This window comes from Rhinichthys klamathensis, unplaced genomic scaffold (genome assembly GCF_029890125.1).
Source record: "Rhinichthys klamathensis goyatoka isolate OS25496 unplaced genomic scaffold, OSU_Roscu_1.1 h1tg000020l_1, whole genome shotgun sequence".
In the NCBI taxonomy this organism is placed as follows: Eukaryota; Metazoa; Chordata; class Actinopteri; order Cypriniformes; family Leuciscidae; genus Rhinichthys; species Rhinichthys klamathensis.
Window position 1 is genome coordinate 1,118,858 of NW_026606571.1, and position 288,358 is coordinate 1,407,215.

Consider the following 288,358-nt stretch of genomic DNA (forward strand, 5'->3'; position numbering starts at 1 on the left):
TTTTGTCCTTTTTAAATGTCAATTTAAAAATAATTTCACATTCTAATTCTAATCCTAATTTACCATAGAGAATATATTCTTATGTATATAGCAGTTAGATTAAATTTTAATTCTACAATCTATAATTTTACAAATTTACTATTGATCCAGACAGCAAGAGTCTTACTTTTCTCCATCATAAATGCAAAATCCATTCATTCAAAGATCAATGTCCTCATAAAATGACCCAAACAATGGCAGGCATGTTGTCAAGCTGTTTTTTAGCATGTCTGGAGGGCAGTTTAAGAGTCTCAGATCACTAAATTGTCCCAGCTGTCTTGACCATCTGCACCCCAAACAGCCAGCCGCAAGCTTTTGTACTGTTGGCCATCTCCAAAAGCCAGTTTACAGCCCCACATGGACTAAATGACTCAAAACCCCCAACTTGACAAATGTGGTATAATGGATGAGACAGAGTGCATGTAAAAACCTGCTGCCCCCCCCGCATCTTTCCAGCTAAAACACTAATCAATGCAATCAGGAACAGCACTGTTCATAATGACCACGACAGAGTCAAGGAATGTTGATAGTTCAGGATGCTGAGCGTTAGGTCTGGCTTATAACATTGACAGATTGGCACAAATATTTGATTCATTTACCATAAGCTCGCATTTAAGGCTCAAATAAGCATTTTTAACTGTAATGCACAATACAAAATGAAAAGGATTCTTTAGGCATTGGAGGCTCCTGGCAGAATCTCTATCCTTTTTTCCTATCCTATCCTATTGTAGTCAAGGAACTTAAATAAGGGTTCTGAATATGATAATCTGATTAACCAGAAAATGTCAGAAGTATTTTTATTTTTCACTTTGAATTTAAGTTTGTCTTTACATTTAAAAGTATAGTTTAATGTACTTAAAAATGAAAGATTGAGAAAGCTAAAAAGAAGTTAAAAGTTTTTATAATATATGCATGTGTATGAAATCTTTTCAGCAATTGTCCATTTGCATTTATGTGAGATGGAATTCCGTCATTGATGTGTGAAAATAAAAAATCTACTTGTCAGAGAAACTTTTATCATTACTAGGGGCACTTGAAGTTTGTTTGCATTTTGTTTTTCAGTACTCTTAACAACTTCAGAAGTCAGATCACAGGAGCCTGTGATCAAAGCAGTTTTCGGTTAGTTCAGGAAACACAGGAGCTATACCCCATGCTTTGATATTCTACATCAATATTTCAATTCAACAATCGCTTGACATGCGCCTGCACTCCCTGAGACGAAAGGAAAGAGTGAAATGGTGGGGGTACTGGAACTGTATATAAAACGAGAGTGAAGACTTTACAGCAAGGAACAACTCCCTTCCTCAGCCCCGATCTGCTTCGTCTGTCATTTAAATACACACTGACTGCTTAATCCCAGAGCAACAATGGATAGGGAAACCAGAGCGATTCAGGTCTTTGACCCACACAAAGTCACATGACTAGCTCTGAAAGTTGCCATCTTGCTCAGTCTTCGAGCTTTGAAGACTACTTCAGCACTTTGAACTCTCACATATTGAAAAGACATCCTGTTTGAAGAGCAGACATTCAACCTCAAGCACTTTCATTGGAAGACAGACTATTTGATATACACTACCGTTCAAACGTCTGTGGTCAGTACGATTTGTTTTGAAAGAAATTAATACTTTTATTCAGGTTGGATGCATTAAATAGATCAAACTTGAGAGTAAAGTCATTTACTGTGTTGCAAAAGATTTGAGCTCACATAAATGAATCCTGATGGTTTTCACAAAAATATTAAGCAGCATAACTGTTTTCAACATTAATAATAAGAAGAAATGTTTCTTGAGCAGCACATTAGATTTCTGAAAGGTCATGTGACCCTGAAGACCGGAGGAATGATGCTGGAAATTCAGCTTTGCTATCTCAGGAATACATTTGAAAATATATCACAATAGAAACTCAACTTGTGTGCTAAATTTACTTGTATTTCAGAATGTCGTAGTGTGTATATTTCTCTTTCTGTTTGTTTGTTTATTTATAGCTTTCATTTTTTTTAATCCTAAATCAATTTTTTTCAATGTGGATTTTAGACTCATCATACTTTTATTACTTTACGACTTATTAAAATGGACTGAACTCAAACACAGCAGATGTTGGTGTGTGTGTGTGTACCATACCTGAAATTTAAAATGAATGATTACTAATTTACAGAGCGAGGGGGACATTGTTTATTTATGGATCATGTTATTTAAAACCCTTAAAGACTAAAGACTAATTCCCCAACATGGCTGTCAGTCTAAGGAAACATAATATAAATAATATACAAGCCCGGCTGAAAACAAAAGGAAAGAACAGGCGTATTATCAATCACATACGGATCATAACATGCAAACACACACTGAAAACAGAAGAAAATAAATAGTTAGAACACCTGACATTGTCGAGTTAATGTGGGTATTGTGCAGCACCTGGACCCCAGCCAATTTCCTTAGAAGCTCAGAATTACAGTGAGACATGTGAAGAGTTTGTCAAGCTTTGACGGCTGTGTTCTAATTACGTATGATTCCTGTACCTCCATTTGATTACATGGCAGAAAGCTTTACTCTGTGGAAATCACTACTATTAGAATGGTAGAATGTTATCTTAGCAATACATTATATTCCAGCCAAATCAGAAATAACATATTTAATTAGAAACATTTCAAAGGGACTGAGAAATATTTTTAATTTATAAGAAGATGAAGTGAAAAAAAAACTATCATGTTTAACCACCAAAATTTTTTAACAACCTGGTGCAAAACATTAGGTTTGGTTAGAGTGGTACATTCTGAGCTTGAGCTATGCAGATCACAATTGTCCAAGAAAAGCTGTTGAAATGGATATGACGTTTGCTTCTGACAGTGATGACATTCACATGGAAGGGACAACGGTGAATGATGACCTCAGCATTTTAAGTGAAGAATGTGTTTCTTTAAAAGGATGCAGGTGCTTCTACAGGCCCACCAAATGACCGTACATGTGCAAGCCCAGTAGATACTTAAAAGTGCTTAAAATGCATTATATTCTTATAATTATTAATATTATGTATTATGGAATATTATATGTTATTAATAATTCACCCAAAATTTAAATTTTGTCTTTATATCATCGCCCTCATGTTATTCCCAGTGCATGTGCACTTATTATTATTCAATGAAACACACACACATGTTGTGTTTTCACATTTTATGGCATTTCGCATTTTAACATTTAAAAAAACCATCACTTTTATAAGCTGTTTTCCTCATCAGGACCAAAAAATGACATTTTGTCCCCATAATGTAGGTTTACCAGGCCACACACACACACATACACACCCGCTAGGTTTCCATATTTTCTGGGGACTTTTCATTCACATAATGATTTGTATACTGTACAAACTGTCCCATTACACTAACCCTAATCATTACATTTTAAGCTGTTTTCGTCTTGGGGACCAAAAAACATCCCCACATTGTTTTTTACCAGGACACACTCACACAATCCTTATTGGAGCCTGACAGTATACGTTTCACTATTAAAGGGATAGTTCACTTTTAATTCTTTACATTTTAATTCTGTCATCATTTACTCACCCTCATGTCGTTCCAAACCCCTGTGACCGTCTTTTTTTCTGTGGAACATGCACAGAAAAAGGTTTTTCGCATATTTTGAAGAATGTTGGTAACCAAACATTTCGGTTTCGGTCAGTTTCGGCTCCCATTGACTTCATTGTACCCTCAGAAAAAAAGGTACAAAAGCTGTCACTGGGGTGGTACACCTTTGGGTGCATATCAGTATACCTCAAAGGTATGTATTGGTACCAAATGTGTACATATTAGTACCTTAAATAGTAAAAATTAGAACCTTTTTAAAGGGTACCATCCCAGTGACAGCTTTTGTACCATTGTACTTTTGTCAAAATACAATGGAAGTTAATGTGACCCGAAACTGTTTGGCAGAATATTTCACATTTTGGGGTGGACTATCCCTTTAGTGTAACTGTATGAAAATAACTATGTAAGATTAAGGGTCTCCTTACTTAGACCCCTCTGTGCCCTTCCTCCACCCTGTATCCCGGGCCATATGCGGCCTACTTATCCAATGCATTAGTGATGAGCCCCTGACACAAGCAGCAGCTCTGCTCACAGATGTAGATTTATTTGTGTTTGCACACCTCCATCAGCAGCTGTTTGGCCCCCACGGTTAGCACAGCCCCCGTAATGCACGGAGAGATGTCATCCGGCAGCGAGCCATGCCAGGCAACGGCGGCGTGCTGTTGTGTGCTGCTTAACCAGGGGCGCTTTGAAGATGCCACCTTTTGACAGAGAGCTGCTTTTATCTAATCCTCATGCCGTAATTTGCACCCCCGTAACTTTAATTTATGACTACTGATCAAATACCTGCCTTTTGAAAATGAGAAACTTAAGTATTTTCTTTTTCTTCTTCTGTTTTTTTCCCCTTCTCTTCTCAATGCAAAAAGAATTTCTAATGTTGCAGGTTGAAGGGGTGCACTTTATGATGGAGAAGAACAGTGGATCGACTTTTCTTTGATCTAAAGCTAAATTGAGTGTGCAGACATTATAAGACCGAACCGACTGTGATGGATCAATGATAAATTCATTCCTGATACAAATTTATAATGCGTACTTAAGAAAGAACGGCCATTTTCATATGCAGTGCATGGTTCCCACGTTTTTTTGTACAATTTCCAATCGATTGCCATTTTAAAAAAGCATTTTTAATATGCCCATGCAAAGAATTTCTAGCGGATTAAATATTTTAGAGCTAAACATAAAAGAAAAAAATTGAAAAAACATTTTTACATTACATTCCATTATTTTTTAAATGTTATTTTTTTCCCATAATTAAAAAAAAACCCAGACTGAATTTAATTTTTATAAGGTAAACCTTTTTTCATTAGTCGATTTTCAGAGGTATTTTTTTAAACCTTTAATTTGACCTTCTAACCATATAATACTAATGGCATCCACTATGTCAGATAATTCAAGTGAATCAATTAAATACATTAAGCATGGCAGTTAATTTAAAATTAATACAACATCCAATAGAAAAGTAATGGACAAAATGTCAATAAATAAATGTTTTCATAAGAAAATTAATGAAATTGTGAAGGAAAGTAAAAGCAGTATGGATAGGCTAGTAGATGGATGGATGGATGATAGAATGATAGAACGATGGATGGATGATAGAACGATAGAACGATGGATGGATGATAGAACGATAGAACGATGGATGGATGATAGATAGAACGATATTGATTGATTAAATATCACTTTCAGCGCCATTTTTGCCATGAGCCCTGGTTAATTTAATAAAATGAATTTGATGAGTTTGAAATATAACAAACTAAGAAATTAAAAACTTCTGAGTCACCATTGGGATGCTACGTACACGCATTTGTGAGAAAGTCCTTTCAAGACGTCTCGGTCTACTGTACGTTACGTCTATTGAGTTCACTTCACCGGCTGACGACAATCAGGCACGTCAGAGGCAGTTCTTCTCCTTGTCTTCTAAGATCTTTCCTTCCTCTTTCCCCACAACAGAACAGACGGCTCTAGTTTGCAAAACAAATGAACAAACAGATAACAGGAATGGAGTGATGAAAGAGTAAACAACATGCTCGATGCCCCACAACCATAATACTCTCTAAGTAGGTTATCCGCCATAACCCATTTTGATTGTTGCGTATATGAATGACGAACTCCAACTGTCCACTAAATCCAGGTAAGTCGAAATAATAAATAAATAAGTTACCCTCATTCGTAGGCTATACCCCAAACACTTCATTATGAAGAAACATGATATTTAGTCAATCTATTGATGTTGCCTAACTAATTGTAAAGCAGGGACTCAAAGCAGATGCTGCATTTCAAAGCACTTGTGAGCAACTAGACAGGTTATGATTTATGCTAAGATGCGTGGCTTCAAAGCGCTGACTGAGGCTTCTAAACAAATTGAACAAGTCAAGCACTATTCACCCAGGACTGAGAGAGTGCCGAGCGCATGTAGATCAGAGGAGAGCGCCTGCCGCTTGTAATATCCCTCAATGGAAGCACAGGTCCGCTGGGAAGAGCCAGCAGATAGTGGTTAACACTGGGCTGTGTGCACGGGCATGGGAATTCTGTGCCAACGCTGCTGCAACACCTGTGCTGAGGATCCAAACCTCACTCATGTCAGGAGCATGATCAGGCAGTCGGCGGTGGGGGGGCTGGCAGACCCTCCCTGGAGACTTGACACCTTTTCTGCACGGTACCGTTATTTAGGTGCGAACAGAGAGAAACACACGGTCTGTGTCAACAATCTGATGCAATATCAGTAAACATTGATAATTATTTATGAACCGCAGGCTTACTGTACCGGGATAGCTGTTAAAAGGCTTGTGGAATATGCTCAGTGCACGTGTCCTCTGGATATGTCAGCTTGTGAGTAATGAGCCTTGACAACTCAAGTTAGTTGCCAACAGGTTTTGACAAAGGTGGAAATGCAGAATCTTCTGCACGTGCCCCTATAACAGGAAAAATTATGTATGATATATACAGTAAGTACAAAATAATTAGACATACATCTAGACACCTAGTTTAATGTCTATAAACTAGACATCGGCCTAATAATAAAGGCATAATATAATATAATATAATATAATATAATATAATATAATATAATATAATATAATATAATATAATATAATATAATATAATAATAACCCTTCTGGCACTTTTGACCAAAACAGTTTTGAATTTTTGTTTTTGACTTTTGTGGCACTTATGTGTATACACAACAAAGGTAAAATGGTCCCACAAAAATGTATCACCATAGAAATTAATTAGAAGAAAAAAAATATAAAAACCATAATAGAGAATTTTTTGGGGGTACAATCTACAAATCAGCCACAATGCTGAAGAAAGCACACAGCATAAATGGGTTAATTGAATAATAATAATAATAATAATAAAAAAAATAGAAATAAATTGTATGGATTAATTAATTTATTGTATTGTAAAAATGGAAACAAATGAATCATAATTGCATAAATATTACCTGATTCCATAAAATTCCCTCAAAATACAAAATATTAAATAAAAAAATATTATTGTTCAAAATATTACATTGATACATGATTTTACTGTAAAAAAGTTACATTTGAGGTGTTCGGCCACTTTTGACCGGGAGGAGTATGAGTGTGACCCCACCAGAGGGTTAAATATAAAAATATTAAACATACATATTCCAGATAGTTGGACTAATATTTTCTGGTCATTATCAAACATAATGTGATAGGTTCATGCATCTCTCTCACTCACTCAAAAAAAAAAATCCTTCTCCTTTCTCCCATTTGATGCAACCTAAATTGGTGCCGAATAAACAAATTGCTAAATTTTTAATTAACTTCATAACATCTGCACTTCAGCTTTGAGAGAGCATGCAGGGAGATTTCCTTTTAACCTATTCCAGCACATTTGCACACCAAGGTAAATCTTGATGCTGGCACTTTTACAGAGAGGAAGAAGAAAAAAAATTAAAAATGGAAATGAACTCGTACTTGTGTGTGTAGATCAAAGACACAGAATTATTCAACTTTTTGCCATTGCTTGATCTTCAAAAATAAAAGAAATGAACGTGGGGAAACGCAGAGATGGATAGGTTGGATGTTGTCTGTTTATTTATCTTACTGCTTTTACTCTCCTTCACACTTTTGTTGTAAATATCTGTCCTGTTGATTTTCATATACAATATATAATCCACATGACCAAGATAACATTTCAACATCAAAACCAAATCTGCATCCCTGTTCATGTGGATGGAAATCTGTTTTTGTCATTTGTTAAATTAAGCATTTAAAGAAAAATTATAGTTAATGAGCTCAGATAAACCAATATTGTTCATTTTCAGTTTGTGGAAATATTCAGAAGTATTTCTTGCTGCAATATTCCTAGTTAAATGCTAATATTTTGTCTGTTTTAGTATTAATACTTTAAACACTTTGAGTATTGTAATGTTGAATTTGGAATGTGTAGGTTTTAAATCGACTGTATGCAATATCTCTATTAACCAAGGTCTTTTTGATTCATAGAAAAATGCAATCCTCAGAGGAAACATATTTCAACTGTCTGTATTGCAAGTTGTTGTCCAGCAGAGAGCAGTGCTGAGTCAATCCTGAAGCAGTGAGTCAAGGCAGCACGTGGTTCACATTGCATTAAATATTCACAATCTTAGTGCCACATAATAAATGGACTGAGTTTGGTCTGCACAGACTTCATAAAACTGAACTCTGTAGAATGACAGATAGGCTACACTATATTTGCCTAAAACACAGATACGTTCATGTGGCAGAATAAGCATGCCTGAAATGTGAGCGGTCCTGCCACCATCCCCCTCTGCGCACCTGCTCTGATGTGTATGATAGTCCAGAACAGCACAGCTTCTTCAACAGCTCTCTCTTTGATGAGACACACAATGCCAGCTCTGTATGGCAGCCATCACCTGTCTACCTGTGGGAAACAAGGGCACTAATGGGATGCCTGGACCCAAACAGCAGGACAATACAGGGAAGATGCCTGCTGAGTCTGTAGGTGGGGTTGTGATTGAAAAAAATTAATTCACACCTAATGAAGTGAGGTTGTCCTGTATCAATTTATCCACTAGGGGACAGTCTTTAAATCATTAAGTCTTAGATAAATAATATTTCATGATAGTTTTTAGGCCTGTACACTATTCAAAAGTATGGGGTCAGCAAGCTTTTAAAAATAAATTAATACTTTTATTCAGCAAGGATGCATTAAATTCGCCTTTGGCTAAGCCACACCCTAGAATGTAGATTGACCAATCACAGCGCAGGCAAGAACGAGCTCCCACAGAGGTCCGAGTCCGACACTTTTTCACAGCGCTCCATTGACTTTAACACAGGCGTCTCATATTTTTGGTCTCGGCAGGCTATTACCGTCGTGGTTTTATCAAAATATGGTTAAATGTTGTGCCTGGGGCATTTGTAACACAGATACGCGTTTCCCAGAGAGGTTGGAGGGGGGTGTCCGTTTTTTTCCCTTCCCAAAACCGAAGTCAAATCCTGACAAGTGTCGTCTAGCACACGCTGCTAATAAATACAACGTTATACTCGCGTAGTCCGTTTGCTTTGTGTGGGGAAATCTAGAATATACATTGATAGAATAGAATATACATTGATAGAGTAGTATAATTGTTATAAGATAATTGTGAGTTAAAAGCTAGACCCCCCCATGTAATAGTTTTTTTGTCATTTCAGTTATTTTATTAATAATGCTTATTTAATTCAGTACCTGCATTTTAATTTGTAGTATACAGCTATGTGATGGGTGTCCAGTGGGTGGCAGTAAGCCAGAGGAATACCCCCGGAGAAAAACCTAGAAGAGAAAAAGAAAAGTTAGTTCACGCGAGGTTTGAACGGGACTATGTGTATTGAGTTATGTTGTACCGTGTTGTACTGTGTGGTACGGAGCTGTTCCGAATGACGCTGGCTAAATAAAAGAACCCAACCAACTCACACGCTTGTTCATTCCTTCAAGTGTGTTACATTTGTAATAACGATTATAGAAGTGAATAGAGACCTACCCAGCTTTGCATGAACAGTGTTGCTCCTTGATATTGTTAGTCCCATCCTCCGTCTCGATTAGTAGGATATGCGGTGGTGGTTCATTTTTTGACTGTGACCGGTATGCTTTTGCCTCTATTTGGATGCCTTGTTGTTCCTTGCGTTTCACCTGTATGTCGTAAATATAGCCTTCGAACGTATGTAGTACGGAGCCCCTAAAGGGACGTGGTGGTGGAAAAACTTTTAGGATGGGAGATTTTTTTTCCCAAATCTTTTGCGTTCCCTCGCAAAACTTTTGCGTTCCCCCGAGAAACTTTGCGTTCCCTCGCAAAACTTTTGCGTTCCCTCGCAAAGATATTTGCGTTCCCTCGCAAAGTTATTTGCGTTCCCACGCAAAATGTTTGCATTCCCTCGCAAAGTTTGCGTTCCCTCGCAAAGTTGTTTGCGTTCCCACGCAAAACGTCTCTGGTTACTCACGTAACCGTAGTTCCCTGAGAGGAGGGAACGAGACATTACGTATGGGGAAATCCATTTTCCTCGAATCATGAAGTCTAATAGAATAACTCTTTTGCTTGCAAATAGCCAATGGCAGTCCCGCCATCACCTGATTGGCTGACACTGCTCAATATAGGTGACGGCGGGCGCCAAAAACCTCAGAATCTTAGCTGAACGAGAGTAAGGAACTGTGAGCCCTTCCCACACGGCAGGTTACGTAATGTCTCGTTCCCTCCTCTCAGGGAACTACGGTTACGTGAGTAACCAGAGACGTTCCCTTATCGAGTCGGTCTCTCGACATTACGTATGGGGAGCAATAAAACCCCCGCCGCGTGGGAAAAACCCCGCCCAGCTAGAACGAGCTGAGGATAGCACAAGCGCTCATCCCTATACAGCTCAGGAAACCGCCACCGGACCTGGTCGAAACCACCTCTTGGCACAGAGCCAAGTCGGCAACCGCACCAACATGGCCCCTCCCACACAGTTAAGCAACACTGAACTGAATGAGTGGGGAATTGCAGCAAGGTGATTGGTGCTTAGGAATACACTGCCGGCTTATGAATGCGGGCATAATAATAAGGACACAATATAGAGAACAGATAGCTTTATATTGCTAATAACTCACGCTTAGTCGGAACCGCGGCTAGAGTGTGCGCCATTAGGGGCATGTCTAGCCTAGTCCAATGACAGCTCAGCTTTCTCTCCCTGTACTGACAGTACATGTGCTGTGAATGAAGGAATATTCAAGTTATAGAATCTCGCAAACTTATTACGCGACGACCAGCCTGCCACGAAACAAATGTCCTGGATAGACATGCCTTTCGCCCACGCCCATGATGACGCCAAACTCCTAGTGGAGTGGGCGTGCACCTCTATAGGGCAAACAGCTCCCCGAGAAGTATAAGCCAGTCGCACAGCCTCCACTATCCAGTGTGATAGCCTCTGTTTCAACAGCGCGCCGCCTTTCTTGGCACCCGCGTAGCAGACGAAGAGCTGCTCTGAAGTTCGAAAATGGCTAGTTCTGTTCACATAAGCACGCAGGGCACGCACGGGGCACAAAGCGTCCTTCTGAGACTCTGAAATACTGACCTCATCGGGGCAAAATGCTGGAATTGTAACCACCTGGGCTCTGAATGGAGTTGAGAGCACTTTAGGCGAGTATCCGCGCTTGGGTAAAAGTCTGACCATGCAATCTTTCGGTCCAAACTGCATACATGCACTGTTCACTGACAGAGCCTGCAAGTCCCCCACCCGCTTACCGCAGGCTAGCGCGAGCAAAAGCGCCGTCTTGAATGAGAGAACTTTGATGTCACTAGACTCAGCTGGTTCGAAAGGCGGGTCAGACAGCGCACTAAGCACTAACGACAGGTCCTAAACCGGCATCTGACGAAGGCGGGGGGGGGGGAAGCCGCCTCGCTCCCCGGAGGAAACCCGTTATCAAAGGGTGTTTCCCCACTGAATGGCCATCTACATTACGACAAGCAGCAATAGCGGCCACGTAAACTTTCAGTGTAGATGGCGAACTGCCAGCATCCAGACGTTCCTGTAGGAAGGTCAAAATAATGGAGATATCGCAATTCCTGTGGTCCTCCTTTTTGTCAACACACCAGTTAGCAAACACCCTCCACTTTAGAGCATATAAGCGCCTCGTTGAAGGGGCTCTAGCCTCTGCTATTGTCTGTAGCACCCGCTGTGATACTCCGTGCTGATCTGCCACACGTGCAGGTCCCACAGCTCCGGGTTGGGGTGCCATATGGTCCCCCTCGCCTGAGATAGGAGGTCTCTTCTCGGCGGTATCCGCCACGGGGGAAAAAGCGCCATGTTCACTAGCTCCGGGAACCACGGCTGGTTCGCACATCTCCAACGCACATCTCTCCTCCCTGATCTTTTGCAGCACCAGCGGCATTAACTTGATCGGAGGAAAAGCATACTTCCGCCCCTTCGGCCAGCGGCTCGACAGTGCGTCTCCCTTTAGAGGGGCCGTCGTCAATGCAAAGAACAGCGGGCAGTGGGCGTTCTCCTGCGATGCAAAGAGATCGATCTCCGCTTTGCCAAACAGATCCCAGATCATGTTTACCGTCTGCGGATGAAGCCTCCACTCTCCGTGCACAATGCCATCCCTGGACAGCATGTCCGCGCCGCAATTCAAACTGCCCGGCACATGCACTGCTCGAATCGACAGTAGTACTTTGTCCGTCCATAATAACAGCCGCCTCGCTAGCCCCTGCAGGGATCGCGAACGTAAACCTCCCTGGCGATTTATGTACGCCACCACCGCCGTGTTGTCCGTTCTGATGAGAACATGACGGTCTTTCACAAATGGGAGGAAACCACGCAGCGCTAGATGAACCGCTTCCATCTCCAAGCAGTTTATATGCCAGCGCGTCCGATCTCCTGTCCACGTACCGAATGCCGGTCTGCTATCGCAGAGGGCTCCCCAGCCTGACAGCGACGCATCCGTAGTGACCACTACGCGTCTGACCACTCTGCCCAAAGCAGCTCCCTGCTCGAACATGGTCGTGCCGAACCACGATGCTAGAGTCTCCAGGCATGAACGCGTTATAACAAGGCGTTCCGTTCCCGCTCTCCATGCCCGCGGCTGTACGCGTCCCTGTAACCAGTGCTGAAGCGGTCTCATGTGTAATAAGCCCAGTCTGCAGACGGAGGCTGCAGCTGCCATTAGACCGAGTAGCCTCTGAAACGTTTTTAAGGGGATGGCTCTGCCTTGAACGAATAGGGCTAACGCACTCTGAATCGACTGGATTCTCGCCTCTAATAGCTTCGCGATCATAGTGCGTGAGTCCAGCACCATACCGAGGAATGTGATGGACTGGCACGGTTGAAGCGCGCTCTTCTGCATGTTCACAGACAGTCCCAAATCCGTCAGGTGAGCGAGGAGTCTGTGTCTGTGTTCCACAAGGACACTCTTCGAACGCGCGATGACTAACCAGTCGTCGAGATAGTTCAGAATGCGCATTCCACTGAGCTTCAGGGGAGCAAGCGCTGCATTCATGCACATTGTAAACACACGGGGTGCCAGGGCCAGCCCGAACGGCAGCACTTTGAACTGGTATGCCACACCCTCGAATGCAAACCGAAGGAAGCGCCTGTGATGCGGGGCTATCTGAATATGGAAGTATGCATCCTTTAGATCCACTGCAAGGAAGTAATCGTCGGGCTGAATGTGCGCGAGGATCTGCTTCACTGTTAACATTTTGAACGCGCGTTTCGCGAGCGCTTTGTTCAGTAATCTCAGATCCAAAATAGGGCGCATACCTCCGTCCTTCTTTGGTACAAGAAAATAACGGCTGTAGAAACCGGAGTTTTTCCGCTCTTCGGGAACTGTCTCTACTGCTTGTTTGGCCAGGAGAGAGGAGATTTCTTCCCGAAGTAACGGGGCGCTCTGTTCTGACACCTCTGTCAAAATCACACCGCCGAAGCGGGGTGGTCTGCGAGCGAATTGGAGCGTATAGCCGCGTTTTATCGTGTTTAACACCCACAGTGAAGCCGTCGGTAGTGTTGACCACGCACCCAGGTGACTCGATAGGGGGGGCTTTAATGAATGCTGCGGTGGGGGCTGAGCGCCAGCCACCGGGGAAGCATTGGCCGCTACATTGAGGGCAGATGGCTCGTCCGCGGCTCTTTGCACGGGGACATAAATAACCACCTTCTCGGGTTTCCCCGAGCTTCCGCTCTGCGAAACGTCTCCCGGGGGAGAGGTTTCGCTTATGGCGCGGGTAATAGTGTTGAGAGGAAGAAAGCTCTTTTGCTGAGACATGTAATGCACTTTGTTTATTGAAACAGAACACAGCGGTTTCAAAATCAACACATTCTCGTCGAACTCTGGGCGGGAACACGCCCTCTTTGCAGCGGGTCCGACGAACACGTCCCGCGCTCTCTCCTCCCCGACACACGCATCAGGAATGCCGCTCTTTTTTGCCCGCCGGGCGTCCTTGGCTACTAGAGGCCGGCTTCGCACCGAAGCGGGGCTGCTTCCTGAACTGCCTCTGGCGGAAGGGGGGCTCTGGCTCGCGACGTTCTGCCGCGCTCGGGGGCGCGCGTCTGGTAGGTCCCGCTGGGCGCTGCGCAGAGGAAGATCTGGATCTCGCCGCTGGGGGGGCTTGAGACCGTTTCGGCAGCAGATGCGGCATCATTCTAGACTGCTTGACGGTCTCTGCGTACTTGTCGGATAACGACTCCACCGCAACACCGAAAAGGCCCGTGGGGCTTACCGGAGCGTCCAGGAACTGCCTTTTGTCAGTATCGCGCATCCCCGACAGCGTTAGCCACAGATGGCGATGCAGGGCCACAAGACTGCCCATATTGCGGCCGATTCCCTGAGCGACCTTCTTAGACGCCGCCAGAGCGAGATCTGCCGCCGTGCGCAGTTTCCTGAGCAACTCAGGGTCCGGGCTTCCCTCATCCAGGGACTCTAGGAGTCGCGTCTGGAAAACCTGCAGAATTGCCATCGTATGGAGGGCAGATGCTGCAGGTCCAGCAGAAGTGTAAGCCTTCTCAGCCATGTGGGCAGTAGCGCGACATGGTCTGGAAGGCAGTTGGGCGGTCTTCCAGCCAGGAGAAGACGCCAGATGAGCCGCGATGGCATCCTCGACGGGAGGCAACCGAGCGTACCCTAATTTCTCAGCCCCTTCCACTGTAGTCAGCAGCTGGGTACCTTGTGCATGGGCTCGGGCTGAGTAAGGGGAGCGCCATGATCTGGTGAGCTCCTCGTGGACCTCAGAGAAAAAGGGGGCGGGTCTCCGCGGGGCTTCAGCTTGACGGCCCGCGCCGAGGAAGGAACCGTCCATCCATCTTTTCGACGGCAGCTCCTTGGGCGCTGTCCACTCCAGCTTCATATCTGCCACCGCCTCTGAGAGAATGGCCATAAGCTCCGCATCCAAAGAGGCGGGGGCGCCTTCAGACGGAGATTCGGACCATGCTCCTGGGTCGGAGGCATTGGTGGACATGGCGTCGTCATCGTCGTATCCAAACGAGACCATTTCCCGCGCTTCCTGAGGAGGGCGGTAAGAGGCCTCAGAGTCAGTCACGGGCTCTGCCACGTGAGGATGGCGTGGGCCTTGGGCCGACGACAGCGCCTCAACAGAACCCGCGGATGGAAATCTCTGCTGTCTCCCGGTCCGCGGCTCGACGGCGGCAGACTGGGGAGAGGCAGGAGACACAAGGTCGTCGTTACGTGTAACGGCCAGCCTTGCACGAAGGATCTTGATGGGAAGCTCCTCACAGGCGGGACATCCCGATCCCTCAAGTGCCGCCTCAGCGTGGTCCCGACCCAGGCACAGCACACAAAGTTTGTGTGCATCCGGGAATTCGATGGGTCCACCACACGTGCGACAAATAGACATAGTAGAATCCACCGGAATGCGAGAGGGGATAAAAACTCCTAATTTTACTCCGCTCTGAATGCGTAAATCAAACGGTGAAACAGACTCGAGTGAAGAAAAAAGATTCTGAGGTTTTTGGCGCCCGCCGTCACCTATATTGAGCAGTGTCAGCCAATCAGGTGATGGCGGGACTGCCATTGGCTATTTGCAAGCAAAAGAGTTATTCTATCAGACTTCATGATTCGAGGAAAATGGATTTCCCCATACGTAATGTCGAGAGACCGACTCGATAAGGGAACCTGTTGACAGCTCGGACAGTTTAATGTCCCGCTGGCAGTGTTTCAGAGCTCCGTACGTTAATGGAGCGTTTCATAGTGTTTGAACTTGGACTCAAATATAAAGAAATGCGGTCAGTGCTTAACTCAAGGTGTTCAGTGAAGTTGGCAATATATTCACATGCTATTCAAACTTCCCGGGTCAACGTTGTTAAAACACAAACGACACCTATTTACAATCACAGTAACCTAGACAATGAGCTACAACCCTAATTCTCCTCAAAACGAGCTTTATAATATAAATGTCCCCCCTGTATAGCCTAATATAAAAGTTCACTCTACAAGCGACTAGAGTCGCTGCATGTTGCCAGTGGCTTGCAGTGATGTCGCTAGGGCGTTCCCACTACTGGTTGCCTAATGTTTGTGAGTGACATTCATGGATGTTACTCCGTGTTGTAGACAACAAATGCGTTTTCTTGCCGCTACAAACAAACATTTTGGAAGGAAAAGCCTACATTTATATATAATCTATACATCTATTTAGAAAAGTCAGTCATCGGCACTGAACAGTGACCGATCAGGTAGCATGAATCGTCAGAACACCTGAAATCGCCCGCTCTCCATTAAAATCAATGGTAGGCTCGTGTTGCTTTGTCGCTTGTAGTATGAACAAGTAGTAAGGCCTACTTACTATTTAAATTCATGATTGACTGCCAAATTAAAATATTAAACAGTGCAATAAAATAACGTTAAAGGTCCAGTGTGTGATTTTTGGCGACATCTAGCGGTTCGGTTGCGAGTTTACACTAAGGGCTCAGCCCGCCGCTCACCCCTCCCTTTCGAAGAAGCTACGGTGGCTAAAACGGGACATCGTCGACTGAGACAGCAGAGAATAGCCAGCGTAAACCAAGTTTCTGTACTACAGTCCATTATAAACCACATCATGGATAAAGTTTCAGGTGAGGATCAAGGGTCTTAATACATAATAAATGATAGTAATCAGCTGATTGTCTCACGAACGTAACCAGCACATTCTCCCCACATAGCAAACCCATAATACAGCGAGGGAGAAGAACCACATGAAAATATGCAACTATATATTTTTTCTAACAGGGTAGTAAAAGTTTAGCTGGCTAATATGAGCTGTTACTGTGGCTGAGCTGGTTAAAGCGTAAAGCCTTGTTTATACTCGACGCGTCCGCAAGAGCCCAAAGGTGCGTGCGGCAAAAATGACGTGATTGTAACAGCGCGCGCGCCTCCGCATCCCCTAGACACCACTTACTACACACAATAGGCTTTTTTCTCTGATTTTGGAAACTCGATCGACTTAAAATGCTTCCAAGATCGACGGGTTGGTGATTCCTGTAACTGTTTTACGGTCAATGACAAGAGTACCCTACTAATCAGCCGTCTCACGAACTTAACCAGCACATTTATCCCCACATAGCAAAGCCATAACACAGCGAGGGAGAAGAATTAAGTTACATGAAACAATCCAACTACATATTTACACCACTGACAAGGGAAAAGTCACTACTCACGGTGTTTATGACTAGCTTCTTCTAGCTTCCTGCGGCTTCTCTTTCAAGGCAGTGACGAAACGCGCTCTGTAGCGTTGTTTGTTCGCGTTCGGCTACTGTAGAAACATGACGTCACAATATGGCGACCTTCATAGATTTTTTTTCACAGGATGGTAGGGGAAGACTCATGAATATTCATTAGGGAACTCATCCCTGATTGGTCTGATGACCTACCCCTAACCCCGCCCCTAAACCTACCCGTCACTGGGGGTCTGATGACTTACCCCTAACCCCGCCCCTAAACCTACCCGTCACTGGGGTTAAGACCAATCAGGGATGAGTTCCCTAATGAATATTCATGAGTCTTCCCCTACCATCCTGTGAAAAAAAATATCGCTTCCCGTGCCTATGTAGATATAAATGCCTCATTCTAAGGTAATAAAAACATTACGGTTTATTAAGTAAGTTCTTTATACACCACTGAACACTAGTTATGGATGTCATATTGCATTTCTGTTAATAAATACTCAAAAATTGTACACACTGCACCTTTAACAGGTTAATGGTTAACTCAAATTCGTTTTTTTTTATGTTACTGTTAAAATTTAGTTTATGGTTTGTTCGCTTGTCCCTTGATCCGCTTTGGAGACCTGCACCGAAGACTGGAGTAATGATGCTGAAAATGCAGCTTTTCCATCAGAGTAATACAAAAATATAATAACATAGGAAACACTACTTATAACACACACACACACACACACACACATAATTACAGACCAAACTTTTGAATGGTAGTTTAATGGTAGTTACACATTTTAAACTATTTGTTGTTTTTTTACAGTCTGTGGTTTGAACTAAGAACTCTGATATCTTTAAGAGAGGGTTGTATACAGTATTAGCATAAATTATAAGATATGTAAACAACCCATATGTTTACAGTTTGAGAACAATTAAAGCGTTCATTTGGGAAGGTGATTTTTGTAGGCCTAAAATGGAGTTCAATGGTCTAAACGGTTCAAATTAATAGAAATTCCTATCAAATTATACTGGAATGAGGAATAGAAAATAAAGAGGGTTTTTTTTTCAATGAAAACCTAAAAAACAAAACAGAATTGCTATGTGCAATAACAACTGTTTGACATAATGACAATAATAGGAGAAAGTGAAACGATGCAGATTTATGGACTCACTTTCAAACAACAGTCACTTCCTCCACCCATCATAATTAATATTTCATAGACCCCCTTGACCATTTGTTTAATTTATCATCATTAGTTATGCTCATTTAAAACAGGTGATGTTTGTTTTCGTTGATGACATTTCAGTTTCATTCACCTATTTTTAATCCTCCATCGTCGCCATGCTTTAAAAAAGCATCGTATCCTCAGCAAAGCGGAAGGGGTGAGTCTCCAAGCACTTGGCTTTGTCTGCCTTTTGGCTCAGGCCATCAGATAACAGTCTGGACAATGGCCCTCCATTCTGCGGCACAGGTCTTAAATGACCAGGAAGTGGCCATGAGCGGTCCCGTTGGTCCTATCCCATGGGTCCGCTCAGCCCTGACGGGGCCTGGATCAGAATGAATGGCAGGAGAGCATGTGGGAGGAAATAAGAGGCCGGTGGCCACCCAGCTGGAGCCATGACTGCCCTTTGATGCCGAAAACAGAGGGGTGAAGGTGAAGTGTGGGTGCAGGGAGAGCAGGAGGAACAGTTATTGGGTCCTGTTGAGCCTCTTGTATGTTTTGGCCCCCTCAGAGGACACAGACAGGGAAACATGTTAATTAATAATCTTCTGTCAGGAAATGTCATTCAATTTACTCTAAAAAGTATGAATTTTCCAATCATTGGATTTGGCACACATCATTAGCTATGATAAAACCTTGATTCTAAAGAATATGGCAGACCTTTCTTTGGGTCTCTTCCTCCCCCCAGTCTTTTAACACAACTCATCACATCCTTGCTCTTACTGATTGCAGAAAGCCTTGCCATTACAATATCGTGTTTTAAACTTCACTCAAAAACAAGCATCAAGGCTCTCCAACATATCTACTTTATTTGGTCATCTGAATGAAACTGATTCAAGTATCACAGAAATATTAATTCATAAGTTTATAAATCATATAAATAACAATTTATGTAATATTATTTTTAATTAATATGAATATTCATATAAAATATATATTTTAGGAACTTATAAAAATCTAATTTAAATAAAAAAATCTAACTTTTGAATCATATATTAAAAATAATTTTTATAGGCTATATTTTAATAATATTAATATAACATTTGTTATTTGACAAAACATTTTTTAAAAATATGTTAAAATTTTTTAAATAAAATAATAATAATTATATGTGGAATCATAATCCAGTGATCATTAAATATAACATGGTGACATTCATATGATTAATTCAGGGTGACTGTATATATGACCCTATCTGACTCAGTGTATGCGAGGTGGAACAAGACAAGTACTGTAAGTACCTCCATTACAGCCTCTCTTGCAAAACTGACCATGTCAGTGTTTCACTCTTAGAATACTTTTTTGTTTTTGTCATTTGTTTAGTAAAACTGCGCATCCAAGCAATACTGTAAGAACTCACTGTTTCATTATCGCTAATCATTCTCTAAACCAAAACCATTACTGGTTATCCATGAACATGACATTTTGACCATCTCAACGACATTTGGCATAAACAAATGAAACCAGTCTGACAGAGTGGCCTAGAAATCACTGATGTCAGCTCTCTTTTAGAGCCAAGAGTCCTTCAGGATCTCTGGACCCTTTACTTAAGATGAGTGTGTGTGTGTGTGACTGTGTGTGTGTGTGTGTGTGTGTGTGTGTGTGTGTGTGTGTGAGAGAGAGAGAGAGAGAGAGAGAGAGAGAGAGAGAGAGAGAGAGAGAGAGAGAGAGAGAGAGAGAGAGAGAGAGAGAGAGAGAGAGAGAGAGAGAGAGAGAGAGAGAGAGAGAGAGAGAGAGAGAGAGCTGACCTGGGTCCACCCAAGACTGCTCTCTGGCACCAAATATTTGTCATCAATCTCCACTGAGATCCTCAGGGGTCGTATAAAGAGGGAATATAGAATTTGAGGGCCACATGGGTGGAGAACACAGTGATGGAGCTGCGGACAATGCAAAGAAAATTTCACAATGTAGTTCAAGGTTGTGTCCCAACAGGGCAAGAGCAGCACAATGCTTTAAGTAAGGGCCCGGAACAGTAATTCCCCAGAGCACAATCCACTGCTACACTAATACTTTCTCATACTTTCTAATTCATCTCTACTTACAATAAAAGTTGAGAAGGTACTGCATGTAGGCTATATCTATCAAATACAGTATATATAGAGTAGTGTGAGATTAGAGGTCAAGGTGTGTCTGCTCGGGTTATCCTCCACAGAGAACAGAAGGCCACTGCATGTCCTTCCACTCCCCTTCCTCTCCTGCTGCTGTTCAGACGCCGGTCACACTCCTGTTTTCCCAATGAAAAGACAAGTTACCATGGTTCAAAACTATTTAAACTTTGTAAGCGTTTTACTGTGCTGCTTTTTCGGAGTCAGCACTCAATGACCCCAAACCTTCTGTTTTTGTAATCAGTTTTTTTCTGGCTTATTCTGCGCAGAGCCATTATAGAACTTAAAAACATATTTTGCAGATGTTGCTTATGGAGGTACGTATGTATAAATTTTTTAAAGAAAAACCTATCTATCTATCTATCTATCTATCTATCTATCTATCTATCTATCTATCTATCTATCTATCTATCTATCTATCTATCTATCTATCTATCTATCTATCTATCTATCTATCTATCTATCTATCTATCTGTCTGTCTGTCTGTCTGTCTGTCTGTCTGTCTGTCTGTCTGTCTGTCTGTCTGTCTGTCTGTCTGTCATCTATCTATATGCATACAGTATATGCATTTTAATAATATAGTATAAGTAATAATAAAATGGAATTGCCAAACATTACATATAACTTTTAACAAAACCATTTAGGCTGTAACACTCACAAACACAACATGATAAAATGTTACAAGAAGGGTAATATACAATATGTCCATAAGGGAATATTCTCTGGTATTGATGTCCAGTACTAACTGCTAAGATGATCATGTAGTAAAACAGTATGGAGAGATCACAGTGGATGATAAGGAAAAAAAGAGAACTAATCCTTATTAATTATAACATATGCTTTTAATGTGGAGACACACTCGTGATAGAACGGGAAGGGAGAGGTGGTCGGATGGCGACAGAAAGATAGGTTCAGCACCCGTCTCGCTGTCGAGGTCAGAGCAAAGGACACACAAGTGAGGGGAAGATGAAGTAGCCCATAAAAAAGATAAGGAACAATAAGAGGAACTATAGAATTTTGACAAATTATTAGGACAGCCCTCCCAAAACAAGAACAGCACGATGAAGCAGACGACAATAGCCGAGGACCACAACACACTCTCAGCGTGAGGGGGGCATGCATGGAGGTTAACAAGATATTGTTAATGCAATTATTGCATATACAACTAGGGAAATTATACCACAGAAAGATTTGGAGCCAAAGAAAACTAACTTTGTCTCTCCCTGATGCATGTACTATCATATGACATGCTTTATTTTATGCAATACAAACTATGCAATGACAATGAGTTCACAAAAATCCATCTTTCTGTAACAGCACTATTAACTTTTGCACTTTTCCTTTTGATTTGTACATTAAATGAATGCGTTTAACAAAAGGCCGCCCTCATGAACAAAATGTGATATGTTCAAAAAAGGATTAGAAATCCCTAATTCCAAATGCTTTCATCATTCAGCTGTTTGCAGCATTACAGGACTGGGCAGTCAATGGGGAAATATGCCCAATACCGAAATATGTGCTTTATTAACTACCCACCGCCTGTCATCTCAGAGCAGACGGACATTAGCTGTAAACACACTCCAGTCGAAGGGAATCAGAGTGTCACTCTTGTTTATATTGCCTTTGTTCTGGTTTAACATAACCTGTCTTTTCTTGGAGTGCTTGGCTTCATCTTGCTTTCGAGGGGGAGAGGAGTTCAACACTCCATATCCTCTTCCATTCAGCGCATTGTTCCTTTCACCGCTGATTAATATCTTGTTTAAACAGTCACCAGACGCAACACGCCATCAGCGTGTCCATAAATTCTCCTGAGCTGATGAACACAATGGCTGCATTCCTTAACAAAAAAAACCTCCACATATCAGAGCATATCTACAGAGACCTGGAGATTCTTGGAATATGGGATCAAAACAACTGTATTTTTCTCTTATAATTAAAAATAAACCCAAAATGGATACACTTTACATTTTGAAATGTAACCAATGGTGAAGACATTGTGAAGCCATCCCCTCTGGGCTTTTGCAATACCGCCATAGTGACAAATAAAAAGTTACGAAACGAATGTCTGATGCTGATGTAAAAGGTTTGTGTAATGGGAACAATCTGTTAAAGAATGTATGAGATAATTAGTAATAAAGTTCATGCACTTTAGCCACATTTTCCTCAATCAGTCATTTTTATTAGTTTCAGTTTTTTTACGTAATATTTAGTTATAGTTATTTCATTACTTCAATTTAAACTAAACGAAAATAAAGCAATATTGCAACGGCAACTACAGCTGAAATAATAAGTAGGCCTAACATAATTTTTTTATATTAAATTTTACTTTAATTTTATTTTATGCTTTTTCGAATACCTTTCATAATGCAATAACCCTGGTCAGAAGTCATACAGAGATAAATAAGAACTACAACAGTACCACCTTAACCAAGAGTTTGCAGTGGGACAGTGGCTGCCGAGTCTGACCCAGCGCAGGTGTGTGGCATTCTGCACGAACCAACAAACATGGCCAGGAAGAGGTTCATTCATGCGTCCTAATACTGGGCTATATTACCAAAACAACTGTTCCTTTTATATTGTATCACTCTTTGTTTTAAGGGTTGGACACTTTGTCAGATTGCAATCTCAGGCACCCGTGACATTGTCTAGAGGTACAAACGTCACTGGTTTTGTTGGCTGAGCCAGCGCTGAAGTGATCTCCACCACGTTCACACTAAAACTGCAGGCTCACCCATTTTTCATTGAATTTTATCAACGCAAGTTGCTTTTCAGACAAAAGAAAATACTTGACAAATGAAGAACATGCAACTATAAGATTTTCATGAATTAAATCTTTTTATTTAAAGGGTTATATAACATACTTGGTCTCTATAGGCTACTCAGGTGATGTTCCACTTCTATAATCCAAAAATGTCATCCCAAATTGACATTTGCTTCCTCTTAACCATATTAAGGGAATATAACGCACACTCACCAGAATCATATTGCAGTTTGATCAGCGAGGCAAAGAAAACATATCATTACACTTCAGAAGGCAGCTTTGGTTCCTCAAAGTCCATAAAGACACCAAAGGCAGGGAGAAATCGACTCCCTCCCAGAAATGACCTCCTCTAATAATCAGTAGGCTAATAGTTGTGGTTTGAGGTTTCACCTTCACCCTGTAAACAATAGTACTTTGATCATAATGCAGATGTCTCACAGAGCTATACATTGTACGCTTTCTATAGGCTACTCCATGATTCCTCATGTCATAGCCACGAAGAAAGAGTCTTTTTTGAAGAGTTTCGGGCCATGATGGGGAGGAGGGACTGAGAGCTGGTCTATGTGTTAAAGATGAGAGTGTCCATGTCATTGTTTGCTTTTTAAAAAGCCTTTAGCAGTAGGACCTGGAAGAGTTGCAAGACATTTAACACTGAGGTTTGTCAAGTATTAAGCTCCAAAGTAGCTTTTTTTTTTCTTTTTTTTGCCGTCCGACTTTGACTTTATAAAAAAAAAAAAACCTGCTGTTCAATTGGCTCCAGTACTTGACAGGAAAATACAATTGTTCCTGATGTCAAATTCCAGCGACTCCTACTATAAATGACGGGTTGGGCACTTTTTTGGAGCAGTTTAATGAAGATTATTTACCTTGCTCTCGGAAGAACACGTTAGGACGAGATGAGCGCATCAGTGGCTGTATATAGAAACATATACACTGAGGATCGCTTCAGACAGACGTATGGCACGGAAGCGCAGTCTAGTGGGAGAGAGCGGCTCCGCGACAGACTGGCGCAGAGATGCAGCTGCTCTCAGGTGGAGTGTGTTCACCTGCTCAAGAAGAGACTGCCCGTGTGCAGCTGGCTGCCCAAATACAAGCTCAAAAAATGGCTGTTAGGAGATATCATAGCGGGACTGACTGTTGGAATAGTTCACATTCCCCAAGGTAAAAAATAAACCTTAATTAATTAGTTGTTTCTAGCTGTAGTAGCCTAGGCTAACGTAATAGCAAGAGAAAGAAAAGGTTAGAGAATAAGAAAAAGATTATTTGAATACTAAGCTTAACTCATTTACAACAGTACATAACATGATTAATTATTTAACATCAACATATTTTTGTTGCGGTATAGCTACGGTTTTAATGAGATAAACTTTTTTTTGTTAGAAAAAAAAAACTATTGTTAGACTGTTTGTCTGTCTTGATCTAAACATCAAAAAGTTTAGGCCTATATATATATATATATTTACAAATTTGGTTTAAAATACTTGTCAAGTTCTTGGAAATGTATAAACCTCTGTATAACGTCAGATTTAAATGGTTTTGTAAAAACGTTCAATTTTTTATTTATTTAAATAATAGCCTAATAAATAATCCAAAAAAAAGAGTCTTAACCATCGAATAAAAAGTGTTAAACTAATTTATTTGTAACTTGAATGCACATGAGAACACAATTGAATTGAAAGACAAAGTGCATACATTTTGAGTAACAAATAATATCGTGACGTTTTCTTATGTTTACTTACTCCATTCGCAATTTCGCATTGAACAAAACTTTACATAAAAAGTTAAAATACATGATGAAAAAACGTTACTTGTCACATGACAGTAATATGGCGTCCTGCATTCGTTACGAGTTTACGGTGAATTTGATTTGGCGATTTGGCGAATTGGCTACATCATGTTCATCATAGAAAATGCATTAGCCTATTTAAGGTTTTGTGTGGAACTTTTAATTTAATAAATGAATTGAATATGCATCATGTCTTCTTGACCCATATTCAAGACAACAAACATAATTTTTTCGTTGTTTTTAGGAATGGCCTTTGCTTTGTTGACATCGGTGGCTCCTGTCTATGGTCTTTACACATCATTCTTCCCTGTGGTTCTCTATATGCTCTTCGGCACTGGTCACCACGTTTCCACAGGTAAAAGACCGATCATTTACCAGAGTTGTGAAAAAACAAATTTAATCCGCAACCATGTCAAAGTCAATGTTTAATCAAGAAAATGAAATACCATAATCCAAGGGATTGACTTTTGCAGGTACCTTTGCTGTGTTGAGTCTGATGACTGGCTCGGTGGTGGAGCAACTGGTTCCCATCCCGCTTGCTCTGAATTCCAGTAGCCCAGAGGCTGCAGAGTTTGAGGCCCAGAGAATTGGGGTGGCATCAGCTGTAGCATTTCTCTCAGGCATAATGATGGTAAACAATATCTGCTCAACTTAAACATATAGCACTTTAAAACAGAATTATGAGATTGTGTTGCTTGTTTTTATTGTCTCAGCTATGCATGTGTGGCCTCCAGTTGGGTTTCCTTTCCACATACCTCTCGGAACCGATTGTTAAGGCGTTCACAAGTGCAGCCGCCTTCCATGTGACCGTCTCACAGCTGCAAAGCATGTTGGGATTACGACTACCACGATATGCTGGTGCCTTCTCTCTTTTTAAGGTCAGAAATGGCATAACACAGACTGTTTTTTCCTTTTCTGATTACTGGTGTAATAATTCTAGTAACAACTGAAGCAGTATCACTGAATATGACTGAGCACAAATGAATCAGGCATGTCAGAGGTTCCCTTTAAACCCACAGACTCTGGCTTCAGTGATGGAGAATGTGCCCCACACTAATTTGGCTGAGCTGGTGATATCACTGCTCTGCCTGGCTGTTCTGGTGCCGGTTAAAGAGGTCAACTCACGCTTTCGGGAGCGCCTGCGAACTCCCATCCCTATAGAGATCATCACTGTGAGTCTGCACTTCACAACAGGCATTTGAAAAGATTTAGAGTGACTCACAGACATAAATAAGTAAATGAACTTTTGTACAAATATTTGCCATTCGTCAGCCAACTAGTCCAGTATAATGAGAGTTTCATCATCAACCATATTTTCTGCTGTGGTCTGCTTATTGTGAAAAATAATCTTCCATTCTGTTGTGGCTCCTGCAGGTAATAATTGCAACAGGAATTACATATGTCTTTTCTCTGGACTCCAAGTATGACATACAGATAGTAGGACATATTCCAGCAGGGTAATATATTCTTTTATCTAATACATTATATTCATAATATTCATCAATAGTAATGGTATATACACTACCGTTCAAAGGTTTAGGATCTGTAATATTTTTTAAATGTTTCATGCTCAGCAAGGCTGCATTCATTTGATCAGAAATACAGTAATATTGTTAAATATTATAACAATCTAAAATAGCTGTTTTCTATTAATATATTTTAAAATGTAATTTATTCATGTTAGGGTAAAGCTGAATTTTCAGCAGCCATTATTTCAGTCTTTATAAATTATTCTTACAGTTTATGCTGATTTGGTGCTCAAGAAACATTTCTTATTATCACTGTTAAAAACAGTTTTGGGAACTGTGATGCATTTTTTTCTTTGATGAATAGAAAGTTCAGAAGAACAGCATTTATTTGAAATAGGCATATTTTGTAACAATGTAAAAGACTACTGTCAATTTTAATCAATTTAATGCATCTATATATTTAATTGTATTTAACCTGCAATTCAAAAACAACCTGCAGTTTAACTATAAGATCACAATTTATATTAGGTGTCTTTAACTACTATGTACTTACATAAAAATAAAAGTTGTGTTGATGTAGTATTGCAAAATACAGGTAAGGTTAGGGACAGGTTTGGTGGTATGGATAGGTTTAAGGGTGGGTTAAGGTGTAAGGGAAGGGTCAATAGTGCAATTATAGATGTAATTACAGAAATTAATTATAGAAAATGCAGGTATTTTTTTAATATAAGTACAGTGTTAAAAATGGTATGAACTCAATAAGTGCATTGTTTCAAATTATTAATTTTAATGTTAGTACGCAGTAGTTAAAGACACTTAATATAAAGTGGGACCAACTATAATTTAAAGCTAAAAGTTTACTATTTTTTCAGCTTCCCTGAGCCACGGCTGCCTGCTTTGGAGACAGTTCCACAAATTGCTGGTGACACAGTTGCTATCACCCTTGTTGCCTACGCTGTGTCTGTTTCTCTGGCCATGATTTATGCAGATAAACATGGATACTCCATTGATCCAAATCAGGTAAATACTGTATTTATAATCAAAGTTCAAAAAAGTTTTGACTGGTGGAACTGGAGCATGGTGCAAGTTAAGCCATGGTTATAGGTTTGTAAATGTGTTAGTCATGTAAGGGATAATGTACATCCAGCCGGTTGTTCTCTCAGAATAAACCCCCGGCGACAGGGTGATGAGGACTTGCATTATCCCGCTTATTACACGGCTACTTTCCACATTAGTAAATAATTAGACACGAAATATTGATCTGAGTTAAAATATTTTTTTAGGTCTTTAAATGCAAAGCTTCCGTGGAAAGAGCAGTTGCCAGTTCAACTGGTTCAAACTAGACGGACATTTAACAGATACGGTATACAGCCGTACCACTTACAGTATTACACAGCATTTCGCCACACATAATTATGAAGAGAAGAGATATTGATTTTGGATGAGACTGTTTTATAATTGTACCTGTTTGTGTTTTATAATCCAACAGTGTACAAAACAATAGTCACAAAATGGCAGCAGCTACGTTTGTATGAAACAAGAGAGAGCGAGTCCATGATACTGGATGGCATAATTAAATAACTACACAAAATATTGATTCGACTTCACCAAATGCAAAACTTCCCAGAAGAAAAAACTTTCCTAGCAAGCGTATAGCGCTGCTGACTTCAGTAACCCGGATGAGCCTGTGTTATCTGTTTTCAGCGGTTGTTATCTGGGAATAATTTACCGCTGGATGGCGCGATTGACCAATCAGAATCAAGTATTCCACAGAAACGTGTAATAACAAAAGATAATGTTCTTGTTGTTGTAGGAGCTTCTAGCACATGGGATCTCCAACACTGTGTCATCTCTCTTCACCTGCTTCCCCAATTCAGCTACACTGGCCACCACCAACATACTGGAGAGTGCTGGAGGTCACACACAGGTACTGGTTTGTTTGAGATCACCTCTGCTGTTCACTGTTCAGCCACTTAATTCATGTAAAAAACAAACAAAACAAAAAAAACTAAGCAATGTTATGTTGCGAAGGTCATGCTGTGATAATTACATTTTTGCTGTAGTTTATTCACTGCTAGAAGTTAAGGTAATGATTTTCTTTACAGGTTTTTTCTTGTTTGTCGAACATAGTAGAGCAGTTAGATAAAACCCCTTTTCTTCAACAGCTCGCTGGACTGTTCACAAGTCTGGTTGTTCTTATTGTACTTCTGCTGATAGGACCTCTATTTTACTTCCTACCCAAGGTAAGAGTCCCTTCCCAGCTAACAGGAAACATTCTCAGAACTTTGGCTAATTTTCTAGCAAGGATTTCTCAAAGTTTTCAACAAACGTTCTTCCAGTTACATTAATAGAATGTTTGTTCATATTTATCTGGTCTTTAATGATGTTCTCAATATTTTAGCACTAAAGTGTACATCATTCATGGAATATTTTTTCTGAAACATTTTAGTTGGATATTCGTCTAACTTTTTTATTATTATTTACTACTTGTTTCAAAATTTTCAACATTCAAAAAGTAATGTTCCCATAATGTTTAAAATGATCAAACATTCCCTTAATGTCTTTGCTAACCTTGCCCACAAACAAGAAAAATGTTTTTAAACATTTAAAAAATTGGACATTTTGAACGTCCTGAGAAAATTTAGAAATAACTTAATCAAAACTTTATCAAAAAAGTTCTTAGGAAACATTTTGTTTTGTTATCTAGGTTTACCAATGACAGATTTGCAATACATTTCAGAGTGTAATTTGGGATATTTATGTAGAGTAATACTGTCTTATGGTTCATAGACATTACATAGTTACAAAACAAATAGTGTACATTTTGAATTAATGTTCTCTTTAAGGAATTATCAATATAACCAACAACATCCCTCTCCCTTCTCTCCACCCAGGCAGTGCTTGCTTGTATAAACGTAACCAGCCTGAGACAGATGTTTCTGCTGTTTCAGGATCTTCCTGACCTTTGGAGAGTCAGCAAAATCGATTTTGTATGTTTTTACCAATTCTCGTTCCCAGAAAAGTGCTATATATCTTTAATTTGACATTGAGTCCAGCTGATCAATTTGAATTCTTGTTATATGTCTGAGCAGATGGTGTGGCTTGTGACCTGGCTGTCAGTAGTTGTGCTAAATGTTGACCTGGGCCTGGCCATTGGGGTGGTCTTCTCCATGATGACAGTTATCTGTCGCACACAGAGGTATTCTTAGGGCATTATATACTCATTTTGTTCAAATTAAACTTTATTTATTGGATAAAATGCTTTGACACTTCCCATTATGGGCATATTGTCACGTTTTGAGATATTTAGTATAAATTAGAGCAGGGTATCCCAACTTCAGGGTCATGACTTCCACTAGGGGTTACTAGTGCTCTCTTAGGGTCGCCACACATACTTGATTTTAGAGGAAATGATTATGATTTCAACATGGACTGTAAAAAAAGGTGGATGACATGTCTCCACTTCCTTCCACTGTAGAAAAATGGAGCCAAAATATCCCAGAAATGGCCGTTGACATAGTGTGCTGATTACGTCATTTGGAGCCCGAGGCTGCCCAGTAGTGCCGCCCATGGAGCCACCCATACTCCTGCAGATTCAGGGGCCGTTTACACTACCCAGTTTTCAACTAAAATGAAAAACTTTGTGTTTTGGCCATTCATTTACACGACAACAGCGTTTTGGAGGCCTGAAATGGCAAACTTTTAAAAACGTGTTTCAAAGTGCAAGTTTTTGAAAACCATACCATTATTGTCTCAAAAAAGCGAATTTGTGCAAACGGTGACGTCAAGCGTCTTTTTTTAGTACATCATTGTCATGTAAACCTACCCTCAATCGCAAGCAAAGCTGCCAATTGTTACGTTACACCCCGTTTTATCACATGGTTTATGGTTTACAATGGTTAATGACCTATACTGCAGCCAGCCACCAGGGGGTGATCAAAATGTTTTGGCTTCCCTTTTCATGACATGTGCGGCACACTTGGGCTGTGTTCTAAATACCTCATTTACTATTCCCCACATTATTCCACAAATATAGTTCACTTGAAGGAGTGAATAAAAACAAGTGAATGAATTCAGACACTGAGTGCGCCGGAAGGGCTGCCGCTGTTTTATAGTTTGTTCTTGCTGTTTAATAATCATTTGAAACTTAACAAACTGGCAGCTCCAGTTGTTAGATGAAAAGACTCATCTTGAACTCTGCCATGGAAACTATAACCTTAACTAAACAATTTAATGATCAATTAAAACGGAATTTATACCTGTATGACATTATGCTGTAGCCACATTTGACCAGCGGTTTGGAAAATGGATGGATGGATGATTCAGCTGCGGGCGCCATCTTCTGACAAGACGCGGGAATTCATTTGCCATGCGTGCGACTCTTACAGTGCATTATGGATATTCTCTAGTTGAGTGTACATCAGTTGTAGTGCATTGTATGGGATTGAATGAGTGCATCCGATTACATCCACTATGACACAGCTTTGGATTTAACTCTAAGTCACTAAAACCTAATCTGTGCACTAAATACATAAATAAGTGAAAATTCTTTAGTGAAAAAAAAAGATAATAGATTTTAAATGATTATATAATAAAAATGATTAAAACCATATGGCTAAACCAGACCAAACAGTTCTATACATGTCAAAAAAAAAATTGCATTTAAAAAAAATATATATTTCTGATCCAAACACCATGCAACATATTGGAAGTGTGCAATGATTTTAGTTTGGCAAGCAAAAAAATCACACCTAAATATACTTGCTGTAGAAAAAGAATGCACAGGATTCCCATAAAAGATGAATTGGCATGTCATTTTTTACATTAAGGATAACCAAATTGTTTGTGGATGCAGTGTACTTCTGTGTAAATCAGATTTAATTACAAGTATGCTTAGATTTCAGAAGTGTTGTGAAACATATAGCATTTTAAAGTGATCCTCTGGGAGAAAGCTTGGAACCACTGAATTAGAGTATCATTCTGACCGTATAGAGATAACGATATTAGCAATCCAACTAGAGCAGCCCCAGTGAAACAAGATATTGAGTACATAATATAATTGAGATCGAAACTACCTAATTAGATTTGTGTATTTATCTGCTTTAATAATCATGTTTACTACATCCTTTAATTATGCTTTCCAAAGCTCAGGGGCTATATACAAACAGCAAACCAGTATCCCTTACAGACCCCTGTGTTCCAAAACAACCTTCCTCTCCTGGCGGATATGAAATTCACATTTAAGGAAAGAGGAGATAAAGTTGAGACAAAAAGATGTCCCTGAACTCACAGTAAACTTTCTGTTTTCAGGGCCAGCTGCTCTGTGTTAGGAAGAGCCGCCAACACGGAGATCTACAGATCCATCAACAACCATAATAAAGTGAGTCAACAGAGTCAGTCATATTAAGTTTCTTTGCTTATTACCACACATAATGTAATTTACTATGATTAGAATTGGGCCTTTTTTGTAAATGCAATCGCTTAACCTTTGCTCGGCTGCATTTGTCTCAATCACTTCTCTGTTGTGTAACTGATGATGTGGTTACACCCTCTCCATCCCTCTGAATTGTAGTGCTATGAAGTTCCTGGTATGAAGATCCTGACTTACAATGGGCCTATCTACTATGGCAACCGTAGCTTTTTCAAGGCCGATATGGCTCAGCTTCTGGGCCTCACGCCTGAGAGGATACGCAGCCGAGAGAAAGCCCTGAAGGCCAAAGCGAAGAGAGAGAGAGAGGCCATTAGCTCTGTAGTAAGATGATCAATCTATCAATTTATATCTATAGTTTTGCTTTTTGTATTATTTGCTCGCTTAAGCCTGAAAATGTCCACTAGCATTTTATTTAAAATAATTTATTACATAAAAAAATAGTTCTGAATGTTCATTAGCCTTGTTCAGAGCTGTTGTAAAAGCACAAATGCACATTCTGTTAATTGTTAATGCGCCAAGTCACCATGTGTCATATTATATTAGTTATGTAATTAGAATACTGAACTATATTACTTAATGGAAGAACTGTTTATTAAAGGTACACTATGTAACTTTTTTTTGTTCAAAATGAACTAAATTTAACCAAAGAGTAAATACATTATCAATCCTTCTTCCAAAACGTGTTTTTGTCTTACCCTGATTCGCTATGTTAAGCCTATTATAAGCGTTTATATTTTAGACCTGACGGGATGGTTTTCACTGGAAATTACGTACATACTCCACCCGCCCGTGAGTGTCTCGTCATTCTTTGACACGTATATGGTGACGGAGTATCATAGGTTAGTTGTCACTACGAGTGAGAAAGGTAGACATGGAACAGCCAAATCTCGAAAATCCCTTTTTTTTTAAACGCCGAACAGAGGAGAGTCTGCCGGCATAAAGAGAACGCGACAGAGCTCGTAATAAAACGAGAATCGACATTGGGTTGGCTTTTTTGAGATACGAGAACTGAGGAATTTGAAATGTTGTAAAAGCGACGCAGAGATGGGATTTTTATTACGCAACAGGTGAGTAAGGTATTTTATTGAACAGATAAATTGCCATATGTTGCTTTTGAACAGTTAGTTGTCATATTTATCCGCAGTCACGCAGAGCCGAAACACACCCAAAACAATGTTCTTCCACAAAAAGCATGCCGCTTTATGCTAGAGGGGCCAAAAGTTACATAGTGCACCTTTTATATAATATTAAATATTATTATTTCATTTTTATTGAATATTGGTGTCTCATACTGTAGCTGTGGTTTTATATTACCTGCATTTAACTTCTTTTAAAATCACTGTAATGCAAAAAAACTTTTTTTTGCATTTATTACCTATGACTGTAATCAGTAATGTATTATTATTTTGATGTGATATTTTGGAGATTTTCTTCTAACAACAACAAAATAACAGATTATGAAAAGAAAACATTTGATTGGATATATTTTTTTTTTTTTTTCAAGGAACAAGGAGTTGCAGACAGTTCATTTTCTTCAAATAATGACTTGTTCAGATCAGGTCCATTCCTATTTTTATTTGGCAGCATCAAAAATCACATTAGAGAGTCTTTTATTTCAGACGAATCACACTTGTGGCTTTTCCTCAATTGTTTATTGCAGAGATGGCTGAGGGTGAAGTCCAGGCCGTGTTGATAGACTGCAGCAGTGTCATTTTTGTGGATGTTGCGGGAGCTCGGTTATTCATACAGGTGACCTGGGCCGTATAGGTTTTGTTTTGACACCAGTCGAATCGTGTCATATGCTCACGGTACTTATATCCTTTCACAGATGTGCATGGAGTGCCAGAAGATTGGGATAACGATATACCTGGCTAACTGCAATGGTGAGTTTCCAGGTATATACTTGGACAAACCTTACAAACTACTTCCTGAGTGTAATATTTTCTCTCCTCTGTAGAGAGTGTACTGAAGATTCTCACATCCAGTGGGCTCATGAAATACATGAATCCTCAGCATATCTTTATTACAATCCATGATGCTGTGGTCTACATACAACAGCAGCGGGTAAGATGCAAAGGCTTCTTCATATACGTAAATTCTTCAACAACAAAACAGCATATTTTGAGTGCTAAACTGTTGTGGCACAACTGCATTTGCATTAACATTTCATCCTTTTCGCTTGACAGGAGAAACCTCCTGAGAACAACACAACGGTATGGGTATGATTTATCTGACACTACCAAAGTATTGCAACATTTATGCTAACTGAGACTCAGAACTGGACCTGAAGAACTGTGGGTGACTACAAGTGTGTCGAGGAATGAGTCATTCCAGCATTTATTTGGACTCAACGTGCTGTGATTTAGACAGGGCCCTCTATGGTGTCTAATAAGAGTACGTAAGTTACCTGCAGTGGCTGTTGTGTTCATTACTTGCTAAAAGCCTGTTCACAGTGAAGACAATTGTGAAAATTTGTTGCGATAAACATTTGAATTCTAATGAACTACTGGTAATGTCCGTTTAGAACAAAACAAAGATTTGCATGCCGTCAATGCAATCTATTTTTTACGGAGAGGTGATCTTTATTTTTCATCTTGCACAGTTAAGAAAACTGGCCAACCAATAAGATATATGTTTTTGGTCACATGGTCAGAGCAGATGCTGTTACATAAAACTAAGACTTGGTGGCGCTCACGAACAGACTATTTTGCTGAGCGACAGTGAGTGAACAGCGGAGGAACAGTCTGGAAGGAACAGGCTCTCTTGTCTCTTTGTACTCTTATTGTACATGTTGCTTGATGTCTGAATCTGATTGAAGAGATTTAACTTCCTTCTTCGTGACTAGCAGATGTCACGACATGAACAGACAGTTAAGCAGTGCTTTGTTTATGGCATGTTGCTGGGGTATTTTCCGTTCTATATATATATATGAGAGAGAGAGAGAGAGAGAGAGAGAGAGAGGGGAGCTCACCACGTTTTGGAGTTCCCACCCCCATTGGGGGTTTTTATGCATTGGTTTTAACAGGTCCCAAAATCGTACACATTTGTGTTGGTGTGAATCAGCCTTAACATGCACAAACATGATTAACAGCAGTGCTAAAGTAACAATATTGCTCTACAAACTCCATGTGTAGGCAAAAAGAGAGATCAATTATGGTTATTTTATCAATTCTGTATGTCTAAATATTTTCAATTGATCAGAAGTGGCTGAATTGGTATTTTAATAATAATGAAGGCCTACTTTCAGATTTTACATTGTTGCCATCTTTTACTTTTAGAGAATACATAGGCCTAAATGCTGTAATAAAACCACTGCTTTAAAATGTAAGGGATTTGTGACAGTATTTTAAATATATATGCAATATTCACATCCTTGTCAAACTAACTTGTAATCATTACGTTGTCATGTTCAAAGATTAACGAGACCAAACCAAGAAATAATTTTCTTTAATTTTGCATAAAAGTGTTTTCCTTCATTGGACAATTTGTGTTTCTTTTCAAAATCATTTTAAAGGGTTAACTTTATATGAATTAAAAAATGTTTTATAATAAATATTAACAAAAAAATAGATTAAAGTTAATTTTAATATATCCTGCTCTACTCAGACAGTATTCCCTCTTTAACCAGGATCAAAGTTTGGCCATAGTAGGCTACTGTATGCACTCTTTACATTTAATAATGACTGTTGTAAAAGTTATCAATTTAAATTTAAATATTGCCAGTGAACTACTACTGACTACCTCATTATAACCTGTTACCTTGACCTCATAAAAAATACAGTTCATACACAGACTCTTAAATTCTCAAATAATTTCTGTTTATTGTTTGATGTCTGCATTTTTCCTGGCGTATTTCAAGACCACTCTCAGGAGATCACCAGTTTTCTCTTTAAAGCTCAAGAAATACTACACTAATTGGCTGGATGGAAAGCAGCCCACATTACTGGTGCACAAGACTGCCCAGTTGCCACTGTTGGCATCTCTCAGCCACACTATGTTGGTGTTATACAAAAGACTTAAAATAATAATTATATTTAATGATGATGTGATTCGATGTTGGTTTTTCTTTGCTTTATGAAGAATTTCATAGAGACAAAACCAAGGCTTTAAAAATGTGAGGGATATTGTGACAGTAGATTTTAATGATCAGATATAGACTATATACTGAATAAAATACTCCATTTTTTTTTTTTCAATTATAGCATGTGGCTCTACAGAAGTTGTCACAAAAGGGCTTTTTTTCCATGGCCCATATTGTTGGAAATGTTCAGCTTTTCTGTACTTTAAAAAAAAAATCTATTAAAAATAGGCTAATAGAAATACCAATGACGGGTACTAGATAACAAACTCCAAATATGCAAGCTCTATCGTTTCCTTTTAAGTTAACGGAAGTCCTGATGAATTGCCGCCATCTTGTGGCTTGAAAAGGAAATTACCACACTTTATAAAGTAACAGCAACTTCGAAATACATACAAAAAAAACGAAACAAATATTTTTTTATTTTTTGGCACAAATTGTTTAAAAAATACAGCTAATTGGGGAAGATGTCCCCCTTAAGAACAATGGGTCTCATTCACTAAGATGTATAGCCTACTCACAAACGTGTTCACGAACAAATCATGATTCACCAAAAACGTTCATACTAAAATATATTATAAATTTACGATTTTTTTTTTAGGAAAAACTGAAACCACACGCAAAATAAATAGAAACATTAGGCTACTAAAAACTAATTAAGTTGTCGAACAAAATGTAAAATTATTCAAGAGGCCCACTAATTGTATTAATGATAATACAATTGGCCTTCACAACAATTGAATAACCTACGACAGACCAAGGAGAATCTCAGTAGGCCTAAAAGAGATTCATCTAAGTAAATGTATTATATAACTATACAACCATATAAATATATACATATTTATCCATCCATATTTTAATTGAAGGTATCTCATAATAGCAACACTATTTGCCATTTTAATAAACTAAGGTTTTTAACCCTCTACACACATTTTGATGGTAGCCTACATGATAAAAATGATTCCACAATTTCTTGGAACATTTTATTGATAATCTTTTTTGACAATGGTCAGAGAGCAATACAAAATCACAAATCTTTTTCAAAAATGTCAAGAATACAAAAATAAATACAAATATATTTAGAGCATATATTGTGCACTAATACGTGATGTGTTAACGTCCAAACACATTGTAAACAAAGACATCCTTGAAAAGTACCCCTTATGGCACAACGTTGCCGAGGCAATTTCTGACCATGCAAAATAAAATAATAACTTCTTAAGGGCTTCTCTGACTTCTCAACCAAACGGTTGAGCACATTTTGAGTCACTATATTTTATTGAGAGGAGTACCTAACTTAACTCTAACTGATTGAGCCATCTCTACCATCTGGTTGAGGTATGTTATGCCAAAAAAATCCACTAGATGTCACTGTGTCAATCAACAGCACTTGTCACAACACTTCTTCTAACATGTATGTCAGAAACAAATAAATCACCCTTTCTTTTACTGTCTATGAAATCACCCCAGCCATGTGAACTGTTTTGGGGGAAATTTTGCAAGCTAAGTATATATATATATTTTTTACATATTACACTGTAAGAGCCCTTACTTTACAAAAGTATGTTACTTGGTGCCATGAAAAAAACTTAAGTATGTTTTTAATAATTTTTCAAAAACATGCTCAACCAAACGGTTGATTTGGCACATAACAGTTAACTGTCACCCCCCCTTTTTCAGAATGGATATTACCATGCACTATTAAAACTTGGTTGTAATTCAAGAATGCTTCCGAATAAAGACCTAAGTTTGGTCTTGTTTTAAAGAAAACACTCAGCAGATTATTGCTGAAGTAAAAAGCACTTCAAAAAATAAAAGTATGAAAAAGTTATAGAAGTTTTAAATTTACATTAAATCAAATATACTGTACTTAATATTTTTTCTTTTATATAAAATATATATTTTACAAAATATTTTTTTCTATACAATTACTACAAAATCAAAGCCATATATCTAACCAAGTTGTGTTCCAAATTTGAAGTTGATATCACAAAAATTGAAGTTCCCATGATATTTTGTTTAGGCGTAATACCAAATATGACATAAATTCAATTGAATTTAATTGTATGCATTCTGCTGTAACAAATTAATAAATTTCTGTCCAAATATCACTTCTGTCACAAAATATGGAACCTTGAGACTAAGACCTTTCTGACAATGTGTTTTGTCAAGATTGGAAAAGGTTTTGATCATAAATTATGATGGGCAATGAAAAAGTATGGCAAAGTATGTGTATGAATTCCGGTAAAAGATTAAGTGACATTAATCGTGACATCTCAACCATTTGGTAGAGGCCGATATTTAAAAAAGTATGGGATGTGTTGAAAAAAAAAATACATTGAGAGTGGTTACTAGCGACATAAGGAGATAAGAAATGCAAACAAAAACATTTTCCATCACTTTTTTTCTTGGTGCGGACTTTAAAGGGTTAATAGTCACACACATTTTGTATGTACAGTTCATGTCATTTTAAATAAGATTACTAAAGCAAATAATCTTGCCACCTTCTCACACCATGTGCTCCTGTGACGGTGTGACCAATGTAAAAAGGAAGTACCACTTTCAAATGGTGCTTGATAGTGACTGCCAGGTGAACATGGGGCTTAAGAAAACTTTCTGTTGCCTGAGGGTAACACTGTGCTGTAGACTAGAGGGTTAATGAACAGCCAAGATGTCTAAATTGTACATCTTACTCATTGCAATTCATGGTGCTTTTATTCAATAATTATTAAATAAAAAAAACACACGTAAAAACATGCCACTTCTGGGGGGCAATCTTACCCCAAGGGTCTAATTTGATATTTTCTCTTCAAAATAAAAACGTCTCAGGTTACGTATGTAACCCTGGTTCCCTGAGAGGGAACGAGACGCTGCGTTTGAGACGCGGTGGGAACGCTCTGCGTGATTGCGTCATGAAGCACGTGTAAAATCAGTCCAATGGAAGCCCGATACGCCATGGGTGACGTCATAGACCAGGAAACTATAAAGCACCTTTGAAAACAGACCGCGACAGCTTCTGAAAAAGTCTGAAGCAAGTCGATCAGGGCATGCAGGAAGTATGGCAGGCAAACGCAGCGTCTCGTTCCCTCTCAGGGAACCAGGGTTACATACGTAACCTGAGACGTTCCCTTTCAAGGGAACTTCGAGCTGCGTTTGAGACGCGGTGGGAACCCCATACCCACTACGCCATAGTGACAAATGCCCGTTCTGTGTGAAGTCCTTGCGCACACTAAGAAGCAAGCAACCTCGCCCCAGGAGTGGAGAGGTCAAGGTCATAAAACCTGACAAATGTATGTGGAGAGGACCAACCTGCCGCATTACAAATGTCAAGAAGGGAAACACCCGAAATTAAGGCCGTAGAGGCCGCCATACTCCTTGTAGAATGGGCCCGTACAGCCATAGGTGAAGGCTGACCGGCCGCTTCATAAGCCAATGATACAGCCTCGACTATCCATTTGCTCATAACCTGTTTAGATGCAGGGCACCCTCTTCTGAGTGACCCAAAACATACAAATAACTGCTCTGACTTACGCCACAGGGCAGCTCTGTGAACGTAGGCATCCAATGCCCGAACTGGACATAACAGGTTCAGTTTTTCCTGATCTGGGGTATTAAAAGGTGGAGGATAAAAGGCCTGCAACACTATTGGGCCCCCAACATTAACTGGGACCTTAGGAATATAACCCGGTCTAGGGTATAGAAATGCTTTCACCATACCAGGTGCAAATTCCAGACATGACGGAGCAACCGACAGGGCATGCAAATCTCCAATTCTCTTGATAGATGAAATAGCAAGGAGAAATAAAGCTTTCAAAGTGAGGAATTTTTCTGAAACCTCTTCAATAGGCTCGAAGGGAGCCAGAGCCAGACCCTCAAGTACAATGGCTAAATCCCAAGCCGGTGCTCTAGAGTGCAGTGCAGGTCTCAACCTCAATGTACCACGGAGAAAACGAGTAATCAGAGGATCTCTCCCAATAGAAGTACCCCCCAGAGGGGTATGATAGGCCGAAATAGCCGCCACATAAACTTTTAAGGTGGAAGGAGATAATCCAGCAGAGAAACGGTCTTGCAGAAAAATCGAGAACTGAACCAACAGGGCAGTTAACAGGATCTAACTGACGCTCACCACACCAGGTGGAGAATAATTTCCATTTCAGTGCATACAGTCTTCTCGTGGAAGGAGCTCTGGAATGGAGAATGTCTCAACGACCTCAGTCGAGAGACTGGATTCTATGAGCCTGGCCCCCTCAGAGGCCAGGCCCACAGTTTCCACAACTCCGGTCGAGGGTGAAATATCGTGCCCCCTGCCTGGGACAGCAGGTCCCTCCTGAACGGAATCTCCATGGGAGAGCCGTCCAGAAGAGACAAAGTCCGAGAACCAAACTCGAGTCGGCCAGTATGGGGCTACTAGTAGCAGATGAGCCCCTTCCCGGCGAACCCTCTCCAGAACCTCCGGGAGCATAGATATCGGGGGAAATGCGTACAGGTGCAGCCTCGGCCACACCGGAACCATCGCATCCAGTCCGAGAAGAGCTGGCTGCGTGAGGGGGAACCATATAGAGCAATGTGTTGTACAAACGATGTGAAAGGTCGACTTGACTTAAGTTAGACCAAAGTTCTCCCTAAGAAGCTCCACCACCCTGGGGTGAAGTCTCCAATCCCCTGGGCCTCAGCCCCTGCCTCAACAGGATATCTGCTCTGATATACGAGACCATCAGTGTGTTGTCCGCCATTCGCCGAGCAACCACTCATGATCGCCCCCACTTGTGAGGGAAGCATCCGTCGATAGCAATATGCGTCGACAAGAAGCCCCCAACACTGGGCCTGGGCGAGGAACCAAGGTTCTTCCACATGACCGAAGCACGAAGGCATAGCCGCGTGACCTTGATCATGCGAAAACATATTTCCCCTCGGAGAAAACCCCTTGGTCCTGAGCCACCACTGCAGGGGTATCATGAACAGAAGGCCAAAAGTAATACGTTGGACGCAACTGCCATGAGACCCACCCGTCTGAAACTGTTTCACAGTGAGTGACTGGCCTAGATATACCCCATTACGGCTGTAAGAATTGCTACACCTAGAAAAGTGGTCCTCAGAGCACACTCTTCTTGGCGTTGAGAGGCAACCCCAACATCCTTAATGAGACAGAACGACATCTCGATGCCGAACTGCCATAAACTCAGATTGAGCTAGGAACAACCAATCATTGATGTAGTATAATACGCGAATGCCCTGGAGTCTCAGAAGAGCCAGAGCTGCATCCACGCATACTGTAAAGGTGTGGGGTAATAAACCTAGGCCGAATGGAAGAACCCGATAATGGTATGCTTCGCCCCCGAAAGCAAACCTCGGGAACCTCCCTCATCCTCTTTCGGAAACAATGAAGTAATGGCTGTCTGCTGGGAGGAAGAACCCCTTCTACAGCTCCTTTTGCAGAAGTGACAGTACTTCCTGCTCCATAACCAAAGCCTGCTCGGGGTCCACCAATGAGAGGAGGACCCCTAGATATCTGGGCGAACGAGAACCGAACTGAATTCTGAAACCCTTTTCTATAGTGTGCAGGACCCACTGAGAAATATGTGGCAGTAGTTTCCACGCTGCCAGAAATTTACTAGGGGAACCAGTCTCTCAAGACTGGCCTCTGGATTTGTTTGAACAGTCACTACGGCGCCCTGAAGCGGCGAACCGGCAGGGTGACCATTCTACGACCCTCCTCGGAGGATCGTATGGGGATGCTGACACCTCAGTGCCCTGAACGGCGAACCGGCAGGGAACAACCGAACTGGCAGCGCTGCAACCCTCCTCAAAGAGTTGCACCCCAGAGGAAAAACGATTTCTCAAAACCGTCCCTTGGTTGAACAGTCACTACGGTGCCCTGAAGCGGCGAACCGGCAGGGAACAACCGAACTGACCGCTCTACGATCCTCCTCGGAGGATCGTATGGGGACGCTGACACCTCGGTGCCCTGAACGGCGAACCGGCAGGGAACAACCGAACTGGCAGCGCTGCGACCCTCCTCAGAGAGTCGCACCCCAGAGGTTGCCGAGGAGAAACGATTTCTCAAAACCGTCCCTGCCCCGGAGGAGCCCTCAGAAGCCTGATAGCCTCGTTTTCTTGCGACAGGACTTCTTGTCTAAGCTTTATTAGAGATGATGACAGTCCTCAGATCTTGCCTACCTCTAACTAGCTTAGTTCCTACGACCCTCCTCGGAGGATCGTTGAAAAAAGCAGGCACTTCGGCGCCCTGAAACGGCGAACTGGCAGGGAAACCGAACTGACTGCTCTTCTTTTTTCTTATTTGAAGGCTCGTTTGGGGACACTGACACCTTGGTGCCCTGAAACGGCGAACCGGCAGGGAAACCGAACTGGCAGTACTGCGACCCTCCTCAGAGAGTCGCACCCCAAAGGGCGCTGAGGAGAAACGATTTCTCAAAACCATCCCTACCCCAGAGGGGACCACCCTTAGAAGCCTGATCGCCTCGGCGTCAGGGCTTCTTCTTTGTCAAAGCTATTTTAGAGATAAAACAGTCCTCAGATCTTGCATGTCTCTAACTGGCTAGACTGCGACCGCCACCCAGGTACCCCTCAATTGCGGAGGAGCCCGAATGGCGACGCTCTGTTTTGCACTTTTTTTTGCTGAGAGGAGCATAATAGGCCGTCTCAGGAACATTAGATTGGTGAGGAAGAAACCTCTGGAACGCCGCTGAATGGTTTATTTCTTAGTTTTCTTGAAAGCGGAGCGTCCAGAAGAACAGACATAATTATATCTTTATTTTCCTTTATCTTTATATCAGAAAAAACTTATATATATATACATATATATCACTCTGCGGCCACCAGCAGGAAACAACCGAACTGGCAGCGCTGCGACCCTCCTCAGAGAGTCGCCCCTCACATTCATCCATGTCCTTATATACTCTACCCACCAGCGCTGCCTAATAAAAATGTATTCATTATTAAGATGGCTGGTGGGTAACGTCGGGGTTAATAACGATAACGCCGACTCGGGAGAGAGAAAGCTCGCAAGCGTCTCTTTAACCCGAGGCAATGTCATACTATGATACTTAATACCCAAACATTACTATAGTCAGACATCTGGGGATTAAACACATAAAATACAAACCGGTTTATTCCACGATCTCGACACCTCAGTGTGGAGATAGGGAAAAACCACAGTCCCCGACGAGGAGGCTGAGATACAGAGTTTTCCTGTTTTAAGATACAGTTCATCTAACAAACTCTTCTTTATTTTCAATCTCATAATGTTCAGCTGGCCAGTAAATATTTAACTGGCAACAGCACTAGATAAAACCTCCTTTTTTTCTTTAAAAAAGCTCCTCTTTATTCAACAGAGTTATGAGCTGGAAAATGTATTCATTGAAAACTCAAACATCTGCCTTTTTATAAAGATTTGTATTTGTTTTGTTCTCTTTCTTTTTAAACAAAACACTAACGATACCAATTCCTCGGAACTGGAAATCGCAGCACACTAGATCTGGCATGTGAAAGCTGAGAAAGGGCGGAGCCCGTCACAACCCCCGCTGTCAAATCCGTTTTCGAACCCCGAAATACGAGCCGTCTCCGAGCCTCGGCAACAGAGAGACCCGCTCGGGGAACGCGAACCGAACCGTCCTCCTCGAAGAACGCCCGGCGGGAGCGGAGCGTCCTCACGGACAGCTTCTCGCAATGCACAGTCAGATCCCTCGAGAAATGACTGTTGCATGCTCCACTCCCAAACAGCAACAAAAAGCTGATGTGTGTCCCCACCCGTGATGTAACGAGGGCAGGGAACAACACAACGTCTATAATATTGCTTTGCTCGCCATAATGATAGATAGTGATATATATATTGGGCTTGACAAACAACAATAAATAGACAAGGACAGAATCACAGAGAGCGCTTGCTGAAGACAACAGAAGCTGTCGCGGTCTGTTTTCAAAGGTGCTTTATAGTTTCCTGGTCTATGACGTCACCCATGGCGTATCGGGCTTCCATTGGACTGATTTTACACGTGCTTCATGACGCAATCACGCAGAGCGTTCCCACCGCGTCTCAAACGCAGCTCGAAGTTCCCTTGAAAGGGAACTATTTTTTACTCTATATTAATGTTCCCACAACCCCTCATTGATAAAAAGACACAGACACATTTAATATTCAGCATAATACAATGTCACAGAGCACTATTTTGCAAATAAGACAGAATTAGTGGGCCTATAACAGATCTCACAAATGTTGATAATTGCTAGAAGGACCAAATTAAAGAGAGCATAGCCATTCATAAAATGTGTCATGTTAAATGTGTTGTGCCATTTATTGTCAAGAGAAAAAATTAAGGAGGCCATTCATTTTGTTCTGGGGTCATTATCCTAATCTTCTTCGCATCCATTCGGTCTGCCTTTATGTTTGAAAAAGGCTTGTCGGCTCTTTATCAAAGGGTGACTGCCATGAATGTGTTCACAGAACATTTAGTCGCTAGTGACACATTTAAAATGATTCTTGAGATAATAAAGATCATATTCATTCATTGAGGTCTCTTCGGTGGAAGGATAACGGAACTTGGAATAGGCTTTGTCAATCTCAGACTGTCCCCATGGCAACATAGCCTTGATCTTCGATGCATGACTGATAATAACATCATCACAGGAGCCCACATGAAGGGAGCCAAGCCCATCGATATAAAATGCTGAAGAAAGAACAAAACCGTCAGGGTAATACTAAAACATTGCCACATGCATGCATGATCTACTTTGCATTAGACCTCTTACCTAAATGGCCAACTCGAGCCAGACGAGGGTCAAAGCCTACTTCTCGTATCTTTTCTGTGCGAGCCATGAAAAAATTAATGACGGCATCTGCAACAACACAATTAGAAAATCCCTCGATGGCGTGGTGGAATCCTGTCCTTATGTGTAAGCAATCTCCCTCTTCATCACCTGCGTCTGTGGAGATGATGTGTCGATAGGTGGCAGTGTATCCCGTCACTTCGCTGACTGCTCCCCCCACCTCACATAGCAAACACAAACCCAGGAAGAAGTTTGTCAGTCAGGTTATTGAAAAGTGCATTCATGATAATTGCACAACAGTATTCCCAACACAATTTAAATAAATAAATATACATTGCATTTAAGCTATAAATAGGCTATATCAGTTAATATTAGTCTACTAATTTAACTTTACATTTCATTAGAATTATTCTTATGAAACCTATTATAATTTATTAATGAATTTAAACAAATTTATTATAATACACTATAAATAACTTTATAAATAAGGAAAGTGTCATCACTGTTTTCTTCGATATAGAAAAGGCATATGTTGTGGAAGGAGGGATTATTAATAAAGGTAGGAAAGATGAGTATAAAAGGAAGAATGTATATATGGATTAAAGGGGTTTTTAACTGGGAGCAGCATTAGGGTGAGGGTTGGCGGAGCTATATCCTCTAGTGGTGTAACTGATAATAAAAGTGTAATAAGGAGAGTGTAATAAGTCCACTTTTATTTATCATCATGATTAAATTATGTTTTCTCAAGGATACATACAAGTATGGGGAAAATCATTAATTGCTGATGATGGGGCTCGCTGGTTTAAAGGAAAGAATATATAATATATAAATGTATATAAATGCAATGTGCGTTAAATTAAGTTGAAAAGTGGCAGGCAATTTGTCACAGGGAGAACAACATTATAGCATATATAAGTTCAGTGAAAACTACACTAGTAAACTAGCTGGAGCAGAGATGATGCAAAAAGGGAGAAGGAGAATTTATAGTATAAACATTTAACACAACGGAAATATTTATAGTATAAACAAACAAAGCAGCAAATAAGAGTTACAGTAAGTGCCTTGGTTTATGTTTGAGGATTAGTTAAGTGCTTGTGGAAGAGGTGTGTCTTCGGCTGTAAATCATTACATGGGGCTTTCACAAGTTTCCATTATGGGAATCTTTATGGAATGTCATTTTAAGTGCTTAGCATTCTTAAAAACCGGATAGTCTGTTGTGCCTTTATCAGTGATCTAGATAAAGTTGACTAGAGGTCACTGTTCAATAGCAGAGCTTCAGCAACCCGGTGAATACTGGAATTAGCATTAAACCATTGTTTGTTTACGCTCTTGTGAAGTCAGTCGCTAGTTCTGCCTTCTCTGTGACATCACACACGTCGTTAAAGATGGCAAGCGATGATTGGTCAGGAAGTAACTTGTAGTCTGACAGGTTTCTTGTCCATGACAGGACAAGAATTTAGGAGTCAAAAATCGCATAATCTGACACAGTGACTATCGTAACAGACAAAAATATTGTGTAGTCTGAACCCGGCATAACACGTAAAAGCCCTTTTACACGGAGCACGATTAAACGGCGTGAATGTACAACGAGATGACGCTCTTGAATCGAAATAATGATAATGAAAGTCGCAGCGCAACAAAGAAAGATTTGTTTTTTTTTTACCAGTGTCTCAATTTTTTCCTTCGCCCCACAATGAAATGAGCCGTCCAATTAGATTTGAGCTTACCCAAACCACTGCTGTTGCTGAAGTGTAAATGTGGTGGCACGGTTTTGAAACCCTGTATGAACACTGAAGATAAGTATTCCAGAAGAGAATGTGAGTTCTTGTTATCATTGGGGTCTGAAAAACAGATTTTTTCATATGTTCTTTATACAGATTATCATTTCTATTCATTTTCCACTGAATTAAGTGATCGTAACGAATGACAACGTTGTGTTAATTTCCGTTGTGTTAAAATCCACACATAAACAACTGAAAAATGTTTCTACAGATGAAACATGAAGCCAAATATATAATGATTACGACGATATATGTTCTGTATGTGTCTTTCATGCGGCTCGGTGTGTTCTTATGACAATAAAGTAGGAAATGCTTACAAGAAAAATGCTAAGCAGGTTCAGTTTATTATAATACACAACAAATAATCTGCCCATTATTGAATCAAAATCCACTCAAAACTGCACTCGATGATGGTTAATGTGTAGTATTTATCTTAATATACTGTTGTATCTTGTGCACCAGACGAGGTTAAAGCCAAATGGGAAAACCTACGAGATGTATGCATGAGGAAAAAAAAAAAAATTCTCGGTCAGTGCCACCTATCGTGCAGGCGTGAATTAGCTGAAGGCAAGCATTTGTTTCACGTTCAGTTTAACAGCTCCTTTCATCTGCGTTTCGCTTAGCTTTATCTTGGTGTGAAAGGTGTGAATCTCAGCTTTATCTCAGTGTGAAAGGGCCATAACGCACTCATTGCAACCCGTATGGTAAGTTAGAACAGCCTGAACTGCAACCAGTGACAAAACCAGTGCAACCACTTATGTAGTCCTCTAATCTATTTAAGGCGACACCTCTCGGACAGCTATTTCAGTCATGAAAGTACAGCTCCTATCTCTTTGAATGGGGAAACATCAAATTTTTCCAAACCTGTTCACCAAGCTTACGATTAAATTTCATATTTGAAATGACCACTAAAATCTGACAACAACCGTCTCATAAATGTTACTTATGCTCAAATAGAGTTAAAAAAGAAATCCGAGCTAGATCCACCAATGCGCATATGCGGTCATAAGCGCATGTCTCAGAACACTGACGCGGTGTCTGAAATAGAATACTTCCCTACTATATACACTGTTCCAAATTATCATGCAAGTGACATATCAGTAGGATTTTAGTCAAATAAAAATTCTGATTTGAGTTTTTCCAAAGAAAGTGTTTGTTTAGAAAACAGTGTGTGAAAAACTGTACGCCAACAGAGTAGTATGTCAGAATACACAGTATTCGAAAAACAGTAGGCGAAAAGTCCCTGGATGACCTACTACCTCAGGCGAGATTCTGAAGTGCATATTCAATGGAAACAAGGATTTATTAATGGAGGTGAAGAGACGCAACTAATGCTGGTAGGTCACATGATAAATGACAACATGGCGAATGTAGTCCGAATAACATTCATACTATGTAAAAATATAAATATAATACTACTCGCATTCATTTATAGAATGTATAAATGAATGTGCCTGGTGGAGAATGCAGGCAATTGCAGCTAAAAATTTAATTGATGATCCGCTCCATCGCATCACAGGTAAGCAATCTTCCTGTGATTTTTAAAGAATAAATCTACCATGAAAAGGGTTATTAATTGAAATAGTAGTAATGTACCTAGGGCTGGGCAACAAAACAGTATCGGTATTTATCGTAACGGTAACGATATAAAAAATGGTTTTCGATATAGCACTCGATATTTTCATTAAAATGCACGCATCACTGGCTCGACCACAACAAAGTTGCCCAACATCAAATGGCTAACGTAATGAAAGCGGAACGAAACTGCACTACACATTTTGCGCTTCACGGACCGTTTATCAGTTTGGACCAATGCCAGTGCAGCGCGAGCCAATCTTGATCAAGCGACACTGTTACTACACATGGCTAAGAGATCCGGTAAAAAAAAGCATTTGAATTCGCCACAGAAGTAATAACATCGCTGCAAGATCTAAAGCATTCAAATTTCTCCATTATTAACGGATCAAACAGCGCTGATGTGGAAACCAGGAGAAACATTGAGCCATGAATGAATTAGTTATAGGGTTTAAGTCCACAGATCAGCAACATTCACCATGGATTTAATGTAGTAACACTAACTGTAGCCATGAAAGCATTTTACTATTCCTGCCAAACTTCCAAGTACTTCACACATATTTTTCCAGCACTTCAAAACACAAATATGATCATATTTAAATGTTACTTTTAATGTGATGACCAAAACATTATTTGTTCACCCTTCAAATATTACCCCAATTAATAAAACTAAAAGTTTCATGATGTAGGAAAACAAGAAAAAAGAAAAGAAATAAAAGGGGGAATTTCTGGTATTTTCTTTTCTTTTTGCTGTATCAAAAACGTACCTAACCGAGACACCACTGTCGTATCGAACCGAGCTGTGAATTTTGTGAACCGTTACACCCCTACGTATTACAGATGTTGATCTACCTCAAATTTTGCCTTGATTGTACTACGTTTACACTTTTACATTGCACACATTTTGTAACATTTTATTTAAGTTCAAGAGTTTCCTTAACACTTAAGTTTCCATCTTAATATGAGACAGATGATATTTTTGTTTACATTTTATTTTATTTTTTGACTGCTAAAACTAATATAATTTGTTGTTTGCCTTAACCCTCTGGGGTCTAAGGTGTTTTTGGGGTCCTTGATGTTTTGACATGCCCTAACATTTGTGCTCGTTTCAGTTGCTTATCAAGTTTAATAAGAATCATGACACCTTTGCCATTAATATGTTTATGTGTTTTATCCAGCTGATGTGGGCGTTGGCATGTTTGCATGGCTTGCCTCAGATCATTTGCGTTTGAATAGCGCGCTCTCTCCGTGGGCGTGTTCACATTAGCACTTAATGAGCTATACTGAGCTGAAAAGAAAACGACTGACATCTCTCTCTTTTCATACAGATTACATAAACTGAGAATTCAAGCTTCATGCCTGTGTGCCTGTATGCCTGCGTGACTGAGTATTCACTGAGTTACGGTTCACTTTCGGACGCGTTAATGGACTTCACATTGAGAGAGATGGCAGAACGTGCATCATGTTTATTTTTCTTTATTTGTTAAAAAGCACAACACTTTGTTTTTATTGTGAGTATCCACATAGATCCACACTTAACAGGATCTAATGATGTACAACACTTATATGCAAGATCAAAATCAACTCAGTATTTTGAGTCTCTTTTGCACTGATAAGAAAAAAAGCGAGCTCGCCGCGCCGGCGCGATAGTCGACCTCAGAGGGCTAATAATGTGGATAAAAAACTAACAAAACAGTGGTTTAAATTCAAACTTTTCTATTTTCTACAAAAAAAAAAGTAAAAAAAAAAAAAGTCAATAATTATTGATACCATACGATATGAAACATATCGTGATACATTGTTTAGCTATATCACACAGCCCTAAATGTACCTTTAGATTTAGTATTAATCCTGATAATGTGACGGGCCAGGGGCCTCTGCCAGGGTGTTTGTGTGTGTGTGTGTGTCTCGGTCTGTGTTTTGTCAGATCAGAGTCAGCTGACCACTGTCTCTATTGCATAAAACCCGCCCCTTCCTGATTGTTGCGGGCTGGACTGTTTGTTCTTTTGCTGGTCCCCAGCATGGCGTTTCCTCTTTGTTTTTGCTGTGTTTTGTTTGTTTAAATGAACCTGGCATTATGTTTTGCCAGCATCGTTCGTTAAACTTTAAAAATTATTTGTTATATTGGTGTAAGAAATGTATTCTTTATATCTCAGCCCTGTCCAGAAGAAAATGCTCTGTCGACACATTCCTTTGTATATATGCAAGCCAACATCTGTTTTATAAGACCCCCCTCCCCTCTCTTCTCCTCTACATTCAAAATGCATTGAGGGCCTTCTTGGACCCTCATGGTCTGTGTGGAGATTTAGACGGATGTTGACTATATATGAGTAAATGTTATATAACGTACATATGATATGCTATGAAGTCATGTGTTTTTATTGGTTAAATCCAGATAACTCCCCTTGTTATTTCATTTATATTTGCATGCCACGTATGGAGCTTGGACTATTCTTTCTGGCTTCCCAGCGCTGGTCACTTTTGACTTTGTATGGTTCATTCACGATTTAATAAAAGACGGAGAGAAAAGGCACTTCAGAGTTGGAAGACTTTTATTTCTGACAATTGGTTAAACTAAATTACTTTTGTTAATAAACATTATTTTTTGGTGATCCCTTAAGCGTGGTTTCCTCTTTTTGTTGTGGCCTTTGAGCTGGGCCATAACAACCTGTTAATATAACAGGTTATATAACCATAGAAAGGGTTATTACAAGAAATAGCAGTAATATATCTGTATTTATCGAAGGTTTTCCTCCTGTAAAAGGAAGATGATTAAGGGTTCCCTTTAATCCTCCAGATGTTTAAAACACATTAATTTGTTTAGATTATTTGTCAAATTGAAATTGTTGACGATGGCAATAAGAATTTTAAACCAAGAAATATTTTGTGTAGATCGAGACCATAAATTTGATTTGTTCTTCATTGCCATACATACATTTGTACAAACTCTGCGCCTCCAAACTCGTTACACGCAACTGACTGGGGCCGAATTTCGTACGATTTTACGCCGTACATTAGGCGACGATGTGACCGAAGAATAAATCAGCAAAATTACAAATTGGGAGACTGGGGTACCGCTGATTACCCAAATACATGTAAATGGAAAGATCAGAGCCATGTCAATGATTTTTTGGACAAGCCAAATGTGCTGCTTAAAAAAAGGTGTATGTCTAGACTAGACATCTCCAATGCTGCCAATACCAAATTGACAAGTAAAGAGACACATAGCACATTTCTTACTCGATTTAAACGAGGATGGGAAGAAGAATCAAAGTTGCCTTTGAATGGTAGTCACTCCATTTTTTTTATAAACACCCGTTGAGCAGAATGAAACCTCTACTTCCTCTTCCTTATAATTCCACACGTCAGGCAGCTGAATTAGTTGCATTAACTAGAGCATGTAAATTATCAAAAGCCAATCGGGTTACGGTGTACACCGATTCCAAATATGCCCATAGTTTTTTACATGATTTTGCAGCCACATGGAAACAGAGAAATTTCCAAACAGCTGATGGTAAGCCCGTATCACAATTTAATCTAATTGCTGATTTAATTGAGGCCACATGATTGCCTGTACACTTAGCTGTCGTAAAAGTAACAGGACATGCGACAGGGGCTACTAAAGATGCGGCAAGGAAAACAATTAGCGGACATGATAGCGAAAGGGCAGTGTAGAGTAGCCCAATGAGCTAAACCACTTTAAAGTCAACCCACTCCAGAAGATTTAGGGCAATTGTCCACAAATGAATGCAAGACAGATGAAGATGGCATTATGCGAGACAAACAAAACCGTATAACCTAAGACAGCGCTAATATTGCTCACACAACACTATCACGGACTATTCTATCACATGTGAGTAAGCATAAAGTGTGTGAGACCATCAATGAACTGTACTGTGTACCATAAGTGAGGGAAACAGTCAGTTTGATTCTAGATGCGTGTTTAACCTGCGCAAAAACAAACCGGCCAGTCAAACATGACGCTATACCACGCCTGGAAGCACCATTCCAACATCTACATTGATTTTACGCACATGCCTCCTGTATGGAATCTAAAACTTATGCTAGCAATGACTGATAGATTCTCAAATTGGCCAGAGGCGGCAATATATTAGCACATAATTAATTCCTATAATTCCTAGATTTGGCATATCAAGTGTGACTGAAAGCGATAATGGCACTCCTTTTGCTTCAAAAGTGACCCCCCACTTGCCAAACGCATTTGGAATTGATTGGCATTTCAACAGTCTTTATCCACCACAATCCACTGGAGCAGTGTAAAGAACAATAGTGCATTAAAGAATAGGTTGACCATTTGGTTCAACCCTAATTTCCAACTATGCAATAAACCTATACATTTTCCATCATGGCAACAAAAAGGAATTACTCACCTTCATCACCTATTTGAAAATAACCAATTCGCATCATTTAAAACACTAGTCCAGAGGTACGGTCTTGGGGGAGAACAGTTTCTCCAATATCAACAAATTAAATCCATTGTTAAATCCAAGATCAATATAATCAATAACCCACTTCATCCCTCTCAGTTAATGGAAGATATAAGGAAAATCACTAACTCCAAAAAATTTATATCCAAACTACACAAAATTATATTAAATAATGATGTAACATTTATAATACCCATGACCAAATGGGAAAAAGATTTAGCCTTCTCCCCCAACACCGACATCTGGAAGGAAATCTGTAATACATTTTCAATAACTCACACTACAAACCTCCAGCTCTACAGTTCAAGATTATTCACAGGACTCACATCACCAAAAGAAAGAAGTTTATAATGGGCTTGAGAAACACTGATATCTGTTCACAGTGCACATTGGGGAGCACAGACGACTACTTTCATGCCATATGGACCTGTCAATCAGTTTACTCATTTTGGATATCAGTGACCACAAAACTCTCCATTATCATGAGTTGTGGAATCCCTCCATCTCCTTCACTCGGTTTACTCAATAACAGCACAGAAGTTCATAATCTCCCAGTCAAATATAAAAACCCACTCATTTCTCTAACTATCGCCAAGAAAGTAATTTTGCAAAACTGGAAATCCAAAAATTGTATACATATGAATCACTGGACTAATCTTCTCACAGAATACATCACATTAGAAAAATAACATACACTAACAAGAATATTATATCTACATTTCTTGATATATGGAAACCATTCCTAACTCCATATAAATCAGCTACCTGGAACCGGACCCACGCACTCTCCCAACCACATGTTCACAAACTTATAATAAATAATCTCTGAGTATTATTGAATACATCATTCTATAATTATTCATGGATAGATGTCATTTATATATATAGTGCTCGATAAGCTATACTTCTCATTTATTATCTATATATGTAAAATCTGCATATTATTGCTATCGCTATCTATTTTTGTCGGTGATGGTGGTGGTAGGGATGGTGGTATTTGTATTGATACTATAAAAGTATTTGTCTTCCCTATCTTCGCCTATATAAATAATATTTCAGAAAACGTTATATATAGATATTTATAATTTGTATTATTTTATAAAATATAAATGGTCTGGGTGCTGTCGGTGGGTGCAACTGGCATGTCCTGTTAGCATGGTCATTACAAACTCGGTTGTTGGGTTGATTGGCCCCTCCCTTTTTCTGCCTTTGCCCTAAATCCCTTCTCTCATGTAAAAACTATCTGGGTTGAATGTGGTGTCTCTGGCTGGGGAGCTAACCAGTGCACACCAAGGTCTAAGCCACAAAGAAAGGAGAGAAAAAAAAAAGGGGGGCAACCAAACATGCCATTTTGTTATGTCAGGGCACAACCAGTGGGTGCTGGGGGGTGCCGTTACCTGTTCCTGTCCGCATTCAGTATAACGTTCTCTTGTTAACTTTTAAATGTCTTCATGGAGTTGCTCCCAATTATTTATCTGAACTTCTGGCACTATTATTCAGCTCTTTGCTCTCTCCAGTCTTCTTTATCTGAACTTCTACACTATTATTCACCTCTTTGCCCTCTCCGGTCATCTGACTTAAAACTGCTTACTGTACCTCATGTTCGTCTCTCAACAATGGGTGGTAGATCATTCAGTGCCGTGGCTCCAGAACTCTGGAATGATCTTCCTTTAACTCCTTTGTGACACTTCTACTATATCCTCATTCAAATATCATCATTTCTTACAGTATTTCCAACCCTCCTGTTTAGTGTTCTGCTGTTGTTACTGTATATTTATATGTGTATATTGTTAAGACCCTGAGATATTTTGTGTTTATATCAACTGTCCTTGTGTGCATATGGTCTCTCTCTCTCTGTGTGTAGACAGGTTTGTGTTTCAGATGGGCGTTGCCTCTGTTAACCTGTGGAAGACTCTGATTGGTCATGCTAAGCACCTGACCCAGATATAAGAACCGCCCCTAACACTCAATGGAGGCCTTTGAGTCTATAGTTGACTTTGTGCTTTATGCTGTTGTGCCTTGCGTTCGTTCGAATTGATTGTGTTCCTCTTCACCATTGTTCGTTTCTTCCTCATTTAATTGAGTAAGTACGGTGGCCGAGACAGCTCAACGCGCTGCAACTGAAGCAAACACATGCAAATAGAAAAAAACACGTGTGCAAATAGAAAAAACACCTGCAAATAAAAAAAAACATCTTCATCAGTTTCACAACACACGTGTGCTCCAAATACAGAAACGCGCTGCAAAAGTTCACAACAGAACCAAATACAGAAAACGCGCTGCAAATAACACAGACCACAACGGAAAGGTTTCCAGGGGAACCAAATAAGTGACGAACCCGGCTGGGACGTGCTTATTGCTCGTGAGCTTCCCTATGCCCTACTCCCTTCGAAGGGCAGATTGCAGAGCCCTTAAAGTGGGACTGTGGAGTGAGCAGGGCTCTAGTGTGCTGTTAGGCAGCCGTGTGGAACGCACTTGATGAAGGGAGCAACGAAAGACAACGTAATTTCCTCATTTTCACCTGGGATGTTCCCATGACAACGCAGCAAGGTGTCCATCAGCTGGTCTTACGACAGAAATATAATGCTGTTAACATAACGGATGCAAATACATTTTTTTTTTTTGTTTACAAAAAAGCTTTTAAAATATGCTTTATATATCTGTGTCTCAACTTTAAAATTTTGGACCCTACATTACCTGACATTTCTTACGAAACCTTTCTTTATGAAAATGTAATAACATGAAACAATTTGTACAGTGTAACTGATGTATAGATAAATATCTTTCCTTCTTTATCTTTTTTATTTAATTATTTTAGTTTCCAGCTCATTGTTCTTTTCTCATTTGTATTCTGATGACATTGAACATATTGTTAATACATTTTGTACATTGTATACAAGTTGTATGTCATAATTTTTTTTTATCTCTCTGTATGTTTTGCACAAATAAATAAATAAATAAAGTATCATTTTAAGCTGTAAGTACCAGCACGCATAGATTTATGGATATATATGCCAGCACGTCCCAGGCGGGTTCGTCACTTATTTGGTTCCCCTGGAAACATTTCCGTTGTGCTCTGTGTTATTTCAGCGCGTTTCTGTATTTGTGTTGTGAGCTTTTGCAGCGCGTTTCTGTATTTGGTGGTGTTGTGAGTATTTGGAGCACACGTGTGTTGTGAAACTGATGAAGATTTTTCTTCATTTGCGGGGGTTTTTTTTATTTGCACGCGTTTTTTTCTATTTGCATGCGTTTTTTTCTATTTGCATGTGTTTTCTTCAGTTGCAGCGCGTTGAGCTCTCTCGGCCACCGTAAGTAAGAGTGTCATGCCAGAGAGATTGTTAGTGTTGTGTGGAAACTGTGTGTGTGTGTGTTGTGTTGATTGTAATCTTACTTCTGATATTCTCTTTTATCTGACAATTGCCTGATTGACTGCTTGGATTCCGATTCTGATTTGTCGCCACGAGACTTTGTAAATAAGTGTGTAAATATTCTTGTAAATACATTTTGCCAGATTAAGGGATGTAGGGGGTTTGACGCCAATTTATTTGTACTGCTTTTTCACCTAGTTTATGGTTAAGGGAGTTAACCTGTATTTTTTTTTTCTTTATCTTTCGTTTGAGGTCATTTAGGTTCTAAAAAGAAGATTGTTTTGTTTGTTATTTTGGCCTTGTCTGCCATTCATTTTCTCCCATTTATAATAATGTGAGTGCACAGTCTTTGTACATCTCATACCTTTAGCCAGGTAGACCTGCATTATTTGTAGTGCAGGAAGTTCATGTGTTAAATGTGCCAATTAAAATGTGACGTGTAACAGACTGTCCTTAACTAAAATGTTGTTATAGTAGCCTAATATTAATGCTAGAAAGCCTATGCACTTGCGATTTAAAAAAAAAATTGTCTATTCCATTTCATCATTAAATCTATTTTCACATTCACCTTGACTGAGGAGTTCCCCACCCCTTAATCACAAGATTGTTTCTCTATAGGGAGAAACTGACTTTTTACAGTGAAAAGTCACACCTGGGGCCTCATGTACAAAGACTTGCGTTGAATTCATACTAAAACATTGCGTACGGACAAAGCTGTAAATGTGCGTACGCACAAAAAAAAGCAGATGTATGAATCTCTGCGTACGCAGGATCCCACGCATATTCTCTTTGTACATCCCAATTAACGTAAAATTGAGCGCACATGCACGAGCACAACGCCCCACCCAGTCTCCTCCCCCAATTAAATTAATTTAAATATGGAAATTAGTCCAATTTGGCAAAAGAAACCTGCAAGAACATGGCTAAAGCAAGCAAGAAACGAAATTTCACTGAAAATGTCTTCTATGTGAATATATAGTACAGTGTAATTTATTCCTGTGATCAAAGCTGAATTTTCAGCATCATTTCTCCAGTCTTCAGTGTCACATGATCCTTCAGAAATCATTCTAATATGATGATTTGATGATCAAGAAACATTTTTGAGTATTATCAGTGTTGAAAACAGCTGTGCTGCTTCATATTTTCGTGGAAACCGTGATATAGTATTTTCAGGATTCTTTAATGAATAAAAATTTAATTCAAACAGATATAGAAATCTTATAATCTTTTGTAACATTATAAATGCATTTACTCTCACTTTTAAACACATTCAATGTGTCCTTGCTGAATAAAAATATTACTTTCTTTTTTTATCTTTACTGACCGAATTAATGAAGTTTATTTTTTATTCCTAGTTAAGCCAACGCTGCCATTGCTAGACGGGTTGTATCAGTTTGGACATGCTTTATATAGCCTATGTTCTTACTTAATTGCATAATATAATATTTTAATAAAACTCGTGTGACAATATGTCAAATAATTTATCAATTACAAATTATAAGCAATATCTGACAGCTGGTGGTGCGATAGAACAATTCGTAGTGTAATGTTCGCCACTTCACTTTATTGCCTCTATGAGTCGCCGACGCCAACGGACAAAAATCACGACAAATGTACGTACGCCAGACATGAAGTTTACTTGGAGGAACGCACATTCTTACGTTAATTTCACTGTTAGTACATCTGGCCGTGAACGTGAAAGCTGACGTACGCCGTGTTTTTGTGCGTACGCAGTGTTGATACATGAGGCCCCTGGTAATTAAACTTGCTCTTGAAACTATTGCTCATGCAACTTTATGAGCATCTCTCACTACCAGAAGCACCATGCACGTTCAGGCATTTTGCAGAGTATTTTGTTGATCCTGGAACAACATTCCTGTCTGAAAATGTAATCCTAATCATATCCATATAAACTTAATCCTACCCATAAGTTATCCCTAAAATATAATGATATGTGAAAAACACTGATATAGAAGCATCAAACCCTTATTGTAAGCCTAAACTTGATTGACTGTAAACTTGTCCCTCATATCTGGTTGAATGGAACAAAGTTGTTGATCCAGGAACATGTTCTACAGTACTTGTCGAAAATCAGGTTTTGCATTCAAGAATGCGTTTTCTAGTTCGCAATCCCTCAATAAGCCAAACACACTTGAGTATTTGTTAAGGATGGTGTTCGTTTGTGTAGTGTGAACACAGCAGCAATGTTTCTCAACATACTACATCCAACAGCCTTTAACTTTAGAATGTTTTTGTTTGTTGAGGCAGGTGAACCAAACCCCAGGTGCATGATGCCTCCCGCTTACTACTTTGCATCTTAAAATTTTCTGTTTATGTTATCTTTGAATCTCATTTGTTTGCCACAACTAGTCAAACACAAAAGCTTTGTGTTATGAGAAATATATGCATTTGCAGTGTTTTTTTTATGTCACCTTTGGTTTTGTAATATGCAAATTTATGTGTTCCTTTTATGAGAATAAAAATTGACTAAATTTAGCCAGCTGCAAATGCACAACCATAATGTGTCACACAATGTTTCAGAGATTTTGTAAAGCGGTTTCTTATACATCCCTGCTTTTAAATCACAAAGGTGTGGCATCACATCACTTCCTGCTTTCTCCTTACTAACATGTAAAAATGCAACAAAAATTGCTCTCTCACCAGGTCCAAAGTGGTTCTCTCCAAAATATCCACCATCTTTTCCAGTTTGGTGCTTGAGGTGAAAATGAAGTCATCATCCACCCAAAGCACATATTTGGTTGTTACCTGAGAGACTGCCAGATTACGCCCAGCAAACCAGCCCTGTAATGATGAGCAGACAGACAAACCATCTATTTGTCCTGAAAAGGAAACATTGTAGCTCAAAAAGCCCATGCTGAGTTAATATGTAACATCCATACCTTGCCAAAGGGCATGATATAATGTTCGATGTAGGGACCAGTTACAGGTTTAGGATCCCTGGTGTCATCAGCTATCACTATAGTTATAGTGGGGTAGAACTGTCGAATGCTGTTGATCAAATCCTGAAGTTTATCATATCGTAGAAATGTTTTTGTGGCAATAGTGACCAGAGTGCTTACATTGTATTCTGTGGGAAGGAAAATATCAAAACATGATTATTGTGAAATTTATTGTGAAGTTGAAAAGACTTCATATAATATATATATATATATATATATATATATATATATATATATATATATATATATATATATATATATATGTTTTACCTTTTCTGGGTCCAGGATTATAGAATTTAGGCATTGGTGGATGTCTGATCTTAATTGTGAAGGTGGCCAGGAAAATACCTGCTTTAAATTGTACTGTCACAGACAAAGGAAAAGTGTTATACAATTAAAAAGACTACTGAATATAGAGCTAAACCTGTGTTACAGCATAAATAAATTCGAAATGACATGTATTGTCAGTAAATTTTGTTTAATCAAACAGTTTGTAACATTAGGCATATATGACATGATATACATGTGTAATTTCCAAAGTTTTGCAGTTTTCTGCATTTCTGAGTCTTTCTGTTGAAATGTATCTTCTTGAGGTTCTTGCCTTATTCACTAAATTGTGTGCTTTGGATTTTTTTAAAATCCAATATCATTATCTTCTATAAATCCCTGTAGATGGCTTTACCCTCTGTCATTACAACATCATCACAGGGAAATGATGTCAATATTTACCCTCGTTTCAAAACTGTTCGCGGTAATTTTATTGTGTGGAACACAAGAGGAATTAAGATTAAATCTTCACAAATCTTTATGCAGCTCTGTCCATTCAACAGTTTAGTGACCATGGGCTAACAAGATCCATAAAAAGTAGCCCAAACTAATTTTGTGATTCTGAATTCACATGATAGGTTTGTGTGAAACAGACCCAAATGCAAGTGATGATTCACTCTCAAATGATCTTTCTTACCAAGTATTGTCAGTACAGTAAATTGTGTGTGTTTTTTTTTTTTAAATAGTGCCCACACATGAGACACCATTAGATATAGGTTCTGTTTTCAGGCATCATTAATTTCCTCTGTGTTATGCGTCTAATCTCCAAAGGTGACAGTTTTTTGCATTTCTTTTGCGTTGAAATGCATCACGTCCTGATCTTGCCTTATTTATTGATTTGTCCACTTTGGATTATTTATTTCTATATTATTCTATTTTATAAATCCTTATTGATGGCTCGATCCTCTGTGTCATTACAAGATAATCAAAGGAACCGGTTATACAAGACGACAGGGAACATATGCTGGCCAGATAATGGATATTTGCCTTGACCAATTCCTTCTCTATGCAGTGCTGTACAGTCATAAAGGCAATCATGAAGCTGTTTGCTCAGTGCTGGGGTTTGTTGTAATTGTAGATGGAGCAGAAAACATGTTTCTGAGAGCAAACTGTTTTTTAGCCAAGCCAATGAGATAATACATTGTGTTGTTGTTTGCATAACAAACATCTGAATTCATTATACCCAATTGTGGATGTTAAATTTTTTTATTATTGCTGAATTAAAGAACATAACAGATTTAACCATATTAGATTTAAAGAATGTGTTCTGGAGTCTCACCTACATCTGCTGTGTTGGGATGGAACAGTGTGTTTGTGTAGGTAACAAACTCAAGCTGTCTGTTTAGTGATGCCAGAGATCTGCTCATAAAACTAATATGCATCTCTCCTTCCCCTTTGACTTGCACTCCATCAACCAGCGCTGCCGTATTAAATGTTCCCATTGTAGCATTCAGATCTACCTGCAAATGATATTGTATGAATAATAGGGTCATGATAACTTTTGAACTAAATGACTCTCATCTTAGAACTTTTCATCATAGAACAAATTCACCCCCTCAGTCATGTAGCTTTCTTTGAATAAAATATCCATTTATGGGATATTCCAGCCCAAAAATTATAATTGTGTAAATTTACCCTCATTTCAAACGTGTATTCTGGAGCATGCATGCATGAATCAAGAATATTTTATATACAAGAGTTTACTGACCATGGGCTAACAAGATTCATAAAAGTACTCCAAGCTAATTTTTGTGATAGATTAATATCTGAAGTCACATGATAGGTTTGTGTGAGAAACAGACCAAAATATAAGTCATTATATTCATTCTCAAATAATTATTGTTGGATTACAAATTTATAAAATGTTACATCTAGGTTCCAATACAATAGTATATAAACTGAGAAAGTTCTGAACATTGCGTTTTACATTGAGGTATAAATGATGAGATTCAAAGAAGATTAAATCAAGCAACCCAGGTGTCTGACATTAACCTTTTGTCTTTATGCACCTCCTGAACAGTGTCATTGTCCCAAGTTAAGCGATAATAATGTGAAGGTATGGGCGATACTGTCAGGCTGATTGGATTAGGATCTATTCATGTGAATGACACTGATATGCTGATGAGATCAGGGCTGGGGAAATTCCAGTAACGAGCTAACTCTACTTAATTTAAATGCTTTGTTCAGAGTGTCTCCACCTCTATGTAAATCCCTCCCCATTGAAATGTATATAAACTACAATGTACACGGCCTTAGACTGCAGCTACCGACAGCTCGTGTTCTAAATAAAGAATCCTGCTGAAAATACAACCAAGTCTCCTGGTCTTCGCTTCTGAATTTCCTACTGTTTTGGTGCCATGACTCGGATAGAGCTCCTCACCTTAATCCAGATTGAAACTTCAAGCTCTGAGAAAGAGCTTTGGGAGGAAGAGTGTAGGAAGAAGACGCAAGATAGTAGAGGAAATACTATCCAGAATTCTGCTCCTTAGCCCGCCTACAACCCTGAAGTAGTTCCGCCAGTGTCCAATGAAACTTTAGGACAGCTCGCTCAGGCTCTTCTAAGAGCACAACAAGAACAGGAAAAAAACTAATTGTGTTTTGTGAAAGGTGCCATACAACAGAAAGAGACTTTTTGCTTGATAAAGGTGCAGAAATTACAGTAATTCCTACAAAATTGACTAAAGGTTTAAACCTCCCGTATAAGAAAACTAAACTTTGTTTAACTGGCGTAATAGGTGAAGATTCTGTTTTGTATGAAACCCCGCCCATAGAGGTACAATTAGGCCTGAAAACTCTGACTACAAAATTGCTATGTGCTCCATTAAATACAGGTGCAATTTTAGGCATGGATCTCCTGAGACAAGTACATCTAACTTTAGACAGGTCCTCAGAATCTGCTACCATAAATCTTTCCTCAGCACAAGTTTCTACCAATAACGCAAGAGTATGCTTTCTTACATAATCATCCAATTTGGGCTAAAAACAAGGATGATTGCGGGTTTTTGACAGGCGTAGAAACAGTCAAATTGACAGGAACTCCACCTCTGGTTACCAAACAATATCCGATCAGTAAGGAAGCTATACAGGGAATCAAACCGATTGTAGTAAAGTTGCTGAAGCAAGGAGTGCTAGTTAAAACCAACAGTCCCTGTAACTCACCCATATGGCCCATCAAGAAATCCAATGGGACATGGAGACTCACCATAGACTACAGAGTAGCCAATTAATATATTGATAAAAAAATAATAAAAAAACAGTAGCAGATCCATCTACAATTTGTAATGACTTACCATTAGATTGTACGTTTTTTTCAGTAATTGATATGTCTAATGGATTCTTTTCTGTACCCTTACACTCTGACAGCCAGACATGGTTAGCTTTCGCAGTTGACTGAGCAATACCAGTGGACACGGTTGCCACAGGGATTTCAGAATTCCCCGACAATATACCATCAGGCTGTAAGACGTGATTTGTGTGACCCATAATGTCCTGTCAAACAGTCCACTGTGATTCAATATGTCGATGAAATTTTGATTGCCCCAACAGATCACGAGGTACATCAAACTGAATTGGCAGCATTGTTGGACTATTTACAGAAAAAAAAGGACACAAATGCAGCTTTCACAAAGCTCAAATTGCTAAAAATCAAGTCATGTTTCTGGGTCAAACAATTGGTACAGGAAATAGATCCATTACACAGGATCGAGCCGTTTCAATACAAGCCATACCTCCGCCTACTACCATTAAAACACTCAGATCATTTTTAGGAACAGCAGGTTACTGTAGCCCTTGGATTGAAGACTATGCCTCGATTGCGCAGCCGCTCTATGACTTGTTGAAAGGCCATGTTAAAGATTTCAATACAGTTTGTATGGAAGAATTTCATCGCAAAGCTTTCAATGATTTGAAGAGAGCACTATGTCAAGCACCAGCATTAGGAATTGCACAATCTGATAGACCCTTTGTGGTTTATGTCCATGAACACTTAGGCTTTATGATGAATCACAGGTTCTCAAATCAATGGTGGAATCCAAAATTCAGAAAGGTAGCCACCGAAACAGTCCAGAGATGTGTTATATTTACAGCAGCTGCAGTGTTGTGTCAGGGAAGGAAAACCTGGACTCATGTGTCACACTGTAAAGTTGTTCCCCTACCGACAGGGATAAGATAGGACATGGACCAGTGAGGAGCCAAGGGAAGAACCGAATGCAACAGGCTTCGGGGGCCAACCCTGCGGTGAAGACTCCCTCATAGGCCTTCCCCATCCACTAGTCCATCCTTACCTCACTGTTCTTTAGGTGTCGCAGGAATTAAGAAATAGGGAAAGAAGGAACAACAACAGCAGACTCGGAAAATGATACAACCCTAGTGTTTGAACAAATACTGCTCTACTGTCTTGTTTTTTTTCTTACTCTGTGCAGATACCACTTGATGGCTGTCCCGAGACCCATATGCACCGACCTCCTCACCTGCGTATGAAGCCACAAGCTCTAGAAAACAACTAGACCCACTGCCGAGCCAACCATCACAAAATAATTTTAAAAAACAACAACGCAGAGACTCACATACGGGAACTTCAGTGATCCATCAACATGATCAAGACTGTCATACTAGTAACCATCATGGACATCGCACAAAGTGTAGACTCCAGAGACAACATATTCTTATAGCTAGTGAATGTGTCAAAAACGCCTTGTTTGGTGGAAAGAACATTTGCATGCCATACCCACCTTCAGTAGGAGCAGGAATCACATGGGTGGCACACCCCATCTCCAACTGTGACACATGTACCTTTTTCAAAGTTCATGACAGTGGAATACAACAAGAATACATATTAAAACATCACATCTCTCCCAGCTTCTCTGTGTTGCATTCCTGGATTACCATCCTGCAACCTAACTTCAGCTACTCCTCCTTGGTGCATGGAAAATTATGCTCCAGCTTCAACACCCTTGGGTGAAATTCCTTGTGAACGTTGCAGCTTTGTGGTCAAAATGAGAACAGAATCCCATGTGGACATTACCTAATCAGCAGGAAAAGAAGAAAATGACTTAGAAGCGTGTCTCAACAGGACACCATCCCTCCCGAAACTCTTTGCAATAAATCAGTGGTGTATGATTCCTCCAACCGACTGGCACCATCCATGCAGCCTAGCAAGGATAAGAGCAGGGAGAGCAGCAATAACCCCCCTTAGGGTAAACCGAACCAACATGAATGTATTGCAGATATCATTAATTCAAGATTTTAAAATACAACATAATTCGAGAATTTATTCTGATTCAAGGGGAATCAGAATGCCAAATGCTGACTGGGCGAGAGGAGCTGGGGATGGAGGAGGGTAATTAGCTCCTGAGAAACACAATAGCTGCTAATAATATGATAGGAGCTTATATGTATACAGTGATAGGCGTCGTATTCCTATAGGTAGACGTGGATCAGCTGAGAGTCAGCTGTTGCGAGCTTGACTAACGTGACCTGCCAGAACTGACGCTACGCTTGATTTCTGTCAGGACCACTATCGTCAAATACGATTGACAATTAGCATACAGTTTGGATTGGAGGTATGGTTCCATTCTGGGCAAGAACTCCCTGCGCATCCATGCAGCCTAGCAATAACCCCCCAAAACAAAACCATATGCCAATATCCCCCAAACCCAACTGACAGCACAATTCTGGATGCTTTTGCATTTACCTGAGTGAGCCAAAGGAACAAGCATGTAGCCAATACCTGAAAAACTTGAGCAACAGCATGTTACCAACAATACCGGAAAGCCTTAAGCAACAAGCATGTTGCCCTTACCTGGATGACCTAAACGAGCATGTTGCCAATTCCCGCATCAGCCATAGCAACAAGCATGTTGTCAATACCCGAAATGCTTAAGCAGTAAACATGCATATTGCCATGAATGACATGCTGTCTGAAATGAAGAAGTGAAAATTGAAATATCAAAATGAATCAGCTGCTTGCTTGTGGTGGTATATTCCCAGGCCAGTTCCAGTTTATTTTGAGTGACGACTGTAAGCTAGCGATGAGATGGAGATTTCCTTTTTAATTATCCTTTTCATTGGAAATACGTCACAATAATGGAGTAATGTTGGTGGAAACTTCCAGTTCACGTAGAATTAAGCAGCACGTCATTAATACAGCTGGAAGTTTTAATGCAACAAGCGTGAATCTGACACTTAGATATATTTAGGCAAAAATATGTAGGTTTGCAAAAACTGCACCTGTCAATTATGTCATAACCTTGTTATAGTTGGTTGTAGTTTACTTCTGTAGAAACCAAGAAAACACTTTTTTTCTTCTTTTAAAAAAAAAAAAAAAATACCCTACCTCCAACACGACTGAGGCTGATAGAACGTTTAATACATCCTGATGTTAGCGGCATATGTTGAGCACTATAGATCCAATTTAATGGGTGAAGAATCACCCCAGCTGGAGCAAGCAAGGACACATTGCAACAAGCGTGTTTCTGTAGCCAATTTACCAATTGATGGGATCTATTGGGGGAAGCTTACACCCCTAGCGGCAGCAAAATCTGATACAACAAGAATGTTGTATAAAATCACAGAACTATTGCTAAAACTAATGTAGTTTGGCAGGGGAAGCATACACCCTACAGCAATAGCTCCGACTAGCAGCAACAACTGATACAACAAGCATGTTGTATAACCACAGAACCCTTGCTAAAACTTGTGCAGTTTGGCCGGGGAAGCATACACCCTACAGCAATAGCTCAGACTAGCGGCAACAAAACCGATACAACAAGCATGTTGTATAATGAAAGAACTATTGCTAAAACTAGTGTAGGTTGTTAGGAGAAGCATACACCATGCAGCACTAGCTCAGACTAGCGGCAACAAAAATCTTATACAAGCATGTTGTATAACCATAGGACTAATATTAAAACGAGTGTAGTTTGGCAGGGGAAGCATACACCCTGTAGCTCTGAGTCAGATGCAGTGCACAGCTAAGCTATGAATACAGTGTGCTTCCTCATTCATGAACATGATTTCTGCTCCCTTCGTACTGATTTCATGGGCTGTGGAGGTGAAGATGACGACTCCCATGATTCCACACTCCTTCAAGGACAATCAAGCTACAATGTTGTTACTGTTGAAAAACAGACCTCTGCGGTGAATGTACCTACTAGTGCTGCACGATTAATCATATCGCAATCGTAATCGCGATGTCAAGCCTATGCGATTATATGACGCAAAATACTGCGATTTTATATAAACAAATTAGGGCTGTTAACGCAGCATCTGTTATTTTTTGTCATCCTTTGGCTAGTGTTACATGATCCCGCTCTTATTCATGCGAATGCTTTAAACCATTCAGCGAAACAAGTCAAAAGAGAGCGCGCTGCCTGTGAATGTCCTGACTGAAAGACGCGCGCCATAATGCGCATGCACAGACCGCGCGCCAGAATACAGTTCTCTTTCTGCTTGAAGTGAACGAACAACACACACAATTATGCCAAAATATCATTTGTCGAGTGTCTTCATAACATAAGAGCAGTCTTATGATGGTCGTAAAGAGTTGTGAGAGAATAAGGCGAGTGTGAGATCCGCGTCTCTGTCAGCAACTCTTAAAGGGCCAGCATCCAATAATGCTTTCTGTCAGTAAAGTTAATCAAAGAACAAAGAGAACAGAGAAAAACACTCACTGCTCTTGACCAAAGAACTTGAAGCTTTAAATAGGAGTTTAGTCCATATAATTTATAATTTATGCAGCGCAGACTGTTTGATAACTTTATTCAATTTCTGTATATGTCCTACCTGTAGACAGGAAGAGCACAGGTAAATATGACATTTATCATGGGTTTATGTAAGGATTGTTTGAAGTTCACTTAAATTCAAATTAAATTATTTTTTATCCAGACATCAATGGCTTATTGATCATTATAGTTATCAATCATTTAGTTGTTGCTAGTTTGAGTTGAGAAATACACATTTCAGAATTATCACTAATCTGTGTGTGCATTTTGCTTTAGAACCAAGCAAGTTGACTCATGAAACCATTTGTTTATTATATCGCAATCGCATATCGCAATATTGACCTCAATAAATCGCAATATGACATTTCCCCCCAAATCGTGCAGCCCTAGTTGGAACACTGTAGTCACGTGGACTATTTTAATGACGTCTTCACTACCTTTCTGGGCTTTTGAAAGTGGTTATGATGTTGGTCAGAAAGCTCTTGGATTTCATCAAAAATATCTTCATTTGTGTTCCGAAGATGAATGAAGGTCTTACGGGTTTGGAACGGCACGAGGGTGAGTAATTAATGACAGAAATTTCATTTTTGGGTGAACTAACCATTTAACAGCCCATGGTCACCATTGTATGAATCAAAGCTGTAACGGAATACAGGTTTGGAATGCATGAGGGCGAGTAAATAATGACTAATATATATATATATATATATATATATATAAAATGATTCCATTGATGACAAGTTTGAAGAACCCAAGTGCAGTATTTATTTGTATACAAACATGAACAAACTCAAAATAAACAAAGACTTGACATGGAGCTATAAACTTAAAAATTAACAGAAAACTCACCAAACAGTGGTTACACAAACAAGACAGAGACACATGGCAAACATGAGGGCTTAATGAACAAGCTCTAGTGACTAAAAGACACACCAGTGAACATAATCAAGACAACAAGACAAGAGATTAGCCTCTAAGTGTCACCGGCCCACCGGTGGGCCCAATCCATTAATGTTTTTAAAACAGTAATATAAACTAAACCTAAACTAATCTTGACAAACTATATATAATTTGAAAGCTTACAATCTCTAGTTTCCATATGTGGTGATTTTCAAAATAAATTACAGAGGAGCCGCAATTTATCAATTTGCAACAAGAATATTTTCATACTCCTAAGGCGTGTTTAGACCTTTATTCTGAAATATAGTGATGAACATGAAAAATCATGAAAGAAGGGTAGAAACCTCAGTTTGTTTTCATGCCAAGAGTTCAAAATATAGCATCCATTCAATTATTTTATAAAAAAAAGGTCTGAATTTTTTTTAATATAAAGAAAACAATTCTAGATTCACCATTTGTGATGTGGCAGGAAGTTATAACGCACATACTTGTTCTTTTTATGTTTCTTAGATGTTGAATTCATATCAAAATCTGCCAAACTTCTCATATTACTTCTGAATAGGATGTCTACTTCATAAATTGTATGAAAATTGTGGAAATAATGGTTCATATCACTCAAAACACATGGAAATGGAGGCGCCCTAATATGGGCAGTAATGGAGTCTGGTTGTCATCTAGTGAAAAAGTTTGGTACTGCGCCCAAACAAAATCTTACTGAAAGCTCATTTTTTTAGATATCATCCTAAAATTTGAAACACAACTTGTTCAGATTTTTGCCTTTGATTTTCTTTGCAGTTTTAGAGTCACCCAGGTTTTGAAAATATATTTATTTTATATAAAATATGAATAATTACATTTTTTACATTGTACATTTTCATAAACTCAAACTTCTATAACTTTTTTTCTGTTTCACTTTCTTAAATTATTTCACTTCTACAAAAAACTGCCAAATGTCTTCTTTAAAACGAGACCAATCTTACGTCTATATTCCAAAGCATTCTTGAATTACAACCATTTAAGTTCGAAATGTGCATTTTCATGTATATTCAAAAAAAGGGGGGGTGACACTTAACAGGCTAGAGAAGCACATGGCAGGATCACATGAGGGAAAGGGAATCACATGTAACATGAAACCAAAACAGACTATACATTAAATTAATAGTTTAGCAAAAATATATGTAATGAATTGCCATTTATGAAGCAACCAGATTGATCGTCTTACCAAATAATGGTCCACTTTGTGTATTTGGTTCAGACTCAAACCTGTACAGAACAGAACATTAACAGACGCAATGTGTAGTCTTGTGCTTTACACACACACACACATATATATATATAGCTTATATGCAAAAAAAAAAAAAAAAAGTTTTACTGATCATAATCTTTGATGCAAATTTATCGCAAACCAGGCAGGTGTTAAAATGGCTATTATGTAGAAGACAAACAGGCATATTAAAATGTAAAAAAAATAATAATGCTTTGTTTCCTGTAGAATGGAAATTACGTTCTCAGGTAATTCAGCTCAAGACAGATACTAAATAATTATTCGCACTGGATTAGTATTATCTGGGGTCCGGACCTCGTGTGATTTAGAAATTACCCACCCACATCTGAATTTCGAAATGGTAACAGAAATTTGACTTAAAGGAGAACTCCGGCGCAAAATGAACCTTTGGTCTAATAAAACATTGGTATAGTCAACCGTTCTCTGAGATTTGTTTTCATGATAATCGAATGTAAAGAGTTTTATCTCTAAAAACTGTTTAGCGTATAACGCTAGTAATGGAGGCATCTATTAAGTAAAAATAAATCGCTAGTTTATACCACTAACAAGACTCAAAATAGCCCCACACGAACACAGTAACATAATGAGGGTCCCTACATACAAAACTAAGCATTGAGAACTTTGTAAGTGTACAGACCGTTTAATAAGAAGATAAAGATAAAGACAGTCCACTTCGTGTATACAGACAGGAGCCATCTTTGGAAAACAGTCTCGACTAATCAAACCACGAACGCCATTCATACAGTTCAGAAGTTCACTGAACTTCATACAGTTCAGCTCACTTAGCACGTCGTTCGTGGTTTGATTAGTCGAGACTGTTTTCCAAAGATGGCTCCTGTCTGTATACACGAAGTGGACTGTCTTCATTAAATATCTTCTTATTAAACGGTCTGTACACTTACAAAGTTCTCAATGCTTTGTTTTGCATGTGGGACCCTCATTATGTTACTGTGTTCGTGTGGGGCTATTTTGAGTCTTGTTAGTGGTATAAACTAGCGATTTATTTTTACTTAATAGATGCCCCCATTACTAGCGTTATACGCTAAACAGTTTTTAGAGATACAACACTTTACATTCGATTATCATGAAAACAAATCTCAGAGAACGGTTGACTACCAATGTTTTATTAGACCAAAGGTTCATTTTGCGCCGGAGTTCTCCTTTAAGTCCGCATCTGATTGGAAATGACATAAAAAAAAAATAAAAAAAATTGAAATGGTAACCACGTGGTGAAACCAGCTTATGACAAGCCAGAGAATTCTGTTTATCTTCTGTCTATTATATCATAAAAACATTTTGTGTTTTACCAGGAATTAGAATCGTCCTTGTTGGTCTGACTTCCACACCCTGTGTAGGGTACTGAAGAGGGCTGTTAGCTTCAGATAAGATAAGTGAGTCTGCAGCTGTATGCGTCCTGAATAGAGAAACACTATTAATTTAACAGTTAAGGTCCTAATTAAAGAAATAGTTCACACAAAATGAAAATTCTGTCATTATATCTTCATTTTATTCCAAATACAGTGGAACAATTAGGACTTTTTTTTATCTTTACAATGAAATTCATTGGTGTCCAATGTAGTTTGGACCCCAACATTCTTCAAATACCTTATTTTGTGTTCTACAGAAGATAGTCATACTGTTTTCAAATTACACGAGGGTGAGTAAAGCATGACAGACTTTTCATATTTGAGTGAACTCTCCCTTTAGTGGGTAAAGAGACAAAGAAAAACACAAAACAATTGTATCTTTTTACAAAAACTGTACTCAAAATGAGCAACGGCATTTTTTTTAATGTTGAAATAGTGAAATGATGGTCCACCTCTTATTGAAACTGCGATACTCTTTATTTCTGTATTGCTTTGCTTTTTGCTGGTCTGAATCTTGGAGAAATGCATGTAGCTGTGAAGCTGATACTTGAGGGAACAGCAGATGGGCGAATGGAAAATTAATGCCTGGTTTGTCGCCTTCACAAACACACCCATTAACAGCAAGTAACCTGGTAAAAAGTAAAAAAATAAATATATAAAATTATGGGCTTAAATTTAGCCATAAATCATGCCATTCATTCCATGTGCAACAAAATAAAAAAATAAGAAAAAAAGTATAAAGTGGAAGAAGTGCCACTATGATCGTTAATGTGGAGATTTTCATTTCAAATTATGTTTTAAATTTCCAGCCTGAAAACAGAAGACCTTTTTCCAGTGTCACTGAATCCCAAAATACATCTGCAATATGTCCTGATCAGGAAGTGATTTTGTACTGTAGCTATGCAAAGCTGGCAGACAAGTTTGAGTGTATCTTACTTTGACATGCCATCTTTGATATGGTAAGGGATGTGGTCATTTCCACGGTCCATGCTTCGTATCCTTTCCTCTAGTAGCACGTTTAAAGAGTCGTCTCCCTGTAGCACATTAATCGTTGTAATGGTGTATGAATTCCAGTGGTAAATGAGCATGGCTGTGAGCGGCAAGACCACCAGCAAAACCACCACTGATTTCTTGTGTGAGAAACGCATAATTGCCTAAAGCACAAAAAGACAGGAGAGGTATTGGCTATCACATACGCATTTAGAGCTAGAGTCATTTTGAAAACATACACATTATCTTCAGGATACGGTTGATATTAATGATAATTATTAGTTAGGCCTATAAAAATTAACCAGTCCGGTCACTGCTTTGCATTCATCTTGTATTCTGATCAGTACAGAATTCTGATTCTCAAAGTAGATGATTAAACCCAACCAACCAACCAACTGCAGCGTCAGTTAAAAAACAAAACAAGGACCTAATTTTCTTATTTTTGCATTTCTCTTCAGTGTTATGGAACTAGCAGCTTAGTCAGTGGAGAGCACGTCTTTGCATCCATGTATCCATTTTCTATACCAAAACTCAAATGATCAAAAAGTTTAAATAAATAAATAAATAAAACACTATGAAAGTATACATTAAACCATAAAACATTAGACACTTGTGACTTAACATTCACAGTACTTGTATATTGTTTTTTAAGCTCAAATGTTATGAGTTCTCTCATTTTCATTGACAATCATGCAATTCACATGCACGTATGCCAAAATTCTTTATATTCAAACCAGTCGCGCTGTCAACGTGTTACGGTTTACGATTAATTCAATTTTTAACATCGTTAAATTTCTTTGAGGCAGTTACCGCGCATACAAATTTTTTTTTAATTCAACCGGTATGAAATATGATCAGTATGAGAAAAACACTGTTAATGAGAAGACGAGCACTGGACTGTGGCAGGTTAGTTGGGAAATAAATTAATTTATAAAGAAATACATTTATAGGGTGAAGATATGAGATGTAAACATCCTCAGTTTCGAAATCCTTATAGGCTACAACCAAACATACTCCCGCATATTATTTTAGAAGGACTATTTTTTCGCCATATCAGTCTCACCCATGCTTTTGTGTCGGGAAATCGTGAAAACTGAGGTAAGGATGTCGTTGTTTACAATTAGAGCAGCTGGATACACTGCAGTAACATCAGCGAGAGGATTCAGCCATTGGTTTTAATTTGTGTTGTGATGGTACCGGAAGAAGCGATACTGGATATAGGAAGTGTGATAAAGGTCTATTTTGTTTTAATGGTAACTTTAAGGCTGCTTCACAGAGCGCTTGCATTTCCATGTCCACTTATTATAAGCGTTTTGGGGATTCTGTTTAAGCTTGGCTCATGTACAGTGATCGAGTTTATAATGTTATTAAAGTGAGCAGGTGTGGGTCGCGATATTTCGATCTTGTTTTCTAGCATTTAGCATTTATTTTTTTATGGGCTTGTTTGCTGATTTGCTTGCAAGATCTGACAACACAAGTCAGGCGCGTATCGCTTTCCTTGTGATTTCTTGAACTGCAAATCCAGAAGAGAGATAGCTAACATCTCTGATGCACGTTAAAATACGCACTTTAACATGCATCAGAGATGTATCTCTCGTCTGTTATCTCTCATATCGCTCGTAGTACGCCATTAAAGGTGACCTATAATTCAAAATTGAATTTACCTTGGTATAGTCAAATAACAAGAGTTCAGTGCATGGACATGACATAGAGTGAATCTCAAACTGGACTGTTTTCGCGTTCTCATTTAATTCACGTTTATGAAAAACACCCCTGAAAAACGGTCGGTTCTCCACACAATACCGACTGTGACGCAATAGTCGGGATCATTAATATGTACGCCTCCAAATATTTGCATAATGCCAGCCCTCAATGCCAGGCGGAACTGCGCAGCCGAAGCATGGCAGTTGCTCAGTGTGGATGTACACATGAACACAAAAGTATTTTTTAGTTCCTTCATCTGGGCCTCTGAAGAAACAATGGGTTAATTTTATTTTCTCTGGAAATTTCCAAACATTTCACCGCCTGTTTCCTCAACTTGGGCCAATACAGAGCTGGCCTCGGATCGAGCTACCAAGCAACACTTTCTGTGTAATTGTTCAAGTTCAGACAGGTAATCTTTCTCTCAAAATCGTTCAATACTGTTTATGCATCAGTAAGTCAAGCCAGTGACTAAAATATCAGCTTCACATCGTTTCTTTTAGTAGGATGAAAATAATCGTATTTAATTTGTGAACAAATTATATACAGAAAGCGATCAAAGAACAATCTTTCCACACAGCGCGAGTTTATCTGGACACTTGCCAAACTCGTTATGAAATCAATGACGCACGTTACTGCACAACGAAGCTCTTACTGTATTTACATCATCGTGTTTGCATTGGTGAAAGCAGAGAGAGTGCAGAAACGAATCGGTTACCTAACGTAACCTCGGTTCTCTCTAGAAGAGGGAACGAGTATTGCGTAAGCTAGCTTACGCTGCGGGAAAGATTCATCTTTGCTGAGAGTTTGAAGCTAAAAAATTATTTCATAATTTGTATCCATTGACAACGCAGTTCCTCTGCGGCAGACCTAGAGCAGGCTAGCTAGCAGCTCATTGGTTCGCTCAGAGAGAACTGCTTAAGCCTATAGGAGAGCGGGGCTGAACCCGCTTCCAATGAGAGGCGCCCGCATGATTGCGTCATGGCCTGCCAGAATGGGCGTGGCTATGGTGTATATAACAGTCTCTCCCAGGCTTATATGTTGATTTATTTCAGCGTGAAGCGAAACGCTAGTAGCGCAAGCACGGCCGGGAACGCAATACTCGTTCCCTCTTCTAGAGAGAACCGAGGTTACGTTAGGTAACCGATTCGTTCTCTTACGAGAGGTTCTCTCGTATTGCGTAAGCTAGCTTACGCTGCGGGAACACCTGGTCAACGCCGTGCGCGCTATGAATCCACTCATGAATCCCAGGGTGATACCGGGGGATTTTTAACGTGGAGTGAATGTATTATGAGGCCGGCAGAGCGGGCACATGAAGTGTATACATAAGCATGTATGAGGCCGGCAGAGCGGGCACATGAAGTGTATAAGCATTTAAGGAGAGCACAAGGGGCGAACCGGTTGTGTGAGGGACTCCCAGTAATGCAGCTTCTTAGGGAGCTGGTCGTTAGACAGCTAGTAATTTTGCCTGCAAGGCGGGAACTTCCAAGTTGTAAAATCTGACAAAAGTGGACGGGGAGGCCCATCCCGCGGCCACACAAATGTCATGAATGGAAATTCCACAGGACCATGCCCACGATGAGGCCATGCCTCTAGTGGAGTGCGCCCTGATGCCCAGAGGGCAGGGCAGGCATTTAGATGCGTAAGCAGAGGCGATAGCGTCTACTATCCATCTAGACAGTGTCTGTTTAGAGGCGGCCAGACCTTTGGTGCGCCCCCCAAACGACACGAAAAGCTGCTCAGCGCGTCTGAACGCGGCAGCGCGGGTAGTGTACAATCTCAGAGCCCGCACCGGGCAGAGGAGATTGGCGTCGCGCTCACTATCGGATGAAGGCAGAGCCGATAGGGAAATAATCTGAGCCCTGAACGGGGTACCAATCGCCTTCGGGACATAGCCATGTCTAGGTTTGAGAATGACAACAGAATCATTCGGTCCAAACTCAAGACACGCGGCGCTGGATGAGAGCGCGTGAAGATCCCCCACGCGTTTTACTGAGGACAGAGCCGTCAGAAAAACGGTTTTGAGCGAGAGGTATTTTAGGTCCACAGACTCGAGCGGTTCGAACGGGGGTGCTTTCATAGCTTCGAGAACTATAGAAAGATCCCAGATAGGAACCGAAGGGGGGCGCGGAGGGTTCATCCTCTTAGCTCCCCTGAGAAAACGGATGACTAACTCGTCTTTGCCCAGGGACTGAGCGCGTCGGGGTTCAGAGAACGCCGCGACGGCTGCCAAGTAAACATTGAGAGTGGAGGGGGACCTGCCCTTGTCCAGCATCTCTTGAAGGAAAACAAGCAAAGACGGCACCTCGCATGACCGTGGGTCCAGATGTTTGTCGGTGCACCATTTTGAGAACACAGACCATTTAGACGCATAGAGCCTTCTCGTGGAAGGTGCTCTAGCCTGTATGATAGTGTTTCTTACTCCTTCTGGCAAATCGACGGATAGTCGTTGATCACCCATGCATGTAGCGCCCAGCGCCGTGGATGGGGGTGCCAGATCGTGCCGCGAGCTTGAGAGAGGAGATCTGCTCTGACTGGGATGGGCCACGGGGCTGTCTGTGACAGCTGAGTGAGCTCCGGAACCCAATTCTGACTCTCCCAACGCAGGGCTATGAGGAGCACCGAGTGGCGTGTGTCCCTGATCCTCTGAATTACCTGTGGTAGCAGAGCGATCGGAGGGAATGCATAGAGCGGGCGGCGAGGCCATTCCTGGGCTAGCGCGTCCTCGCTCCTTGAGAAAAATATCGGGCAGTGAGCGTTCTCTTCTGACGCGAAGAGGTCCACCTCTGCTCTGCCGAATAGCCGCCACAGTATTTGGACCGTTTGTGTGTTCAGGGACCATTCTCCTGAGGAGATGAGGTTCCTGGACAGTATGTCTGGACCGTCGTTCAGATGGCCCGGCACATGCGTCGCTCTGAGCGAGAGCAGGCGGCTCTGAGACCAAACTAAAATGCGGTGTGTCAGTAGGAAGAGATTCCTGGACCTGACACCGCCCTGACGGTTGAGATAGGAGACCACAGCCATGTTGTCCGAACGGATCAGGACGTGGTGTCCCCGAATGAGCGGGAGGAAGCGCGAAAGCGCGTTCTCGACCGCAAGCATTTCCAGACAGTTTATGTGTAAGGGGCTTTCCTGTGTCGACCAATGGCCGAAGGCCGGTGAGCCCTCGCAGACTGCACCCCAACCCGTGTTGGATGCATCTGTCGAGATGACTTTTCGGCGGGAAAAGGTCCCCATCGTGACGCCCTGTCGAAACCATTCTGCTACTGTCCATGGCTGCAGCGCCGTGAGACATGTCTGCGTAACTCTGATCAGCTGGCGGCCCGTGTTCCACGCGCGGTGGGGTACACGGCTGTTTAACCAAAGCTGAAGCGGACGCATGTGCAGAAGGCCCAGCTGAAGCACAGCGGAGGCTGAGGCCATGTAACCCAGCATCCTCTGAAAAGTTTTCAGAGGTGTGCGGGTGCCCATCTGAAACGAGGCGGCCAGTCGCTGTACACTGCGCGCGCGCTGTGTAGACAGGCGAGCCGTCATCGTGACCGAGTTCAAATCTATTCCTAGAAAGGAAATCGATTGACTGGGTTGAAGGGAGCTCTTTGTCCAGTTGACAGAGAGGCCCAGCGTTTTCAGATGGTCGAGGAGAACTGCGCGGTGCGACAGAAGCTCCGTCTGTGATTGGGCCAAAATCAGCCAGTCGTCCAGATAATTCAATATGCGCAGCCCCTGGCTCCGCAGGGGGGCGAGCGCCGTATCCATGCACTTCGTGAATGTACGGGGCGCCAGGGATAAGCCGAACGGGAGAACGGCGTATTGATAAACATGACCCTCGAAGGCGAAACGTAAGAATGGCCTGTGACGGGGATTTATCTGGATCTGAAAATAGGCGTCTTTCAGGTCTAGAGAGATGAACCAGTCCCCCTGGCGCACCTGCGCGAGGAGTTTCCTGGTAGTGAGCATCTTGAACGGTCTCTTCATGAGCACTTTGTTCAAAGACCTGAGATCTAAAATCGGTCTGAGGCCACCGTCTTTCTTGGGAACCAGAAAATAACGGCCGTAAAACCCCGACTCGGTCATAGATGGTGGGACTCTCTCTATGGCGCCCTTTTGCAACAGCGTCGCAATTTCTGAGCGGAGCGTGCCGGCGGCCAGCGGGCTGACAGTAGATTCGAGCCGCGCGCGCGCACGAGGCGGGCGGCGGCGAAACTGTAGCAGATAGCCGTTCTTTATAATGCTTAGCACCCACGGGGAAATGCCTGGAATGGCTTCCCACGCTTTGGAGCATGCGGCTAGTGGCCGAATGGCTATATCGCCCTGATTGCTGCACATAGCGGGCTGGACACAGTGTGTGGGCGCGCTTTGAATGTGTGTGGCAACGGGATTTGCACTCAGAGAGGAGTCTATGGGCCGTGAAACAGAGCGAGCAGAGAGGGGACACGCGCACGAGCTCGTGGGCGTGTTTATGTTCTCTGATATTAGAGCGGGCTGTGCCCGTTTCATGTGATGGGGCTCTGAGAGAGACACGGGATATGTTATGCTTGTGTGTATGGGTGAGCACATGATTGTGGGCACATTTTCTACACAACTGGCAAATTTTCTCTTTTTGAGATTTCTCTGGGTAGCCGTAAAAACGGCTTTTTGTCGCTCGCAAGCGGGCTGGGACACCGGCTTGTTTGTGGCGGTCAACACTACAGCAGTCGGCGAAACAACGGGGACTGGCAGAGGGCGAAGCTTTGACGGCGGTCCGGCCGCAGCGGGAGAGCACCGTCGTTTTCTTAACTTTGCTAGGCAGACTTCTGATGATCAGGCTTCAGCGTGATCTTGGGTCGCGGGCCCCGTGGGGGCGGCGGTCTGCGGCGGCTGTCAGAGCGAGAGCGAGGGCGGCCGCCCTGTCTGCGCTGGGCTGTTTGAGTCTGCGGAGGGGGGCGCTGTGGTGGAGCTCTGGCAGGAGGCTCGCGAGAGCGGCCCGCGGAAGAGCTAGCGCGGCGGGGCAGAAACAAATTCATCGCCTGAGTAGCTTTCTGGACCTCGGAAAAGCGATCGACGATTCCCGTGACAGCAGATCCAAAAAGGCCCGTCGGGGAGAGGGGCGCGTTAAGAAACGCGGCGCGCTCAGAATCTCCCATGTCGGCGAGCGTGAGCCATAAGTGTCTCTCGGCTACACAAAGGCTGGCCATGCATCTCCCCAGAGCTTGTGCGGCGGCTTTAGTGGCGCGAAGGGCGAGGTCCGTAGCACTTCTCAGATCCGTGACAGCGGGGGAGGGGTTTCTACCACTTTCGGCCCACTCACGGAGAATATCGCTCTGTAACACTTGGAGGACAGACATGGAATGTAGCGCTGCGGCGGCCTGACCGGCGGCGGCGTAGGCACGAGCATGAAAGCTCGAGGTCGCTCTGCAAGCTTTCGAAGGAAGCGTGGGGGAAGAGCGCCATCTAGCAGAGGGCGGGCAGAGGTGTGCGGCGACCAAGTCCTCAACGGGCGGCATGGCTGAGTAACCTTTTTCGGCGGCTCCGTCCACCGAGCGCAGCGAGGCGGATATATCGGAGCGGTTTCTAGCCGAGAGCGGGGCATTCCAGGACTTCGTCAGCTCTGTGTGAAGTTCAGGCAGGAATGGGGCAGCCCGGTTGCACGCGGGGGTCGAGCGCCGATGAAAAAAGCTGCCGTCCATCCGGTTCGGGGCCTGCTCGGGTGGAGGAGACCACTCGAGACCGAGGCGTTCGACGGCCTGTGAGAGGAGGCGCATTAGTTCCTCCTCTATCCCGGCGCGGATCCCCGCCGACTCTCTCGTGGATCCGAGAGATGACCATTCTTCACTGTCTGACGCGAGCAGTGAACAGGAATCCTTCTCCTCCGCGGCGTCATCGGAAGCGACAGAGCGGCCACTCGGCGGCAACTGTATGTCCGGCAGGGGCGGGGAGGGAGAGCGGGAAGCGGCGGCGGCGGCCCGCATGGTTCCGCAGGGGGCTCCGGCGGCCTCTGGGAGCGGCGTTTCTTCTTACGCGGCGAAGAGGGAGGCGGCGCGGGAGCTGATTTTGCTGCCAGAAGTCGTGCCCGCAGGGACGACAACGGCAGGCTCTCACAGAAGTCGCATCCTCCATCCGCGAGGGCGAGTTCTGCGTGCTCGAGTCCCAGGCAGAGAGCGCAGATGACATGGCGGTCTCCGTCCTCGAGAGGAGCGCGGCAAGAGCCGCAGGAAAAACGAGACATCTTTAAAAAGACGCTCGGCTCTTTTAGATATATAGAGAAAAGAGAAGGATACAGTCGTCGGATGGCGCTAGCTTGCAGGGCGGCTGAAGGTGGCGAAGACGGCCGGCTTCTTCAGGGTCCGGGAGCTCGCTAGAGTGATGCCTTCTCGACGGCGACGGCTTTTCTCAGGACAGCAGAAGCGTGCAGCTTGCTGAAGATGAAATGAATCAACATATAAGCCTGGGAGAGACTGTTATATACACCATAGCCACGCCCATTCTGGCGGGCCATGACGCAATGAGCGCGCGGGCGCCTCTCATTGGAAGCGGGTTCAGCCCCGCTCTCCCATAGGCTTAAGCAGTTCTCTCTGAGCGAACCAATGAGCTGCTAGCTAGCCTGCTCTAGGTCTGCCGCAGAGGAACTGCGTTGTCAATGGATACAAATTATGAAAAAATTTTTTGGCTTCAAACTCTCAGCAAAGATGAATCTTTCCCGCAGCGTAAGGTAGCTTACGCAATACGAGAGAACCTCTCGTAAGAGAACTGCTTTGCAATGATTAGATCTTCATTCTCGCGATCAACACACAGTCATCTGCTCAATGCTCATCACGGCAACATTTTATGTGATGGGAATAGATCTAAATACTTTAAAAACATCTCACGATTCGTTAATCTCGATAGCTGTTATAGTAAAAACGTATAATAGCAGTAGTAAAAGTATTCGGGAGAGAGTTTCACATGTAATGCGTTGCTATTTCATATGCAAGCATGTCAGCCAATCACAGCAGTGGCCGCGGTTACACTGAATCCCACAGCAGACACGCCCCTTCAAACAGAGTGTTCAAATCAGAGGCTAAAAGCAGGCTAGGAAAAATGCCATTTATTTCTAAATTATGATTATTTTTTATCTAAAAAACATACTAACATTATAAGGGTAACCCAGGAAACATTATAAAATAATAAAAAAAAACATTCTAGGGCACCTTTAACAACTAGTTGTTCAGTTCGGTTCCGTACACACTGTCGAATTTTTGTAAGCGGTTGTTACTACCTGCATTTTTCAGGAGTTAATTCGGTTGTGGAATGCAGTTGTCACTCCTGAAATTACTGGACTGTGTACAGTGCAGCTAAATTCGGTTGTCAATTCATCTTTTAGTGCTTAATCCAGTACAGTGTGTAGTGGCCAGAGAGAGGTTTATTCTAGAGGTTTTAGGCTACCTAATGCCAGGGACACACTTAACGACTAGCTGAAACACACTTACAGACTGTTTCCAACGACTGGAGCAGATTTCTAAACACCGACTGTGTGTGAACACCGACTGAACGCCTCTGTCTCTGACTCAGCGCCATTGGGCACGATCAGTCATAAGTATCAAATTACATATAACCGGCCTTACAGTCGTTAAGTGTGTCCCCTATGGCAAGGCGTTTTAGCTTAAATTGTACCCAGCCTTACTCGTCGTAATTACATTTTTACTAGTAAGAATTCGATTAGAGAGCTCTACAATTCAATTATTACTAGTAACAATTACAATTGCAGAGCTCTCTAATTCAATACTAGTAAGAATTCATTTGTGGAGCTCTCTAATTGTAATTGTTACTAGTAATAATTGGATTAGAGAGCTCATAATGGTAATTCTTACTAACAATTCAATTGTAGAGCTCTCTAATTGTAATTGTTACTAGTAACAATTCAATTAGACAGCTCTGTAATTAAAAATGAATGGAAGTCAATGGAGACATATGACTAGTAAGAATTCATTTGTAGAGCTCTCTAATTGTAGGCTAATTGTTATAGTCATGTGTCTCCATTGACTTCCATTCATTTTTAATTTTAAGTTTTGAGATAACGTTAAGTTAGAGATGTTAAAGATAACGTTCAAATACGCTGTTGACTTAGAAAAGATGTAGACATCCTTGTTTAATTCTTGTTTAATTTATCCACGTTTAGTTGGTGTTGTGGTCTAACGTTACCGCATAACTTAATCCAGAACAGACACTTATCTCGGTTGAGATGTGGCTTGCCGCTTGGGAAAGGGTAAAAAATACACACCGTCGCCCAGCCTCTCAGGATACCTGTGTCGGAGTTGCATGTACGCCATGCACACCGTTTGACCATTTTAAACTTAAAATGACAAGAAAAAACATAACAACGGATGAAAACTGACTAACTGCAATGCATTTCAATGGACGTGGAAGCAGAGAATGTCCGAGTGTATTGGGTTAGCTATGCACACTGATTGGCTCATCGCGTTTGGGGGCGTGGCTTAGCCATAGGTCAATTAGAGAGCTCTCTAATTCAATTCTTACTAGTAAGAATGCAATTACAGAGCTCTCTAATTGAATTTTTACTAGTAAAAAAACAAATTAAAGATATGTATAATTGCAGAGCTCTGTAATTGAATTAAAGAGCTCTCTAATGGGAATTCTTATAGTAAAAATGTAATTGCAGAGCTCTTTAATTGCATTCTTACTAGTAATAATTGAAATAGAGAGCTCTCTAATTGAATTAAAGAGCTCTGCAATTGAGTTGTTACTAGTAAGAATTGAATTAGAGAGAGTAATTGAATTACTAGTAACAATTTAGAGCTCTCTAATGGTAATTCTTACTAGTAACAATTCAATTCATTTGTAGAGCTCTCTAATTAGAATTGTTACTAGTAATAATTGAATTAGAGAGCTCTCTAATTGTATTTTCACTAGTAAGAATTGAATTAGAGAGCTCTCCAATTGTAATTGCTACTAGTAAGAATTGAATTGTAGAGCTCTCTAATTGAATTAAAGAGCTCTGCAATTGCATTCTTACTAGTAAGAACTGAATTAGAGAGCTCTCTAAATCAGTTTTTACTAGTAATAATTGCATTAAAGAGATATCTTAAATGTAATTCTTACTAGTAAAAACAAACATTCTTTAACACCTCAGTCACTGTTATACCTGGCTTTACTATAGTGAGGACATTTTTTTTATGTGAGAGCGCTTTAGCCTTCACAAGTATAACCAAACCCATGCACACACACATTTAAATATTGATTTTTAGAAACAAATTCAAAATGTATCAAATCTCAGGATGAGGAATCAAAATCAAAAAAGGGAAACTGAAAATACATTAGCATTTTTCAAAACTCTTCACACTTCTCCTAACCAACTTTCAACTTTGGCACAGCAGTTAAGTTCACATTCAAAATGCTTTAAAACTACCAAAACACTTCATACATGTCTCAGATCAACTCATTCCTTCATAACAATAGCAAAGGTTGTTGACAAACTCACTTTGTTACTCATAAAACAATGACCTAAAAAGACTAACAACAGGCAGCATTATACAGTTTTCTTTTGTAAAATGTCTCTACAAAACAAGAATAACACCAGCTACCATTTATAATTCACTGCAGTATGTTACATAGTCCATGTTAACATTACAGTACAAAATGATTCCCAAGTTTCCCGTTTTGTATAGATAATGAAATTGAAAGACTAACCTGCAGGTGTTCAGCTACATCTAATTGTTTTGATAGCATTTCATTTTTTAGATTCAGAATATATATCATTATGGTAATACTATAGAAATAATGTGTAGTCTTATTCATATGTATTATGCAAGGTTTTGAACTTAAGTTTAACAGTTTTGAAAAGCTTGTGTAAACGTGCAAATTGGCCTGTAGGTGTCTAAACATGTCTAATGTAGAAAATAATTTAGGATGTAATCATTATTTTGTGCCAAACTAATAACAATCCACAGTAGCACACAGACTGCTGTTGTGCTCACTGTGTGATGAATTTTGAAAAAGTGACCGAAGTCTTGAAAAAAGAGCCCTCGCAATTGTAAAAAAAAAAAAAAAAAAAAAAAAAAAAAAAAAAGTAGACTTTAGAATTTTCGATTTTAATTTATGTGGGCCTCAGCTTAAAAGTTATTCAAAAAAATGTGTCAAAGTTTTTAAAAAAAAATGGTTAAAAAGAGGTTTATTTGGTTAGCAAGATCTGGAATTTGGAAGCTCTCCAAAATATTTTACATGTGAACCACACCTTTTTTTTCGGTAGGCTATGACATAGTACAAAGTCCATGTTTTAAATGATTTATTACAGCTGTAATTCACCTACATATGCAAAACATTAACCACCTGAGGTAGCTTATCCCATCACCCTGTCATGAACAGTGTAGTCTATAATGAATGTGTTTATTACAGTATATTCTGGAATTTTTATATTCTAGTCTCATCTTGCAATTTATAAATCAGGCCAATATAAATTATATTTGGCTTTTACTCTAAATAGCTATTAGCTATATATTCGTTTGAACCACGAATTAAAATTAGTGCATCGATCATATTTTTTTAAATAGTAGTGGCGTTACAGGGTCATGTAGCCTACTGAGCAGCTTAATACGAACTTCCTTGATGTAGGCTAATAGTCCTAAAGCACCTCAAATTTGTTTATGTAGGTTATGGGCACAAATGAAACGTTTAAATAGGCTAATCTTTATTTTGCCTTAAGTTGAGAGCAGCAACAACAAATAAGAATAAGACAGCCAAAAGACAATCTTACACTTAGAAAAATATTATTTTTTCTATATGGATTATGTTTTAAGGCTTTCTTGAACTTACTGTATTAAACAGACCCATACTTTACACAATTTCAGCTTTGAAATACAGGCTACGAAAGTAGACTATTACAATTTCAGTTTTCTTTTGGGGACCTTCAGGTCAAGTTTCATTTTTTCAATGACGTATAGTTTGACATATAAATTGAATAATATAACCTGTAGCATATAATGTCTTACCCTAAAATGGTGTTAATTCCAAAATCGATTTAATTGCTTCAAGTGCAAAGACGCGTGTGGAGAGTCGTGAATAAAGATTTGAAACTGGAACTGGTCGAATAGAATAAAGAACCACGTTTGACTACAGTAGGTTGCTCATTTAATCGAAGAAAAAAAACGAAACTCCTTTATACTTTAACTTACTCAGTAGTGCAAGTAGACCGGATGTAGCCTAGGGTTGCAGCAGAGGCAAACACACACCAAAAAACCTCACGCAAGTGACTGTTATCACGCAGTAAAAAAAAAACCAAAAACACAAGACAGAGCAGGCTACACCGTAGGTTACAGCAGCGCAGCAGCGAGTTATTCAGAAAACATTGTAAAATCTAGAACATTGTAAATTATTCCCATGCATGTTGAGCAGTCGTCAGCCTCTCTCTCATCTTGCACAGTGCTGTCTTTTTAGTTGCGGTTACGGGGGCGTTCTGTGTTTGCATAGAGATGCGCTGTATGGAATTTCGCAATTTCGACTAATAATATATAAGAAATGCGAGTTATAGGGTAAGATGAGGGAAACATTACCCCACTGTAAAAAGTGATCAGTTGACTTAAAAAAAACTTAAGAAAGTGAGGAAACCCGTTGCCTTAAAATTAACAAGTAAATTAACTATGCTAAATTAAAAAGTTAAGTTATGTGAACAAACAAGTTGAGTCAACTGATCACTTTTTACAGTATGGGGCAAGAAGCCTAGGGCCATCTGGCCCCATTTATAATCTGGTCTTTATAGAACATGTATACAGGCCAGCTTAATAGTATATTTTATGTATTTAACTATGTACAGTATATAGCTAAATTGGAAATGTAATTTGAATAAATGAACTGGTTTGTCACATTGAAACATTTGATTACAAAGTACAGAGGTAGGGGAGAGTTGGGATGGTTGCAGGAAGTTGCAACATGGTTTATTCCTCCAATCAGGAATTAGCTACATGGTATAGGCCTACAGTACATTCTGCACATATCCAGCCCCTATTCCTTCCTGGAAAAAGCAGCCCCATGTGAACATTCCTTCTGCAAAAAAATATTTAAGTTAAAAAAGTAGTTCTCTTACGAGAGGTTCTCTCGTATTGCGTAAGCTAGCTTACGCTACGGGAAAGATTCATCTTTTCTGAGAAATTGAAGCCAAAAAATGATCCTATAATTTTGTATCCATTGTCAACGCAGTTCAGCTGCAGCAGACCATGAGCGGGCTAGCTAGCAGCTCATTGGTTCGCTCACAAAGAACTGCTTAAGCCTATGAGGAGACGCGAATGAACTCTCGGGCAATGAGAGTCTGACATGCTCTCATTGCGTCAGAGCCCGCCGAAACGGGCGTGGTCAGAGAGTATAAATATTGGCGTCCTAGGCTGTAAACTCTGATTTTCATCTCTTCAGCGAGGCTACACGCATTTGCTGATCCTGAGAGAAGCCGCCGTCGTCAAAAAGGCAACTCTAGCGAGCATCTGGGAGACTGAGGAAGCCGGCCGTCTTCGCCACCTTCAGCCGTCCTGCGAGCTAGCGCCATCCGACGGATTTGTATCCTTTTTACAAAAAGCTTCCTGTACATTTTGTATCTAAAAGAGCCGAGCGTCTTTTTCAAGATGTCTCGTAAATCTTCCTGCGGTTCTTGCCGCGCTCCCCTCGAGGATGGAGACCGCCACGTCATCTGCGCTCTCTGCCTCGGATTGGAGCACGCCGAGCTCGCCCTCGCCGATCGCGGCTGCGATCTCTGCAAAGACATGCCGTTGTCGACCCTGCGGGTTCGACTTCAGGCCACTAAAGTTGCTTCCGCGCCGCCTCTGACTTCGCCGCGGAAGAAGAAACGCCGCTCTCAGAGGCCGCCGGAACCCCAGCCAGAAGCGTTCATCCCGCCGGAGCCTGTCGCCTCCCGCTCTCCTTCTCCGCCGCTTCCGGACTTACAGTTGCCGCCGAGTGGCCGCTCTGTTGCCTCCGATGACGCCGCGGACATCAAGGAGACATGTTCGCATCTCGCCTCAGACAGTAAGGAATCGTCCGGTTCTCACGGCTCCTCGGCCCGAGAATCCACCGGGACCCGCGCTGGAATCGAGGAGGAATTAGTGCGCCTCCTCTCACAGGCCGTCGAACGCCTCGGGCTCGATTGGTCCCCTCCCCCCGAGCAGACCATCAGACCGTCCCGTATGGACGGCAGCTACTTCCGCCAGCGCTCGACTCCCGCCACTAAACGGGCCGCGCCCTTCCTGCCTGAACTGCACGCGGAACTCACGAAGTCCTGGAACACCCCGCTCTCTGCTAGAACTCGCTCAGACTCTTCCACCCCGCTTCGCGTTGTGGATGGAGCCGCAGAGAAGGGCTATCTCTCCATTCCCCCTGTAGAGGACCTGGTCGCCGCACATCTATGCCCGCCCTCCGCGAGATGGCGCTCATCACCTGTGCTTCCCTCTAAAGCCTGCAGAGCGACTTCAAGCTTTCACGCCCGCGCTTACTCACCCGCCGGCCAAGCAGCCTCTGCACTTCACTCCATGTCCGTCCTTCAGATACTACAGGGTGACATACTTCGTGAATGGGGCGAGAGCGGAAAAAAATCCCCCCACAGTCGCGGATTTGAGGAGCGCCACGGACATTGCCCTTCACACTACAAAATCTGCTGCTCAAGCCCTGGGGAAATGCATTGCCGCCATTTGTGTGTCTGAGAGACATTTGTGGCTCACACTCGCCGACATGGGAGATTCTGAGCGCGCCGCCTTTCTCAACGCCCCGCTCTCTCCATCCGGCCTCTTCGGATCTGCTGTCACGGGTATCGTCGACCGATCTTCCAAAGTGCAGAAAGCCTCCCAGGCCATGAATCTCTTTCTGCCTCGTCGCGCTAGCTCCTCTGCAGGCCGCTCACGTGACCAGCCTCCTGCACGAGCCCCACCCCAGCGCCCAGCTCAGCACAGTCAGACTTCTCAGCGACGCCAGGGCGGCCGCCCTCGTTCTCGCTCTGACAGCCGTCACAGACCGCCGCCTCCTCGGGGGCCTCGGCCTAGGATCGCGCTGAAACCTGATCACTCGAAGTCTGCCTAGCACAGCTGAGAAAAAGACGGCGCTCTCCCGCCGCGGCCGGACCGCCGTCAAAGTTTCGCCCTCTGTTAGTCCCCGCTCATGCGGCTACTACAGCAGTGTACTCCGCCATTACCAAGCCGGTCTCCCTTCCCGCTTGCATGAGCGCAAACGCCGTTTTCACGGCGACCCAGAGAAATCTCATAAAGAGCATAAAAGCCTCCTGTGTAGAAAATGTGCCCACAACACTGTGTTCACTCATACACAAAAGCACTTCAGTTCTCGTGTCTCACACAGAGTCCACTCTCATAAAGCGGTTCCAACCCGCTCGAGTTTCAGAGTGCATAAGCGAGTTTCAGAGTCCCACCTCTGCTCACTCTGTTACACGGCCCATAAACTCCTCTCTGAGTGTAAGTCCCACTGTCATAAACACTGTGAGCGCGCTCACGCAGCCCGCTATGTGCAGCGACGGGGACCATGTAGCCATTCACCTCCTAGCGTTACGCTTCAAAGCGTGGGAAGCTATTCCGGGAATTTCCCAGTGGGTGCTAAACACAATAAGGCTAGGCTATCGTTTACAGTTTCACCGCCGCCCTCCACGTTTTCAAGCGCGGCTAGAAACTATTGTGAACCCAGAAGCAGTGACGCTGCTCCGTTCAGAGATAGCAAAGCTATTGTGCAAAAGGGCTATAGAGAGAGTTCCTCTGTCTATGAGCGAGTCGGGGTTTTACGGCCGTTATTTTCTGGTTCCCAAGAAAGACGGTGGCCTCAGACCAATCTTAGACCTCAGATTTCTGAACAAAGTTCTCATGAAGAGACCGTTCAAAATGCTCACTATCAGAAAACTCCTCACGCATGTGCGCCAGGGAGACTGGTTCATTTCACTAGATCTGAAAGATGCTTACTTTCAGATTCAGATAAATCCCCTTCACAGGCCATTCTTACGTTTCGCCTTCGAAGGCCAGGTTTATCAATACACCGTCCTTCCGTTCGGCCTATCCTTAGCACCCCGTATGTTCACGAAGTGGATGGATGCGGCGCTCGCCCCCCTGCTTAGTCAGGGGCTGCGAATACTGAACTATTTGGACGACTGGCTGATTTTGGCACAATCACAGAGAGAGCTACTGTCTCATCGTACAGTTCTCCTCGACCATCTGAAAGCTTTGGGCCTCTCTGTCAACTGGACAAAGAGCGCACTACAACCCAGTCAGACTATCTCCTTCTTGGGTATAGAGCTAGACTCGGTCACGATGACGGCTCGTCTGTCAACACAGCGTGCGCGCCGTGTTCAGCGTCTCGCCGCATCTTTTCAGATGAACAGACTCACATCTCTGAAAACTTTTCAGAAGGCGTTGGGTTACATGGCCTCAGCCTCCGCGGTGCTCCAGCTGGGGTTACTGCGCATGCGCCCGCTTCAGCTCTGGTTGAAGAGCCGTGTGTCTCAACGTGCGTGGACCACAGGCCGCCAGTTGATAAAAGTAACGCAGACCTGTATCACAGCTCTGCAGCCATGGACTGTGGCAGAATGGTTTCAGCGGGGCGTTTCCATGGGGACCCTTTCTCGCCGAAAAGTCATCTCGACAGACGCATCCAACACGGATTGGGGTGCGGTCTGCGAGGGCTCACCGGCCTTCGGCCCCTGGTCAGCTCAGGAGAGCCTCCTCCACATAAACTGTTTGGAGATGTTGGCGGTCGAGAACGCGCTCACGCGCTTTCTTCCGCGCATTCACGGTCACCACGTGCTGATCCGTTCGGACAATATAGCCGTGGTCTCCTATCTAAACCGTCAGGGCGGAGTCAGATCCAGGAATCTCTTCCGGCTGACAGAACGCGTCTTAGTTTGGTCTCAGTGTCACCTGCTCTCGCTCAGAGCGACGCACGTGCCGGGCCATCTGAACGACGGTCCAGACAGTCTGTCCAGGAACCCCATTCCCCCCGGGGAATGGTCCCTGCACACTCTTACAGTCCAAAAGCTGTGGCGAATATTCGGCAGAGCAGAGGTGGACCTCTTCGCCTCAGAAGAGAACACCCACTGCCCAATATTTTTCTCAAAGAGCGAGGACGCGCTAGCCCAGACCTGGCCCAGCCGCCCGCTTTATGCATTCCCTCCGGTTTCTCTGCTACCACAGGTGCTTCAGAGAATCAGGGAAACACGCCACTCGGTGCTCCTCATAGCCCCGCGTTGGGAGGGTCAGACTTGGTTTCCGGAGCTCACTCAGCTGTCACAGACAGCCCCGTGGCCCATTCCAGTCAGAGCAGATCTCCTCTCCCAAGCTCGCGGCACGATCTGGCATCCCCACCCAGAGCGCTGGGCGCTACATGCGTGGGTGATCAACAACTACCTGTTGCTTTGCCAGAGGGAGTGTTAAACACGATCATGCAGGCTAGAGCGGCTTCTACTAGAAGGCTCTATGCGTCTAAATGGTCTGTGTTCTCTAAAAGGTGCACCGACAGAAATTTGGACCCACGGTCATGCGAGGTTCCTTCCTTGCTAGTTTTTCTCCAAGAGATGTTGGACAAGGGCAGGTCCCCGTCCACTCTCAAGGTGTATGTGGCAGCCGTCGCAGCGTTCGTTGAACCCCGGCGCGGCCAGTCACTGGGCAAAGATAGCTTGGTCATCCGCTTCCTCAGGGGAGCTAGAAGGATGAACCCCCCACGCCCCCCTTCGGTGCCGATTTGGGACCTTTCCATAGTTCTCGAAGCTATGAAAGCCCCCCCATTCGAACCGCTAAACACCGTGGACCTCAAATACCTTTCGCTCAAAACCGTTTTTCTGCTCGCGCTCGCGTCAGTAAAACGTGTGGGAGACCTTCACGCGTTCGAAGGTCTTCACAGCGCGTGAAGGTCTCCCACACGTTTTACTGACGCGAGCGCGAGCAGAAAAACGGTTTTGAGCGAAAGGTATTTGAGGTCCACGGTGTTTAGCGGTTCGAATGGGGGGGGCTTTCATAGCTTTCATTAGCGCTTCCTGTCTCGAGTTTGGGCCCAATGACTCCTCAGTCGTTTTCAAACCTAGACATGGTTGTGTCCCAAAAGCGATTGGTACCCCGTTCAGGGCACAAGTTATTTCCCTATCGGCTCTGCCTGCATCCGATAGCGAATCTGACTCTAATCTCCTGTGTCCGGTCAGGGCCCTGAGATTATACATTACTCGCACTGCTCCGGTCAGACGATCCGAGCAGCTTTTTGTTTCGTTCGGTGGGCGCACCAAAGGGTTGGCCGCCTCGAAACAGACTCTATCCAGATGGATTGTTGATGCCATTGCAGCCGCATACACATCAAAAGACCTGCCATGCCCTCTGGGCATCAGGGCTCATTCCACTAGAGGCATGGCCTCATCGTGGGCATGGTCCAGCGGAATTTCCATTCATGACATTTGTGTGGCAGCGGGATGGGCTTCCCCCTCCACCTTTGTCAGATTTTACAATCTGGAAGTTCCCGCCTTGCAGGCTAAACTACTAGCAGTCTAGTATGTTACAGCTCTTCTGGTTGAGCTGCACTATAGGGAGTTATTCACACAGACCGGTTTCGCTCTGTCCCTCTCTATCATGTGCTTATGTACTACACACTCTCCGGCCCGCTCTGCTGGCCTTTGTCACATGTACATATATTTATTCCCACTCATAACGGTTCCCTGGGGTCTCCCCTGGGACTCATAGTGGATGCTTAGCACGCACGGCGTTGACCAGGTGTTCCCGTAGCGTAAGCTAGCTTACGCAATACGAGAGAACCTCTCGTAAGAGAACGAATCGGTTACCTAACGTAACCTCGGTTCTCTCTAGATGAGGGAACGAGTATTGCGTTCCTGGCCGTGCTTGTGCTTCTAGCGTTCTCGCTTCATTCTATGAAAACCAGAGTTTACAGCCTAGGACGCCAATATTTATACTCTCTGACCACGCCCGTTTCGGCGGGCTCTGACGCAATGAGAGCATGTCAGACTCTCATTGGCAGAGAGTTAATTCGCATCTCCTCATATGCTTAAGCAGTTCTCTGTGAGCAAACCAATGAGCTGCTAGCTAGCCCGCTCATGGTCTGCTGCAGCTGAACTGCGTTGACAATGGATACAAAATTATAGGATAATTTTTTGGCTTCAATTTCTCAGAAAAGATTAATCTTTCCCGTAGCGTAAGCTAGCTTACGCAATACTCGTTCCCTCATCTAGAGAGAACCGAGGTTACGTTAGGTAACCGATTCGTTTTATGATCAGAATTGGTTTCATACTGTCGAAGTTTGCAATAAGCATTGTAAAGTCATATTTTAATCAGTGTTTAGCCTAGCTTCTAACAGGCATAGCTATATCAAGCATAGCAAGTTTTATCATGGCAGTCAGTGTAGGGACAGTTGCAGCCACCCCAAAATGCGGTTGCAACGGTCCCTGATCACAACAACAATGAAAAAGCTTTTCATAACAAAAATGTAATTTTATTAAAGAATCTTTGTATAAAAACAAAGAGTGTATATATGGATACAAGAAAGTATTGAAAGATTGTATAGGAGTAAAACAGCAGAAGGAAGACTGGTAGGGAGAACAAGACAGAATCAAGTACAAATATAGAGAATAAATTCAAAACTGTTCAGGTTTTGATTTTCCATCTATTTTTCAGGTTTGTCAATTTGCCTTCCAGCTGGCTGTGCATTATCACAGTAATTATCCCAAAACCTGGAATGTGAAACAGACATTCGTGGTTTTTATGAAGAGGTCACCCTGTCTTTCACAACCTACCAGTTAATCAAGAGTCACAAGTTGTATATGACATAGCCCGGTTTCAACGGAAAGCAACTTGCACATCTTAATGTGTCACTGTTTTGTATCAAGATGCACACCAGTAATGTTTTTTTTTTTTTTCAGCATGTTTATAAAATCTACTTAAATGCCCTAATTGAACTAAGGCCCAATCCTGGCTTAATCTAAGCCTTGTCTGTGCAACCGGGCCATAATGTTTCACAGTTTAAGTAAACGTGCAAATTAGCCTGTAAATACGGTTTTGCCAACGGTTGTGTCAAAGTGAGAAAATAATTTATGTAATTTGAAAGTAGTAGTCATTGGATGCATTTTGTGCCAAAGCAATGATAAATGATCCCCAGTTTAGCCCACATTGACTTCTGTTGTGCTCTGATGAATTTTTTTTAAAAAGTGACCAAAGTATTGATAAATCCATCCAAGGATTTGTAAAAATATATAACTTTGAAGCACAAATAAAATAAAGAAATTGCCAAAAATTATATTAAAGATTGATTTTATTAATGACTTTGCAGCCATCCCCTGCTATGGGGTGAGGTGCAACATTTGACTGTCTATTAAAGTATAATATTTCTCAGATTTCTGTCAATACAAACAGTCTCTGAGAAACTGAAGGAAATGCAATAAGTGTTTATTAGTTTGCATCCCTGATTATTTATGTTGTCGTTTAACATTATCGTAAAACAGCGGTCAAATACTGAATGTTTAGTTTACCTATAAAATAGGATACTGCTGATTTGCAGAGGGAGCATTATCATAAGGCGGCATCAGTTAAAGGGCAATTCCATGCAAAGGTCATCTTTACCATGAAAAAATAAAGTTTTAACCAAAAGAACAAAACCCTTTTTAAGTTGTCCATTTAGGTCTGTAATATACTGTACTAATGTGCTTTAACAAAAATTAAGAAAATTGCCTTGTTTATCCACCAGATATGAGGTGAGCAACAATGCTTAAATTACATTTTCAACCAGCCATATTTCATGCTTTCAAAAAAGGTATCAAAGACACCCCTTTTTAAACTTTATTTTAACAGTAAGCATTTTGCAGAAAGATGGAGGCATGCCTGAGAAATAAATATACTAATTTGGTCATAACAGCACTGCCTGTTGAATTTATAAGGGCTATAATAAAGAGGTCTTGACGCTTCAGTGCACTAAACGTCCATAACGTTTTAAAGGTTTAGTTTATTTAATATGACAATTATAAATGCAAATAACTTGAAATTTTATTTACAAAGCTAAATTATGTTTATGCTTATTAGGATAGACAATTCATCTCAATACTTTGCTCTGAACAACCATAATAATGCGTTACAGACGTGACCGTTACGGACGCTTCATATTAAATCATGCATATGACTATTGTGATCGGTTTCAAGACAGAAATGATTTTGGCCACTTCATTTCAAGTTTTGTTTTGTAGAAAGACTTTATTTAAAGTGAATTTCGTTTTGTATAAATTGTATCTTAATTTTAAATCAACGTTTCATCAACCAATTGCCTGGATTTAATAAATAAGCAAATATAGCATGGAGATGCGATCACTTGCAACACGTAAACTTGAGCGCGTCTCATAACTGAACAGAATAATTTCAGACAGTCTTCTTAATGTGAAAACACAGCCATTATGCGTCAACAAAAGTGCCATGATGGTTTGATTGTTGATTTTCCAAACAGATTCTGTGTATTTCAGACGCGTCACATCCATAACGTTGGTTTTTCCTCATAATACACTTCATAAAAATATATATATTTTAAACATTTATATTTTTATTTTTATGTTCAGCTAAGACCCCTTCATCATGTGGATAGCAATATTTATACATTGGATTTAAAAGTTCACAGACTTTAAAAGGAAATCGAACAGTATACCAAAAACTCTGTCATTTCCCGTCACATCCATAACGCATGCATATTTTCCTTTTTTGGGGGTGCTTAAATATATTTTAGAAAAACATATTTTGCCTGTCAATTCCCCAAATTGGGTGCTCTGAGAATATGCATTTCCAATTTAAATATTGTAAGAAGTTTTTTTTTTCTGAGACATTTCACCTGTCAAATGTCACAATGTCGCTGGAATTACCCTAAACTGTTTAACTTAAACAGGGGTTTTCAAAGTCTAAGACAGTGAGCCTCCCTTTTGACACAACTTACCCAATTACCCTGGGCCTTATTTTCAGAATAATTACAATTTAACTTCTTAAAATGTATTAATTTAAACTAAATATTAGGATGTAATTTACCACTCTCCGCACCTCCAATGGCATGCTCTGGTGCCCCCCTGGGGAGGCTCGCCGCACACTTTGAAAACCCCTGAGTTAAAACACCTTGAGGCAAAAAAAAAAAAAAAACTTTAAAGTTTTATTTTCACTAATGCCATTACCTCATTCCATAGGTGTACCAGACTGGTTTCTAAACATAAATACACAAAGAATATGGATAAAGATGAGTTAAATTAACAATATATTGCATACACAGTTGAAACCATACAATATATCAAACAACCCAAATTAAGATAACTTACATTTGTACACAGCCACAACATCATATGAAAAGTCCTGAGCAGCAAAGACAAAAACAGGGAGTAAACTGTTATATTAAAGCAACCCTTCTTAAAGGCCACTAATTGGAATCACAACAGGCTGCAGCTGTCAGCAGTGGGCGGGGCTTCAATGCATTGTCACTGGGATTTTCAACAAGGCTGCCCTAAAATATGACATCATATTTTCAGTTCTAGAAAATCCTGATGACATGACAGACTCAAATCCTAATCCTCAATAAAGGGTAAAGGAATAAGATGGTTTAGAGGTTGTATATGATTTCCCATTGATCTCTATTTCAGCTACTCTGACACTCTCACCAAGAAAGTCTTCAATCATTTAGCAATGGTCCATAAAGCATGGGGGAACGGAGTCGGGGAACCAAGACCTGGGCCCGTATTCATAAAGAATCTTAATGCAAAGAGTCGCTCCTAGTGACAAAATTCTAAGAAAATTCTTAGAAATGTGGACCTTTACTCTTAAAATTAACGAAAAAATCCTAGTAAAGAAAAAAGTAATTCAGAAAGCATCTTAACCCTTAAAAGATGTCTTAAGGTCAAAATTGTTAGGAGTACGGATGAGGACTTTTAAGAGGCTTGAAAGTTTCTTTAGCAGAGGAGAAAATGACAGAACGATGAAGAGGGAGAAGAAATGTGATGCAGACAATAGATGACAGTGAGTTAATAAGACGCTAGATGAGATCGTGCAGGGATCATGTTTGTGACTGATCTTATTAGAGACACACTAATATCTCAGACAGCGCAGGAATGTCATAATGCCAGAAATGAAAGTAATCACTACATTAAGATATTTGGCAAATGGGAAAATGCAATAAAGCAGCAGTGATTTGGGTCTGTCACAACCTTCTAGCAGTGATCACACAAACATTACAGCACTTTCAGAACCTCTTATTGTGTCACAGTTCATTGTTTCCACTGGACATTCCCACCTTGCAGGTTCAAAAAACTGCAGTTATGAATATAGCAGGCTTCCCTGGTGCGCACAAGCAGGGCAATGAACCGTTTATAATTTGCGCTATAAGCTCCCATGTCCGCTTCTCGCTCCGTGCTGTGTAAACACGGTTCTTCTGGTTAGTAGGGCTTTCTCGTCTTTCTTGTTTTTTTATTCCATGTTTGCTATATTAAAACCAACATTCAAACCACCACTTAAATAGACAGCAATCAGTGTTGGAAAGAGTGGAACATTTTTTATCATTCTAAGCCAATCACCTTAGGAAATTAACAGCATGGTAAAAAAAAAAAAAAAGGATTTATATACATATATAATGTGCGTGTGTGTGTGTGTGAGAGAGAGAGAGAGTAAACTCTATACTTAAAATTGCTCTTTTTTTCCTTCTTGGACAACCAACCAATCACAGTCTTCAAAAGATTGTGTCATACATAGCAACGGGGTCAACCCCGCCTCCTCACTAAGATGAAAGTTTTTGTCTTTTCCTTACTCAGAGTTGCTCTCAGATCATTCCCAAATCGCTCTTAAGCTAAGACTCCTAAGCAAAAGTTTTTAAGCTAAATTAAGAGTTTTCTAAGAGGATTCTTAGAATCTTTATAAATACGGGCCCTGCTCTAGAAGACCAGACACTTGGTTCTTTGATACTTCACAGCTTATACATTTTAAGATCCAATAATAGCTCTTAAGATTACCAGGATGACCCAACTTAAAATCTACATCAACAACCAAAAGTTGAGTGATAACTTGAAGCCATGAAGAAAAGTTCACCAGGTCATAAGGTTCTCCTAGTAGAGTGGTTCTGCTATGCCAGATATAGTTAGCAACTTGTTCAGGGGGAGTTTACTCAATAGTTGTTGCACATGAGAAGCACAAGCCAATTCTGCTAATCCTTCACCTTGGCCCCAAGACTGAACATGCCCACCAAGGTATGGATATGAACAGCTACTGAAGGCTTGTGAATCACCAGTTTTAATGGTTGGAAGACTCATGATATCAGCAATTTCCCTCAGGACAAGTTGATTTAGCTGACCATTTCTGCTGGAGGGCTGCTCACGCTGTACTAAAGGCAGAGAATGGTTAGAATAAGCCAAAGCTAAATTGCGTGCTGAATCCAATTTTAAATGGTCTAGGGCAGGGATCTCCAACCCTGCTCCTGGAGAGCTAGTGTCCTGCAGACTTCAGTTCCAACCCTGTTCCAACACACATGCCTGTAATTATCAAGTAACCCTGAACAGCTTGATTAGCTGGTCCAGGTGTGTTTGATTGGGGTTGGAGCTAAAATCTGCAGGACAGTAGCTCTCCAGGAGCAGGGTTGGTTATACTAGACGTGGGCAGATCGAGGCTTCATGAAACACTGAAACAGTTGAAGCAAATGTGCCGTATTGTGTCGAGGCTTCGAAACAATCCGACACCATGGTGACCCCTAGTGGTCAGAACAGTGTAAATGCAACAAAAACCCGGGCCAAACATGCATTAAAAAACCCTTTTACAAATCTACTGCAAATGTTTTATTGAAAGTAAAATCTTTCAAATGTAATTATCTAATCATTTAATAAGATTATCAAGTGTATATGTTCTTTTATCAATTGTCAGGGTTTGTTTTGTTAGTACTATGAATGGCTCAGCTAAACAGGCCAATAAAACTATTAAAGGTGCATTGCGCAACATTTCATGTTAAAAATACCCGTTTTTCTAACCCATACATGCTTAAACAATTGCCTGATGGGCTGAATGAGCCCTTCTCTGATCACTGCGATTGCCTCTATAATCCTGTACAGTAAAATAAATAAGAGGGATTCGGGCCGGAACGTGAGACTGGGCGTGACGTCATGCGCGTTCACGCTCCCCTGGCTATGTCTGGCAGGTTTGTGTATTCGCCGCCATTCTCCGTATTAGCGAAGACAACTTCAGTCAACTTTCGACAAAAGTAGAAGATGGATTCAAAGAGACCGGCTTGTAGTTCATAAACCCCAACGCAAACTCCACGCAAGACAAAGACAGTAAGACAGTTTTGCTTGTCGCCAGAGGGGGGCATAGTTCTGCAAAAACTCAGAGAGGTGCGCAATGCACCTTTAATATAACTACCATTATTTATTTTAATTATACTAATGTCTAATTAAATAGTCTACAAATGTATAAAATTTAGGAATATCTTGGAGGATAGCTCACTTGGGCTCTTGACTCCAATCCTGCTTGAGAGCTTGAAATAGGCAAATGAACTGAAGACTGAGAAACACAAGGTGTAGGATAATTTTATACCATTTGGTTATTCTGTTGTTGTAAAGTCACATTCAACTCCAGACTCAAAACACATCTGTTTAGCTGTGCATTTAATGAATCTTCACTGTGCATCTGTTCGTCTGACTGTTTGTATTTTATTTTATTTTTTATTCTAAACTGTTTTAACTATTCTTATTTCTTTTGATTATTTTAATTCCTTCTATGTAAAGCACTTTGAATTACCATTATGTATGAAATGTGCTATATAAATAAACTTGCCTTGCCTTGCCTAAAGTAGGTCTCAAAGACAAAGGACAAGGTGAACTGGGCATTACAGATTGTAATGGAAGTAATGGAGACTGAACATCTTGAACAGTATAGTTTGGGCTACCGTTAGACCAGTCAAAACATTTTTTAATATTCCAACTTGACTTTGCTGCTGAACACGATTAGTCAGATTTTAAGTTTGAATGGTAAGGGGGTACAGATAATTGGAACTGTTAGGATGTTCGTTTTCAGCTACTGGATTACGCAAAGCCTGCCGAGAGAGTGGTGGACACTGAGGCAATGCCGGAACACCCTGGGAATCTTGTGGTCATTGATAAACATGAGCATTTAATGGAATTGACAAATGGCTTGAATACATATGGCTTGACACTGGTGGCTAAAATCCATGATATTGTCACAAGGTGACAAATCCAGCGGAACCAATTTCCGCTAGGAGTGTGTTTCCCCCCGGGACGATTTCACTGACACACCGTGCTGGTTTGCTTGTTGTCAGTTGCCATGACAGTGGCAGCTGATTAGCTAAGCGGTACCAGGTGCGGGCGTTTGGTGTGGGGATTTGTGATTGGGAAACACGGCCTAGAGAAGCAGTTAAAAGGAAAAGGAAAAGGCATTCGGGTGTGGTACTCCCCTGGGAGAAATCGATTCTTTTGGCAGTGGCTTGGATTTGCTGGGATCTTTGGAGCGGCTGTGAGGATCTGACTGGAAAGGGGTGCAACGGTGATTGTGGGAGTACAAGCTGGAACGTGAATTGGATGTGAAGTGAGGGTATTTTGGAGATTGAGTCAAGATTGGAGAATGTCATCACTCGAGAGAGAAAGATAAGTAATGAAACACCGGATCCGTGTGAATGCATGCCGTGTATTGAACTGAATGAGGAATTGCGAAGTGTATTGACCACAAATATAATTACCACCAAGAGTGTGAACTGATTCATCCGTGAAACCCTGATATCTTCTTCTGAGTGTGAAAGAGTGTTGAAGACGCGTGTTCCATGCGGTGTGAAGTCCTCTGCATCTCTTCAGCTTCTGAGTGTTGATCCAGCGCAACAGTGGAGGGATTGAACAGTGGGTGAGTGCTGGCCTTATTGCACGAAGATTTGAGAGTGGATTGCGGTGCCTGAATTGAAGTGTCACACAGTATTGGACTTGACGTGAAGTTGCAGTGTGTGGATGTACACGTTTATTTAACCGCCAGTACTCTCCAGGTCACGTCCTCGCCCAGTGTTTGCGGAGCAAAGCCCTCAGGTTGAATGTGTATGTTCCATTTCAGCCACCAGGTCCTGTGCTATGAGAGAGGAGTGTGATTGTCCTGTTTAACTTGTCTTGTCTATCTAAATAGAACGTCCCTTTGCCACCGCCTTCGTGTGTGCTGCCTGTTCGGAGGAGAGACACACCCCCGCCTTAGTGTTGCCGTGGGAACCGCCCAGCCGTAAGCCTGAGTCTCCATTATACGAAAGGATCATGTTTGTTCTTGTATCAAATGCTCTGTCTATTTAAGATTCTCCTGCCACTGCCTTCTTGGGTGCTGCCTGGTCGGAGGAGAGACACATCCCAGCCCTAGTGCCTGTGTGGAGCAACCCAGTCCAGCCGTAAGCCAATTCTCCATTATACGAAAGGATCATGTTCGTTCTTGTATCAAAGGCTTTGTCTATTTAAATAGAAGATTCGTCTGCCTCGGCCTTCTTGTGTGCTGCCTGTTCAGAGGAGAGACACATCCCAGCAGCAACGCTGCTTGTTCAGAACCACCCGCTCCAGCCGTAAATCCTTACTTCACCGAAACAGAATTGAACCTGCAAACTTGTCTCTATCTTGGATTAGAGGGGACCCTTGGCTCTGGCTGGAGCCGTCAAGGGCGGAAAGGCACCCGGAGGACCTCACACCTGCTGCTCAGTGACGCCACGTAGGAGAGCACCCTACACGGAGGAGATCTGCCTACCCGACTACCTACCTGGCCGGCAGCGAGTCCCCCTCCTGGACTCCATCGCCCCCTGTGCCGGTCATCTACCGAATAGCTGACGCTTGGGAAAAACTTACCTGCTACCCACCTGTCCTGTGGAGAGAGTCCCCTCCTGGCCCGTGGCCCCGGCCCTGGTCTGCCCGGGTCGCTGCCCGCCTGTATTACGCCGAAAAGAGTCTACTTACCACGTTACTTACCTGTACGCCGGACGGGCGTTCGACTCCTTCTTCCTCTGTGGCTGCCAGTAACCCGGGCCCTCGCAGTGAACCCCTCGGCCTCCTCCTCCCTGGAAAGAGACGAAGCCCGCATTAAGACTTTTAATTCTTGCTTTTATTCAATAAAGATTGTTACTTTTAGAAATTCTTCTTGTCTGCCTGGTCTCTGGTACGCTCCTCGAGGTGGTCCTGGGTTTGAGGGGTGGGCGCAGTCTGGCTTGGCCCCCCCGACCTGTGACAATATACTGGGCCAAACAGTGGTGGATTCATAGCCAAGGGTAGTATGGTTGGACTACAGATCTACCCTTAGCAAAAATAAGTATACATCAAGTTAATTTGATTAAGTATGCCTATAGTTTGGCCTAAGTAAAGTTCAATTCTATTTTTAAGTGTACTTTATATAGTAAGTGTATCAATATTAATGTACTAGAATTTTTTAATTTTAAGGATACTTTAAGTGTAACCGTAAACTTTGAGTACACAACTAGTTTACAACAGTGTTTTGTTTGTACTGCAGCTATACTATCTACTATACTAATAATAAGTGAACTTATATAGGTAGTTTACTAGTCAAATACCTGTAGCACATTTTTTTTAAGTTTATGAAAGCACACTTTGAAGTATACTTTCAGTAAACTACTGGTTTAGTAGTTTTATACTGCAAGTATACTTGTAAGTTTTCTTTAAGTGAACATAACATAATATTTATAGTTTACTGTTTATATTATTTTTTTCTTTAAGCCTATAAGTCAAGACTACGTCCGTATTGGATTCAGAACGATGATCAAAACAGATGGAGTAGATCAAGTCCATCAACACTCCTAAAGCTTCACAGTCGTTAACCCTTCCTGTGTTGACATTTCATTAAGCAACGTTAGGCAGTTTTAAACTTGCATGCTGTTTAATGTTTGATGATTGTGTTATTTTACATTTGCGTAAGCAATCTTTTATAACTTGTTTGTGCTTCTTCATCTGTGTTTTGATCCGGAGATTCTGTACTCTTTTAGAAGATGCGTAATAGCGCCCCCTACAGTGAAAACATGGATAGCCGGAAAATTCAGTCAATGGCGGGGAAAAAGTAAAGTAGTTTTGAAGTAAATTCCTATGTACACTAGGGGTGCTTCTCAATATCCTCCTCCTCGTCTCCTCGCTCCTCCGTCCTCCATCCTATGACCCGGAAACCGATCGAGCTCAGCCATCTTGAAGGACATCTCAATTCTCTAATTGCACCGCGAGGAGGCGAGGATCGAGGAGTGAGGAGGCTTCCAGAGGAGCTATGAGCGAGGATACACAGGTGTCCTTTGTGGAAGAGTTTTATCGACTAAACGTGACGCACGTATCAATTCTCCTCCCCCTTCACATCTGTCACAATCATTTGAATTTATACTTTACTTTTGTATTTTACATAAACCACACAACTTAGATATTTCAACTAGGTATCTTGCTTTATTATTATTTATTATGAATTTCTTAAATAAACAAACTTTAACAACATAAGGGCAGATCCTTTGAGCACTGCTGGTGACGCAGTGAAGTGACGCTCGAGTGATCAAGTATTCCAATGTACAAAAAAGCTTTCATTCAATTCCTCCGTCCTCATTTTTTTTTCCTTGCAGCCTTCCCTCGTGTCCTACAGTGGGTGGAGCTGAGACGCGAGGAAAGGAAACGAGGATGCACAAATAAGAAATGAGAAGCACCCTACCAGTTGAAGGGGGTGGATTCTGGAATCCACTGCTGCTTCAATGTATATCTAATGAGTGATTATAATCAAGGTAATCAATATTTTTCCTTCTAAATATCAAATGAGTTGAAGACTATGTGCTACTGCCTATCAGTCCATGTGTGAAACTGTACTATGTTTATCTATTTCTTAGCCAATCAGAATCTTTCAAGCTGAAGGAATGACGTAGCTTAGACCTTGGTGGAGGGTATAATTGCTGTGATTGATGTTGCTTTGATGTTGCTATGATCCTACGAACTGGACTTTGTGAGTCTTGAAACTGACAATTATTCGTTGGTGACATCTCTGGCTAATCAACAAACAAGGTAGGAAGATTTTATTATTTTAGTAGGACTGTCTGGGTGGAAGAGATTGAGAGAAGGGGGAGTGATAGTTTCACTCAGGATATACACAAGGACCAGCAGGTTCCGCCGGCTCCGGTGAGATGCTGGGTGGTGTATATGTAGTACCCTCACCACCTGGTAAGGGGAGATAACAGTCAATAAAGACACAGGACACGGAGCTGCTGCAACATCTTCTGAGTCTCTATTGTCTGAGCAGTGTGCCCACTCCCCCAGCAGGTGAACAAGCCCCAAGGCAAAAGTAATCAAATAATCAATCGTCCATAGGCAAGGAATATCAATCGCCATCAAAACCATACAGTATGCATTAATGATATTCAATTTCTTTTTCAAAGACAACAACATATTCGTTTCATTCATTATTCATTCATACTCTTTTTCCTTTTTATATTTTTGTAACCACCACACTTTCCCCGTCAAAAATAAATGTCGTCCCAAAATTACTCTCCTTTTGCTTCAACCCAAAATAAGAAATTTAATTTCTCCTGATACTGGTGTTTTATCTCAATGTCCTACTGTTTGTATATGCAATGTTTCAATGCCAATGTGTACTGCATTTTAACTCTATATACAGTCCATGAATAAGGAAACTGAATAGTCTTCCTTCTTCAAACCCCATTATTTTTCTCCATTTCCTCTGTCTCTTCAGTATGCATACAAGTATACTGGTTGATAGTGTTGTGCTGGGTAAGTCAATGGAGGTAAGTTCAGCATTTCGTATGACATGGGTTGAAAACACTGTTGTGTTTGTATGCTCTACATTATAACATGCCGGAGTACCCAAGTAATCATAAGTAAATGTATTTGGTGGCCTCCTTTCTCTCTTAGGCCATCTGTATTTGTGTTAGAGTGCGATGCTCTGAAGGGATAATACTGGTCTGACAGTTTCTTTTGACAGGGCTCCGGTCAAGGAGAAGGGCACGGAGAAATTATTCCAGCAAACTTTTTAATTATTGAAGTTTGAGTACAGGCATCAGTGTACAAACAGTAATATATGTATTTGTGTGGTCTATAAAGAAACAAAGAATAAAATAATATTAATCATAATGTACAAAAGTATAAAATATGTACAAAATGTATACAGTGATATCCAATATAATAGTAAACATTGAATCAGAATACTAAAAGATATTAATTTGGTCAAATAAGTCGGAAAGAGCCATAAATAACTAATATACAAGCATACGAAGGTTAATGGGCAAAGTATATATTCTAAATGGATTTGGTGTTCTTTACTTCCCTCTAGTGGAAGCGAACGCAACTGCACCCCATGCGCTCAACACGTGAGGGGCTTATAGCGGGAGTGCCGAACTACACTCTAAGCGCGCCTAAAGACGACACAGAGGCTAAACACGATTTAACTGTAGGACTAAAGGACATTATATCTGAAATATAGCACTCGAGAATACAGCTAAAGCTGAAATAGTGTAAAGGAAACAATCTCCAGTCTAATACGTCATAACAGTCCCATAATACCTATTAACTAACAAAATACACACAAAAGTATGCATGTAAGAGACTTAACAGGAAAACAGATAAAAGTAAACAATATCTAAACAAGTCCGATGGCAATATTTGTATCTTATTACTGAATGAAACTTACTTTCGCTTAGATTACGCACACGAGAGCTACCATCCCACAGAATGCAGAGTCGGTAATAAGGAAATGACGCACTCAGAAAGGAAATGATATCACTACAGTTTCAAAATAAAACGACAGGAAATAAAAGACTTTCTGACAGTATTCCTGTCCTGTTTTCCTATTATTCTCACCCAGTCTTACAGGTACATCTTCCATTTCATAAGGTCTTCCTCCAGGTTGTTCCTCCTCCATCACATCAACTTCCTGTTGAGGTATCTCCTCATTTTCCATTCAAACTTCTGTTCCATTATCCTTTGCTACCTCTTGACCAATTTTGACCTCTTGACTCTTCTCCGTTTCCTTCCCCAGGTTGCTGAAACTGGATTTCAGGTACATATTCATCTCGCCAGTTTTCACGTCCAGGTTGCTGAGGCTGGACCTTGGGTAGGTAATTATAGTAAGGATATTCTTCATCCTCATCCTCTTCTTCTTCCGGACCTGGTACACATCTATTTACTAGTTTTGGTCTTTTCACTGGTCCCTTTGTCTTTTTATTCTTTTTCAAGATCAGTCTCCAATGGTAGATAATCACAAGGCATCTAGAGGTTACTGTGGAGAACACGTGATCTTCCTTTACCATATTCTGGTTTCACTTCAAAAATCGGGCCTTTTCCTCCTACTTGACGGACTACTGTGTGTACAACATCTTCCCAATGGTTTCGAAGCTTCCCAGTTCCACCTCGAGGTGTCAAGTTTCTCACTAAGACGCGATCTCCAGGACATAACATAGAACCCCTCACTTTTCCATCATAGTTCCTCTTGTTTCTTTCTGCCACCTTCTTTGCAGTCTGTCTGATGATTTCCAATGCTCCCTGCATTTCTTGTCTCCATCTCTTCACATTCTCCTTATAATCAGTAGTTCCGGTTTCAGAAGTCAAACTGAACAATAGATCAATGGCTAATCTCGGGGACCTTCCGAACAGTAAGTAGAATGGTGAAAATCCTGTAACTTCACATTGTGTGCTGTTGTATGCAAAGATGAGTTTGTTTAGTGACTCTTTCCAATTGGCTTCTAACCCGTTTTTTAAATGTTCAACCTGCCCATTTCCTTGGGGGTGATACGGCGTGGTCCTTGATCCAGCAACTCCACAACTCTTCTTCAATTGAGCAACCAGCTGGTTTTCAAACTCCCCTCCTTGGTCATGATGAACTCTTTGTGGGAACCCAAACTTCAGAGCGTAGTCATTAAACAACTTGTCAACAACAGTTTTAGCTAATTTTGAGGTAGTTGCGTATGGGCTTGTGCAAATCGCGTGAAGTGGTCAACTAGATTACGATATACTCACACCCTCCTTTACATTTATCCAGGTGTAAGAAGTCAATGGAAACAAGCTTGAACGGGTGAGTAGTGACAATATTCTGGAGTGGTGCTCTGGCCTCCCTACATGGTTTCTTCTGTTTGATCAACATCATTGTGCATTTATGGCCAATAGAACCTTTCTCTGATTAAAGATATTGTTCGATCAAGACCTTGATGTTATTATGTAATTCTCTCAAAACACGCTGCTTGTACCTTGCAGGTAAGACTAGCTGTGTGGGTGTTCGTCTTTCTATGGAGGATGCCATCGTCTCCCAGAAGTGTGTCCCAACCCCAAAGTCAGCATTTACTTTGTGCACTGAAGGTCTTAAACAGATGTCCTGTTGGCTTTTTATTGGACAACTTAAACTGTAGTACAGTTCCAATGTGGTCATCATTTCGCTGTGCTTGTCTGATCTCCTCCACAGGTAATGGCTCGCATGCATGCTCAGATGCCATGGTGTCGTCAAGAGAAATCATTGCAGTCCAGGAGATGCTGAAGTGTGGTGCCTCAACAGATTGGATGGTTGCTTTGACACAGTCAGATGGCAATTCCTCCGTGCATTCCTTCATTACTGTCTTAATGTTCAGTGGCATCCTGGATAGGCTGTCTGCATCCACATTTTCTTTGCCAGGCCGGTACTTGATATTGACCCTTCAAAGTCGACTGACGCTCTAGAGCGTCAAAGTGAGCACCCCTGACATATCTATTAATAGCGTCGGAATGGATAGAAAAGGTATTAACTTTTTTTTCTATGAAAAAGCTGACATTCGTCTGCGTAATAATGAGTATACTGTGTTGACTTCCGCGAATGATAAGCCTTCCGTATTTGAGTGCAAATCTATAGCATTTTACTGCAAAACAGAGAAATGGTATTTACCCTATCTAATGATATAAAATTCTGTTGGCGTGTGTGAGCCAATCACAGACCAATATAAAACAATGATGTTGTCAGGTGTCCTTGGAACATAAAAAGGGGAGGGGTTTTGAATAATTCCCGCGTCTTCCCTGTCACAACTTTTTATATACGGTATTTGGACACAACTCTCATACTTAGTCTTTCGGCGATTGAATCCACTATCAAGGGTGTGAGAAGAATTCCCATGCTGACTCCTTGTTGGTCTGGTCTTCTGTCACAGATTGAGAGGAAACAGACAGGTCTTGTGCAAGTGAAGTATTTATTAACGTTGTGAATAAATCAACAGGTAAGCATTAAATGATAGCAGTCTGAATAGTTCGTCTTGATCTGGTTTGATAAAGTCTCTTATCTGTTGCAGATGGGTTGGTGGTGAACTAGGACGAAGAACGCTGATCAGGAGAAGGCAAAAGGATCAGAAGGCAGGCGGGAATCTTCACGGAACAGGTGAGTATCAGGCTGGTAAGTATCTTGAGAGTAGTAGCGGGAGTCAGGACGTCAAGGGTTATTCGACGAGACCAGACAGTGACTGCAGGGAGAGTGAGTGTTTTATAGTCCATGCTGGTGATGGGACACAGGTGACGGTGATCATGATGAGGATGATGAGGTGCAGGTGCAGGTGATGATGACCGGGAATGCTGGGAAGTGTAGTGAAGACACAGATGAAGGAGGTGAAGACACAGATGAAGGAGGTGAATGTGATAACAACACATTTGTATTGCGTATTTGTTCTGGTCAGATTTCAAAGAAAATCTTTTCAAAGAAAATCAACATGGCCAGATGAAGATTCACTGCCGAGCAAGCTGCTGAAGTGATTTTTGCCGAGAGCGTTGAGAGAGATAACGGATCTGATCCAGATCGATTTGATTCAGATGAAGAGGAGCAAATTCTCGACGGAATCGATCCATTTGAGGAGTAAGTATGAATGAAATATTGCTGTCTAATATATATTGTATCGTTTTTTTAGTAAAAATATTTTATTGTAGCTTTTCAGAAATAACGGTGCAGTAATCATATAATGTGCGCCATTACTGTTAGTAAGTAGATTTGAAAATGCATGGGCCTTTGTCTGCTACATAAACGGTAGTACAGTAGCCAGCGCCCCCTATCCAATATCCAGGTCCCTGACCGCCCCCCACCCCAACTAATGCCATGTTATGAGCGAGTCAAGCGAATGAGAGTTAACAGATTAAATAAGTACAAAATTGTAATTTATTAATACAATTAAACTATACTCCACAGTGATTAATTTTGAGAGGCTGCTGACGAATTTTTTCTACCGGCACCATATACGCGCACACACAATATGACCTCACGCTCTGCGCATGTTTTACAACATAATTTAACATATAAATAGTCCTAACACTTTTTAAATAGCCCACTTAAAGTGTTTATTACAAATAAATTATTGAATGCTTAAAATGAATAAAAGTAAATGAACCAAAATATGCGTTATTTTTAAACTCATGAACGAGATGGTCTTCACTGCAGAAAACGAAATCCAGGGGGAGGAGTTGGATCCAGATGCTAGTCGAGCTAGCCTCCGTTTTGTTTGACAATAGACCTTTCACCAAAGAAATGGACACAGCGACCCCATAGACTTCAACGGAGAAAAGTTAACTCAATTAGAAGCACTCACTTCCTGATGGCTGAGCGTACTGCACAGCCTCAAACTGAGCTTGACGACGTAGATGTGACGTGAGCAACCTCTCTGACAGTTGTAAATAGTCTAGTAACAGTGCCAAAAGAAATCTGAATCATTCCCTTCCGAATCTTGCAGAGACAGAAAGTAGGAGCTGTCCATGAGCTAGCAGCACGAGCAACTTTATGACTCTCTATGGGCTTCTCCTTTGACTTAATGCCTCCACGTCCCCCCGATTGCCTGCGAGCTTCTTCATACAGTAATTTCTCTACTGTGCTACAAAGAGTCGCGTGGTTATGACGCAATCGTTAGCCTATTTTTACAAAAACGGCTTCTACGGGCCATAACGATACAAGGTAATGGGGCCTTTTATACATTGTCGTGTTTCTTTAGAAATAAATAATGGACAAATGGAGTCTTTAAACGATTCAGATGTAAAGTTATTCGCTGTCAAAGTGACGCCAAAATGAATGGGAGTCAATGGAATGCTAACAGCAGGTGATGGCTTGCTAGCCAATGGCGGCCCCCATGGAAGGTATGCTTTCCGGGTGCTGGATTACCCCCTTGGTGTCTCTTGGCTGCTGCTGGTTCCTCTTTCTATCCTTCGCGGCCCGGAAAAGAAGGACGGTAGGCAGGATTGCCAGGTCTGTGCAACAAAAGTATCCCAAAAAGCCCATCGGCTTTTCTCCATAGGGCAGCTGAATTCTCCACTGGATATGTGGGTCTGAGGGATGTTTTGGGGGTGTTGGAGCTCCGAAATCGTACTTACGGGGGTGGAAATCAACCCGTGTAAAAAATTTTTTTTACCCATGGCAACAACTTAAAAGCAGCCCAATTCTGCAGTAAAACCTCGGACTTGGCAACACTGACGGTAAGCCACATTCGGAGGAGCCTTCGAATTGGGACAGCCTTCGTTGCGCCGCTGTGACGCAATCGGCCTTCAAATATACGGCCTTCGGAGAATGCAGCCCCTGAATTGGGACACAGCTTATAGAGAGCCTAAGTCCCTCCCCTCCCGGTCGACCACCATGGGATCTTATTTCGGAAAAATATGATATGATAGACTGCTAGTCAATGGCGAGAGACAACAAATATTTTGATCTCGTTTGAATTGTGTCCTGAATTACACATATGATGTTTGTCAATTTAAAAGATACATTTTAAAGTCAAGAAAGTCGCAGTTTAATGTAAAACTGTTGAGGTATAAGACTGTGAAAATATGTAATTACAAAGACTACAAACCCCAAAGGCGCACATTTTCTCTCAATGAATGAAGCTAACTTTACTGAAGCTAACGTCTGTCATTTCTTCTATAGTCTTACGTTAATAATCGTAACGTTACGCCGTCATGCCTGAGTGTTTTGTACCAGACTGCACACATACGAGCAACGGATCTTGCTCGTTGTTTCGCTTCCCGGGAGATGTAGTTCATTGAGCGATTTTCACATAAAACTAAATGTTACTCTTCTGTTTCATGACAAACTGCGACTTTTTTGACTTTCATAATTATCTTTTAAATTGACAAACATCATATGTGTAATTCAGGGCACAGGTCAGACGGAATGAAAAGATAAGTTGTCTCTCGCCATTGACTACCAAACATATTTTTTCCGAAATAAGGTCCCATGAGCCGGAAGCGGAGGGGAGGGACAGGCTCTCTATATGAATACTGATGTTTCGGACATACTACTCCTTTTGTTACGGGACGTGGTGGAGGACACACGAGGGAGACGACCAGGAACAGGAGAACAGGAATTTATTTACACAAAACGTAGGAGTCACAACACACGTCTTAATACAAACGAGAACGGACAAGGAATGAGGGAGAACACAGGGTTTAAATACACAGGGAACAGATTAGGGAAACAAGGCACAGCTGGGGCAAATTAACTAAACGCAGGTGAAGGAACTAAACACAAACGAGGAGCGGGAAAACTGGGACACTGGACTGAACCAAAAACACTAAACAGGGGAAAACACAGGACATACATGTAACAGAACGCCCCCTCTGGAAAAGGCGCGTCCTCGCGCCGTATTACATCAATAGGGGTGGGGGGGTGGGCGCCCTGGAGGCTGACGAGGGCGTGGACTATCTGGAGTAGGAAGCCTCCAGGGCGGAGCAGGCTGTGCAGGCGGCCAGGCCGGAGCGAGCCCATCGGGCGGCCATGGCGGAGAGGACCCTTCGGGAGGCCACGGCGGTGAAGACCCCTCGGGAGGCCACGGCGGTGAAGACCCCTCGGGAGGCCATGGCGAAGTGGGCTTTGAGCTGGGCAGGACCAGCGGCGAAGAGGGCTTTGAGCTGGACAGGACCAGCGGCGAAGACGGTTCTGGGCTGGACAGGACCAGCGGCGAAGAGGATTCTGGGCTGGACAGGACCAGCGGCGAAGAGGGCTCTGAGCTGGACAGGACCAGCGGCGAAGAGGGCTCTGAGCTGGACAGGACCAGCGGCGAAGAGGATTCTGAGCTGGACAGGACCAGCGGCGAAGAGGGCTCTGGGCTGGACAGGACCAGCGGCGAAGAGGGCTCTGGGCTGGACAGGACCAGCGGCGAAGAGGGCTCTGAGCTGGACAGGACCAGCGGCGAAGAGGATTCTGAGCTGGACAGGACCAGCGGCGAAGAGGGCTCTGAGCTGGACAGGACCAGCGGCCAAGAGGGCTCTGAGCTGGACAGGACCAGCGGCGAAGAGGATTCTGAGCTGGACAGGACCAGCGGCGAAGAGGGCTCTGAGCTGGGCGGAACCAGCAGTGAAGTGGGCTTTGAGCTGGGCGGAATCAGCGGTGAAGTGGGCTTTGAGCTGGACAGGACCAGCGGCGAAGACGGTTCTGGGCTGGACAGGACCAGCGGCGAAGAGGATTCTGGGCTGGACAGGACCAGCGGCGAAGAGGGCTCTGGGCTGGACAGGACCAGCGGCGAAGAGGGCTCTGAGCTGGACAGGACCAGCGGCGAAGAGGATTCTGAGCTGGACAGGACCAGCGGCGAAGAGGGCTCTGGGCTGGACAGGACCAGCGGCGAAGAGGGCTCTGAGCTGGACAGGACCAGCGGCGAATAGGATTCTGAGCTGGACAGGACCAGCGGCGAAGAGGGCTCTGAGCTGGGCAGGACCAGCGGCGAAGAGGGCTCTGAGCTGGACAGGACCAGCGGCGAAGAGGATTCTGAGCTGGACAGGACCAGCGGCGAAGAGGGCTCTGAGCTGGGCAGGACCAGCGGCGAAGAGGGCTCTGAGCTGGACAGGACCAGCGGCGAAGAGGGCTCTGAGCTGGACAGGACCAGCGGCGAAGAGGGCTCTGGCTGGACGGTGGTCTCTGGCTGGTGGTCTCTGGCTGGACGGTGGTCTCTGGCTGGACGGTGGTCTCTGGCTGGACGTGGCTGACGTGAAGCTCTGGCTGGACGTGACTGACGTGAAGCTCTGGCTGGACGTGGCTGACGTGAAGCTCTGGCTGGACGTGGCTGACGTGAAGCTCTGGCTGGACGTGGCTGACGTGAAGCTCTGGCTGGACGTGGCTGACGTGAAGCTCTGGCTGGACGATCTTGGCGGGACGAGACCCCGGCTGGGCGCGCTTCTTGGCAGTTCGTGTGGCCTTTAATGGAGGATCTGCCTGGCTGGACACCAGCCTTTGGCGTCCATAGACAGACCTGATGGCAGGCTCGGCAGGACAAGACTCAGGGCCCACAGTGAAAAGGGATCCGTTATTTTTAAGCACCCACTCCACATACGCCTCAAAGTTCTCTCGAGGTCCCACACCGGGCAGACGTGCCTTAGTCTCTGCATTGAGGCCAGTATGAAAAAAAACACTCAATGAGCGATCGGGGAAGGAGCTAAGGCACGCCAGGTCGAGATAAGCCGCGGTGTGGGCCTCGAGAGATTGCTGGCCTTGTTCCAACAAAATCAGCTGCGTCGTAGCATTCATAGTTGGTTTCGGTCCGTTCTTCTGTTACGGGACGTGGTGGAGGACACACGAGGGAGACGACCAGGAACAGGAGAACAGGAATTTATTTACACAAAACGTAGGAGTCACAACACACGTCTTAATACAAACGAGAACGGACAAGGAATGAGGGAGAACACAGGGTTTAAATACACAGGGAACAGCTTAGGGAAACAAGGCACAGCTGGGGCAAATTAACTAAACGCAGGTGAAGGAACTAAACACAAACGAGGAGCGGGAAAACTGGGACACTGGACTGAACCAAAAACACTAAACAGGGGAAAACACAGGACATACATGTAACACCTTTCACGTATTATTTTCTCCTATATAGTAGGTAAGTAGGTATTTTAAACGCACTATAAGTACGCAGGTCCGAATCTCGCGAGAATTAGTACGTCACCCAGGTAATTCTCGCCTACCCTTTTATGTATAAAGGATTCGGACATACTTATTCGTTTTTCCCTACTATAGCCTAGTAGGGAAGTATGCGGTTTCGGATGCAGCCAACGACACATTTCATCCTCTGTTGGAACAAAAGTGGCTAACTTCTGTCAACCTCATCTACAAGCAAAGACAAAAATAAAGCAATTGAATTTGAATTAATATCGATTCTGGAATAAAAAAATAAAAAAGATTTTAGAATCGTAAAAAAAAAAAATCGCGATAGCTAGGTGAATCGATTTTTTCTCCCAACCCTAATTTAATGCACTTCTCCATGTTTCAAACAGCCATTTCAGTGCAAACGAATGTAATGCTGTTCTATTTCCTGCCAATGCAGAGGTAAAAATTCATGTTAATGTAGTGATGGCAGTGCTGATTATAAAATCAGTAACTAGAATGTTAATGTATGGTTTACATATATTTCTCAGGTTTCTAGGCCTTACATGTTTAGTCATATGTTGATTTTATATGCAGAAAATACCCTTTGGCTCATTCTGAGTAGATTTAAAGGAGCAATGAGAAAAGCTATACTGTATCATTTTATGTGGAGAAAAAAAGAGAAAATGTGAAATGTGCATTGTTGTGACACAATAGAGAAAATGAAAGAATGACACTTATGCAATAATAAGAAAAAAATACTTTATTTGAAAACAATGTGAAAAAAACCCCATTAATAAACCGTTGCTGTGGATTATGTGTGACGCTGACACGTTTGCTCCTGTCTCCTCAATTTGTTCTGTTTTCACAGGACTTTCTATTCTGTCAACAAGGCTTTCTGCATGGGGCCTACAACATAATGTTTGCCTTATTTGACCCATACGTTTGACCAAAAATAAGGTCTGGCCATTATACCTGCTTCCTGTCTAGCCTACAGAAAGTAAATGGATACATCTAGTGGCTACATCCAAGTAAAAACAACAGATGCTAGTTAATACCAGGAGGAAATTATCAAATTAATCTTGATTATTTTAATTGGCATCACTTAATTAATTTTTTTTTAAAATAAATACAAATAGGCCTATATGCACATGGTTGTGTAAAATAAAAAGGGTATTTTTTAAGTTGTTTAATTTGTGTTATATCTTTATTACCACTGTATATTTTGCAATCTGATGGTTATCAGGCACTTTATTCAGCTTTGAAAAAAAATGTGTGTGCTGTAGGCTACACATAGGCCTAATGTACTAAATATTAAAGAATGTTTTATAATACATTTTACAATTGATTTTGTCTTACAATTCCAATTAAAAAGTAAATTATTTAATTTGGCAATTAAATGTTATAATCAAATTTGTCATCCCTTAATTGAGCGACGGCCCAGTAGGCGGGGACACCCATAACAACAAACCGGCCATTCCTCCAATCAAACCTCGCTACGGCTATCCGTGTGTGATGCTGACACGGTACTCGCTCATGACAGAGGATCTGTTGTCCGGTCATAGCGCACAAAGAGGCCTAATAACCATTCGGTTAATGGCAAACCCTCTGCTAATACGAGGAAAAATAAATCGGGTGACTGGCACACACTCTGCCTTTTAAATAAGGAATTAAACCCTCAACGTCTGTTAATGTAGACGTCACAGCACGCACTCAAAAGCAACCTGACGCGCTCCTTTCATGAGCTCGCGGATATTGAGGGAAAGAAAGACTGAAGGCATGAAACTGACCGGAGCTTACAACATTGTTTGGGACGGTGAGAGGCTTGCAGAGGGGAGGTAACGTTAAAGAATGCAAGGTAAGGGCCTAGATCTCTGGTGCACCTCTCATGTCAACACAAGTGCATGCATTGTGTATTTTGGTTGTCCTATAGACCATTTAACACAGTATTGCAGAATGTTATTTCTTTTATCCGTGCACAAGATAGGCCTATATGTAATAACTTAATAAACTCCCGTGCCGCATTCTGTCTATTAATCCACTTTGGATAAAACCAGCTTTACTTGGATTTGTAGGGTCTTTGAGGATTTCCTGTGGTAAACATTCGATTTGAACACTTTCATTAAATTAAAATTATTAGGCCTAGCTGTTGTAATAGATAGTTTAGGTTATAGGCTAGCCTATAATGGTTTCATAAAGTAGGCTATTTCATCCACCATAAGGGTTTACTAGTCAACCTGAATGTCACTTGTCAATTTAGTCAAAATGAAATTTTTAAACAGTAGCAATATGACTAACGGACTGGCAGCAGCAGGTGCCTAATTCTTGGAAATGAGGGTAAGAACCAAGATTTGTCAGTCACGCAAGGTAATCTATTCCTCAGATTTATCCTGGCAGCAGCTGAATCCTAAATAGAAAATGGGCTTAGTGTATCAACATGCTTGAAGTGATTTTGGGAAGAACTCATATGCTTTGTGTATTCAATTAAAAAAAAATATAATTCAGTTCACACAGTATTTAACCCTAATATGTAAAAAATCTCATAGTAGCCTACCTCAAGTATCCATCTGGCTTGTGTCTTGGTGAAAAGCTAATTCATTAAATCATAAAAATGTATGAATTATTTTAAAATGAAAAACAAAGAAAATGAAACATAAAAATCTTAAATATTTTATTTGTTTACCTGTGTGTCTTTTTACCATTAGGCTAACTGACACCAGAGACCCCACAAACATGCAATGTTTTGTTAATTTTGAATATTAACTTAAAGGGATACTCCACCGTTTTTTCATATTAAACTATGTTATTCCCTTAACTAAGACGAGTTGATACATCCCTCTCTCGTCTCAGTGCGTGCACTAAATCGCTCTGTTAGCTTTGTTAGCACTTAGCTTAGCCCCGTTCATTCATTAGGATCCAAACAGAGAAGCGACCAAACACCTCCACGTTTTCCCTATTTAAATACAGTTACACGAGTAGTGTAACTCGACCAAGTATGGTGACACAAAATAAAACGCGGCGCTTTTCTAAGCGTGTAAAATGGATAACTATAATGTATGGCGGAATACCATAGCAAGTGTTTGGGAGCACTTCGACACGGCGCAGTAATATCATCACTCCTGAAAAATTAGTACGTGGTTTACGCAAGTAACCTATTGTTCTCTTTCAAGCATACGTTTCGGTGTCTCACTATGGGATATCCTAACTCCCGTATTGCCAGATAGCCTGCCTCAAAGTCTCCTGCCAACCACAGCACCGCCTCCAGGGGTGGACGAGTCATGAGTTATGACTCAACTCCAACGTTCAATAACGCTTGTGCTAAAGTTTGAGCTGTAACTTCCAGTTTATAAAACCTAGCTAATGTATGTGGCGAGGACCAACTCGCCGCTTCGCAAATATCCTGTATCGTGACTCCTTTAAAAAGAGCCCACGAGGTTGACATTCCCCTTGTTGAGTGTGCACGTAAACCAGCTGGGGGCGCATTACCCTTACTGGAATATGCCAATGAAATCGCCTCCACTATCCAGTGCGACAAACGCTGCTTAGTAATCGGCTTCCCCATACGTGGTTTTACCTAAGATACGAACAGCTGATCACTCTCCCGGAACCCTCTGGTTCTTTCGATGTAAATGCGTAAAGCACGCACTGGGCACAACTCATTTAGCTTTTGCTGTTTTGACGAAGCAAAAGATGGTGGATAGAAAGCTCTTAACTCCAAAGGAGTGATAGAATTAACTATTTTGGGCATAAATGCAGGATTAGGCCTCAGAACTACCCCTGCATCCTCGGGCATGAACTGTGTACATGCTGAATGCACCGAAAGTGCGTGAATCTCACTTACGTGCTTCGCCGAAGCCAAGGCCGTCTTAAATTACAATATTTTTAAATCAATCTTGTCCAGTGGCTCAAATGGGGACATTGAGAGAGCATCAAGTACCAGTAATAAATCCCATGAAGGGGAAAGCGATTTGAAACTGGTAAAGCGCGACGCGCGCCCTTCATGGACCTGCATAATAAAGGATGCTGCCCAACGGTTTTATTATCAAAACCTATGTGACAAGCAGAAATAGCGGCCAAATACACTTTTATGGTTGAAAACGCTTTCCCTTGGTCTATCAAGTCCTGTAAAAATTATAGAACGACTGCCACTGAGCACTGAAGGGAATCTCGTGCTTAGCCGCGCACCAGCGCTCAAACACGCCCCATTTGCATTCATAGAGAGACCTAGTCGACGAAGCTCTAGCGTCCGTCGTTATGACTTTTCTGGCTTGAACCACGCCCATGGGTACCCCTTGAACCAGAAAGGTTGGGTGTCTCCACTGGCGCAGTGCAAAGACTGCCTTAATGGGTCCAGCCTCAGAGACGCTAGCCAGCGCTGAAATTCTCTCATAAACAGTCTGCCTAAGGGAATCACTATTAGGGCTGAGGCCATCAGTCCCAATAGTCTGAGGCATATGCGGAAAGAGATATTTTTCCCCCTCTGAAATTCGGTCAGGCATCGGGTGAATTTTCCCTCCCTGTCCTCTGACAGTCGCACTCTGAATGTCGCCGAGTCCAGTGACAGCCCAAGATATGTTATGGACTGTGCAGGAATCAGAACACTCTTTTCGGTGTTTAGTTGTAAACCCAGTTTCTGTATGTGTTCCAGCAGCATGGTTGTGTGATATCTCACTTCTTGTTCTGACTGAGCTGTCACCAACCAGTCGTCTATGTAAGTAGCGAGACGAATGCCTTTTTCCCTGAGCGGGGTCAGGGCCGCCTCTGTACATTTTATAAAAACTCTTGGGCTGAGAGACATGCCAAATGGAAGAACCAGGTATTCATATGTCACTCCAAGGAAAGCAAACCTCAGGAATTTCCTGTGGGCTGGGTTTATCTTTGTGAAAATATGCGTTTTTCAGGTCGATCGATGTAAACCAATCGCCTGGGCACACCAGTTTTAGGAGTGTAGAATGAGTGAGCATTCTGAACTTGTACTTCCTTAAGTATTTGTTCAGTGCACACAGATCTAATATGGGACGAAGGGCATGAGTTCCTTTCTTTGGAACGAGAAAGTATCTAGAGTAAAACCCACTCTGGCTTTGCTCGGGCGGTACCACTCTTATCGCCCTTTTGTTCAACAGTGAATAAATTTCATCCTGAAGAACATGTTTTAACTCTGCCCGCACCTGAGAATGAATTATCCCTTTGAAATGCGGGGGGGAAGTGGCAAACTGCAGTCTGTACCCGAATTGTATTGTCTTTAATACCCAGCGGGACTCTGTACACTCTTGCCAATTGTTTATTCGCAGCGTTCCGGTGCCATCGTGTGGCTGAGCCATGAACGAGTTCGTGGTCTGTATTGCGCATGCGTGGGCTCTTAGCGTTTGGACAGAGTCTGAGTGGCTCATCACCTCTAAGAGATCGAAAGCTCCCTGAGGTGATGTTATAATGTGTTCTCTTAATATGTTTTGCAACATTTTTTGGGGGTACAGTGAAAACTTTATTGAATTTTGAACATGAAAAGTGCATATCACTAGTGGGTTGGTGTGCACCACTGCACCGTTTCTTTTCCTTTTCACCGCTCTACTTCCCCTGGCCCAACCGGGCGCTGTTTTCCCCACAGAACATCTGTGAACAGTGGAACTCGTGATTTGACGAACGCTGAACATGTGAGGGTCGGGAGCTAGCAAACTGGGGGGCTGTTGTTTACTCCCTTCCCTGGGGAAGACCCTGTCAATTTGTCTTCTTCTTCCTCCTCGCTCCCTGAAGATGGGGATGAGGATGAGGTTGAGGAGCTGGCTGGGCCGTTTGAGCTGCTGCAGGCGAATAGTTCTTCCTAGGCCAGGCAGATCTCTGTTCCTGTGCTCCGCTCTGACCCGCTACCTACCTGGGCTAGGTGTCATAAGGGGCATGCTAGCCTGCGACGAAGGCTCTTCATGGTGAAGCGTGCGCAGTGTTCACATGTGCCGGGACTCTCGATCGCCAATTGAGCATGTTTCAGCCCGAGACATGCAGAGCAGACCTGGTGTGTGTCCTTGCATGAAAATTTGTTTCACGCATGAACAGAGTCGCACAGAATCTCCCTCACTAGCCTGGATAGTCTGCATTGCTGCAGCCATCGTAGTGTCGAACAATCCTTGCAATCGGCTGGAATGCGAATCGAAGGAGCCAGACGAAAAATGGCGTGGTGGCCAGTAATTCGTCCAGAAGTTCGTTGAAAGTTTGTAGGCTTCTAGGCTTCTGGTGTGAAGCGTGAAGAGGTTTTTGAATGTCGTAATGACGTTGCGTTGCTCCTCTTATACTTATAGGGGTGGGGTAGCCACTTGCAGACACAACGTCATGTCTGCCAGCCAATTGGGGCTGGCGTAATGTAATAGGGCTTTTGAGGAATACGCGGAAGGGGCATATCCCATAGTGAGACACCGAAACGTATGCTTGAAAGAGAACACTCGCGGGCCGATCTCGATCACATCACTCACAGCGCTGGGAGATCTGGTGAGTAAGCGTTTGAATTCGCCGCAATATTAATAACATTGCTGAAAAATATAGTGAGAAGCTATCAAATCACTACTCCGGCAAATAATTCTCTGTTATAAACCACAGATATGGTTGTACGAAGCCTGTGATGAATAATGTAAAAACAATCTACTGTTTCTGCCACAATACCATGGTTACAGTTAGCATACAAAATTAAATCCATAGAGAATGTTGTGGATTGTAAAGCCTTCTATAACTTTCTCGTTCATGGCACGTTTCTCTTGGTTTCCACGTCAGCGTTTGATCTGTTTTGAGAGTGAAATTCAAGCCATTTTCAATGCCTTTCAAGTGCTTTTACACTTTTTCCAACACTTCAAATCTCTAAATAAAAATCAATTTTAATGTTATTTTTAATGTGAGGATTTGTAAAAGTTTAAAGATGATAGATGAAGTAAAACTAATGCTGCGTCCCAATTCGGCTACTTATACTATGCCCTAAAAGTATGTACTCTTTTTGTGAAGAAAAAGTACATACTTTTGAGTGTGTAGCAAAAGAGTAGGCAAGCTTTGGGAGATACTACTTCGTCATCTTTAACGAACAGCTCTGTCGCATGCATCCTGTCACCATAAACTGCCCTGTCAATCATCTTGTCACAGTTAAAATCCTCCATTCAATCTAATTTAATGTCCTACCGTTTCGGAGAGAAATGTTGTAGCACGTTGATCTGCCAGTCATGGGTCTTTCATGCGAAGACTCTCCTCATGTGTTTGCAATTTGAATGTAATGATGCATTTAAAACTTAATGGGTAAACGTATCTTTACAAAAGTTCACAATGCTGGTACTTCTATACTCTTTGATCGATCTGCACTTTGGATTCTGACCGGAAATAGTAGACCATCCGGGTATCTTTGGAACACTCATTTCAACATACTACAATTTGGGGCATACTAATTCTATTTTCGAATACTATTTAGGACGGATATTATGCGAATTGGGACGCAGCATAACACTTTGTGGCAAATAAACACTTTTTTTTTTTTAAAGACATACAATTACCACTATAACCAGTAGATGGCGGCAGAGGTGCACTTATTGACTTGTTAGCCATTTCCACTCCCTAATATATGGAAAAGTAGTCTTTTTGTATTTCACACAGAAAGCAAGTAAAGAGCACTCATTTTATAATCCCTTATTCAGTATGATTCTATCTAGTGCAACAATGGTATATTTAATAAGAGTAAAATATTTAAATTAAATATAAAATTTGGTTTTTGCATGTTACTGTTGTCAATAAAAGTTTTATCTGCATCTCAATTCAAGCTGTTAAAGCTGTTACATTTCCAATAAATAAACATGTAATATAATTAGTAACTGCACTTATTAATGCAAAACCATAGAAATATGATTCAATTACTTGTATGATTAATAATCCAACCAACACCACCAAATCAGGTGCTGGTGCCACCATCTGTAGAACTTATTGGCACCAGAGCTACTGCTCTCAAATGTTAGTCTGGAGCCCTGGAATGTAATTATTGTAATTATTAAATAATTAAGTAATATTATAATTTAAAATGAGAATTTTTGTCATTTCTTAATGCAAATTAGTATATTAGAAATCTCTGAAAATGAATGCAATCAAATGATTGTAACCAATATTTGTATTCTAGCCTTGCAGCAATGTGGTGAGGATCCCTGAGTGGTCACCATGAAAGCAGGAAATTCAAAGTGTGCTTTCTCCCTGGGCTTCCTGGTGGGCAGCTGTACGTTGTACGTGTTTTTGAGACAGGTATGGTTTGAGGAGAGCTTCAGCTGGCAGCATGATGGCAAAAGTAACCTTTCTCCACTGGAGCCAGAGCAAAACACCCCCAACCTTACCTGGAGAGTGGAAGGATCTGCCCTGATCAACCTCAAGCATCCTCACCAGCCAGGTGCTGCAGCGCCCTCTAGTGCATCATTTATGAATGAGCGCAACATGATATGAAATATTGTAGGGATGCATTCTGTCATCATTTACTCACCCTCAAGTTGTTCCAAACCTGTATAAATTTCTTTGTTCTGCTGAACACAAAGGAAGATATTTTGAAGAAAGTTTGTAGCCAGGCTGCTATGGGGCAACATTGACTAAGGAAGTCAATGGTGCCCCAGAACTGTTCAGTTTCCCACATTCTTTAAAATATCTTCCTTTGTGTTCAATAGAACAAAGCAATTTATACAGGTTTGGAACAACCTAAGGGTGAGTAAATGATGACGGAATTAAAATTTTGGGTAAACTATCCCTTTAATAACTGGTTAAAGCTTTCACTTTCTAAACACTTCATTAAAGGATTAGTTCACCTCAAAATGAAAATTTCCTGAATTTACTCACCCCAATGCCATCCAAGATGTTCATGTCTTTCTTTCTAAGAAATTAAGTTTTTTGAGGAAAACATTTCAGGATTTTTCTCCACACAATGGACTTCAACAGTAACCAAATTGTTGAAGTCCAAATCAATGCAGCCCAGCTGAGGAATAGGGTCTTATCTAGCAAAACGATCGGTCACTTTCTTAAAAAAAAAAAAAAAAAGTTTTACAGTACTTACGTGTACTTACAGTGTACTTAGAAAGAACTGGCTAATATAAGGTAAGTACATTGGTTAGGGGTATGTTTAGTGGTAGGTTCAAGGTTAGTACCTAGTTATTACCCAGTAATTGTAATTACAATAATAAGTACATAGTATGTACATGGGTAACAGGACTGTAAAAGGAAGCGTTACCAAATGTATTTACTTTTTAACCACAATTGTTCGTCTTGTGCTGGTCTGCGACGCGCCAGGCATTACGTAATCACGTTGGAAAGGTCACGCTGGACGTAGATGGAAGTACCGCCCCATTGTTTTAAACATCCAGGATACGCACACGAAAGGACCATTTTAAACAATAAACTGACACAAAGACATAAATATGTCATTCAACATACAATAAAATTTGAACGATCCTCCTTCTCCACGCTTGTAAACAATGGGGCGGTACTTCCGCCTACGTCCAGCGTGACCTTTCCAACGTGATTCAAATTTGGTTACCGTTGAAGTCCATTGTGTGGAGAAAAATCCTGAAATGTTTTCCTCAAAAAACTTAATTTCTTTTCCACTGAAGAAAGAAAGACATGAACATCTTGGATGGCATTGGGGTGAGTAAATTATCATTTGGAGGTGACCTAATCCTTTAAGTTTTCATTGGAAGATGTTGCATGAAAGTGTATATTGTAGCCACAGTAATATGTTCAAAGTGCACCAATTAATTTTCAGTCTTGGACTTATGCATTAGCATTACGCAAAGGCAATGTTTCTCAGTTACAGATGCCATTGTATCCACTGTCAGCCATGGTTGATTTATTATGCGAGTAAAAGTGTCTGAAAAACAGGGGTGTAACTGAGTTACAGCGAGTATTAGGATGGACATGGGTCAATGACTTGACGCCTGTTTTGTAAAACTTAATGATATAACTTTGTTTAAGCTAGATTTGTATCATATTTATACTTTTATTTATCCTGGACATTCTTATGTCATTGAACTTAATTTAATCTCATTATGTCTGCCCCCATGTAAAATAAAATCGCTTTAATTAGATTACTGATTAGTTAGTGTACATAATATTAATATATTTATTAAAAGGACTATTCTTTTATATATGTGTAAGACATTTTTAATTGGGGAGAATTATAGAGTACGCCTTTAATATACAACTCTCAGTTTAGTTATAAAGAAGTCTCTAATGAACAAAATGGTTTGTATTAAATTGAAACATAACTATAGAATTTGCTTTAAATACACAGGAGAGGACAGTCACATTGCAGACGAGCTGTTTAAGAAAGTGCGTATCCTGTGCTGGGTGATGACAGGGCCGAGTAATCTACAGTCAAAGGCTCGGCATGTGAAGGCCACTTGGAGTCGTCACTGTAACGTAGTTCTGTTCATGAGCTCTGAAGAAGATCGCAGCTTCCCCACAGTGGGCCTGGGCACAGGAGAAGGCCGTGACCAGCTGTACTGGAAGACCATTCGTGCCTTCCACTACGCTCTGAAGAACCACGTCGATGAGGCAGACTGGTTCCTCAAAGCAGACGATGACACGTTCGTCGTTGTGGACAACTTGCGCTGGATCCTGTCAAACTACACGGCAGAGCAGCCCATATACTTTGGCAAGAGGTTCAAGCCGTACGCTAAGCAGGGCTACATGAGCGGTGGTGCAGGTTATGTTCTCAGCAAAGAGGCCTTAAAAAGGTTTGTGGAGGGTTTTAACACTAAAGTGTGCACTCATACAACCCCAGTGGAGGATCTAGCGATGGGTCAGTGCCTGGAGAAAATGGGGGTGGTAGCAGGAGACTCCAGGGACACGCTGCACCGGGAAACCTTCCATCCTTTCATTCCTGAACACCATCTTACTGGAAAGTTCTCCAAGACCTTCTGGTACTGGAATTACTGCTTCTACCCAATTGTAGAAGTAAGTCACACACTTAAATTTTTTTTTAAACACTTATACTAGCGTTCAAACATTTGGGGTCGGTAATATTAAAAAAAAACAAAAAAAAAAACATTTTTGAAGTAAGTCTGTTATGCTCACCAAGTTGCATTTGGTTGGTTAAAACAGCTAAAACAATAATATTTTACAATTCAATTCAATACAATTACAATTCAAAATAGATGACTTCTATTTTAATATATTTTAAAATGTCATTTATTTCTGTAATGCAAAGCTGAATTTTCAGCATCATTACTCCAGCCTTCAGTGTCACATGATCCTTCAGAAATCATTCTAATGCTGATTAGGTACTCAAGAAACATTTCTTCTTATTATTAATGTTCAAAGCAGTTTTGCTGCTTAAAGGGTTAGTTCACTCAGAAATGAAAATTCTGTCATCATTTACTCACCCTCATGTCATTCCTAACCCGTAAGGCTTTCGTTCATCTTCGGAACACAACTGAAGATCTTTTTGATGAAATCTGAGTGATTTCTGTCCCTCCATAGACAGCTACGCAACTGAAACTTTGCCGCTTCAAAAAATGCATAAAGAGATTGTAAAATTAATCCATATGAATTGAGTGGTTTAGTGCAAAATTTCTGAAGAGACTTGAGGCTTTTATTCACATATAAACATTGATCAGCGAACATAAACAGAAGCTCAACAGAACCTGCTTGATGCGCGAGAACAAACTTCTCTGGTTCTTGCTGAAGCTCAAACGTGCTGCATAACACGAGAATACACCTCATTGGTTCTCGCACGTCAAGCAAACATTCTTGAGCTTCCGTTTATCACCACTAATGTGTGAGCCGATGAATGTGATTAAAAGCCTAAATTCAATCTGTTCATTTGAAATATAAATCTTTTTTTAACATTATGAGTGTCTTTGCTGTCATTTTTAGTCAATTTAATGCATCTTTACTGAATTAAAATATTAATTTATTTAAAAAAAAAAACACTATTCTTTTGAATGGTAGTGTAAGATAAAATGTACTCATTGTCATTTTTGCCAAGATATTTTTAAGTGAGAGCGTGACGTGAAGGCCAAGTATGGTAACCCATACTTAGAATTTGTCCTCTGCATTTAACCCATCCAATTTAGTGCACCTACTTTAGGAGTAGTGAACACACAGTGCAAACTGTAGAAACACCCACACACACAGAGCAGTGGGCAGCCATTTGCTGCTGCTTCCGGAGAGCAATTGGGGGTTAGGTAAGGGCACCTCAGTCGTGGGTATTGAGGGAGGAAGAGAGCGCTGTTCATTCACTCACCCACCTAAATTTTTCCTGCCGGTATTGAGAATCGATCCGGGTTACAGGTCTGACTCTTAACATTAGTCCCCGACTGCCCCAACAAAAGGTCCTATTAATGTCCTTCGTGACATTTTTCTACATTCCACAGCTTACATTTCCCACAGCAAGCTAATTAGTTATTACTTTGTTTTTTTGTTTTTTACAGAAGTTAAACTTATTTTTTGAAAAGCTTTTAGAACTTGAGTACCATCTGTGCCTGAGAGAAGAAAACACTTTAAGCGTCAAAAGGAGTTTTCCATTCAAGATGTAGTATTTTGAGAATGAATAAAAATCAACAACATTGTTTGAGAAATATATATTGAAAATGAAATTACCTCATTTTAGCCCCATTTAAATTCCACACTGAACTAGCAAGTCCTTCAGGTGATTGAAATCAACAATGGATAGGTTTGATGGGGACCGTATTTGTCGATAGTTTTTCTTTCATGTACATGATGATGTGATTCGTGACTAGACAGCTAATGACTAACAATAAAAAACCCAAGAAATAAACATAATTTTGTCTTGCATGCCATGGTTTTCAAAATGGCAACAAAAAAGGATATAAATGCTTTTCAGTGTTTATAAAGTGAGTTTAAAAAATAAAATGATTGAGTGGATTTGTGTAACTTCTTAAGTAATAATAATTAAAGACTTAAAAAGTTTTTCTTTACTTTTCATTAAAAGAAAAAAGAAAAAAATCAAGGTTACAGTGAAGCTCTTATAATGGAAGTAAAAAGGATTTCAGAAATCTGAAGCTTATTTTTTAAAGCACTGAATTCTTTTAAAAGTGTATTTTTGGAGCTGTAAAGTTGTTGTTTTAAGGTTTTATCAACTAAATGGTATACTAAAATAGCAAGTATTAACACATCGTTTATATCTTATTATAGCTGTATTTTAATGTTTACAGATTGGCCCCATTCACTTCTATTGAAAGTTCTGTGACAAGTCTAAATTAATTGTTGTGATTTTTAAAGTTATGACACAAGTGCTGTTGATTGAGCTTAACTTGTAATGAACCCAGACTATTCTTTTAATGCAACCTATCCGTGACCACGTGGAAATGTGACAGCATCTCTTATGTCTGTTTTTCCCCTGCAGGGCCCACAGTGCTGCTCTGACCTAGCAGTGTCTTTCCACTACGTAGACCCTGTGCTAATGTACACGCTTGAGTACTACACTTACCGTCTGAGGCCCTATGGCTACCAACACCGCTACCAGCCTCCAGTGCCTGCTCTACTACCGTTGGCTTCCCACACTGTGAAACCCACCACAGAAGCTCAGAGATTTGAACATTTTAAAGAAAAGTCAGTTTCAACTTATACCATGAATCCCAAAACTGAGAACACAAAGACTACTGAAACAACAAGTCACAAAGTCACAAATGCTTCCCAGGGGAAAAACATAACGGACAGAAGCACAGCATGATGGTGAATATGATAATACTGCAGAAAATATTGCATTATGTAAATTTAAAATTAAATCACTGACTAATGTGAATGTGATGAGCATTTTAGATCATCCAGTGTCCTGTGCAGATGGAGTGGTGTTATGTAGTGGTTACAGATCTGGGCTAATAACCAAATCTGTAGGTTCAAACCTCAACAAAGAACACATTTTTGCCATTATTACTCTTAGTAACTTGCCCAGTTGTACCCATTAAGTGAACTGTAAGTCACTTTGGACAAGTGTTTGCTACTTAGGCATATGCTCAATGAATTTGTTGATAATGCCTTGCTATGTGATTGCATTGTATTGCTGCTTCTGGTCTGAGTGCAGTATTTACAAGCCATATTTCATCAATGACATAGGCGGATTAACCATATGGGCAATTGGGCAAGTGGCCAGGGGCACCACGTCCAGGGGAGCACCACGCAAATATTTCTTTCTCTTTTAAAACCAGCGATTCATTCTCAAATGTATTTCTAGCCTAGGCCTATATACCCTTTCATCAGAACGCTCTAAATTCCCTGAATGTGTTGTTGAAAGTTTGTTTTCATTATTTTTTTATTTTTTTTTGTGGACGCGTGAATGCGCGATATACCGTCATCAGATTCACACTAACGTTACTGCGTGAGCAGCTCGAGCATGTTCACTGGCACGGAGCAGAGCGAGTGTTTACTATTAATTTCAATGGAAGTTGAGCTTTAAGCTCGCGCGTGAAGCTAAACTTCTATGAACTGAAAATGGAAACTAGTGGAAACGCACCATACAGATTATGGGAGTGTGCTGTGCGGTTTCGCGTTTTTTACGTCCTTTCAATCGAAATGAAACTGCCTCGCGATGCTCAGGCCTATATGTGTGAATCCACTACAGAGCATCAGCCTTGCACTTTCACGTTGTAGCCTACTTTGCAAAAAAGTTGCAGAAAGAGGCAGTGTAAACGAGTGAGTTTTTCAATTTTATTTTCAGTTCAAAACCTCACAAAACTATGTAGCTATAGAGATGTTATTGCAAGACCAGTCTAAAACCTTGGCATGTTTGCATTTCATTTATCAATTGTCTAGATTTAGGGGCCAATCTATGTGTCAGTGCCGAAAGTTGGCTTTACGTCAGAAGTTCAGAACCCAACGTCAGCCTGACGTCAACATCCGACGTTGGACAGACGTTGGATTTTGGTTGTTTGAGATTAGCAAAATCTGCGCAGAACCGATCACCGGTGATCACCGCGAAATGCATGCCGGTTAGAATCTGTGCGACTGTGCGGGAGAGCGGTCTGTCTTGCTCTGATGTCATGCTGACATATGACAAAAAACTGTAGCGATGGCGAGGCGGATGTGTCGGATTCTGCAGTCTCGCGCAGTTTCTCTCCACCGACTGCGCTGATCAAAAGCACGATGGGAAACGACTTGCTGACAACACAGCTTAATGCTCATTGGTTTAAACAACCGTGATGTTCTCTTTTAAAATGTTTAATTTTAAAACTCTATCATGTTTTATGTGTAGCCTGATACATTATGTGTGAATATCCCCAAACTCTGACAGTGCGATGAATTGTGCATCTAGAGGGACACAATTATGTTTTCTTTTTATGTTCAATTAAGTTATAACACATATAGGTTTGGTATACATAATTTTATATGTAGCGGTATGCAGTTGACAATGAGAAAGCATCAGTGTTTTGCAAATTATTGCTGTGTAAAATTTTTGCTTGGTTGAAGTCACTACATTTTATGCGTTATTGAACGTTTAAGTAATAAAACATTGTGAGATCAGATAGATAGTATTTTTATTTACAAAAATCATGTTTTATACATTAAACAGCAAAAAATAACAATAAAATTAATTGAAAGGCATGGGATGTAAGTGGAGATTTAAATTTGATAATTTATAATGATAAATGTATATTATTTGCAGTACACTGAAACAAATCACACCATAGGAAATCATGTTTATTTTATTCATTTTATATAAATATTTTATTTTGCTCTATCACTTTTGTAAAATAAATTGTTTTGCTCCAAAGAAATGTCTTGAAAAGAAGCTGTCATGACAGGGTGGTACAGACGATTAACTGGATATGAAATAATTCATTTGCCTATAACCCACGACGAAACCTGCAACAAATTGAAAAAAAAAATATATATATAGCAGAGACGATTTATATTTACAAGAAAAAGCATAACAGACATGCTATATTTACGAACAAATGCTGTGGTGAGATACATGTTGTAATATATTCAGAAAGCCTGCAGGTGGCAGAATAGCCTCACTGAATTACTCACCTCAGTTTGCATTTGTTGAAGAAGATGCCTCCTCCGCTTGTTTCTGGATACTCTTTCCTCAATGGACGCCCCGTTTCTGTCAACACAAATACAGTAAGTCTGGGAGGTTAGATAGACTGATGAATTTCTGACAGCGTTAGCGATAATATGTGGCTACTTCGTCGTATGTCGGTGGTTTAACCCACGCGGTGTAATAAACACAAAAAACTATTGGATTCATCAGTCCAAGTCCTTTTATGATCAATTAGTTCGAACAATATACTCATAAAAGTCATTTGTTCATTAACCAATTCACACTTCTCGCGGTGTATGTTTTTGATTCCTCAAAAGAACCTGCTCATAAGAGTCGTTTGTGATTCGAACTGATGCTCGCGCTGAATATTAATTTATTTCGTGCATCCCGCGAGTAACTCAGTAACGTTAGATTTCGTATGAACAACCAATCAGTTAAGTTACTGATTTAAGTTGCACGAGCCTTTAGTTCTTAAAGTAGGCCTATATCAAGGTGACAGTCAGCTAAAGCTATAGCGTAACTTTGTCTTAAAAAGTGGGTGAGTGTGACTTCTATGTTCACGGTTAAACATAGAAGTCATGTTTAACCGTTAACGTGATATTTTCTTCCTTACAATACAATATCAATATTATTAGTCCCGACTAGAGATTCTTCACGTCGGTGAATACGTGTCAGAAGTTTTGGGTTCTAATCCGCTTTTCTTCTTTTTTTTCTCATTAAAACCAAAGATGTTCATTAGTGATTGTATGTCATGACTCATGAGCATGGACACGTAATGTGCCTTTTGTTTTGTGATTTCTTGGAACGAATGAGTCTCTGGAACGGCGGATAGATTGCACCGCACCTCCGTTTTGAATACTGTGTACGAGCGCCAATAGAACACTGTTGTGTTCCGCCACTAATTACAGCGGCAACGCGCACTCAGCATGACTTCAATGACAATAACAAACGAATGAAATTGATACTCTAACTTGAGATGTTTCGTTTGTATGTGCCGCCAGATGTGTCAAAAAGTGTAGGGGACAATATCGACCCAGGCAAAAAGTGTTGGGGACATGTCCCACCCGGAAATTACGCCTAAAAAGCTGTTTTTCACAAACACCAGTGAATTGAAGAGAAAGGCTATTACCAGGGTCAGCGCTTCGTCGACCCATGAGTCCAACAAAGATATCGTGCATTTCCCCTGAAAGACAACATATATTCAGTTTTCTTAGATTATTTTAGCCTATTCTGAAAGCACAAAAGGATGACCAAAATGTCTTACTTTTACGTTGGGGTGGTAAATCATCCGTGTCTGGAAAATAATAAGATTCGTATAAACATTAGCACGTCTCAAAGAATAATAAAATAAAGAGAAACTGCTAGAATAATACAACAAAAAATATCTGTTCACTCACCGGCGTTTCTGCGCCCCATTAATCCGACGAAACTGTCATAATCTATGTCATTATACCTCTTCAGCAAGTTATGAGCCGACAGCCGCAAACTTGGACTCTCCTGTGCATAAAATTACATTTTTATTTTAAAAATCGGCAAAACTATATATTTATAGTTATTAGATGATCATTATCTGCCACTTACGTTTGAATCTGATCTTTGAGATTCTGACTGCTGACAGCTCGATTCACTCCATCGGGTTTCCAGCACCAAAACCAAGAACAGTAACACTAGTCCACGGTACATCTTTACAGATCAGTCTGAGGAGAAAATATTACAAGATGCTACATTTCATAGCGTCCTTTTCTTTATTAAACTTAGTAACATTTACATCAAAAATGAAAACACAAAGTTTCCCCTCTCCAATCCCAATTTCAGCCATACTTGATTGGATTTTGTTTAATCTCTTAACATTCAGTAGCCTATAACTTACCACTAAAACCATCAGGAGTGAAAAGCTTTGTTAAATAGATTTTTAACAAATAATGATTAAAAACTTAAACAATAATGTAAAATTGTAGTTTAAATTAGGTAACATAAAGAACATTTTACATGTATTGTACTTACCTGAGCTGAGGATAATGGTCTGTGGAAACAACTGAGTACAGTTTCTGGTCGAGGAGTTAAATCCTTTTGTGATGGACTATCAGACAAGAGACACAGAGACCGGGATTCTCTCCTGTCTGATTATTAAATGATAGCAACATGTGCGTAAGTCCAATCAGATGTCGCAGTGTAGGTGTGGTTTAAGGGTTTGTATACTGCATCAGCAATGACCATGCAATTGAGATCCTGACATCAGAGGCGTGAGACATTCCTTAAAAGGACAAACCATTGCCCCTTTTGTCAAAGCCCTATCATCAATTACTCCGATTTGAATTCTTGCAATTTTAATCTCATATCTGTAACTTTGCCAGGTTTTTTTCCGTTCAAGGTTACTGAGTACCATCCTTGAAGGCAACCGCGTCTCCCCGCATGTGCGGGCCATACTCAAGCATTTGCGTGAGAGCACATCTAAATGTCATGTTTGTTGACTCATTAAGATTATGCTGATATCTATCCAAATGCTACTTTTCTCTGCTAAGTAGGGCCTTATTGTCGTATTTTCCTCCTGACTGCCTAATTGGTGTTGTCACTGGCGGGAATGTAATCTCTCAAGGAAGCAATTACACAGATGGAGCGGTGGATGATGAGAACGGTGTCTCACGGACTCAGTGGACATCTTGAGGGGGCATCTAACTGGCCTGGCGACATGCAGGGTTGATTAGTGGGAACATCCATTAGTTGCTGCCCACACTCAGTATGCAGCATGCAAAGGGCAGCTGTGCTTTGAAGTTCCTTTTGGAGAACTGATTTGATCAGTTCATCAACAGAAGCCAATGATAGCAACAGCTCGGGCAGGCAGCACTAACCCAATTCCACATCAACATAATAAATCCTATGAGACTCCGACACAATCGCCAACTCTGACGTTATCAAAATGAAAACTTTGGCATGTTGACCTTGTTGAGTGTGGAGAATGTACACCATTAAACTGGATTGACAATACCTTTTAAATTCCAATTTAAACTGACATTCAAACATTGAATATTACATTGAATGTAACAAAGCAGAATTAAAATGAAGAGTTATATATTAAATTAATGTGTGTGTCCAATTAGAATATTCTATCTATATTTTCCTCTGGTTAGGTGGATTTACACAAGTAGGGCATGTTTTTTAGTGAATGAATGTCAGCTGCTCCACAGTTTGTCCTGTAACTCAAACAGTGCATTGCTCTTGAAACGCCAAGGTCATGGGTTCAATTCTGAGGGAATGCATGAATTGAACATAAATGTATAGCTTGAATGCAATGTAATTTGCTTTGGATAAAAGCATATTCCAAATGCAAAAATATAAAAATGTAGTGCACGATTACTGCCTTGAGAATGAGATTTAAAGACTGGACTATTCATTTTGTACTTTGTCTTTAAACAATGTCTGAGGACAGTTACATTATGCAACAGATGCTTTTATCCAAATCGACTTACAAGAGAGGAACAAAAGCAATTTGTCAATGAGCCAACAGTATTCATAATATACAATGCCAGGTTTATTTGACAACTAGATTAGGAAGCACACTAGAGAAATGTAACTAGATATAGAGATGCAGGAGAAATGCAGAGAAGAAAAGGTTGTGTGTGTGTGTGTGTGTGTGTGTGTAAGTGCATTGGTTTAAAGGGAGTGCTTGGCAGCTCATTTCACTAGAGAAGAACAGAATTTTTTTTTTGCTCTCTGCCACTTTGCACTCTGTGTTAAATGAGACATGAAAATGCATCATATTTTTCTAGTGTTGATAGGGGAGAGTAAATATCTGGATGAAAATTACTTTACAAATAGTGGGCATATTTTAAAATGATAGATGATAAATAAAACAGTGAAGACTTTATGGCAAAAATATGTTGGGAATAATGTTCTAAATATAAATAATGTTTACTGTCCACATTTTTAAATTCCAAATTTTCTGTTTGTGCTTGCTTGAAGCTCATAAAGCATTTCAACAAACAATGGATCCAGTACTCTTCCCACAGCAGGCCAGTTATTTCTCACTGCAAGGGATGTTGGTGAATACGCTGTTCCTCTACTAAGCAAACCATGTGTGTTTCATAATGCTTTTGATGCAGATGTTTGGACTTCATTGCTGGCTGTGTTGATCCACAGGAGACAGTCACTGCCAATGTTCTATGCAGACCGAACTATGACTTGCGGGGACATGTAGTCTACAACAAAGGGCAGGTCGGAGTTCCAAATGGCTGGTTTTCCCAAAGGTTAGCGGATTAGCATTCTGATGTTTTAGTAATTGAGTCCCAACCCATATATGTCTCTTCCTGCTCTGCATGGATCTCGCAGCGGGTCAGATTAAGGATATGGGGATGGATGGGAGACAGATCTAACAGCAGTAGGGGAAGAAAAAGTAATTAATTGCATTCTTCCATAATTAATGACTTCTTCTTTCCCTTAATCACAGAGCCACATCCTGGGAGTATCAATGAGAACACCATAGGGCTGTTTATTTGCATGCTAGGGTGGAGGGCCTCTGCCGCTGTGAGGATGACGACAGGAAGAGGATGCCTTAGTGGTAAACTCGTGACAACGTTGCTATCAGCATTAGATATCATTTAGTGCACTCAAAACGTGAGGGGAGCCATATACTGCTGCCAAGGAAGAGTTTACTGCAATTATCTTTGGTTGTCATCGAAAGCATATGTTTACCGAAGGATGCGCATGAGAAAATGTGAATCAGTGCAGACAAAATCAGTCCTGATGTTCACGTTTCTATTGATTTCCTGCGAGATAGAACTGCTTTTTTTTGCTTAATGTGAAATGGAGCAGTTGCATTTTGTGGCAGCTGGTGTTTGAAAATGATCTTATCTTTACCTGCTAATGTCATGAGCCCTTCACACTTTTTGTACAGTATGAGTTGTTTGTTTTAACTCATAGTAATGGCTCACAGTGAGTTAAGTTTGCATTACTAAGAAATCAGGTGACCACAAGAGTTTATTCTCTATTCTGCACCTAGAAATATCTTTCTCAGGGTCACACTCTTTTCAAAAGGTCTGGTTTTTCTGTTTGGTCACTGTCAAGGGTTTTGCATAACTTCCAGACACTTTCTTGTGCAATTGTGTCCATGACGTTGTGTTTGTCCGTGCATGGAGAAGGAAGTAAATGAGATTTGACACATGATGGAATAATGACTGACAAGTCATTTTTACTGGTCCCACCCAGCCATGCTCAGGAACAGCAGGGTGTTGGCAACGGCTTTGTGCAGACTGGGGACAAATACAGCTAGTAAGATCCATAGGATGTCAAGTTGAGACCAGAAGGGTGACTGATCACTATTGTGCAAATATGAAATATAATGATTAGATGTCATTCAATTTTTATGCTGTAGTTAATGTGATATGGATCAGATTTATGATTGCTGATACGGCTACAAATTGCACAGTATGGCAAAATCTCAGCCTTTGTGTACAAATGACCTTACTGGAGGAATTTTCAAACTGGAGTCTACGGACCCCCAGGGGGGTACATTTGATATTACAATTTCACTCTGCTTTCTAAAACCATAGTTATGTGAAGAATGAATATTTTCCAGATAATATTTAACAATTTGTGTCAGTACAAAGGCCATATAAAAGCCAATTAATTTATCAGGGGGGAAAAATATAAACTAAACTAATAAAAAAATATTTGATGTATGTGTTTATAATATCATTCTCAATATTTTTCTTTTACAGTATAAATGGATTTTTATGCATAAACCCGCTTTTATATTCTACAATGAGGGTCCCTCATATTTCATCATTATATTCATCATATTTGTGGGTCCTTGGCATGAAAACGTTTGAAAACTCTTGATCTAGATGATGCTATGAGCTGTAAACATCCCCTTATGCCAGCACTGTTCCTTCGATCGCCTCCCTGCAGCCAGGCATCCGAACAGGGTCTGCAGCATGTGATGAAGCATACCTGAAGTTAATGCCACCTCACCAACTGCTGTTAAATGCCAAGCATGACTCTTATTCTCTTTCCCCATGTACGCACAGTGGTGTCCTTGGAGTGGAGTCTTGCGTAATTTCTTAAAAATGTATTCAAAGGAATTTAAGCAATTTAAACTTTTTTTGTTGTTGTTCCATACTGAAAAATCCAGCATTGCTGGTTATCAGCATAAGTTATGATTTGCATGCTAGACCAGCAACGGATGCTGGTTGCTGGTTTGCTGGTCCTCAGCATGGGAAGCGGGAGTCCTGGTGGACCAGCCACACTAGCTCAGTTTTCCTTGAGAACAGCGTGACTATGCTGCTGGTCCACTAGCTATAGGCCAGCATAAACCAGCCTGGACCTACATGGAATTCATGCTGGATTTTTCAGCAGGCTCGCCATACATTGCACAATAAAATGCTGTTGAATCTGCACTGCAGCTAAATCTGTTTAAGACCATTTTATATAAGTGGTCTGAATCAACTGCAGTCTCCATAAATTAAGACTGTTGTGAATAAACCAACATTATGACCTCCACGTAGATGTGCAGGTCATGTCTATAATGTAGCAAATTACGTAGGCAGGAGGCTGATCCTTGCCTCTGCTGTGTTGGCAGGGGCTGCGGAAGGCCACGAAACCCCTATATCTGCAACTTTGTATTAGACTTTACAGTTCAAAGTCTTGTTTCTATTTAAAGGGTTAGTTCACTTTGAAATACATTTTTGATATGTTTTAGCTTACCTCAAGGGCATCCAAGATGTAGGTGTCTTTGTTTCCGCAGTAGTTTCAATTTTTATATTTTTAGGTCAAACCGTTCTTGTCTGTCAGTCATATAATGCAGGTCTATGGTCACCACCTCAAAGAGCATGCACAGAGAAGTCCAAATTAAACATGATTTAATGTCTCGTAAATGTTAGTACACATTGATGGCCTAAGACACTAAACGAGCGGTTTGTGTGAGAAAACGAACATTATTTATATCGTTTTCACCTCTTGTAACGCACAGACCGAAGCGCCCGCGCCCTCAGATCACTTGGACGTGGCTGTGGTTACAAGAGGTAAAAACGATATAAGTACTGTTCGTTTTCTCACACAAACCGCTCGTTTCGTGTCTTAGGCCATCAATGTGTGTACTTACATTTACGAGTCATTAAATCATCTTTAATTTGGACTTCTCTGTGCATGCTCTTTGAGGTGGTGACCATAGACCTGCATTATATGACTGAAGGACAAGAACGGTTTGACCTAAAAATATCAAAATTGAAACTACTGCGGAAACAAAGACACCTACATCTTGGATGCCCTTGAGGTAAGCTAAAACATATCAAAAATTAATTCCAAAGTGAACTATCCCTTTAAGCATTAGAATGGAGTTGAGCTCAAGGACAGTATGACACTTATGCTGTCCACTACCTCACAAGTTTGTGCTGGCTTTTATGGACCGAGGCGGAAAGACAGCAAATTAGCGCATTTCAGAAAGAGGACAGCAGATGCAGGGGAGTATTGCAGAAAGCTGATAAAACTCAAGAGCTATTAAAAGCCAGGCTGGAGGAGGGTCAATGAAGTGGCGAGGCTTAGGGGAGCTAAATGTGAAGACAGGCTTTGACGGGGCATCCAAGGGTTGATGGCCAATGAGGCATTGGGGGTGGCTGTGTGTGTAAGGGACGTGTCTGACAGTGGGGTGAGCTCAATGTAGCTCAGAGTCCCCCGCTGCTCGTGTCACCCAGAGGCGACACAACAGAGCCATAAATAAAACGGACGAGAGGAAGCCCAGTCCTTCCCCTGTATGCATGTGTAACCTCACACACGCATTACACTAATTTGATTGATTAGCTGGAATAACTTGTGAGACTTAGTCATATTCCCTTTTGAGCTGCTTCTACAGGACCTGCTACACAGGTCTTCGGGTGTAAACTGTGATCTCACTTTTTTTTTTTTTTTACCCTGGCTTTCAAGATTTTATGGTCATCTTAATGTTAATTTAAGTCTGATTGCGTCCTCTTATCGAAAGAGTTGAATGTTCTGCACTTAAAGACATTTAGGGTTGTTAGGCAGCGTGTCGTGTCCTTAAGGCACATCTCCCATCTGTTGCATACATATCTACTCTTCAGCGGTTTGCCACAGTGTTTCACAGAACAAAAGGATTCAGTCCTTGCGCATAAGTGGAAATGCAATCATGTGTTTTCATTTTACCATCAAAATGCTGATACTATATTGGCTGTTCATTCTGTCAAAAAGATGAGCAGAGTTTATGAGTTCACTTTGTTCTAGCTGTAATTTTCCATGCTTATTTTTGATTGTTGTGCAGTCCCTTTGGTCTTGTATAATCTTTAATCAACCACTTAATATCACAGGATGTAATATCTCGGTGTAATGCAAAAAGAACAAATAAATACAAACCCTAACTGATTACAAAGAAAATATATAGGCACTTGAACTTTGATTATCTTCTGAGAAAATTAGTATTAACTCAAAATATTTTTAAGGATTGGCTCATAATTAATAATAATAATAATAATAATAATCAGCTTTCATGTACTTTTTCCAGGTGTTGCCAATGTTCTTTAAAATTAGACTTATTTATTATGTTGTGCATTGTGTTGTCAGGCTTTTACTTGATTATTCTAAAAAAGTTTTGTAATGGTATGTATGCTGTTGATTATTGTGGTAAGCTGGTGGTTATTGTCCCCAAATTAGATCACAATCCAAAACTAGAGACACGAGTCACATTATTTTGCACAGACCTATCATACTGGCTTTTGATGGCAGTGCCCTTTGTATTCTGTTCTTTTCAGTGATCTGTAATTAAGGTATTTTAGGTGTTGATTAGAGCAGAAGGGACAGGCTCAGTGACAGTGATTGTCACAGTAAACAGATTCTGTGTATTGAGCCAGACCCCTCTCTTTCACAGAATCCAGGCGTCACATGGGTGCAGTACTCTATAAATACATCAGACCTGGATTTAAGAGAGATGAGAATGATCTAATGTGCAATAGATGAGCTCAAACTTTTTGATGTGCATGTAAAGTTTAGTTTTAAAAAGAACATTTTCCCTGCGTGCTGCGTCTGAATATGCCTATACTTCCATACTATATAGTAGGCAAAAAAACAGTATGTGAGCCAAGTAGTATGTTTGAATTCATATAAAACAGTTGGTGAAAAGTCCCCGAATGACCTACTACTTCCGGCTAAATTCTGAAGTGTGCATCCACTGGAGATTTTACTATCCCATGAGACCACAGGAGAAGATTTGTAAATGGCAGTGAAGCGACGCTACTGATGCCGTAGGCCATGACAAACATACGCTACCCATACTTTTTTAAATGATTCAGAATCAGAAAAAAAATGTAGGGCGGGATTGGGAATTGATTTTACCCTTTGGGAATTGATTTGATCTTTGGATTGTTGTAGTTTGCTATTGCTGCGATGTCATGTGAGTGACAGGTTGCTGAAAGGGAGAGGTTATTGTGCCGCCCTCACGCCGGTGAATCACAGAAGCGATGTCATAGCAAAGAGGAGGAAAAGTTATTTTGATTAAAGATTACAAGGCCACATGAATTAAAAAAAAAAGTAATGATGTGCTCTTTATGATTATGACTGCACACACAAAGCATGGCAAGACTTCATCAGAAGAAGAATAGTGGGTAAAAAGGGAAATTGATTGATAGGGCCCATCAAACACCAAGAAGAATTCTGTCCAAACAACACAGCACCACTTCAGCAAAGTGACAACAAACGTCAATATTCACCTTGAAGATCTTGTTTCCACAAAAACCGACCACAGAGAACTTCACAACTTCTATGAAAGAACTGCAATTGCTCAAACTTTAATGAGACGCCAATGGTAAAATGTGAAAATGATGGTGTCATGATAAAAAAACCCGGACAGTTGGAGCGCCCCAAGATGAACTTAAACATATGCACTGGCCAGCTCAGTCACCTGACTTCAACATTATCAATGTTGAATTTTATTATTGTGGGCAGTAATAGAGAAAAGAATCAGAAGCTGATTCCCCCCTCCAAGATCTCTGAATTAATTAGCAGATGTTCTTATTGACAACATTCCACTGGAGACTATATTAAAAAGTTGTATGAATCTATTCTAAGAAGATTGAAAGCTGGCAAATGGTGATAGAACACCTTAATAAAGAAATATTGCCCATTTTCCAGGTGTTCACATTATTTTGCCTAATATGCGTGTGTATTGCTACAACTAGTCAAGTCAAGTCACCTTAATTTATTAAGCGCTTTTAACAGTATGGATTGTTTCAAAGCAGCTTTACAGTTATAATAGAAATTACTGTAACAGATTGTTTAGGCTTTACAACAGCATTAGGATAAAGTTATTGTCTAGCTAAAGTTGATTGATTCCCTTCCGTTGCGAAGATCATTAGTTATTAACTTAGGGGTTGACACCGCTCCAACAGAAAAACTCTTAACGCGCTCCGGCCGCCCATCCGCACAAAACAGTGTCTCGTGTCTCGAGAACGCACTCCCTGAAATAGTTTCAAAGGTGCAAACGATTATCCGTTATCTCTGCGCAAACCCCAAAAACGCACACTCGCGAAAACGCAGACGGCGCGCACATGCGCATCACGTGTTCAGTCCCTAACATTGAATTATAGTGTATGCTAGGCCAAAGAGATGTGTTTTAGTCTAGATTTGAACTGACAGACTGTGTCTGCTTCCCGGACAATGGTAGGAAGATTGTTCCAAAGTTTTGGTGCTAAATAGGAAAAGGATCTATCGCCAGCAGTCGATTTAGATATTCTAGGTATTATCAACTGGCCGGAATTTTGAGATCGCAATAGACGTGAAGGACTATAATGCGTTAAGAGCTCGCTCAAGTACTGGGGAGCTAAACCATTTAGTGCTTTGTAAGTAATCAGCAATATTTTAAAATTTATACGATGTTTAATAGGGAGCCAATGCAGTGTTGACAGAACCGGGCTAATATGGTCATACTTCCTGGTTCTGGTAAGAACTCTAGCAGCTGCATTTTGGACCAGCTGTAGTTTATTTATTAAACGTGCAGGCAGGGCAACCACCCAGTAAAGCATTACAGTAATCAAGCCTTGATGTCATGAACGCATGAACTAATTGTTCTGCATTTTTAATTGAGCGCATATGACGTAATTTACATATATTTTTAAGATGAAAAATGCGGTTTTACAGATACTAGACACGTGACTTTCAAATGAAAGATTGGTATCAAAGAGCACACCCAGGTTCCTAACCGACGACGAGGACTTGACAGAGCAGCCATCAAGTGTTAGACAGTATTCTAGGTTATTACGTGAGGAAGTTTTTTGTCCAATAATTATGGACAAAAATGGATTATTATTAATAAAAAAATATTATTATTAATAATAATCTCTATTTTTTCCGAATTAATTCGTAGGAAATTGCTAGTCATCCAGTTTTTTATATCAGCTATGCATTCCGTTAATTTGGGGGATTAGTAAGTTTCTTCAGGGCGTGCAGAAATATAGAGCTGAGTATCATCAGCATAACAGTGAAAACTAATGCCTTGCTTCTTAATGATATCTCCTAACTGTACGTTCACACTGCCGCCGACTTGAGCGGCAAAGAACCTCTGGCCCCCCTGTCAAGGACTCTTGTCAAAAAGTACGGCGAAGCTTGTTGACGCTTTGGACGCTCTGACGTAGCAGGGAGAAGAGAAGTGTCACAACATGAAATGTAATAAACAGGGGGAAAAAGCAATACATTGAAGAAAGCTTTTATAATGACAGCATTTTTATAACCGTTTTGGTCACATTTGGTCAGGGAAAAAAATAATAATTAGCTATTGTTATTATTATTTGCATTAGGCTATTATTTGCATTAGTTCAATTGGTCAAATCGGTGTCACCGTGAGCAAATGACTTGCATTCCCGCTTAAAACGAGTGTTAGTAAATATTTCAAATAAAAGTTGTGCTCATGCTGTCCCTATAAGCAAACAACGTCATGTCATAAATGATAGGAAACCCAGCAACGGTGATTATTAGCTTCTCCTCCAGCTTTCTCGGAACTAATGTTTTGGTAGGAACGAAAGTTTACATCTTATCTTTCTCCGGCATCAGCCAGCGTGAAGGACGTCTATATGGTTGCTGGTGTTTTGCCGCTGCTTGCCGCTGAACCGCGTCATAGCTCATTACCAAAAAGTTGAGCTTCTTTCAACTTTCTGATTGATGCTCAAAACGCTCAAAATGCCCAAAACGCGACGCCCATGGATTTGACACTCCTTGCAGCTGATAGAAGCCAGCTTTCATTGAAAATGAATGACTTCCGGATGCTTTGGAAGCTCAAGTCGCGGCGGTGTGAACATACAGTAAGGGTAGCATGTACAGAGTGAACAGCAACGGTCCTAGTACTGAGCCTTGTGGTACACTATACTGAACTTTTGAATCTCTTCATTTACTGTTACAAACTGATAACGGTCAGATAAGTATGATTTAAACCATGCTAGTGCAATTCCACTAATGCCAACATAATTTTCGAGTCTATTTAAAAAAATGTTGTGGTCGATAGTGTCAAATGCAGCACCAAGATTGAGTGACACTAATTGAGAGATACAGCCACAATCGGATGATAAGAGCAAATAATTTGTGACTCTGAGCTGTCTCAGTACTATGATACGGTCTAAATCGTGATTGAAAATCTTCGCAGATACCATTTCTTTCTAAAAAGGAACATAGTTGTGAAGATACTGCCTTTTCTAGTGTCTTTGACAGAAAAGGTAGATTCGAGATCGGCCTGTAATTAACTAATAAATAAAGTTGCGGTTTTTTTAACAAGGGGTTTAATCATAGCCAGCTTAAACGTTTTTGGTACGTATCCTAATTAGAGGTCTGCACGGGCTTTAAACTTAAGCCCGAACCCGGCCCGTACCCGAAATCATTTAACCCGACCCGACCATTACGGTTATATTTTAAGCCCGAGCCCGACCAGAACTCGAGGTGAGTTTCTCACAGTAAATAGTTTTTTTTTTTTTTTTTCTTTTTTTTTGCAATAGGCTGTATTGGCTGTATAGGCTGATTGCTTGCCACGATAATTAAAAAAATAGGCTACATGTACAAAAACACCGTTTCACCAAGGTACACCGGCCCCCTCATCAGTCAGCACACAAGAAAAAAAGAGAAAAAGCACGGACTTACTAATTACGAAACTTTGATGTGGTTGAACAGGTGAAAGTGTCACAAATTTAAACTTCAAAATAAAGTTTGAGCAGTTGCACAACTATTTACATAAATATAGAGTTAAGAATGTCTTTAAATGCCAATCCCAATGCATCTTTTTCGTTAGCTACATGTATATTAAAATCACCAACAATTAGGACTTTATCTGCAGCCAGTACTAACTCTGATAGAAAGTCAGCAAATTCTTTGATAATGTCTGTATGGTGCCCTGGTGGCCTGTACACAGTAGCCAGCACAAATCTCAAACGTGATTTATCATTTACACTAGATATTGTTACATTAAGCACCAACACTTCAAAATAATTATATTTGAAACTAGACTTCTTAGTAATTCTGAAAATATTACTATAAATCACAGCAACACCTCCCCCTTTGCCTTTCATACGAGGTTCATGTTTATAACCGTAATCTTGGGGGGTGGACTCATTTAAAGTAATGTAATTGTTTGGTTTTAGCCAGGTTTCTGTCAAACAGAGCACATCTAGGTTATAGTCTGTAATCATATAATTAACTATAAGTGCTTTTGAAGTAAGGGATAGAATATTCAGCAACCCGAGCTTTATCATTTATTCATTTGTATTATATCTGTTTTTTTATTTGTTGAACATCAATACAAATTTTACCCGTAGATGGGTTTGGAAGTTTTTTGTATTTCCTAATTCGGGGAACAGACACAGTCCCTATATGATGATATCTAGGTGAAAGAGGCTCTATGTGATGGGATTTATCTGACCTTGGTGACGTGAGACAGCTGGCAGACGGTCGGTTTAGCCAGTCTGTCTGCTTCCTGACCTGAGCTCCAGATTGTCATGTTTGAGCTCTAAGACTATGTGCCATATTACTAGAGAGAAGAGCAGCACCATCCTAGGAGGGATGAATACCATCTCTTTTCAACAGGTCAGGTCTGCCCCAAAAACTTTTCCAATTGTCTATGAATTTTATATTATTTTTCGGACACCACTTAGACAGCCAGCCATTGAGTGAGGACAGTCTACTAACTTTCTCATCACTCCTTTGAACAGAAGGGGGGCCAGAGCAAATTATAGTGCCTGACATCGTACTTGTGAGTTCACACACCTCTCTAACGTTAATTTTAGTGATCTCCGAATGGCGAACTCGAACATCATTAGTGCCGACGTGAATAGTAATCTTAGAGAATTTACGATTAGCATTAAGCCCAATTTATACTTCTGCGTCGAACTCACGCCGTAGCTACGTCGTAGGCTGTGTGTAGCACGCGTACCCTTCGGCATACCCTGATGTGCACCTCTCCAAAAATAACAACGCGTCAATTCTACGCGGACGCAGGCGCTGTGATTGGTCTGCTAGAACCCCTCCCTCAGGTTTCACTGCATGTGTAATTGCGCGTCAATGCGGACAACGACGCAGAAGTATAAATGAAAACCAACGCGTAGCATAAAGCGTAGAGGCTCTGGCTTAGGTCCGACGATACAGCAATTCTGCGATAATCAATATATTGCTAGACAATCCTATAATGATACATCACGATATCTGTAACAATGAAAACATGTGAAAAGGTTAAGTGCAGGTTTTCTCTTTTTATTCAAGTCCAAACTGTTAGAAAACAGCATAAAAAGTTTCAGTCTGTAAATTAAATTGAAAATGTTTAGTAAATTAAACATTTCACAGTGTCCACAGTGTAAAATGTAACTGATGATCTTACTAATAAAATTCAATGGAGTCAATTCACGTATTCAATAAAGAAACGTTTTTTTTTTATGTTTTAGATGTTTTTATTGTGTGTACAATTTAGACTGAGGAAATTTTTTACAGATTACTCTACTGATTTATATTTGGATGTTTAGATGTGTTGAACAGGGATGTTATATTTTATATTATTATTGTTTTTTTTTAGATTTCATTAGATTAAAATGTTTGAACACTACACAGTGATACGTAATTAAAATTAAATTCTTAATTTGCAGAGCTTGTTTTGTGGAATGAGACATGTAGATTACTATTATTTTCTTAATTTGCAGGATTTGTTTTATGGAATGAGATATACAATGGAAATGTGAGTATTGTGTTGTTTTGTGGCAGTGTCGCTTAAAACATGGAAGCTGCACCAGAACTAGTCCAATTCCATGCCTTCACACAAACTGTTAGTGTTCATTCAAGTTATTTAATGCATTAAAGATGAATTTAACAAGAAATCATTCCCAACATCTTGATGCAAACCAAACAATTATCCCTTAACACATTAACCAAAAGCCCAATGTATATTTAACTATTTTTTCTTTCTTTCACAGATCAATGCAGTTTAATCACATCATAGTCAAAAGCCTCAAGCAAGAATTCTTCTCAGCGCTTGATCAACATGCTGCTCGAAACAAAAAAAGTGGCAGTTGAAAAGAGACTTTCTGAGTTTCTTGCGCAAATTAAATCTATGGTAAGCTGGTCAATGCTTCTTTCTTAAACAAAATTCTGGTACTGTGTTAGCTCAGTTTTTTATTTCATTCTATGTTGTAACATATTTATTAGAGTGCTGACGTCACTGAATTATTTTGTTACTAGATTTTTTAGCTAATTTAAAATTCCATTTAAAAAAAAATTTTTTAGAGCACTGTCATCACTGCTATGTGCACAGTTCTTCATGGCCTAATGGCCTTCCTCTCATTCTTGGAGAAGAAAGTATGAAGTACCGGTAGTGACGCTGGGAGCAGGGAAATCTATTTAGAGCGCCTTATTTTATTCATTAAAATCTATTCTCGTATTGCACGGAGAAGGACAACGATATATTGTCCTATCGATATTTTGTCCCACCCCTTATCACAAGTAGATGAGGGAGACACATACCCATTTACACCTGGTGTTTTAATCCGTCTCTTTTGTCCACTTTCAACCACTTCTGTCCTGATTTCTTCGAGGGGAGGATCTTCGGGTGGGTAATATATGTAATATACATTTTTCGTCTTCAAACCAAACTTGGGTCTTCAGGCAACAAAGTTTAAATCCTGTCCGGCTAGCACACTTTCCATAATGTTTGTAACATTTGCTGAGAGATGAGGCAGAGAGAGAATCCACTTGCAAGCATGTTTTTTATAACAAAACTCCACATGAATAGACAGGAACATCTGACCAAAAACAATACAATACAAAAACAATGTGACTAATAAAGCACAAGAGAAACACAGGGGCAAACAGGCTTAACAAGGTAACGAGGAAACGAGAAACACCTGGGGAGACTAATAGAGGGTATGCGCATGACGTCACCGTCGGCCGGAGTGAATGCGGTCACGCCCACAAGTGGCAAAAAGACTGAGCGGCAGCATTTGTTTTCAGCGTGAATGCCGTGAAAATCACACAAAACACATCTAAAACGGGAAAGAGCTTTGCGATTGACTGTACAACTAGATTTGACCAGAAATCTGAGGTACTGTATATTTTTACAGACTGCAAAAAGCTACAGAACAGACTATATTCTGCATAATTGGATGTTTTTAAATAAACACTGACAAAAAACTATACAAGTTTTAGGGCTGGACGATATGATGATATACAGTATAACATTATTGTAAGTGATCACTCGGATTTAGACCTATCTATATTGTATTTATATAAAACGTTTACAGGCAAATTTTCTTCATTTATTTCCCCGGCGTCGAAATCAGGCACATATAAATGTCAGGAAACACGATTCCTGGCTGCATGTCAATATCCATGGATCACTGGATCTTTGATAAGTTGTGAGGAACACTATAAAGAGATCAGTTTAGTTTGTCTTCTCACGTACTCAGTTGTTTGAGTTTAGTTTGTTTTTGTTGATCTCTTTTATAGGCCTAAACATTTGATTTGATTATTTGGACTTTGTTTCCTGTTGAATCCTTTGTATATGATTTCTTTGATTTAGTAAAATATGTTTTTTGGGAAATATTTCTATGGCCCTCATTCCTTGACTGCTTGGTCCCTCACAAGTGGTGAGGGACCAAGCCTCGATTTGAGGCAGGGGAAAACATATAAGGAGATTAAAACAAAAACAAAAGTCCAACTTTTAGTTTAAACTGATAATAGTTTGTTTTACTCGCGTTAACGCAGTTTCCCCTATTAACTCCAGTAACGCAGCAGCTCTTCTGCCACTCAGTCCCGCTGAGGGGGGCGTGTTCCGGCGGGGAAGTGACGTTAATGCATTCCCTCTATTAACATGAAACCTACAATGAACTACAAACATGGCACTAGAATTGTTTTATTTTTATTTTTGATTCATTATTATTTTTATTTTTTTATCCCCGCCCCCTCTTTCCCAACTCATCGTAAAATTAGATAATTACTAATTGATCCACACTCCAGAACAGATGTAATGCACCAATAAGATGGATGCCAACCGCCGTTAAAAAAGAAAAAGAAGAAGAACATGGCACTAGGACAGGAAATACGACAAAAGTCCAGACAAGACATGGGGAAATATATGTTTATGAATTAGGTCCATAGTCTTTTGGGGCTGTTCGAACACATTCGACTACATGAGCGTCTACACAATCCGGTCTAATGCATTTTCTACTACCTCTGGAAGTGGTCAAAAGTGGACAAACTCCAAATGTTTTAACCCCGTTTACACCTGTATTTACCGTCGCCCACTTGTGATCCGATCGACCAAAACACATCGGAAATTTCTTACTTCCCACTTCTGAAGTCGTGATTACGAGCTCAGTGCGTCCATATTTTGACTTGAGAGGGCGTTCATGTCCAATTTTTTACTATGAAACTAGTATTTACGGTAATTCTGATTGCATGTGAAGGCAGCATTAATACCATGTGTAAACAGGGCCTAGCTGGCCACCATCCATTAGCGTTGTATTGAAGAAAGCAGCTCAGACATTGTGATTATCAGAATAAAGAAAATCAAATGAGTTTGGAAGAACATTACGGTGAGTAAATGCTTAAAGAATTTTAATTTACAGTGAACTACTCCTTTATGCTCTGAAAGCTTTTGTGCTGGCATTTTGATTACCACAGGAAGTAATTTTGACTTGTCCTTCAGGAATGCACGTACACCGGGCTAGTGTGTTAGAGGGATTGAAAGCAAAAATGTGCAGCATGTTTTTTCTTACATAATGAATTCTTAAATTAATTATTCTAATCTCATACCAACACATATAAGCCTTTTAAACTGTACATTTTAGTGCTTACTGCTTGGCCCCATGTACCTCTATAGTAAGTCGCTTAGTGTACGTAACTATGTTTTTTGCTTACAATATGTCATGCAATTGAAGATTTTTGGATTTTGTTTGGAAACTCTTTCTTTAGTACAGTAATGGTGCAGAAATTCCACAATTCATCTTTAAAGGGGTCATATAATGCCATTTTTGTACAAGCTAATATGATTCTTTAGGGTCTAAATTAAAAGTTTGTTATATACTTTAATTAAAAATTCTCATTAGTATTGTATGAAAACAGTTATTTTACCTGGTCAAAAACAGCTCTGTTTTCAGCACGCCGTTTCAGTGCATATGACTTTAAATGATCATGAGCTGTGCTCACTCCGCCCCTCTGTTCTGTGCGTACACGTTTGTTACACAATAACCATAACGCGTTGTTCATTATAAACATGGGTTTATGAATTATATTGAGAACGTCGTACATAGAAAACATGCCGTAATGTACCCTGAGTGTAAACCTTAGACTCATCCATCGTGAAGCGTGCAAGCGATTTGCAAAGATATAAATATTAATATAAAGGTTAATAAAACGTTACACTCACTTCAGTTGTTCTAGAGGTTCAGCAGGAACACGAATAGCTGGTACCGATCCTTTATTCAGGAGTAGCTTCTTAGCAAAACCAGCTTTATACTGACCCTCGTTTATAAAGCAGTCTGCTGAGAAATGATTCGCGCAAACATGAGAGCATTGACGTTGCTCGTGGGGAATATTCCCTTCGAAAACAAACTCAGCCACTGCGTCTTCAGCGGTTCGGATTTGGGAACATTAAAATGACTGCTGTGTTCGTCATTGCACCCAAGAACAGAACACCAATCGCTTAGACGCCATTCTGGTCATAGACAGTGCTCCAGCATATCAACAATGACCACGCTGGTCCGCGCAGACTATGATTGATCTGATATGATATGACAATCGCGGGAGGGGCGTCCGACCGTGTGACGTCACACGGTCGAACGGCTCGATTTGAGGCAGGGGAAAACATATAAGGAGATTAAAACAAAAACACTGGATGGATTTTTATCATTATATGATGGTTGTGTACAGGCACTGCCAACACACATTTCAGTACAATCAACTTGAAAAAGTGCATGTACCATTATATGACCCCTTTAAAATGTTTCAATGCTATTATCTTTGAGTTTACAATCAATTTACACTTTTCATTATCTTGTTCACAAAGTTTGCTTATAGCAATACCTATTGCTTGATCCTCCATTGGCAACCTTTTTTAATTTTTTGTTAAAGGGTTAGTTCACCCAAAAATGAAAATTCTGTCAGTAATTACTCACCCTCATGTTGTTCCAGCCCCGTAAGACTTTCGTTCATCTTCGGAACACAAATTAAGATATTTTTTATGAAATCTGAGAGCTGTTATACTCCTTCATAGGCTGCTAGGTAATTGATATCTGCCAGCCCAGAAAGGTTAGTAAAGACATCGTTAAAACAGTACAAGTGGCTCAACCTTAAGTTTATCAAGCGACGAGACACACTTTTTATACTATTAATTTTCTTCTGTGTGGGCCTCTGAGTGAGTTCACGTAGTGCAACAGCGCAGCGCTTCTGGGTTGTACGTCAGAACGTAGGCTCACTACTGGCTCACTACATCACACACATCACACACATGACCAGCGCTGGCCAACAACGCGACGTACATTCACATCACATGTTAAGGCAGAGGTAGAGTTACACTCACGGGACTTGCATGTGCATGTGCTTCAAAGCCTTGCCGGTTAAACATTTCATTCGCATCCTGATGCGATGTTCTGAAAAACATGTGCTTTTCTGAGGCACTAAAAGCCTGTCAAACAGCGCCTGGATACTGGAAGTTATCTTTCAAGTCTTATTGCACTAATACTCTCAAATATATACTCGCATGGTTTACATAAACACAGTTGGTTATGTCTAAAGTGTTATATATCTATATTCGTTATATATCGAATCGTGAGGTCCTTGGCGATACCCAGCCCTAGTCTCCAGCACCAGCAATGTCGCTCAGCTCCATCGGTCCTCTGTCTCCGTTGCTCATCTCCCAGATGTCGGCAGCCACACACACTACATCTTGGCTCCTCCCGCCTTCGTTTCAGCCGTGGGCTGTCGCATCTGTGAAGTTCTGGGTCTGCGCCATCAGGCTTCCTCCACCTTCACCATTGGGATCTCGTCGTCCTATACCATCACCATCCCTTCGCCACATCCTCGCCTTCCTCCTAAACCCCTTCCATTCCTCCCTCTGCCATCATTCTGTTACTGCGCGAGGTCGCACCTTGCCGGAAGGGGGCGTGATGTCACCATTCTGCTTAATTTGTTTTGTTCATGTACTTTTAGTTTTGTAATCCTTCAGTTCCTGATTTCCCTTTGTTTAGATTCTCGCCACTCATTAATTTAGTGTTGTTTGGTTTAGCTGTGTTGACCTCGTTATCTTTTGTATATTGTATATAAACACTGGTGGTGGTTGAGGAGAGACCCCTGACATGATGATTGTAAAGCGCTTTGGGTGTACAGGAGTACATAGGAAATGTGCTATATAAATATACCTCATTCATTCATATATTAGGTGATGTCTGTTCCCTTTGAGTTTGTCCGGTCACCGTTATGCTTATGTGCGTGAACTCTTCTGCCGGTTTGGATCGCTACCCGTTTGGATTATATAAGTAAACTTTGTGTTGGAACCTTACTCTTCTGTGTTTTCGTCTATATTATATATTAGGGCTGCACAAGTAATCACAATGAAACCGCACGCGATTTGTTAAAGGCTGCGATTATTTTATGCGCAGATTGTCAGTGCAGTGCAACTGAAGGGTAGTAAATGCTGCTCCATTTGAACGCCAGAGGATGCTCTCACGCAGACACGCCAAATATGCCCCGCCGCAGAAGTACAATAACGCACATCATTCCAGGAAATCCCTATCGCTGTAGTCGGATAAACAGCAGATTAAAACGCTTTGATTGATTAAACATGACTAATAAACACACAACTGCCTTATTCTGTGTAAGAAGCCACATCATCTTACAGAAGGATGCTCAACAGTCATTATGAAGTGAGTTTGGAGTAAAAGCATGTTATTAAATTTTGTCTTTTGTTGGACAAGAGGTTCTTAAATGCTTCTCATGTTTGGAAAGATGTTTGACGCGTGTTGCTTTTTCAAATGCACATTATGAGTGACTCAAACTCACAGTACTTTCAGATGGAGCAGCGTTTACAGAGCCGTACATCAATGACAAGCTGCGCATAAAAAATAATTGCCTTTGCGATTTCAAAATCGCGATAAGCCAAATCGGTTTAAGTGCGATTACATGGAAATTGCGATTAATCGTGCAGCCCTAATATATATATATATATACCATTCCACTTAAGCACTATCACTTGAGAAGGAAAGTGCTTAAGTGGATCAGAAGATATATTGTTCTCCACTAAAATATATATATATATATATATATATATATATATATATAATAAAGAGATACAAAATATTTATGACTATTCATTTTTGCAGATTTATGACAAATGGCTAAATATTCTGATGCAAAGCTTCTTGCGAGTGAAGTTCATTTTGAAGGGCCCTTTGATGTTGCTATTTTTGAGCACTTCGGTAGTGAAAGATTCTTCAACAATGCTACAATAGTTGTTCTTCCTTCAAAGTCCTCTGCATATGCATCATGTTTGCCATTTGAAACATACTAGTGACACACATCATGTGCTAGTCTTGCGAGTGTCTATCTGATGTTCCACAGTAGCCTGGTTGAGGAGTCCAAGGACATTGAATCTTTCCCCTTGACCTCCCTCATCTCATTAAATGGTTCTGCCAGATGTTGCATAAATATACTGACCTGCATTAGCCATGTAACCCATTAGATGTATAAATGTTGCAATGTCATATTGAAGGCAGTGTCCTTTGATACCAACTCTCTCGATTCAGGTCTATTATGTGATTAATTCATCAAGTGATCAAAAAAAAAAAAAAAAAAATCTGCTCTTTTATGTTTCATTTCTGTGGATGCTAGAATGCCCATGTCGGTACACATCTCTTAGCCCTTCGGACAGGAAATGGTGTTGTATAGCTCAATCAATGTGCCGCAGAATGTGATGAATACATCTGCTCTAATGATGCTAAATAACCTAGTGGCTTATTCCAGTTATGTTATACCATCCACAACTGACCGATCCCTTCCCAACCAGCTCCCAGATAAGGGCATCTGTGCTCTCAACTCCTCTACGCCCCTCCCTATTCCTTCGGCACTCGTCTAAAATGTTTAAGGGAAATTGCAATACGACAGGGATCAGGATAGGCCAAGCAATAACTGAAAGTCAGATTGGAAAGGATTAAACTTGTCTGACTGCCATTATGCATTCACTGATTGCAAGTGCAAGATCAATCTTTACCAGATTTATTCTTGTCCCTTATCTGCGTACTCAATCTGTTCATGCACATTGTTTGACACCTATAGGCCACAATTCTTTCAGCGCCCAATCGGTGGCAGACAACGACATCCATTAAATATTAAGATGCCTCTCGATCCTGCAATTATTCACTACTGATCGCTTCCAAACTGCAAAAACTGGCCCAAAGCTCTATTTTGTAATGATCACCTCAGTTCCATGTTCACTTTGGCTTTGGAAACCAGAGTTTAATGTGTCTTCGAGACTGAAGGATGAACGCACCAATAAACAACGTGGTCAGACTTGTGAATAACCAGTAGGCCTTGCGGCTCTCCAGAAGGTGATTTATTGCCATGGCAACACACGGCTTCTCTAGGGGTAAAGGCCATGGGTGTAAAAGTAATTTCCAAAGCAATAATACAGCTCTCACCTGCTCATTACTTTTGACATTTTTCTCTTTTGTTTCTTTTTTGGAAGAGGACAAAAGAATTGAGTGCCTATTAAAAACATTATTCATGCAGCTCTATGGACTCTAGATCCATTACATACACATAGGTATGATTATTGCTATGAAAACGTTCTGAGATGTTGCTTAATGGTTTCTGACAGAACACAATGGAGAACTTCTCCTTGCGCTCTGCCCTTGAAATCTCGCATAAAGCTTTTGCATGGAAGCAGGGGTCATATTGCTCATACAGATTTCAAGTAAATTATTGCCCACCAAGGGAGTTGTCATAATAGTTTTCCATAAATACACCATTAAGAGATCTGTCTATTTACCTTAACTGCAAACATTGATGGCTTGACGCAAAGCTCTGCTCTTTATATTCTTTGTATATTATCTGTGCTAGGAAATCGTGAAGTTTGCTATACTGTATAAACAAAACTTGCAAGTCTTTTTCTAGAGAGGCCGAAGTGGCTGTGATCTGTCTTGACTTCACCGTTGTTGGATGCCTGTCAGTTATAATAAAGATGTTCCGTGATGCCCAGCATGTGAATAGTTGCCTTTGTAGGGCTGCAGATATTGATGCTTTCGGCTAAATACAAATTTAATTGATGTCTTTCACTTGCAGGGTTGCGCTGGTTGAGAAAAATGGAAAGAAAAGAAAAAAACATGGAGAATGTAGTTTTGTCAACAGCCTTGACATAAATAAGATCCCTCGGTTTAAAGGTAACAGTGCAGTGATGATGTGTTACCATGGACTGAATGAAATGTCTTTACAGTAATTTTCTAAAATATATTATACAGGTTGTTTTAAGCGCGCTGAAAATGTCTCATTAAGTTGTCTGTGCAAACAGAAAGAAACAAATGCACTCTGTATCTGATTGTCCTCTGCCTCATTAGTTGAGTTAAATTTTCAATTAGAGATGTAGCTGACAATGTCCTCCATGTCACTTCATATTACGTGCATCAAACAGCTCTATATTACCTTGTGCGCATTTGCAGCTTGCACATTATTTGTTACTCGCTACGATATGCTTAAGCACACGCTCATTGTTCTAGATCTTTATCAATGCATTGCATATGCGTGGAGACTTTATGCGTGTCCCTATGTGTGTTTTCTTCTGTAGAATGTTCCAGAGGAAACGCTGACAAGTTGTTGATGGCATCACATCCCATCACACCCAACGCCTACACTCCACACGCACACACATACGCAGATACACAAATGCAGAGACAAGATTGATGACCATAGGCTTCCCAAATGGTTGTCCCTCTATAATAGACAACTGCCATCCAGGCTGCCCAGTGCATGATGATTTGATTATTGTCATAACACACAATCATAGTAAACCGCCTTTCCTCTATTCATAAATCACAAATCACCTAGACCACCCAAGTATTTTCGGAAAATGTGTCACTCTACTAAAAAAAGTTTTTAGTGAAAAGTCAGTGAGAGGTGCTTAAAAAGTCAAGCTAGATATTATGTCTTATGAGTGTGAACGCTGATTATTTTACATTTATTTGACCCTCTCACCAAAATGTAGGATGCGTCTTAAAAACACATAAAAATATTTGTGTGGCTTTGGTATTTACAACCCACATTAAACAGACAAAATTTACCCATTTTTCAATTAAACAAAAACCAGTAATAAAATAGATTGGCCAGAATCTTAATAAGGTTGCAAGTAACAGGGCTTCAGAGTTAAGACTCAATTAAGCTCCTCACTGGTGCTAGTTAGTTTGGGTTGAATTTTGGCTGGTTGGTATACTAATAATATTTTAAATAATTTAATTTAAAATGTTTATTTATTTTAATTATCTAATAGTTTAGCTCTACAAAAACACCTAATTCTTTGATTCTGCTTCTAATTCTTAAAAGTCATCATGGGAAATACATTTTTTTGTCGGTCGGATCACTAGTAGACGGGGGAGACACATTCCTATTTACACCTGGTATTTTAATCCGTCTCTTTTGACCACTTTCAACCACTTCTGTCCTGATTTCTTCGAGGAGAGGATCTATGGGTGGGTAAACATATGGGTTTTTTCAGATCTTTCAATCTAATGGACAAAACAAGCTTGTGCAATTTACGAACGTGCCCAGAGACAACGGAAACACATGCAGCATCGGCTTTTATTTCTGTTCTGATAGCTGTGAGACCACGCAAAAACACAGTGAGTGCGTGTTAGAAATCAGGAATTATGTGAGAACATTGTGCGTGGTACGTTTTTCGTCTTCAGGCAACAAAGTTTAAATCCCGTCTGGCTAACGTGCTTCCCATCATGTTTATCCATTAGGTCAGTAGGAGGAGAATAGGCGGCCTTTTGTGGCTGTTCAAACACATTCGACCACATGAGTGTCTACAATATGAAAGCAATCTGGTCGAATACGTTTTCTACTACCTCTGGAAGTGGTTGAAAATGGACAAGCTCAAAACGTTTTAGACCCCGTTTATAGCCTATACCTGTATTTAGCATCGTCCACTTGTGATGCGATCGACCAAAACACATCTTAATACCAGGTGGAAAACAGGGTCAAAAAGATAGCATCTGTGAGAGAGCTCTATGCCTGCTAATGTGTGCTGTTGTGGTTTCATCCACAGTGAATGCTGGGTAGAATGCTGAATGTCCTTGGGATGCTTACTGCGATTGAGCAGTGTGTACGGTACCAAATCAACTCGCCTCCTTTCTTAGAAATTGCATTTCACTACAATAACTGGTTTTACAGTAAGTCATGTGATTAAAATATTTGCAATGGGATCTAGCTTTGAGATTTCAATTGACAAGTGCATTGTTGCAAGCTACACATTGCAACCTGATTGCTAAAGCAAATCTATCTGTATGCGATTACATCCCTCTAGCTATCCATGTCTGCATCTATCAAATTTTCCATTTAGGCCCCACTTGGATTGTAGTGCATTGTCTCCACCAGTTGTTGAGAATGAAATAGACAATTCTGCCTGCAAATGAGTCTATTACAGGCTGATTCATTGCAGGCTTTGGGAAGAAAAGGACAACAACTGTTTGTGTCCATCTATAGCTTCTCTTGTGGCAGGCTGTGTGAGATTGCTCTAATTATCAATATGATGGGCTCACACCTGAACCTGCCAGCTTTTGTTTAGCTGGAGCATCCTGGGGAAGCTGATAGAGATTATAATGTCTTCCCTATTAGAAACATCTGCCAGCACACAAATGTGTGTGTAGAAAATCCCTGTAACGATTTGGTGTGGCTCAACAACACGCACGGCGGGCACAAAGAGATTCAAAGTAAAAGTAGTATTTAAAAAAAACTCAACGATTACTTCAGGAAAACCACAGGGGATATAATAAGACTAACCACACTTAAACATAAACGTCTACGACACAGAAAAGAAAGAACTCAAGGCTTAAATACACAGGGAGCGGTAATCAGCTGAACAGAAACAGATGGAACTAATTAACAACCAAGGAAACTAACTAAGCCAGGTGCGATTTATTACGATTGTTCCTTGTCAGACTGTATGATCCTTGCTGTAAGCCATGTCACACTGTAAGATCTCGGTTGTCATTAATGTCAGACTGAACGACAGTCAAGACGCGTTAAAAACGGACGCATGCAAGAAAACTTGTCCGGAGTTTTACATCATCAATCAATGACACGTTCGGTGACAGTGAGCTGCATTACACACGGGATTCTAATGGTGGCTAAAAAGAAATCTCTAACGTTAATTTTGGTCATGGCTTGACTTGAAAAACAAAGACAATTTGATGGTCGTCGTAGGAGAAGTCACACTGCAGGACTGTGAGTCAAAACTTCGGACACTGCAGAATTTCGTCGGAGGTAAAATGTTATCGCAACGGTCACTAATCTATCGGTGAACATGTCAAACTAACGATCAAGGACTTCAGATTTTAACCTAGGAGTCTTTTAGGATTTACAAAATTTGTCTGGGCAAATCGTGGCCAAAATCGCACAGTGTGCACCCTGTAAGTAACACAGAACACAGGCAAAACGTGGACAAAGTACTGACTGAAAACAAACAAACAGTGAAACTAAGCAGAACTAAACATAACCCTGACAATCCTCTCTACATCTGTGTTTTTAGTGCAATATAAGTTGTACCAGTTTTATATAATGTTTACAGAATTATAGAACCAAGTCTTTTGAAGATCTTTTTAATATTACTTCAAAAACAATAGCTACAGTTATTCATTAAAAGCATTTATCTAGCTTTATTTGTCACTTCTAACTGTTGTTCATGGGCCAGTACCATGATGGTAGCTGAACAAACTCATTATTACAGGATTAGTTTTGAGTTGACAAAACCAAACCAATCCAAATAGGCTTTGTTGGTACCATTACGCTGATCATCAACTTCCTCTATCAACTCAGGCTTTGATCCTGAGTTTAGGAGTTTAGGTGTGACGTCAGTAGTGAACAGCCAATCACAAGCTGTGGAACAGTAAACTACGAATCACTTCTTGTGAGAGAAGTGAAATCTCTTCTGCAGAATATTACGAGATTCAAAAATATTAAGAATGTAAACAAATGTACGCAGCAAGAAGAAAAGAGCTGTCTATGAAAGAGGATAACTATAAAAAAAATCTTTCTATATCAGTGCAAGTAAAAGCTGTGAAGTTAGTTTGCATAGTTCTGTCATGACAACTAGAGTTTGAGTTTGGCATGGTAATAGATATGGCAATGTTAATGTATTTGGTGGAATAGATCTGCTACGCTGCTGCTGCTGCAGAGCCAGTACTGAGACTTGCTACTGCCAATACATTCACAGACATTGCTGTGAACATGTAAGACATGCTGCTGCTGCTGCACATGTAACATACAGACTGATCTCATGAAATGGCGTATGTATGACACGGACACGCCAATTCGTATATTCCATTTTTGGCGTGCTATCATCACGCATAATCGCTTTTCAGCGTGTTTATCAACGCCGTTGACTTAAAGGTGCTATATGGAACTTTTCTTCTAAAATGAATCCTTTTTTTTATTGCCTGTGTGTGAAGGGGTTGTAATCACACATTACAATGATCCACTTGTCGGGTTTTGCTATTACCTCTGAAGGCCAATATTCATATTTATATGTGAAGTCTCCGGGTCGGATTTACCGCGAAATCCATCGGATGTGACGTGCATGCGCGCTCCCAAGCCTCTCTCCTTATACAGTCTATGCGACCGACGGCACTGCAGCTGACGACATGGAGTCTGATAACACCCCAAAACGACCTGCCTCCAGCACAACACACACTCCAACACTAACTCCACATAAATATAAAAAACAAAACAAAGTTTTATCTGCTGAAGCTCGTCAGGCCAAACGTGATTCTGATCGACTCAGGACGAAAACATGGATCGACATAGGCAGAGCTTTTGAATTATTAGTAAACTCAAATGAAATAGCAAGGTAAACTACATGAGACATGGAATTAATACAAAAAGACTGTTCCAGGATAAGAAAAGGTGCTTTAGGATACTTGTTTTATGTACTAGATCTACGTTATAGATCGTTATGCTATAACGTAATTCATCCCACTATCATATTGTTTATAATAAACATTTCCAAACACGTTCAGTACAGTAATGTTACTTCCTACTGTCTTACTGTTACACTGACATTGTTCAGTTTAGTTCACTAACCGTTTTCGTTATCATATTATACATTCACCTATGTTGACATTGCTGATTGTGAAAGAGACACGAATAGTTAGTGAAATGCCTTATGCTAACACCACATGTTGGCTAAATGCAGTCAATGTAACGTTATCATGGTACGAGCATGGAGCATTAGTTCAACGTCAAGCTGATAAAGGTAGCCTATTATTGTAACGTTGCAGTGGGAGTTTACATGAGTTTCCAGCATGTTGTGTGATGCTTTCGCCGTTGCGTTGAAAGTCTCCGTGTGGCCGGTAGTGAATGCTCGCTCTTGAGATCGAGCACGCACACGAGCACGGGTGCTCTTGTTGCAATCTGAAACATCACCACTAGAGGCCGCTAAAAGTTGCATAGGGCACCTTTAACGTTACATTACTGTATAAATATATGACCTACCCCAACCCCGTCCCTAAACCTACCCGTCACTGGGGTTAATACTATTTATGAGTCTTCCCCTACCATCCTATGAAAAAAAATATTGCTCCACAGATGTAGATATGAATTTTGCTTCGTTTCGCTCGGACATTTAACGGCGTACACATACACGCGGAATCACTCGGACGTTTAACGGCGTAGACATACACGCAAAAGATGACGGTTCGTTTCGGTGTGGACATACACGCGGATAGCTCAAAATGCATATAGATAACACGCCACTTGACTTGAAAGTGGCGTGTATGTTTACGCAAAGTCATGATGTCATGTTGCAACATACATGAAATAACCCCATGTAGCAGATCTATAGGTGATGGGGAAGATGGAGAATTTCTAGAAGCGTGCTGACTGCTAACAACAACACTACCGGTATTTAAATGTTGAGCCGCAACTCATTGGCCACTGATGAAACAGCAACCAATCAGCTGTACTTTGCAGATAATGATGAGATCGCTACCAAATGAGTTACCTATCAGCTTGCCCCATTAGACTTTCATGCCAGAACTACGAGAATTGACATTTGACCTCACACATGGAGTCATTTTATAGCCTTTATCTATTGATTCTAAACTTATTACCATTTAAACTAAGTGTTTAATAATAATTGATAAACTAAAATTGTACATGTGTAATGGATTAAGCGTATTATAATTACATATCTAAATCATACAAAATTATTAAATAAACATTGCTAAAAAATGTATTTTGTTTTTTAAAATAATTTCCTATTTAGTGACCTTTTAATTTGGAGTTGAAACGGGGGGAGTGACTTTATTGCATCAGACATGTCACTTTGCTCACAGCTGATTGGTCCTCCTCTTTAGACTTTACATGTGTTTCAACATGTAGAACACGATGAGCTTTAGGAAGGCAAAAGAGATGATGCCTCATTCTAAAGCTTTATTATTCGCCGAATTGTGTTACTTTACATATATTAGTAATTTATACATATATTTTCAATCATTTTGAAATATTTATTTTGTAATATCACTTCTGGGTTTTTTTTTCTGTCCGAGGCACTCGAAATTCTACTCGGATGAGTTAACATGAAGGGATGCTTCACTGAGCGTCTAATACTAAAGAGCCTACATTTGTGTTAATCATTTATGTGACCCTCATGCAGTGGCCACTTGAGGCAGCGCAAGTCTGGGATATTAATTCGTTTAGAGGATTAGAGTTGTTATATTATAATGAACCTTTTTGCTTTTCATTATATAACAAATTACACCCTCTCCAATTATCAGGATTGTTCGCTTTCCTTTGAAGTTGGATTGCAAGATACACACACAATCCAAATTGTAGTCTGATGTAGCGTCCATAATCGTGACTGGGGAAAAAATGCTGTCAAATGTCCTTTCAAACAGCCATCAGAACACCCCCACCCCTCAGGGACACGAGTTATCTCAGTATTGTTGCTCTCTCTCTGAGATGGGTGTCACACAGAGAGGTTGAAAGCTTTAGAGAAGTTTTGCCTCCAGCATTCACACTACATGTGTGATGCCACTGCTGGGATGCGGATGGGGTTCATAAAGCCATGCTCTCTCACACAGAGGCAAGCAACCGGAGCATCATGGCAGAGGGAAGCACATCTCTATGGGAATGATGAGAGATGCGGGTGAAGGGGGTGGGAAAATCAATATGCTAGTATTTATGCGGTTAGAGAGCATAGTGAACTACACAAATAATACAATTAAAAATGTGCACAAAGTAAAAATAACTGTTTTCTATTTGAATATATTTTAAAATGTATTTAATTCCTGTGATGACAAAAAAAATTCAGCAGCCATTGAATTTTTCCTCAGTTATTATCCATTTTTTATTGGTACTCAATTATTAATACTGGTTATTAACAATTTTGTAAACAATTTTTGCTGTTTAATATTGTTGTGGAAACAATTTGTTTTTTAGGATTCTTTGTTGAAAGTTCAAAAGAACAGCATTTATGTGAAATAGAAATCTTTTGCAACATTAACGCAGATTTTTTTTTTTTTTGCTGAATAAAAGTATTTAATTTCTTCTTAATAAAAAAAAAAAAAGTACTTACCCCAAACTTTTGAATGGTAGTGTAGCACGGTTTTCACTAAAATTTTAAACGGCACAAACAAAAGTTTTCAACGTTGAAATTAATAAGAAAGACAAGTAATGGCTGCTGAATTTTTTTGCCTGCACTGAAATAAATACATTTTAAAATATATTCAAATAGAAAACTTGTAATAATTGTAAATATATACATATATATGCATGTTCTGCAGTAAAGTGATGGGCTTTAAATTGAATTAAGGGCCACAGTGGACCACAGTAAGACATAAAATCAATTGAAGCTTTTTACAATGACACACTATGATGGCTCAATTTCCTGGTAATTATTGAATGTGCAATGATTTGAGAACAGAAACTATAATTAAATCCCCTCCTTGTGACATTATCATAAGGAAGAAATTTAATTCTCATTATTCCTTATGTTCGTGAATAATCTCAAGGCGTTCACAAAGAGTTCATCAAGTTCAGCTCTATCTAGTGGGGTTTTTTCCCGTTGTTGGAATATTTCTTAGGTGTCAAGTATATAACAGTGCATTATCCCTTTTCTTTCTGTCTTCTCTGCATGTCTTTCACCTTTAATGATTTCCTGTTGTTCGGTGTATGTGTTATTTGCTGTGCAATTATCTCCACAGATCTGTTAGGTTAGTGCTAAAATCTTTGATAAAAGCACAGGCACATATTTTAGCTAATGGAGTTCTCCATTTGCAGAGTGCGACGTGTAAACCTTTCAAACTCTGACACTGTGTCCTTATGAGATGTGTGTCTGCCACAGCTCTCCTGTCTCTTCTTCCTTTCACCCATCCTCTCTACCCCAGTACGTGTACTTCAGCTGTGCTCCGTCCCGCTCTCAAGTGTTATGGAGACGATTATAGCTCTAATAATGCTCGGATTTCAGTGCAGAACTGCACTTTCCTTGAGTTTGGATGATGCTGATCTAAAACTTTAGGGAACAAACTTTAAAAGGGTGCATATCATGAATAACATAACCTTCCTTCAGTCCAAAAAGACCATTTATTGCAACTATATGCTGCAAAAAATCTTGCTCCCAAACCCTTGGATTGCTGATGTAAATTCATTAACATACAGCATGACTGCAGTGATTTGCATGCCAGTATCTGGAATGAAAATGGCAGTTGCTTGTTTAGCGCATATACAGCCCTGACAATACAAGCCATTGGATTCTATATTAGAAGTCTTCACAGTTTATTGGAATGTTGATTGATGGACATTAATAAAAATCATTATCATTGCTGCACACTACCACACAGATGATGACATTCATTTTAGGTCTCTATTTTATATGGCACATTTATATTAATGTAGACACTCTCACTGTGACAACTCATAATAACACAAGTAGAAGTAGCCTACATATAAGTATTTCTACACCCAGTATTATATATCATATGGACTGGGGAATTCCATGAATAAATAATTTTGAATGATGTTTCTAATAAAAACAGTAACCTGCAAGGTCGGAGATCAAAGTTCAAATCTATAAAGGCAAAAGGATTTTGACCTAAGTTACTAACATTCAGTCTGTCAGGCAACATCAACACACTATGGACTGAAATGTGTTCACAGAACTACAAATGAGGAGAGGGATAAACATAAAGTTCAGACAGACACATCATGCCCCATATTTTTTATGACATTAGCATAGCCTAGGCCTACTTCAAAATAAACAATTTAAACGTGCACTGAGTTTACAACCAAAACATGAACACACATCACAGAAGGTGCTAGTTTATATAAAGCATGTATTCATACGTTATTAAATAGTTTTAATTCCTCACAGCAGCTGTTACTGTACAAAATCCTCAGCGCACTAGTCCGCGTTTTTCAGTGCGCTTTATGCACTGTGAGCATAGCCTATCAGTCCTAGAGCGCCATCTAGTGACCCAAAATAAGAGTTTACACACAAGCTGCTTAAATATAGTCACTTCCTGTGCAATGTACTCTTGAAAGAACGTGGGGGTTACTTCTTCTTTTTTTTTTTTTCTTTTTTTTTACAGTTTCTGCACTGTAAAAATAATATTTAAACTGTAAAAGACTGTACAAATGCTGAAGTAAAAACCTGTTAGTTGGTTACCGGTAGCCTAAGTTTCCTTAAACCTGTGTAGGCTAATGGATTTAGTCTTTCATTTATTGTTTTTTACAGTTAAAAAAAAAATTGGAATTGAAAAAGAACGTCATATAATTTACAGTAAAAACCTGTAAACTGACATTCCCCAAATTCATTGTGAGACACTTAAGATTTGATATTTCATCTAGGCCTATATAATGGTTTCTCATTAGTTTTTGTTATTAGTTAGGGTTTTATGTTACAACTTGTTTTTTCATTAATGTTTATTGCATTATTGTAGTGTCATGTGTGTTAGGAGTTTTGTTTGTGTGTATGACTTTGTGCACCTTCTATGATTTTTAACTTTGCTTGTGAAAAAAGTCTACTTGTGATGAAATTTCATTCTTCATGTGGATTTTTCTTCGTTCTCTTTCAATTTGTGTTATCATGGTGGTGGTCAGTATATGTTAAATGTACAAAACTTTTAGTAGCAGTGTAATTCTCTAGAAAGGGGCTGTTGGATTTACTAATTTAAAATGTAATTTTATGTAAATTATAGTTTTAAACTTTACAGGTTCTGTAAATATTTTTACATTTTACTATATATTTTACAGAATGATTACATGCCAATTTTTTCTATAAAAACAACCTTCTTTTTTTACAGTGTGCCTCGATGTTTTAAATAATTTGAGAGGTAACTTTTTGACTATAATTAGAACATCTCATTTAAAGAAACTGAAAAAAGAAGCATGAGACATGAGTTTTAATATTCTTTATTGATTTATAGACATTGATTTTTTTTTCTTTTTTTTTCCCCTGTGGTAACTCCAAGTTTCTCTGATACCAAGTTTTTCCATAATTTTCTGTGTTTGATTTAAATTACATCTATATTATTGTACTCACATATGCATCTATTGGTTGATTTCCTTATTGCAATAAACAAGAGTAGCCAGTATGAGTTGAATATTGCTACGTTCCATCACACATACAGTTTTCCCATCTGACAATTTAATTCAAAAATAACTTTATTGGCAAGACGAGGTTTGACCGAAGCTTCTCCGTCCGCGTCTGCTCCTGGAGAGGCCTGGTGTAGAATAAGGCTAAGGCTAAAATAGACTTCACCAACTAACATTACACCTGCCCTGAAAGGTTGAATAAATCTACCAAAGACAATTCTGTACAGTGATGACAGTTCTGACTACAGGATGAACATGGTCTTTACAGTGTTGACGGATGGGACTAAGCGAGTCTGTCTCGAGCCTGTGGAGTGTGTTAGCTGTGATGGCTTTATCACCTCACATGGTTTCAATGGGGCACTGGACACCTGGTTTCAAACTACAGCATGTGTCAGTGGGCATACTAGTGTTACCACAAAATGCTCATCTAAAATCAGCCGAATACTCCGTCCACTGATTGTTTTAATAATTAAGTTTGGGATAGAAACAGCTGATTGTAGATGTGCAGTTTAAAGGAATAGGTCACCCCAAAATTAAAACACTGTCGTTATTTAATCACCCTCATGTTGGTCCAAACCCACAAGCTGTCCCATAGAACACTATATATATGCATATGCATGGTCAAAATTCTTGGAATCTGCAATTTATATAGTTTTGGAAAATTCTGAAATTAGAATAGAAGTACATTTTTGTTTAGGTAGCATGTTGCTTTGAAATAACTCCAATGTCAATGGTCTGTAGGCTACTGTAAACACTACGATTCAAACATCTTTACTGTTTAAATAATGTAGGTTTTGACAAAAATAAAAAGTTTTAGAAAATGATAAATCTCACATAAGTAGTATGTTATAGACCGTATGTAGCTCCGCCCCTTTTCAGCATTGCGCTTGTGTTCTGTCTTCCAGTTTGTATTACCACAGCATGACGGTAAGATCTTTTACGGATTTATGAATCAACCTCTCGTTTTAAAATCTTCCCGGTTTACTGACATTTGTTATGACATTCGCTTAACATTTTACAACGCTCATAATAGCTTTCGTTAACTCTACAATAAGTAAATCCACTTTACCAGCTAATTACTCTTTGACAGCGATGCCATAGAAATATACAGAGCTACCGTAGAAACACAGAAGTTCGAACACAAAATTTTAAAGATGGCTGCGCGCTTGTTTTTCTGGCGCACCAATTATATACAGACCTTATGCAGAATATTAGGTCTATACTGTATATAATTGGTCTGAACAAAAAAAGGCAGACTAAAATGCAAAATTACTCTCTGACAGTAGGTGGCGTGAATTTCAATGGCAAATTTGCCGAAAGACGGTTATTGTATTTATCTCTACAAAAGACTCCATGCAAGAGTCATAGACTATTTCTGAACACTTTATGTTTTTGACATGACTGTTGCTGTACTGTGATACTTCATACATATCTCCTTCTGTTTTCCTCTAAAAAAAAAGCAGCATATGGGTTTGAAATTACATGAAGGGTGAGTAAATGACAAAATAAGATTATTCTTTTAGTGAACTATCCTTTTAAGGCAGGTTCTGCCCATCGAAAGTTCTCCAGAACCGGATTCTATCCGTACGCACACGACACATCACGATACACACCGACATGAAACTACACCATATACTAGTGCCCCGATAACTAATGAGAAACAGAGGTAAAGTTTCATCAAAGCACAATGGTGGACGCTAACCACAGTTAGCATGAAGTAATGGCATTATCATGACGCTTCCCACACAATGCAAACAATGCCACGAAGAAACAAAAAGTCGAACTAAGCTACATACGCAAAGACTATGGCTGACTACACATTGTTTGCGTTCAGATATACCCTGTCCCCCCACTCAGAGATGAGAAAAGACCCTTTAATATGAAGGACCCGTCCCTTTGGGTGCCCATTTCTTGCTTTTAAACTCCCAGCATTTGTACTGAAAAGGCTAATTTATCTCTGTGGAAGAACATGGAGGCCTATTAGCAGCCGTACAGAACCATTTATAAAGGATCTTCTACAACAAATTACATAATTCAATTGATTATTGCATTGCAATATCCAAACAACAGTAAGACATTGTCACACTTTGCTTATCAATGGAAGACTGCCGCGTAGTTCCACCACCACGACAGGCCCTAGTTTGATGTTTATCTGTATTCGTACTTCACCTCCAAAATACGCTTTCTAAGCCGCATTACGATCCCATCCAAGTGCAGGCTTTCAATCTTCCATAGAAAAATATTCTTGTTTTTTTCTTTTGTTCAATGATTTCCACAACAATATTTGTTCAACGTAACAGTGTACTATGAAAAGGAACCCAAAAAAACTAACATCAAAACAATTAATTGATCATAATAAAAATAAAAAATCATATGCATTGCATGGCTTTAGATTCAAGACAGGAAGTTCATACCAAAAACAGGAGAGATTGCACAGTCGTGTCCTTAGTGACCCTCCTCTGCGTCTTCACTCGGTTCATTTTTCAAGATCTCTTGGGGTTCCACTGGAGTGGCTGACCTGCAGTGTCAATCTTTGCCGGGGATGCAGGCCGTCTCGTGAGACTGAACGCAGAAGGGGGGCGTATTGCTAGGGGTTGCATAATGTCCACCGAACATACAGAGACAAAATGAACAGAGGAGCCTGTACTGTTAGTCCAAGTGTGTGCTTAGATCTGCTGCCTTTCTCTGAGAATCAAAGGACCCGTCCATCTTTATTCAGCAGTTACATCATTCTCTACACACATATTTCACTTCTGAATATTTTTCCTAAGTCAACCAGCTTGGATGTTCTGAACTAAACTACGCTACACTACGCAATAGAATAAATAGACATCTACTGATTTTCTAAGCTCTAGACAGAGGTCTGGGGTTTTTCAGTCAACCGCTCCTAGCGCTAACGGATGTAAAAGCGACACAAAAGAGATCTTGAGTATCTCTTCTGCATCTCTCTGTTTCCCTAGAGAGATGCGACTATGAAGTCGACGACGCTGAGCTTCAAACGCTCATTTCGAACCAGCATTCGGAAAGAGTCGAGCATCCTTAGACCTTCCCCACAATCCCCTGCTTTGAGCCTTGACATGGTGGAACTGCGACTGAGATTGTGGCGTTTTTCTCTTGCGAAGATGCCAAAGCCAGACAGGACAAGTTGAATACAGAGAATACTACGAGAAGCGTACTGATGTAACATGGTTTTGTATGTTTCTCAAGGTGCATAGGGGTTGAGGGTGCATTTATTCCGAACAACAGAAACATTTAACTGTAGTCTTTGTGTGTTGGGTTGTGTGTTTTGGGGTCTCTAGATAGTTGCCTAACTCATTCCAGCATGTCTGGCTACGATGTGACTTCTGCTACCTCACAGTATGAGTATAAATAGAGGGAAGGAACAAGGATGTCAGATACATACAATATTGCTCTATTCCAACAATCCCTGCATTTGTCCATTCGTCCACCAACAAATAAATCACTCAAACCAAACGAACGGAGATGGAGGAGGCAGTTAAGGGTGGTGAAAAGAGAGTTGGAACGCCAGTTGCACCCTCCTTCGTGATTGCTCCCACTTTGCGCCCCCTTCTGCTTGGTTTGATGATTGACGTTGTTGTTGATGAGCCGATTCTAGTCATTTCTGTGATGTTTGTTTCACTATTTTTTTTCGTCTTCACAGTGTGCTTTTGGAGGTGAGGCTCCGGACTGGCTGTGATTGGCTAAGGGGGGTGAGGGCGGAGTCAGTACGGCGAGAACAGGATCGGACCGTGTGAGGTGCGTATGGGCCCCGGAGCTGGTCTCAAGATGGCGTGACTGAGGGGCGGACCCTGCAGCAGGTGATGATGTGGATGGGTGGGGGCTGCTGCGCGGAGAGCCAGCTGATTGGAGGAGGCGGCCGCTGCCATTGCCGCAGCAACGGCCAGAGGACTCGGCAGGAGGCCGGCGCCTAATGCTTTGGTGAGATCCTATATAAGATAAAAACGTTATGACTCAGCGATATCATACAGTAATTTGACATCCAATTATCAAATATAACTTTCAGTGCATGTTAGCACATTTAAATTAGGATTGTAACCAGTATCAGGTTCGGTTACCACTTACAGCAAGGTCAGCTCCCCTGTGCTTCTTGTGTCGGCTCAGGAGGGGGTTTGGCTTTCCTGCCACTCCGTCCCGGTGCCGTCGACTTGATATGTGCTGCAAACATAGTCCATAGATGACAATTTTATTTAGTATAAACAACATGGCGAGCATATTAAAGCAAACAGACTAATGTTATTTCATGATATATGAAGACCATAACCCTCGCTCACCTGTTTGAGCTGTAGTTCTGAGTTGACCCGCACATTGCAGATCTCACAGTGGAAGGTGCGTTCCTGAGTATTGGGGTCTGAGGCCCCGCCTCCCTGCTCCCCGCTGGGCTTCGGACCCAAACGAGGGTATGCCTTAATGGGGCCCAGTCCGCTGCGGGCTTCCAGAATGGTTTTGTGTTTAGTGCCTGAGGAGCACAGAGAAAAACAAAAGTGTTTTTTTATAAATGAAAACACATGCGCATACTGTGTACATGCATTTAATCTATGGTTAAAAAAAAGTTTGGGCTTGGTAAGATTTTTATTAATGTCTCTTATGCTCACCAAGACTGCATTTATTTGATCAAAAATACAATAATATTGTGAAATACTATTTCAATTTAAAATAACTGTTTTGTATTTTAATATATTTTCAAAAGTAATTTATTCCTGTGATACAAAGCTGAATTTTCAGCATCATTACTCCAGTCTTCAGTGTCACATGATCCTTCAGAAATAATTCTAATATGCTGATTTGCTAATCAAGAAACTCTTTTTTCTTATTATTATCAATGTTGAAAACAGTTCTGCTGCTTAATATTTTTTTGTGTAAATTGTGATTGATTTTTTCAGGATTCTTTGATAAAAAGAGAGAAAAAAAAATCACTTTTAAAGATTGAATGCATCCTTGCGAAATAAAAGTATAAAAGACCCCAAACTTTTGAACAGTTGTGTATATACACATAAATAAATAAATAAATTAATGTTAACACTTTTTATTATTAGTTTAGGGTCCAGTTCTCACTGTTAACTAGTTGGTTATTAGCATTCATATTACTTCGGTATTGGCTGTTTATTAGTACTTACAAATCACATATTAATGCGTTATTCTGCATGACCATATTCTACATCCTTAATCCTACACAATACCTAAATTAACCTAACCATTAATAAGCAGTAATTAGGAGTTATAATTAATAGTGAGAATTGGACCCTAATCTAAAGTGTGACAGAATTAATTAATAAATACATAAAATAAAATTATAATAATAATATAAAATAGAATAAAATGAGAATATTATGAAATAATATAAGATAAATAAATAGATTAAATGTATTTATCTATAAAGATAATATGAACTGTAATATCCAGTCGCGACCACTAGAGGGCACTTGAATCTTCCACTTTGAATTATCCTTGACTGCAGCTGCTCATGCCAGGGATTATTCTTATTCCTCCTGTCCACATGTCTAATAAGCAGTCACACCATTCTTTTATCGGAATGTTTTGCATTTGTAAATCATATCATTTTTGAATTTCATTCAGGTTACAATATTGTACAGGGCTGATTATAAATCAAGATATATTGCTTGGCTTTCAATTTCAAAACTTTGTTGCAAAACTGAATTCTTCAAGTCTTCGAGATTTTTTTTTAATTTGGCTGTCGTCGTTACAACGAAGCTCATTAATTTTCCATTTCCTGTATTTTGAGCCATGCAACACATGGTTCTCCTTAAATGTTTCGCCGTCATGTTCCTGGCCTCACAATGTCAATGAAAACACAGCTATATGGACAAAAAAAAAAAAAAACACGTGATGTCCACATGCTTGGGTTCCTAAGAACTAATGTCTTTGTTTTGTTCTTAACCAAGAAAACATTGAGAATGTCGACACATTCTCTTGCCAAATCAAAAGCAGACATTTTAATTTTCTCCCTTTGACCAAAAGTTCACCTTAACTTTGGGTTTGAGTAGACAAGGCAATACAATGACCTTTGTGCTGTTAAAAAAATGCACTCTTGCAATATTTACATTAAAAAATTGTTCCAAACAATGAGTGTGGCTAGTTTCACTGTGTAACGGTCATTTGTAAATGCCGTCTGAGAAATAAACAGATAAAACAAGAATTGACAGCTGCGTCTGGACATAGAGCTGCAGAAATAAAGTAAGCTAAAACTCTCCTGACTTATATCTGTGGCTGTCTGCACAACATATGATTTGATTTTTGGCTGTGGTTAGGAGTTTAATTTAGGGAATGGACTGTATTGATTCCAGATAGCTTTCCTTAACCCAGGCCATGATTATAAATTCACGCTTCCATCGGCAACAGCGCCCTGATATCACTCATAACTTGTAATGTTTACTTTAAAACATAGTCGTGTTCCAAGAGGAACGACTTCCATGTGGCTTCCATGTATCAAAGTGTAATTTTCAGTCCACATAAACAATTCTCAAATACTTTATAAAAGCATAATTTTTTTTTAATTTTTTTTTGGCCTGGGGAAAAACAGACTATTTAATCAACAAGCTCAACATGAGAAATTCCTAAACATACTGAAACTATGACTGCAGTTTTTCCTGATAAATAAAAGAGGAGATCAATAATAAAGAGAGTTGTGTGTGCCTCTGCAGCAGAGTCTCCTCAACATCCACCTTGGTCTCTTCAAACAGGGTTGTTTATGTTGACACAAACTGAATAATAGAACAGAATGAGATCTGCTCAGGCATTCGATATACTACGAGAAATCAAACACTCCCCTAAATACTACAAGCTGCACTGCAATTCAAAAACTGATCTACTCCATTTGTTTTTCTGCACACCTTTGGGGGAAAACCAAGAGGACAAGTGGCGCTGTAAAGTTGTGTATAAATCATGAGTGAGTGAAAGCTTCTAAAGACGGCTGTTTTAGAAGTTTAAAGCTTTTTCTTTCCTGTGATGGACATAATCGCTAGTGTTCCCCTGTGAGCTGCCTTGAGCTACGCAAAACATATTTCAGAACAAGATCAATCTTGCAGACTCTTCTTAAAATAATTCTGTCTTCTGAAGTAATTTGTGCAAGTATTGAGAAAGGCAACCAGAAGGTCAGAATTTAACATTTGCCAAGTGCAAAATTCAAGTAAGGAGGACTATATAAATCCTTAACTTACGATATTTCCCAGTTTGTCAGCAAATTTATTAGGAACTGCAACATAATACATGGTTTTAATCCAATTTGAAAAATGGTCTAACTCTCTGCGATTTAAATAATAAATAAAAGGATCAGTCATAACTTCTTATCTTCTACCATCGGAAATGTATGTAAGATGTATATTTTATGGAATAACGAATATTACATTTCTATATGGAATGCTTCTTAATAATAATAATAATAATTTGTTACATTTATATAGCGCTTCTCTGGGTACTCAAAGTGCTTGAGTATATTGCATTAATCCATGAAAATAAAAAATATGGCAAGCAATTATATATATTGCTTGGTGACAGGAAGATTTAAATATAATGGAATATAAAATGGAAAATATTTATGGCTGGTAAATTTTCTCAATGCACCTGTCACTGCCAAAATGTAAATTCTCCCCCATAAAAGTAACATTAACAAAGCAGATTAACACTGTAGTACACCTTTGCATTTGCTTTTTATGGTTTTCTGTCATGAAAAGTGATTGCAGCATCATATTGTTGCTGCATATGATACTATGGAGTCTTACAATGACTTTTGAGTTTTACAATTATGATAGTACAAAGTCACGGGTATACAGACTAGTGAATCCCCCAAACAAGAAAATACACAGGGGGCATTTGGGATTATGTACAATCTATCCACCTCTAAGCACCTATTGGAGACTCTTTATTCCAATAATGTGTTGTGTAATCAGTCAGACGGATAAGTTATTGAGTCAAGATGAGCTGTCGCTAAATTAATGTTCACCTTTATTGTGGGCCTCCAACTGGGAGAGCGAATTGACGGCCACTTTGCACAGTGAGCAGTAAAGCAGCTTCTTGGCTTTGTCCTCTTCTGTCTCAGGGTTGCTGGGAGTGACTGATGGGGCCCCAGGGGCCCCAGTGCCAGCCTGCTCTGGGTTAGAAGAGCCACAGCCGGGGGATGAGGAGGTGGCTGGGGGTGGTTGAGGGTTAGTGGGGGTGGACAGAAGGGGACATGCAGAAGGACCGGGGGATTCTGGGGTAGGGGGAGCAGAAATGGCCACGGGCCCCGGGGCCACCGCGGGTCCGTTTAACTGTGGCGCTGGCCGCGTCTCATCTGCAAAACAAACAACAAAATGACATTTAAATGGAGTATTTCTGGAAGTTAATGGGCTCTGCTGCTTCATCTTTGACAATAACAACGCTGCTATGCAAGAATTCAAGAGCTTTCGGTTCATGCCTCAGAAATGTGTTTTTTCCTGTAAACCTCAAACCAGGCGTACTTCAAATACCTCATCTTAAAGTGTCCAACCCCAGCCTTTAGAGACCACATAAAAACAAGTTTACAAAAAAATGACTTCATAAAATAAAATAATTTACATATGTTTGTATTTTTTATGAGGCATCACATATTGTTTAGTTTAATTTCTAAATTAAAATGGGAGATGCTGAGAAATATGTAACCATACCGTTTAAAGTATTCAGGACGTGAAATAGCAGTCGTTGCTAATTTAAACATGTTTCTGTCGACTGAGACTAAGTAGAGTAAGCAAAACTCATAATAACTGCCTCATATAAGGCTATTATGTATGAAAAAGGAAAACATTACATTTAAACTATCTTTAGAATGTTTGTTACTGATCAAAACTACAGTAAAAACAGTAACATTTTCAAATATTACAATTTTAAATAAATTTAAAATGTTTTCAAAAATAATATTTCTTATCAATGTTGAATGCAGTTGTGCTGCTTAATATTCTTTAACATTTTTTGAGTCAGACAGCATTTATTTAAAATAAAAATATTTTGTAACATTATAAATGTACTGTACTGTCACTTTTGATCAATTGCGGAATAAATGCATGCGTCAGATATTTTGAGTGTGCAGTTACCTCACTATTTCCTTACAAAGATTATGTACTGTATGTTTTTGTCATTTTACAAACATTTGGCCACAACGTCTTACATAAACTCTTAGTCATTCGAACTCAGTGTCTCCTTAAGAAACACACTGTTCAGGTTTTATTCACCATGACATTTAAAGTTCAACTGCCTTTGCTGTGGAGGCAAATCCTGAATGGCAGGTGTATAAGAGCTGGTTAGAGGCAACCAGATCCCTCATTTAACAGGAAACTGCTCTCTCTCTCTCTCTCTCTCTCTCTCTCTCTCTCTCTCTCTCTCTCTCTCTCTCTCTCTCTCTCTCTCTCTCTCTCTCTCTCTCTCTCTCTCTCTCTCTCTCTCTCTCTCTCTCTCTCTCTCTCTCTCTCTCTCTCTCTATACATTGGAAGTTTCCATGAAGATTTCTCTCTGTGTCTCTCTGTTCGCGGAGCAGATGAGCAGGGCTTCAGCTCCTGTCAGAGCCTCATAAAGATCATCTGGATCAAAGCACGGGTTGATGACATACTGCTCTTTTGGAAGATGCAGGATGTTACAGCAAACCTCATGACCCTTCCAAAAAAAAAAAAACACACCAAATATAGATCAACACTTTGTGCAATAGCTATTACAGCATCAGAATGGACAGGCCGAACCATGTGGCTTGTATTCAGTGCAGGAGTGGTTCTGAAAAGCCTGAACTTATAACTCTGAGCTCATATTCCCACTGCTCCTTTTCCACAACACACCCCATTCCCTTACAGGCCCCCACCCTCTAACAAACACACACACTGCGTGTGTAATGAAAAATGTGGGTTTGGCCGTGCACATGTGGTTTGTGTTAGCAGATCGTGGTTCAGGGGGTGGAGGAGTGTGTAATGGGGGATTTCAGAATTCTTCATCCTCTGGACGGCTGTTATCCACCACCCTCACTGACATGCCCTCCATGTTCGCTGCAATGTGCACCCGTCTGCCCTCCATTTATTCTTGCTCTGCATATTTGAAAGTGCGGTTACACAACATGCACTCTCTGAGGACTCATATTTAATGCCTAAATTAACACCCGCTTTCCTTCAACTGCTGAAGGAGTCAGCCGCTGTAAACACAAGCTAGTAATGATGTAAATATTTTCATGAAAGTTCAGAGGTCCAACAGAAACCCAAAATATTGTTTTAATTTTGCTTTACACGTGTAACTGTTGCAAATCAGTGGGCATGGAATCATGGGCATCACTTTGTATTACAAAGAGGCAGGGACAGAGCTGGTTGGGATGTCACAATTATTTTTACTGTTTTGATAAATGTTATACTACCATTCAAACGCTTATGGGGTCAGTAAGATTTTTTAATATGTAAAAAAAAAGAAAAAAATTCATTTATGCTCACCAAGGCTGCATTTATTTGATCAAAAAATACAGTAAATACAGTGAACCAGGAATTTTGTGAAATATTATAACTATTTAAAATAACTTTTTAATGTTGATACATTTTTTTTTTTAAAAGTCCTGTGATTTTTAGCATCATTACTCCAGTCTTCAGTATCACATGATCATTCAGAAATCATTCTAATATGCTGATTTGCTGCTAAAGAAACATTCCTTATTATCAATGTTGAAAACCGCTCCTTAATATTTTTGTGGAAATGCTGATACGTTGAGACAGTTTTTTAATTCAACATTCAAATGAATAAACGTTAATAATGAATAAAGATACCTTACTTATCTGCCATTCATGATTTTTGGTTTAACGGTTTACCTTTGAATACATGCTGTTCAGTATTCTAATCCACCCTAATATACATTTTTATAAAACAAATAGAGCAATATCACACGAGTAGCAGTGCGATATTGCTGTATATCTGCACGGCTGTATAGGACAATATAACAACAGAAAAACAACTTCTTTTTTTACCATAACTGATAGCAAGTTACAATGGGAGGTGGAGAGCATGTCAGAGCTGTTTATTTAAAACACAACAAATAATAACAAATTCTATTGGATTGTAACTTAATTATAACACACAACAGCCTGAAAACACCTGCAGAACAATTGGAAAAAGCTTTGTCGATTAGTCACATCCTGCTGTGAGTTATTCCAGTTATTGATTAGGACAAAATTGGCCTTGACAGAAAGTGTAAATGATGCCTGTGCATTTAGTAGAATTATGATAGCTTAGTTACAGACTCCACATATAAACCTGAACCCACAAGAACAATCTCTCAGTTTCCAGACAGTAAACTAATCCTGCTATTAATGCTGCTCTGGTTTCACAGCCACTGACAGAGCTATAGCGGAGAAGATGGAGTGTGATGTGGTGAAGGAGGGGTCTGATTGTGACCCATGCAGGTGGATCAGATATTCGAGGGGTCAGGTAGAAAAGAGGCCGGCCTTTACCCCACTCCTACCCTGCCCACCATTAATGATTAATGAACCCTGAAACAAGATGCCTGAATGAGCTTTGGGACTTATTAATTATGGAGTTGGGTGCATTCATTTGCCTCGCTCAGATCGCTGTTTCCCAGATGCATCTTAGAGCAGGCCTGTTTACCAAACGATCCTCTTGTTTCTATAGAATCTGCATGTAAAAGTGGAGATTCTGCCACTGTAGCTCAGCAGAACCATGTTGTCGGAGATGGAGAAAGATCTAGCAGGAAATTTAATGGCACTTCAAGCTTATGCTGTGAAATATGGAGGCCCAGACGAGTGTCGTGCAGCCTTCTGTCTCTATACAATCTCCAGATGTGTAGAAGACTGCTGGAGACGTATGGCTTCATTAAGCAGTGACTGTGCAGAAGTGGATCTTGGGGACAAACAGAGTGCTAAGACGGTTCAATGCCAAACCTCCTGCACATCCTGCCAATTCTCCATGCTATTATGGGCCCTGTTAGCTGCGTTCAAGCCTTACAAACAAATCTTCACTAGAATAAAAGTGTCCCTAACACGGGACATGTAAAAAGTTAAATATAAGGAATAAGCAAACATCATAATTAGATAAACCACAGCTAAAATTCCTTGTAAAAGAGCTAAGAATGTATCTAAGAACAAACTATATTGGTGTGGAATTAATAGTGTATATTATGCTAATAATATTATTTAAGAAAAACTATTTTCTATTTTAATATATGTTAAAACGTAATTTATTCCTGTGATGGAAAAGCTTCATTATTTTAGCAGCCATTACTTCAGTCTTCAGTGTGACATGATCATTCAGAAATCATTCTGATATGCTATTTGCTGCTCCAAAAAATCTCACTGAACCCAAACTTTTGAACGGCAGTGTATACACATTTTTTGGGGGTGAACTATCCTTTTAAATTATCAATGGTTCAGGAGACAGTCAAGGAAACATGCAGAAGGCAGCTGAAACTCTATAACCACTAAAAAGGTGACTCCATAGGTCTGAGTATTGTCTTTCTACCTCTAAGAAGCAAAACTGGCTTTACTGATGCGTGAAAGAAAATCATCAATAAATTACATCTCCGGCAGCTGAGGTCCAACGCGACATTGGGTTTTTCATGAAGCGTGGGAATTCTCCTCTTGAGCTTTCACATAAAAACCCACACCGAGAGAGAGCAGAAAGCTTGATGTGTAGACATGTGAGATATACTGTAATGATTAGGCCCAAGTACCGAACCCTGATGCATCCCCAATATCTAGTTGCATGCTTGTAAACTCTGACTGCAATGGGGGGGGGGAGTGTGAAGAGAAACACACTCAGCAAGCTCTAAACATTTGCTAAATAAATTTACACTGCACAATCTCACACACACACACACTTCTCTACACGCTGGGATTGCAATGTCCAGATGGAACTGCAGCTGTCATGACTCAAGGGGTTGGCAGCTCAATGAAGACTCTGTTGTGAAACTAGTATTATGGGCATTAAAACAAAGTGATTGTCGGGATATACAAACAAGCGAGCCACCAGCCCGCTAGGGGTCGGGGTCACGGGAGTGAGCTTTGGATGGAAAACGGCATTCTTTCACATGTATCTGGTTTCACATTTAGATCATGGCCGGTTTGTTTTGGCTCTCTCCCGCTGGAATTTTTTCTCGGCCTGAGGACTGTAGACAGTTTTCTCTGGACAGGCAAATCCCTCAGTGAGAGACACGGCTATACTGTCCTCCTCCATCCTCTGTGACAGAGACCATGAGCAGGATGAGGGGGAGGTGGGAATTAAAGCAGTCATTCTGTAATCGTAAAACAGTTTGCATATTTTTTTTGAGATGAATTAATTTACTTGTCTCATTTAAATGTCTTGACCTCACTTAAAATGTTAAGTTGTCCTGACTAAAGATATGCCACTATTTTAGCAATTAGGTAAAGATTTCCATTTCAAATAAATGCTGTTCTTTTGAACTTTCTATTTATCAAAGAATCCTGGAAAAAACAACTATCACAGTTTTCACCAAAACAATAAGCAGCACAACTGCTGCCAACATTGATAATAAAACAAAATGTTTCTCGAGCACCAAATCACTATATTACATTTAAAGGCAGTTAAATTCAAACACTTTGAAGCTTCTCATAAAACATCTACCAGTTGTGGGGGCTGATGGTTTGATACAAATTGAGCCTGGCAATAATGGAAAGTGCAGGGAGCGGAGACATGGAGACATAGGGAAAGAAAACCGGCATATAACAGGCACAAGAGGGAGTCACCCACCCTCTGGCAGTTTATAAACTCTGCGCCCCCATTTCATCTTACCATCATTATGATCTGCCAGTGTTTAATCACTCATTAAACCAAGATGAACTGTGATGTTTCCCTTCTCCCTCTTAACTAATCCTCAGAACTCTGAACTTTTTTATATCCACAATCTATGTCTCACAAACTCTCACTCACTGCTCATCCTCTGCTCCAACCCATCCCTCCTAATCCCAAAGTTTATTCTGATGCAGAGACAAATGAGCTTTTAATACCTAATAACCCTGCACACAGCTCCATAAACACATCAGCTAGGCCTTCCTAATAAAGCTGCAAATCAAGTGGTCATGGTCAGTCACGCCACTCTAGTAAAATTAGGCTCTGAATATGGTGGTCCATGTTCAAGACCTTTACCCAGACTTCCTCAAGATGTTTCAACAAGGATTGCACCATCTTATATTTCATAAACTAGCTATTTAAAATCTTGTGCTGGGACTTAAGAATGCTGTCTTTGTCTCTTTCTGTTATTGTACAGTTTTGCCCTGTGACAGACCCTAGACCTTCAGTGATGGGAATGTTCGATTGGTTGCTTGTTGAAGAGTGAGGTCAGACCACACACAGATTGAATATTTGCTGTTTCTTCATGTCCTAGTTTTGATTCATAGGGTGAATTAGTGTATCCTCGCTTTCCAGTCATCTCTTTTAAGAATTTTGAAGCAGAATATACTGCCTACAGTAGCTTTACATTCTTCAAATGAATCTCTTTACTTTCCAAAGGTTATGTGTGAGTGAGCACAGAAGACCAAATGTGTATTTTTTACAATCACTATATTGTACAAAGCCACTTATTCTCAAGCTCTTACCTGTTTTGTTGAGCTCAGTGTCTGAGACAGCCAGCAAGGGTCCCGTAGGTGAGGGGGACGAGATGGGCCCGGGAGGAGGTTTGTCACTCTCTTGTGGGCGGCTCTTTGAGGTCTCGATGCCTTTGACTCTCCTAGCATGACGGTTCCCCTTGTAGTGGGCTTCTGCCTGACTCTGAAATGAACATACAGGTAATGCTGCTTAAACATTCTATGAGCACACACGTTTCAAAATCCACAAGGAGCTGCACACAAACAAAACCGGTAGAGTACAAAAAGTTGTTAATGCTTACGGGCCAAATTTGACATCTGGTACTGGATGTCCCATCCAGGAGTCATAACATGGGCTTATACCTACATGCTAGTCCCAGGACACTGATGCCACATAACATCCATTTTCTGTGAGTGTGAAACTGACTGTCTTAATGGGCTGCTTTTACATGTCTTATACAATTTTATTTTTATTTAGATTATGTTATGCATAATATTAACACTACTAATTATATTTAATTTATTATTATTAGTAATAAAATAAATTACACAAAATAATTTATACCATTAGACAAAGAATATGAGGTCTTTTTCCATGATTTCATTAACAACCCTGCGTTTGTATAAGTAGAGAGAATGAGACCATTGTTAAGTGAAAGGACATATTTAGCCGTCTCAGCGGTCAGTCCAGTAACAGTGCAAAACCAAAGAAAACACAAAACAGTTGACTACTGTGAAAGCTCTAATCTGCATAAACAATTCCACTTCTCTGATGTGGCACAATCTAGTCCACACATCGATCATGCTGACTTGACCTCTAGCAGGAACACACGAGGTGATATTTCCAGAGATGCTCACACTGGAGCTGTCGCCTGCGGTCTGCATCCTCGTAACAGGGGAGCACAATGCATATCTGTCCTGCCTCCCAGCAGCACGCTTCAAACAGATCAACTAGCAGCCGCTTCCCAAAACAGCCATGGCCTCAGAATCAGTCCCATAAGGACAAACATGATGATTATTAAATGGCTGGATTAGCTGCTGTGTGAAACTGAGAATGAGTTGACAACCGTTGCTGCAGACACTGGGAGCAGGACCAAGAGACTCATACCAGAGTGTCATCCAGGGCTCAGACGCTCACAACATTAAAAGAGGCGTGGATCCCCAGCAGAGACTCATGGGAACAAAGAGATTAAGACAGCTAGGATAGGCCTTTAAGACCGTTAGGGTACACTTGAGGGAATGGCATTAGGTTGGCCCTTCCCGTCTGTTGTGGCAGGTTGTGGGCTGTAATTGGTGATGACAGAACCTTATATAGCTGGTGGTCTGTAATCGAAGCCTTCGGGGGCTTGAAGAAGCTGCCTTACAGGAAACTGAGGAGGATGTGGGAAAGAAGCACTAAAAGAGCAGCGATCCCTGGGATTAAGGAGGAAAGAGGAGAAGATAGCCATGTGGTTCTGGCGGAAACCAACAGAGAACTCAATGGATATGGGGCTAAAGCACAGGTGCTCCATATGTTTTGTAGACAGCGGTCACACAGACAAAAAAAAAATGAATGTAAAACTGATTAGACTTGAAACAGAGGGAAGAAAAAATGCAGAAGAAAGAATATGCATCCAAAAACAAATGAGAAACACAGTTCCTGCTATTGCCACGTGCAAGCAACAGACTCAAACTGTCTAGGGCGGTAATCACAACCATGAGTTACAGAGAATGCAGTCAATACTGGAGATTACAAGTATTTTTTTAAACAGTCTGTGACTAGGAATGGTAAAAGTAAAGAATTTAACGTTTCTAGTTCCAATTCCTCTTAGCAATTCTTTTAGTAAGGACTAAAAAATTTATAAAAATGCTGTCATTTTTTTAAATCCTTGAATACGAATTATTTATTTATTTTAAATTAATTCTTTAATAATGCATTTACACAAACCGTCTTTTAGAGGTGTCATAAATTAAATCAAATAATTGGCTTTGATATATACACTACCGTTCAAAAGTTTGGGGTCGGTACGATTTTAAATACTTTTAAAAGAATTCTCTTCTGCTAACCATGGCTGCGCTTATTTGATAAAAAATACAACAAAAATCAGTTATAGTATTAAATATTATTCCAGTGTAAATCAGCTGTTTTCTGTGTGAATATACAGTAAAGTGTAATTTATTCCTGTGATCAAAGCTGAATTTTCAGCATCACCAGTGTCAGTGTCTTCAGTGTCAAATGATCCTTCACAAATCAGTATAATATGAGGATTTGATGCTCAAGAAACATTTATTATCATTATCAATGTTGAAACAGTTGTTGGTCTGTCAGTTGTACTTTTTTTTTTTTTTTTTTTTTTTGGGATTCTTTGATGAATAGGAAGTTCAAAAGACTTTTGTAACATTATAAACGTCTTTACTGTCACTTTCGATCAAATTAATTATTCCTTGATAAATAAAAGTATTGATTTCTTTCCTCCAAAAAATAAAAATAAAATTCTCACTGACCCCAAACTTTTGAACGGTAGTGTATATATATATTATATACATATATACACACACAATTTCAATTTACAATCAAAACATGAGGAAAACATTACATTTTTTTTAAATACTACTGACAAAACTCATACTGTGCATCTTTACACATTGTTGAATGAATGAACAACCAATCAGAAACTACATTTCTCACAGTTAATTGTAAGCTGTATTTGTTTGATACTCTAAAAAGAAACTGCTTATTAGAATCATTCATTCAGGAATCAGTCTACACTGTATGTTTTCGAATTCACTAAAAAGAACCGATTCATTAAAGTCATTTGTTTGAGAGTCAGACTACACTGGTTGCAATGCAAAATTTTGATTCACTAAAAAGAACAGGTTCTTAAGATTCGGGATCTGGACTAAACTGCTTATGTTGTCCTTTTCATGCCGTAGATTCAGCAGCGCCATTGCGTCGACAAACACCGAATAGTAGTACAGTTCTGTGTCTTGAGTATTTTTGTATGGTGGTACGTCCGCATTGGCGAAAGAATGCATCAATGAGAATGCAACTGAGCATCATTCAGTTCTGATATTTAAAAAAATAACTGATAAAATGACACTATCATCCTTCAGAAACATACTTATTTTTAACAACCAGTTTGTAGCTAAGCTGTTTTGGCCAGTTCCTAACTGAAATTCAACTATTAGCAATACAAATCCAATTTGAACCCACATACAGAATTCATTCATTGAAATTCTCAGTTAATTCTTTCATAATGAAGTGACTTACAAGAGAGGGCATGCATTATGTGTGAAGAATACCTCAGCCATTAGATATGAATACAAATCAAGTACCAAGCCAAATCCAAAATGTACCAATGAGAATGAAGTGCTGGTATGAATACAGCGCTATCTATAGAACAAGGAAACGAGGAAAGTTCTCACCCAGATGGCACAGGGTTTTACATAAGAGAGATGAGTTGGTTTTGAGAGCACAAGATTAATTCTCCTAAGCACAACGATGGAAAAACAGGAAGCATGAAGAACTTTTCCAAGGACAAATTAGGACACAGAGACCAGATTGTCCCAGTCTCTTTGAACCACGTGTGAACAGTATGTAACGCAACATACACCAACATAAATACAATTACCACAACAAAATGGGAAAGGGCTGCATGAGGAGGATTGACAGCTGTGGCTATTCCCGACGCTCATCACACACATGGAAGGAAGGTTAATTTGCCCTAGTGACGGAAAACCAGCCAGTGAATGACGGAAATTGTGCGACATCGGTGGGCCATTGCAGCTCTGGCAGTGGGAGGGACACGCATTCAACCCTGTCCTGCAGCAACAGTGACACAATATGGTGACATCACTTCTGCAGCGCGGCAAGGTTATACCTCCATCTTGCGCTAGAGTGAAAGGGACAGAGGGACACTGGCAGCACAGCATAACACAAGTCTGAGCTCTTAGTTTGATGAATGCATCAGATAACACTTGCTGGCAGCCAATAGTCTGCTTTTTCCACTACAAATGTCCTCAGTTATCGGCACTGGGGGGTGTGGAATCTATGAATCCATAATGGAGCGTGAAATGATGATGGGAAGGAGGCGAGGGATTAGATATTTTCAAGGAACAAATGCATTGCTTTATTCAGCATAGTAGAGGAAGAAAATGTAGACTCGTTGCTCTGTGAAACCATTTAATGAAACATGGCATTGTATAATTTAATCTCCTAACGTAGCTGAATCATTTCCAGTGCAACAATGCATGAAAGAAGTAGCACGATTTCGAATAAAACATACGAACTTGCAATTGTTTGATGTCTTTTCTTTTGATCTCTCCGTTTTTCGCTCACAACTGATTTGACGCCGTGAACACTTGATGCCTGACAACTTTAAAAATAAATAAGAGTTTAAATAGTTAGGACAATGACAAAAGAATGTGTGAGTTTGTATGAAGGTTTATGAGTGTTTGCATGTGGCACTGTCCACGGATACAGCACACTTAAAAAAAGAAAAATTCAATACCCAAATTACGTTTTTTTTATGTTCTAATCTAACGTAAAATTAACCTAGCATGAAAAGTAGTTAGTTTTAAACACACAATGTATGTATCGTGTATTAAAAATCATACTAAATGAATAAATGCAAAAATAATAAAATCATTTGAAAAATGTAAGAATAAATGAATGAATAAATAAAATATGTCATACTTTTCACTTAACCCTTTAAGTGTCACCCCCTTTTTTTTGAATATACATGAAAATGCACATTTCGAACTTAAATGGTTGTAATTCAAGAATGCTTTGGAATATAGACGTAAGATTGGTCTTGTTTTAAAGAAGACATTTGGCAGATTGTTGTAGAAGTGAAATAAATTAAGAAAGTGAAACAGAAAAAAAGTTATAGAAGTTTGAGTTTATGAAAATGTACAATGTAAAAAAATTTATTATTCATATTTTATATAAAATATATATTTTCAAAACCTGGGCGACTCTAAAACTGCAAAAAAATCAAAGCCAAAAATCTGAACAAGTTGTGTTTCAAATTTTAGGTTGATATCTCAAAAAATGAGCTTTCAGTAAGATTTTGTTTGTGCGCAGTACCAAACTTTTTCACTAGATGACAAGCAGACTCCATTACTGCCCATATTAGGGCGCCTCCATTTCCATATGTGTTTTGAGTGATATGAACCATTATTTCCACTATTTTCATACAATTTATGAAGTAGACATCCTATTCAGAAGTAATATGAGAAGTTTGGCAGATTTTGATATGATTTCAACCTCTAAGAAACATAAAAAGAACACGCATGTGTGCGTTTTAGCTTCCTGCCACATCATATAATTTTTTTCTTTATATAAAAAAAATAATTCAGACCTTTTTTTTTTTAAAATAATTAAATGGATGCTATCTTTTGAACTCTTGGCATGAAAACAAACTGAGGTTTCTACCCTTCTTTCATGATTTTTCATGTTCATCACTATTTCAAAATAAAGGTCTAAGAGTATGAAGATAAATTTTGTTGCAAATTGATAAATTACGGCTCCTCTGTAATTTATTTTGAAAATCAATCACCAAATATGGAAACTAGAGATTGTAAGCTTTCAAATGATATATAGTTTGTCAAGATTAGTTTAGGTTTAGTATAGGATATTACTGTTTTAAAAATGTAAAGGATTTGGGCCCACCGGTGGGCCCGTGACTGCGTTAAACTGATATGAGTCATAATAATTGTATTTATTAAGCATCAGCCCTTACCCATGTTATTTAAAAATATGATCAAAATATTTATATATTTTTTTGCAAAAAAAATGTGGTTCTGTATAAAAAAATTATATAATAATAGTAAGAAAAAAAGCAGGCCCCATATTGTACCCTTTTTGTGGAAAGTGCCATGTGGTTGTGTGTGTGTGTGTGTGCCTACTTAGCTATATGTTGGGGACAAATTTGTACCCAGAAGTGACCAAAAACCTGACAAAATCTCCAAAAACCTCCCTTTAGGGACGTCCTTATTTGAAAATCTGGTATAAACAAAGTAATTAAAGTTTTTTTTTTTTATATAAAAATGCAGTTTATTAATGTGATGGGTAGGTTTAGGGGTAGGGTTAGTGTAAGGGGATAGATAGAATATACAGTTTGTACAGTATAAAAACCATTACGTCTATGGAATGTCCCCATTTAGGCCCCATTCACACTACTGCGCTTTAGTTTAGAAACGGATAATTAAAACGAATATGATCTCCGTCCACACCAGCGTTTAAGCTGCGTATTAGAATTGATCTCCGTCCACATTAAAACGACTGAAAACGCGGATCACGTGACCATTCACCAACACTGGGCATGCGCGTGCCGGTGTAAACACAACTTCATTGATAAAATTATCCCACCATGCTCTGGGTTAACCCCAAACCGACGCTCCATGTACGGTCAACGCCGCCGCTGCACACGGGAATTGTCACAGATCGCTCGAATAATAGCTTGACTCCGGCGCATGTAGGCAGTTATAGCGTTGTAAAATGCAGAATGTACTTGTACAACAGCTGCTAGCAAAGATATACGCCATGACTGATGACACCCAATCATAGAGCCGAGCGTGAGCCTCTACTACGGCATCATTTCTAAAGTCCTCCGGTTTGACCCGTCACCACTAAAACGCCCTCCGGAGATTCTAAACGAAAAACGGATCGGCAGCGTTTCTAAACTTTTCCGTTTTGGGTCTCCGTTTTTGCCGTTTTAGTGTGGACGGGAGGTGCAAACGTAGCAAAAGGTCTCCGTTTTTAAACGAAAACGCAGTAGTGTGGACGGGGCCTTAGATGTGTGTGTGTGTGTGTGTGTGTGTGTGTGTGTGTGTGTGTGTGTGTGTGTGTCCTTGTAAACCCTACATTATGGGATCCCCACAAAGATGGCAATATCCAAATTCCTTGTCCTTGTGTGGAAATGTTTTGGTCCCCGTGAGGAAAACAACTTATAAATCAGAAAGTTTTCTGTGATGTGTAGGTTTAGGGGTAGCGTTAGTGTAAGGGGATAGAATATACAGTTTGTACAGTATTAAAATCCTTATGTCTATGGAAAGTCCCCATGAAACATGAAAACACAACATGTGTGAGTGTGTAGTTAAATGCAAAGCAGGGGTGTTGAAATTATATGCCTATCTTTTACAAACAGGACAGCTGCAGGTGTCAGAGATGTCGAATCTGTAGTCAAGTGCTTAAGGTTTATTGAACAGCATGCATTATTATTATTTACAAGCACACTTGTACAGTATGTGTCGAACTCGTTTGACTTGAGGGTCATGAACTAGGTTGTAAACTAAAGGCATCTTTGGGTGGCACTTTGGGATATGGAATTTATAGCTGAACTAACAGCCGTCTAGGATATTTACTATGAACCAAAACAAAGCAACATTAGATGATGGAAATAACTGCAGTATACAACCTCAATCTAATCTTCCCCTCCATGAAATTCCACCTCCAATGAACCTACTACAACTCTTAAGTCCAATTGTTTCACAGAATTGCTGAGTTGTCTCAAAATCTCTCCCCATAAATCATTAAAAGCGAGCTGGGCTAACAGCTATTTTCGCAGGTCTTCACATGCAGGCTTGGCCTCTCCGTCTTCTCCCTGTTTTTTATTGTCTGTGGATGTGGTTTAAAGAAGGCCATACATCTGCTCGACTGGAGGCCCAAGATTACAGGCTCACACCAAGAAAGCCACTTTCGGTCCATGATTACAGTTCTCGTCCGTAAAAATAGCGCAGGCTAGTGGGACACTCCCAGGTCCTGCTCTGTTACTAATCTCACACATGTCACAATGTCTGCCACAGCTGCAACTGAATTCAGCCCAGAATATATCAGGCTTAAGTTTCCCCCCAAACAAGCGTATAGCATAAACAACTAACATAATTGCTTTCATTGATGCGCAAGGAATATTGGAACTGCAAAATGTGCGATAGGAATCTTGCAATAAATGACGGTGGTAAGTCTAAAATGGAGTCTAAAGTGACGGCGGTGGGAAGTCTAAAATTTAACGTTGTTTTTGTAGGAAGGTTTCTGTAGGATTTCCTGGTGGAAATAATATCTTACAATTGAGATACTACTGTATGTTGAGAGATGTTCTTAAAACTCTTTTTAATCGTAGAAAGAAAGAAAAAGGCTTCATCCTGTAATCATTCACTCTGACATGCTGTGCGGATACAGTACTTCAAAGAGGATTTGCCATTGGCTATTTCCGGACTAGAAAGCAGAGTGTGCAAAGTATCTCAGCAACATAAACATAACACTCATATTACATAGAAAACTCAATCTAAGAAATCTATATACGATTTCATGTCTTCAATAACAAGCCATTTGAGTAAGCCATCAAAGAGAACATGCATGTCAAACAGTCCAATATCAGATGCCTCACCTCAGAGTTGAAGCGGATCTGGCAGACATTGCAGGAAATGATTGGCCGTTTGGTCTTCACCAGTGGGACTCCAAAGGTGTGGTTGATCACTGCCTTCTGAACAGGATCCATCTGAACACAGAACAGGAGAAAGAGAAAGGGGGAAAGGGAAAAGAGAAAGGACGTGTGAAACTAAACTCTGGTCCAGCTCTCATTAGACAGACAAGGTCATTAATCATGTTGATGGAAAGGTCTAGGTGGCAGTACAGTGGCAGTAGAACATGGCTAAAGGGTGAACATATGGTGCAAAGAGTCAGGACACCTGTGAGATCAAGTCAGGGTGAGCAGCTCATCTCTTGCACAAATGTTGCTCGTTCCTGCATTCAGTTTCAAGATATCAATGACTTTGCTAATAAACGAAGACAACCTAATAACTCACTTTCCATTAAAGAGGCCACATTACACTAGATCATTTCTAAACCAGCATACCAAAAGATTCCTGAATAGAATCTACTGGATAAATAACTAACAATGAGCAATACATTTGTTCCAGTTTGGTAATTGACTGTTTATAATTAGTTCATGTTAGATCTGGTCAATTAAATAATATTAAGAGATAATATTAACAAAAACATTTGTTACTAAAATGTTACAAATATATTTCATTCAAAAATATTTTTTTCATATATATTTATTCATTTATATATATATACAGTATATATACAGTCAAACCAAAAATGATTTAGACACCAGATATCATTTTTGATGGGTTTTTTTTTCTAGTGGGTGTAGGACACTATAGTTCATTTATGTAAGTGAGGATAGCAAAATAAAGTTATCTGTGACATTATACCCAAAAAGTCTTTATACAGTCAAATTTATAAACATTTGGGACCAAAAATTATTCAGACACTTTGACCTGACCATGTTTTGCCTGAGTGTTTTTTCTTTAATTGCTAATGCGACCTTTTTACACCAGAGACTGAACCAAATTAAGCATTGCTTGGTAATTGGTTGATCTAAATTGGTATTATCTAATTGTGTACTTACATTTAACAGCTGACAGCTATTCAACCTAATTCATTAGTGAGACAGTCTAACAGAAGGGTGGCCAAAACCAGTGAAATATCAACTGATTTGATAACACTGAGCTCTTATCATATTTTATTACCATTTTCTAAACTATAGCGAATAAACTGTGAGATAATGTGAGAAATGTTAAAGGTGTCTGAATAAATTTTGGTTTGACTGCATGTATATAATACATGTATTTACAGTACGGAGATAATATACTGTACCGTGTACATACATCACAGACACACATTAAATTGTTTCTGTTTCAGTGTCCATAATGTGAGTTGTCAGACTTTTAATATAAATTTAACCCACTATCCTAAGTACCGCATCTCATAGCGCCAATGGTTAAGCCTCTGTTTATGACCAGCTTAATACACAAAGCCTGATGGTCGCAGTCCAAAAATCTTTTGGCCTTGTGGTCTGCATTCAGTCCTCTATTGACTGTCATATGATTCCCAGCATGATTATTCACTTGATATAGTTTCATTTAATTAGAGTATTTCGACATGACATATTATACAATATGTTGCAGCTAATCTGCGTGCATACGTTTACCAAATCAGTCTTTCTGGAAAACAGTCAAACTTGACAAATGTTTTGGACTAATAAAGAATGAATGTGATACATGATTTCCAATACAGCCAGTTGCAGAAAGAAAATGTTTAACCTTTCAAAAACATCTATAATGGTTGTGCTTTTTATTCCAAATTCTAAAAACAATAGACTAAGCCAGGCCCGTTTGGAACATCTTCTCTTGGCTGGGAAATGCGGGAGAACCTGAAATCAATATTCTCTTAGTCAAACAAAAACATTTTGAAACTCTGCAAACGGAACGTATCCAGGCAACCCCCTACTAGAAGCAAACACAGAGCCGAGACGTGGTTCAGGATGAAGGCGTCCACCGACTGTAGGTTAGCGTTCTTGAACCGGACTTCCTCAGATTTTTGCCTCTTATCTCTTTTGGCACAGGCCCGAAAACTTGTTTGTGTTCTGCGTCACCGTAAACCGCCGAGGACCCTGATGCCATTGTGCATGTGCAATGTCCACATTACATCAGTCAGACAGGCAGTGGATTAGCCACAATGATGTTGTTCTATGGCTTTGCCTTCATGAATCTCCAGAGGATTAAGTGAAGCTGGCAGTTAGCAGGGTAATCAGAACACCTCCAGCTAGAACACATCAATAGATGCTACAACTGTCAGTACTAACAGCCTCAGCGAGGAAACGGATGGAGGAGGGGCTCCGGCAGGATTCACAGGAAAAATCAAAGCTCAGAAAAAGATTACTTTTAAGGCTCATGTCTTTTTTAAAAGTCTACTGGCTGCATTTTAACTCAGAACGCCCTTCTAATCAAGATTTAATAGCAAACAGAAGTTAAAATGCGTTTCTAGACCAAAATCATGGGTGTTGGTCCATCATGCTTCGCATTATGAAGTAAAAATAGCACTGCATTGAAGTGGTCTTCTGCTGGTGTTGATTTATTCCTTTGACTTTCTCAGCCGAGAGACATCTTGGCACATAACTATCCCAACCAATTTCCTTGAACTTCAACAATGTCATGATACAGCTTTATGATGATGCTACAAGAATCGAACTAATGAAACCACCAAACCACAGCTGAGAGATGCCTTAAAGGGACAGTTCACCTAAAAATGAATATTCGGTCATCGTTTTACTTTACATCATGACTTTCTGTCTGTGCAGAACACAAAATAAGTTATTTGGAAGAGCTGTTTTTGTCCATAGAATGAAAGTCAATGGGGTCCAAAACAACACTAAACTTAAACTCCATTGACTTTCATTGTATATGGGGGAAAAAAAACATATATCTTTAAAACTCTCTATATGTTACATAAAACATACAGTATTTTATTTTCCACAGAAGAAATAAAGTCATACAGGATGACATGATGTAATGTACATGATCGATTTTTGAGTGAAATATTCCTTTAAGGCGTGTGTATTGTTCATGTTTTATAGAAGCCTCTATAACATGCTGTATTTTTATGGTGTTGGCAGACACTGCATCTATACTTATTATCAAAGTGAGCAATTAACAGTGCATGTTACATTTATCCAATTGGCAAGCAGTGTATGACCTCCTGATGCTCCTTCTGGAAAACCACATCCCACAAACTGATAACTGCTCAAAAATAGCCAGATCCTTCTTACTATAAAAACACAGACCCTTTAATGACCCTTTAAAGGGATAGTTCATGCGAAAATTTAAATTCTGTCATTTTTACTCACTCTTTTACTGACTTTACTCTGTGGAACATGATGTAAAAGAAGTTTTTTTATATATATATAAAATGAAAGTCAAAAGGGTCCAATGTTTTGAACCTCATTGACTTTCACTGTATGGGCAAAAACGTGAAAACATTCTTCAAAATATGAACTTCAAAATAAAGTTCATACAGGTTTGGAACAACATGAAGTTGCGTGAATGATTTTGGGTAAACTATCCCTTCAAAGGAAACATGTAAAATAGATTTAAAACACTGAAAAAAATTTGTTAAAAAAACTTAATTCACAAGAGTCTCCCCTTGCACTTACAACAAGATCCCATGTCAGTTAATACAAACACAGCATGCCAGACACCACAAGCCCAAAATGCACTGCGTTCAAACACAGAAGAAGGTGCGATGGCAGATAAAACGACCCACGAAGGAAACGAATGCCGTTCAGCGTCCAGCTCTTGAGACCCAGAGAAAAGTACCCAGCTTTGATACCTCTCTGCCTGAGTTAGCTGGAGCCAGGCACTCACCTTCATATCCTCGGCAGCGCCTGGATCTCGCAGCTGCATTGGATCCTCCATGAGGGAGCGCGTGTTTGTGTGTGGGAGGGTGTGTGCGAGAGTGTCACTCATTCTGGAGGGATCCTGGCTGTCCCACCACACCACCTGATTCTCCCACACTCTCGCGTTCGCACGCTTCTGTGCCCCCTTCTGGGGATGACAGCGAGCAATTCTTGCGTTTACAGGTCCAGGATATGATTAATTGATGTCTCTCTTCCTAGTTCTGTCTCTTCTTTGCCACCGTCGGTCGTCACTCTTGCCGTTAGGGATCAGTTTCTCGTTCTCTGCTGTTTAATCTCATCCACCTTCCTTCCATTCCTCCCTCCATCCTTCCTGACACTTCACAGCAAGCCAAGACTGCGTTCCTGGTTGGATGCTCTCTCTTCATTTTCCTCTGCTTCTCACTTGCTTTTTCTGTCCTTTCCTTCCCCTTTTTTCCTGTGCTCTTTCAACACTCATCCTTCCTATTTCTGTCCTACATGCTCACTCGCCGACTGCTTATTTTGCCCAGATGCACTAAGAATGTCATGCACTCCCTCAGTTTTTTTCCTTTCTCACTCCCCAAATCACCCCTTCACTCCCTCATTCTATCAAAAACACTTAAGCACAAGCTGCAGAATTCAGCCCTCCTCCATCTCCCCCCCATTATGACAGTCCTCTCGCTCTTGCCACATACCTCTTAACCTCATGTGGAACCAATACAGCTGTGACCCGGTCTCAATTAATAAAACTTCCCAAAATATTTGAACTCATAATGCCTTGTGATTGATATCTTCCAGCTATTAAGTTAGAAAATTACAGTTTTTCGAGGGGGTCATCAGAGGTAAAGTGAACGCAGCCAAAAGATTTCAACTCCAAAAGTCCACGTGGAGTTGCATTACTCAGCGAGGAAAATTGGCAAGCTGTGCGCTGAAACGTCGTCTTCTGCGAGTGAGGCTTTACTCAAAGGTGGCTGCAGGTGAAATGCAACAAGTTGGTGCACAAGCCGCACAATTTAACGCCTACGAAATTCCTGATTCTGCAGAATAAGCGTGTCTGGGGCAGCTTTTCTGCACCTTCACGCCACAACCAGCTGCTTGGTATAAATGATTCAGGTGCCTCACTGCCTGCAGGCAAATTGACTCAGACATACAGGTAGAGGCCAAATCACATTAAAGACAAATTACAGCTGGACTGTAGGAATGGAAGATTGTGGTCCGTCCCAGCTCTATCTACAGCTGATCAAAAGCATCTGATATTGGTGAAATGTACACAGCAAAATAATTATTTGGCCAAACACACATTTAACAAATTACAGCTTCATCAGCTTTGATCATGGTTGTTGCATTCCAACATGAATGCGATTCCAGACGGAACAACTTGAGCACAGCCAACAAATATTATGCTTATAAGCAGGTGTTGGGGAAGCTTCTTTGAAACTGTAGCTGGCCAAACAAAGCTAATCATAATTTAGAAAATTTGAACGTAATTTGTGCAAACAAATAGTAGCTACATTAAAGTTACAGTTTGTTTTTATACATAATAAAAACATAACTATTTAAGAATATAATTTATCATTTAATCAGAGCTGTTTTTGAACAATAAACAAATATTCTCAGTATGTGACAGTAAACTTGAATACATTTTTATTAAAAGTACAGTAAAGCCACCATAATTAACATAACTGAGTCAAAAAACATGGTACAGGGACTTAAATTAGTGAATCCTTTTTATGAAACTGACCTAACCGATTCACTAGATAGAATGAATCACACTTTCCAGTTCCAAGTTGAAAGAACATATGAAAGAGAGAACTGCTTATGAGAGAGGACTGTTTGGAAACAATTGACTAGAACGAATCAGAAAGTTAAACAACACTTTATATGAAAGAGAGGACCGCTTAGTTGAGCGCATTTGATTATTAGTACACCATGTACATTTGTTTAAAATTCCAATTTACTTATTAAAAATTCTGCTAAATAAATCAATAATAATAGAAAATAATCCCAGAATGAACCTATATATATACGCATTTGCCGAACATTATATAAATACCTCAATAAAAGCCTATGTATTACAACTTGTGTAAGGGGTCTTTTGTAATTGTCAGTATTCCATTAGGCGATAGCCTAAACACTGCAGTGTGCTTTCAGCAGTGTCCTAGAGAGAGGTCAGCCTGTCCTTCCAGCCACTCCAACATCGCCCCCTACTGGGCATCAGGAGTATTTCACCGCCAGACACCCGGTCACTCTCACATTGAGCTTTTAACTGTTGTGATTAATAGCCTGCTGCAATGCTAAAACTGCCTCAATCTAAAGATTACAGCTCAGTGTCTGAATATATAATAAATGGCCAAAGTACAAGAGACAGTAGTTAAGCTCTTAGACTTAGATGCTGACTCTTTCACAAGCTCATGCATATTTAAAAACATTTAAACATCCCTTGCTTATACTGAAAAGAAAATAATGTGGCAGAATTGGAAGGCAACAACTTGTGATGTGGATTTATTGAGCTGGCATGGGTAGAGTGTTCTTTCCTTCTCAGTGTCACCAGACTGTGCCAAAAGGCACGCCATCTTTCACACTTGCAACAAGTGCAGGCAAATATATGAAATTTAAGAGAGAGAACACATATGACGGACACCTCGAGAGTCGAGGATGGCTGGATCCCACAACCTTTCCTGTTCAATTCGCTGACCAGCATCCTCATTAACATAACAGAATGCAATCTGGGAAATGTGCGGAACAGACTCTGAGTAAAAGTGCTGAGAGAGTGAAATGAGCTGCTGCATGCTAATCAAAATGATTCGCTATAAGTCACAGTGACACGAGAGAACTCATACAGCATTACACTGTCTAATGGAAGGCAGTCAGGAAAATTCTAATACACAAACAAGCCAGCTATCATAAATAGACTGAGTGGTTTAATATTTAAGGTTATCTATGTAATCAGATGCAAATGCATCAATGCATTGTAACATTAATACACCAGATAAACCTAACCACCAGATAAACCTAACCTTAACCCATGTAGTTCCCTTATATTACCCTGTACTTTCTACAGGCAAGTACACGGTACACGTACTGTAAAATAAAGTGCAACCGAAATCTTTAAATCTTTGAAGATCTTGAAAGTCAAAATCATCATATTCACTGTTTCCCGTTTGTTTTCCACAGATGAAAATAATAATCATAACACTGGTTTGGAATGACATGAAAATGAGCATGCTTTTAATATTGCTCCCGCAAAGCAGTATCACTTTTTTATTTATTAATTTATATCTGACAATTTAAAATCCATTTTCTTTGTTATATACACTACTGTTCAGAAGTTTTAGGATTGTCAATGTTTTTGAAAGAAGTCTCTTCTGCTTATAAAGCTACATTTATTTGATTAAAAAAAAAACAGTAAAAACCTAAATATGAAACCGTGATATATATATATATTTTTTTTCAGGATTTTTTATTGAATAGAAATTATTTATTTGGAATAGAAATCATTTGTAACATTATAAACGTATTTACTGCCTTTTGATCAACTTAATTTGTCCTTACTGAATAAAAGTGTTGATTTCTTTAAAAAAAAAATTGTAGAGTAACAAAAAACTCAAGAGTAACAGAATTTACCAAAAATAACAGAAAGATGTACTGTAGGCTATGTAAGTTCATTCGATTTGTTAATTCTAGGTCTTTCATGTGTAATTTTTCACTATTCAACAAATCCAGTTAAAACTGAAAGAACTCATCCCTCTTTTAAAAACTTTTTTTTACAAACTGACATAAAAAGCTGAGAGCCATTACATTAATATCACCATAATACCCAAGATACTTTATCCATTTTAACTGAATTCCTTTAAAAATATATATATTCCTATACACAACACATATACAGGTCCTTCTCAAAAAATTAGCATATTGTGATAAAGTTCATTATTTTCCATAATGTAATGATAAAAATTAAACTTTCATATATTTTAGATTCATTGCACACCAACTGAAATATTTCAGGTCTTTTATTGTTTTAATACTGATGATTTTGGCATACAGCTCATGAAAACCCAAAATTCCTGTCTCAAAAAATTAGCATATCATGAAAAGGGTCTCTAAACGAGCTATTAACCTAATCATCTGAATCAACTAATTAACTCTAAACACCTGCGAAAGATTCCTGAGGCTTTTAAAAACTCCCAGCCTGTTTCATTACTCAAAACCGCAATCATGGGTAAGACTGCCGACCTGACTGCTGTCCAGAAGGCCATCATTGACACCCTCAAGCAAGAGGGTAAGACAGAAAGAAATTTCTGAACAAATAGGCTGTTCCCAGAGTGCTGTATCAAGGCACCTCAGTGGGAAGTCTGTGGGAAGGAAAAAGTGTGGCAAAAAACGCTGCACAACGAGAAGAGGTGACCGGACCCTGAGGAAGATTGTGGAGAAGGACCGATTCCAGACCTTGGGGGACCTGCGGAAGCAGTGGACTGAGTCTGGAGTAGAAACATCCAGAGCCACCGTGCACAGGCGTGTGCAGGAAATGGGCTACAGGTGCCGCATTCCCCAGGTCAAGCCACTTTTGAACCAGAAACAGCGGCAGAAGCGCCTGACCTGGGCTACAGAGAAGCAGCACTGGACTGTTGCTCAGTTTTGCATGTCATTCGGAAATCAAGGTGCCAGAGTCTGGAGGAAGACTGGGGAGAAGGAAATGCCAAAATGCCAGAAGTCCAGTGTCAAGTACCCACAGTCAGTGATGGTCTGGGGTGCCATGTCATCTGCTGGTGTTGGTCCACTGTGTTTTATCAAGGGCAGGGTCAATGCAGCTAGCTATCAGGAGATTTTGGAGCACTTCATGCTTCCATCTGCTGAAAAGATTTATGGAGATGAAGATTTCATTTTTCAGCACGACCTGGCACCTGCTCACAGTGCCAAAACCACTGGTAAATGGTTTACTGACCATGGTATTACTGTGCTCAATTGGCCTGCCAACTCTCCTGACCTGAACCCCATAGAGAATCTGTGGGATATTGTGAATAGAAAGTTGAGAGACGCAAGACCCAACACTCTGGATGAGCTTAAGGCCGCTATCGAAGCATCCTGGGCCTCCATAATACCTCAGCAGTGCCACAGGCTGATTGCCTCCATGCCACGCCGCATTGAAGCAGTCATTTCTGCAAAAGGATTCCCGACCAAGTATTGACTATTGAGTGCATAACTGAACATAATTATTTGAAGGTTGACTTTTTTTTGTATTAAAAACACTTCTTTTATTGGTCGGATGAAATATGCAAATTTTTTGAGACAGGAATTTTGGGTTTTCATGAGCTGTATGCCAAAATCATCAGTATTAAAACAATAAAAGACCTGAAATATTTCAGTTGGTGTGCAATGAATCTAAAATATATGAAAGTTTAATTTTTATCATTACATTATGGAAAATAATGAACTTTATCACAATATGCTAATTTTTTGAGAAGGACCTGTACATATACATGAATATGGCCTGGAATATGGCCATGACGTGTCTTCCCACCAGTGGTGGAATGTAACGAAGTACAAATACTTCGTTACTTTACTTAAGTAAATTTTTCACGTATCTGTACTTTACTTAAGTAGAATCAATAGTGCATACTTTTTACTTTTACTTCGTTACATTTTGCAGCAATTATTATACTTTCTACTCCACTACATTTCTACAACGTTCTGTTACATTTTCGTTAAATTTTCTGATCAGTTTTCCCCTGCCAAAACGTCATCCTGACCGTCTGTTCATCGCACGTTTCTGTCTCACCAGTGAAGTTTGGTTGCCATAGATATATCAACCCGGTCACACTAAATGCGTCTCTATAGCACGCAGTGTGTTTATCGTGCAATTTATACGCGAAAATTAGTTTTTACATGCATAGGAAACGCATTGGTAGGTTTAGTAGTGATGTGGGGTGCGTGTGTATTATACGTTTGGTTAGGATTAGTATGGCAAGCCAAGAGGTTCAGAATTACGCCATAAATGAATCGCGTTTACAGCCAAACGCCGTCATATACGGCGTTTTAACATAATATGTGTGTTTATATATATATATAGTAAGGGTATATAGTAAGCTTCATGTGTATATTGCCTAATTGCAAGCTTGTGTTCAGAAATGGTGACAAAAACTTAAAATATAACTGCTTTTCCATCATATTGAACATCATTATATGAGTATTAGGTTGAATGAGTTAGAATTAACTGTTTTATTAATCATTAGAATATAGACATTAAGAGAACAAATTGTTATGCAAGTACTTTTACTTTTAATACTTAAAGTACATTTAAAATCAGGTACTTTTTACTTTTTACTTAAGTAGGGTTGTCATTGTGGTACTTCTACTTTTACTAAAGTAAATATGTCTCTGGTTATTTGTACTTTTACTTAAGTACTGAGATTCAGTACTTCCTCCACCACTGCTTCCCACATGGTTGTTTAAGAAATGAAAAGCTACACACTCCATCAATTAGGGTTAGAACTGTTGCCAAACATATAACACGCTAGAAACATAATAATCACTGCAATAATAATACATTCATAGGCTCTTAAAGCTACAGTCCGTAGTTTTTCCTCTTTGTCGCTATCTCTGTTCGAAATCTGCAATTTCCTCATTCAACTCATGTCCTTCCCTGTCGGCCTTGAGATTTCACGTAGTGTAACTGCGCAAAGCTTCTAGGTTGTACGTCACACGCATCACACACATGACCAGCGTCGGCCAATAGTGAGCCTACGTGTGACGTACAACACAGAAGCTTTGCGCAGTTTCACTACGTGAAATCTCAAGGCCCACAGGGAAGGAAATGAGTAGTTGAATAAAGTCGTTATTTTTGTTTGTTTTTTGCGCACAAAAAGTATTCTCGTCGCTTGATAAACTTAAGATTGAGCCACTGTAGTCACTCGGACTATTTTAACGATGTCTTTCATAACTTTTGGGCCGGCCAGTTTCGATCCCTTAAGAAGCCTGGAGGAGTGATCCAGCTGTCAGATTTAATAAAAAATATCTTAATTTGTGTTCCGAAGATGAACGAAAGTCTTACGGGGTTGGAACAACATGAGGGCGAGTAATTACTGACAGAATTTTTATTTTTGGGTGAACTAACCCTTTAAATCTCACGTTCGCTTATCATATCACGTCAAACCGTGCAAATTATACTTTGTTCTCAAATTGCTAATGTTAACAACATCAGCATTGCGTGACAACATTTAATGTGTATTAGGGCTACCTGTAGTTCAGTGCTCTGTAACTGTATGAATTAAGCAAACAAGTGCGCTACTGTTACATAATTGAACCACTGAATTGTCTTACCTGTCCAGCAGAAAAAAAGCAGTCTCTGCGTTCTGAACCCCTTCAAAACACGGAGCTCACGCCACCTTTCAAAAGCCCTTCTGATATTTATCCTTGGTTTCGCATGGGCCCGGTTGCAGTCTCTTTTTTTCTGTAGCCACTCTGAAGTCTTTTGCATTTTACAGCGGGTGAGTCTCCAGTTGTCACTGGTGATTGTCGTTTGAATCTTTCTGGATCCGTCATCAAATTGAAAAGTTTAATTATATCAAGTGCTATGAGAAAAAGCTATAAATCTCCACCTCCAACATCCTCACACGCAATATAGCCGACTAGCCGAGACTCCTTCTTTATGTGTACAGATGTAACGTAATGACGCAAAGACATGCTCGAATCTCCCGCGGAAATCCACCAGTACCACTGGAATTAAAAACATTATTACAAGCTTACCGTTTTGAATCGAGCTACGGCAAGCAGCGAGTTTTGAACACTGGCTAGTTATGTACTTGCTCAAAAATTTATTTGGGATAATTTTTAACCCCAAAAAGTTACGGACTGCAGCTTTAAGTTTTTGCCTATTTAAATCCAAACAGCACCTTTTTATTTATTTTTGGCCGGACAGCATGCAATAATGCAACACTGTCAATAGAGATGTTTCAGAGGCATAATCTCACCGCGTTGAAGTTGTGGAAAAGACCAACGCTGTGTGGAGGATTCGTCTCCATTTGAAACTGTAGGAAGGGCTTCATATCCAGATGAGGCTGGATGACGGTGGGGGTCCGCAGAAATGTAGGGACACCCCCAGTTCGGTTGATGCTTCCTGGAGAGACAAGAAGAATGAAGTTAAAGAAGGCAAACGCACAAATTCTTACTTTAAACTTTCCAAATGAGCTTAAAATCCTGTCATCAGGTTAAATTTGTAACACCAAGCCTGAATAAAGCTCCTTTTGCTCAAAATATGACTTTCTTGCCATACAGAGGTGAAGCACGGTGGCTCAGAGGTGGCTGTGCTGACACATTTTTTTGTCAGCACAAAACTCATCAGAGAGATGTCAACCTTATGAAACAGCCCCCTCTTTTCTCTCTCTCTCTCTCTCTCTCTCTCCCAATCCACATCACAGAGTCTCTGTTCCCTGTCAGCCTGTCTTCTCTTATCCTTTACAGCCCGCGCAACCTCTTGCATGAGACCGTGCGAGGACCCTCTCGTCAGAATTAAGCTTTAGCGAGCAGTTACTTTAAGCTGCTTAATTTCTGCTGCTGGATTTTCCTTGCCTCGAGTTCCCCGCAGTCTTAAATCTGTTCCCTTCTATCTCTCTCCCTCTCGCTGCCTGTCTCCTTCTTAATCTAGGATGATTTTTTTTTTGCCGCTTCTATTTCAAGATTGCTCGTCAAGCCTCTACTCTCTCCTGACTTCTCCAGCTCTTCCGAGCGCCGTTGAGATGGTTTCCTCACATAGAAAACGTCATTAGGCTGTGCTGCAGTCGAGGCTGCTGTGGGCATACATGTCAGGGTGAGCGGGGAGACAGAATGAAGGAGAAATGGTGAGAGCACTGGAGAGATATGCTGCCTCAGCCTGGCCACAGCTGTTCCTCCTGCTCTCCTGCTGGAGCCTCAGGCCTGGACGAGCCTTGGCATCGTTAACTCAAATTAGGCATGCAAGACTCCTCACTGGCTGCGCAGCACACAGGGAGATAAAGAGCGGGGGCCGGGGGAGAGAAAGAGAAGAGCTAGAATAAGGAGGCAGACTGGTTGCAAGATTGTTGGTGAGAGAGAGAAATTGCCAGTGGTCGCTTGTGGGCAATGCTGGTCCCTGATGCAGTGCTCAACAAAAGTCACATGACTCACACTCTAAATACTCCCTTTTGCTGCAAACGGTTCTCTTCAAAAGTGCCGCAGTGTGCCTTAAAGGGACAGTTCACCTAAAAATGTAAATTCTGTGATTTACTCATCCTCTGATGTTGTTATTTGTTCCATGGGACACAAAAAGAAGATATTTTCTTTAAGTATATAGTTGCCTGGGGCTTTCAAGCTCCCAAAAGGACATAAAAGCACAATAAAAGCACCATAAAATTTCAAAAAGTGATCCATGCGACTCATGCACTGTATTCCAAGTCTTCTGACGCCATGCAGACTGAAATTTAAGTCATTATTTACTAATATCCTTCACCTTTATCGAACAAACAATCACACTTTTGTTTCAAATTTATGACCAATATATACCACGGCTTAAAAGTTTAGGATAAATTTTTTTTTTAAATAAAATAATAAAATATATTAATTCAGCAGGGACGCATTAAATTGATCAAAAGTGACAGTAAAGACATTTATAATGTCACAAAAGCTTTAAAATAAATACTGTTCTTTTGAAATTTCAGTCATAATATTTTTTCAGGATTATTTAATAAATATATAATAATATTAAGCAACACAACTGTTTTCAACATTGATGATGATAATACGAAATGTTTCTTCAGCATCAAATCAGCGTATTTATTTCTGAAGGATCATGTGACACCGAAGACTGAAAATGCAGCTTTACCATCACAGGAATAAATTACATTTTTAATATTAATATTTTAAATTGTAATGATATTTCACAGTATTTGTTTTTACTGTATTTTTGATCAAATAAAATAAATGCGACGCAAGCTTCAATTAAAAATAAAAATTATTTTGAAAACCCTTTTCATGAATTGCAGTATATAACTTTAATTTTTAAGTGAACTATCTGTTCGTCTGAACGTCCAATTCCCCCTTCAGCCACATAAACAAGACAGAAGACTATAAGATCTAATGTAAACCGCCACTCTCGCTGGAACTGTTTGCTTGTCACTGCAATACACATAATTCAGGACATGTGTGACTGATCCAACGAGAGAAGTTTGGTCTGTTCACATGCCAGCTGAGAAACGACACAGATTTGTTGACAACCGAGAGAGAAACACACAGGGGATCAGAACACGAGTGCACTCGAAGTGTGTGGGGGGACAGTTGTCCTTGCAGCAGAGTCAAAGTGTGTGTCAAAACAACACGGCCAGCATGCATAAATCAGGTCCAGTCTGCTTCCTGCCCCTAGTGTATAATTACCTCATTAAATTAAAGAACACTTTCAGGGCCCAGCTCACACTGTAAATCACTGTGACAGGGTAAATGCATGCGAGTGTGTGTGTCATGTAGGATAGAAAGGGGAATAAGATTTCATACTTACTGTTCAGATAACGTATGGCGCTAGAACGCATCTTAAACCTGCACAATGACAACTAAGACCACTGGGTTCAAACAAGCACGTTGATTGGACACTGCAACACTACCAGATCCTCTGCTGACAGACAAAGTGCCTTGATGATAATACCAGCGGACTTAACAGCCTCATCAAACCCATGTGGCGCATGAAGAGATGTTGTTCTGCCACCGTATCTCAGTCTGATTTTCCTAACAAGCTGCGGGAACCTGATCGGGCTGGAGCAGGGGGGTGGAGGACCGTGTTTCGGTTGTCGTTTAAAGCCAGTGACATGCTAGGAATCCTTCAACACACGCCGGGTCCATAATCACCCCCGTTTAAAGATCCTGCGGCAAGGGGGCAGCCAGGGACCGAAGGACAAACGACGCGCACAGGGATAAGGGAGCTGGTGTGAAAGGAATCTTTGGGAAGAGGATTTGGGAGAGAATGATCCACAGGGCTGTGTGTGGATATGGGAGAAGTGGGGTAGAAAGAGTGGGGGAGGAGAGGTTTATAAATAGAGAGAAGGGCACAGGAAGATCAAAGGCGAGGGGAAGCGATTCAACAAACTCGAATAATTCTGAGCCTGTTTGGGCCTGATAAATGGAATCTCAGGCGTGCCTGTCGCTCTCTAATACTGAAGCTTGGCAATCCTATTTCTTACCCCATGCGTTTGCCATTTTCAGAGGGCTGGAGTAATTGTGAGGAGCGCGGGGGGAAGATAAGGATGAAATGGTTTGGAGATAAGGAATAATCATGATGAGGTCAAGGCTGACAGACACGGAAGGAAAGGAGGGAAGATTTCTGCGATGGTTGAAAAATAAAAGGATGTTAACGTTAAACACACTTAAAAGTCTCTGGGCTGTATCTCATTAGCTGGCTGGTCACCTTCAAACTGCGAGGTCAGTAGTTTAATTGGTGGAAATCGGTGACTTGGTTTCTTCAGGTGCGGAGAGGAACCCACAGCGTCTCTGGCCTCAGGCTGCTCCCTTGGGCAACATTATTGCACATTTGAATACAGTACGCAGAGAGTACAAATTGCTCTCTTTATATTTTTGACACCCAAGAAGCAATATCATTTTGCACCCATTCTAACATGATGGGAAGCAAGTAAAAAAGAAAAAAGAAATAACATGGATTATGTTTTATTTTATTTTATACATTTTACATTCAACTGTCTTAAGACATTTCCCCCTGTTTGTTGAAAAAATATAGAATTATCATTATTTTTTATAAACATGCCAATCTTGTTAAATAAGCCAATAATAATACAAATCATTATCATTAACATTAACATAATAATTTTAATTTAATTTGGTAAAAAAAGCATATTGACAATAATAATAATTATTATTATTATTATAAATATGCCAAATTGGTCAAAGAGTTGCAAATTTAACCCAGATTAAGCTAACAACAACAATTACATTATTATTATATATTTTAAATTAAACTCTAATTATTAGAATCTAATTATTTTGCATCCTGCTGGAAAGTGCCATATACTTCATTTCTCCCTTCTTCTCTTCACAAGCTGGGATTCCATCCAAACGTGAAGCAAATCTTTTTAAAGTTTGCAAAACAAATGTGAATTAGGTGCGTTTCCCTCAAGTATTTTGAGCAGATGACGGTGGTATGGTAACCTAACCAACAGTAAATAAAACACTATCAACAGAAACAGCCGATTAGTCATGGGGGTTTAATGTTCTCTACATCAGAATTTATTCGGGAAATGTGTTTCCATCTCACATTAACTCTTTTTCGCACAAATCAAGCCTTGAGCAAGCGTAAAAACTTTTTTGCGAATTAAGGGATTTTTTTTTATTTGCCGTTTCCATTACTCGTTTCTGCTGCGATACTTCAAAATGCATAAAAACAGGGTGATGGAAATAGCTCGACTGTTCCCTTCTGTACATGCAGGTAAAACAAGTGGAACATGAGTGAAGGAGGGATGCAATGAATGCAACAGCAAGAAATGAGAGAAAGGGTAAAAGAAAGGCATGAAAGGATGGCTGGCTTTGGATGAACACAGATGTCCCCTGGCAAGCAGCAGTGGTCCTGAACAAATTGGAGTGAGTGAGTGAGTGAGTGAGTGAGTGAGTCAGAAAGAGTAAGCGAGCAAAGGGAGGAGTGAAACCCATGGTCCCTAAGAGCCCCTCGTTGAGCACCTGTCGTGCAGATGATCCAGGGAAGAGTGAGATTGGAGCAAATGCAGATTAATGAGATGAGAGATGCAGATAGATGTTTAGTCCCCTCTGAATCCACTGCTCTCTTTCTGTCTCTCTCTCTCAACAACCATATACTTTAATCATCCTGATGAGCTTTAAATTAGCGCCATTCAGTGCTGACTAGAAACTAACTAAAAGTAGACCTCAGGTTTCACACCCATAACATGATCTTGAAGGCAAAAAAAATCCTCAAAGTGACTATTGTATGTAAACGTCCCTAATAGAACAAAATCATGAATAACATCCCCTTCAACTTCAAGGGCACAAAAACAGCATTTGGAATTTGCCCATTACGATGTTTACACATGAAACAGGTGACATGTTTACTATTATTATTATTATTATTATTATTATGTGTAAACATCGTAAAAAGTCACAGGTTATAAATAGGCCCAGATTTGCACTGCATATTCCATAACTGAACGCTCTGTGTAATTATTGCTTGTATTACAGCAGACAGGTGCCATCTCCTTCAACCATCAAAGCTGCAAGTATGAACAGTTGGAGTATATTAGACGAGGTACTCAGCATGGGACAAAAACTGTTTGTACGTCTTCATTATTTTTGCTTTTGAAACTCAGACGTTTTAATTAAAGCATGCCGCGACAGAACGGCACAGTGTGTTTGAAATTCATGATTATGTGTCTCAACAGCTTTTTAGACACAGTTTTGTGTTACATTTACATTTGTTTACCACATTTGCAGAGAATAAAGTAGGCTAGGTAAGTGCAGTGAATTGTGTTAATATTGCCAGTGACAGTTTTGTCGTGCACTGCTGACGTCTGTGAGTTTTTCGTGCCGAGGAGAGATTTAATTAGCTGAAATCTAAGATGGCCAGACAAGACTGTCTGGTGATAAGGTCAAGGTTTGTCTTCAACTGTCTACAGTTGTAAATTACAAGGAAAACAAATCAGCTCTCCAACAAAAATTCATCAGAACTGATCAGAAAACAAAAACAAAAAACAAATCACAAACTCTCTACGGAAAATTTATTTTGTTCTCTTTATTCATCTGTATGCTGACAGACCCGTCCAGTCGGGGACCTGGGCCTATGTCCGCCCTGTCCTCAGCTGTGACCAAGGCAGCAGAAATGGCTCATTCATTTAACCAATTTAGGTCCAATTACTGTGACGGCAGCATAGCGCTGCTCGCTATTCCAGTCCTGTCTCAGAACGGCAGGGAAAGACAACCTGCCCCTCATCTAACCGCCAACGCAATCCACCATGAAAAACAACCTCAGAACAACAGACACAAACACAATCTTATAAAGCTAAATCAATGTAACACTGACAGCTTACTGCACTGAAAACACAATTAGAGTAGGAATTTTGCTAGTAAATTTCACAAATAGGACAAATAAGTAACATTGAATTAAACGTGAAATTGTCAAGTAGTATGAAAGGGTAAAACAAGCTCCAATCTTTGTTTTATTTACAACTTCGAAAGATCATTTCTTACAGTGTGCTTTTAAAGAAGTGGCAACAGCAATAAGGTAAAAGACACGATATGCATCTGCTAAGCGGTATGATGCTTCAAATTGCTGTCATCTTGCTTTCGGAGGCGGATGCCTGGTGTTTGGGAACGCAATCGTGCGAGACAGTTCTGGGAGGTCATTTTTGATGACATCAATTTGATGTCAGACTTTGGCTCAGGCATTTCAGAATGACCAAACCCAACATCCTCCTGAGGCAAAGTCACGTGAGATTTTGTTGCGCTTCGAGGGGTTTATTCGGTAAATGTGTTTCCATCGTAGTTTATGTGCATAATCTTATCAGATAAAAATATTACTCGCCTCAATTGAGTGCACAAGTTTTTTTATGTGCATTTTTAGAATGTATGCACATCTTAGCTTTTCCATCCAGCGTTATTTATGCAATATCCCAAAATTCACACACAAATAGGTGGATGGAATCAGCTTGTGACAAATTAAAAAGCATTCTGCCAGTTGCTTGGTTTCTATAGTCTGTATTGACTATTTCAACAAAAGTTGCTTATTCATTCAGATTTTAAAGCTGGAACTGTTCAGTTTTGAAACATTTTATACGGCCTTAATCCAGTGAGCGTCTGGGTTACCAGCCCCCTCTCTAACCTACTGGTTCGATTTCTTCACTCAGACTGAGCACATGAAAGTGGCTCGAGGTCTGTGGAGAGAGCTACTCGTTAAGATTCTCATTTAATTAGAATGAACACACTTCTCGACACTTCTGCACTTCGCCTGGCTTCCTACGGCCTAGTGCATCAACAAATATGGAGAAGAAACATATGCATAAAGCTCAGTTTAACAAAAACAGACTACAGCAGTTTTAGAGACCAGTGTCTGAAGTATAAGAAATGAATGGGAGCCAATGATATTGTGATGTCTGGAATGGAATATCACCATACTGCTAAGTATAGTATATATATAGTATAATGCCTATTTGCTTAAAATAGCATGTGAAACAGAATGCAGTGTAAAATGCTAAATGTTTTATTTATACAGTCCAATGTATAAAGCATAAGCAAAGGAATGAGACAAGACTGCACAAGATCATTGGCTGTGTTCAGAATGGAATGCTATACTGTTTATTGCATACTGTGAAGTACAGTATATACTGTATTTTGCCTACTATTTGTTAAAAATAGCACACGAAACTGTATATAATATTTGATATAAAATTGCTGTATCTAAAATTGCTTAAAGGGTTCACCTAAAAATGAAACTATCCCAAAATGTACTCACCCTCAAGCGATCCTAGGTGTATTTAAATTTCTTCTTTCAGCCGAACACAATCAGAGTTATATTAAAAAATATCCTGGCTCTTCCAAGCTTTATAATGGGAGTGAATAGTAACTGAGATTTTGAAGCCCAAAAAAACGCATCCATCCAACATAAAAGTAATCCATACGGCTCTGAGGGGTTAATAATACAGGCCTTCCGAAGCAAAGTGATGCGTTTTTGTAAGAAAAAATAGTTTATCAGTAATTAATTGATCAAATCAAAGTTGATGGAAAAACAAGTTGCATTATGAAATGCAATGCATTGTGGAATATAATATTCATATATTTTTTGCAAATTGTAGTTGATCATCTGGAGTTTATACACATACATTGTTCAAAAGTTTGGGGTCGTTAGATTTCGTTTTTTAATATTTTTGAAATAAGTCTCTTATGCTCACCAAGGCTGCATTTATTTGATTAAAAAAAATATATATATATTCAATTTAAAATAACGGCTTTTAATATTGAGTTCCTGTGATGCAAAGCTGAATTTTCAGCATCATTACTCCACTCTTCACTGGATGCTAAATTTGGTGCTAAAGAATTATTTCTTAACTCTTATTATTATCAATGTTAAAAACAGTTGTGCTGCTTAATAAAAAAAAAAAATCTTACTGACCCCAAACCTTTGAACGGTAATGTATGTAGCTAAAGAAAATTCACATACTGTGCACAACATACAGTACATCCTGCATCCCACAGAAATATGAGCAGTATGGCATTCCAAACACAGCCTACAGTCTCAGCCCTTTAAATGACCCATGTTAAAAGCAGAGCTGATTCAAGCAGAACATATCTGCTGTCACTAGAATCGCCAGGCTGCGTCACATGCAATATTTGGCCACAAGGAGGTGCTACTGTGACCTTGCTTGCTGACCCTTCCGCAGATATCAAACAGGATATAAATCCCTTTTATCCTTATTTCACAGCTCTTAATCAATTATCCTCCCCTTCTCTATCTTTAGGCCCTGCAGCATCAACCCCTCCCCAAGAGCTTCTGATGTAGAAGTTTAGCAGCGAGATAAAAACTTCTTCCCAACCGCATCACTAACTGCATGTGCTCAGCACTTGAAGCCTCGGATCCTGACCATCATGCCTTGCTATATGAGCCACCGTGTCTGCGGTACGTGTGTGCGCGTGCTTACAGGCGAACAAAGAGATGATTGCTGACTGTGATAAGCCTCCAAGACGCTACAACGGGAGGCTGGTATGAGCCTCAGCATGTCTGACATTAATCCCACACATCATACCAACACAAACACACATTCACGGCAGCGCACTTCCACTACACGGTGCTCTGTCTTGACTGAATGCTAAGAAAAACAGAGGAAAGGTTAAGGGAGAAAAGTGTGAAGCAGCTAAACGATTTGTTTTTGTGCGAGGAAGAGAGACAGTAAAAGAGAAGAAAACAGATAAAGAATGTGACTACTACAGTAACTGTCAGACCTGTGATTTAAAATGTCACCACAAATTATACGCCTATGGGAGCTGCACCATCATAATGGCCCAAATGATATTTACGGGTGCTATAATTTCAGTATTTTACGTTGATTTACTCTAACCTGAATTATATATTGGGTTACAGTGTGTGCACATATTTAGGAGGTCACCATATCGCTTCAAATCCAGCCACAGACTCTAAATTAGATTAAATCAAAGCGGGTGTTACTGTTAAATGAGCTTGTGTTGAACAGGGAGCCATGTCTGATTCAAGCTCTTCTGTAAATGGACACAGACCAAGCAGTGTATCCCCCCTCACCTCTCAAAACGAAGTTTGCATGTACGGACATCGCGGAAAAACACTATCCGTATCTCAGTATTAACGAAGATTCTTCAAAACCAAATTTATTTATTTTTGTAGCTTCAAAAGCTAGTTTTAAGTAGCTGATCAGTTTAAAAAAACTGGTACAGTAGCTTGACTAATGGTCAAACTAAAGAGCTACATTTAGGCTAGTATCTTTTTAAATAGCTACAGTATCAGATCATCCACTCAGTTCTGGGGACAAGCTGCAACTATTAAAAATAGAAACATACTAATTTATATAATGGTATACTACCATTTAAAAGTCACTGTTAAAAAAGTTGAAAGCATTAAATGCATTAGATTGATCAATAAATGCTGTACTTTTTATTCATCAAAAAAATACTGGAAAAGTTTCAGTTTCCACAAAAATATTACGCAGCACTGTTTTTAAAATTGATAATAATAAGAAATGTTTATTGGGCCCCAAATCAGCATTAGAATGATTTCTGAAAGATCATGTCACACTGAAGACTGGAGTAGTGATGCTGAAAATTCAGCTTTGCCATCGCAGGGATAAACTACAATTTAAAATATATTAAAATAGAAAATAGTCGTTTTAAATTGTAATAATCTTTCACAATATTACCGTTCTTATCATATAAATGCAGCCTTAGTGAGCAAAAGAGACTTCTTTCAAAACAGTTTATCTAAAAATGTATACTGCAGTGACTCAAATGAATCAATTGTTGGTTGTTTTTAAATACTGTATAGGTTATAGTTTACATGAACTATTCAAATGAACTAATTTACTAAGCTTCACAACACTACATATGAATATTATGAAGAAGAGAAAGACATTCTAGGAAAGCGTGCTCGATTATTGCCTCATAAATCAAGACAAATCTGTGTGCGCAAAACAATGTGACAAAACAGAGATTACACCACACTGCTATTCGAAAAAGGAGCTTGTATGAAGCTACACTATTTTGGAAAAATCTGAGCTACTGCTAAAATGTAGTTATGTTATTAACATCACTATTTTTGTTCTTTAACACTGCGGTCTCATACAGTAACTATCATGTCATTTTCTTCAGTACTCACAAACAAACAAACAAGATGCAGCCACACACATAGCCTATTTTAGGTCAGGAAAGTTTCCAATGGCTAAATAAGGGTGAAGTAATGACAGACAGCACGTGTGTAATGACACCCCAGTGAGATCATAGACGGCTAAAGACGAAAAGCCCCAGAATGGACCGTGCTTTGATCTTATAAGCAGGTGAATCAAGGCTGCGAGGCTTTAATTACCCGTCTGTCTCTCATGGAAAAGTGCTGAGTCTGTCTGTAGAGCCGCCAGATGCAGTCGTGCTGAAAGTAACTTTGCTCTGCTCTGAAACTGATTAAAGTCGCAGAGAAGTTCACAGGTACTTTCTGTCTTCATCTCCCCCTCACGGCACAGGGCTCCGTGCACGTGTTCCAGTCTCAGAAGCAGATTCACACCCTAATCCTTTGATTAATCTGGTCTTGGCTCCACTGTGGGGCCCAAGGGTGGTTCCTCCCTAAAGCAGGAATCACTGAGAGGCAGGATGGCTCGTGCGGGAGATGGGCTCTATACACTCAAGACACGCTTCCTCATCAAGTCCAAACAGGAACCGCTTGAAGCTGGCTAGAATATTGGCTATCAACAATCTTCAAGCTAAACTAAGGTCGCTCAGAAGAAAGAGTGAAAATGAACAAAACCCAGAGAGCTATTTGCAAATGGCACATTTGCTTATTATAAAAAATAAAATAAAATAAAAACTATGAACAAAATTTTGTAATGTATTAAAAAATAATTAGTATAAATGTATAATTTTGTAATTAATATAATAACATTAGTACAATAACAGCTCTAAATAAACAGCAAACTTTTTTTGTTTTGTTTTTTTCATAAAAATGAAACTAAAAAAAGTTTAGATTACTTAAATATTTTAGAAAATTCGTAAAATGTTTTAAAATATTCTACAATAATAATAAATATAAAATGAACTGAAAGAATTTTCAGCATTACACAGAAATTGCAAAACCCAACACTTATGTTTTTTTTTTTTTTTAATAAAAACGAACTATGAAAACTTATGAGACTACTTGCTTAAATATTTAATAATATTTAAAATATTAATAAATTATATTTAAATTAGGGCTGTCAAATGATTAATCACGATTAATCACATCCAAAATAAAAGTTTTTTTTACATAATATATGTGGGTGCACTGTGTATAATTATTTTGTATATATTTAAATACACACACATGCATGTATATTTAAGAAAAAAATATTATTTATATATAAAATATTTATATATAATATAAATTATATATAAATCTATATACAGTATATACATGAAAATATTTCTTAAATATATACAAGCATGTGTGTATATAAAATAATTATACACACAGTGCACCCACATATATTATGTAAAAAAAACTTTTATTTTGGATGTGATTAAATCACGATTAATCATTTGACAGCCCTAATTTAAATATTTTAAATATAAAACTTATATAATATATTTTAAAATATTCAAAATGAACAATAATTGACAGTTCTAATTTTAACAATAGCCTAACACAGTAAATACATCTGACTCATGATGATTCATTCACCAAATGCATTCATAGTGGCCATTGTGGCGTATTATTACGTACTACTGTGGGTAACTCATCTGGTCTGTTAAGAGATGTTTTCATCAAAGGAATGATTGCTTAGCTTAACAGAGAAAAACAAATAGATGTATTGAGGTCAGCGCTTACAAACGAAACCCGCTTATTACTACATGAGAACGAAGAGCCAAACAGACAGAAGCACCGAGAGACCAGCCAAACAAGATCCACTCATAAGAATAGATCACATACATGCTGCAGCATAACACAAAAATATGCATGTGTGTGAGAGTGGCACAAATAATGCACTCAAATGCATTCCTCTTATTACATCAGGCACAAAATGTTAAACGCTGTGGAACTGAAAGATATCCTATAAGGACATCGCCGATTCACTTTACATTAGCATTCATTAATCTCTTACCCCATTACTCTACATCTCCACCTTTTATCCCCCCTTTAGTCTTCCTTGAGTTTCTATCATTTTCTTCTTATTGTTATAAATCGCCCATGTTTGGCTGAGGGCCAGCTTGACTGGTAAGATGATCCATTCTTATCCATCTGTGATCTATGAGAATGTTCCTGGCCGTAGGGCAAAGCGGAGTCTTTGATGGATGGTAAGATGGCGTGAAGTGCTCAGGGTGATCGTGAAAAGGGGATGTATGCTAGATAGAAAGAGAGCCAACGATCTAATGCGCCGTTTATCCATATCCTCATTGGCCATTAAAGAAAAGACTATAGCATACCGACATGCTGCCCTGTTGCTTCTGAGTTCAACCATTTGATCCTTAATCAGTCTCAAGCGTCTTTGCCCTGACCCTCTGAATAATGCGGTTCTCTTTAAACTGGCCCTGAAAGTGCAATGGCCGTCTTACTTGTATCCCCCACTACAAAAGCACTGCAGCTTTGACCCGAATGCTGTGGAACGTGGCCACTCCCTTGTTTTATTCCCTTTCTTCACCTGCTTGAACTTCCCCTGCAGCAGTTTCCCATCTATCCTCTCTCAATACATCTATAACCTTCCTCAACCCCCCCTCCCCTATTAAAAGTCTGCGGTGCACGCCCAGGTAAAACAATGGCCGTCCTGTCTATCTTACCCGCGTTCTCAAAGCCTCCTGCCCTCAGGTATGAAATTCTATCACTCAGCACAAATGGCTGGATTAGGCCAAATTCATCTACGGGGGAGTGGAGAAAGAGGGCTGGGAGATTCCTGCACAGATAACTGGGAGGAACGTGGGTAAGATGATCCACCGCTGGCCATTTTATTAGTAGTTCCTGGAGGCCTCCGCATAAGCCACTGTTTCTTTAAAAAGAAAAACTGCAGAATGGGTCTCAGTAAGTCCCAGGACATGAATAATGGAGGAGGGTTTGCACAGCAAAGGAAGGTTCATATCAGTGGAGTGGTTTTGTGTTTTAGTGGCATGATAAACGAGTGTATCTTCCGCTCCATCCATGTACCATTAACGCCAACAGTCCAATCTCTTTAAGTGCTCTTAGCTCTTTGAACGTGACGTTATTGGTGTATGTTCACCGGAGTCGGACTGTCCTGACTGCTAGGTGGTTGTTCACTGTTCCAAGTCAAAGTGATCCGTCATTTCTTAAATCACACACTGAGCAAATGTTCATCACTGAGAAAAATCCTTTCAGCATCATTACTCCAGTCTTCAGTGCTATGATCCTTCAGAAATCATTCTAATCTGCTGATTTGGTGCTCAAGAAACATTATTTTCAATGTCAAAAACAGTTGTGCTGCTTAATATTTTTGTAGAAACTGTGATACATGTTTTTTTTAAGAATCTTTGATGAATAGAAGGTTCAAATGAATAGCGTTTATTTGAAATAGAAATCTTTTGTTACATTTTATGTCTTTACTGTCATCTTTAATCAATTTAATGCATCATTGCATATTATTAGATCAGTATACATTTTTCCAAAAACTTTACTGACTCCAAACTTTAGTGTATAGTTAGGGGTTCACACAAAAAAGCACATTTCTGAAGAATATCCTTTCAATATATTGAATTTAAATGGGAACTGGGGCTGCAAACTTCAATGACCATAAAGCATCGTAAAGTGGTTATACATTCTTCTAAAAACAAACAATAGCTTTGTGTAAAAAACAGACCAAGTTATTTGCTAAAAATCTCACAAGAGTTCATGAAAACTAGTGATTTGCGATTCCGATCCGTTTATTCAAGCCTTTATCAGGTTGTTGAGTTCAACTCACAACCCAAGCATTTAATTGCTCGCTAACGGGAAAGATTATTCAGCACATGGACTCTTTTTATGATATTTTATGGTTCTTTTGGGTCATTTCTGAAGCTTGAATGCTGCAAAAGAGTAACCAGGTCCTTTATATTAGGTTGTAACAACATGAAGGCGAATAAATGTTTTCATCTTTTGGCAAACCAATCCTTCAAAACTGAGAGAAGCAGACACTGAGAAATAGAGAGGAGAGAGGAGAGAGGAGAGAGTGAAAGAAAAAAAACAAGCAGGGAACTGGGTTAGTCTGAAAACATATTCTCTTTGAACGTAAAGGTCCCAAAGGCGGCGTGTGAAAGAAAAGACAGAAGACGACAGAGAGAGGGGAATCCTGACCTCCTTCTATGAATCTCATTTTCACACCACTCTCCCTGAATACTGTCACCTAATGTAACTGACTGCGGAATAGTTCGATTCTCAGAAGGAAGAACGTTCATTTAACATTCATCTGGCACTGAACAGAACCAGCTATTAATAAGTCATCCCTAGGCTACTTGTCAGGATCTAGAAAATACATCCACAGCTGCAGGAGGGTCTAATCCCCATTTAACCTTGAGTATGCACTGCATGGTTTCTCCTTTCTCCTTCTTTCACAGTCCACACATAGTTCCCTTTTACAGTTTGGTTTCCCCTCTCCTCTCTACAATTGTTTCCTTCTCTCCTCGTTCCTGTTTCTTCCTCATCTTCTTTTCACACTTGCTTTTTGTTTCCTCCTCTTCTTTTTAGTTTTGTTTACCCCTCTCCTCTCCTTTTTACAGTTTTGTTTCCCCCTCTCCTCTCCTTTTTACAGATTTGTTTTCTCCTCTCCTCTCCTTTTTACAGTTTTGTTTTCTCCTCTTCTCCTTTTTACAACTTTGTTTTCTCCTCTCCTTTTTACAGCTTTGTTTCCACCTCTCCTCTCCTTTTTACAGTTGTGTTTCCCCCTCTCCTCTCCTTTTTACAGTTTTGTTTCCCCCTCTCCTCTCCTTTTTACAGCTTTGTTTTCTCCTCTCTTCTCCTTTTACAACTTTGTTTTCTCTTCTCCTCTCCTTTTTACAGATTTGTTTTCTCCTCTCCTCTCCTTTTTACAGATTTGTTCTCTCCTCTCCTCTCCTTTTTACAGCTTTGTTTCCCCCTCTCCTCTCCTTTTTACAGCTTTGTTTCCCCCTCTCCTCTCCTTTTTACAGTTTTGTTTTCTCCTCTCTTCTCCTTTTACAACTTTGTTTTCTCTTCTCCTCTCCTTTTTACAGATTTGTTTTCTCCTCTCCTCTCCTTTTTACAGATTTGTTTTCTCCTCTCCTCTGCTTTTTACAGATTTGTTTTCTCCTCTCCTCTCCTTTTTACAGATTTGTTTCCTCTTTAGTTTTGTTTCCTCATTTCCTATTTTTTACAGTTTTGTTTCCTCCTCTCCTCTCTTTTTTACAGTTTTGTTTTCTCATTTCCTCTTTATTGCAGCTTTATTTCCTCCTCTCCTTTTTACAGTTTTGTTTTCTCCTTTCTTCTCCTTTTTAAAGGTTTTTCTCTCATTTCCTCTCCTTTTTACATGTTTTTTTCTCATTTCCTCTCCTTTTAAGATATTTGTTTCCTCCTCTCCTCTCTACAGTTTTGTTTCCTCATTTCCTCTCCTCTATAAAGTTTTGTTTCCTCATTTCCTTTTTACAGTTTTGTTTCCTCATTTCCTCTCCTTTTTACGGTTTTGTTTCCTCCTTTCCTCACCTTTTTCATTTTTTCCTCCTCTCCTCCTCCTCTAGCTGTCTCCTCCTCTTCTCTCTTTTTAAAAAAATTTTGTTTCCTTCTCTCCTGTCCTTTTTTTGTTTGGCTGCTCTCATACTGTTTTTCCTTTCTTTCTCTCCTTTACAGTCTTGTTTTCACACATCTCCTCAATACATTTTTCCTCCTCTCCTCTCCTTTCACTGTATTGTTTTCTCTCCCACCCCCCTCTTCTTTTTCACTGATATTATCACTCATCTTCTCTCCTGTTTTTTGCTATTTTGTTTCCTCCTCTCCTCTTTTCCACTGTTTTGTGTCCTCTTCTCCTCTCCTCCACTATCTTGTTTCCTCCTTGCAACCCTGCACTACCGGTTTTGCAGAAAAGGGAGAAAATCAGAAGGAAAGGTGAGCGAGACAGAGAGCTCCACGGCGGTGTAAAAGTGTAAGTTTGCTGATGCTGTTTCTTTCATTGTTGTTATGCTGCATTTTTTAATGAGTCAACTGCCCCCTCTCTGCCACACAAAGGCCTGATTGAATGTGGCATCCCATTATCATGTAAAAGAGCCCAGCTTCATCTTTGAGTTGCTGACTGACAGCTGATATCATCTGAGTAATTGCACTAGAGACACACACTCACTCACAGTTTGGAGGAGCTCACAGAGGAAGCAGGGGATGAGAGATTTGGAATTTTCTGGAGCTGGTGTGAGTGAATATGGAGGGGGCGGTATATCTTCTTTTTTTTTTAATCGTCTCCACCAGGAAGAGTCTTCTGGGATGAGAGCTGAGTGTTGTGCACTGTTAGACTGTGTTTTAGACTATTACACAACACTGCGCAAGAATCCTCTGCACACACACTCTCAGGTGGGCGGTGGAACAGAAAGGCTAAGCGGACAGCAGAAAGGTTACATGTGGTGTGAGCCAGGAGAGGAGGGATCTGCAAAACTGCAGACACTGAACCCAACAGAGCGCAACGTACAAGTGTTCATGAAGCCTCTTTAAAGTTTGAGGAGCTTGAAGCTTGACAAGCTTCAAAGTTCAACAACAGTCAAGCAAAACTTCTGAAAAAGAAACAAAAACTTCAACAACAAAAAAAAGTATCAAAAAATACTAAGTAAAAAAAAAAGTTATTTTAGGGAAAGGCAATGTTTAAAAAAAAACATGTATATAAATTAGACATGACCAATGATATATGATAACTATTAATACACTAATGCTAAATATTTTGATGTCGGCAAGATTTTTTGATGTTTTTTTGAAAGAAATATCTTATGCTCACCAAGGCTGCATTAATGTGATCAAAAAATACAGTATAAAACCGTAATAATGTAAAATATTATTACAATTTAAAATAATTGCTTTTTATTTGAATTTATTTTAAAATCTAATTTCGAATCGATCTGACTCCAGTAGTTTATATCATTCTTTATTTTTCATTTTCCCCACAAAAACATATCGATCAAAGGATATTAAAGAGTCACAGCAAAACTAGAAACCACAATAATCCAACATTTAATAACGAAGTGAAGCTTTTGACTAAATACTGAATTATTTTGTAAAATTATTCAACATTTTTTATATATTACAAAAAGAAAAAATGCTGCATATCTGTCTGTACAGGTACGAAATGAATCAGTGAATCGTTCATTTTAAATGAACCACCCAAAAAACCGAGTCACTTAAATAAGCATACTTGCAAATGTTTCAAAATGTGCACAAACGAGTGTGTTTGATTACATTAGTTTGCTCAGCTGTAAAAGACATTAAAAACATTAAAATTAGTTCTGTAATGCTATAGCAATAACTATTTGCTGAAAAAAATAAGCTAGTTACTGGGAAAAGCTGAACTATTGGAATACATGAGCAACAGTCACACTGAACAATGTAAGCTCAGAGCTGTGACATAGCTTTTGTGCTTACATGCACCTCTCACACACACACACACACACACACACACACACACACACACACACATCCGGGTTGGTGCATCACCTCTGCAGTACAGTTCAAAGCATGCTTTTCTATCTAGAGTGATTTTCCCCTCTTCACTGTTTTCTTTCAAGCTCTTTTACTTCCTCCTTCCTGCATCACTGAACACCCCTCCTCTCTCTCTCTCGCTCTCTCTCTCTCTCTCTCCCTCTCTCTTTCTCTCTGCAGTAAATGATGATTGAGCAAACGGCACGCTGGAGGAAGGCTGCAGAAAAGATGGTTGTCTGGCCTTCACGTGACACGCATCCTAAGCCAACCCTCTCTCCTCTTTTCAGTGTTTTTCTTATCTCTTTCTTCTATTACCCCCTCCCTTTTTTCCTTGATTTTCCTTCTGTGGCTTTGGCGATTAACTGGCAGACAGTGTCAGCGTGCAGCATGTGGCACAGTGTATACTTTAACCCCAATCTCCAGCTTACCCAGGAGAGACGGAGGAGAGGATGAGAGATGGAGAAAGAGAGGGAGCCACACGAAAAATATCCAATGATGGGCTGCCCCTGAGGGTCCATGTGCACCTGTAGAATTTTTTTTTTCAATGCTTCTGTGAATTTGATGTTTCTCCTCAGCCCAAGAGCTGCGTTGAAGGCAGGGAGAGGAGAAGCAAAAGGGGAAGAATGAAAGAGAAAGACGGCAGTGCTTTTTCAATCCCACTCCGCCACGAAAGACATATGGCATCTGAGCTGTCATATCATACTGCTGTAAACGTCTTCAAGGGACTGAAAGTCGCCTAATGTCTCATATGTCATCTGGTGTTGTTGCTTGAGGAGTTTAATGGAGTCTCTGTTTCGATGGGGGAAAAAAGCTGTTTACAGATGAAAGGTTTTGCATAGTTCATCAGGCATTAAGATGATTCATTTAGATAAGCCTGCAACTCCGTACGGAGACGCCAGTGCCTTCCATTCGCCGCCTCGGATGCATAATTCATGTTGCTTTGGTCACAATTACTCTAACCTTTATTTATGCCCATATTTCTTCGATTCCTCTTATTCATTCAGTCAGTCACTACTATTCCTTAAAGTGAGCTTAATGGGTGATTATTAAAGGGATAGTTTATCCAACCTGTATGACTTTCTTCTTCTGCAAAAATTAAATAAAAACAAAAACATAAATACATGAAAACAAAACAAATAAATTAAATAAATAAATACATACATAAAATAAAATACAAATAAAAACTCAAATACATAGAAATAAAATGAATAAAAATAAGTAAACACATCAAACCAAATAATTAAATATTGTTATCATTTACATTTGAAATGAAAGTCAATGGGTTCCAAAACAACATGGACAAAAAAATGAAGTCATACAAGTTTAAAAAGGCATGAGGGTGAGTAAATTATACTGAATTTTCATGTTGGGGTGAACTATCCCTTTAAGATCTCTTCTAACGGTGTCAAATATACTGAGCAAAGAAGACCATGTTTACTGTTTCTCCTCCCCTCTTTCTCTCTTCTGCCCACACTTAGATAGCCATGAAATCAATGTGAATTAAGAGGAAGCCGCCACATGTTTTTCGAGAGGAGAGGATATTAGCCAGCTCTCCAAACTTACGGCAGTGAGTCCTTCAAACGCTCATATGCTTATAGAAACTCAAGAATGGTCTTGATCTGGTGTGCGTTCCACCTGCACCATGAAGGACACTGAGGGCAAAGTCATTTGTTGATATCTCACGCCTGTGTGCCGCACAGCGCTGTCGATTCTATCACACGGGCCATTAAATTGATCTGTATGTGTGATCAGCCTTGCGTGGGGCAGGCACAACAGGCAACGGAGTCCATCAAGTCCCCGGTAATTCTCGCCCTAATGGCTTCGCACCACAAATGAAAAGATCAGTCCTCTCTTTTAAATGCCCATGTGTTTGTATTAAGCATTTAGATCTATCACTGTTACAGTTGCTTAAACATCGCCTCCATCCCAATCAATTGACCTGTCTAAAGGGCCAGTTTATCTGCTACAAATATCCTTGGAGTAATTCCCTTCTCAGTCTGGGAGGAACAAACAGGAGAAGTCATCATTTCTGATTCAATGAATATTGATGTGTACCTCTGGCCACTGCTGACATATGTGGGCAACATGGCTGCTGATCCAGAATAATGCCATGCTTCATCCATGGCGCAAACAACTAGGCACGGAAGCAGAAACAAAAGGGGTGCTCTCTCGGCCACTCACTGTTGTCCTCCGTTTATCCTGGTCTCGCTCATTGTGAATAAGGCTCAATGATTTTGAGCTTATTACTTTTTGTTAAAGATCTATTAAGTAATTTTAAAAAAACATTAAAAATACAATATATACAATGACCTAGATCAGTGATTCTCAACTACTTTGGCCATGGGACCAACATTTTCCCATGGTCATGCAAACTGCCACGACCCAAATTTTTAGGCATTTGAACAAAGAAAATGTATTGCAAGAATATTACTAACACTGATGAGTAAACAGTTTAAATATGGCTATTAAATAGCAGTCCCAAAATAGTTTTTCATAATACAATAAAGTTAGTAAGATGGTATGTCATCAAAAATATAGAAAATAGTTCAAAGTGAAAATATTGGGTGTTTTTGGGTTAAAGGGATAGTTTCACCAAAACTGAAAATTATGTCATCATTACCTAGCCTTAAGTTGTTCCAAACCTGTATGAGTTTCTTTCTTCTGCTGAACACAAAAGAAGATATTTTAAAGAATGTTGGTATCCAGACAGTTGACGTCACCCATTGACTTCCATAGTAGGAAAAACATACTATGGATGTCAATGAGTGCCATTAACTGTCTGGATACCAACATTCTTTAAAATATCTTCTTTTGTCAGAAGTAAGGAACTCATACAGGTTTGGAACAACATGAGGGTGAGTAAATGACAAAATGTTTGGGTGAACTATCCCTTTAAGATTATGGAAACTATACTTTATTGGTACTTTTTGGTAATTTCATGACTTACTAACTACAATATTGGATGCGTTATTTTATTTGCTCTTCATATAGTGAAATGATATACAGTGCGTGCCTCTGCATTTACATGCTCAACAGAAGAGTGCACGCCACGAGCACAGTATACCGTCGACAGGACAGGAAAGTTCATTTTTCTGAGGTGAGAGACTTTTTATTTCGTAATAAGCTATCAAAATATTATTAGAATAGTGACAATGACATATAGCCTGAAAACATCTCATCTGAATACTGAATCAGGGCAAAGTGTTTTTCTCAGGTACGCTTTACTTATACTGCGTCGGACAGAAGAGTCAACAGCGTTAATGCACATCTTTCAAAATAAAAGTATTAATACAATAATTGAATACAACCACATGGTGTAAGTAAAATTTTACTTGGTTACACCACTTGACATTAAAGTCATTAAACAAAAATGTTTTGTAGAAAATGGTACAAATGGTTTCAAAAATGTATGAAGCCAACCAGCTTGCCATGTGCTTTAAACTAGATTTAGAAAATTTTCCTCATTTCAGACATCCTTATTCACTGACCCATATATATTTCTCTCTCCTATTTTTCCATTCGCTTCTCCTTTATCTGTCCTCTGTGTTGATTTTGGTTTCTATTTATCTGTCTCCTTCTCAGTCAGTCTCTCTCCGCTGCTATTTAAGGCTATCTGTCTCTCGGTATAGCAAGGACATGCACATATAATTTAATGCACCTTGGAGGTCTCCCCCGATTTGCCCGAATGGACAGTGGTGCGTGGTGTCAGAATGTGAGATGCGCATTTTCCTCTGGAGTGCATGTGCAGAGCCGGGTGAGGAGGGGAGAAATGGTGGCTGGGAATGAGTGGGAGAGAGACAGACGGGAGAACGGCTGCATGTAATGGAATGCAGATCTGCAGTGCTGTCAGCTCACTGTGGGGCACCAGGAGGGACCGATATGATGCTTCTTCAAAACGGATTTCAAATCATGAGAGCCCTCAGCCCTCTTTTGTCCCCGCGTCTTGTGTGCATTTTCACCCCCCCCCCCCTCCCCCCCTCTCTCTGTTTTCCCCCCTCCCTTCATACTTCCCTCCATGTCTGTGACTGCGGCAATGCAAGGCAGTCAACTGGAAAATCCACTGATTGTTTCTGACAAAAATAGAGGGGGTGACAGAGAAAAGATAGATGGTAAAAGAAATTAAAAAGAGAGAGAAATTGGATGGAAAGAGAATGGATGGCACATCAACAGCAGGGAGAAAGCATTTGAAAAGAAGCAGTTTTAGGGGTCACTGGTTTTGTGAGCTGCATGTGACCAGGGACGTCACACACCTTTACCGGGAGCAGCAGTGGCAGTCCTGATTCACTTGCTGGCCTAGGCAATATAAGACGTGACTAAAGGGAAAATAAATACTTTTAGACAACTTAATAGTTATTTTGTGCCACTGAAAGATGGGAAAGTTTCGGCTTAGTTTTCAATACAATACAATACAATATTTATTTATTTATAAGGCACATTTAAAAACAACCAAGGCTGACCAAAGTGCCGTACAGGACGGAATAAAACAAAATAATAATAAAAAATTTATATATAAATAATAACAAATAATTTAAAAAAAGTTTCATAGTTCAGTTTGTTAGTTCCCAACCAAAAAAAAAAACCTAACTGTATATAATATATAATTATGTTAGAAAAGGATATTACTTTCAATTGAGCCCTTAAAGGGACATAGTGATGGAAATATATATATATTTTTCAATGCTTTTGTGTTCTCTCACTATTACATATAGTTGTGTAATTATATTGTATGTAATTCGGGGGTATCAGGGAGCCGCTATCAATATGTGGGGTATTGGAATTGCTTTTGAATGCACGTTGCTTTTTACTTTCGCTTTGTCAGTCATCTCTCATACTATCTTCACGTATAAGTGAAATCTGATGTACTTTAATGGAACTGACTACTGCAACAAGCCTAACCATGTTTAGGGGCTCCGCTGAATGCATTTTTTTTTTCTGTACCTTTTCTGAATTCGGAATTAAGGCTGGTTAATACTCGCCGTGTCCGCACAAGCGCGCTGAGTGCACGAGATCCCATTTTGCGTGGTGGTGTGCATGTAATTTTTTTTTTGTACATTTGCGTGCGGGTCTGCTTCTGAAGTTACACGACTTCGAGACGACTCTGGCCGAGTATAGTACGTCTGTCAACATGACATCATGACTTTGCGTAAACATACACGCCACTTTCAATTCAAGTGGCGTGTTATCTATACGCATTTTGAGCTATCCGCGTGTATGTCCACGCCGAAATCTTTTGCGTGTATGTCTACGCCATTAAACGTCCGAGTGATTCCGCGTGTATGTGTACGCCGTTAAATGTCCGAGCGAAACGAAGCAAAATCTATATTCTACATCTGTGGAGCGAAATTTCTTTTCCTAGGATGGTAGGAGAAGACTCATAAATGGTATTAACCCCAGTGACGGGTAGGTTTAGGGACGGGGTTGGGGTAGGTCATATATTTATATGTACATAATACAGTAATATAACGTTAAGTCAAAGGCGTTGATAAACACGCTGAAAAGCGATTATGCGTGTTGATAGCACGCCAAAAATGGAAATACGAATTGGCGTGTCATACATACGCCATTTCATGAGATCAGTCTGCGTCTGTACAGGCATCTTACCGGCACCCACTTTGCACTTGTCCAAATTAATTACAATAGGACAGAACATTTTTTGGAAAATTTTACTTCACAAATCTGCTGGTGACATGGGTAAATGACACCTGTGTGTGCTAGCATCTTTGATGAGATCTGATAAAACAGCACTAGCAGTTCACTGCACCTGCCAAATGCTGAATCAGCATCACACAGCGCTTCCTTTTCATCTCCTGCATCAAAGATCAATTAATATTTGATAAGCCAGTGCTTTTTTTTTAACCAAAATCATACTGGCCTGAATCTGGCAAGTTGGAAACTAAATGAAGCAGTAGAGCAGGTTAAGGTTTACATAACATCCACAAAAGGGTTAATGAACAAGAAACAAAAACAAGTTTTTGTGCTGAAATACCTCCTTCTAAAGTGGTGCGACTTTGCCCTTGAGTGATCGCCAGCAAGGCAAACGTCTAAATATGTCATTTCGTACCCCACTTTTCCTTTCCTTCGTCTGTCTCTCTCTCTCTGTCGCATTAGCCTTTGAGGCTCCATGCTGTGAAGGTCATCCTTCCTGCAGCTATGGATTACACAGGCGCGCACACAAGCAGAATTGGATACCGTCCTTGAGAGGAGGTCTGCCGAACGCCGTCCACTTCCACCAAGGTGTTAATGTTTGGCGAGGCATTGGGATTCACCCAAGAATATAGAGCATATGAGGTTCAATGACGTATAAGAGAGTCCACAAAAAGAAAAAAATCTTTTAAAAAGAGGGAAAATGTATAGGTTAAAACATCAAGTTTTTAGAAATGCACTCTTTGTAATTATGTTGGCTTTGAAAAACTTTTATTCCAATTTCAAAAAAGGTTTCAAATGAATATCTTATGTCATGTGACTATCAAGAATAAAATAGCATATTTTTCTTACACCTGAAATACTGTACTGACTGTACACATCGTAATGATTATTTCATAATTAAAAAAATTACAAAAAAAAGAACGTCAAGTCATTGACCCATGAATATGCTGCATCCGCCACGGCATTTCTTATTTTAGTACTCAGCCGCTCTGATTTTGGGAGAGTGAATTGACTTTATTGTTTTGTTTTGCACGGCATGGAGGTCCTTATGTAAGTGTTCTGAAGTTACGCTTCTAAGTACATAGAGAGTGACAGAAAAGTAAGCCCGAAATAGATGCATTGTGGGAGAACTCTACCATCAAGCACCAGAGAGCAGTATGACTCATGCCAACCCCATTCACGAGTAATACGGTCTCTCTCTCTCTCGCAGCTCCGGTCCGTATCAAAAAAACAGCCCTCAGAGCTGCAGCAGCACATCTCACATGTACTTCACATCCCCATTTTCTCTTCATACTCAAGTTCAAAGACACTCATCACCTTTCATCATTTCTCTATACGAACAATAGGCGATTTGGGCCTCTGGGGAGAGCGGGAGGACAGAGGGGTGTGAAGGGTCTTGATTAAATGATTATGACTCCCTAAAGTAAGCTAGCGGCGGGCCTCAACTGCGTTCTATGATGTGTTGAAGGTGGACAGGGAAGGTTGGTCTAGCGCAGGTTCTCTCTGCTGTCCACTGCCTGCTGTGACCTTAATTTGTTCTGTCTCGAGTCAGTACACCCACTGGGCGGCTGATGCACCTTCAGGGAACAAAAGAAGAGCTTAACAGAAGCTAGCATCCTAGCAAGCTGACGTGTGTGTTTGTGTGTGTGTGTGTGTGTGTGTGTGTGTGTCCAAAGCAAGAGAGAAGACTAAGTAGATATGACAGAAGAAGAAAAAACAGGGAATGAGGCTTGGGTGGAGGAGGAACAAAGCAGGATTCATTTCCCACAGCTAATCCACTAATGAAGATATGTAGCAGTGTATGTGCTGTGATTATTGGGGTGCCACAAAGCTCAAACACTCCCATCGCCCGATATAGCAACACTTATGTAGAGATAGACAGCAAAAACACAGGAATATGGCGGCTGAGGCCTTATTTAGCACTTCTTTGCCAATGCGACACTGTATAATGTGCTCTTTAATCCAATCCGGTGCCAGTGTAAAGATATTTTGTGCTTAATTCCATGAAAGGCCACGTATATGAGATCAGCGTTAGGCGTATTGCAGAGTGAGGATTGTGAATTCTCCAGCGGCTCTTGCTGTTGTCTTCGCTCTGCAGGGGCTGCTGCTTCGTTCCATTTGCTAAGCTAATTTTATGGAAATGGCCCACGTCTTTTTCCACAAGCCGCTTTGCTGTTTTTCATCACAGAGTTCTCACAACACGTTTAAGCCACTGGCCGCATCTCAATAAGACGATGCAGGAGAGCACAGTGCTTCTATTTGAGCTGTAAATGGACCAGGAGGGCTTTGAAAAGAACCCAAGAAGCCCAGGTCCTATGTGCTTTTCAACAATACTATAAACTGCCTCTGCAACTCAAGTGGAAGACCATAAACACTTTAACTTGCATTTATTATTGTTAATAAGTCAATGTTTTTGAACAAATCATTTAAGTCAACGAATCATTTTTTCATTTGTCAACAAAGTGCTTTTAATGAATCGGTTATGTGAATGGTTCAGTGGCTCACTCTTAACAAATGAAAACACATTCACTTGTAGCCACATACTGGTGGTAATGAAATGGCCAGTAAACAAACAAACAAAAAATCAGTGAATGAATCTGATCAAATCTTTTTGGTGTTCAGATTTTTTTTTTTATAAATGTCTAAATGTCACGCCCCTTTACCATAACCGCAAGTTTCATCTGCTCAGTAAATATTAACGATGGCGTAAATTTTGCCATACCAATACGAGCGTGATTCAGACCCTGAGAAAGTTTATGAACAAGAGGAAAACATGCAGAACCTTTGCAAGCACAGATTTTACAGGACGTTTCAGAGTGGTACGTTTCTAAGGATTGGTGAACAGCAAGAGCCCCGTAGGGTCTGTTTATACCTGGTCACTTCATGCGTTTTCTCAGACCGGATAGCTATCCGATCGTGAAAAGACCAGGTGTAAATGCCCTCCGAAACGCATTTGAGACGGATTTAAATCCGATCGCTCAAACCACTGAGGTGGTCTGGGCTGCATTCAAGTCTAAATGCATCTGGTTGTTGAAACCACATATGTAAATTTTACTCCTCCCAAAATATTAGAAAATAAATGTGTGAGAGTGTGTTATAGGCTATATGACATATTATAGCCAGATATTACGGTGCTTTACCGCAACACGCAACGCCGCAGATTAATCTGTGTATCTCTTCAGCAAGCCAATGCGTTAACTGCCACAAATAAAACAGTTCGTCCACCTTAGGAAGGCCAAACAAAGAGGTTTAGGAACCGGGGTGGAAAAAACAGCATCTCTTTTACATGGCAACAAGACGCTAAAAGCAGGTCTTCCTCTCTTTAGCGCAGCTCAACCAGGCCTCGTCCCTTTTTGCGTATTCTGTGGGCAGGGATTATTTAAATGAGTGACTTTACAAGATCCGGAAGAAGTGTCTTGTAGTCCCAACGAGCCATTTGTTTTAGTTCTTGAAAAGTATTTTCTGTTAAAGTGAATATTTCCCTTTAGAGTGGACTTTGAGCTTTGTAACCTTCCAGATATTTTTTATGCTAAAACAGCAACATTACACACTAACTAAAGTTTAAAAAAGTGAAAAGCATAATAGGACCGTGGCTTTAAGTTAAATAAAAAAAAATCAGTTTCAGAAATGTTTTTTTTTAACAAATTTGTTGCGTTAATGACTTAATATGCAAAAAACACTCACTTGTAGCCACCTACTGGCGTAATGTTCTTTAATAAAGAAGAAAAAAATACATCTGAGCATTTAATCAATCAGGCCTTAATCAATGTGGCTAATAGGACGTGTTAAATAGAAAATGATTTGTGTATGGAGCATCGTGTTCATTTTGTTATTTGTACTAAATAATCTGGATCTACCTATCAGAAAAGACAGAACTGTGTAAAAAAAATTCAAAATTCCTTCCACTAATGTGGGCAGTTCCACTCGAGAAAAAGGCATTTATCGCCTTTCATGGATACACCTCCACAAGGAAGTTGAAATTTCAGCCAATGTGCCCGTCAGTCACCTTAAAACTGTAGCTAAGTTGGAAAGGTTTCCTTATTCATCATTGGACCCGGCTAGCCACGTCAGCCTGGTGCACCTAGCCTAATCTCTCCATAGGAATGCGCGCACGCACGTTTACCTCCTGGGCAGGGGCAGGTCTGAGCGCAGTCCCTCTGTATCCTCTGCCCTTTGCCAGATCGCAAAATGAAGGAGGAGGGGAAACTGAGAGAAGGTGCAGGTGTGCATACCACAAGCTCATGACTGCCACATCACTTTTCTTTTCACCAAGGAAGCTATCTGCTAGCCAATGACTCTTATCCAAACACTGCTGCAAGATCCACATTCACACACAGACACATGTTCCTCCCTTTATCTCCCTCTAACACACACACACAACATTCAGGCAGGTCTGAGCTCACCCTGCATAGCTGGAACTGCCTCCAAGGCCCATTAAAACTCTTCAGACTCTTTTTAATGATGGTTTTACAATAAACATTCAGCAATTTGACATTTGGGCACATAACACCAGACGACAGAGGGTCAAGCTATTTTCCAGGCCAAAACAATCACACTACAACAGTTTGTTCCCACAAGCTGTAAGACTGTTCCTACAGTATGTGCAAGAATTTAACTTAAGTTTCAGCTGAACCTTGAAGTTGAACATGAAGTTGAATTAACTTGAATGACTTGAATCAAAATTGGCCTCTTTAGACTTTTGGCCACTTCAGACTCAAAATCGACAAAAAAAGACACAGAGCACAGTGTTATCCACACAAAACACCATCAGGGTGACTAAAATAATGCCTTAAAGGGTTAGTTCACCCCAAAACCCATTTACTCATCCTTATGTAGTTCCAAACCAATAAGAATTTCTTTCATCTTTGAAACACAAATGAAGATATTTTAATGAAATCTGAGAGATTTCTGTCCCTCCATTGACAGTCCATGCAACTACCACTTTGACGCTTCAAAAAGTTCATAAAGAGATTGCAAATCTAATCCATATGAATTGAGTGGTTTAGTCCAAATTTTCTGAAGAGACACGATCACTTTATATGATGAACTGATTTAATTTAGGCTTTTATTCACAAACATTCATCAATGCACACATCATTCATGGTAAACGGAAGTTCAAGCTTGACGTGCGAGAACCAATGAGGTGTATTCTCGTGTTACACAGCACGTTTGAGCTTCAGCAAGAACCAATGAGGTTCATTCTAGATTGTTACGCAGCACGTTTGAGCTTCCACAAGAACCAAAGACGTTTGTTCTTACACATCAAGCAAATACTTCTGTTCATGTTCGCTGATCAATGTTTATTTGTGAATAAAAGCCTAAATTCAATCTGTTCATCACATAAAGCAATCGAGTTTATTCCGAAAATTGAGTAAACTGCTCGATTCATATGGATTAGTTTTACGATCTCTTTATATAATTTTTGAAGCGACAAAGTGGTAGTTAAGTAGACTGTCAATGGAGGGACAGAAATCGCTCAGATTTAGTTTAAAATATCTTAATTTGTGTTTCGAAGATGAAAGAAAATCGTACAGGTTTGGAACGACATGAAGGTGAGAAATTATTAAACTTTTTGGGTGAACTAATCCTTTAAACATTTTCTAAACAACATAAAATGCAACATAATACGCTGCACAGAACCGAAAAATAAGAAGAAACTAACTTTTAAAATAAAATTTTACAAAAAAAATAATGGGAGAGCCCTTCCCCCATAAATTATAAGGCGATTCACACATTTGTTTTTTCAAAACTCTTAAGATTCTTAAATTTCCAAATAACCATGATGGTATACATATTGCCTCGCTGAAAATAATATACATTTTCTCCCAGAAAATTAAATTAATTTTTTTTTTCAAAAGAATATCTTAAAGTAAAATCGAACAATTAAAATTTTCACAAAGTATTGCAAGATAACACAGGTAGTCACAACACTTTTTTTTTACAAAAAAATATTACATTATAGCACGCAGCAGAAGGCAAGATTTTTCTGGAGATTCTGCTGCTTGTATGTTTCACAGGGTAAGAGAGAGAATCACATCACCCATTTATCAATTGAAATGAGAGTAAATACATGATGACAGGAGTGTCATTTTCGGGTGAACTATCCTTAAGGCATATAGCAAGACGCATTTATCCAGAGCGACTTACAAAAAGTGCTTCAGTTTCCATGCATGAATCCACCCAGAGAGGGTATAAGAGACTCAATAGTCTTCTCAGTGGGATTGGAGGAGAGATTTCTCCCTCTCTGCTGCAAGCTATCACATCTCAACCACCCCTCCCTCATTTCCCCCTCCACGCTCCCAAGCATCGACCTTCCAGAATTTCAAGGAGAATTGATTTTGTTCCTCTTTTTGTAACCTTAACAACAGTGGGAAACAATGTAATACCAACTATAAACATCTACAGACCCTCTTTCCTTGAATGGCAAACACTGTATGTTCTCTCCTCGCTCACACACACACATTTCTCGTTCGTGCCAGTCCCTTACAAAAACCTGGAGATATAAGCTTCACAATTCATCCAGCCTTCCAATTTGTCAGGGATTTGTGCTCAAACTATTGATAAATGTGTGCTGTTTGTGGACGGATGGATGTATATATCATCCACTCTGGTTGGCGTATTTCATAAACCGTCTTATTCAAAGGATGACCCATCTCTGGTATTGTATAGTCAGGCTTTTATGATTTGTTTGCTCTCTGAGTCCTGTCTAAACAACAAAATAAACCGTAAACCAAACAAGGAGGTTCTGTAACAAAGCCAGGATCCAGTCAGCCATGTGCCTCACAGCAAACACAGATACCGGAGTGCGTTTTGTTTGAAAATACACCGTGTTACGGGATCCCACAGAGGCTTGGCCGTGTTCTTTAAAGAGCAGCTCTATTGGACACCTGGCACTAACACACACTATGCTTAAACCATTAGAGAATGTATTCAGGCCAGGAATGAGGTGTAGTGTGTGTGTGTGTGTGTAGATACAGTTGGGACCATTTCATTCAGTCTGCTGGGCCTCACACAGCCAGTAATGCATCTCCGTCTCCCAGAGCTCCTGTTATAGCCAATTCATTAGTGTCCATTACACCCACTATTGACAGTCTTCTAGCACCCAGCAAGTCTGTATGTCCGGCTAAGAGTGATGGCTAGGTTTGACGGGGAGAAGGGGGAGATGGACAGAGATGTAAGCGCTAAAGTAGTGTGAAGCTCAAGCGCAGTTAACCTGCCATGTGGCGAAAGAATAAACTGACCTCCTACCATGCACACAGCTGAACTGTCTGAGAGAAAAACACACACATGCTGTTTTAGTTAGTAATGTAGCTAAGTGGCTAACCAGCATTTGCTCAGCCAAACCACTAGCAGGTGTTTAGCCTTAATGGGTGTGGAACCGCACATAAAGTCAAACTACAGAGTATCTGTACAAGAGGGGAAAAACAGCATGGAAAGAGCAGTTTGAGTTTCTCCAAAGTGAACAAAACAGGTGTGACAAACTGCATGTTTAGCATTAAATAGTCTATAGTTTAACAAGTCCTGCAATTGACAACTTAAAAAATTAGCCACAAAAAAAGCCCTTAGCGTTCTTAGCAGAACATCCATGTAGTCAAGACATATGAAAAACATCAGCGTTTTCACTACAGATTGGAGAAAGCTATCTGTTAGTTAGCATTCTCATTCAACTCCATGGCAGTAAAGCCCTTCTTTAGTGACTATTCTGTGAATAGTGCCCTGTAAAAAAAATTGGCCACTGGTAAAACAATATGAAAATATTAATTATATCAGAATAAACAACTACTTTTGATGGGTCATCAATGGAGAAACATGCTTTATAGCCACATTTAGATGTAATTACAGCATCAGCCAGCAGGGGCAAACTCTCCAATTTTCTAACCAGCCAAACCCTGACCACCTATAGCTAAAGAGACCAGCCTAGACCAGAGCAGTTTGTGGTTGGTCTCACTAGCCAAGTTTCCATCCACGTGTCAATCGAATTATCTGAAGTTCGGTAAAAAAACTCATGCGAATAAAGCTGTGAAAGTGTGTTTCCATCCAACAGCTTTAAAGCGAATAAAAACCTGTACGTAATGACGTCACATGCTGTTTTGCGATCAAATTGGTATATCGAATTGATTTGAGACATTTTAAGGTGTTTCCATTCATTTTCGCACTGAATCGCACAACATTCAAGCAAACATTTGCGAACAAAGTTTTGCTAGACAAAATGGATCGTGCCATCTACCAACAAATGATCAATATTGCACAAGTTGTAGCCTAATAGTGCTTATGTGCCAGCTGATAGCGACAAATTATGTAAGGGATACTGTACAGCGAGGAGGTTGTTAGCCTGAAGGGGTTGTATTCGCTATAACAACCGCCTCGCTATACATTATCCCGCGTATTACATATACCTACCAAATAAATCTATAATTTGACACAAAATATTGATCTAAAAAAGGAGTTTATTGGTTGAAAAATTATTTTTCATTCGATATCACTTAATTCGGATAAAAACGTGTGGATGGAAACATAGCTACTGACTAATCTGTATTTTTAATGATTAGTCAGTAGCTATGTTTCCATTTAGTTTCCACCTTTTATCTAGAAGCCATGCTGCTCAAAACGCAACAATCAATTATGCTAGCTTCAGTGTACATCATGCAAAAGCATAGTAAACATTTAAAGATAACTGGATTAAACTGCACTATAATATGCAGTGATATGTGGACTGGGCTTTAAGGGGACAGATTTCATAATTGCTGTGTCATTCTCTTCCAGCCATGCAGAGGAGGTAAAAAAAAAGAAGAAAAAAAAGAGCAGAAATGCTGAGCTGCTCAAAAAAACACTTTTTTGTTTCGCAACCTCAAGGGACAGGTGAGTGTAAAGGTTGACCGCAGCAAAAGAGAGGAGGAGAGAGAGCAAGAAGACAGAAGGTGAGGGGGGAGGGTACATACGACAGATTACCAGGTAGACAGGAAGCGTGAGAGGATGCCGTATCATAAAGACAGATGTGCTTGCAATGAACATAAAATCAGAGAGGCAGACAGACAGAGAGACAAGCCAACACATCAGACGACTCTGGGCACTGTGCCTAAATGTCACAAAACATAACGTATCCCTCCAGGGGAAACAAATAAGGGGCGGCATGTGTAAATACAGAGAGATTTTCAGAGTCCTTTGTTCTGCATGTCTGAAACACTGTTGTTAAAGTGATAGTTCACCCAAAAATAATTGACTTACCCTCCAGCCATTTCAAAACCGTACGGCCTTTTCTGCTCTTTGTTTATTCAGTGAAAATGTATGGTATGCTTTCGAACTCCAAAATGACAAAAACTAATAATATAAAGTTGTCCATATGCACTAAATTCCAATCTTTCCCTCACTCTTCAATCTACAATACAGTATATTAAATATGGTGCATGAAAACACGTCACATCAGGTTCAGCTAATGTTTCCACCTGAGGTGCGAAATAATTTTATGCACAAAATCAGAATAATCGATAAAACAATTTGCAAATTTCCAAGTACAAGAGACCAAAATCACACATGGGAAAATTGGCGCAAAATAGAAATGGAAGTTCTAGGTTTTTAATATTATTTTGGAAATTTGCATTTACATAATCTTGTTTCCATCCAGATTTCTTTTTCAAAATTCCCATAAAAACATATAATGCAAACCCAGCTAATGGTGCCAATTGTCTCTGGTTGTTTAATGTCTTGTAACGGATTATGTCGCAGAGAGTTTGAATACAATTGCAACCGCAGATGCAAAATAACTAAGAATACGATTTTGAGAAAAGGATTTTTAGGCTTTTTCCTCACAAAGCTGCATTCCTGTATCTAAAATGCTAGCAACCCCAAAGTCATTGATTCCCAGGAAATACATGAACTGATAAAGTGCATACCTTGAATGTAATATAAGTCACTTTGGATAAAAGCGTCTGCCAAATGCATTGACGTATTTAAAGCTATCCTACAGCTCCAGATAAATACAGAGCACAAGTGACATGAGAACACTCATGAATGACATGAGGGTGAGAAAATAATGACCAAATTTTCATTTTTACGGAATTTTTGCTTTAAATAAATTGTCTGTAAGAGCTTTACTTCTGTGTGTGTGTGCTCCGACAGGTGTGCAGGTGCGCATGGAGGAAAGGGGGGACGTTCTGACTGGTTGGCCACAATGGAAACTCCACACTGGGCAGGCGGCAGTGAATGCACATCGCAGTGCTGCTGCTCGGGTTACTCACCTCTCCTTCAGCAGCCAACCCCACTCTTTGTCTCAGTCCTGCCGATGAAAACACTGGGGACCAGGCGACATGCCACGGCTCCAAAAAGTCAATGTGTGTCTGTATGTGTGCATTTTTGAGGCACTCTATGGACTGTCTTTGAGTGTGGGGCTCAGCGGATCTCCACACTGCAGAGCATTTATGTCTCATTATCAAAGTCAGCTTAGTCATCACCACCACTGGGACTAAATATCTACCTGCTCACTTTTCAAAAGCACATATACTTAGAGAAGAGTAAGAGTTGAGTTAAGGACAGTTTACACAAAGAAACTAACTATGACAACTCGAACTATAAAGTTATAATAATCGTTCTAACACAACTATAATGATAACGTCACAGAGAAATGATATGATTGGAATCACTTTCTGAACGATTTTTTTTCCCAGCTGATGAACGATAGGCTAAAAACATTGACAGCCAATCAGGATCCCTCCGACTTTAAAGGGGACCTTTTTTTCCTTTTTTAAAAAGTCTTGATTTTGTTTTTAGTGTGTACTAGAATAGGTTTTTATTAGGGGTGTGCGATATCACGGTAGATCGTGGACGATTAAAATGTCTCCACGAACTGCTTTTGAAGAAATATCGTAGTATCGTGCATTTTATCAGTTGCAGTTCTGGCGCCGAGCTCCGTCTCAACATACAACAAATGTTAACGCAGAGGAACGGGACACTGCCGTTCACAGAAGTTCATTATTTGCATGTGCTTTAAAGCCTTGCTGGTTAAACATGTAATTCACGTGCTGATGCGCTGTTCTGCTGATGACGTGTGCTTTCTGAGCGCATACACCCGAAGCACACGGGCACTAAAAGCCTGTCTAACAGCGTCCGTTTACTGGACTACGTTATAAGTTATCTTTCGAGTCTTATTGCGCTAATATTGTCAAATACACACAAAGTTTACATAAACAAAGTTGGTTATGTCTAAAGTGAAAGCAAACAGAAAAAAATGTAGAGAAAATCTGCTTGTCAAATGCGTGTATATTAGACGCGTCGCGTGCAGCTCTTAAAGCGACAGTAGCCAGTTAGTAAACAAGCTGCCTCTTGTCCTTAAAGAGATAGTTCACCCAAAAATAAAAATTCTGTCATTATTTACTCACTCTAATGTTGTTCCAAACCTGTATTAATTTCTTTCTTCGGTTGAAAATAAAAGTTATTTGGAAGAATGTGGCTAACCAAACAGTTGCTGGTCCCCATTGACTTCCATTATAGGAAAACATATACTATGGAAGTCACTGGAGTACAGCAACTGTTTGGTTAGCCACATTCTTCCAAATAACTTTTATTTTCAACAGAAGAAAGAAACTTATTCGGGTTTAAAACAACTTGAGAGAGTAAATGATGAAAATTAAAATGTTTGGGAGAACTATCCCTTTAATGTTAATAAAACAACAAAACACAAAGAGGAAATCACTCACTGCTCTTGACTGAGAACTTTAGTAGTAGCTTTAATAATAATCAATGTATAATTTATACAGTGAAGTCTATGTTGTGTTTTATTTTCGTATTTGTTCATTTAGCCTAATTACTTTCTTCAATGCTACTGTTAAATACCCCTACTGTAGCTGAAAAAATAAAGCACTGTTTATTTCATTTGTATATTAAGTTGTGTTTGCTTAATGTGTATCTTTGTTCCTAATTCTTAATAACAAAGAAAATAATGATAAAGATTTTTATCTTCGCCACTTTGGCCTAAATGTCTGCCATTCTTTTTTCTTTTGTTACCTATAAGGCTTTTTTTTTTTTAAATAGGGACATTAGTTTGGCTGTAATGCTCAGTCACTTGCAAAATAGTAAAACCAACATGAAAAAGAATCGTGATAAAATCGTTAATCGTGATTTTCCTGAAAAAAATCGTGTATAATATTTTTGCCATATCGCCCACCCCTAGTTTTTATGCTTGACTGTTCAAAAAACACATTATTTTTCACATATTTTACATTATTGCAGCTCCTCTCTTCCCAGTCTGTCTCAAACGCACTGTTAAGTACTCGTTTCAATGAAGCCCCTCCTTCCGAAATGTGCTCTGATTGGTTAGCTGGCCCAGTGTGTTGTGATTTGCGAACCGCTTAGAGGGTGTTCCCTTAGCATAACCCCGAGTTTCATCTGCTCAGTAAATATTAATAATTCTGTCAATTTTGCCATACCAATTCGAGCCTGATTCAGACCCTGAGAATGTCCACGAACAAGAGGATCATGCAGAACCTTTGCAAGCACGGATTTTACAGGACATTTCAGAGTGGTATGTTCCTAAAGATTGGTGAACAGTCTTACAAAAGCGAGAGCCCCGTTAGCTAAACACTTCATCAACACTGTAATGTTAGCTAGCAGCCGGAGCCACTAATAATAAAGCATAGATATTGTGATCCATAAACAACTGATTGTCCCGACAAATTAGGAACTGCTGCGTCTTTCAGGAGACGCTTTTGTGCGTAGCCAGCATTGTACTCTCTTAGGCTCTGGAAGCTGTCCTCCGTAAAATGTGCAGCACACAGATAAACGTTTGGGTTATAATGCTCAGGAACAGTGTTAAAAAAAAAAAAATTCCACCGTTTTTTAAGTTTCATGATACCACTTCAGTGTTTGCTTATTTCACTTTATAAAATGTATGCTATAGTACATCGATGTGTACACTACTGTAGTAATCGCTTAATGGGAATGGGCCTTTAAAGGGCTAAAAGCAGGTACAAAATAAAAAGGAGGAAGGGGATGTGGTCAAGGTCATTTAGATAAGGACTAAATAAGTCATCACACAGATTCTGCACAAAAAAGGAAGATCATAAAAGAGTTGTTTTGCATCACACTACAGCTCTTATAATGTAGTGTGTTATATCATTTTTGTTTACTGGAGTGTAAAATAGTGCAGAGATGTGCCGTTTTGTGTACATCTGCAATCACACAAAAGGTCACCACAATGACAAAAGTCTTTGTTCGAAATACCAACAACCCACATTAAAAGAATATTAATTAAAAACAGAAACAAATGTCTAAAATTAAGATACAGGTCTGCAATAATTTAGTATAATTTAGCTTTGCATGCACAGCAATGCTATTTTTCACCTCAGATGTGTCCATAAACATGGAGTCATAGCAGCACCGAGCACACTTGTGCAGGAAAAAAAACATTAATTATTCATTTATTAATAGTCTGAAATTTTATTTTAAAAAAGGACCGAAATGTGGTAATGAACACAGATGCTGACAGAGTGTTTGAAAACATTCCTCCATCACATGGAGTAGCCTACTTGAAAACATTCATTGTCAGACGTGACTGATTAGATTGAATAGACGGAGCTGTAATCAGACAGGTTAATGAAGCCATTAGCCCATTTCTCCAGTCACAAACATCATTCCTGCCTCTTCTGATGGGAACGGAGCGGCACGTCTGTGCTCGTCTGTTTGTTCAACCAGGCCAATTTCAAGTACTCACAATTCTGCAACCCCTTGCACACAAACCAAATAAAACACAGTTGAAGGTGGAAAGAACACAAAGGGAATGTTAACTAGTTAAATTCTGAACATTAAGATTGATTTTTTCTAGTGCTATCAATCGATATTTAAAAAAATAAAAATTAATCGCACATTATTTCGATTATTTTTAAGGTTTTTAATATTTTTATATCGTAATAATTTCAGTTCCTCTCCAAATCAATGTAGAAACAACTTAAAGACAGTATATTTTATGAATGAAGGCCAATATCACTGATACTAATATTGGTATTGATGACTATGAAATAGATTTTTTTAAAGCATTAATTACAGACATTCAACATTACAGTATAATTGAAAGCTATCAATTTCAGACATTTATTAGGCTATAAAAAATAACTTTTAATTTAAGTGAACTTAAAACTTCACATAAAGCCATTATAATAAATCCCATATTTACTTGTGGCACCTTCCTACAGTCTAACAGATATTAATATACAAATATAAAAATACAGAAATATACAGAAATTGAATAATGTTATCAAACACTTAACTGCATAAATTATAAATAATCCTTATTAAAGCTACAATTTTCTCTGTTACCTTTGTTCTTTGATTAACATTAATGACAGACATCACAGTAACTGGTTTATTAGGCTGCTCTAACTTTAAGATCTGACGCACATGGCGCGGATCTGACATGCTCCCATTTTCTCATAACTCATTTAAGTTCATTTACGACTTCATTTAACTCATTTAAGAGTGCTCTTATGAGAATACTCAACAAAACAGGCATTTTGGCATAATTCTGTGTGTTATTGTCTGTTCAAGCGCGAAAGAGAACTCGATTCTGGCGCGCTATCTGTGCGTGCGTTACTGATGCGCAGCTTTCTGTGCATCGTGTGTGTGTCAGGACATTCACAGACAGTGCTTTCTCTATTGTCTTGTCGCGCTTGAATGGTTTAAAAGCATTTGCGTGAATAGAGCGTGATCATATAATGTAACGCTAGCCAAATTATGTTGGAAAAACGGACGCTGCGTTAATTGCGTTAAATATTTTTAACGTGTTAAACTGAAAAAATGAATCGCATGCGTCAAATCGAATTTTTCAATTAAAATCTAATTCGATTAATAATTCAATCAAACAAAGCAAATTAATAATTAAAACAAAAATAAATATAATTAATATAATTAATTCACCCATGTCATTCCAAACCTGTATGACTTTCTTGTTTGCATGCAATACAAAAGGAGATGTTTAGCAGAATGTCCAAGCTGCTCATATACCCAAAATGAAAGTGAATGGTGACCATGACTGTCTCTGTTCCACATCCGCTCTGCTAAATATCTCCTTCTGTGTTCTACACAAGAAAGAAGGTTTGGAAGGACATGAGGATTAGTAGGCAGCAGAATTTTCATTTTTAGGTGAACTATCCTAAAAATAAAGAGGAATAATCTTTTTTTTTTAAAAGAAGGTGAGAATACACACTTTTTTGTGAATTATCTTGCTTGCTTTTAACATAACATATTGGACATAAAGACTCTTCTAGGCTGAGAATATTTCACAAACCAGCCCATTCTGCATGCTAAAGATGGTAAAGACATATTTAGCAAATGTAAGGATGATTCCATTGCAACTATAAATTATTTCTGTCTGTAGTAATGGCATATGCACACGCACACTCACACAAAGCAGACAGATCACACATTACAATCCCTATAATCATTATGCTTGGCTCCCTGGAAAACATGCCTAGAGGAAAAAGCCGGCGAGAAGTGTAGCAGCTCGGCTGTTAAATTAGCCCAGGCATGCGTTAAACAATGTGGCCTCAACTGGTGTTCCCTCACAGAGCAAACACGCACAGCAACACACAGGTATGTTACAGGTATACTAAAAAAGATTATGATGATCTAACTTAGAGCTAAGCTACACAATGACAACTGTCTGACACGATTGTGTTGTTGCAATAGAGTGCAAAGGCTATATTCACACACACAACCCCTACAGGAATATGAGCTGGCTCAGATGCTGCAGCCTCTAGTCACCATACACACACACACACACACACACACACACACACACACACACACACACACACACACACACACACACACACACACACACACACACACACACACACACACACACACACACACACATCTACAGCCTAGAGCAATAGAGGAACTCTCCAGAAGCATCCAAATGACTATAAAAAATTATCATGCTCAACCTCTGTCGTGGTTGTTTATAGGTTTCATTTTAGAGCTGAATCAAGGGCTCAAGATATACGATTGGAAACTCCTGAAGAGAATTTAAGGATTGCAAATTAAGAGATATAATTCGCACAAGATATCGGTTCTCAGACAATCTTACAGATTATTTTTATTATTGTATAGGTTGATATTGAATGTTTAATTATGCAAGCTCATTTCCTTTATTTGTACATTAAGATTACCTTTGCCATCATCTAACACACACTTAAACTTCATTTTTAAAAACGATAATAAAAAAAGAACACTTTTATGCGATGCCTAAATTTGTAGCAAATTAACTTGTAACATGAATCATTTTTTTATTATTATTTATTTAGACGTAATAATAATAATATCAGTCATTTATCATTATTGGCCAAAAAAATGCAAATGATTATCGAAAAATATAGGTATCGGCCAGAGTTTTTATAGTGGTGCATCCTTATTGCAATCATGATAACGATAAACAGAAAAAATATGCACAAAGAATACAATGGAATAAGACAGCAAATCAACATATTCACATACACACACAAACAAGATATAACTGGTCATTTTATCTTGTCATAAACTAAGGAAGTTCAACTTAGGAAGGTGATTGTTTGGTTCCCTTAGAGTTTTTTTCTTTTCTATTTGAGGGTCAAAATCCCTGAGAATGGACAGCGGGAGTCTGACCAAGGGTGAAACAGCTTGTATAGCTGAACACCCGCTGCTAGAACTGTGACCTTCAACGTCAACCTGAATTCATCTTGAAGAAACCACTGTGATTTATACTTGCGCATCAGGTTCACACAAGTCATTTTTAAGTTAAAAAGAGTGGCGTTAAGAACGTTTTGAGTGCCAGGGGTTCCGCAGCACTTAACACAAAGCCTTGGAGAAGAACCGAGGCAGAACTTACCCAAGATCATCCTGAAAGCCTCGCTCCTACGATAAGGATCAGCTCTCTTTGAATTCTAATCCAGGAGAGCACAAGTTCTTCTCCGCGCTCCTCTCTGCGTCTCTCTTCCAAACCAGAAGTGAGTCAAGCAGCCAGTGCAGCGTAAGAGAGAGCATAGCTGTTGTCCATCCTGTATCTCGTATGTCCTCTCTCTCCAGGTGAATGAGCAGTATTCTGAGGGGAGGGATCTGCAGGTCTTCTGCCGTCTTCTCTCAGGTGAGTCAGAGGGCAATGTGGGGGAGGTTCCAGAGATGGGGATTGGGGGGGTGGGGGGGGGGTGTCAGAAATGCCAGAGCCTTTGGTCAGTTAATGAGCCGAAATTCCTGCAGGCACATCGGGATGAACCGTGCTTCTCTATAGCAAACACAAGATGAACAGTTTCCCTTCAACAGGAACATTTCTCAGATAACATGAAGAAATGCCTCAGTAGCACAGTCAAGCCGGTATCTGCGCTCGCTCTCTCTCTCTCTCTCTCTCTCTCTCTCTCTCTCTCTCTCTCTCTCTCTCTCTCTCTCTCTCTTTTGGGGTTGGGTATAACCTAAAGGCACCTTCCCTGCCTGCGCTCTGATTGGTGGCAGTCCCAACCAATTGGAGAGGCAGCAGCCGCTTGTCATCCTGCAGAGTGGAAAGCATGAAAGCATTGCCACACACTCTCTCTCTCAATTTTTCCCTCCATCTCTTTCACTCTCATAATCGGTCTGTTTATGGCAATCGCGACTGTGGTGGTCACTTCTCCATCTCTCATTCCTCTTTTTCGCTTTGCAACCCTGTGGCGGTGAACTTCTAAGGGGATTAACGTCCTCTCCGCAACTCCCTCAGGCTCCATCGCTCCTTTAGTCTTTCTGTTGCAGGAAATATTTGTTACGCAAAGCTTTTCTCAATAGTTTGGGGAGATTTGAGATAGGGGACAGAGCGTTCGGAAGAGATGGAACGGAGAGCGACAGAGCAAAGGAATGGGGAAGCGGGGGATTTTAAACTAAATTCAAACTGACAGAGGGATGAGGAGACATGGAGTGACACGGAGAAAAGACTGGAAGGAAGAATGAGAGAGACAGAGAAACTAACAGAGAGAGAGAGAGAGAGAGAGAGAGAGAGAGAGAGAGAGAGAGAGAGAGAGAGAGAGAGAGAGAGAGAGAGAGAGAGAGAGAGAGAGAGAGAGAGAGAGAGAGAGAGAGAGAGAGAGACACCGACACAAGCCGCAGTCTTATTTAGCACAATTGGCCCAATTTCAAAACGTGTCATTGTCGGGATGAAATGCACCACATAAAGAATTTAAAATTGAACATCTTTGGTATGTAAACGTTTCGGCTCGCCTCAGACAACAGCTGAGCTTATGGCAGCCTTTCCGATGAAGGAAAGCCATGCTGCAGGGGTGAATCGACCATTTAAAAATAAGGCTAGAGAAAAAAAAGGTGTCACAAATGAATTCTCTAAAGCCGCATACTTGCACACACACTACGCACACATGAGCCGGGGGCTAGAAAAATTGCAATTCTTTTATTTTGTCTTCCTTTTTGTTCCTTTTACCTTCTCTCTCTCTCGCTCTCTCTCTCTCTCTCTCTCTCTTCTGTTGTCTCTGGCTTGTGCAGTAAGTCAGCGAGTGGGGATGTGAATACTAAGGAGGCTGGCTCACACTCTCGATAGTGCACTGCACAGAAAATAAAGAAGGGTGGGGAAAATTGGACATATAAGCTCCATTAAAAGCGTCAGACAAATGCATAAATGTAAAAAAAAAAAAAAAAGGACTAAAAGGTGCATTACATGTGCATTTGCACGCACGCCGTCATCTGATACCAGAGGGCACTCATACACACTATTAAACCAGCACCTGAGCAAACAGCTCATAATGAGGATGGACTCGTGTGTGTGTGTGTGTGTGCCCTGATACACCAATGGGTAAACACACTGATACAGGTGAGGTCTTTATACTGATCTTTACTGATTAACTGCATATTGTTGAAGCTTTGCTTAATCATTCACTTTGTAAAGGTCAGGAGGAAGGTCGTGAATCAGGGTTTGTCATTTGTGGATGCAAACGGCGACAAAGCTAAAATGCACCCTCATGTTGAGGATATAATGTGTTTTGGATGCTGGTATGCTGTTGTCTTTACCAGGGAATGGGCAAACACGGTCCTGGAGGGACTGTCCTGCGGAGTTTTCCTCCAACCCTAATAAAACACACCTGGCGTAGCTGATCAATGTCTTCAGGATCACTAGAAGGCTACAGGCAGGTGAGTTTATTTTTAGGGTGGGAGCTAAACTCTGCAGGACAGTGGCTCTCCAAAACCAAGTTTGTCTCTTCCCTGTCCTAATGCATTCAAATAAGGTTGTCATGTTAACATTCGTCTTGACAAGCTTTCCATCTCTAATTAAAAACTACACTTATTGGGATTAAATACATTTATTTGAATTCCAATTTATTTGAATTCTACCTCCTGAAATTCAAATTAAAAATGCAAATGAATTGGCAGATATTAAAATTAATAAAGAAATATACTACTTTGTCTAGTAAATAAGTGAAAAATTACATTATAAACTCAAAATCATTTTAAATGCTGAATTTTGGCATCATAGCATTAAAATGTACAGTACAAAAGAAGTGTACATAAAGTGCACGTGATTAGATATAGCAGTCTTATTAAATTATTATTTTATTTTAAATAATTACTTTTTTAAGATGAACTTTAAATGAACATTGTACATTTAGATTACCTTTGCCATCGTGTTAAGTTGAAAAAATAACCACGAACAATCAAAAAAACAGTTTGGGCCAGCCTGTAAATTCACACCCATTTAACTTGGCCTGCATTTCCCAAAAGCTTTGTGAGCCTAAGTTGATTGTAGAGACTATTGGTGGCAGTGGTTTCTACAATCTACATATGCTTATGATGCTTTTGGGAAATGCAGTCCTGTTTTTTTCAGTGACGCCATCTGAGCCTTCGAACGTCAAAGCATTGATAAACAGGTTGATTAAATGGACCAGCCCAGTCTTGGCAAACCGAGTGATGGCTGCGTGGACAGTGTGCCAGTGTGTACGGCAATGCAGAGCTCACACAGTAGTGTGACCGTGTGTGTCTCATCAAAAGAGGGGATAGGGTTCCCTCATTAGTTGTGTTGGGATCAATAATTCAGAGCAGGGCCTTGTTGAGCTCAATGGTCCAAGCGCTAATGTGCTGTCTACCCGCTAGGGACTGGGACCCAGCAGGACTTTAATGGATGTCATGATGAGAGGGTGAAATCCAAGAGTGGGGATCCTCTTGCAACCCCTGGCTCCATGTGCGTGTGTGTGCGTGTGTGAGGTCTGGGATGGGTATGGTCACAGCATGAGGAGAATGGCTATTAAAGAACAGGTGTGAACAGAACGTCAGGAAGAAGAGCTGAAGATGACAAGTCACCCTACAGTAACTTCCACATCCCAACAATTGTTCCGCTATTTCTGTGTTTGACAGCTTTGGCACCACAGAATCACATCCTAACTACCTTGGAGTCATTAATGACACTACAGATTAAAAAGAGAGAGAAGAGAACACTACATTTATAAACATGTTGACACTTAATAAGAACAGCTCAGCATTTTTACTCGGAGAATTTTATGTTTTACAAAAAAAACAAGAAAAAAATATGACTTCTGCATGCTTAAACTTGCATCATCATAAGAAATATTTATTTGATTAGTCTGGAGGATTTATATTTTTATGTTTAAACTTTCTAAGCACATAGGATACTTTATGATTCAGGTGTGCAAGGCATTGCATTTTCTATTGGGTTATATAAAAACATAGCCTAATATTTAAAATAATATATATAATAAACTTCAGGAATAAAACTTCAAGATTGCTGGTTTAAAACCTTGCATGGGACCAATCAAAGCCAGTTTGCTGACAAAAAAAACAGGCTGTAGATATAATCATTGGAGATGCAAAGAAAGTACAGTAGGCTACCTAATTGTCCCTCAATTTTCATACCTGTAAAGGATAAAAATAGTCAATTACATGTCATCCCACAGTGATACTGCTGCTTGCCTCAAAACGCAAAAAAAGCCATATATAGCTATAGCCTATATTAAAAAAATGTCTTTCAGTTTCCTTTGAAACAATGTCTCAAAATAACGTGGACGTGACTTGCGAGGCGCGATATGAAAGCATGTAAAAACTCTCCCTTAAAGGGATACTCCACCCAAAAATGAAAATTCTGTCATCATTTACTCACCCTCAAGTTGTTGCAAACCTGTATGAGTTTCTTTCTTCTGCTGAACACAAAGGAAGATATTTTGAAGAGCGATTGGAACTTTGGCACCATTGACTTCCATAGTATTAATTTTTTCTACTATGGAAGTCAATGGTGCCAAACAACTGTTTGGTTCCAATCGTTCTTCAAAATATCTTCCTTTGTGTTCAGCAGAAGAAATAAACTCATACAGGTTTGCAACAACTTGAGGGTGAGTAAATGATGACAGAATTTTCATTTTTGGGTGGAGTATCCCTTTAAACCGCTTTAAACTGCGTAAAATCCATGAGAACATGTTTACACTCATCCTATGGGATGACACAGTACACGAATGTACTGTTATACTGAATGTACTGTTATTCTGAATCAACAGCAGTCTGTTCTGATATTCCGACAACGACAGCGAGTGAAGTACATGTACACAACTGTTCAATAAACAAAAAGTTAATTTTGAGTAACTTACATATTTACAGTAATCACTGCCTGTTTTTGCTCCACAAACAAAAGTAGTTCTAAAAGAAGCCAAAGAAGAATTAAACGCTGCACGCTTCTGAGCAACATACAGCAGTAGCATTCAGTTCCCGTCCCGAATGAATCAGTGTTAATGAATGAATCGGTTGCGTGAACGATTCAACGGTTCACTCATAAAAACAGAGGCTGCATACGAAATCGCATACTTCCCTTTTATATAGTAGGTGAAAAAAAGTATGTGACAAAAGTAGTATGTCCGAATTCACAGTGCTAATAAAAGAGAGGGAAAAAGTACTCAGATGACCTACTTCTTCCAGCGAGATTCTGAAATGTGCATAGGATGGACACTTTACTATCCCATGAGGCCACGGGAGAGGATTATGAATGCTAGTGAAGCAATGCAACTTAATCTGGTAGGTCACATGATAATGACAACATGGTGAAGAGGGCTGTCACTTTTGTGAAAAAATCCTGATCGATTTTTGAGACATAAATGTTCATTGAATCGATTGTAAAATCGATTTTCCATGTCTAAAGACGTTTCCATTTTCAGCGCCAAATATAGGCAAATCCGCGGACAACTAACAGGCATTAGGACGAACGTAAAGAGTGCGCTTGAGACGCGCACAAGTCAGCAATATTTCTGATGATTTATTGCCATGAAGTTTCGTGCACAATGACACACAGGAGTAGCCTCGTGAGACCATCCTGATCTCGCGAGCTTTCAAGGTTTCACTCGCAGATCAGTCTGGATACTTTCCGTTAAAGAAAATTTGGGAGCAGTTCACCAAACGAACGTCCAATCAGCGTTGGCTTTGAGGCGGGTTGAGGTGTGACGCAACGAGAAGCGCGTCAGTTCAGTCTAAAGAACATGTCGGCTTCAGCGGATGAAACTAGCATCAGCGTGGCTATCGAGCAAGTTTTATCGGAATTACAGAGTATTTCTTCACTGAAAGAAGAGCAAAACACTGCTCTGGAGGCTTTTCTCAGAGGAAAAGATACGCTCTGTTAGTACGTCATATGCTTCGTTGATCTGATTGGTTGATTTGGCCCGTCTATCACCAACATAGGCCAATCAGCTAACCAGTATTTTCGCCCCTTACCAAAACTACTTCAACGGAAGGTTTCCAGATGGATATGCGGAGCAAATCCATCTGGCGGAGTCAGGTTAACACAGGAGTGCAAGATTCTCGAAAAACAATAAGCAGAGTGGACTGCCATAACATCAAAGAAAAACATTACTGCAGGCTTCAACATGGCTGTGTTTACGATTAGAAATGTCAAACAAATTTCGCCTACGTAGGCGATTGTAGGCCGAATCTGTATCTGTATGCATGAGACTGTCTGAAGACCGGCAGAATTCACATTTTTGTTGTAAAAAGAGACACATTATGCAGAAGTATAGTATAGTTTAGTTTGTATGCGTGTTTGTCAGAGCCTGCAGTTGCTGTGAGACGCGCGTTCGCTGCGGGCGTGTCGTGTCCGAGAGAAGGCCGTTAAAATCGATTCCCTATTTTCGTTTTTGATACTTGTGTTGGTTGGTCCGATCGATTGTGCAATCGATTTCCGAACGTAAAGTGACAGCCCTAATGGTGAATGTAGTAGCCTACATCCATCCAGAGTACATTAATACTGCACACATTCATACTGTATATAGAACATACTTTTTTAGCGGTCGTAGTATCTAGTACCTGCTATTATACAAAATATAAGTACCTACTATTTATACTATTAGAATAATAAGTACCTACTAGTATAGCCTATATATACTAAGTAGGCTATGCGATTTTGGACGCAGCCAGAGGCTCGGTTCGAAATAACGTACTAGCATACTACTCCTACTTTATATAGTAGTATGCTTCTCCGAATTCAGCCAGTCATTTTTCTCTCCAGAATGAAGTGTTTTGAACGAATTGGTTGAGCGAATGAATCACTCACTCATAATAGACTACACAAAAAGTCATTTGTCGCCCCCTACTGGCTGAACGATGTAAACTGCTGAAAAAGTCACTGAAAAATCAGTGTATAATAATAATATTTTGTATAACACAATTGCCAGGACATGACAGCTTAGTCTGAAAAAGATATATACCATACTTTATCACAATAAGTGGTCAAAGTGCACCGGTTTTGAAAAAATGTGGTCACCTAAGGACGCCGGCCCATGTGAGGCTTTGCTAGGCCAAGAGTCTGAAGAGTGTAAGTCAAGTGCTGCCTTGTGAACTAATCTGTCTATATCCCTGCAACCATATGGACGGAATAGAGAGAAAGGGAGAGAGGCTGGAACACCTCTGCTTGCCACCATTCAACCATAAAAGCCCACTGCCAGAATAAACCTGCACTGCGACACAGACTCGCACAGGGCCTTGACTCGCGTTCTATTAGTCCATTTCATTATGTTCGAAAGCTCCTCTCTGTATGACCCCTACAGCAAAGGCAAAAGCGCTCTGCTGCCCTCTGCAGGTTCAGAGGTGAGAATCATACATACGCACAACATAAAGCAGCACATCAAGGATTGATTTACATATTAAATAATTTATATGATGTAGCCTGAGGAAAATTGACATCTTCACCCTTTCTTCAGATATTATTAAAAATGTGTTAAAGTTTTTGTAAGCATATTGCATAGTTGTGCTTGGAGTCAGTTGTTTTATTTGTGATAACGCAAATAACGCATGCCAAAATGTACAGACATAATTTTTGGTCAGGCTGGAATACAAATAAAAAATGAGCATATGCAAAAACAAGCGAGAACCAATGAAATATTAATAACTGGTTATGTTGTAGTTAATTAATTCTTTTTTTTCCCTGTGCATTTGTTGCATAATAAAATAAAACCTGTAGCTGTAGTTTTCTTTTTTTGCCAAATCATTTTGTCAGATAAATCCCTTAACTAAGTTTAGTATTTTGTTCTTTTGTTTTGTTCTTCCTTCATTATATATATATATATATATATATATATTAAAATATTTCAAATATATCAAATATTTCCTCATATTTTGATGGCTTAATCGAACATGTAGGCCGGGTCATTATATCCTCCGCACATCACTTTTGGCCACTACTGAATGAATATATATTAGGGCTGTCAGTTAAACGGGTTATTAACGGCGTTAACGCAAACCCATTTTAACGGCGTTCATTGTTTTATTGCGCGATTAACGGTCTTTTTGGCCTAGCAAACTTTGTAGGTTTTTTTCACATGCTTTTGCAACAGGACGCGACATGCGCTGCGCTATGAAACCCATTCATTTCAATGGCTTGCGCCACGCGAGGACGTTTTGTTGCTTCATCGACCAAAGCGCAAGCGGATCTAGCTAGACCGGAAACAAAACAACAGGCACGCCGGTGACGCCGCACACACTTGTTTGGGCTTGCGAGCGGCCAAATAGTAGGTTAACGTTACGTTTTGAGTGGATGACGAGCGCGAGACGCCGAAATGGATGCCAATAAGATTCTGAATGGAAAGTTTACTTTAAAAAAGTTGCAAATGGTTCCATTGACAAGACCAAAGTGATCTGTGTGTTTTGTCGTTGTGAACTGAGTTATCATCATCGCAGCACGTCCAGTCTGAAATACCACTTGATGATGGCCAAGCACACACACACACACACACACACAGCTGATGCGAATTCTCCGCCCCCTCGTCAATATCAGGACCTCGTCAGTATTTCTTTCACCCTTTTATTGATGGACAGTGTTACATTGTGTGAGAGATTATTTGCTCCAAGTGAGAATGTTAGTGTGAAATTGAACACTGTATATGCCAATGTTGTTTTCAATAAAAAACATTTGCACAAAGCAAGCCGATCCACTTTTCCATGTTGAGAAGAGCATTAAAATTAGAAAAAATAATGGGACAAAAAGAAATCAAGAGACATTTAGAATAGACAAAAATGTGTGATTAATCGCGAGTTAACTATGACATTAATATGATTAATCGCGATTAAATATTTTAATCGTTTGACAGCACTAATATATATATGACATATATACAGTTTATACAGCTTATATATATATATATATATATATATATTGGATATTTTGAAAAATATCGGTAACCAAACAGTTGATGGACCCCCTTGACTAGTATGAAAATAAAATACTATGGAAGTATAATATATTCATATATATATTACACTTATGTAACTGTGGCATTTAAATATAGGGAATCATCCTTGAGGATTTCAACATACCTGCTAAGTTATATTTCATTCTCCCTGTTAAAAGTACTAATTACACAGAGAATTATGGTTTATTTAAAAAGCTATTTTTACATAGAGCCTTGGGGAATCACACCCCCAAACATACACACTTCTGTAGCGCAGCAGCCTGGACCGCCTCCAGACTGCAAACCAAGCCTTGCAAACTAAGATTCTCACGCAAGCACCAAGCACCTCACGCAGGGCAAAGCAGGGGCACAAACCTTGGAGACACAACAAACCTGGAACTAGCATGCAAAATTAAACACTGTGTGCAGGACCGGATCAAAGATGCAAAGACATCAAGAGCCAGAGAGAGTAAGCGAGAGAAATAGAGATTTCCATGTTGAGATACTGCCCAGCTGTAGGGAAAGGCTCCATGTGCTAGGAGGTCTAGGCCAAAAACATTTTAGGGACTCTGTGAAGGCTTCCCTGTCTGGCCAGAGGCCCATGGGTATATTGGAATATTGAGGTTCTATTTTTAATGTGTTTAACGAGAGACCAGAGCACAAGAGATTAAATCTGGACTCTGAGTTGGCCAGTTCAGCAGACACAGATACAGTATATCTAGGGATAGAGTGAAGCCCAGTTGTAAAATCTGTGTACTCACAGATCTTTCATCATCATCATCAATTCTCAACATTGCTCCTCTGGTACTAAGAACAGAAAAAACAAACATCCTGGAGGGGAAAGGGTTGTATAAATTGTGCATGTTGAATATAAATTGTGCATGTTATGCTTGTCTTGGTAGCCTATATAAAGGGTTGTTTTTATAAAGTGTATAATCATAGCAAATGAGAATTAACTCTACAGAATATTTATTTTTAATGGTTTAAAATCAGATGATTGACTTTAACATGGAATGAGATTCCTAAAGAGATAGTTCAACCAAAAATGAAAATTCTGTCATCATTTCATCAAGTTGTTCCAAACCTGTATGAATTTATTTCTTCAGTTGAAGATAAAGGAGGATATTTTGAAGAATATGGGTAACCAATAATACTTGATGGACCCCATTTACTAGTATGAAAATAAAATACTATGGAAGTCAATGGTACCCCATAACTGTTTCATTACCCACATTCTTCAAAATAGGGGTGGGCGATATCTCGATATTTAAAATATATCGAGATATTTTTTAAACATATGGATTTTGACATATCGTATATATCGATATATTGTTTATATTTAATCCTGATTTCGCCACTTTGCTTGTTTGCCTTCTCTGTGCTGTGCTCGCCCCCGCCTCCTTGCTTTTGTTCCCCCTCACCTCGCGTGTTGTCTCATTCAACAATTGTCTCTTCCGCAACCAGCCCGGAGGCTACAGAACTCCGAGTGTGTCTGCGCGCGAGCGACAGAGCACGAGAGAAACCGAGTGTGAGCATTAATTGCATTAGTAAATTGGTAGCCTACATACTACAATATATAATTACTATATAAGAGGCATGGAAGTTCGATTAATGGACTCCAGTAATCAGAAGGCTACTACAAACGTCTTGTTTTAAACTATTGCAGGGCTCGAATTTCGGCGCGGGTACTGCGCATAATTCTAATCATTCCCGCAGGTCTCCCATTTATAATGCTGGAAATTCCCGCAATCGTAATCCACACAGATTATAAAATCAAATCATTTTTTTAACAACTATCTGCCAGACGCAATTTCACAAACAGCGTGAGTGTTCAGCGGTGCCGCGTCTTCTTTCTCTTCTCTCATAATGTGTTGCGCAAGGCAAGCATCAAGAGCTGCGGCCATAACACAGACTCGCGTTTAGGAGTCGGGACATGATGGATATTCACTCGCACAATCGGGCCAGCAGTGCATCGTGACTGAAGTTTACCATTTGCACGTCTTTTTAAGTCTTACCCGTTTAAACATTCAAGCAATTTTAAACTAATCAGTGCTCGCGCGCTCTCTGAGAGATTATTTTCTATGCGCACATTCATAGAAAATCCGCCTTAAGAACAGCTGGCCAGTAACAAAAGTTATTTTTCGCGGATTATATTGCTTTAACACGCACAATTGTCAATTTCGGTCGTCGTGAGTATACTCTAAACATAGTCGGTTTTGTCTTTAATAAGCATAAAACGCATGCCAGTATAATGAACACAGGATCCGTGCACTAGCTCTTAAAGTGACGGCAGCCATATGTGTGTCATTCATTTTGTTGTCAATACAACAAAAGATAGCTTTAAGTTAAAGGAATCAGGATTTATAACCTATGTATTTAATTTATTCAGGACTAAAATACTACTGTGTTATTTTCCATTTGATTACTTTATTCAGTTTCTGTATATGAATCACGTGATTAATAATGATGACGAAATTCAGGCCCTGTGTTTCATTTTTCTCATTTGGTTACATTCTGTTATGGAAAAATAATTTTCTATTGATTGTAGGCCTATATTTTGAGTTGTATTCACATCCATTTTCCTGTAAAGATATCGAGATATATATCGAATATCGAGATTTAGCAAAATATATCGAGATATATTTTTTGCTCCATATCGCCCAGCCCTACTTCAAAATATCTTCTTTTGTGTTCAGCAGAAGAAATAAATTAATACAAGTTTGGAACAACTTGAGGCAGAGTAAATTATGACAGAATTTTCTTTTTTGGGTGAACTATCCCTTTAAGGTGCTGTCATAGCGAAATTTCAAGAGCAAAAAAAAATAGTATAGCGATGTCACTGAAAATACATTGGTGGCGTAGGATTTACTTTGGAACAATTTTCAATCAGAAATTAAACTTCATAAATAGGCTAATTAAGAATAGGCAAGAAACACACTGAAATAAATAGAAAAATTTTAAGTCAAAAGACTGAAATAGTATTTTCTTGTCAAACTTTGTTTTCTAATTAATTTTTCGCAATGTATGAAGCACAGTGGAGCAGCCGAGCAGCTTTCAGTTGGTCACTGTGGCAAGTTCACATGACCAACTTGAACATGATATGAAATCTGCATGAGGAAATCATTCGCCTTCCATTGAAATTCTCAATTGCGTGGATTCCAATTAAAATGGAATTCATAACTTTTCTCAAATTTAGCGCGGGACATCGTTTCTTCAACAGTTGCTCATGTCGCCAGCATTTCGTCGATGAAAGTCACAGGCGGTATATGAAAAAAATGTAAACACTGGCACTTTGAGAAAATTGCTTTGGTTTTTAACTAGGAGTCTAACAATATATTGTGTCACAATATATCGCAATACAAAAATGCAACAGTATGTATCGTGGATAGTGACAATCTGTATTGTGTATATTTCACCCAAAATGAAAATTACTGTGTGAGACAAAATTTAAGTTTAACGAGTTTTAGGGTCAGTAGCCTACTAGATTAAACTACTATAGGCCTATATATAATGTTAAATATAATGTAAAATAATGCGGTGGGGGGATATTTGTGTGTCCTCCTGATAATGCCAAATGTCTGATGTTACCAGTAAAAAGTGGCCTACATTGTTTTAAATATACCTAGTCTGTCACAGTCACCATCTAGTCTCCTCCTTCTCACTACATTTCCCAGCATCCTCCTTGACCCACACCTGCACACCATCAGCCATCACCCAATACTAATCAGTAATCACCATCACCTGCCTGCACTCAGCACAGCTAAATCACCAGCACCATATAGTCACCTCATCCACAGCACTGCATTGTCTAGTCTCGTTTTACCTATGTGTGTGAAACCTCCAAGACCTTTTATCTCCCGTATGTCTCCAGCGACCATCTCCTATGTACTTCTCCAGCGTCTGTGTCCTGTGCTCTCCTCAACCTTGTGTATACCATTTAACTGTTTGTCTGCCCACTGCTGCTATTAAACACTTTCACCTGCCCTTCTGTCTCCAGGTCCCTGTTCCATAACATAGTCAGAGTGTAGACAGAGTATAAGTGCATATTTGTCTAAAATAATTTTGTATTTTCAGCTTTAGAATCATGAATATTCTAGTGTCATTGTGCTTTGGGTTACAAGCACCAAGTCATTTCCACCCCCAATATAGGCTAATACCAAATTTAGGTTTTTTTTTTCTCTCTTTTTTTTGCAATAGCCAACTTTTGGTACCAAAATAATAACAACTAATGCCTCGTTTCCACCGAGCGGTACATGACAGTATAGGCTACAGCAGGGCTCAGCAATGATGGCCAGGTCCAGTGTTAATGATGCTCGGAACTAGGGCCAGTGCTTTAGGGGTAAGGGGGTGAAAGTTAGGACGATTCTAAGGGCCCACGCACTTTTGGGGCCCCCAGAAAAAAAATTCAGAATGGAATGGGTACGGGCCCAACCTCATATTCTTTCATAGGGCCCACAATTTCTAGCGACATATATCGTTTATATGATTATATGATATCGTTATTGTTGATTTAACGATCTGACATTATCGAGTATGTCCCTCACTTTACAAAAACACACCCATTGAGGCACGCATAGCCTACGTGATGTAGTCTAGTTAGATTAGACTAGCGCGCGTGCACATATAGAGTGCGCTTTTACTGCGTGATTTATTCAAATGCATTTAGAATGCCCCCACATTCTAGATAAGGGGCAAAATGTCCCTGTATGTCTTATAGCCTATATTTATATCATTTAATATAGATAACCAATATTACACGAAGAGCGCCGTTTTTCTCCAAATATCAGCATGATTACAAATGTGACATTGATTTTATACAACGTAGCCTACATTTTAATAAACGTAGCCTACATTTTAATAAACAAGTTAAAGTAACAACAGGTAACTTTTCAGCCTTCATAATATATTTCCAAGTCTCTTGTGATGGTACATCGACTTACAATAGGTTGAATGACACGTCTGCCATAGCCTGACGGGGTCTGTAGCCTTTTTAATCGTACTTTTAAACTTTGGGTTTCGGGTAGTAACCGGCGAACAAAGAGAACTACAAAATTCGACTGCTTTACGGCATATACGTCACTTCCACCACCACCCCCACTTCCTTAAAATCGGACTTGCGAGCCAAATGTTATAGTCATGGCCCAAGCAGCACAGAAAAACAAGAAAGCAAAGGTTTTATCGGAGCAAAGCAAAAAGAGAAAAAGAGAAAGTGATCGCGTTAAAGGCAGAACGAGGATCAACATTCCAGAGCTGCCAACTCTCACGCATTGGCCGTGAGACACCCGCATTTAATTGGTTTCACACGCTCACACGCCACACCCCCGGTTTCTCACGCTAAATTGTCAACCCGGTCGGTCAAATGCCTGAAAGATGAGTTTATCTATAGATCTCTACCTGTTGAGCCACTCGTGATCGACAAGTTATACCGCAAATTAGTTCAAATCTCCCGGAATCTAGAGCGAGCGCGCACGCGAGACAGAGACTGTGCTCCAACGCGCGCGGACGGCAGAGAGAGAAAGCGAGCGAGAGACCTTGCGTGTGCAGGGAGCATCGAACCCCCCATCGAAAAAAGAATGCCTCTCTCTAATCTCTCTAATTCGCTAGAGTAATAGCGAATTATCAATCTGGTAGCTAGTAAACGATATTCTAGTTTTTGATGGTTAGCTATCGCTAGTATTCTCGTTCTGATTTGAACTTTGCAATCGATGAAATGCAAATAGCATATGTTTGACCTAAAAAGTGTAGTCTACTCAACATGTACAAAGAAAGGAGGAAGATTATTAATAAAATCATATTTTAGGATACCTAACATGTCTGTGATATTTGTTTATTTGTCTTGCCTCAAGCTATAATGCAAATCGATTTGTAAAATTTGCAGATTCATTTATGGTAGCTTGATATTATAATATTGACGATATATGGTTATTATCAACTACTCAAACATTGCATTGAAGTATCATATAGATTCAGTAAAACGGTAACCAATAGACTAGGCTACTATAATGACGCTGGCTTGTAAACGCGATCATTTGTCGTTATAAAAAAAATAAAACACATGAAATTATATTCATATGACATGCTGAAATATATGCCACTGTACCTGGGATGAAGACATTTCACACACGCGAGAACACCTGCATGTGACCTCCTACAGTGTTCAGGGCTATCATGGTTGTCAACAAATGCATGTGCATGTAGGATGACAGTTTACGACAGTAGTAGAGGACAATACTGTTTCCCAACTGTAGGGGGAGCCCGAGAGCAAAAAACGACCTGTTGTTACTTTAATATTAAGTGACTTACATTTTAGACATCAAATCGCCTGTTTAGCTCTTTTCCGCCAACGAAAATAGTTCCAAACAAAGTCCACAGTACTGTTTGGTGTATCTTTACTGAATGAATCAGCTTTTTGAACAAACCAACTGAATCAATGATTCAATGACTCTCATAATCCTTCATTCCTGAATGAATCAGTCGTTTGAATGAATCGATTGAATCTCAATGACTCACTCATTAACAGTGACTTGCTGCCACCACCTGGCGGGTTTAATTTAACATTTTTTAAAGTATCTTTTCATTTTTTTAAATAATTTAAAATAACTGTATTTTTATATTTTCAACATTTCAAAAGATTGTTTATGCATCTTTAACTGCTCTTCACTTCACTTCATCTAGTTATTTATACATTAGATTACACGTTGTGTACCTGAAAATCTTCTGTTTAAACCTACATGAAAAACCTGAAAATCAGTTTATTTCATTTATATGTTTGTTCTGTTGTATTTATTTGTGTTATTGCTTGTAATTTGATTATTTGTTCCTATTATATTACTGTTTAAATGAGTTAATCATAGCTTTTGGTGTCATAACCTTATTTGTTATGGTTAAATGTATAAAAAATAACGAAAACAATACTAGGCTTATTTTATAGGCCCATTTTCTTGTCTTTTTCTGTAGTAATTTTTGTTGTCAAAAGAGTAATTTTGGCAGGGCAAGTAAAAATTTGAACCATTGGCCCAACCTGGCCAGTAGAAAAAAATCCTTATTAGTGTTGAGCCCTGTACAGTACAGTTCAGTACTATTCGGGACGGTAAACGGGCTTTTTTTTGTTTGTTTATAAAGATACAAAGACATAATGTATATTCTTTATATCCCCATTCTAAAGCATTAATTGCCGCAAATTTGCACCAAAAAGTTACACGGTCATCATTTTTTTTCTTGCCATTCATGCACATTTTATACAGGCCACTGCTGGGATGGCGGGATGTGGATATTTCACAACCTAACTCTAAGTTTTTCCTTCCTCTCCTTTCTTCGTGTTAAACTGGCCATGACTTCTATGTATTGAGAGAGCCACAGTGTATATGTGCCATGTGCTCTGAGAACATACTGTATATATCAACAGCAGTGTGTGCTGGCGGACGGGTGGTGAATTTAGAGACTGCACTGAAAGGTCAAAGGGACGTCCAGCACCCAGCCCAGCATATAAATAATAACCTAGACTTACACTGCAAGAGGAAAAACAACAGCCATATATGATTAGGAAATTAAATGTATGTTAATAAAAGAGATGTTGTATCCATAGATATACATCAAATCTAATTTAGTTTGAAAAATGGAAAAAATAATACAACCTTTCATAGCACAAGGTTAAAGGTTTTATTTTGATATTCATTAAATATGTGTAAGACCTTGGCGGTTCCACTTCAATGCCCTTGAAAAGCACAGAGCCAGCAGCCAGCATACGAGTATCCGTTTGCATGACAGTGGATGATCACACTAAAATTAGAATATTGATCAAGAGGGGATCCATATCATTTATGTTCCTGTTGCAACAAGAAGGAAATATTTCTAGAAAGCTTTTGGAGGGATGAGACTTTTCCAAATGGATAGCCTGTGTGCTTTTCCAGCTCTGCGTATGAGGGGAATGTTGAAGTTGACTGTCACTTTCTCTCACACTGAGATGCTAATTTCACACCTTTGGCAGAAGACAGAGAGCCTCCTAATACTATGTCTGCACCCATTTATCTCTCAGCACAAATCCAGGCTTGTACATATAGACGCTTACACGTATACTTACATGAGCGTACATTCATCTCAAGAGCTTCACTATAAACATTGCTGGTTTAAAAGCTTTACTGCAAAGTTCAAAATTCACAATGTGTGAACATTGCCTCAGGCCTTAAGAAATAGACTGACCTTCAAAGCTAAGCTCCTTTTCTATTTTACTTCCAAGTAGGCTACACATATTAAAAGTCACAAAATTGTTCTTGACCAGTTTGTTCTCCCTTAAAAAAAAAAAAATCATTTTGTTTTTACAGCTGTTGTCCTTCACATTGATAAAAGCAAAATCAAATGAGCAAAGGTACATTTTAAAAGGTCAGTCCAGGCATATTTTTGACGGAATATAGTTCATTAATGGCTCTGGGCAATATTACTTTTGAAATTGTTACACTCAATCAAACACACACATTAACACAAAGCCTACAGGTATGTGCACTTATACACACACACACACACACACACACACACATAATACATCTATTGATTTGATTTTTAGTAGCCTGCACGTATCAGATCAAACTAGTTTTAGCTTAATTGGAGAGCATAATGAATGCTTGTGACAAAACGCAAGCTGTCTTATTACTGATGAAGAAACAAGAGGAGATGTAAATCTACAGAAAAGGCCAGTTCAAATGTCCAGGAGAGGTATGCACTTCTTCATATGAAATACAATCTTGTTAATGACAACATTGACATGAGTAAATTAGGAGATGCTGGTCATAGACTGGAGTACTCTGGGTGTTGTAACTCCATGAGATGTATCACATCTCTTAAACTATTAATCTATGTCCTGGATACTATGTGTACATCTATTGTAAATGCCATAGTACACAAATAATAAATTTTAACCCTGGAAATATAGATCAGCTTGTAGTGTTATTCTATAATAGACTATTAGTATAAACACATATGATGTACATTTCAGCATATGCGATAAAAAGGCTCTCCAGGGAAAACAGTTTTGTGTTCACTTGAGACTGCAAACAAAAATAGAAATTAGTGGATGTTCTTACCTGAGCCCCACATTAAACCCTCTTCCTCTGACTGTTTCCCGTATTCACGTTTCCTCTTTCTGCCTCCGTGGGTCTTTCCACTTGTACCCTGACACCACAAACTCCTCGTAGAAACCCTCGCTGGCATGGACAACAGAGCGTCCGGATCTGGTTCTTTGAGGCTCCAGGGATATTTGGAGCCAAAATAGTCCTGATGAACTTACGGGAGTGTCTCCTGCACAAAGTATCACACAGTCACACAGAGACACACATTTCCCACTTTTAGCCCATCCCACACTCAGTCTCACCACACTGAGAATACAGGACAAGAGCAAGAGATTCCAGCAGATAATCACACCAGGACAGTAATAAGTAAGGACAACTGTGTGAGGAAGGAGAGAGGAGGAGAACGAAGAGGGAGTGGGTGAGAGAAGGAGAGAGAGAAAAGAGTCAAGTGTCAATGAAAGCACAGATCGGGATGGAGAGTGAGAGAGGTACAGACTGGGGAATGTTATGCGATATATATGATAGCTGGGAAGATGTAGACAGCCTGTGACAAAATGCAACGAGCATCCAGGTCTTATTTCATAATATGGACAACACTGTTGTTGTATAACATGTCATTTTTACATTAAAGCTTCAAAAGTGATAAATGGAGCCACTGATGTTCTGCTTTCTATGTTGATGGAACTGCTGAAGCTTGGGAATCTTGCAACTAAGGATATCAGGAAAATTCTCTAGTAAAAGAAATGCCATGCAAAGTATATTCAGTCAATTCCATCCACTCTGTTGTACTTATGGACACATAAATGTATACATACTTATATATGCACACCTCAAGAGCTTCACAGTAATCTCAAAACTCAATTGCATCAAATAAATCTTGTTATAGGGAAGACAAAAAAAAAGTGATTAATTCCGTCATCTTAATAACAATTGGATTATAAAAAATACATATTATTATTATTATCACATAGCAATTTTAATTAATTTAATTTGTAAATATTATTTCATATTTATTTTTCAATAATAACAACCAACAACAATTATTATTACTATTGATAGATAAATAAATATATATTATTAAATATTATTTATTTAATTTTATCTTTCAAGAAATAAATAAATAAAACTTCAGCCTTTTACATTTGGAATTTGGGAATCTTGCAATTGGAGAAGAATATCAGGAAAATGCCAGTCATGTTGGAGCTGCGGCACATGACTGTTGGGGATCTGGGTTCGATTCCGGTCTGGGTCATGTCCCGATCACTCTCTCTCTACTTTCCTGTCAGTTCTCCAGTGTCCTGTGTAGTAAAGGAAAAAGCCAATGAATAAAAGAAACATTTGAGCCATGCAATGTAATTCCAGATAGTTCCATCAAGTCTGTGGCTTGATCATGAAGTATTCACTTTGTGGTTTTGCTCAAGCCACAGACCAGATGAAAGCCTTATAACAGCTGATGGTGACGTATTCCCGCTTGACTTCTCCTGAGCGGGCGACTGCAAATGAGTGACAGCTCCGGTGTGGGGTCTCGCCTGAAAGGAATGCGCCAAATGTCATGTCTGATGTGAAACTCTAGACTGAATATTAAGTGACAAACTATCACCACAAAAGAGAGAACAAGCAGCCGGGAATCTTCCAAATCTCACAAATCATTTCATGGAAAACCCTCCTTTAGAATTAATATGACCATCCTAGTTGAGTTATCTCACGTTCACCTTTCAGACAGATTAACATATTAACAGCAGAATTTGTTTGTGACACACAAAACCAACACTCAGGGAAGTTCCTATCAAATGAAGGGCAGAGAGGGGTGGAGGGGCCGCTTTTTGGAAGTGGTAAGCACATTTCAACAGCCAGGCGCAGTGAGATACAGTTACAGAACATGGTGATAGCAGCAGGGCCTTTCCCTATACCCACCAGTCATAAACAGCTTTCAAACGCTCACACCGCAAACCATTAATGTTGTCTGCCAATCACTATGATCTCACTTTATGGTGTATGTATTGGCTTACGGTAATTGGTTAAGAGAAGAGACACAACTTGCTAAGGCCTCTAGACTCAAGTTTGAGTCAAGTAATTGGCTTATGATGTTTGATGCCCAGGGAATCCACTGAACTATGTGTGCAGCCTGTAGCGGTTAACTACATAACACAGGAATCTTTATAGGGCTTGTTAAGGATTATGTTTGACATGAGGTCTCCATTCCAAAGCATTTACTATTTGGTTTTATAGCAAATAAAATAACTTAATTCTCTGATTGATTTGGAGTCAATGACGCAAGACTCGTAATAATTTATACAAACATTTAAAAACTCATATAGGCCTAGATAATAACTTAATTTTTTTAGGACATTTGGTCCAAGAAAATGGCATGAAACAAATAAAAATATATAATCTATCTATCTATCTATCTATCTATCTATCTATCTATCTATCTATCTATCTATCTATCTATCTATCTATCTATCTATCTATCTTTCTATCTTTCTATCTATATATATACTTCCATGATTAAGGTGACATACTTCCATGCTTCAGTTACGTCTTTTTGGTTTTTACGCTACACATTTTTGGTCCTAGAATATATATATATATATATATATATATATATATATATATATAGGACCTAAATATATTCTAGGACCAAAAATGTGTAGTGCAAAAACCAAAAAGACTACACATTTTTGGCCCTAGAATATATATATATATATATATATATATATATAGGACCTAAATATATTCTAGGACCAAAAATGTGTAGTGCAAAAAACAAAAAGACGTAACGGAAGCATGGAAGTATGTCTTAGTATATACATTGCACTTTTTTCTTTATTTACAAATTTTTAGAGTCAGTTAATCCAAACTTTTAACTGCGATTTTGTTAGTAGTTTTTGGACATTTTTAGTGTCATTGACACTACTCTGGAAACAAAGCCTGTTTTTCATTGAATTTCAATTTGAATATCACATTTCAAATTTGTGTTTCTGTTCGTCCAGCAGAGGGAGACATCACACTACTATTTCAAATGTGTGACATTGTTTCAGTGAACGAAGTGAACATGAGCATAATTTTAACACGAAATGTTTATTCAAACAATACTAAAGAATAAAGATTGATAATCTACATGCATAAAATCACAAATTTACTCACCAGGATTCAAGATCTTGTTTTATATCAATGCCTTCCGTTGCTCTGACAGCTGGCAGCGATTCATCAATCAATAGGCCTAATCAAAAGCGCCCAAACAATTAAACAGCCACACTCAAACAGGTTTATAGTAAGATGGTGAGTTGCAGGTAGTGTGTTCTGTTTGAGCTTCAGAAATGTCGAACGCAGAAGTGATTGCGTCCCGGCTTTTGTCGTTTAACCAGATGTATAGTTATGAAAAGCGTCTTCAGACGTTTTCCGAGTGGCCTTTTCGAGAAGACTGTCAGTGCACACCAGAGCTGGTGAGTGCGTCCGGGGGAAAAAAGGAAGATATGAAGAGAGAAATAGACTATTAATAAGTGGAAGTCGAAATGACAGCAAATTAGACCGTGTTGAGTACAGGGATTTTAGCAATTTTACAAAACCACTGCTGCTTTAATTAAAAGGAGTAATGAGAATCCTCTCTTCAGATGGCCAAGGCGGGTTTTGTGCACTGTCCTAGTGAGAATGAGCCAGATGTGGCCTGCTGTTTCTACTGTCTCCGAGAGCTGGAGGGCTGGGAGCCAGAAGACAACCCCTGGTTAGCTCCTGCCTGAAGCACACCTTTACAATCTCACCTTTGTTTTTCTGAAGACACCTTTTATTGTTCACTTATCTACACTGTTGTAAACTTGAGGTTGTAACAATTGACTTGGTGTGGAGAAGGGGAACACTAAATCAACACTAAATCTCTTTTTTGACTGTCCTTGTCATTAAGGTCTGAGCATGCCAAACGCTCCCCCAATTGTGCCTTTCTCCATATGAAAAACACATTTGACAAGCTCACGGCCATTGAGTATTTTCAGCTGGAACAGGAGCGACTTCGCATCTACATTGTAAGTGTGAATGCAGTTGTGGTGTAGATTTATGTATTGTTGGTGATGGTCTACCACCATAATATTGCATGCTTGATTGATTTATTAGAAAGCATCTGTTACCTACATTGTTTTCATTTGTTTTGTTTTTTAATATAGAATATAGACTTTTTTCAATTTTACTTATTTTTATATAACAATGTGTGTAAAAACTAACCTCCCCTCTCCAGAGGAAGATGGGTCACCGGAAGATAGCCTACTTTCGTGATGAGGTGGAGACCACAAGCAAAAATCTGAGAGCTCTTATTTGATATCCAGAAATTAAAAATGATTTTAACGGCATGCTTTATTTAAAATTTTCACCAATAAATTAAATATTTTTATGTTCCATCCACCAATTGCTTTTTGTTTTGCCACTGACACCTGCTGCTTTGGACACTTCTGAAGCTTTAATTCAAAGTTTGCTTGGACCACATGGTGAACAAATGTGTTAATTGGGAAGCATCCCTGTCCCTTATTTCACTTACAGTATCTGTAAGTGATGTTTAACAGAACAATCGTAAGTATTCAACACTAGTTATGTAGCTCAACTTGCCACTTTTTCTCTCTTGTGAGACCTCCTTCTATCCAAACCTTGACCCTGGGCAGATGGCCCCAAGCCCCTCCTTCTCAGTACCAACTGTTGCCTCTATAACATCTGTCACTGTAGACTGTAGTGGAGTTGGTGAGAACTGTGGATAAAAACAGTCTACCACTGGAAGGCTCAGTGGGCTCTGGTACTGAGGATGGTGTTTTGAGGTGCAGACAGGAAAGAGATAAGGTCCGTTAGGAAAATTTGTCTTAGTGTTGTTGTTCTTAGATTAATCATTTATCATCATACTTTTAAAATAAAATGTGATGAGTTCTCTAGTGATAACCGAATGTGTGTTTGGGATGGGGTAGGCAAGGGATTAGGGATGCTATCCCATCTCCCCCTTCCTATGCCCTGGATTACTGTCTAATGCAACACTCTGGACACTGAGCCCCGATCAACTGCTTAATTCTCCTTTATCCGCTCGCAACAGAGCAAATAGAAAAATAAGGCTTTTTTTATATAAAAAAAGAGAGATGATGTAACACTCATCTAGAGTAGGAGTTTAAAGGAGACCCTTAAAATCTCAAAATAAAGGTCTGGAATCACTCTTTTGATTTCATGTAGTTGCATCATTATGTGGAACAGTTTTTCACAACTTTTAAATGTTGAATTGTCCAGCAGTTCCAGTCTATATGCATGCAGGTGCTATAGGCATTTTGGATATGTTAAGTCTTTGCTAATTCAGTTAGCATTAACAATTCGTTTTCTGCCTTTCTGCAATGCCCACAGCATGAGTAACATGAATATCAAATGCTGGTGCACTTCCTGTCTCATCACAGGGAATGACAGGTGTCCACACTCCACACTGACTAGGGCTTCTCCTCTCAAAATGTGGCATATGGACAAACTGACAGATGTTCCCAACAGAAAGTTTACAACCTGAGAGCGCCATTGGGGCCCATCTGTTGCTGTGCGCGGGTCCTCCCCCTCGGCTCTCCTCATCTTACACCAGAAGAGGCTCCGCCACACACCCCTGCCTCACCTCCGCTCAGCATCCCCTCCTTTCACACATAAATCAACTCCCACTCCATTCAGCCTTTATGACACACTGAGCCAAATTAATGCTGAGGGACTCACCTGGAAGAGCATAGATTAGCTCATGCAGGGCCCAAACATGCTAAACAAAGACCTATTCTACCAATGTTTGGACCAGACAGACTGTTGAGATTTTTTTTTTATATTTAAATATATTTAAATAAATAAAATGCTTATTGACATGGATAGAGATAAATAATAAAATGAAGTGATAAAAAACATTATATAAAGTCTTATTATAATTATATTCATGTCACATTATTGACGTCATAAGCCATGTGTCCAAACTCACCGTATTCAGAATAAGTATGCATGTGATGTTAATAATTATGTGTATTAGTAATCATAATTAATGAATTAATTAAATGTATTAAATATGAAATATGGAAACAAATTGTATTAAATATATAATTAATATACTATTAACTTAATTTCATGGGCTGGGCTACCACTTGAGACAGAAACAGTTGAGATCCATGGCTGCATGGAACCCTCATTGACAAAAAAGCAGTGACACTCTTATTTATCATATAAATTATTTTATGTAATTTGGCCAAATTCATCAGTAAGCATATTAATCAAGTTTATTTTAAACAATGCCTCAATACAAATATATACACTTTTTGATGTTCAGAATAATGTTTGTTGACTTATTTTGTGTGTTGTCAACTGATTAGTGGCGTTATAAAGTGAACTTAAAGCGCTTTAAGACTTTTCCATATAGTGGTCCAGTCTGCGACCTCCATCATCCTCTGCTGAGTTGTACCCACTTTAGACTTACGAAGGGCACCAGTACATTCAGGCTTATACTGTATTCCATAGCTTAAATAGATGATTATGCATCTCTCAAATCTCTTAGTGACCTTTTCCCTCCCCTTTTCCGTCTCCTTCTTACTTTTCCCATCCGTTTCTCTTTTACTCTCCATTACTTTGCATGGCAATCAGTGTGAGCTAACTGCAGGCTCTCTCTCACACAGTCGGGCCCTCCTACCTTGCTTTCTTTTTGTGCCTCCTTCCATAGGGACCCCCATCTGTCCCTCCTCTCCAGCCATTGTGGGGGCTCAAAGCCAGGCCAACTCCACAATGCACTGGGCGTGTAGAGGGGGGAGGCAGGGTAAACATGACAGCATCACCATCCTATTTGAAGCTCTTTAACTTGGACAACCCAACACTCTCACAAAAGCTCTGAGGAGACGAGTCTCGCCTCACAATGTCACTTTAATGGCTTGTTCCACCCTTCTGTGAACTCTAACCTCCCTTTACCTTTCCTCTGTGGATCGTATTAGTCTTCAGTCTGACCTGAGCTCACCGAGCAGGTGCACTGGTGAAAACCTTCTATCCCAAAACTAACTATCTATCTATCCATCTATCTATTGTGTATCTGTCTGTCATTAATTTGGAAATCTAGCTATCTATCTAGCTATCTATCATCTATTTGTGTATAATAATAATAATACATTTTATTTATAATGCACTTTTCTAAAACCCAAAGCGCTACAGACAGTAAAAGCAAATAAAATACAGAAGTACAAGAATACAAAAATAATCATTACAGCACAACACAGTAAAATACTAATCATGACAGTCTATATAAGCAATTTAAAAAAAATGAGTTTTTTTTTTTTTTACAACTTCTTGAAACTGGCTAATGTAGGAGCATCTCTAACAATAAGAGGAAGTGCATTCCATAACCTGGGTGCAGCAACAGAGAAACCTCTCTCCCCCATAGATTTTAATCTACAGGAGGGTGCTGAAGAGTAAGCGAATCAGTTGACCAAAGGGAACGGGAAGGTGCGTACAGGCTGACTGTCACAGATATAAGAAGGGGCTATTTCATGCAAAGCTTTGTATGTTAGTGTAAGAGTTTTAAAAGCAATACTATAATACAATACAATACTTTACAAGATATAAAGCACGCCTGTAATGTGTTGACGTGGTGAAGTTTATGTAAGAACGTGTTGCTGAATTCTGGATGTACTGCAGTCATTTTATTGATTTAGCAGGTAAACCAACAAATAGTGCATTACAATAATCAATCCTGGAAGTAACAAATGCATGAATAAGCCTTTCAGCGTCAGGTAGAGTAAGGTAGGGCCTAATTCTTGCAATGTTTCTGAGATGATGGAATGCAGATTTTGTAATACTCTTAATATGCGAGTCTAGTGTTAGATGAGTGTCAAAGATCACACCAAGGTTACGAGCATAAGAAGATGGAAATAAAACACTATCATCCATAATCAAATTAAAATTTCTCCCTTTGTGAGTATAGCCGCAGATGTGCCAAATCTCTGTCTTGGAAGAATTCAATTTAAAAAAAAATGATGGTGCATCTAGTTTTTATTTCCTGCACACACTCTGAGTGTCACGGGTGGTGTATGGCAGGAAGCACGAGGAGACGAGGAATTCCAATAAACTTTACTATAAATCAAAACAACAAACAGGTACATGCAGACAGATGGGTAGCGGATGCAAACACCATAACATTGACGAGAACCGACCAAGACAGACTGAACAGAGAGAACTAAATACAGATACAAACGACCACTAACGAGGTGAGGACAGGTGACACAGATGATTAAGACGATGAACAGGTGGATGAATTGAGGGAGTGAGTTCAGGTGTGGAGACAAGAAGGATTCTGGGTAGTGTAGTGATGACTAAGACAGACAGGTGCAGACGAAGACTGTGACACCGAGAGAATTTTAGAGGTGACAGTAGGATCAGATTTGGAGCTGATGTAAATTTGAGTATCATCAGCATAAAAGTGATACCCCAAACCATATTTCCTAATTATTTTCCCCAAAGGAAGCATATAAACACTAAACAATATGGGACCCAGGACAGATCCCCGAGGAACACCATCTATTGTGGTCGATTTTTTCTTCTTTCGCACCTGACTTAAGTCTACCTGGGTCTCGTCTAATCGGCGTCTCCAATCGACGTTAGTTTTCCTGTACCTGGGTCTTGTCTAATCGACGTCCCGAACGTCTACAGTCGACGTTAGTTTACCTGTATCTGGGTCTCGTCTACAATCAACGTCCCCGTTCAATAATTTTTATACACTAGCGCGTCTCCTCATCAACTTTGGCCGAGTCCCCTAACCCTAACTTGCAGCGCAGCAATAACTAAACAGACTCCAGACAATGCCTCAGAATATGCTTTAATCACGGCCGGAGAATCTCAGACAAATTTCAGAGAGAATCCTACCAGCAAAAAGAATACAACAGTTTTTATAGAATAGGAGCATGGCAAAAATGACATAACACATTAAATAATTTCCCTACAATTTGATTGGTTCTTCATATGCAAACCCTTCTGTTAGGTGGAAGCAACTTAGATCATTAAAAAAATGGAAAAGGTTAGAAGTTCAGTTGATTACTCAATATATCATAAGACTATTCTAGACTGTGTTATATATTCTATTATTTTAATATTCTATTCCAGCATCTCAGGATGTTCCACTGGTTTCGACACAAACTTCAGTACATTTTGTTCAAGTGGTAGAGTGTTAGGCCTAAAGGAGAAGTAAGGTTAGATCGATGTTAGAATTATGATTAGTTTGATACATTTTACTATTTTATTTATTTAAAAAACCCATCACACTATCTATCTATCTATCTATCTATCTATCTATCTATCTATCTATCTATCTATCTATCTATCTATCTATCTATCTATCTATCTATCTATCTATCTATCTATCTATAAATAATCTGGTTCAGCGTTTTTTTGTTGTTGTTGCTGTCTTTCTCCAAACCTCATCCTCTGTCATCATACTCTTCCCTATGTCCTCATCCTGCTGCCTTCTTGTATACACCACCTATCAGTCTCATTGTACTCCAACTCTGTACCTTGACCTCACTGTTCTCCGGCCTATCCAGTGTGTTTGTGTGAGTGTGTGTGATGTGACTCATGAGGAGGAGGATCACAGCGTTAGCTGAAGCTTAAAGGCAGGGGATTACGGCAGCACAGACACTGATTAAAGCCTTCCAGCCTCCTATGGCCCCATTAATACAATCTTAATCACAATGCTTTATCCCCATCTCCCCCCTATGGATCAGGACCTTTCATTTAGTAGGAGACTGCGTTGTTTGGCCAGTGGATTAGTGCCAGAGAGACAAAAAGCTGGGGAGGAGTGAAAGAGGTTTCAGACTGCACTTTAATGTCCCATCATCCACTCCTTCTCTTTAACTCAACATTTTAAAATCACAACTCCACACGGCAACTACCTCGTGCAGTAAATGAAGATCTGCAATTGCCTATAGAGGCCCCAAAAAGTATTTGAACACTGTAGCCACACTTTATGGAATAATCTGGATTAAATGACCGGCAGAGACTCTTCAACCCTGAAATGAATTTTTACCAGCTGGTGTCAAAGTGATTTTAGTGTATGTAGGTGTAGGTCAGACCACAGGTGTAGATTATGTACTGTTGTATATATTTTAAATCAAACTTTCAGCGAAATGATTTGCTTGAAATGTTTTTATTTATTCATTTATAAATGCCACTTGTTTACTCTTTGCACTGTCTGCTTTATTCACCTGCAGAATAAATCCTTTGAGTTTTGGCTGTATTAGAAGATTTCAAATTAATCTTAAAAACACCACACCAAGATTGTAGTTTTCTTTTTCATTTTTTTTTCAGAAACTTTCTATGGGTATTTGCTGTGGCACAGAGGTCACAGCGATGGCCATCTGCCCTATGGGAAAACGCAACAGTCTTCACGTGCCTTTTCATTTTTACTAGCACATTTCTCCTCTACGCTTTCTCATCTGTTTTCAAAGGATATGTCGAAAGCAGCTGACAACTCTGAAATCGTTCCCTTATTTCAGCCCTGCTGAGTTGTGCACAGACGGGTGACGTATTGGCAATGAACAATGCCAAAGACTCTCTTAAAACATCTTGTATAATTTTTTATATAACTTTGGTGGATAGTAAATTGCAGCTTTATGAGTAACATGCTGAGTTATAAAATAAACTTTCTGTGAATTGATTTGCTTGAAATGTGTTCTATTCATTTATTTATTTATTTATTTAAATGCCTCTATAAATTATATAGTTTGTTTTAAATTATTTATTTGTACTAAATGACTGTATAGTGGCTTCAAATATATTTGGGCACTTCAGCCACTCTTAAAATGCAGTCATCGTTTACTTTACATCATTTAGCATTTATTTTAAAGAAATATTTTTTTTTTAAAGCAAAGCTTTTCCCAAACTGTTACGTTTTATATAAACAAATATGTTGTTGAATAGCCTTCATTGAAAACATTATGATTAGATCATGTTCATAGTTAATGTGCTGAACTACACCTGTGTGAAATCAAGGGGAACTGAACACTAAAACGAGCTACAGGTTAAATGTAATTTCTCATCATTTGATTTCACTCCCTTTTTTAAAAAAACAAAAATGCTCTTGACGGCACAGCCTGAAAGCCTTCTGTGCACTTGACTCCCTCCATTCTGGACTTTCCTCATCTTCACCCACTCAACGTGTGGAACTATGTGTCATTCCAATGCCCAGCTGACCCACAAGAGGACAGGGAAAGGGGTCACTCAAGAATAGGGCCTCGTTCACCACTTCTGTTTTGTTTTACTCCCACTTTCTCTTTTTTTCCCCTTGCTCTCTCTCTCTCTCTCTCTCTCTCTCTCTCTCTCTCTCTCTCTCTCTCTCTCTCTCTCACTAGTTTGGCCCCAGCTGTCCATCAGCCCCCTGCAGTTCTCCCAGCTGTCTCGGCTCTCCGAACGAACAGCCTAACAACAATGCAGGTCAGAGGTCGAGAGAAAGAACACACTGCACTTACAATAGACCAGCGGCGCCCGCTAAAACAATCGCTCCCTTTTTCTCCTTCACTTCTCTGGCCTTGCCAGGGCTGGAAAAGACAAACCTTTGGGATGGTGGATGAGGCAGGGTCCACTTCAAGCAAAACAGCCTCTGAGGCGCCCGTTCTCATCTTAGTGCCGCTTCCAACAATAAACACACTTTCACACACTGGCTCTCTGGCTTGTCACCCCATCAACCCTCTGTTTGTTCATTTGGAGAGGCATTGCATTGTCCGATATGAGCACAAAGCTAAAGTCAACGATCGTCCTGTACTCAAGTGATATAAAGGTTTGTGGGAAAAGGCAATGTCTTGCAAACATTTCAATACAGCTATGTGACATGCTAGAGTTACAGGAACCATTAAAAATACATTCACACTGTAATTCTTTTTGTTCCCTATACATCATTAACCCCCTTTTTGTGTGCTTGTTTTGTTTTGTTGATTTCCCCAACCATTTTGGCAATGAAAAGGCTGGGAAAACGCAAGTGATAGTGAAAGGGGATCCCATGACACAGTCACCTGTTCCACAGCTATATGTTCCCATGGCTCCACATGCTCCACTGACTCCCATGCCCATCATAACACTAATATTAATCACTAAAACCTCCATTATTATTATTATTCAACATCACCGAACACAAATTCAGTGAAACATCTTTTTTCTTCTTTTTCATTTAAATATAAAAAGTGCTTAATGCAATGATTTTGCCTAATGCAATGATTTTGCATTAATGCAATGATTCTGCCTATAATGCAATGATTTTGTTATGCAGCATTTAGAAACACTTTATTTTACAGTGTTACATGTAGTATAGGAATTACTAAATTGTGCATAATTACATGCAAATGCACCCTAACCTTATAGTAATGTAGTTTATTATTATTACTCAGATAACTACACTGTAACACGATTGTAACCCAACTTTTTTCTAAAATAAATCATGAAATATTATAGAATATTCAAAATTACAGAATCCATTAAGTATTGTAAAAAAAAGGAATAAAGCATAACAGTTTTTATTTCATTATAATATGGAATGCATTTTTAAATGTCTGGTTTATTGTTAAAATTATAGCATTTTTCATTCTATCATTATGTTTTCTTACATTCTAGAATCTCTAAACAAATATGATCATAATAATGGTAAAAATAAAAATAAAGAAACAAAAAAGTGTCATATTATATAAGAATATTTATTTTATTAAGTGCGAAACAGGTAAATATTTACAAATACTTGAGCAAGATTACAAATATTGTGGAGAATGACAAAAATACATTAAACTGAATGATAAATAAATTAAATACTTTATGAGTATTGGTAGCAGTTACTGGCAGTGTACCAAAGAACCAATAAAAACAGTGCTGACAAATTGTTTCAAAACATGTACAATTGTCATCAAAATAAATAATAAATACAGTCATAAATAAACGCATTTGTTATGAAAAATGTAGTGTGCTAAATTTTTTTTCCTTTTCCTTCATTCTTTCATTTGTGTCGTGTTTTGTTTAGTGGCAAATCAGCATCTGGTTGAGCAGTGCTGAAGAGACTTAGGTTCAACTTCTTACTCTCCTAAGCGTCTAAAATCCTTCCAGCGTTTGTCTACATGTCAATTTGATGCCCTTTAATGGCACGTGTCCAAAAAAGCCATCCTATTTGAGGAAGAGAACAAGTGTATACAGAATACAAATCCCAGAACAATTAAAAATAACATTTAAAATGACAAAAACAAGAATAAATTAACAAAAAAAATATGCATCTCTTTCTCAGTACTTCAATTGCCACAGGTAGGTTGCGTTTCAGAAACTCTCTCTCTCAGTGACCGCTATGGTCTCTTAAGGGATCAGACAGGATACATGCAAAGTGTCTCCTTAAATGTGCTGGGCCCCTGGAGGCGCACTGAGGAGCAGGAGGCAGAATTGCTGAGCGTCTCTGGTGGTCATATTTGTTTATTCACTGTAAATGCTGCTCATCTGTGATGTCACAATGTGCGAAGGGGCAAACGGCTCGAAAGCCATCTCTAAAGGAAGCTCGTAACGGGAGCCTGGGAATAGAGGGTGACCCTGAGGAACTGGAAGACCGGCCAAGGAGGTGGGTGGGTAAGGGTGTGAGGAGATGTAATGGGTGGCGTGGGCCGGGTGAGGGGTAAAGTTCCTCTCAGCCTCATGAGGAGATGGCTCCTGTTTGAGGGCGAAGTTGCCGCTGATGCTGAGTGGCGGCGTAAGAGGGCCGTCGTAAGGTGGCGTGCCGCTGCTACATTCGTTGGGTGAGGAGTTCTCATAGGCAGTCCCCTTGAAACCCTTCAGATGAAGCAAGTGTGAGGCCTCCAACGAGCCGTAGGGTGGACTGGGAAGTCCCGGCGAGGGATAGCTAATGGGGTGACCCTGCGGACCACCTGCTCCTGGCACCCCGCACTTTTCATCCATCTTGTTGAGCACCATGGTCGAGGGCCCAAGTTGGAGGCAGCCGGCTACGAGATTGCTGGTAGGTTGCGAAAGCCCCTTGCAAAGCATCTCCATAAAACCATTACTCTCGGGTGACTGGCCGCTGTCCAGAACCTCCGAAAGCGCCCAGATGTAGTTGCGGGCCAGCCGCAGGGTCTCGATTTTGGAGAGCTTCTGGGTCTTTGAGTAACAAGGCATGACTCGCCGCAAGCTTTCCAACGCATCATTCAGCCCATGCATGCGCGAGCGTTCCCTTGCGTTGGCCTTGACGCGGCGGGCACGGAATCGTTCTTGTCTGGCTTTGGTCATTTTCTTCTTTTTAGGACCTCTTCGCTTGGGTGCCTTTTCTCCGTCGAGACCCATATCTTCCTCTTCCTCCTCCTCCTCCTCTTCCTCCATATCCTCACTGCCAAGCTCTTCACGATTGCTCCTGTGTAGAGCATAGTGACCTATCTCAGGGGTCCTGTCACCATCCTGTGAGCTGAGGTCTTCCTCCATCCATCCAAGAGAGCTGACTAGCTCAGTCACATCCCCTGGTTTTCCATAAGGTTTGGTCATCATTGTGATCTGAGGTCTATAGGAGAAAAATGATTAAAAACAATCAAAAACAAATGTACACTTTATTTAGACCTCTATGTGTTCAGACTATGACTTTTGACATGTGCTCACGCGAGTTAAGACCCTCATCATAGAGAGAGCACGATTATTGAGATGATTATTATATAGCTTACAGCTCTACAATTGCATTTCTTCCCTCAGTTTTAATGCTCCATCTAAAAGGACTTTCTGTTTAAACCCTTTGATTTCCGGAGTCATTTTGAGACGCTGTCCAAACTGGGACACGACTGGATTTAGTCCACAGATAAAGCGCTCGGATTTAATTTGTGGGGAGTCTGTAAACCGGAATCAACAAACACAGGACCAAGCCACACTAATACTACTAGAACTACTAGAATTTGATTTGATTGAAAGACATCAGCATTGTCTCTAAATATGTTGTCACAGAATTATGTCGGCCTCCCGTTGATGTAGGCTATATATTCCGATTGTTTTCCTACTCAAGATTGCGCGCTTCTTAGCGAAATATTTAGATTCTAATTAAAGTTACATTCTATTGTGACACTTATAAACATTTGTGGGTTTTGTGCATTCATTGGCGCGTCATTTATTTATAAGTAGAACACGAAAGTTTGTAATAATGAATGGTCTACCATATACGCGGCCCAGATTTCGACTGCGTTGATTAACTGCACTATAAAAATAAATAAATAAAGTTAAATTGTTGCCTTAAAGTGAATTAAAAATATGGCAGATGTAGTGAGTTAACTTTTCCCGATTACTTTGTATTTAATTACTGATGAATTTGAGATTAAGATCAATGAATGGCATAAACATAACAAAATTCCATTTTGTCAAACAAGAGACATAATGATGAAAACATTTTAGAATTACTATTATATGTTGACTGTTTTATGGCCTATTCATTTCTTGTTTATTCACTTATTTGTTTTTTTAAATGAGAAATCATAAAATGAATAAACAAATATTATTTTTTGTTTGATCGAATCGAATTCGTTTGATCTAAATCTTGAAATAAATCCTGAAATAAATCTACATTTGATGTTCTACATCTTCACAAAAAAAAGAGAAGATATATAGGCCTAGCCTATTTGTATAAATGATTAAAAACAACCGTAACCTACCTGTAAAAGTGCCACCTGGATTCACTTCAATAAAACTTCGACCACTAAAAAGGTGGTCAGAAAGCCAGAACACGCTGTCAAAATGTTTAAAAGAAATGCTTTTTTTTTTTTTTTTAAATGAAAAACAAAGTTCCAGACGCCCCACTGATAGTTTGTGTATGTCAACAGTCCGTCTGCGCTAGTTCAGATCCGTTAGTTCTCCATTGGTGCTTCAGAGCGCGTCGCATGCCTCACTGAAGCGCACTGACTCCCGGCTTTGACTTTCTAGCGATGCTCACAAGCTCCGCCCACACAGCACCCACCCACCCCCTTCAGCTGATCCGAAAGCGCGTGGCGCGCTCGTGGCCAAAAGTTTCACGACTTAAGTGTGTGCATTTACCCCCCGGGCTTTGTGTCTGAGGGAGTTCGCATTTGTGTGCGAGGGAACGATGCAACTTCCCTTGTAGCCTACATTAACCCTTATAAATTGTTCAAGGTGAGCGGCTCTGCAATTCGAAGAAGGGAAGAAAGCTAAATGTTTCTGACAACATGGTCAATGACGTGACGCTCATAGGCTCATTTTGATTTGAATAAATACATAGGCTATTGCAGGGCTTACAATTTCCTGTCTGGAGATGGTAATAAAACGTTTCATTAAAAAGCTTTGAATTCTTGAAACAAAAACAAAAAATGTTGGCATAATTTTTCATTATTGTTTTTTACAATTTTGATTTAAAATAGGCCTATTATTAATATTTCGAAAAATACAAGTCAGCAAAATATAAGTCAGGGTGGTGTAATCAACATACAAGCTATTTTAAACTATAGGCCTATTTCAATAATAAAAAGTTACTTTATTATTATTGATTTGATGATCAACATATTACGTTTACTGGATTATGTAATACACCAGTTGATTTGTAGTGTAGCCTACTTTTACAAATTGAAAATAGCCCATAATTGGGAATCTATACAAATATCACTCTCTGCTTTTCTTTCGTGACCTAACGTAATTTTCTGCCCCAATAAAGCCCGCTCAGTGCTGGATTAATACCCCTGAGCCCTATTTGGTTTATGGCGAGGTCAAACGTTGTTCTTAACTCTAATTACAGTAGTCTAGTGTACAAAGACGCGCGCGCGTCCCAGTAAATGATTGTGACAGCTTGGTGCAGTGTGAGCAGGTGTGTGTGTTGTTCACCCGTTTCATTCATTCGCTCCGTCCGCTCATTAGCGCCCCTCGTCCCACCAAAACATAACGCTCAATAACTGCTGGATTAATCAAGCCCAAACGGTTTTGTTTCGCTAAGATAACTCACTCAACCATGCATTCTGCGCCCGAGGGTGATTTGCCCCCCAAAAATACTCTTTTCTGAAAAGATTTATTAGCCTGTATACTTCAGATGCAACAGATAGGCTACTGGGGATCTTTTAATTCACAAACGTATAATTATGTAGCCTAAATCATGTGATATCATATTTGCAGAACTTTGTCGAGGCAGACCCATATTTAAATTCTCGCGATAACGCGGTAAGAATGACGTATTGCCTAGGCCTACTTTTTATATATTGACACGTTTTTAATGTTGAGGTGGATCGTGATGCAGCTTTTTAAAAAGTACTTTTTGCAACCAAAAAAATAAATAAATCTGGTGACAAAAAAAAAAAAGTTTACGTGTTATGTTAAAGTGAAACCTGTCAAATTTCCTTCCACCCTGGATGGGGATTAAGCGCAACAAACTTCCGTAAAACAGGTTGCATCGCTTCCAGTTAACGTCTTTTGTAGGCTATGTGCTTCCTTAAATACAGAGCTGTTTTACTCCTTCAAATGAGTTACCAAGATGAGCATAACCGATCTCCATCGCATGTGCAGATTGATATCTAAGTTTTTATGCAATGATAAAATAATCTTCTTCTTTTTTTCAAACTTCAAGAAGTCACTTAACCTTCATTGCAAGAAAAGGTAAATAAATGTAGCAAGAATGTTCATACAAAAATACAATTCTGTGCACTTTAACCATTTATGGCATTTTTGCTCTGTAGCCTATATAGCCTACATAAAGTTTGACTTTATTTAGAAAAACGGGCTACATAGCCTATATGTGTTCGTACCACAGTAGGGGCTCTATTGTAGTAGTGTGCTATTGACTGTGGGGCTTCAGGTCGCACGTGTCCTCACACTGATCCCATTGTATGCACCAAGTGTGCACATCTGTGGCCTAGACAGTGCGCTCACGCTCTCTCTACAAAAAGTTTTGATAACTATTAACTTTCATAATGAATCCAATGCTAAAAGATCACATTGAATTTTAGAGATGAAAAAGTGATCCGTAGTGATAAATATATATTGCTAAGATTATTATTATTTTTTTACTATTATTTTGACAGGTATTCAAAATAATAATTCTTTAAATCTAATGCTTTTTTTCCTCACAATTTTTTCTCATAAAAAAAATATATTTATATATTTCAATTGTTAGCCATGCACCATTTACACATTTCAGGATAGTTCAACTTTTAAGTCAAGCCGGACACTGGTGATTGATAAATGAACAGATGGGCTTAAGTGATGCGTCTGCTACACCAGCACTCACGCGCCAGTCGCCTGCCTACCATAATCTCTCATGCGACAACACAATCAGCACAATAGGACAATATCCATAGCGCTAGTTCACTCGGGTGACGCTTCTTTCCTCTCACACAAAGGGAGGAAGGCTTCCACTTGGCGGCATAGAAGTGTTGTAAAGATAGAAAATCTATGCGCTGATGAAGATGGAAAGCTTTTGCTATGGTAACAGTCAACAATCAATGTCCAATTAATCATGATTAACTTGGGGGGGAAAAAACACAATTAAGTTTTAAAAATGTTTGAATAAGTTCCTGAGAAATTGGCGTTCAGACTTTTGGTTTCAGGGGGTCAAAGCAAGGATATATATTTAGTGTGTTCAGGCATACTTTATCAGGAGTGCTGCTGTCCCATATGAACCAGGGATCACATGTGTGTCAACAGTATGTGCACCTATAACTGTGTCATGCTTCCCCAAAGATCCCATGGTAACCCTGCTTCTCCACAGCTTTTCCTCCCAGGAGTGTTTCACAACGCTGTGTCACACCTGCAACCTGTATTGGGAATTCCTGTGCTGAGTCCAAACTCTCCTCCCTTGTGTCCTACCGACGGACAGCTAACTTAGGGATCGAGTCATCCTGCATTTTCTAGTCCACCTCAACCAGAAGTGAACACTATATGATCACAAGAGACCATTTACTCATTTTCACCATCTGACCTTAAAGCTGATGGTTTTATGAAGGCTTCATGCGATGGGCCTTCATGGAAAATCTGTGAATGCAGAGCCCCGAGACTTGCGGTATACTCAATAGACAACCTCCTGTTGAGATATAGTTTAGAGTTCAAATTATATCCAGAGGAACAGCACCCAGAACTCCCATGACCCGTTTCATTGTTTGGAGAGGCAGTTCCACTCCCCCAGCACCATGCGGTACCAAGGAATTGCGTTTCTGCAACGATTTAGAAGATTAAACAAATAAACCATTAAAATATTTAGAAGCAAAATGTCAATTTTGCTGACAGATTACAGAATTGCTCAATAAAGATTGTTGTGCAGAAGCACTTCAATTCACTGACTGCATAGTTTCATACTTTGGCTTCTAGCGTTCAAAGGTTTGGGGTCAGTACGATTTATTTTTTCTGAAAGAAATGAATACTTTTATTCAGTAAGTACTAAGCACGAATGTACTTGTTCAAACGTCACAGTAAAGACATTTACCATGCTACAAAAGATTACTATTGACTTCTATTCTATGAACTTTCTATTAATCAAAAATAATATATATATATCAGAAATATCGAGAAAAAAGACAATATTTAATTTTTCCACAAAAAAATATTAGCACAACTGCTTGCACATTGATGATAAGAATTGTTTATTGAGCACCAAATCAGCATTTCAGAAGGATCTGAAGGATCATGTGACTGAAGTAATGATGCTGAAAATACCGCTTTGGCATCATAGCCATGGGCAGTATTTTAATTGTAATAAATGCATATTTAATTAATTTTGAATTTGTATCATTTGTATTTTCCTTAACATAAAAAAAAGAAAATGTAATTTGTAATACTTTGAGAGACTTATTACTTAATACTTATTTAAATATATCATTTTATTTCGCATCTATTAACTTTCATCACCAGGCTTAATAGGACCATAGACACATAAAATACGAATATAGGACTACCAAATTGCCTTTCACAGTTTTTGGCTATGCAAGAAAATCTCGTGATGTGACACATCCTATTGACCCTGTTCACATTTCCGGGTTTCTCAGAAGTGGAAGGCGTCATAGTTGGGTAAACTTAGCAGTGAATGAGAGACTACATTAAATATATATTTTTTTGTGTTCCCATTTGCTCAAATAGCAAAAAAAAAAAAAAAAAAAACATAACAGTGTTTTCACAACTTTCAAAAACAGTATTAAAAAAAAATAGAGAGAGATTGATAATAGCAGTCGGAAGAGAGAAAGATGTCAACTTTGTCACAGCCGCTGTAGAAACACCCTCACAGCAGCGTTAACTAGTTTGTAATATAATACAAATATATAAGTAATTGACTTTTATTATGACAGTATGCGGCAACATGTACGCTAAAAGCGCATCTTCTGCACTGAACGATGAAATTCCGATATTCTATACGCTTATACTCACAGTTACTCTCGCACTTCAAAAGACTGTACATTTTGTTTGTATTTTTGTATTTTCAAATTACAAATTACTTGTATTTTTCATTAAATACTTTTTTTCACAGCAGTATTTTGTATTTTATTTAAATACATTTGATGAATAAGTATTTGTAATTAAATACTTTTTGATGTATTTGTGCCCCTGATCACAGCAATACATTACATTTTAAAATACATTTAAATAGAAAACAGTTATTTTAAATTGTAATAATATTTCACAACATTAATGTTTTTTAAATGTCTTTTTTAATCAAATAAAAGCAGCCTTGCTGAGCAGAAGAAACTTTGAACAGACTATGATGATTTGATATTGATTCAAATACATATTGATTTTAACACTGTTTTGAAAGAATATTTCTGCCTGTTAAAATAAATAGTTGATTATGATTCCAACATGTCATAATAAAAAACGACCCATATATTTGATTTAACCCTAGGCTTGCATTGGAAATAATAATGTCATTTTTTTAGCAAAAATCTTTATTTGTACATTATAACATAAATTTAGCCAGTAAATACACTGATGTAAGTCTCTCAAATGATTATATTACAGTATAATAATTTGTATATAACGACAGAATATAACAACCATTTTAGTTAGTCTGGAGAGGTTTGTACTGAATGCATCACACCACAAAACCGTCAGATCTTCAGCAGAAACCTGACAAGTCAAAAACAGACTAATCAAGTGCATCCGCCCCCTGTCAACACATCAACGACAGTTAGTAGGATGCATCTCCTTAAGCACACCAGCAATGACTTAGCAGTTGTTTACTCTAGCTGGCTTGTTGTGATGCTGTTGTAGTTCCCTTGGTTGAGAGTCCTTCTTCGTGCCAAAAAACCCACACACCCACAACTATTGCCACAAGTGAGTTATCCTTTTTTGCAGTCCCAAGGGACCTGTTTGGAGTGGGAAGGGGGATTCGTGCGCCTCTCTGACAGATGGGTCCTTGTTTCTGTCTTTCTCTCCCTCACTCCCTCTCTCCTGAGCTCAGACACAGACACACTCGCTTAGACTGAGATTGAACGAATACAATAGGAATTAAAGCCATGCACACATGCTCCCTCTATGTCTCCTGAAAGCTGAGCCCCTTGTAATAATTATAAAAGCAGGGGTGTTTGGGTGATGGGGGCTGGGCTGTTGGGGAAAACTTTGATAAAATATTTGCAGTTAATGACTTTTTCTGCCTAATTTTCTTCAACTTAAAGTTACAAACAAACTATTCAACCCATTAAAACTTTAGAAGTAAACTTTTAAAATTGAAATGTTACAGAAGAGGGTTTTCATAGAGTGTCATAATGGAACCTTTGAGTAATCTTTTTTTTTTTTTTTTTTACATTAGCAAAATTTTGTGTCAATAGAAGGACAGAACTCCCTTTCAAACCAAGTAGCTTTCTGTTGGTCAGCGCTGCAAATTTGTGTGACCAACTCGAACATGACCGAAATCTTCGTGAGGAACTTTTTCGCCTTCATGTGAAACTCCCAATCGTGCAGATTCCTTTTGGAATGACTCAATTTCAAATAATGGTAAATGTGATCAAACCCTTTTCTACTATAAAAAACCTTTTGTGCATTTAAAATTTCCATGGGTGTTTTCATCGTGGAACCATCCGTGCCAATAACGGACCTTTATTTTCAAGAGTGTTCAAAATTGGGATTGTGAAAACCGAACTGTATTCCCTCAAGAGAATAATGGAGAGTAGGAGTGCGTCTGTGTTTTAAGAGATACGTGTTGTAAAGGTAATCCCAGAGCTCCGGCCTTATCTGCTGCTTACTGGAGCTGAATACAGGAGTTCTCTGGGATGGATCCTGAGGGACAGGAAGTCAGGAACAGCCTAACTCATGCTCTCTCGCACTGGGGAGAAGTGGGGCCGAGTTTTATGGGTATGGACTTTTAACCTCAGTATCACTCACCGTCATGAGAGCATTATTAGACTGAAACCATTTCTTTTCTCCATTGAACACACTGAAATCACGGCCAAAGAGTAGCGATTGGGGCGACTCTGCGAATAAAAGCCAGTCTGCCAGTTTGTGTAAATCAATCCCATATTAAATCAAGTGCCCACTGCATAATTGGAAGCGTAAAATTGCCCATTTGCACAATATGCCACCTGCAACCCCTCTCTAGGCTGTTCTGCTATTGATACGATGGCTGGAGAGTGTCCACACAACACTTCTTGCAATTTTTCTAGCGATTGCTTGGAAGTCGTGCAAATTCCATTCTGTTGGGGAATTTTGAGGGTCATACTGGCTATTAGAGCCAACGGAGGATAATTGAACCATTCGAATGAGCCGAATACAACCACTTATAGTTCCAATTAAGGTGGTCAGAAAATTCCTCTTAAACCACATTTTACAAAATGAAGTGTTCATCCAATCACAGTCCATCCTTTTCCTGAACCCCAACCCTGTTGGGGTGAGCTGTGAGAGACGAGGGAGAGGGGGAGGAGGGTTCCATCTGCTTTGCTGGCTGTCCTTTGGGACATGGGCATACCCCAAGGGGCTGAAGCTGGGAAGGATAGAGGGAGGGGAGGATGGGAGGGAGTGAGAGAAGTTGAATAGATTGCACCCATGCACTAATCAAAGGCCATAATCAGTATGCCCAAACACAATAGGCAGATTTCACTCATTCCTTACTTTAGCTTCTCAACAAACATAATCATTATACAAGATTCATAAGTATCATAAAACGAACTGCAACTGGCATTTTGTAATTAATGACATGAGCGAGCAGATTTGCAGGGCTTCATTTCAACAAATTAAAAGATTTCCGTGTGTTTGGCAGGGAGCCACAGATTATGTGTGATCAGGTGCATGTAGCCCACAAGTGGAATAGTCTGATTCCCACTGTGGTTTACAGCAATATGACACACAAAGATGATAAGTGGGTTGATTTAATTTTCATAAATGAATTCAAATTCAATTTAGTTCTATGCATAAAACATTTTATTGTATATTAATAAAATAAAGAAAATGAAAATGCAGCTGCATTATTTTCCCACAGCTTCAAGAGAAAATGCAGTATATGCATAATGCAATTTGACTGAGCCGACATTTCAATCAGTCCAATTTATTGTTTTTTGAAGTATTTTTCCACCTTTATGCAGACTTTTTGATGCAGAAAACAAATGCCAGCTGGAAAACACTACGGCTTCTGATTAAATGAGACGAGAAGTGATTGTTTGTTTGCTGCATGAAAGACAGAGAGACTAAATAAAAGGAATCAAGTTGCATCAGGTTTCATGGTTTCTCGTCAGCTCGGACTTGTTGAGGGATGCCTGGATCTGAAAGCTGTGGGTCCATGTGGGTACCCCAACGCTAAGCATCCCATTGATTGAACTGCTCCTCCAGGGCAAAAGCAACTTCAGTGCTTTAGTTAACACCCCTCCAGCCAACTGCAGAGCTTTCCGATTGGCTGGCTGCCTCTAAGCTGCCTGTCTTCTAGGCTTATTGTTTCGCGAGCCCTACACAGTCAATATTAAGCTTGGCTAATGTGATATAGAGGCAGCTGGAGGAGCCACTGATATTACCATGACACTATGGAGTAAGGGGTGTAATGCCATTAAAAATAAATCAGGTGGTTTGATGATTCGGCATGGTCCGGGGATTCTGTGAGACATTAGGTGGGGCAGTTGCTATAATTCTATTACACATTCTGGGGGAACCTCTGAGGAACAATTGATTCCCTTTGCCTATAGTTCAGCATAATTCAATTTATTTTCATCAAAGGCCTGAAAAGAGGAAGGCAAAATAGAAAGTTTACTTTTCCAATTGGAAAAATCGACAACCAGAATGATCAATTCTGGGATTGTGTAGAAAAAGCAGATGTTTGAGGACCTTCAGTCTAAAGATGGTGGATTGGCTTTGATTTCATATACAAAAAACTTTTGAATATAGGCCTAAAATAAACAACAGCAAAAAAAATAAAAAAGTAGAAGATTTAGAATATAGGCCTACTGGATTGTTTACTGCTTAGATTATTGTACAAACAGAGATTACAAGAAACGTGAATCACAGAATTTAATCTCTTTAGTCGGTTCGATGTTCACTCGGCAGACATGCTTTGATGAAGCTCTACGTCTTCACTGAGCAAGCACGTGAGGAGGCCAGGTCACTCCCTGTTGGTTACTTACAAATATCTTTTTTATACATTGACTATGTTCACGTTTTGCTTCGAATTAAACAGGTCTGACCTGACGACCATTTGTAATAAGCAAAATGTGCATTAATGAATTAATTCAGTGTGCCGTTGGTCGCGCGGTGGGGGTTCTGTGTCACTATTGTTCTGTCGCTCGAGACGCATAAACGGTGATTTCAAGGCCCATTGAGCGCGCGATGGATTGTACGTAAAATCTATTAAAGGGCGGAGAGACCATCGATTATTCGACAGTTTCTGTAAAAAATAGATATCAAGAGCATTTAATCTGTGTGTATGGACATATATGACGTTAGAAGAGTTGTGTTGTCCGTAAACAAATATTTTAAGTTTCATTTAAGAAATTCGTTTAGCCCACATATTAGCTATAGGCCTACTAGGCCTATGTAGCTATTGGGGTTTTTTTCCCTTAAAATTATACTTTAGGTAGGGCCTATACCGTGACAAATATGATTGAATGATTGCCTACTGCTTAAAACCAGATTACAAAATTATACAAGCCTGACATTTAAAGGGAGAAATAACATTTAAATCATTTAGAGCAGGTTTAATCAATAGGTCTAATTCTGTTTGAATAATAAAACGTTGACATATGTTGAACCAAAGTTTTAATTTATCAAATATTTTTGATAAATTATAAATCATTCGTTCGTTTTTTTCTTCTTCACGTACGTAGGAAAAAATAAACTTACATAATAGTTTACTTACTAGGGGGATTTATTTCATATTAAGGTTTTATTTTGGGCAATACTGGCATCTAGTGGTTATAGTCAAGAGCAACTTTGCCTTTGTGCTGTCACGCCCTATACTTGTACTTATTGGTTAAAAACACTTTACATAGAAAAGTAATTCTTGCCTTTTAGTGTTTTCATTGTGAATTCATGATTCAAACACCCAATAACATTGTAATTCATCCCAAAAGGGTCCAACACACAAATCTCTGGAATGTATAATGTCATTAAGATTAGCTTTCACTGGAATTACTGCTGTATATTAGAAGGAGGGTGACATTATCCTTTTGTATACTTTTAATGTACGTCCTTAATACTCACTATAAAAATACATATACACTAGCACCTCTGAACAGTAAGCATGGACTTTATTGAAGAGATTAGACTAAAAGACTAAATCATCCCATTTTTTACTTGAGCAAAACCAAGAGATCTTATTGGGGGGGAAATAATAATAATAATAATAATGCTTGACAGAATCATCACAAGGAAACATTGAGGAAGAACGCAGATACTTACCAAGACACAGAGTGTGAGAAATATTTCCCAGAGATGAAAGGAAGATAATTAAAATTGAAATACCTATAAATAACCCAGCTAACAGAGCTAGCTCTTACAAACACACGCACACACAGAGGTCTTGATGCAAATGTAAAATAAGATTCTTTTATACTGATACTGCTGTCTATCGTTGACACAAACACCCTAACACCCACATATGTACACGGTTCTGACCTACATATAAATACAAGCAGAGAGAGTGAAACAGACTCAGTGAGACAGCACTCCTACGCACGCTCTCTTCCACTCTCACTCCATGCACATCCACTGCATGAATTCCTCCTAGATTATTCCTGCTGCCAACCTGCTTCTCCGCTTATTTCTTTTCTCATTTTCAACTATCAGAGGACACACATGCAATTCATCTGACAGATTTTTCCTTGAGATTTCAAAAGCAGTGGACAGGGAGGAAGGACACATATCAAGGTCTAGCGATGGCACCAAAACGAGAACCATCGATTAAAAAATCTCCATCTGGGGGAACCTTACCAAGACATGGACCACCATTTCCTTGCCCTTCCACAACACCCTCACCCCCGAAACCAGCTCCTGAGCTGAAACCACGGATGCTGCGCCCCTCTGAATCCCCCTTTGACCCCAGCACATTAGAGGTAAGTGATGGTCCTGCAACAAAGTGTTTCAAATTTGAACTTTCTCCTGCTTATTCATCATTACTATGGCAACAGCTCTAATACCCATCACTAAAATAGCAGGTAAATCTATAGCAGAAATAGAATGTGGTGCAAAATGACAGACCAAAAACCTTCTTATGAATAATTTGATGTGGATTTAAGGATGTATTCATTTAAAATTAATTTCTGTATGGCAACATATAGGCTATGCCACACTGCAACACAAGTATCAGATCTGAATTTTATATTAGTTGTGAATAAAACATTAACATAATCTCTTTTAATGCAGCTTCTACCTCAGCATAGCACATGGAAAACTGTGTCAACCCAGCCCCCAAACCTTAAGAGAATATTAGAGCTATATCAGGATTGAGAAATGGGGCACTGATGCTGTAGCTGGTCCACACTAGGGTCCCTGAGCTGCATTACTGTCACAATTTACTTAAATGTAGGCTATTAAATCATTTATTTTCTTCATTATATTAGACCTGATTTTCAAGTCAAGGTTGGAATTAACAGAGCAATATATTCAGTCAGATATTCAATCAAAGCATTAGATGGGTTTGATGACTTATCATTATATTATATCCTTATATAAAGACAACCAACACCTCCATGTGCTTAGGAATGCAGAAATGCAGCATTGCAATACACAACTGAACCTTACAAACAAAAGCTTAATCGCATGGCTTCACACAAATATACAAATCATCAGCAATGAAGATATACACTTTTGGCCATTTGTGTGCAGTCGATAATTATGCTATAGTGGTTTGCGCTGGGAGTGTCTTTGTGCAGTTATTTTGTGTAATGAGCATTCTCCACCCTGTAGTGAAGAGGGAAGTCCGACTCATTCTCGCGAATCGGTAAATTCAGTTCGTTATAAAGAGCCGGTTTAAAAGCTGATTCAGTGATTCTTTTACGTCATGACGTATCACGCGGATCCAGCCATTTTACTTTTTACTGTTAATATTATTATTATTTTAACTAATAATGTTTATTGTAATTGTATGTGTCCCGGTTCAGTTTCTTGCAGCCATTTTTCAAGTTATATAACTAGCATTTATTTATGTCTTACCTTTCGGCTTTAGTCCCATAAGTCAGTACTCTCCAAATGCGTTTAAGTTCATTCGTCGGTTTACGGAGCATTACGAGTCTGACATATAAAATACGAAAAACACGCGGTCTCTGTCAGTTACTGACCCCAACCGCTTGGATCGATTCATTCCAAATTGCGAACCATTAGTTCATTCGTATTAGTGAACAGGTTTTGTGAACCGGTTCAGCGAATTCATTAAAAAGATCCGACTCCAAAGAGCGATTCGTTCACGAGTCGGACATCGCCTGCCTACAGTGCCTAGCCTTCATAACGCAGCAGCTCTAGTCATTTCACACTCCCGCCGCGATACGCACACCCCGGAAAACAAGCCACTGCAAATATGGTAGGCATTTTGATAAACATTTAATTTAAAATAGGATTGAGTAGAACTTTTCTATGTTAACATATTTCAATGTAGGGTTAGAAAACTGTATTCGAGGATAGTGCCAAAGAGTCTGTCGTTAGCCTATTTCATGCTAGCTAAGCTAAGTTTTATGCTATGTAGTACGCGTGAAAGTGACCAAAACTCTGTAAATTGTTCATGAATATCCTTTACAGAAATCCAAGACTGTGCTAGCTAAATTACATTTATTAAAGGATTGTTTTAGTTAAACCGTCACTCGGTACACGGTTGTGAGTTAGCGGACAGTATTAGCTGGTCAGTTTTAGCCAGGGATAGAAAGCTTGTCTAACTTTTTCATCCGGACTGAACTGTATTCCCAGACGGATTTTATGGACCCAGATATGTTATTATCAGAAATCCCATTTGATTCACAGCATTGCTATTGTGCATCATTTCATATTCATTGAATGTCGCTCTGTCTCAAACAGTCTGAATTCAACGAGGACCAGATTCTTGGTGAGTTTGTCTCTAGTCCAGATGCATGTTACTTTGTCTCAAAGTGATCTACATGTGTATGTATTATTCCCCCGCATTTCTTCCTAGACAGCCTGCTTTCATCATCCCATCCATGTTATTCTGCTCCTCTATTACTCTGCCCTTGCATTCCTCCTACTTTCTTTCCTTACCTTTTGTATTGTTTTCCTTTGCCACTGTTGTATGTCACCTCCAGATTGAGTTTAACTTGGAGCAAATACACGGTGAGTGTATTAATAACTTTTCTGTTCTGATGTCATTTAGTTTGCATTGTGTTAAAGGCAACAAGCTGCTGTTTGTGTGTCTGAAAGCACCTCACCTGCCTCCTACATTTGAACTTCATTCAATAATTAACATCCATGAACTGTAAGAATTAAACTGTTGTTTGTTTGGACGGTAGAAATGCGTTTTTGAAGTGTAGGCCTATGTGTTTCCTCTGTAGCATGGGCCGTCATATCTGCAGAGGGTGTGTCTCAGTCAGGAAGTGTTGAAAGTCTGCTAACAAAAGAGTGTGAAACATTGCCCTGTAAAACATCTAAGTCAACTTTGAAACTTGAATATTTTAGTTTTAATCTGTGTTACTACTAATGGCATGAGCTTTTTTGGTCAATGGCCATGTAGGTTAATCTTTGCCCTTGTTTGTTTAAGCAAAAGAGGTTGACACAATACTGCTCACTCTCCAGTTTTCCTCTCTTACCATATATGGTTAAAGGCTCAATTTAAGGCATGCAAGGGAACAGCCACATTCCAGGGAGCAGGAAAAGCATTACTGAGATGGGAGATTCTTTTTATTTTTTTGGTAGGGCTTGTCCTAACGGATAACATTCAGTTCTTTTGGTGAACTCTGGCTTGGAGTCAAAATAATAGTTTATTTTTAACCATGCACATAAGAGTTTAAGCACTCAATAATGGAATATTTTAAGCTTCTGTTTTAAGATATATATATATATATATATATATAAGCTCTTTAGCTTTTAGCATATATAGCATATTAATTAAGATCCATTTGATTTTTTTTCCCCCCAAATTCTATCTATCTTTTTTATTTATTTGCCTTGATTCAATTTTAATGGTTTACTTAAATATTAATAGTAACTAAAAATGTCTAAGCAATTAAATGCATTTAATATCTTTTTATAAATAATTTAAGTTGAGATATATATAAATAAATTCTGTTTTTCAATACTTTCATATTCTTGGTCAAATTGAATATCAAGAGTGATCAAGAGCCTGACACAATACAGATTACCTTGCACATTACATTGCTTCAATTTAATACATAAAATATATTAAAGTTTTTGTTTAATAAAAATGATGATATATTTTGTTTGAATGCTGACTGGCCAATCAGAATCAAGTATTTTTAGAGTGTGCATTAAAGGATAATAGTGTAGTTAGCTACTTATTTAGTAAGATTTTACCAGAAAAGGTTTTAGAATGTTTATCATATGTTAATAGTAAAAATCGTGTATAATATTTTTTGCTGTAACTCTTGTTTTTGTAATTCAGTTTTTGCCATGAAGATAGCCACAGATTCTGACATTGCATTAAATAAAGCTATACTGATACTGCTTAAATAGCTAGTTGATGTGTTTGAATATTTCACGAGCTTTTTAATGTGATCAAAACGTCTGTGAGTAAGGAAGTATATAAAGACTTTAGGTGGATGGATAAGATTTCTGTGGTCATTTAGAATAGCCTGGAATGGCATTAATATTGATGGCCGGTGCAGTATTTCTCTTTGTCCTGATCCAAGGCATAATATATTTAGTCTTTTTTTTAAATGCAGAATACAGTCAACCATCCTTGTTTGTCTTCCCTGTTCATTTCAGCTTCTCTTTTATCATGCATGCATCTTTTCCTGTTCTCTGGCCATTTTTCCAGCATTTTGCTTCAATAAATTCTTCAATGATCTCTGCAGAATTCAAAGAAGCCTTCCTCTTGTTTGACCGGACGGGAGATGGAAAGATCACCTACAGTCAGTGTGGGGATGTGATGCGTGCGTTGGGCCAGAATCCCGTCAATGCTGAGGTGCTCAAGGTCCTGGGCAACCCAAAGGCCGAAGGTAGGATCAGACACTATTGCCTGCTTTCACAGACAATGCTTAAGCCTGTCCTAGACTAAAATGTATGTTTGAGCTGTCTTAACTGAAAGCAACTTGCACTGATATATCTTAAAATATGTCAGTGCCATTGTTTTGTCTCAATGCACACCAGTAATGTTTTTTTCTAATGCACATTTATAAAAGCTACTTAAATATCCTAATTGAACTAAAGCCTACTCCTAGCTTAATCTAGGCCCTATATTTGAAACCGGGCCTATAGGTAATGGCTGACCTGTGTAATCATTGCCTCAGTTTTATCTCTTATTTTGTCAATATCTGGATTTACAGGATAAAAATACATGGGTCAACCAGTTGTTTTTAACTGTTGGGCTGGATGTTCAGATTTGTACTTGCCCTGACAATAATTTTACTGATCCCACAACAAAAAAATTACATTTAAATTTTAGCAGCACATATTTTAGGTGTTTCTTTCTTTTTTTGTGTAAGTTTTTTTTTAATGCATTAATGCATTACATTTCTTTGGTTTTCATATAAAAAAAAAGCTGCTTTTTTTATATATATAAATAAATATGACAAATAATAGCAGCCTCATCTACTATGTTTAAATGCAGCATAACAAATGTTAAAGTTTGTTTAAATGCATAAAAACATTGCATAAAAAGCACTGGCCTAATGGGGCAAGTGTCCGCTCTGTCAGCTGGCCCAAAACTTTCACATAAGTAGCAATACTATTATAATAATGTTGCTATGCAATGATAACTATGACAATACTATGATAGTATCAACTATGGTAATTCTAGTAGTTCTTGGTTCCTGCATAATACGGAAATAAATGCCGTCTTGTCTGATTAAAGGCTTCTTTGTTCCTCAGAAATGAACCATAAACTGCTGGACTTCGAACAGTTCCTGCCCATGCTCCAGGCCATCGCGAAGAACAAAGACCAGGGCACGTTTGAGGACTTTGTGGAGGGGCTTAGAGTATTTGACAAGGAAGGCAACGGCACAGTCATGGGTGCTGAGCTCCGTCATGTTCTCACCACACTGGGTAAGCCGGCCTGGTCTCCCGAGGAGATATTTATAGTCCAGTCCTCCACATCTAGGACACTGAATGAAAATACATGGTTGAGTTGAACATTTCAAATATGGTGTATTGGTATATAGTGTTCTATTTGCTAAAAATGCCTATTTGGGTTTATTTTTAAAGGAGAGAAGATGACCGAAGAGGAGGTAGAAACGCTTCTAGCCGGACACGAAGATGCAAACGGTTGCATCAATTACGAAGGTAAACGTTTGCGTTTTGACTATGTATGTAGGTTCACGAAGAGAGCATTCACTGTTCTTCAAACCTAGTTTTTGTCAATAGATCTTAAAGGTAATTACTGTACATTTTAATCTAAAATACAGCAGTGTGCTGGGAATTGTATCACTGTATTATATTTATGTACTACAATGAGGTTGTTGGTTTTTTTACAAGCATTATGCAAGTTCTTTTAGTGAGAATCTGGTGGTGACCGCATGCCGTAACTGTAATCGATCTTCCACAGCCTTCGTTCGCCACATCATGTCTGGCTGAGAGATGTCTCGGGTGTACGTCTACCTCCTGCCCTCAACATTTATAACACGTGAAGCAACAATCCATCCAGGCTTTTTCTTTAACGCTCTCAGACGTGCATGTTTGCATAGTCTACATCTTATCGTTTTGCTAATATAGTCCTTCACAGGGTAGCTGTGCATCATGTGACGTCTGAGCTAGGGAGCCTGGTTGGATGTGGTTTTGACATATGGTTGAACTCTTCCCTATCTCTGCAGCAGCCTTTTCTCTGGCCCCTGGCTGCAGCATGCTCTCAGCATGTGGCCGTCCCTGTGACGGCTCGAAAGAGGCGAAAGAGCCACTGCGCTGCTTCAGACTTGAGCGCAGGTCAAGGGATGCTGCATATAAGGGTGCCATTTAAAAGCATTTAATTCACTTTTGGATTTGTCTTCTGATATTTAAAATATCAGCACACAACCCTCCCTGTGCTCACCAAGCAGCGCAGTTGCTTTTATTATGAACTAACCAATCAAGTTGCAGTGATTTGGCTGTTTTTGCTGATCTTTCTCTCCCTTTGCCTGATGGAGGCTGATTCATAGTTCAACTCTACGATCTCTCATTACTGTAGCTGTGCTAAAAGACTGTTTCCACTCTTGCCCTGTAGAGGAAAACCAGAAGGAGCTTCTTTAACATTTTCTTGAATCCTAGACCTTGTTAAGTCTTTAAACTGTGGTTGAGTAGGAGCTAGCCATGATCTCGCTCTCACCCCGTTTCTCACCACTTAAGAACGAGTACTGGGGAGCGGCTTCAAACTACAGCAAACATGGCAGGCCAGGTGCAGTTTGAAGGGTCGATGAGGATATGTGGAGGGCATTTGGCTAGGTTCTTTAAAAATAACTTTGGACTGAAGATTAGAAAAGATTTTGCGTATGCTGTAGTTGGGGTCGATCCCCTTTTTGCTGCAAATGGACACTAACTTTGTTTTATTTCTTCTTTTTTTTCCCACAGAACTCGTCCGCATGGTCATGAGCGGTTGAAGATAAAGACCACAACCCATTTG

At 39.7% G+C, this 288,358-nt stretch overlaps 8 protein-coding genes across 17 annotated transcripts in view; 4 read left to right on the top strand and 4 right to left on the bottom strand.

Annotated features, from left to right (window-relative positions):
- The first annotated feature begins 24,062 nt into the window (after positions 1 to 24,062).
- Positions 24,063 to 34,566, top strand: slc26a10 (solute carrier family 26 member 10). Its single transcript, XM_056239118.1, has 18 exons — positions 24,063 to 24,489; positions 25,359 to 25,469; positions 25,588 to 25,745; positions 25,828 to 25,992; positions 26,134 to 26,286; positions 26,489 to 26,571; positions 27,456 to 27,603; positions 28,397 to 28,510; positions 28,749 to 28,826; positions 29,478 to 29,573; positions 29,676 to 29,782; positions 31,894 to 31,963; positions 32,156 to 32,335; positions 33,519 to 33,573; positions 33,675 to 33,763; positions 33,843 to 33,897; positions 33,972 to 34,078; positions 34,201 to 34,566. The coding sequence occupies exons 1-18, from the start codon at positions 24,225 to 24,227 to the stop codon at positions 34,237 to 34,239; spliced, it is 2,073 nt and encodes a 690-aa protein (XP_056095093.1). The 5' UTR covers positions 24,063 to 24,224; the 3' UTR covers positions 34,240 to 34,566.
- Positions 34,567 to 44,517: 9,951 nt separating this feature from the next.
- b4galnt1a (beta-1,4-N-acetyl-galactosaminyl transferase 1a) lies at positions 44,518 to 94,600 on the bottom strand. 2 transcript variants are annotated; one of them, XM_056239131.1, is made up of 11 exons: positions 94,565 to 94,600; positions 71,545 to 71,762; positions 71,061 to 71,237; positions 70,549 to 70,655; positions 69,179 to 69,219; positions 60,615 to 60,795; positions 59,279 to 59,371; positions 58,949 to 59,136; positions 58,710 to 58,850; positions 44,859 to 45,096; positions 44,518 to 44,776 (listed from the first exon to the last, which is right to left on the bottom strand). In XM_056239131.1, the coding sequence occupies exons 1-11, from the start codon at positions 94,586 to 94,588 to the stop codon at positions 44,559 to 44,561; spliced, it is 1,626 nt and encodes a 541-aa protein (XP_056095106.1). In that variant the 5' UTR covers positions 94,589 to 94,600; the 3' UTR covers positions 44,518 to 44,558. The 2 variants fall into 2 exon arrangements, with proteins under 2 accessions (XP_056095106.1, XP_056095112.1); XM_056239137.1 differs by lacking the exon at positions 94,565 to 94,600 and adding an exon at positions 84,261 to 84,358.
- A 19,300-nt stretch (positions 94,601 to 113,900) lies between these two features.
- c1galt1la (core 1 synthase, glycoprotein-N-acetylgalactosamine 3-beta-galactosyltransferase 1, like a) lies at positions 113,901 to 125,950 on the top strand. Of its 2 annotated transcripts, XM_056239147.1 has the most exons (4): positions 113,901 to 113,913; positions 120,187 to 120,447; positions 122,332 to 122,996; positions 125,410 to 125,950. In XM_056239147.1, exons 2-4 carry the CDS (start codon positions 120,225 to 120,227, stop codon positions 125,734 to 125,736), a joined length of 1,215 nt encoding a protein of 404 aa, XP_056095122.1. In that variant the 5' UTR covers positions 113,901 to 113,913; positions 120,187 to 120,224; the 3' UTR covers positions 125,737 to 125,950. The 2 variants fall into 2 exon arrangements, with proteins under 2 accessions (XP_056095122.1, XP_056095119.1); XM_056239144.1 differs by lacking the exon at positions 113,901 to 113,913 and having other exon boundaries at positions 120,115 to 120,447.
- A 1,500-nt stretch (positions 125,951 to 127,450) lies between these two features.
- On the bottom strand, positions 127,451 to 130,181 carry tac3a (tachykinin precursor 3a). The gene is made up of 7 exons (XM_056239155.1): positions 130,051 to 130,181; positions 129,628 to 129,743; positions 129,444 to 129,543; positions 129,311 to 129,340; positions 129,176 to 129,229; positions 128,034 to 128,109; positions 127,451 to 127,865 (listed from the first exon to the last, which is right to left on the bottom strand). Exons 2-7 carry the CDS (start codon positions 129,727 to 129,729, stop codon positions 127,847 to 127,849), a joined length of 381 nt encoding a protein of 126 aa, XP_056095130.1. The 5' UTR covers positions 129,730 to 129,743; positions 130,051 to 130,181; the 3' UTR covers positions 127,451 to 127,846.
- Positions 130,182 to 164,929: 34,748 nt separating this feature from the next.
- Positions 164,930 to 255,438, bottom strand: znf385a (zinc finger protein 385A). 4 transcript variants are annotated; one of them, XM_056239167.1, is made up of 8 exons: positions 255,292 to 255,438; positions 197,083 to 197,228; positions 185,282 to 185,392; positions 176,925 to 177,096; positions 170,327 to 170,656; positions 166,641 to 166,825; positions 166,432 to 166,524; positions 164,930 to 166,295 (listed from the first exon to the last, which is right to left on the bottom strand). In XM_056239167.1, exons 1-8 carry the CDS (start codon positions 255,416 to 255,418, stop codon positions 166,071 to 166,073), a joined length of 1,389 nt encoding a protein of 462 aa, XP_056095142.1. In that variant the 5' UTR covers positions 255,419 to 255,438; the 3' UTR covers positions 164,930 to 166,070. The 4 variants fall into 4 exon arrangements, with proteins under 4 accessions (XP_056095142.1, XP_056095158.1, XP_056095151.1 ...); XM_056239183.1 differs by lacking the exon at positions 255,292 to 255,438 and adding an exon at positions 237,427 to 237,913 and having other exon boundaries at positions 164,931 to 166,295; XM_056239176.1 differs by lacking the exon at positions 255,292 to 255,438 and adding an exon at positions 199,617 to 199,783 and having other exon boundaries at positions 164,931 to 166,295.
- Positions 255,439 to 258,564: 3,126 nt separating this feature from the next.
- On the top strand, positions 258,565 to 259,660 carry birc5b (baculoviral IAP repeat containing 5b). The gene is made up of 4 exons (XM_056239204.1): positions 258,565 to 258,722; positions 258,891 to 259,000; positions 259,178 to 259,295; positions 259,505 to 259,660. Exons 1-4 carry the CDS (start codon positions 258,597 to 258,599, stop codon positions 259,583 to 259,585), a joined length of 435 nt encoding a protein of 144 aa, XP_056095179.1. The 5' UTR covers positions 258,565 to 258,596; the 3' UTR covers positions 259,586 to 259,660.
- An 8,832-nt stretch (positions 259,661 to 268,492) lies between these two features.
- On the bottom strand, positions 268,493 to 271,002 carry neurod4 (neuronal differentiation 4). Its single transcript, XM_056240383.1, has 2 exons — positions 270,915 to 271,002; positions 268,493 to 269,778 (listed from the first exon to the last, which is right to left on the bottom strand). The coding sequence occupies exon 2, from the start codon at positions 269,770 to 269,772 to the stop codon at positions 268,717 to 268,719; it is 1,056 nt and encodes a 351-aa protein (XP_056096358.1). The 5' UTR covers positions 269,773 to 269,778; positions 270,915 to 271,002; the 3' UTR covers positions 268,493 to 268,716.
- A 10,444-nt stretch (positions 271,003 to 281,446) lies between these two features.
- Positions 281,447 to 288,358, top strand: part of zgc:153867 (uncharacterized protein LOC337226 homolog) — a 7,410-nt gene continuing 498 nt past the window's right edge. Inside the window, exons 1-7 of one of the 5 annotated variants that reach the window (XM_056239227.1) lie at positions 281,447 to 281,705; positions 283,899 to 283,926; positions 285,624 to 285,767; positions 286,639 to 286,812; positions 286,972 to 287,049; positions 287,312 to 287,354; positions 288,307 to 288,358. The exon at positions 288,307 to 288,358 is cut by the window's right edge and continues 498 nt beyond it. In XM_056239227.1, coding sequence (XP_056095202.1) covers positions 281,529 to 281,705; positions 283,899 to 283,926; positions 285,624 to 285,767; positions 286,639 to 286,812; positions 286,972 to 287,049; positions 287,312 to 287,340 — 630 coding nt within the window. In that variant the 5' untranslated portion in view covers positions 281,447 to 281,528 and the 3' untranslated portion in view covers positions 287,341 to 287,354; positions 288,307 to 288,358. Of the gene's footprint in view, positions 281,706 to 283,045; positions 283,169 to 283,656; positions 283,685 to 283,898; positions 283,927 to 285,623; positions 285,768 to 286,638; positions 286,813 to 286,971; positions 287,050 to 287,311; positions 287,355 to 288,306 lie in introns of those variants that run through there. The other 4 variants (XM_056239234.1, XM_056239216.1, XM_056239249.1 and 1 more) reach the window with 4 other exon arrangements.

What these genes read in the sequence shown, in the direction of transcription:
- slc26a10 (XM_056239118.1), top strand. Translation starts at nt 24,225, where the DNA reads ATGAGCGCATCAGTGGCTGTATATAGAAACATATACACTGAGGATCGC. An exon ending in GTAGGACATATTCCAGCAGG is followed by an intron (nt 26,572 to 27,455) that starts GTAATATATTCT and finishes CTATTTTTTCAG; the next exon opens with CTTCCCTGAGCCACGGCTGC. An exon ending in TCTACATACAACAGCAGCGG is followed by an intron (nt 34,079 to 34,200) that starts GTAAGATGCAAA and finishes TTCGCTTGACAG; the next exon opens with GAGAAACCTCCTGAGAACAA.
- b4galnt1a (XM_056239131.1), bottom strand. Translation starts at nt 94,588, where the DNA reads ATGATGTTGTGGCTGTGTACAAAT. An exon ending in TAATCCTGGACCCAGAAAAG is followed by an intron (nt 59,137 to 59,278) that starts GTAAAACATATA and finishes TCCTTCCCACAG; the next exon opens with AATACAATGTAAGCACTCTG. An exon ending in AGAGAACCACTTTGGACCTG is followed by an intron (nt 45,097 to 58,709) that starts GTGAGAGAGCAA and finishes TTGCTATGTGAG; the next exon opens with GTGGGGGGAGCAGTCAGCGA.
- c1galt1la (XM_056239147.1), top strand. Translation starts at nt 120,225, where the DNA reads ATGAAAGCAGGAAATTCAAAGTGTGCTTTCTCCCTGGGCTTCCTGGTG. An exon ending in CAAGCATCCTCACCAGCCAG is followed by an intron (nt 120,448 to 122,331) that starts GTGCTGCAGCGC and finishes TTAAATACACAG; the next exon opens with GAGAGGACAGTCACATTGCA. An exon ending in GCTTCTACCCAATTGTAGAA is followed by an intron (nt 122,997 to 125,409) that starts GTAAGTCACACA and finishes TTTCCCCTGCAG; the next exon opens with GGCCCACAGTGCTGCTCTGA.
- tac3a (XM_056239155.1), bottom strand. Translation starts at nt 129,729, where the DNA reads ATGTACCGTGGACTAGTGTTACTGTTCTTGGTTTTGGTGCTGGAAACC. An exon ending in CTCAAAGATCAGATTCAAAC is followed by an intron (nt 129,544 to 129,627) that starts GTAAGTGGCAGA and finishes TTTTATGCACAG; the next exon opens with GAGAGTCCAAGTTTGCGGCT. An exon ending in AATGGGGCGCAGAAACGCCG is followed by an intron (nt 129,341 to 129,443) that starts GTGAGTGAACAG and finishes ATTATTTTCCAG; the next exon opens with ACACGGATGATTTACCACCC.
- znf385a (XM_056239167.1), bottom strand. Translation starts at nt 255,418, where the DNA reads ATGCCAGCGAGGGTTTCTACGAGGAGTTTGTGGTGTCAGGGTACAAGT. An exon ending in AGATCCGCTTCAACTCTGAG is followed by an intron (nt 177,097 to 185,281) that starts GTGAGGCATCTG and finishes TGTTCATTTCAG; the next exon opens with AGTCAGGCAGAAGCCCACTA. An exon ending in CACTGAGCTCAACAAAACAG is followed by an intron (nt 170,657 to 176,924) that starts GTAAGAGCTTGA and finishes TTTGTTTTGCAG; the next exon opens with ATGAGACGCGGCCAGCGCCA.
- birc5b (XM_056239204.1), top strand. Translation starts at nt 258,597, where the DNA reads ATGTCGAACGCAGAAGTGATTGCGTCCCGGCTTTTGTCGTTTAACCAG. An exon ending in GTCAGTGCACACCAGAGCTG is followed by an intron (nt 258,723 to 258,890) that starts GTGAGTGCGTCC and finishes TCCTCTCTTCAG; the next exon opens with ATGGCCAAGGCGGGTTTTGT. An exon ending in GAGCCAGAAGACAACCCCTG is followed by an intron (nt 259,001 to 259,177) that starts GTTAGCTCCTGC and finishes CTTGTCATTAAG; the next exon opens with GTCTGAGCATGCCAAACGCT.
- neurod4 (XM_056240383.1), bottom strand. Translation starts at nt 269,772, where the DNA reads ATGATGACCAAACCTTATGGAAAACCAGGGGATGTGACTGAGCTAGTC.